At 42.5% G+C, this 209395-nt stretch overlaps 2 protein-coding genes across 8 annotated transcripts; one reads left to right on the top strand and one right to left on the bottom strand.

The window, feature by feature from the left end:
• The first annotated feature begins 16204 nt into the window (after positions 1–16204).
• On the top strand, positions 16205–77595 carry GATB (glutamyl-tRNA amidotransferase subunit B). Its single transcript, XM_045017895.1, has 13 exons — positions 16205–16467; positions 19187–19337; positions 43504–43617; positions 47521–47719; positions 48792–48914; positions 51641–51754; positions 52405–52489; positions 54270–54314; positions 55899–56088; positions 66064–66197; positions 66733–66811; positions 73104–73238; positions 76183–77595. Exons 1-13 carry the CDS (start codon positions 16310–16312, stop codon positions 76309–76311), a joined length of 1656 nt encoding a protein of 551 aa, XP_044873830.1. The 5' UTR covers positions 16205–16309; the 3' UTR covers positions 76312–77595.
• FHIP1A (FHF complex subunit HOOK interacting protein 1A) lies at positions 77556–209191 on the bottom strand. Of its 7 annotated transcripts, none has more exons than XM_045017887.1 (14): positions 209068–209191; positions 190192–190266; positions 182100–182258; positions 131748–131981; positions 129219–129845; positions 120685–120840; positions 117759–117845; positions 104243–104410; positions 100740–100819; positions 98972–99159; positions 97411–98454; positions 91809–91987; positions 91408–91546; positions 77556–86642 (listed from the first exon to the last, which is right to left on the bottom strand). In XM_045017887.1, the coding sequence occupies exons 4-14, from the start codon at positions 131850–131852 to the stop codon at positions 86392–86394; spliced, it is 3024 nt and encodes a 1007-aa protein (XP_044873822.1). In that variant the 5' UTR covers positions 131853–131981; positions 182100–182258; positions 190192–190266; positions 209068–209191; the 3' UTR covers positions 77556–86391. The 7 variants fall into 7 exon arrangements, with proteins under 7 accessions (XP_044873822.1, XP_044873823.1, XP_044873824.1 ...); XM_045017888.1 differs by lacking the exon at positions 209068–209191 and adding an exon at positions 208689–209010; XM_045017893.1 differs by lacking the exon at positions 77556–86642 and adding an exon at positions 87907–88131.
• Between the last annotated feature and the right edge of the window lie 204 nt (positions 209192–209395).

Genomic DNA, 209395 nt, shown 5'->3' with positions numbered 1-209395 from the left:
ACCGGTGGCGCGGCTGGGGCCAGGTCGCTGCACTTCCTGCCGCCAGTGAGTCCCGCCCCTGCTCCACCCCAACCCTGCTGTGGTCCTCAGGGGAGTGGGGGCGGGCTTGGGGTGGAGCAGGGGCAGGGCTTTGGGGAAGGGGTGGGGTGGGGGCAGGGCTGGGGCAGAGCAAGGGTGGGAAGAGGCAGGTCTAGGGCAGAGCAGGGGCAGGGGCCATGGGGAAGAGGTGGCGCAGGGGCTGGAGCAGCATGCAGCTGCGTACTTTGCATATGGGTAAGGAAGGCCCTGGCTGCCATACAGACCCTGGACAGGACTCAGGAGACGCAGCTGCATGGAAGGGCTGAGGGCAGGTACAGGTAACGTAGGATAAATAATGGGCATGGGGAGGGGGGAGTTCACAGGGCCCTGGGCTTGATCACATGAGGAGTCATGTAAGGGGGTCACATGGGGAGGTCACTTCCCCCCCCCCCCCATTTAGCTGGTGCAGCGTACCAGTAAGAAATTAATTCTACTTGCACCGCTGGTTGTTCATGTAGCTAGAGTAGTGTAACTTAGGTCGACTTACCCTGGTAGTGTAGACAAGGCCTGGGGTGGCTAGCCTCTCCCACAAGTTGCACTGCCATGGCTATGCTCTGTTTTTAGCATGCTAGCTCTAACAGAGCTAAGTATGTCTCCTCAAACTGAGAATTACAGCCCCAGCTCAAAGTGTGGACATAGCCATAGAGGCAACACTGATCTCCTGTCATGTTCCCTGGTGAATTCACCACTGTGATCCAAGGGTCAGGTTGTGTAAACTACTACACTAGGATCATCAAATTGGCCCCTGGAGTTTAAATTTCTGGTATAATTAGCCACTTGATTGTGTGTGAGTTCCATATTGCTCCATTGATCACTCAGGTGACAAATACCTGATGAGCAGTTTAGTATTCTTTGGCTCTTATCCCTTAAGTCTATTTACTCTATACAACTGGCTCCTTTCTCAACCAAACCCCTGATTATGGCAGGCTTCAGGCATCCTTGAGCCCTTTGACTCTTTAGTGTTGTACTATATTTGCTGCATACTGAAAAGCAGATTCATCCCATTCCTATCATTTTCTATATACTACTCAAATGAATGTTTTTGTGGCTTTTGAGTAACATCAGTATCAGACCATGTCTACACTACAAAATTAAGTTGACCTAACTTACATTGTCATACAGGCCCCACCGTAATTACATTACTTGTACATGTCTACCCTTTGCTCCTTGTGTCGATGGTGCGCGTCCTCACCAAGACTGCTTGTATTGATTGTACTGTCAGTGTGGAACATTGTAGGATGACTCTTGAAAGCCAGTAACAGTCACTGTAAGCAATGCAGTGTCTATACCAGTGGTCACCAACCAGTCGATCATGATCGACTGGTTGATCCTGGAACCTCTGACAATCGATCTCGGTCAGAGTCTAGAGTTGCCAACCCTCCTGCAGACAAAGTGGGAGATTGAACAGTGGTGCAGTGGAGCTAAGGTAGGCTCCCTGCCTGCCCTGGCCCTGTGCCGCTCCCGGAAGCAGCTGGCATGTCTGGCAGTAGCTCCTGGGGGGGGAGGGGCAAGGGGGGGTCTCTGCGCACTGCCCTCGCTTGCAGGCACTGCTCTGCAGCTCCCATTGTCCGGAAATGGGAAACTACGGCCAATGGGAGCCGCAGGGGTCAGCATGCGGAGCCACCTGCCCCTCCCCCCCAGGAGCCACTGCCGGACATGCCATCCACTTCCAGAAGGGCACGGGGCTAGGGCAGGCAGGGATCCTGCCTTAGCTGTGCTGCACCGCCACTCAGAAGCCACCTAAGGCAAGCGGCGCCCAGCTGGAGCCCGCATCCGGAACCCCTCCTGCACCCCAACCCTCTGCCCCAGCCCTGAACACCCCCCTGCACCCAAACTCCCTCACAGAAGCCACACCCTCTCCTGCACCCCACCCCTGGCGCCAGCCCTGAGTCCCCTCCCACACCCTCTCCTGCACCCGAACTCCCTGCCAGAGCCCGCACCCTGCATCCCCTCCTGCACCCCAACCCCCTGCCCCCTCCCAGAGCCTGCAGCCTGCACCTCAACCCGCTGCCTGAGCCCTGAGCCCCTTCCAGAGCTAGCACTCCGTCCTTTACCCAAACCTTCTGCCCCAGCCCTGAGCCCTCTCCTGCACCCAAACTCCCTCCCAGAGCCTGCACCCCGAACCCCTTCCTGCACCCCAACCTTCTGCCCCAGTCCAGTGAAAGTGAGTGAGGGTGGGAGAGAACGAGCGAAGGAGGGAGGGGGGATGGAGTGAATGGAGCGGGGCCTTAGAGAAGGACCGGGCAAGGGCGTGGCCTCAGGGAAGGGGCGGGACAGGGGCAGGGCAAGGGTGTTTGGGTTTGAGTGATTATTGTTATTTCTACATTTTCTTTGAGATAGATCTTGGGTTGCACTTAAATTCAAAAAGTGATCTTGTGCTTAAAAAGGTTGGAGACCACCAGGGCCGCCCAGAGGATTCAGGGGGCCTGGGGTCTTCGGTGACGGGGGTCCTTCCGCTCCGGGTCTTGGGGGCACTTCAGCGGTGGGTCCTGGAGTGAGTGAAGGACCCGCCACCAAACTGCTGCCGAAGACCTGGAGCAGAAGAAGCTCCGGGTCTTCGGCAGCGGGTCCTTCACTTGCTCCGGTTGTGCAGCGGCGCTGAAGGACCCGCCGAAAACTCTTGTGGGGGCCCCTGAAAACTCTTGTGGGGGCTCCTGCGGGGCATGAGGCCTGGGGCAAATTGCCCCACTTGCTCCCCCCTCTGGGCGGCCCTGGAGACCACTGGTCTACACGGACATTCATCGATCTAATTATATTGACCTTGATTCTATGCTACTCGTGGAGGTGGAATTATTAAGTTGGTATGGCAGGGCAGTTACATTGGTGAGAGTGAAATTTAAGCATAGACACTTCCACAGTTAGGTCAACGTAAGCTACCTTGCATCGACCTAACTCTGTAGTGTAGACCAGGCCGTAGTAAATCAACAGATTCTATTACCAACTGACTATACCTGGTTCCAGTCTGGGAGTTATACTGAAGTTCTGATATTCCACTACCTTGTGTAGCCATTTACTTTACCCTGGTGTAGTAAATTACACATTTTGCAAAGTGGGGGTAAAATTCTCTGATTTCCGTTGCTCATGATTTTGTTATGAATCTTGTGAAATTTCTTGTTTTACTTCAAGCCCCAGCTCCTGGAGTCATATTATATTACATGAGACTCTCAGCTTTCATTTTTTTTAAAGTAGTTTCCATCCTTCATAAATGCAGAGCAGACCTTGAAAAAATGTGGCTCAAAAACCAGAAGGCAAATAAAAAGAACCCAGCATTTATTTTTTAAAGTCTCATGATTTTTAGGCCATTTTATGATTTTTGGGGGGAGGGAGCTTGACTCATTATTTTTTTAATACTTGGGGTTGTCACTACTGAAAACTACCATTCTGATGCATTCATAGTACATATGGGCAAAGCAGTGAAAAGTCAGACCCTGAACGCCTAAGCTAAAAACACAGACACCTTGTGAATAGATATGTTGTAAAATGAATAGCTTAACTGGACACGTGCAATTAATTAACTTGTCAAAAATAATCTGTACATGATAAAAGTGGCTACATTGTAATTCAACTTGCTCAATTTATATCATATTATAATTGGTGAAGGTTCCACCTTCACCAATAAGTGGTACTGTATTTTAACATTAAGTGTACATTTAATGATGTTTTTTGAGACTTCTTTTGATTTTTGAAGTCCCCCTGCCCAGCTCCATTCTTTGTGAAAAATGGTGTTGAACATTTATACTGAGACATATAGTTTTGGTCACTGCATCCCTACATCAGTTAATTTTGTGTTCCTTTCCCCATAATGACTCTGAATCCCCAGCCCCAAATGAGCGAATTTTGTGCTCCCAGCTCTCAAAGCTGCCACAGCTACCAGCCCCACAATTCTGCACTAACCTTGCCTCCCAGCCCCACATCTGAAAGGCAGCTCCAGAAGGAATTCAGCATTAGAGAGGAGAAAGGAGGAGTAGACAGGAACTATCCCATTTTTCACAGTGGGAGAGGAGGGAGCAGAGCCACCCTGAGCTGCTGGGTTTATTTTGCTCCTTTCTTTCATACCCCTCTTGTGAAAATGGCATTGGCTGCTCCCTTTCCCCCCTTCTGTATGGAAAATCTCTGTGCTCCTGACAGGAGGGGCCAGACTTCTGTCTGCCTCCTGCTACAGTTCTTCCCAGGAGGTGGGAAGCTAGCCAACAAGAAGGAGACTTCCCTTGGGTAGTCTGAAAACCATGTGAAGGGGGCAGGTTATTTTCACTATTTAAAACCCCAGCCCCTGTTTTCTAATGAACAAATGTGAAGGAAAACCCATAACTAATAAACATCATTGGGAGCCCACTGCTGCCCCCACTGCAAAGTTCCTATTGACTTAAATGGGAGCAGGATCTGGCTCTAAATATTTAGGGCATATTTAGCTCTTGACTTAGTATTTTGGCCTTGGATTGGTATTTGTTAAATCTAGTATCAAAATGCATCTGCTTTCCAGTTTTATTACTTATAAAAGGTTGAAAATTTTGTGCTGCCTTGAGGGCAACAGTCATATGAAGAGTTATACATCAGCACACAAAATGTATCTGTCATTGTGATGCTTCCCTTTTCTGCTATATTAAAGGGAGAAAGGTGTAGGGGTAGGGTGAGGAGGAAGGGGGAAAAGATTAAGCACTGTTATTATTTTACATGATCTGAGATTTGCCCTTAAATCTCCAATTATGGGAACAAGATTCTCGGTGTAGAAACTTATTAACCTATCAATCAGTAACTGGTGTGACATTGAAGTGGTTCAGTTCCAGTAACTGATTGGTAAATTGCAGTCTGAAGCCAAACATTTAGGAGATGTTCCTGCTTTGCACATATTGGAGCATTTAATAAATTGGATAATCTTTGAAGTTTCTATTTCATCTTTGCTTAACACTATCCTGCAGCACGTGCAAGGAATTCAGTATGAGCCAGCAGACATAGAATCATAGAATCTCAGGGTTGGAAAGGACCTCAGGAGGTCATCTAGTCCAACCCCCTGCTCAAAGCAGGACCAAACCCACTAAATCATCCCAGCCAGGGCTTTGTCAAGCCTGACCTTAAAAACCTCTAAGGAAGGAGATTCCACCACCTCTCTAGGTAACCCATTCCAGTTCTTCACCACTCTACTAGTGAAAACGTTTTTCCTAATGTCCAACCTAAACCTTCCCCTCTGCAACTTGAGACCATTACTCCTTGTTCTGTCATCTTCTACCACTGAGAACAGTCTAGATCCATCCTCTTTGGAACCCCCTTTCAGGTAGTTGAAAGCAGCTATCAAATCCCCCCTCATTCTTCTCTTCTGCAGACTAAACAATCCCAGTTCCTTTCGCCTTTCCTCATAAGTCATGTGCTCCAGCCCCCTAATCATTTTTGTTGCCCTCTGCTGGACTCTCTCCAATTTATCCACATCCTTCTTGTAGTGTGAGGCCCAAAACTGGACACAGTACTCCAAATGAGGCCTCACCAGTGCTGAATAGAGGGGAATGATCATATCCCTCGATCTGCTGGAAATGCCCCTACTTATACAACCCAAAATGCCATTAGCCTTCTTGGCAACAAGGGCACACTGTTGACTCATATTCAGCTTTTCGTCCACTGTAACCCCTAGGTCCTTTTCTGCAGAACTGCTGCCCAGCCATTCGGTCCCTAGTCTGTAGCAGTGCATGGGATTCTTCCGTCCTAAGTGCAGGACTCTGCACTTGTCCTTGTTGAACCTCATCAGGTTTCTTTTGGCCCAATCCTCTAATTGGCAGTTTCTCTGTGTGACAAGGCTGATCCTGCAAACCTTGCTCTCGCAAAACTCCCATGGACTTTAACAAGAGTTTTGTGCAAATAAAGTCTGTAAGATTGGTCCAATGATTGCTGCAGGAGCTAGAGCTAAAGAGTTTGTATCAAGGCCTGGTCTACACTACGTGTTTAAACCGGTTTAAGGAGCGTAAAACCGATTTAACGCCACACCCGTCCACACTAAGAGGCCCTTTATATCGATATAAAGGGCTCTTTAAATCGGTTTCTGTACTCCTCCCTAACGAGAGGAGTAGCGCTAGTATCGGTATTACCATATCGGATTAGGGTTAGTGTGGCCACAGATCGACGGTATTGGCCTCCGGGTGGTATCCCACAGTGCACCACTGACCGCTTTGGACAGCAATCTGAACTCGGATGCAGTGGCCAGGTAGACAGGAAAAGCCCTGCGAACTTTTGAATATTTCCTGTTTGCCCAGCGTGGAGCTCCAATCAGCACGTGTGGCGAGGCAGTTAAAAATCAAAATAAAGAAAGAGCTCCAGCATGGACCATGCGGATGTGATTGCTGTAAGGGCAGGCAAATCTGTTCTATCAGCGCTCCGTTACAGAAGACGAAATTCAAAATCATTTTTAAAAAATCTCCAGACAGACGCCATAGCAGGGACTCAGCGCACTGCTGCGTGACAAGCGTAACGGAAAGCCAAAGAATCAAATGGACGCTCATGGACTGGAGGACTCAAGCTATCCCACAGTTCTTGCAGTCTCCGAAAAGCATTTGCATTCTTGGCTGAGCTCCAAATGCTTCTAGGGTCAAACACAGTGTCCGTGGTGGGTCAGGGCATAGCTCGGCAATTTACGCACCCCCCCACCCACCTCCAGAAGTGAAAGGGAAAACAATCCTCTCTTGACTCTTTTACATGTCACCCTATCTTTACTGAATGCTGCAGATAGACACAATGCTGCAGCACTCAACACCAACATCCTTGCTCCCCCCCCTGCCATGGGTGGCTGATGGTGCAATAAGACTGATATCCATTGTCATCATCAGCCTATTGGCACATGGTGCAGTGCAAAAGGACTGGTAACCATGCCGACTAGCATCCGTGAGGTCGATCAAGGGCATCTGGCCCTAATTTTTCCTGGTAGATGGTGCAGTATGGCTGGTAACCGTCCTTATCATAGCAACATGGGGCTGAGCTCCATCAGCCCCCACCCTTCATGTGTAAAGAAAAGATTCAATTGCCCCTGGACTAGCAGCGGGATGCTGGGCTCCTCTCCTCCACACTGCTTAATATCCTGTCTGGACTATCATAGCAGCTGGAGGTTGCCTTCCACTCATTTCTCACTAACAAGTCACTGTGTCTTATTCCTGCATTCTTTATTACTTCATCACACAAGTGGGGGGACAATGCTACGGTAGCCCAGGAAGACTGGGGGAAGAACGGAATCAACAGGTGGGGTTGTTGCAGGAGCACCCCCTGTGAATAGCATACAGCTCATAATTTCTGCGGGATCTGACACAGAGCAGCTGTGCTCTCTGGTTCTATGATACAGTGGTTCTCTAGTACACTTGCCCATATTCTAGGCAGGACTGATTCTATTTTTGGATACCAAAAAGGAGGGATTGACTCAGGGAGTCATTCCCAATTTTGGCTTTTGCGCCCCTGGCTGATCTCAGCCAGGGGCACTTATGACAGCAGCAAATGGTGCAGTGCAAAAGGACTGGTAACCATGATCATCTTATTACCAATTTATGGTATGGTAGATGGTACAGTATGGCTGGTAACCATCTCTGCTGTCATGCAAAAGCAAAAGCATGCTGCTGTGTAGCGCTGCTGAATCGCCTCTGTGAGCGGCATCTAGTACACATACGGTGACAGTCACAAAAGGCAAAACCGGCTCCATGATTGCCATGCTATGGCATCTGCCAGGGCAATCCAGGGAAAAAAGGCGCGAAATGCTTGTCTGCCGTTGCTTTCCCAGAGGAAGGAGTGACTGACGACATTTACCCAGAACCACCCGCGACAATGATTTTTGCCCCATCAGGCACTGGGATCTCAACCCGGAAATTCCAAGGGGCGGGGGAGGCTGCGGGAACTATGGGATAGCTACGGAATAGCTACCCACAGTGCAACGCTCCAGAAATCGACGCTAGCCTCGGACCGTGGACGCACACCACCGATTTAATGTGTTTAGTGTGGCCACGCACACTCCATTTTATACAATCTGTTTTGCTAAACCGGTTTATGTAAATTCAGAATAATCCCGTAGTGTAGACGTACCCTTATAGCATGTTTTAGGACATACAAGATAATTTCTGAGCCAACGAAGCCACCTCTGGTATCCTTTTCCATGTCCCTCTTCCCTTTGTCTCTCCTTTCCTCTCCCTTTAAACCATTAAAATTAATGAGTGGATGTACCTTGTACTGTATCTATTACAGTAGTATGTTCCCTTATCTCCTCCTCCTGATGTTAACCACAGTAGTTTGAGTGCTGGTAAAGGTGTACGATGGCATCTCTGGGTTTGTCCTATAGTAATGCCTGAGATCTATGCTCCTTTCTCCACGTTCTCTGCTACTATGTAGACCAGAGAGCACCTTCGTGGGAACACTGGAGGGGCATGGGCATCATCAGCCTTCTCGACAACACAGCATATTTGGAGAAGAAGAAATACGCTAGCAGCCACTAGAGCCTACATAGAGGTTTTCACCAAAACCAATTATTGTGCAGCAAAACCTTAATGTTAGACATGGAGTGCAGAGGCAACTGGAGAGTGGAAGGCTGCATGGCGTACCAGGCATTGAGGGCATACTTGTGTTTATTACTTACTGTGGTATGAAAATGGAAATTTAATAAGAGCCCACGATACTGGAGGAACAGCACAGTTAGGGGCATAACTACTCTTTTGAATGGAGGTACAGCTATGTTTGATTTGTTAGTTTATCTGGTACATGGATGAAAGGGATTATGCTCTGGGTACCAATAAACTGGGTGGACTGAAAGGCTCAAGGGAGCAGTATCAAAATATAGAGGGTTAAATCCTGGCCCCATTTAAGTTAATGGAAAAACTTCCAATGGGGCCAAATTTTCAAACAGAAACTTTTACCTCGGTTCAAAACCAGGCCAAAAGGTGTTGAAAGTTCTTATCATCTGACGGCTGCTCAATAGCCTATGTGAAATGACTCTATTGTCAGTGGACAGCAGTTCATATTACAAAAACCACCCCTCTTTGCACTAGTTGGCAGTTTCAGCATAAAGACCAAGGGCTATGGAGATGATGTCGCCAGTTAAGGATTTAGGACAACATGGAGGAGGATGTTTTCCATGCTGTACCTGTTTTGTAGCTAAACAAAGGAGCTTGTTGCTCAGAGCTGTCCATCTGGAACCATTCATACAAACTCAAATATTCATACAAATAAATTCTTTGGATGATGAATTAGAGTAAACAGGCCTACACATCATGGCTATGAAGTAGCCACTATCTAGATGAGAAACTGATAAGCCTTTCTGTATCTGGGTGAAAATGCTGTCTGTCCAGCTAATCTATCTTTCTAGGCATTTATACCCCAGTCATCACTGTGGTATCTGAGCACCTGATTTTGGGTGGTGGGGGAAAAGCCTGTAGGTGGAACTTGCAGAATAAAGGAGTAGCTTCAAGAAGCTTGGTCAACAGCTTTATCATTCTCTCTTTGTTCTGAGGAGAGCCCTGTTTACACCTCTCGATTACAATGCCCACTAACTATGTCCGCAAAGTTATCAAACACGTGTCCAATATAAATAAATTATATAGTATGCATCAAAATCAGTGCACCTTACTGAAGGAGAAGGACAAGTGACTTTATACTCCTGCCTCCTAAGGTCATAAGTAAGGGAATCTTTGAGTGCAATTAAAATCCTTGGGGCCAGGTTCAAAGCTGCTGACAATGGTTATGTTAGTTACTCAGTGGAGAGTCAGTGTAAGCCAGTGTGGTCTAGATCCACAGCTGGTGTAAACTGGTAAAGCTCCACAGAATTCACTGTAGTCAAAGGAGCTACTTCAATTTACACAAGCTGAGGATCTGGCCTTAGGAGTCAAAGATGGTGTAACTTAAACACCAAAAAGACAGACACAAGGATTTGTAAGAGGAAAAGCAAATAACAGGAAGGTGTAAGACCGCTCCCCTTTCTAGGTTTCAGAGCCCAAGCCACAACTTCTACGTGCTGTCTATAAGGCTATTTTTAGAGCCCTAGCATGAGTCCTGCTAGCCCAAGTCTGTCCACCCAGCCTCCGTCTTGCTCACTCCAAAATGCTGTGTAGACAAACCCAAGAGAGTGGTTCCTTAGAGGGGCGGAAGTGATATTAGTTTGACGATTTGTTTGAACTTTCATTTGGACTTATTTGTGTTACTCAGAAGGGGTTTAGACTTCATGTGATTGGCTGAAGGGCTAAGCCACAGAATACCCAAACAGGGAAGATGAAGGCTGGGAAGGCTGAGGGAGAACCCAGTGGGGTGGGATGCCAAAGAAAGGCCCTATGCAATGGTGCAACCAGAGACGAGGGGGTGTCCATGAGGTGATGATGCATTATTACAAACACCTATTCGGTTCATTTTCAGAATTTGCTCTTTTCCTTTATTCTACTAAAAAAACAACAACAAATAATCAGAACATTGCAACTGGTCAAGAGTTTTTAATTCTCATTTCTTATTGCTTCAGAAAATTAAAAGCAATCATCTATGTTAAGTACAATAAAAGCAGACTCATCAGCACAGTGCTAAAGCTCTAGAGTATCATTTTCTTTTATAATGTAACCTCTTGAAGTGCTTGTAACCTATAAATAATCCTGCATTTTACAAAAATTCCTCTATGAAAAACTGCACTAGACTGGGATTTAACTCTTGAGACTATTTTTAAAGTTTGTAATTAAAAAAATAATTTTAGACTAAAATAATGCCATTATTATAATGGGCTTACCACAAGTATTGTGTTGCTTAACAACTCTTTCAAACAGTTCCCCCACCTATTTCATATGAGACACAGTCGTTTTTAACACAGCGAAAACACTTTGATGTGTATTTCTGGGATCAGTGGAATTTTTTGTCTTAAACAAACTTAGTATTGGTCTTTGTGTCTATTTTCTCCTTGGGTGAGGTTGTCAGCTGGAATCTTAAAACTGAAGTGAGCACATGAAACTGAAGCTCTGAATAATTTGAAAGGATGTTGTGATAGACAATTCATATTTCAAATGTAGTTTGGATGGTATAGTTTGTCTGAAAATAAATAGATATGATAAGCCATAGGACTGTGTCACAGTGGCTTTAGAAACAATGAAAGGTTATGATTTAGACTTGTGCCTTGTATAATAGCACTTAGTGTTTTCCCTTATATCCAGGGGGTCATAGGAGGAAGTTCTTGATCTAGGCCTGTGTTATATGAAACCATATGCTGCTGAAATCTTATAGCTTTGACCTTATATATCAAGTCATAGTCTGAAACAAGAGTTGTAACAAGAGTTGTTGCTCTTAATTTAGGAAATATATGAGGTCTCAGACATAGTTACCAATAACAGCTCTTTGCAACTACAGTTAAAAATAAGGAAGGGGGAGAAAAATAAACAAAAATACTAGCAAAATATAAGGAAAGAGGAGAAAAAGAGTGTCTTCAAATCCTCCACACACCTTCTCCTTTCAATACACAAAATGAAAAATGGGGAGAGGAAAAAACAGACAGAAAATAAGGAATGTGAAGACATTATTAAAGGATTCTTTTATGCAGATACCACTACAACTGAGACTTAAAAGGACCTGATAGACTTACAAATATTTGTATCTGCTGAAACTCTAGATCGCTTCCTTTTATGTGTTCCTTCAGGAACTCATGAGGATCACAAAACAAATTAATTAATGTTTCTGTAATTTGTCCACTTTGGTCACTGACTCTGCTATATCAAAATATAGCTTCCTGGAAAACTGTGTAGTACCTAAATATAAATCTGATATGGTTCCTGAGTTATAGTATTTTAGCTCAAAGACCTTTAAACATGGGACCAATACCATAGGGTGTGGTCACCCTGAAAATACCTTGGGTTTCCCATTAAAAGGAATGGATGTCAGCTGGAAATCATGTCAAAAAGCAGTAAAAGCTCACGAGATGAAGAAATGCAAAAATTGTGCATGTCAAGTAACTTAGTGAAAGAGAAGAAAGAGCTTCAGTGCTGCTAAAGATGCTGGAAAAACATCCCTATGCCCACAATATTTGAATACCTTTCTGCAGGAAGAGGGGTGTTTGGTTCTACTTGGTTAGCAGAGATACTAGGTTAGATATGGCTGAAGCTCTACTCATCGTTGAGTGAAAACAGTGGATCTGTGCCCACTTATGCCATCTGTGAATTTGACCATAGGGAATAGTCTGACTGCTTCCACAGGTGCAGTGAGGACAACAGTACCTTTGCCCTATCCAAGTAAACTGAAACATAAGGAGGGCATTGTGTCACAGGCGATTATCTTCTACGGTTGCCAGATATTATTTTCCAAACTTAGGGTTGCACAGAATGCAAATTGCAGGGCCTTCAACCTATTAAAAACAGCACTCAGATAATTAAAGGATGGAGCCAATGATCTTATTTCCTACCAAGTTAAATTAACCTCAAATACAAAATATACACCCACCCACTCTGACACGTTCATTTGGAACGTAAAAGTCCGCATAGAACTGCTGCAGGGTGAGGCCAGGGATCTTCGTGCCATAGGCACATCCTACGACACAGCCTGTGAGGACTACTTAACCCACCTTCTGACTTTTTTGTTAGTGTTGTGTTTATTGTATATTATTTGATGGCCAATATATTTGTTAGATTTTTGTCTTAGGTTAGCCTGGCACCTTTTTATGATCAGTAGTAGCACTTTTAATAAAACAAACTGGTGAGAGGCACTCACTGCCCCAGTAAAGAATACTATTTCGTTTATTGCTCTACTCTTCCATGCTCTGTTAGAAGATCTCCTCAAACCTGGAGGCCCATACCACCCACTTACCTAAGCATGTATGCATACATCCAGAGACTTGCTTAGTGGATCATAGAAGGCAACTGTTTTAGCTGCTTATCTGCTGCTTATCTCCCTCCCTTCTCCTAATATAAGATATTGCCTAATTGGTTAACTATTTTTTTTTTTACTTTAGAAGAAGGTGGCAAAAAATATCAGTCACTGCAGGAAGCATGATGAGTTGGACCATGGTCTGATCTGCTATGAAAAATCCTTGTACCTACTAGCTGAAAATTGCAGGATGTGAGGAGAGTCTTCCTTGTTATACCTGTAGAGAAAAACAAGATACAGGTGTGGGTTTAGGAGCTATAGAAGCCTGAAAACATTCCTTACCATAGTTGGTTTCCATACTGAATAATCATCTTCATTCCTTTTCCTTGTAGGATATTTGGTTTTCAATAGACATGGGATCCACTCTTCCAAAAGCCACACCCTCCACTTCAGAATATAACAGAAGCTCCTGCCTGTTTTTATTCCACATGCTGAAATAAGACACTGCAGACAGCCTGTGAGCCATCCAACAAATACTTGGGCCTGAATACCCCATTCCCTGATACGCTACAGGGAGATCTTCCAGTCCACAAAAGGGATAAGAACGCATGCTAAACATAGCTTACAAGAAAGCAAAATTTAGAGCGGTCAAACTCTCTAAACTGAAATTCAGGAAGATCCTCTTTCAAATAAGTGGGTGTGTATGGTTTAGATGATACACTAAGTACGGCTTTTGTCCTACATGAAATTCCAGTTTGCTCTCAGGCATCAGCTACATTCCAATAGTAATAAGAAGTTCAGATTCACAGAAAACTGTCCCTTGGGCTCTCACCAATAGGGAAGCCTACATGGTTAGTACAGATCTACTGTCATGCGAGTCTTTACGCAACACTGGAGATACCCTGCTATTCCAAGGCAGGACATGATCTATAAACACACTGTAAAGTGTATGTCACTGACTAGGGTCCAAAGGAACAAAAAACACGAAGCCCTTTGCCTCAAAGCAATCTGCTGGGAAAGACAGTTATTCCCTGCTTGCCTGCAACTGACCAGCATTGTGTGCATGAAAGAGGGCCAATCAGAAAGATTTAAAAAAATGGGATTTTCTGGGAAAGGAAGTAAGAGGGTGTGTGTGGCAGCTTGAAGCACAAACACTGGGTCTTTTCCAAAACTATTTAAGTGAAAAAGCCACTGAGTTTTTTTGGGGGGATGATAAGGTTGTTTAGATGTGGAAGGTGGAGGCCCTTTTCATTCCAATTAAGTGGACCCTTCCCTTTTTCAATTATATACTCAAAAGGGAGAAATCTGCTAGAGCTAGAGTCACAGGATTTAAGGCCAGAAAGGATAATCTAATCTGACTTCCTGCACATTACAGACCACCCATACCAGGTAGTACCAACACATTAAGCCCAACTGAAACGAGTCCAAAGTATTACAATCCCCAGGAGAATAGCTGGGATCAAGGTGTTTGAGTGCCCGAGGCTCCCACAGTGGCAGGGAAATGATTAACTGCGAGATACCCAGATAATCTGGCAAGTGACCTGTACTCACACTACTACAGAGGAAAGCAAAAAAACCTCTAAGGTCACTGTCAATCTGACCTGGGGGAAATTCTTTCCTGATCCCGCTTATGCAATGGCAATCAGTTAGAAAAAAAAAACCTTCCCAGAATGCATTGGTGGGGGGAGGGAAATCCCTTCCTGACCCTGCCAGTGGCTGGCTGAAACCCTGAAGCATAAGCTTTAGGAACATAAGACATAAACTGGAAGTAAGCCTGCTGAGCCCTGCCCCTCACCGTCACAACCAATCCTATCATACAACAGAACTCATAAATTTGTTCAGCTCTCTCTTAAAATTAATTAATATCCTTCTCATCTCACTACCTCACTTTTTAATTATTTTTATATAAAAACCAGAACTATGGAACCAAAAGAATAGAACATGCTATCTTTGCTAAATAATTTACCCTCCACAGTTTTTTGAGCTTTTTGCAGTCACAACTTCCTTGCATTCTATTTTGAGGTTTGGCAAGATGAGAGGCATAAGGGTGCAAAATACTAGCTGGTGTCTATGTGCACTACTGTCCTCTACTGGATGAAATCAGACCTGCTCAAATGTTTGTGACTGATTCTCTTTTCCTAGCAGTTGGCCTACAAAAAATGATATAAACAACAGCTAATGACTATTCCCATTTAAGCTCCACAGGCCTGTGATCTAGAACAGAGTTGTTAATTCTATTCTCCATGCCCTGTAGCTGTATAACTAGCAACTGTGATGTTTGCATAAGTATGTGACAATGGATGATTTTTGTTATTATTTATTTGTATTACAGTAGCGCTCAAGGCCCTACCCTGATCATGGCCCTATTGTGCTAGCTTACATGTAGTAAAACAATCCGTCCCAAAGAGTTTATAATCTAAACAAACAAGATGGACACAGGTTGGGAGGGGCAGAGAGAAATGACATGACTTCCCCCAAAGACTGGCAATGTAAGGCCCATGCACAAGTTAGTCTATCTTTGCCTGTGTGGAGCCAGGGGTTAGCCACAGAGCAGCTTGAATTATCAGTGTTTAAGTGATTTAAATTAAGTACATAACTATAAATAAAATCAAGGTATTGGGATTGCCTTCTGTTTTAGGATCTCCAGGATTGCTGTTATTTTACATAGGATAAGCCTGCATACTGCAAGCACTGTAAAATCAAGTATCAAGGCTTGTGAAACCTCTTAATGTTACAGCAAGATGTTTTGATGCAATGCACTAATGTCTTTTGGCACTGTGTGAAACTGTCCTTTGAGAGGGGTTAACTGGCAATCTTATGGGCCAGGAGGCCTTTGATTATAAAACACAGTTTCATTAGACTGGCCCTTGCCCAGAGATGATAACAATCCAGAGCAGCTGAGTGTGGGCTCAGAGTAGGAGGATGCCGATTTGCAGTTGATCAGTGACAGAAGGCCAGAGGGAGAGCGAGATGATGAGAATTTATGATGCACAATCTTTTCAAAGTGAAGTCCCCGTATTTGCAAACGTTTAACGGGAGATGGGCCAGGTATCTGGATGTGAACTTTGCGAGCAGCTGGAGCCCGACTGGCCCCATAGCTGTACGGGTAAGTTCCAAATTCTTGGCGCCTGAGCTTTGGGGCTCTGGATCCAAATCTCAGTTCGGGTAACGGGGCGGCGGCTGCTTATGCATCAGGTGAGGTGCCTCCTCCAGCAGAGACACAGCCCTGGGTCGCCAGCCATGGGAACAACCAACACCCTTCATCCTCCCCGCGGGACTCCAGAGCAGAGGAGTAGGGCAGGAACAGGAGCAGTTGGCTTCGTCTGGTCTGGCCTGGCCTGGCGGGAGTTGTAGTTTTCCCTGCCCCTCTCCGCCCCGCAATTTCTCCCCGGAGAGACTACATTTCCCAGGAGGCGCCGCAGCCGTGGCTGGGTCAGTTGATCCATCACGTGCCCAGAGCAAGATGGCGGCCTCCATACTGCGGCGCTCCCTTCTAGCTCCGCGCTGCAGAGCCGGGGATGTCGCCGCCCTGCACAGTGGACCGAGCCGGAGAAGGGCGCAGGCCCCAGGGCCCATCGCTTCTGGCCGGAAAACGGTGAAAAGTCCTGCGGGAGAGCGCGGGTAAGGCGCAGGTTACTGGGGGTAGCGATAGCCTAGCGCGGAGTGCGTGGCTACAAGGCTGATAGGTTTCGGTCCCGCCCATGCGCACCCCGATCGCTCCGCCTGCGGGATATTGCTGTCCTGTTTTCAGAGCCCGTGTTCCCTGTACACACACTGTGCCCAATATCCTAACTCGTCACTGTACCCATCTCACCACCCTGGAACTTCTGCCCCAGTTTCCCCGCCCCCTGCTATACTCCCCAATATCATGCCCTTATTTGGATTCCCCCACGGTTTCACATCCCCATTAATATTCCTCAGCTACTCCCAATATCAGCTCTCAAGTTATGTACCCCTCCAGTTTCATAACTTCACCACCCAAGTTTTCCCCTCCCTTTCCCCAATTTCCCACCAGTTCCAGTAGATCAGACACTAGAACATCTTATTCCTGTTGCCAGAATAAATGGTTTTTAAGAACTTTAAGAATCAAAGGAGATTTTGGAAGCTCACTACCTGCCAGGATTTGAATTTGGGATTGTGCTTTTCCTGCACCAGTTGATAATTTAAACATTATTTAACACAGGGATCACTTGCATGTTACAGTGATTGGCTTCTTAGATAAACCTAATATAGATAAAGCACTGTACAGAATTGTGGGTTCTTCCTGTTCAGGGAAGTTGCAGCTCTGATACAATCTGATGTTCATGTAGAGACCTTTGCACCTGAGTGGAAACCCAGGCTCTGACTATGTGCATCTGAATGCAGGGTAAGGACCTTAATGCAGAAAGCTTCTGGGGAAAAAAACCCCTTATGTTAGAAGGGAGATTTTTGGGGGATATTTTCAGGTCAAATTATGCCCAAAATTTAGGTAAAAATAAGCTTTTTCCAAACTTGAGTCATGGAAATATTTCCATTAAATACTTGAAGATCCTAGTGAAAATCATTTTAAGCAATCATTCTTCTGCAGTGTTTGCAAACCAAACATTGCAGTATAGTATGTGAAATTGATTAGAAACAGGCTATAAATGCAAATTAAACAGATCAGTTGTTTTTCAGAGTCTGAACTGAGATCAGAGGTCAAAATGAGAGATGGTAAGTGAGGTAGTCTAAATTTCCACCTATTCACAACACAGAAATGAGATGCCACTCTCAGTAGATTGTGCAGGTACTTGTAATTTCATAACACCTCTACTTTTGTGTGTACTTTGATCAGCAATGAAGTAGTTTAATGTTGATATTAAAATTGACATAATTGATTCAAAATTAAGATTCTGTTCACATGAGTGCAAGCTGTCCACATTCATCAGAGCTATTGTTTCAGTTCTTCTGCAGATACAGGCAAATATCATTGGTTTCAAACATAATAGCTAGATACAGTACTTAATTGTTTGTTTTTTTTTAATGAAACCTGAGCTTCTGGAGCATAACAGTGCAGCCACCATAAACAAGTAACTGCCTGCCAAGCTACCACAAGCCAGTTCAATATGATTGCTTGTTGAGATAAATGCAGAAAGAAAACAGCATAAATAATGAAAGCAAAGTTAGGTGCCCTAATCATGCAAACTCTTACTCATGTGCTTAACTTTACTATCATGAGTTGTCTTGTTAATTTCGTTCCCACTGGTATCAATGGGATTTCTCAAAGTAGTAAAGTTAAGCACCTGTAAGAGTTTTTTGGATTTAGGGCCTTAGATATTCTACCTGATGTCTGAAACATAGCTAATGAACCTTGCTTTTACAAATATGATTTTGTAATCTCAGTCAACACATGGAGAAAAACTATTTGTTGTAAAATACTTTATTTAAATTCCTGAAAATAATCCTAAGTGACAGTATTTCCATGCCATTACTCAGTTTTTGGTAGTGATGTAGTCAGTGGTTGAAGGAGAGAGACAGAACCCTGAACTCAAGTCTTGACAGATCAAGTTTATTGTGTTCACTTTTGAAAGAAATGCTGCATTTGATGTATTTGTTCAATGTTTTTCCCACTTATCGACTATATCTAGGTACTTAATATTGCTTTAGTATCTTGTTATACAAACCTGACTTCACCAGTGAAATACTATATTTCTGTCATTTCATTTGTACAAGGCCAGATAATTACTTACAGAAACAGTCAAGCAATTCACACTGTGAAAGTGACCCCCATCTCTTGCCTATATAAGGGTTATGGATGTGAGAATTGCAATTACTTTTCAGATGATATGTAGAAGCTCATTCTTGTGGAGTATGTTCAGAGAGCAGTTGCTCTCCAATGGAAATTATGATTTCTTTATTATCAGACTACTAATGTTTATGCTAATGTAGTACAACCTTTTCCAACTTGCAAGTGATTAGCTGACAATGTATACATAATTGATATGCCACCTGTTTGTTGGAGACTTATCAAAGTACATGAAATATAATTCATATTTATAATTTCTGTTGGGTATAAAATTGGAGGTTGATCAGGCAAGCTGTTACTCATGTGGGTTTGCCTCATTGATGCTACTCATATGAGTAAGATTTCATGGATTTAGACCTTTATTTTTTTCCTTCTTATATAATTGTTCCTACTTACCATCCTCTACCTGTATATAATGAAAAAGTTTGCCTCATATTTCCCTTCAATATTTATTATGGATCAGCAGCGCAGTGCTACCACATGGTATTGCAAGGGTTTTCTGGTCTTGTGTTTAGAAGTTTATGGAGGTTTAATAGAGTATATGTTAATCATATTTACTTTCCCCTTCTCTTTCAGTGTTGCTCCATGGGTAGCAGTGGTGGGTCTGGAAATTCATGCGCAGATCAGTTCCAACTCAAAGCTTTTCTCTGGCTCCCAAGTCCAATTTGCAGCACCACCTAATTCTTTGGTATCTTTCTTTGATGCTTCTCTACCAGGGACCTTACCAGTAAGTTACATTTCATTTTAATTTGTCTCATAAGAGAATCTTAACATTTTTTGTTGAGCAGATACTTTGAAGCACAATTCTTATCTTTTGTTCTTCTTAACAGTCTTTGTCTCTAGCACTGTTCTTTGTTTTCTAAAACTTTGTTTCACTATTTTCTTTCTGTGTACTTACTCAGATATCCATGGTGATCAAGTTACAACTCCTGCTGAGGAATTAACTCAGGGAATACCTCTTGCAGAGATTGCATTAATGGCAACTTCTTTTTGCTGTCAAAGTCGGTGTATTTGAATGGCAATGTTACTTTAGTTAATTTTACTATATATTTCGTTAGTATGAAGCACTGGAAGCTCATTAAATGTGAGAAGACATATAAAATCCTACGAGTAAGGTTAAGATTTTGTCAGTTATTTTTAGTAAAAGTCACCGGTCATGGGTAATAAAAGTTCACAGAAGCTAAAATGCTTTTAAAATACTTTAAGAAATAAAATTACTAAGACTAATTGGGTGGGGCCTGACCGGGGGATAACTGAAGCCTGAGCCCCATGGTGGGGGATGAGAGACGAGACCTGCTGCCGGGAGCAGGGGAATCCAGCACCCACCACTCCTGGCAGCTCAGGGCTCCTGGGCCCCCTGTCAGTCTCAATAGCACAGGGCTAAAGCGGAAAATATCACGAGTCTCTGAAAGTCCTGGAATCTGTGACTTCCGGGACCTTCGTGACAAAATCTTATCCTTACCTATGAGTGATGAGCATCTTGGTTTTCTAGTTGGCCATTTGACATTTTGCCATATGTGTGCTCAAGTAGGTGCCGTTTCCTATTTGGAATGTCTCCAGTATAGAGTTATTTGGTCTTCTAAGCAAAACCGATCTGGTATGGGAAAGTGTGAACCATACTTACTGACTGTTTGTTTTATTTGTAATACACTAAAGATAAGCATGAGATAGGTGACCTGCTGAGCAGTTTTTGGTTAAAGTCTGCAGTTTTGGGGGCATGGACCAGACCTGGGTCTGTGTGTTGCAGCAGGCTAGCATGTCTGGCTCAACAAGGCAGGGTTCTGGAGTCCCAAGATAGCAGGGAAAACGGGCTCAGAGGCAAATTCAGCGCATCAGGTGACAGTCCCAAGGGGGTCTCTGTGACCGAACCTGTCACACTGGTAACATAGGGCTCTTCATTGGTCAGCAGCCCCTTCAGAATGCTGATGTTCAGGTTAAACAGCTTTCTTTCCACTTCAGTTATTCTGCTGCCGTCTCCCCCCAATCATTTTTAGTTTATCCTCTAAAGTCATATTTTTACTCCTTTAATGTAGTTGTCTATTGGGGTGGGCATGACGGTGCTACAAATATTTGTTCACTGTAAAGCTCCCTGGGCTCCTTTCTGGTGCCAAGTACTATATAAATGTAAAATATTATTTACTATATATACAAACTTGGTGTGAAGAGAAAGTAACCACTGAACAAGGTTATTGTTGTATCATATAACAAGTATACTTTTTATAATGCAATGAGTGGTGTCAAAGTATTTAAAGTAAAAGTGCCTCCCCAAATGTATTTATTGGAAGTAAACCCTGAATTCCTTTTGCAGACTTCTGTTTTTTTACTGTGCTATTTGAAGATTTTATTTCCTTCACTAAAAAATAGCTTTAGGTAGGATTCTGAAATTGAGAATAAACCTAGAGAAATATGTTTAGGATCTGGAGGGAATCCAAGCAGTTTGGAGAGACTTGTGGAGCTTGGGAAGAGAAATGCATGGTGACAAGTCACAGTTTGTGAAAGTATTAGATGGCTGAAGAAGCGGTGTTTGGAAGATCCTGGTAGGGTTTAGACTAGGTTCCGAGGTCAGTGCCAAATCAGGGCTAAGTTTCAGATCTGATGATACAGAAATCTTGAGCTGTTCTAGATTGGTGCTATCTTGAGAGGACATTGTATGAGAGTGGCTTTTCTGAGGAGATTTTCGCTGCACATGAATTGCAAAATAAGTCCCTTCCCGTTTTGGATCCAGCCTATAACCAAAACCAGAATGTCAGATTCACATCTGAACACCTCCCAACGCACTGAAACTTGAAATGCTGTTCGAGTTCATGATGTTTGTTTTGGCCCATCTAGTTAACATTTTGTTAACGATGTGAGGAAATCGTACTTAAATCATATCTTTAATCAAATTGGAAGTTTGCCCAGGAAAGAGTAAAAATTTTAGCAGGGTAAACATGAAAGCTGGTAGATTGTTTTTCCCTTTTTATATATTTCTTTACTTTCTCTTGTTTTTTAATTGATTTCTGTGCTTTATAGGGTGTGTGGCTGTTTCCTTCATGATTGTACCCGGTGGAAAATCACATGCTCCAGGACATGCAGGCTTCTGCAGAGAAGATAACTGCACCTGATTAGTAGGCAGCCTGATAGGTTAATTAAAAATTAGTGATCCTGCACTTGTTCACCTGCACCAACTGCTTTTATCTGTACAAGAAAAAAAAATCTTATTCCCAATATTGGAGAGAGCAGAGTTGAAAGTGAATATTAAAAAGTTCTTGTATTCGTATGTAAGAATGTGATATGGAATCCTTTCTTTAGTATCAGCTTTGTTTTTCTGTAGCACTTGCTGTATTAGCCAGGGCTGATATTTGCTTTGTCGGTATAAATGTAGACTTACTTATTTAAGCAGGGTATTTTAGAATATGCATTGGTAATATGTGGAGACCTATAAGAGAGATTATTTTTGGAAATGTTTTAAATATAATTTTTCCTCCAATTTTTTAGACCAAAATATTTTGCCTGTGTTAAAGTTGTTGCATTTTGATGGTATAAGACTCTTTAGAATCTAAATGTGTAGTAGTTCCTTTGAACTCTTCCTGTTTTTCAAAGAAACTAACAAAGAAAAGCAATGTTATAGTAGAACTGAGAAAACAGAATATTTGTGCTATGTCTGCAATAGAGGATAACTACAGTAATAGATGTTCTAAGAACTGTAGTCACAGTTAGAGCCCCGCACGGATACAAAAATGTATATCTGCATCCGATCCACAAATATTGTCCGCAGATGCAGATATCTGCAGCTGTCCACAGATTTGCATGGCTCTACTTACCCTGTCCGGGCTGCAGCTCTGAGGCAGCCCACACTGGAGCACGGTCAGGGTGAACAGCTGTGGGGAGCCCGCACAGAGTCATGGACGGGCGGGGAGCCTGGGAGGCAGGGACATGGCTGGGGGCTGTTCTTAGCCCCCGCCCCGCACACTGCGGGCAGGTGTGGGGTCTACTGTGGTTCCCTGGCTGGGCTCCACACTGGCCTGGCTGGGGGGTAAGGGGGGTGATCTGTGGAGCTGCACAGGGGCTGCTTGGGTCCCCCACCCAGTGCAGGTGGAGGGTCCACCACGGCTCCCCACAGCTGCCTGCCTGGCTCTTACTGTGGCAAGGCTGGAGTCGGGTTGGGGAGAGCTGTGCTGGCAGCTGTGGGGAACCTGGATCTCTCCACCTGCCCTGGGTGGAGGACCTAGGGGGCAGGGACATGGGCTGGAGCTGCTCAGGCCCCCCACCCAGGGCAGGTGGAGGGAACCAGGCTCCCCACAGCTATCAGCATGGCGCTGCAGCGGGGAGAGGGGGTGGCTCAGATCCAGAGCCCAGCCACGGTGAGAGCCAGGCGGGCAGCTGTGGGGAGTCTGGGTCCCTCCACCTGTCCCAGGCGGGGAGCCCACCCAGTTTCCCCACCCCTCAGGCTCTCCCACCCAGGGCAGGTGGAGGGACCCAGACTCTCCACTGCTGCCAGCGTGGCTCTCCCTGACCCGGCTCGGGTGGGGGCAGCTCGGAGCCGCAGCCTGGCCATGGTAAGAGCCAGCTGGGCAGCTTTGGGGAGCCGTTGCGGATCCTCCACCTGCCCTGAGTGAGAGGCCTGAACAGCCCCCAGCCCATGTCCCGGTCCCCCGCCCAGCGCAGGTGGAGGGTCTGCACCGCAGTTTCTCACAGTGGCCACATGGCTCTTAGTGACAGAGCTCTGCGCGGATACAAAATTTGTATCCGCATCCACGATGCTATCCGCAAAAATGGTCCATGGATATAAAGCGGATACCTGCAGATTTGCAGGGCTCTAGTCACAGTTATCAGTGTCAGAGGAATTTAAATGTACTATGAGATTGAGAGAGAATTGCAGCAAGGATCATGTCTGTATTACTGCTCAGCTCTCCCATAATGCTTCCCTCTTGGCCCTAGAAGAAGCAGCTCTAAACATAACTGACATGATAGTCCTACATTCCTGGATTACTGGTGGAATACAGATGTGATCTGCCACTGCTGAGTATGTTATGTAGGAGGAGGGGGAGAAGTCTGTATCTTCTTTCCTGTCCTAAGTATCTCTTGCCCCTATACTATAGCTACAGGAGAATGCAATTGATTCTCCTGCCTCTAGTACTCTGCAAGTGGTTCGCCAGAAACAATAAGATTGAGGGTCATGTCTATTTCACTGTGCTGCTGCTGGTGGTGATGCCTCTGAGAAATAGCTATGGGCACGAACAGCAGCTCAGGTGTAGTCAAGGTTGGAAATGGATAGGTTTTTAAGGGGAGGTTGGATAAAAAGCAGATAATCTCTCCCTCCTACTCCCTTATTTTGTTTTTGTTTAGCAGCTTGTTTCACTCTTCTTCCCCTTATTCTTCCCAAAGAGCTGTTCCTGTAGCAGTGGTGGATCCATCTGTACTGTTTCTACACATACCTTGTCTCCATGCTACTATACACATTTGTTCCACTTACCCTAGAACTATTAGCGGTAATGGAGCCCCTCATCAGTGAAGAACATATACCATTCTCCACAGTTGCATCAAAATCCTTTTAGGGTTGTGCTTTCTCGTGGAATTACATAGGGACATACAAAGCTTTATAATGCACAAAAGCATAACTTTTTTTCACCATTTTTATGTCCCGTTAAAAGTGCAGCAAATTCAGGAGCATCTGCCTTAAAGCTGCATGATTTTGTTTTCTTTGGATGAAATAAACTCTACCCTAGGCATTGTCTTAGTGTTAGTGACCTTCCCCCACCTCCCCCCCCAAAAAAAGTTCCTACAGCTGCCAGGTATGGGGTCTCAGGTTTGTAGATTCTATGGCCGGAAGGGACCATTATGATCATCTTGTCTGACCCCCTGTGCAACAGACCTTAGAACTTCCCCCAGATAATTCCTAGAGCATATCTTTTAGAAAAACATCCGATCTTGATTTAAAAATGATCAATGATAAGGAATCCACCATGACCCTTGTTAAATTTTTCCAATGATTAATTACTCTCACTGTTAAAAATTTACACCTTATTTCTGGTCTGAATATGTCTAGCTTCATTTTAAGATGGATCAGATAGCAAGTTTTTAATGTATTTAATGTGTGCCATGTTAATTTTGTATCATTCTAGTTTTGTGATCAAAATGTTGTGTGATGTCAAGTCAAACACCTTAGAAGTCTGTCTATTACATCAACTTTATTACCTATGTCAACTTATAATCTCATCAAAAAAAGATATCAAGTTAGTTTGACATAAACCCATGTTGATTTGCATTAATTACATTACCCTCCTTTAGTTCTTTATTAATCAACTCCTGTATCAGCCACTCCATTATCTTGTTTGGATTTGATGTTGGGATGAGAGGCCTATAATTACCCGGGTCATCCCATTTACCAATTTTTTAAAATGGCACATTAGCTTCTTTTCAGTTTTCTGGAATTTTCCCAGTGCTCCAAGACTTATTGAAAATCAAAGTTGATGGTACAGCAATTTCCTCAGCCAGCTCTTTTAAAACTCTTGAATGCAAGTTATCTGGACCTTCTGATTTAAAACTGTCTGACCATAGTAGCTTCTGCTCAACATCCTTCAAAGATACTAGTAGAATGGAAAGAGTGTTATCACCATCTGATGAGACTATATTACCTGTTTTTCACCCAAATACAGTACAGAAATATTTATTGAACACCTCTACCTTTTCTTTAGTACTGATAGTTCCACCATTTCCATTTAGTATGGGCCAATACAACTGTCAAGATTCTTTTGGTTCCTAATGTATTATTAAACTCCTTATTGTCTTTAACTCTTGTGGGTATAGATTTTTCCTTGTCTCTTTTGGCTTCCATTATCAATTTCCTACAATTCTTAACTTCTGATTTGTAGTCATTAGTATCAACTCCCCCTTTCTTCCACTTATATACAAATTTTTGTTTACAGCTGCTTTCACTTACCCTCTAAACCAGGTGGGGATAATTGTTTTTAACCAGCACAGTTTTCTTCCTAGATTGTGGCTTTTTGGACATCTAGTAGATGTTCTTAAATTATTCCAAAATATCATTCACATTTTTCTGATTAAATTCTTCCTCCCAGCTGATTTGGCTCATAATTGTTTTCAGCTTTATGAAATTGGCCCTATTAAAGCACCAGATGAATTGTGTCCTGTTGTCTTTAGAGTACCGAGTACAAAGAGGGAGTTGGGAGCATAAACAGCAGCCACTATAGACCCTGCCATAGAAAAGCCAGGTGGCACAAGACACGTCACATATACCATAGCTTTTTTTAAAGCTGTTTATGAGCTATGAAGGTGACCTAATTTAAGGCCTGATTGATCTACCATTGAGGTTGGAAGTCTTTTTTTTATGGGAGCTGAAATCAAGTCTATAGAAAGGGAATGAAAACTCATCTCAGGATTACTTGAGAGGTGCCTGAATAAATGATAGCTTTAGTCTTAGAAATAAAATGGAATGTCTGATGTTTAAAAGCTATAGCCAATTTCCCCACAATGGCTGAGGTTTCCAGACAACAATTTCCAACTACAAGCAACTTTGCATTTTTCCATTACAGGTGCTTATAAACGTTTAAAATGCCTGCATTTACCCAATTTTTGTTGTTAATCATAGGAGGTTGCTGTATCCTTTCTCTTAGTCTCATCAGTTTCTCTGCACAGTGAAGTCATTTGGCCTTAACAGACAGAAACACTGAGACAGAATTCAGGATTTAAATAGTCATAGAAAAGAACACAAACTGAACATGATCTTTAACCATAGCTATGTGTTTCTAGACTGTCAGCCATTTTAAAATAACTAAAAGCTCCTAATGTATTTTCAATGTATCTACAATATGAACTGTATTTTTGTACTATTTATATGGTTTTTAAAATTATAAAGATTTCAGATATTTATGAAGAGAGGATTTTCAAAAGCACTCAGTGATGGCTTACCTCTGCTCCCATTGAAGTCAACATAAATTTCTGTTTTCAGTGGGAACAGAGTTACATCACTGCTGAGCACTTCTGAAAATCTCACCTTGGATGTCTCAAATTTATCTGAATCTGCATCCTTCCCATGCCTTCGGATGTCACTTTGGACATGAACATGGCTCTGCCATCCCTGTTTATCCTGTGCTACTCTTTGCACGTTCTCAGTGTTGTTAGATGGTATATGTTTTCCTTCTGTAAGTACTGTTCAATGGAGGGATTTTTTGGTCAGCCTCTTTTACATGTTTCTCCAGCTTCCAAAAGGCATGTTTGTTATGGCAGAGGCTCTGGCTTCATCCATATTACATGTCCCAGATATTTCCATCTCTTTTTTTTCTGGATAGCTTCAGAGGTAAAGAAGTTGTTCGACTCTGATAAATCTCAGGCACTTGTTTTAATTTTTTTCCATTTTATACCTAGTATTTTCCTGAGGCATTTGCATTCGCATGCATTTAGACATCTGCCTATACTTTTTGTGGATTTTCCAGCTTTCACATCCATATTTAAGGTAGAAATAACATTGGCATTAAAGATTCATAATTTGGTCCTTAAGTTGCAGATTTTTTGTTTAAACTGCCGCTGGTGAATCTTGTTTGAGGTGATGAATGCAGCTGCCACCTTGCCAATTCATAACATTATTTCCTCTTGAAATCCTCATTGGCTTTCATGTTACTGCAAATATATGTGAATTGACTCACCTGCTGTAATCTTTTGTCTTCTGATGTAATGCTTGAGTTGTACGTGTCTGAGGTTCTCATTACATTTGTGTTTCCATAATTGATTATTAACCCCATCTTTCTTGTGATGCCAGACAGTCTTTGGATCTTTGCTTGCATGTAGCTTGAGCTGTGACTTAGAAGAGCTATGATGACAGCAAACATTAGATCTTCTCATGTACTACTGTTAAGCCACACAATGCCTGTGTTGGATCCATCTATGCTGTGTCTCACAATAAAGTCAACGATAATGCCAAGCAGCAAAGGCGAGAGAACTCATCTTTGGCACCCCTAGCTGTTAAACCATTCTCTCAAGTCTGCATTTACTTTAATTGTACATACTGCACCCTGATACAAAGCCTTGAAGATTTTAATCATTTTTGTTGGCATATCATAACACTTCAAAATGTTCCAGAGTGAATTGTGATGGAGGCTGTCAAAAGTTTACAATGCGGGCTTTTGCCATTCACTGCTGTTTCCAGTGATTAGTCATAAGGTGAAAATCTGATTGACACATGATCTTCCAGGTCAAAATTCCGCCTGATATTCCTTTAGCTTTGCCTTATCTGCTATTTTATTCTGCTTAAGATGATACTGTGGAAAACTTTGTCTATCACTGCAAGGAGTATAATGTCTTGCCAGTTACTGCAGTTGCTTAGATCACCTTTCTTTGGTATTTTGACTATACTGCCATTATTTTAGATTCTTCTGGAAACTTTTCCTGGCCGTGTACTGTTTTGAAATATTCAGTAATTTTATTGATAGTCTCGTCATTACAAGCTTTGAACATTTCCCCGGTGACTTGGTCTGCACCTGCCAGCTTTGCCAGGTTTTAACTTAATTGCATTTTTCTGTCCTTGTTTGTGATGTGAAATGTTACAATGTCTAGTTCTGGGTGTTTGATTTCTTTGTCAATATCAATAATTCCTTGTGGTGTTGGCCTGTTTATCACCTCTTGGGAGTGCTCTGCCCATGGCTCTATGTTCTTTTTCTGTTGTTAAGCTCTTTGTTCAACCTTAACAGGCTCTCCGGCTGGTGTAAACTTGCCAGTCAGAATCTTGTTGATTCTTTTAAAATGTGATGTTTTACTAGTGCCTCTTTCAGCAACTGCTTCAGCGTCTTTATTCACATATTTCCTCCATGTTGCTCTTTGCTACTTTATCCTTTCTTTTTGGCTGCTGCTTTTTCTGAAGGTGTTTTTGATGATTGATGTTTTGCTTTGGCTTGTTTCCTTTTCTTGCACACAGTTCCGTGTAGCCTCACATATCCAGACTTTAGGTTTGCTTGTCTGGAAATAAACTGCAGGCATTGTGGCATCTATTATACTATCAAACAGAAAGAACCATGACATGTCAGTAGATTTCTTGTGATGGTTTTAAGGCTTATAACATCTGAAATGGGTTTTTCAGTTCCATTCAAAATTGCTGATGTAATGTCTTGTCTGTTAGACTTTAGCTGTCAGTTTTCTCTGCTTGTTCTGTTATTGTTTTAAGTGTGATCTTCAGTCTTGTGACACACAACCTGTGATCACTTCTGACACAGCTCCTATCTTGGAGAGTTGATCTAAAGTTCTTTCCAGTACATAAAAGGTCAGATTGGTTCCACGGGATTCTGTCCAAGTTACGATATGGATATCTATGTGCGTGACTAGTGTTTCATCAGTTGAGCCCTGATACCTGCCACAGTTCTACCAATCTGACACTGTTCTCATTCTGGGGACCAAGGTCACACTTGCCCCATTGCTTTCTCCACTCTGTTGTTGTCATCCCCAACCTTGGCATTACTAAGCAGATGTCATGCTTGGCAATATTGTCAGTCAGAGTTTGTAGACCATTGTAGAATTGATCTTAGATCTTGTCATGGTAGTTGCCTGTTGATATGTAATGTATATTTGTAATTTTCATGTTTATCTGGAAGCTGTTAATTGGCTACCACTCTAAGAGATTTTTCTGTTTTGCTATTACCTCTGTGTGGTAACTATATTGCTTCCCAGAATGTATTATGATTTTGTTTTGATTTTTGAATCGCCTTTTCTCAACTCAGCTCCTGGCTATCGACATTCACTTATTCCAAGGATTTGGGGGTTATATTTGTCCATTTCTTTCATTACCTGTCTGGCTTTTGTTGTTGCAGCCTTTGTTCTAATGTTCCAAAAACCAACTTTTATCGTTTATCTTTTAGTAAAGAATTTCTCCGTCTTGTTTTTTTTTGTTTGTTTTGATGGATTTCACCAAGACTTGGCATGTCTGCCAAGAGTGCGTTCATTACTTCAGAACTGGATAGAGTATTCCAGCAGCAGTTGCACTAGTTCCAAATACAGAGGTAAAATATCCTCTCTATTCCTACTCGAACAGAGATTTCTCTGTTTTATATATCCCAGGATCACGTTAGCCCTTTTGGCCACAGCATCACACTGGGAGCTCATGTTCAGCTTATTGTTCAGCATGACCCCAAAATTTTCTCAAAGTCACTGCTTCCCAGGATAGTCCCTGTCCTGTAGGTATGGGGTACATTCTTTGTTTCCACATGTATCTATTTACACTTAGCTGGATTAAAATGTATGTTGTTGGCTTGTGCCTTACTTACCAAATGATCCAGACTGCTCTGTATCAGTGACCTGTCCTCTTCATTATTTACCACTCCCTCATTTTTGGTCTCATCTGCAAACCTATCAGTGATGGTTTTTTTTTTCTTCAGGGTCACTGATTAAAAGTGTTAAATAGTATAGGGCCAAAGACTGGTCCCTGCGGGATCCCCCTAGAAACGCATCTGCTCAATGATGATTCCTTTTTTTACAATGAAACTTATTCAAACCTGTTACTGTACTGGTTGGAATTTATAACAGCCTTGAACCAGACTGGAATTTACAGTCTCAGAGCAGGGCTTTGGAGCTGTGCTCCGGCTCTGCTCCAGCTCCAGGCAAAAACCTGCAGCTCCACTGCTCCAGTGCTGCTCCGCGCTCCAGCTTCAGGCTCCGCTCCAAAGCCCTGCTCAAAAGGCCACATCAACAGAGCGTAGCCTACCTCTGAGTGATTTGGCTGATGGATCTTATGGATTCCTCAGGTTGTGCCAGCAGAGTTTATAGATTCTTTGAATCTGAGTGATTGGACTTCTCTCAAATTTTGCTAGAGTAGTGGTGCTCCAGTGAAGTTCTTAACTCTGCTAGAAGCAGTCTTTGGCAAAGTGCAAAACATACAGTGGGACCTAATAGTATTCAGCGGTTCAAAATTCCAAAGTTGTACATGCAGGTTTATCCTGTGCCATAGATCTTGTTCAAAACTATGGAATAAAATAAATCTGCAGTTTCTAGACTATTGGGTATTGCAAAAAGTGGGGAAAATCTCATGTTCCAAAATTCTATCTCACGGAATGTCTGATTAGCCTAAAATTGTCTTTTAAAAGTTTCCTTCTGGAAAGAGACCACAATGGTGAAATCTGCAATTCATTGGGTCTCCGCAGGTTTGGGTCCTCTTCTGGAATGATTGCTGTGTCTCTATAATGACAGAGTCTGATCCTGCTCCCACTGAAGTCAATAGGAATTAGTCTGTTGACTTTGGTGTTATACTTAGCCCATAAGCTCTCATATTACACATTCTAAACAATTATAAACACAAAATAGTTATTGCCTTCTAGATGGTGGGAAGACACAAAGGAAGAGGTCTCGGTGTAAACATTTGTCTGCAGTTGCAGAGCTAATATTCACAATTACATTAAAATGAAATAGATTTGAAAGTAATAATTTTAAAGTTTAAATTATTAATGCATTTCAAAGAAGCATATATCAGAGCAAGTTAGTACTTTCCACACAGCACTAATGATAGGACTGAATGCATTAGTGGAAGCAAATAGAAACCAGAGTGACACAAAATATCCTTAAATTGAAAATGTGTGTCTAGCTCAGTGGTTCTCAACTATTTATTATGTATTACCTGGGCTGCAGGTTGAGAACCACAGCGCCCCCCCTCCCCCCTCGACTCCCTGTGCAGCAGCCTTGACCCTGGACCTGGCTGGCAGCCCCCGGAGGCCTGCCCCCATGGGGCCAACCAGTAGCCCCCGGATCCTCAATGCCATGCTGGGCGGCCGGGTAGCCCAGCAGCCTTTAGCACATAGCTGGGCCACTGCTGTGTACTAATTGGGCTGCATGCGGCTGCGAGTTGAGAACCGCTGGTCTAGCTATTGTGGGATAGAGGTTCTTAAGCTGTGGTTCATGGAGTACTTGGTGGTTTTCAGAGAGGTGAATGGACGGTCACGTTGTACTGTGTCCTTTTTGTTTCCAGCTGCTAAGTTGCATTTAAAGAAGATAAAAATAAACTAAATACATTGTGTGTGGTTGCCATGGGATTGTTGGTGTGTTTTTGGTGGTCTGCATGATCATAAATGGCAGCGAAGGTTTCCTGAGACACTATTAAGATGTAGTGTCCCATATGAAAATGTGTGAGGACCATGGCCTAGAAGCAAAAGACTGTAAGATTTTTAGGGCGGGAACTGTCTCCTTGTTCTGTGTTTGTAGAGCACTTAACGCAATGGGCCCTGTTTTATGACTTGGGGCTCCTACGTGCTATTATAATACAAATAATTAATGAATTAAAATGTGTTGACAAAAGGATTGTAGGGAAAGCAAGCAGATGCTTTCTCCAGGGAAAGGAGTAGGTGAATCACATCTTTGTCATTCACATTTTTTATATTCTTTAGCAATCTGTAGAGAATACCTGCTTTCTTACTGTACAGAAGTGATTGGTTATTGAATATGGAAATTTAGGTTTTTAGCTAAAAGCAAATTAATTTTAATCCATTGATAAACATATTTGAGTCTTTTTAAAAAAAAAAAAAAAAAGAGGAGGAAAAAGTAAGTTAAATAGTGATTAGATTGCCAGCACTGGTGCTAGTAGATGTTTATGCTGTTGAAGGTGCTATCTCAGATGGACTTAAAAGCGAGGTTCTGTCTAAACTGATCTTGCACCTAAAGATAAGGTCATGCAAAGAATCTTTACATCTTCTCCAGCAGTGGAAGGAGTAGAGTGAAAGGAGTAGACTAGTTTCTATACAAATAGATCTTCGCAAGGTTATTTTTTTTATTTCATTGGCTCTCAGTTACCATGGTACCACTAGCAAGATAATGTAGCTGGGAGGGGTGGAGGGAGGATGATATTGATGCCATCATTGAGTCCTTTCATGGTTTTCCAATACAAACAATTTACATTTCCTTTATGAGAGAACTTTTTAGGAATTCCCTAGAAATAAATATCCATGACAGATGTTAGGAGGATGAAAATGTTTAGAATTCTTTGTAGATGCTGGGTTTTGTCCACATCTATTCCAGCAGTTCCATATCTTTCTCTCGAAACCAGGACTGTGCAAGCATTTCAGACTGGCAGTTTGTCAGTTCAAGCCAATAATTTAAATCCTCAGTGCTAGTCAAAGCTGTCAAGTTAATAACATCGTACTACATAAATAAGCTGGGGAACTTACTCTGGGTCATTAGTAAGGGAAGCTTTCACACACAAAATTGATGTTTATCATTATAGATTATTCTAAAAGCTGTGCATATTCAGAGGAGACATGGTAGTTTTCCTAACCATCTGAGTTACCCAGGTGCAAAACTTAAATGATAAAACTGTAGCCCAAGCAGAAGAAAAGTGAGTAATTAAGCCTCATCACCCTTTTGAGGTAGCTAATACATAGATAGGATCACTTCACTTGACAATGAATAAGCACACCAGCATTATCCAATTGTTAGGAAGTGAAGAATACTGTATTTTGCTTAAAATAAAGTGGGTAGTTGGGTGGTGAAAGTTAGTTGTTACATGAGTAAAAATGTTCCGGACACCAGGGCTGGCTTTAGGCAGTGTGGGGCCCAATTCGAACAGTTTTGTTGGGGCCCCGGCAGCGATGACTTAAAAAAAACAAACAAACCCACACATGTAAAAAAACACGTGGGGCTTGTACTCACCGGGCAGTGTTCTGAGTCTTCGGCAGCACTTCAGCGGTGGGTCCTTCACTTGCTTCAGGTCTTTGGCGGCACTGAAGGACCCGCCGCTGAAGTGCCGCCGAAGACCCAGAGCAAGTGATGGACCTGCCGCCGAAGACCCGTTCGAGTGAAGGAAGCGCCGCCAGGTGAGTAAAAATTAAAAAGGCGCCTCTAGCCAGGGAAGGGATTCTCACTGGGCGCGGAGTCCTCTTAGGCACGGGGCCTGATTCAGGGGAATTGGTGGAATAGGCCTAAAGCCGGCCCTGCCGGACACTTGGGTTAGCACACTCTGGTGCACATGCAAAGAGTGTCATAGGATTTGTAATGGCTACAAGTAGCAGTGACTGTGGTTTTGCATCTCATTCCCAAAAAAGAACAGTTCTGGAAGCATAATTCTAGGCCCCCATTCAGTATTTACTCAGAGGGTAGAGTGCCACCTTAAGTCACCAACCCCACTTTGTGCAGCACTTGAGCATTTTTTGGAGGTCTCCTATTCAGCTATTGACCTATACAGCCCTGCTTAGCTTGTGGGATCTAACAGGATCACACATTAAGGAGATAAAGCCACAGACCATGGAGGGAGGGAGGGAAAGTTGCCTGGGGAATTTGAAATGTCATGGTTTTGTTTTGTTTTTTGTTTTTGTTTTTAAAATTCAGTGGTCAGACTAAAATTGTGATAAAATACAAGCTTTCTGGATAGTAATAAAGGCTGTCTATTGTCAGGAACATAAAATACTAATTGGTGAAAGTAGGAACTTTTGTGTAAGAAACTATAATTATGATATTAAAACAAATAAGTACTTGAACATTATACAGTATGTTTCTCTCTGGCATTGAGGACTAATTGAGCCCATTTTGCTGCTGGTCAACATTCAAATTGGAAATTATTCTTATCCCATTAACACTGCGCTTCCTCTCCCCCTCCCCCCCAAAAAATGTTTTTTATAACTAAAATAAGACCCAGCAGACAATGTATCCAAGCCAGAAGCATATAGTTGCAATAAGGATGTAATAGTACTCTGGTTAAGTGCCATAAACATGTAATTCCTTTTCTTCTTTTGGGGGGGGGGAGTTTTTATTCTTTTAGTTATATTAAGGAGTTGTAGTAGAGCTTTGATTTCTCAATTGCTAAAGAGGCAACCCAAAAACAAATCTATGAGGTTTCTTTTGGGGGGGGGGGGAAGGAAAGAGGAAGTTTATTTTGTTCTATTAGTAAAACTCCAATGTAGTGAGATCCTAACTACTATGTCCAATTTAAATGGTGTGTGTGTGTGTGACCCGGGATACCTAGGGTAGCCTTCACTGAAAATGCCAGGGTCAGAGCAGGCTGTAAAAGGACAGCAGATTCTCCAAAAACTGGTGGTTCACACTGAAGTTAGACTCACCAACTAGTCATGAACTGTGCTCCTGATCTCACACATTGGTTATCAAGAAGCTGAAAAAAGAAATCATACAGCTCCCTTTATTGCATTCCAGTTCTCCGGCTCCTAATTAGCAAATCGATACAGTAAGGTGCAGCGTTATTTTAAAACTCTGCTCACTATACAAAATGATCTTTTGATCCCCAAAGGGCGTGCCACATTGCCAGCCAATACTCTGCCAGCCAATTCCTTAATATTTAAAACTAAAGGTTTATTATACAACAACAACAACAACAACAAGAGATTTGTTAAATGGTAAAGCAGTCAGATACATACACAGATTTAAAGTACATATATCAGGTTCTTAGAGTTTGATGGCTTGAGAGTCCCTCTGGAACACAGCCAACGCTTGGATAGATCATTCAGTCCTTTGTTCAGAGCTTTAGTTTGTAGACAAGTTGCTCCAGAGGTGAGAAGCAGGATTGAAAACCAAATGAAGATGATGCAGCTGCCTTTTATAGCCTTTGCCATGTGGCTTGTACATCCTCTCCCTAAGCACATAGGCCTGGAAAAACCTTGGAGTCCCCTGTCCATAGGCATGTCCCTACGCATCTGGCTGACTCAGATGTAGCCCCAGGCTTCGTTCCATGTGTTCTTTGTATAGCTGATTGCCTTTGATAGGCCATCAAGCAAGCTATATAGTGCTGGTACCTTTTTGTCTTGGGATGTCACCCAGAAGCACAGTGTAAGTTTTTGAAATACAGATTATATCAAAAATATATAATTCACAATACAAAGATGATACAAACCTGTAAACAAGATTATCATACTTGGCAAATCATAACATTTTCACAGATACCTTACACTGCATATCTGGTAAGATTCATTGCTATTTTATAATATTGGTATCAATAATATCATAGTGTCTCACATATGCCATACAGCGTCAGTGTGATTTTACTTTTTTTTTTAAGTGTCTGATATATAATGAAAATAATAATTTGAAGGACACGGTGAGGTCAAATTTGACCTGAAGTTTAAGCTTCATAAAAATTATCTTTTGTAAGACCTGAGACCAATAGAAATGTTTCTCCTGAAATTGAAAAGTGAATTCAGTCGGCAACATGTTTTTAAAACTAACTTTCCGTGTTTGCCATATAGAGATTGTATCATTATGCAATGTATAATAACCTTAAAGTGAAATTGGCAAAAAATTAACTATAGGAATAAAAGGAAAAATTGTTAATCTGTTTTCATGGTTCAAGCTGGTAAATACAAAAAGCAAATGATTACATAAATAGCAAAAAATCAGTATTACTTGTAAAGATGTCTCCATTTTTATCACCTGTGATGGTATCTGTAACATAGGTAAGGGAATTTCAGTACTTAAATGATTTTATCTTGACGCTGTCTCTTTAACAATCCTACTGGAAGTTGCTATCTTGACAGCTTTATGATACAGAGTAGGATGGAGACAATACTGTGCCTATTTGAAAGCACTGAAAATGTAAGCACTTCAAAGTTATATTAAGATGTTTGATTATTTCTTTCAGATTGGTTGATTTGAATTAGTTAAATCAATTATTAAATTAACGAACAAATTTTAAAAAATAGAATTTATCTTAACTTAAAAAAAAAAGAGAAGGTGGGTGAGGTAATATCTTTTATTGGACCAACTTCTGTTGGTGAAAGAGACAAACTTTTTAGCTACACAGATCTCTGGTCTGGGAAAGGTACTCAAAATGTCACAGCTAAACACAAGGTTTAGCATAAGTAGTTAACAAACATTCTAAGGGGCCATTCAAGGTAAAGTGGTCCTGTTATCAGCCCGGCAGTTATAGGACAAAAGGGGAGTGGGGGCGGGGGAGGGATCAGAGAGAAGGTGGGTTAGTGAGTTACGGATTGTTATAATAAGCCATAAATCCAGTGTCTTTATTAGGACCATGATTTTTAGTGTCTAGAAAAGACATGCATTAAACCTTCAGGCTTGTCTTTTGGTAGTGGTCTTTAAGTTTCTTTTGAGGACGAGGACTGAAAGATCAGACGGAAAGTGATCACTTTGTGAAAAGTGTTTGCCCTTGAGTTATGTGGTGATTTTGTCTATTTCATTTTTCTGTGTGATTCGTTCAAGATCCTAGTGATTGTCTGGTTTCACCCACATAGTTGTTGTTGGGAGATTTAGTGCACTGGATGAGGTACATCCACATTTGTGATAAGCGTGTGTAGGACCCATGGATTTGAAAAATGTGTTGTGGGGGAGTATTGATCATTATAGCAGTGGATATATGTCTGCAGGTTTTGCAGCTGTTGTTCTGTCAGGTCTGGCGCCACTTCGAGTTGGTGTGTTCTAATCTGTGGGGAGCTTGCTTTTGATAATGAACTTGATGAGGTTAGGGGGTTGTTTGAAGGCCAGAAGAGGGGTTTTTAAAAAGATTTCTTTTGGATGTTGTCCCCATCAAGTACCTAGATATCATACAAGAAACCCAAAACAACTTAAAACAAACAAACAAACACCCCTGATGACAGCCATCCAGTATAAAAACAAAAGTATAACCAACTACAACAACTCATAGAACTTCACCTCCAGGATAAGCCAGGACCCACCACATGGATGCTACACAAAACCATGACAACATCAGTTTATCAAGAATGCCCCTTACTGGAGCTGAATTATCTCTACTCTCCAAGGGACTGAACTTCAGCCCCACCTCTGTACCTGATACCATACTAACATGTCACGAACTAGAAGAATTCTTTTGCCAACTCCACCTCAAGAATTCTTTCATAGCAATGACAACATCACCCACAACTACCATGTCCCCACTGACATAAGGCATAAGAAAAAAGAATGATGTGACTGGACACCCCACAGCAGATGAACCCACACTCTTGATCATTATTATATTGATGGCTTCAGGAAAAATATTGACTGTGAAATCTTGAACAAACATCACACACACTGCAGTCTCTCCACTGCTGAGAGAACTGCTATACAATCCATGAAATCCAGCCACCATATAGTGATTAAACTACCGGACAAAAGTGGTGCCATCATAATTCTCAACTGTGATGACTAGGTCAATAAGGATAACCGACAATTCTCTGACACCACCTATTACAGAGAACTCAAAGAAGACCCTGCATCATAATTCACCAGGATTTAAGGATATCAAATCCTTCCCCAAACAACTCCAAGAGAAACTCCACAACCTCATCCCCCATGAACCTATCCCAGGGATCTTTTACAAGCTACCCAAGATGCACAAACAAGGGAACCCAAGCAGACCTATCATATCTGGCCTTGGCACTTTTACTGAAGGAATATCAGGACTCAGACACCATCCTCAAACCACTCACCACACAAAGGGCCAGCTTCCTCCAGGACACAACTGATTTACTCCAGAAACTTCACAACATTAACAGCCTCCCTCAGAACACCATCCGTGCCACCATGGATGTCACCCCCCTATACACCAACATCCCTCTCAATGACAGCATTGCTGCCTGCCTCATATACCTAAGGACAATGGACAACTCTCAGATTATCCACTCCAAACATATCACCAAACTCATCCATTTCATCCTCACCCATAACAATTTTACATTCAACATGAACTTTGTCCCAAACCATGGGAATAGGGTGGCTTCTCAATATGCCAAACTTTTCATGGGACATCTTGAGGAGGAATTTCTGAACAACTGCACCATGGAACCAATGATATACCTGAAATACGTTGATGATATTTTCATCCTCTGGACAGATGACCTAAACTCCCTCATGGATTTCCACTGCAACTTCAAGAACCTCCAACCAACCAACTATGTCTAAAACACTCCAGCATGAGCATCAACTTCCTGGACGCCACAATCAGCCTCAACAATAGAACCGTACAGATAATTCTATACAAGAAACTCACGTATCACCACACCCGCCTTCACAGATCCAGTAAACCACCCCAAACACACCAAAAAGTCTTATCTATAGCCTGGCCCTCCAAAGAAAAAGTCCAGGATACACAACTTAACACACTTAAAACTGCCTTCACCAAACAAGAATACTTCATACTGCAAACAACTTCAGAGAACATTCTGATATCCAGTATTTTCAAATAGGAACTGAATTTTCTCAGGTCTTCATTAGGCTGCTGGAAGGTAGAATGCTGCAATAATAAATAGACTGCTTTCAGTGAGAGAGAAAGAAGCCCTAATTCACTGATGTCTGATTTCACTTATGTCTGATCCCTCTCCGGGACTTCGTTGGGAGTTGATGTCATTCAGGATCTCTTAGGATTGAGGTCTGCATGGAAGAAACTCTGAAAGAAATTTCTAAAAATGGTTTCTGAAAATCCACATGTGCAGACATCTGTGTATTCCTCTTTCCACCCCATCTCCTATTGTGTGCTAATATCTATGTAATAAACTGTAGGGTTGTGATCAATTGACTACACCCTGGTCTTGATTGAGCAAGGCATCTATACATATGCGTATATTCATTCCTATTCAGCAAAGCATTTAAATCCTCTCAAAAATCCTATTGAAGTCAGTGGGATTAAGCATATTTTTAAGTGCTTTGCTGAAATGGGACGTTGGTCTCTGACTCAGATCCCCTGTGTTGTACCCAGTATGAGATATCAAAAATCAATTGGCAAATACCTCTGTCATCAGTTGCTCTGATTTGCCTCTCTTTGGGTATGTCTACACAGCAAAAAAAACAAACCAAAAACCCACCTATGGCTGGCCTGGGGCTGTTTCATTGCTGTGTAGACTTCCAGGCTCGGGCTGAACTTCTGAGTTCTGAAGGCATTCAAATGTGAAATTGCAGAACTACTAACTAGTCTGTAACCTATCATTTAAATCAGCTTCTGTACCAAATGACTGATAGCTAATGTGACACCAATTTTTTAAAAAGGCTGCGGAGGTGATCCTGGCAATTACAGGTTGGTAAGCCTGACTTCAGTGCTGGACAAACTGGTTGAAACTATAGTAAAGAACAAAATTGTCAGACACATAGATGAACATAATTTGTTGGGAAGAGTCAACATAGTTTTTTGTAAAGGGAAATTATGCCTTACCAATCTGCTAGAATTCTTTGAGGGGGTCAACAAGCATGTGGACAAGGGGGATCCAGTGGATATAGTGTACTTAGATTCTCAGAAAGCCTTTGACAAGGTCCGTCACCAAAGGCTCTTAAGCATAGTAAGCTGTCATGGATAAGAGGGAAGGTTCTCTCATGGATTGTTAACTGGTTAAAAGATAGGAAACAAAGGGTAGGAATAAATGGTCAGAATGGTGAGAGGTAAATAGTGATGTCCCCCAGGGGTCTGTACTAGGACCAGTCCTATTCAACATATTCATAAATGATCTGGAAAAAGGGGTAAACGGAGGTGGCAAAATTTTCAGATGATACAAACCTACTCAAGATAGTTAAGGTGCAGGCAGTCTGCGAAGAGCTACAAAAGGATCTCTCAAAACTGGGCGACTGGACAACAAAATGGCAGATGAAATTCAATGTTGATGAATGCAAAGTAATGCACATTGGAAAACATAATCCCAACTATACATATACAATGATGGGGTCTAAATTAGCTGTTACCACTCAAGAAAGAGATCTTGGAGTCATTGTGGATAGTTTTCTGAAAACATCCACTCAGTGTTCAGCGGCAGTCAGTAAAAGTGAACAGAATGTTGGGAATCATTAAGAAAGAGATAGATAATGAGACAGAAAATATCATAGTACCTCTATATAAATCCATGGTATGCCCACATCTTCAATACTGCCTGCAGATGTGGTTGCCCCATCTCAAAAAATAATAATCATCATTTTAAAAAAATTGGAATTGGAAAAAATTCAGAAAAGGGCAACAAAAATGATGGAATGGCTGCCATATGAGGAGAGATTAATAAGACTGGGACTTTTCAGTTTGGAAAAGAGAGCTAACTAAGGCGGGAATATGACAGAGGTCTATAAAATCATGACTGGTGTGGAGAAAGTAAATAAGGAAGTGTTATTTACTCCATCTCATAACACAAGGACTCTAGGGGTCACCAAATTAAATTAATAGTCAGCAGGTTGAAAAACAAACAAAAGGAAGTATTTCTTCATACAACACACAGTCAATCTGTGGAACTCTTTGCCAGAGGATTTGTGAAGGCAAAGACTATAACAGGGTTCAAAAAAGAACTAGATAAATTCATGGAGGATAGGTCCATCAGTGGCTATTAGCCAGGATGGCAGGGATGGTGTCCCTAGGCCAGGGGTCTCAAACTCAAATGACCCCGAGGGCCGCATGAGGACTAGTGCATTGGCCCGAGGGCCGCATCACTGACACGCCCCCTTGCTGCCCCTGGCCCCACCCCCAATCCACCCCTTCCATGAGGCCCCGCCCCTGCCCTGTCTCTTCTCCACCTCCTCCCCTAAGCGCGTGCAGTTTTAATAAATATATACACTCAGTAATGCACCTCACTCAAAGGACAAAACACGCACTTAGATTTACTGCCTAAGGCTCTGGGAGGGAGTTTGGGTGGGGGAGGGGGTTGGATGCAGGCTCTGTGCTCGATGCAGGCTCCAGGCTGCGGCAGGGGGTGGGGGTGCAGGCTTTGGGACGGAGTTTGGGGATAGGAGGGAGTGCAGGGGTGAGGGCTGTGGGGCTGAGGGCGAGGGGTACATGATGCAGGAGGGGGCTCAGGGCTAGGGAAGAGGGTTGGGCTGTGGGGTGAGGGCTGTGGATGAGGGGTTCATGATGCGAGGGGGCTCAGGGCTAGGGAAGAGGGTTGGGCTGTGGGGTGAGGGCTATGGATGAGGGGTTCATGATGCGAGGGGGCTCAGGGCTAGGGAAGAGGGTTGGGCTGTGGGGTGAGGGCTGTGGATGAGGGGTTCATGATGCGAGGGGGCTCAGGGCTAGGGAAGAGGTTTGGAGTGTGGGGTGAGGGCTGTGGATGAGGGGTTCATGATGTGGGGGCGCTCAGGGCTGGGGCAGAGGATTAGGGTGCGGGGGGATGAGGGGTTCATGATGTGGGGGTGCTCAGGGCTGGGGCAGAGGATTAGGGTGTGGGGGGATGAGGGGTTCATGATGTGGGGGCGCTCAGGGCTGGGGCAGAGGATTAGGGTGTGGGGGGATGAGGGCTCTGGCTGGGGCTGAGGATTAGGGTGCAGGGGGATGAGGGGTTCATGATGTGGGGGTGCTCAGGGCTGGGGCTGAGGATTAGGGTGCGGGGGGAATGAGGGCTCTGGCTGGGGCTGAGGGTTTGGGGTTGGAGAGGCTCAGGGTAAGGGCAGCCTGCCTTGCCAGTACTGGCGGAGGGCAGGCACTAGGACCCTGCGGCAGCAGACAGCAAATCTGCTGGGAGCCCTCCGGGCAGCAGGCAGGGGAGAGGCGCGCTGCGTTCTGTCAGGCAGGGACGCAACACAACGCGGCGGAGGGGGGGGGAACACGTGGAGGGGGGGTGGCAGGCGGGGGCTGGGACCTGCTCCAGGCAGGGTCGCGGCGGCGGGGGGAGACCTGCGGTGGCCGGGGCCGATCCAGGCAGGACCGGGGGGGGGGGGCGGGAAGAGACCCAGCTCCAACTATTGCTGGGGCCCGGCGCCCAGCCCTGAATATTGCTGGGGCCCGGGCCCCACACAAGTATATAACCTGCCGCCCATGCCCCCCGGCCCGGCCCAGCCCCGGCGGGTCTCGCTTCCCTTCCCCCCCCCCCAGCCCAGCCCCGGCAGGTCCCGCTTCCCTCCCCCGGCCCGGCGGGTCTCGCTTCCCGCCCCCCCCCCCCCCCGGCCCGGCCCCGGCGGGTCCCGCTTCCCGTCCCCCGGCCCGGCCCCGGCGGGTCCCGCGTCCCTCCCCCCGGCCCGGCCCCGGCGGGTCCCGCTTCCCTTCCCCCGGCCCGGCCCCGGCGGGTCCCGCTTCCCTCCCCCGGCCCCGGCCCCGGCGGGTCCCGCTATCCCCCCCCCTTACCCGAGCGCGTCTCCGGCGACGCCTGAGCTCCGTCCCACTCAGAGCCGCGTGGTGAGGGGGCGGGGCTGGGAGCTCCACGCCGAGCGCAGCGCTCAGCCCAGAGCTCCCAGCCCCGCCCCCTCCCCACGCGGCTCGGATCGGGCCGGGGCTCAGGCGCTCGGACGGAGACTCGGCGCTCTATGCGCCGAGGCTCCAGGAGAGGGGCGGAGGCGGGAGCCTCCGCTTTTCTCTTGGGGGCCCCTGCGGAGCTCCCCTGGGGAGCTCCGCGGGCCGCAGGGAAGAGCTCCGCGGGCCGCATGCGGCCCGCGGGCCGCATGTTTGAGACCCCTGCCCTAGGCTCTGTTTGCCAGAAGCTGGGAATGAGTGATAGGGGATGGATCACTTGATGATTACCTGTTCTGTTCATTTCCTCTGGGGCACCTGGCATTGGCCACAGTCGGAAGACAGGATACTGGGTAGATGGACCTTTGGTCTGACCCAGTAGGGCCGTTCTTATGTTCATATGACCCTCCTACTCTTCAGGGCCTAGAGTTCAGGCTCCAGCCTGAGCCCGGAAGTCTACATAGCAATGAAAGAACATGAGCCCGTGAGCCCAAGTCAGCTAGCTCAGGCCAGCTGCGGGTTTTTCTTTGCTGTGTAGACATACCCTGTGAAGGTTTGGGGGTGTCAGGAGTACTGGTTATCTTTGCAAAAGAAGCAATCCAAAACACTGTGTGGCTTCTCATGCAGCATACAACAAAAACAACTGTATGGTTTTATTTTCCATATAAAACTTTGCAGATTTGTAGCTGCTGCCAGACTGATGATGAATATGAACTACTCACGCAAGACAACAGAGATAATGCATACTGAAGGCAAGCAAAATTGAATATACGCTCTGTGTAAGGCAGCGTGTGGGAGAAGCATTTGTTATATAGTGAATGTCTGGGTAAAATTGTATGTCATGTTTCTTTAGGCTCTCAACAGGAGATGTGTAGAAGCAGCAGTGATGACAGGCCTCGCACTGAACTGCAGCATAAACAAGAAGTCCTTGTTTGACAGAAAACACTATTTCTATGCAGATCTGCCTGTAAGTATGCTTTATGGTTGGTCCCTCTATAGCTGTAGAAAAGGATGAGTCTGGAGTAGGACTGGCATTAGCAAAGAGATGCTTTTTATGTTTTCTATCAGTGTTCTGCCCAAACTAACAGGATGCTGCGCCAAGCCCTGATGAATAGATAGCTATACCCTAGTGCTCACTGATTGAATATGATTGCCCTGATTGCTGACTCCTTGCTTAGCCTCACGATTCCAGTGGCTTTATGTAATTGAATTGGGAGATGGAGCTGCTGTGCCTGTACTTTCTCCATTCCTAGTATTAGCACTAATTGTCTGTTAGGGTAAAAGCAAACCAGTCTGATAATAGCCCTTCTTTTAAAATGAATGTGTAGCAAACACACATTACAATAGTATAAACATCATAGCATCTGTTTTTTGTTTTTGTTTTTGCTATTACATTTAAGGACCTATAAATATCACATTTGCTTTTCAAACTTTCTAATCTTTGCAAGGATCTTGAATGAACTTAAATGTGCCTTTGCCACATGTAGTAATAGGTTTGGATCCTGTGGATTGCTTTCATATTTGGAATAAACTGTCTTTGGAAGTGAGCTGCACTTCACTGCACTTGACAAAGTCAAGTAAGAATATGGAAATTAGTTGAGAGTGTGGTTTTACCTTTTTTACAGCATACAGCAGAGCACAAGGACCTTATTTTTGTTTTAACAAAGTCACAGTTCTAACTTTAAAGATGGCCTTTCCCTCCATATATTTGTTCTGGATGTTGTTGAACATAAAAGTGGCCTGTAAAGGGAAAAACAATGGATTTGCTTCACTTTGCTTTTTTGAATAAAGAAGACTTGAATGCTTTCTCCTGCTTGTGTTTTACCCAAGAAAAATCAGAAATATCAAATCTTATTTTCCCAGTTTTTCTTGGAGGTCCAGAGAATTAGGGAGGGCGTGTTCTTCAGACCATAGATCAATGTGTAGAGGTGTTGAAACTTTAATCAAGGATTTTTTCTCCCAACTGTTTGTTCAGGCATTTGAGATTTTTTTTAAGAAGATAAGACACAGAATTTTTGAATAAAATTCCATTTCCCCCCTCATTTGATGTCCTCGGAAGAAAGGTGATATTATAGTTAATGCATAGCTGGGACCCAGGAGATCTGGGTTCAATTTTCATCTCTGCTAGAAATGTCCTATTTGTCATTGGGCAAGTTATCTCTGTGCCTCAGTTCCCTATCTATGAAATGGGCATAATGCTTCCCTACCTTGCTTGCAGGAGTGTTGAGGATAAAGTCATTAATATTTGTGAGGCACTAGAGCCCCAATCCACAAAGTAACTTAGGTGTTGCGATGCTTAAAGAGTCTCAGGGCCAGATAGAGAGCAACAGTGAGGCTGACTATGTAGCCTGGTGGTTAGGGCACCCATGTGGGAGGAGGGAGACCTAGGGTCCAGTCCCCATGCTCCAGTTACTATTTATTTTTTTATACATAATGAAACAGCTGCAACAGGAGAGGTTGAGGGAGCCACACAGAATATCCCATATCTCAGAGGTAAGAGCACTCTCTTGAGAGGTAGGAGATCCCTGTTCAAATCCTTTCTCCTCCCTCAGGCAGAGGGGGATTGAACCTGGGTTTCCCACATCACAGATGAGTGCTCTAACCATTGGGCTAAAAGTTGTAAGGTGGGTGCCGTTGGTGCCTGATTTTGAATGGGACCTCATCTGGTAGGCAGCCATTGAGCACACTTCCCATATTGGGCCCTCCAGGCAAGGTAGGCGGGCAAACATCTGTCTTCCCTGGATTCATGGATAGCTCCGGGACTAGGCAGGAGATAGGCATCTGGATGCCTGAGAGGAAGGCAGCATTGTGCATACCTTGAGGCAGCAACGTAGGTGCCTAGGTAACTTTACCCTGAGAACTTAGGTACCAAGTGAATTTAGGCACCTAGAGGGTTAGGCAGCAGTGGAAAAAGAGTTTTGTGGATTGCAGTGGTGCCTAAAACTGGGACTTAAGCACCTACGTACCTGTGTGGATCTGGGCCCTCCATACTATAGTGATGGAGGATGTATAAGTACCTAGATAGATAGTTACTTTGGTTGTCAATACACTCCTACTTCTGCAGTCATCATCGATAGTCTTCCTGATAAAAACAGTAAGTTAATGAGAGCTGAAATTCTAAACAAGCAGGAGAAAAAAGTAGAAACAAAAGAAGCCAAGCCCAGCTTTTCAAACTGGCTTTATACATCACGTAGAAGAAGAAAAAAGAAATCACAAACCCAATTGCTGGTCACCTTTAAATTGTAGGTGTTTCTGCTCCTACATTAAAGAATGTTCAGACTTTCCTGGTGGTGATCACTCCACCAATAAAAAACGAACAGAAAAGAATGAAGCAGAGTAAAAATTAGTCCATCTGTTTTGAAAGAGAGAGCAATGGGAAGATATATCTTCAGGTAGCATATATAGTACATAGGCACTGTGGTCTGCCACTACCTAATGGCTTATATTACAGCATCTTTTAGTCAAATAATTAGGAAAATTTGGGTCAAGAAGATACCTGACACATTCTATTAGCTTTAAACACACAGAACTCAGGATCTAGCAGCTGGCATCTATAGTGTTGAGCACTAACTGTAAAATGCCCAGCCTGCATTTCGTAATAAGGCAGTCTTCTCAGGAGCCCTGTAATAAGATACAGAGTTTAAGCTAATGAGCTGAATGGAATAGATAAAATAAATCCTGCTCTTAGGGTCTTTTGACAATGGGATTATTGTTACTCCTGAAAAGGGGGCTTCGGATGGGAATTGGGATTCTTGTTCTTTATTGTCACGCATCATTTGAGGCTTTTTTAAAACATCACTTTAATGAGAAGCTAGGGGAGGCAGGAAAAGCTATGTGCATAGATTATATTGAGCCTATAGAATAGAGTCAATTGTCTCATTTTTATTATAGTGCTTAAAACTAGGTTTGGCAGAATTCAATTTTTATTTTTTATAGTTTGGATGGATAATATCAATGCTTATTTTTAAGCATTTGTTTTGTTTTTATCTATTTACATTTTCACAGCTGCATGAAATTATGGGAGGTGTCAGACAATAGATATTTAATGACTAGACGTTGAGATTCAAAAAGCTAAAGCTTTATCACTGTTAAAAACACAAATTGACAATATCACATGTCAAAATATATAAAGTAAATATCCTGAAATCAAACTCTCTAAGTTCTCCGGCCTATCTGAAATGTTGATTATCATTGGTAGAAATATTTTTTGTCAGTTTGTGTGCATACAGTGAAATTGATGTTTATTGACTAAAACTCTAATACTGTACTACCAAGCGTTCTTACAACTAGAAGTTTGCACACTTCACTGCTTATGTAGTTCAAGTTGTACACCCAGCTTGGCCCTTTCCCCTCCACTCCAGCTGGGCCCCTCTCCCTTGCTAGTCAGGTCCAAACACTGTTGATTTTGGTGAAAATCAGAAAAGGCTGATTTTCCACTAAAACTAGGCTTCCCCAGTTTTTTGATTTTCACCAAAATCAATAGGGTTCTGGCCAGTGGGGGAGAGTGAGGGACCCAGCCAGAGTGAGGGACAGGGATAAGGGAGCACTGGCTAGACTCACCCCTGTGTCCAGACTGACTATTCCCTTGCCACAGGCCTCTGTGTGAGGGGTCACTGTCTCTACCTGTATCCTGAGTGACCAAATGGCGATTTTAGTGGAAATCAGGCTTTTCTAGTTTCTCTGATTTTCACCAACAGCAATAGAGCTCTAGCCAGAGTAGGCATGACAGTTCCAGCTATTCGTGGGGGGGGGGGGCTGGCATGTGGGGGCAAGGGGCCTGGCTGAGGGGGTTGGGCCCAGCTTGGGACAAGAATTAAAATTATTGTTCATGTAACGACAATTCTGAACACAGACCCGATTCTGTATGCAGGCTGGCTATCAAATCACTCAGCAGAGACTTCCCGTTGCTGTGAATGGGAGTCTTTCATACAGCCTCTGTGTAGGGGGAAAAAAGAACCAGATGGTAACCAGGACTGTGAGGATTAAGCAGATCCAGTTGGAACAAGACAGCGGAAAGAGTCTTCATGATGACACAAGGAGCCAGACTCTCATTGACTTGAACAGGGCTGGTAGGCTTGGATCACTTTCTTATCCCCTCAGTCTTTCTATGTATGGGCTGAATATTTAAAACTCATTGGAGTGGCAGGGGCAGGGTGGGGTGGAATCTGGTTTGTTGCTTTCAATATAAATTTTTAAATGTGTAAAAAAATTCCATCTGGCTAATGTTCATCTTTTCTGGCCTGTTTGCTGATGACACAGTGGCACTGGCCAGTCAGAAGGCTAGTGGCTCAGTTTCTCAAACCTGTCTGCCAGCCAACTTCCAAATAAGACCTTTAACATGTCAAGGGGGTATTCAGTGGGACAGAGGAGCCACTTATGCTCCTGCAGCTGTAAGTTTTGTTTAAAAAGTGCAGACTCTGAATGAAGCAATGTGGCAGAAATGCACAGACGGCAGAGTGGGATGCCAGTGCTTGAGTCAGAAATGGCTTTTCATTTTTAGCTTTTATAAAAACAATCCTTTTCCCCATAAAGCTCTAAAATGTCTATTGTATAAATCAAACGCGACCAACAAATCCATGTACCTAAATGTGTAGTTAGGTGCCTAAATACCTGGCCTGACTTTCAGAGCTGGTGAGCATCCACAGCTGCCAGTGAAGTTGAGGGCTGCAGGTGCTCATCACTGCTGAAAATCAAAACATTTAGTTATGCGCCTAACTATGGATTTAGATGCCTAACTTTAGGCCCCACACTTGCAAATATTGACTAATACCTTTACTCTAGGAAGCTGTAGGAAAACTGTGATTGCATTAAATTATCTGACTGTAATGAGAAAATGAAATTGGGAAATCGGGTGACCTGTTTGTAGGAGCTTTCTCAGAGGAAAGATGAATAATTTTTCCATCTGTTCCCTATGTCATCAAAGGGGGGAGTGTGCGGAAATGCCTTTAAGTTAAATCTTAAAAAGAAAACCAAAAATAATCTATGTGACAATTCTGCAGATAGCCCCATTTTGACAGTTATTAAATAAAACATGGTTTCCCAGTTTTCTCAAACAAACCCAAGTGCTGTCATGTGTTTAGCTTGTTGCACTTGAATATGTCAACTACTGCTGGGAATCTCGTTTCTCTCCCTTTCTGGTAGGTGTTGGCCTCATGGAGGTTGTCATGGAGCCTGATATGAGCTCTGGGGAAGAGGCAGCTGCAGCAGTCCGAGAGCTTCAGCTTATTCTTCAAACACTTGGGAGCAGCCAGGCAATCATGGCAGGTAAAGGAGCGGGCAGGGCAATGCCCTCCAGTTAATTGTAATTCTCTGCATTTGCAGGGGTAGTTTCACAGCTTCTGGTTATGTTGCTCTGTAGTTGCCTAACATTTAGCATTTTCTTAATGCTGCTTCCTTCTTTTAAAATCTTCAGTGTCTGTATAAGGTCAGCTATGCTTCAAGCGTCTTTATAGGCCCAGTTTCCTCTGCAGCACTTGGATTTTTTATACTGCCGCATACATCAATTTTACATGATGGACCAGGGAGGATGAAGTAGCGCAGTGTTCTTGTTATTTTTCACTTATTGTCTTTCTCTGCTCATCTTGCATGTACTTAACTGTGGATGGGAAACATTGTAACAGTGATTAGTAGTTGAGAGTGAAGGCTCCCGGCACAGATGATTGTGTAAGTTAAATTTTGGGTGTAAATTGATCATAAAACAGATGTTCAGCAGTGAACCAGCGCAACTTAGTGATTTAACATCACATTCAGCCCCTGAGGTAAGCAAGTGCAACTCCCAGTGAGTTCAATCAGAGCTGTGCCTGCTCAGCCCAAAGTGGATTGTGACGCTGGGAATGTTGGGGAATGGTTCAGGTTTAATTTAAAATAATGGGTAATTAATAGTTCTTAGATATTAAGCTCTCTGGAGCAGGTATCTTCATATGTGTTTATGCAGAGGGACATTGATCCTCGCTTAGGCTTCTGGACACTACTGTAATAAACAGAATATTAGTGGAGGCCTATTTTATCTTGTACCCTGAGGCTACCTGCTTTTTCTGAGGCAACTTCCACTGCCTCAAGATCTGATTGTCTTCACTTACACTAGTTTTACAGTATTGTAACTCCAGTGGATTTACACCAGTGTTAGAGGAAACTCGGGCATTCGGTGGAGGTCACTCATTTTGCATACCTTCTGAATGCTAAATCAGCACATTATTCTGCGATTTATACAGACTTTATGATATACAGTAACTTAGCATCATCTTTCATTGCTGAATTTCCCCCTGAGACTGCCATTAGCATGTCACCAATGTATCCCACACTATGTTTAAAGAAAGACCTGCCATGCTGGCAGTATTTCCCCCCCCCCCCCAAAATATTATTAGATTTTAAACAAAATCATTTTATTCAAGTGTGCTTAGTGAGGTATTTTTTACTATGTGTTTTTTTTTTTAACCAGCGTTGTTTGTGTTTAGGTGAGGGTTTGCGCCCTCACATTTTATCTTCTTTCTATTTGCGTGTGCCGGGAAAACACTTGCTGAATTCATCATCCATCACTTTGCAACAAACTGCTTGAAAGCATGACTTCACTGCAAGATAATCAAATAGGAGATGAAGCAGGGCTGTGAGGGAGACAGCCTTTTTAAAAATACGCAGGCTCCAATTCTCTTTTCAGTTATGCCTGGTTAATCCCATTCTCTTCTGACTAACAACAGTGAGAGAGTAGAGTCAAACCCAGATCTTCAATAGAAGCAAAGTGAAGACAGAAGAATACTATTAACATATATATCCTTTGGTACAAGTGTTCTCTTCTCCTCACCCCTGAGTATGATCCAGTGTGAAAAGTCTCTTAAAATGAACATTGGGTCCCTTCTATACCTTCCTTCTTCATTTGCCTATTCAAGAAGGCTCCATCAATACAGAGAAGATTAACAAGATGACATCCATTCAGCTTTTACAGAATGGGCAAGGTCCACTTTTGCAAATTTACATCGGCTGTCCTGAATGGGCTCTAAGGCTTTACACCTCTCTACAGATTTAACACTGGGCTATTGTCATTGCCTTCACTAGTGCTGTTGTGTAAATACCAAATATTTGCTTCATTTTACAGCGTATTAATTTTAAGTTCAGATAAGGATGAAGACTAGAGAATGAGTTTCCTCTGATATAGCAAGAGTCTTATGAGCTTATAGTGTGAGAGATGTATGCCTATGTTTTTCTTTTCTTTATGCCTAATTTGACTATCTCAACAAATTCTCTGCATAGCTTGATGTTTTGGAGGAACCTGGTAAAACCAGCAAGATGGTCAGATAGGACCTCCTGGGGCTTCTGGTCCACCCCTTGCCTTAGTGTAGGTTTGCCCTCTGTGTAACTTTCTGTTTGCCTGTATATGTTATGCTTTTGTCAGTCAGGAAGGATTCAAAATCTTCTTTGTTGAGGAAGAAGATTACAGTTCCTTGAGGGAGGAAAAACCAAGTTTCTGACATTTGCCCTTCAGCTTTAAATTCCCAAGGATGCTTCAATAAATCTACCCAGCATTGCTGTTAAAGTCTTGCGCTCCATGGTAGGGCAGTGTACCGCCATCAAGTAGTCATTTCATGGGGTGTTTTCACACACTTTTGTCGGGGCAAAAAAATAAAAACCGGAATCTTGCAGCCTGCTTTTTTTTTTTTTAATTGTCTTTTAGGTGATTCACCCTAGTTCTGTCCTCCCTTTACAGGACATAACCTCTCTCCTAGAGTATGGTTTTAAGCCCATGCACTTACACTATACAGCTGTCTTTGAGAAGAATCATGTCATTCCATTCCAAAAGGTAGTAGTCTCAGAAAATTCAGTGATTGAGGATGGAGATTTAAAATGGAACCATAAATAGGAAGCTGTTATAAGGCAGCTGCTCTCTTCCTGACGTCAGATCTTTTACAGAAGTCCAGAATAAACATCCTGTACATAACATGCTGCTTATTAACATATGCCAAGGTCATCTACTCTAGTGATGATGTTTCCTTTTCTAGAGGGTCAACTGAGAGTGGATGCCAATGTATCTGTGCATCACCCCGGAGAAGCTTTAGGAGTAAGGACTGAAGTGAAGAATATCAATAGTGCACGATTCCTGGCAAGAGCAATAGGTAAATGTTATTTGCTCCTTTATTGAAATACTAGATACTTTTCATCTAGGTGACAGAACCAAGTCTCACAAAATGTAGGTATGTCGGCCACATTGGCTGTCAGTTTTATTGTGGACATGATCCTCTGTCTCCAAGGAGAGTAAAGTGGATGGTTCTGCTTTGATAGATTCTAGCAATACACCAGGTCTGTGTCCTCAGATAAAGTTGATTGCTTTCCCAGGGCACGGTGTCTGGTGTGTGTGACACGCAAAGGGCGTGCAGCTGCAGTATGGGTCTGGGCAGGAAAGGAGAAACAATGCATCTCCCAAGAAAAAATGCAGGGAGATTGGATGGAGAGCCTCCACTCAACCCCTGATGTGATGATGGGAAAACTGCTTTGGCTGTACAGTTTAGCTGAAGTCTGGAGTGTCTGGAACTGGCTGCAGTGTGTGTATGTGGGGGGACCTCCCCCACCCCCCCTGCTCCGCAGGAACCAAATGCACACACAACAGTGCCAGAGAGAAGTCAGTTTTGCCAGTAATTCCGTCCCTAATAGGTTGCTTTTGATTTCAGTAATCTTTTCATTTACTGCCTGGCAGTGAAGAACGCAGTAATGGGAGGTATAAAAATGCAGTGGGTGCAGTGTAATTCAGCTGAATTTTTTTTGTCAGACTATGAAATACAGAGGCAAATCAAGGAACTTGAAAATGGAGGAACTGTTATTAATGAAACCAGAGCCTTTGATTACAAACTTGGGTGAGTTCATATTTTAGAGAGGTATTTGAAATAGCATCTTTGGAGTTCTAATGCTTCCTAGCGAGATTGTCACTGGTGTTAAAACGTCGTCTCTCTGTTTGTTTGAATTACCATTCAGGAGTGTGGTCCCATCACAGGCATTAATTATATTACAGTAATGCCTAAAGGCCTCAACTGATGTCCATTGTGCTAGGCACAATCCCTTCTCTGAAAACCTTTCAATTTAAATAGACAAGACAGGTTAAGCATGGGAAGGGGAACAAGCACAAAGAAGTGAAGTTACACAGCAGTTCAGAGGCAGAGCTGGGACTAGAACCCAGGTCTCCTGAGTGCCAGGCCCATACCGTATACACTAGACCATTCCGTGTCTCCCCAGGGACATGTACTGCTCTCTTGCATGTAGTAAGCTACTGAAATTATTTAACAATTGCAGGATCCAGGTAAACTTATTTTAAGTCAGACAAAATTTCCACTGGAGTGCAGTGGGACTTTAGCCTGTGAAAGGCTGTAAGATTGGGCCCTATATGTTTCTGGTGCTATAGCATCAGGACCACCTGATGTATCTTCTTTACTCTCCCCTTTTTGTGGTGTGATAAATGATGGGGGGAGAGTAGCCCCCTTTTATGGACACCCAGCCAGCCAGTAGCTATAAAATCCCTCTTGGTAGCTGTTCTCTAATTGCTCTACCTGTAAAGGGTTAAAAATCTCACTGCTCTGCATAGGTAAAAGGAAATGAGTGGGCACCTGGCCAAAAGAGCCAATGGGAAGGCTAGAACTTTTTTAAATTGAAAAAAAACCCTCCCCTTTTGTCTGTCTTCTGTTCTCCTGGGGAGAGGTGGACAGGGCAGCAGCCATGCGGTAAGAAGCTTGGGCCAGGTATGAAAAATCGTCAGTATCATACCTAGCAAACTACTCATTTAAAACCCCAGATATGTAAGTAGATCAGGAAATGTCTAGAAAGACACAATTAGGTTTATCCCTTTTATTTCGTTATGGCTTGTGGATTCCTCTGTGCTAACCCCAGGTGCTTTTGTTTTGCTGTAACCTCTAAGCTGGACCTCAAGAAAGCTATTCTTGGTGCTTGATCCTTGTAGTAGCTCTTTAAAATCTAGCAATAGCCTGAGTTCCCAGATGTAGTTTTTCTTTTTATTAATAAAATTTACTTTTTTTAAGAACAGAATTGGATTTTTGTGTCTTAAGAAGTTTGTGCACATGTTGTTTAATTAGCTGGTGGCAACAGCTGATTTCCCCCCCCCCCTTTCAGCTGTTCCCCGGAGGGAGGGTGAAAGAGCTTGAGGGTACCCCACAGGAAGAAATTCCCAAGTGCACCTTCCTGGGCTCTCAAAGGAGTTCTGCCTTGGGTGGTGGCAGCATCTACCAATCTAAGGTCAGAGAAAAGCTGTAACCTTGGGAGTTTAATACAAGCCTGGAATGGCTAGTATTAAGTTTTAGGATCCTTGCGGGCCCCACCTTCTGCACTCGAAGTGCTGGAGTGGGGAATCAGCCCTGATGTGGTTTTGTTTCTTTGCCAGGTAGCACTAAAGTTAAATATTTGTAATATTGGGAGAAAATGATAAACTCTGCATTGGGCCATGTAGGGGGTAGAATTAGACTCCATACTAAGACACACATTTGCCTTGAACAGGCTTAATTAATCTTTCTTGATCTCCATGGTATGACGTTATTTGCCACAAAACTAGTTATGCAGAGGTACCAGCATGACTGGAGAAAAAGTAAAATCCATCATATTTACTATTTTACCTGTGTTGTCTTATTTTAGGTGTACCATACCAATGAGAGATAAAGAAGGAAAACAGGATTACCGGTAATGAAGATCATTTTATTTCTGAAGTTTATTTTTATTCAAGAACTAAAAGCCCAGTTCACCTCTTGAATGCCCTCAACCTCTGTTGATTTCAGTGGGAGTTGAGGACCCTGGATACCTCTCAAAATCAGGTCCTTTTCACAGCAGTTCAGAATTTGGGCTCCATCCTATCTATCCCTGCTGAAATCAATGGGGACGTTACTACATATTTGAGTTGGATTGTTGGTGGGCTCAGTTCATATGCTACAGGGTGATTGTGTAGTGGCATAATAATTAGTGTAGTTTTAGGCATTTGAGCTCAGTGAAGTCACTTCTCCTTTTTAAGCATTTACTGAGGAAAATTACAAATGTTCAGATTATGGGGACTCATATACCATGATGGCTTATCTCTTCTCCCATGAAAGACAATGGATGTTTTACTATTGACTTCAGTGAGAAAGCAGAGTTAGACAAAAGGCCGAGCATTTTTAAATATTCTGCCTTAGATTTACAAGTTTACAGATGAGTATTTGTGGAAATACAGCAGTAACCATTATTTGGACAGAATGGATTTTCAGTTTTTGACAGCTAGTGTGCTTGGGCGACTGGGGGCTAATATGATAGCCTGGTTAGCCCTTGTTTCTGTGTGCATGGGTGTTAGCTTAAAAAAAAAAAGTCTGTTTCACGAATAATTCTCTAATATGTTAGTGTCAGGCCAGATCCTTATTTAACATGGCTCATATGTATAACAGCTATAAGAAAATATTCAGGCAAATGTGGGTAGGAAGAGAGTCCAAGCTATTTCAGTTAAAGATGGACAAAACTTATTATATCAAGTTTTTTAAATTTCATTGTTTGTGTATTTTGTGTGTCTACTAAATGCCGAATCTAAATCCAACACATTAAACATGATTTCTTTTTAAGTGCAATAGGCTCAAAGGTTTGCAAAGGCGAAAACAATTTTTTTATATATATTTTGAGATTTATCAGTCCATCATTTGTTCATGTCAGGATAAGGTTCTGCTTGAATTACAATGCTTTTCTGATGGCTTGAATTAGCGTTCTCTTTGAGATCCTTTGTTCTTTGATGTTGTCACTCAGTTTTATTTACTATGACATCCTGCTGAGCATGGTAATTCTGCTTTTAACACAGCATGCGGTTTCATCAGTACTCCTCAGGTTAATATGAGAAAGGTTGCAACCCGCACAGAGAACTCCTGGCAGCTGGCTGTCAATATGCTTCTCTCCACACTGCCTTGCTGGTCAGAATCACAATTCATGCTCACCAACAATAGTGATGGGCTGCATCCACACTTAAAATTTTGGGTGTCAAATTTTTTAAATTACCCTTTTTCTATTGCTGGTTGCTTGGCAAACAGTGACAGATCATCAGAGAGAAAATAGTGGCTGTGGACTGATTTTTTTTCCTATTCGACAATAATATACTGAGCTGTGTAGTTCAGTATCTTGTTCAGTTAAATCCAGTAATACCATTTCCAGAGGACCATTAACTTTTGCGCACAAATTTTGCAGCCTGTTGTTGAGATGCTGAGGATTGTCTTGCTTAAAAATAACCCCAAATTCGTCTCTCTTCATTCTCCCCAGGTTCATGCCAGAGCCAAACTTCCCTCCATTGATTCTGTATGATACTAAATCGTTGCCCGCTAGTACGAACCATCAGCAAGTGGTGAATATTGATTGGATTCGGGAGAGGCTTCCTGATCTCCCCAGTGTGAGGAGAGTGAAGCTTGTTGAACAGTATGGGATTCTGCCTGAACACAGTTTCACCTTATTGGTAGGTCTATTGATTGAGTGCTAAAATAAACCAAGAAACTTCAAAGTTTCAGTGCTTAGAGAAAATGCGCTGTAAAATGACATATTAACCAGCTGTCAGCTGCCATGGTTTTTTAAATTTGGAAATGTGTCTAACAGCTCTCTTAAATTGTACCTCCGTGCCAAATCCTTCAACTAGGCTCAGAAATAACATGTGCAGTTTGTTTCTATGAGAAGCGATTCCTGAACAAATAGGGAGCTAACAAATTGCTAGTGAATGATGATCTCATCTCTCTCAAAGCGGACTCATTAACAGTGCTGACTGAGGCAAGTGTGCAACTTTTTGCTGACAAACTAAGTCTTGTCCACAAGTGCATGATCTTCACAGCAGGTATTGTTTTATCTTTGTGTCTGGAACAGGGCCAAGCACATTGTCCATGCTTAACAAAATAATAAATGACCATTGTTTTTGTAAAATATGTATAACATCGAACTTGGTGAAAACTTTGCCCAAAAATGCAGTTGTTGAGGTGAGGAGATTGTGAATGCAAATGAACAGATTGTTTAAAATCTAGAAACCTCTGGAATCCATCTAAAGACTATCCAGTCTCTTGAAAACAAATTGCAACATCCTTGTTCTCTTTCAATCCTTTTTTAATTGATCCAACAGTGATGACTTTGTGTGTCAGTATTTAAATCAAATTTTACAGAAATCTCTTGAGAAGAAAGTGGCTAGGAAGGTTCTAGCCTTACTGGTGTTGCATCTTACCAGTGAGTCATAAGTTTTCCTTATTTTGGTGGGAAATCAGTCATAAATCATGTAGAAGTCCTATGGCTGTGAAGGTAGCAGTTCAGAGATGTTGATTAATGATGTTAAATTGCTCTGCAGCCAGTGAGTCTCTCCACACATGTATAAGTAACTTCACCTCAGGAAAAATTATCATTTATGAAAATAAATGTTTTGATCAGGGACAGTAAATGGACCCTCCTCCATTTCACCTCAGTGACCCTTTTTTAGCTAATCCTTTCCCCTCTTTGCTATTACATAGTTTCATCAGTGATGATGCAAGAGCCTTCTCCTCTGCAGCTCTAGCCATATGTAACTGCTAGCTGTTTGTCTCGTTGACTCTCCTTCACTTTGCAGATCTCACTTGAAAACATATTTTTTTTTCCTTCCTTTTGCCTCTTAATTTCTCTCCTCTTGCAATTTGTTCTTTATAACTGTTAATTCTGAAGATGATTTTGGATTGCTGCTTGTGAGAAAGATGTACAAATACAGCTGCACTGAAAGTTGTTTTTCTTCAATAAATGAAGGGCGGGGTGGTCTCGTCTGCATTCTGAGTCTTTCTCCTTTTAGTGTAGATTAGGATGTACAAATTCACTTATTTGACTCACTGAGAGAATAGTTAACCTTAATTCACCTAAAAATTATGTTTCCATTGCCTGACTCAGAACTACTGTAGATGGCTGATAGGGCCAGATGCACAAATCTAAAAAACAATCTTTCAAGTTAGAGTGCCCAAGAGTATTCATTAAATAAATGGCAATGGTAGAGGGATGCCTTCAAAATGCAGAATCTGTACTCTACCCCAACTTGTTAGTGTGAACATTATGCACAAAAAATTGTGTTAAAATGTCAGACTTCAACATGAACATTAGTTTCTTAGCTCACCAATGCATGAAGGTATTGCAGTAACTAGTTGTGTGTGCTCCAGTATGGAAGATTGTAGCTCCTGCAGGACCGAAGTACAACAGGATGAACTGAAATGGAAGGACATCTTTCACTTTGAATCTCCTTATTGCACCTGACATGCTGAGTTTTTGGCCACGTGTGGTGTTTAACATTTTGGCTTTCTTCCTGGTGGGTTTTTGTTTGTTTTGTTTGTTTTGCTGATTTATTAACTCCAAAGTCCCATGTCAATGTGCTGCTATAAAAAATAATAAAAAAGCATATTGACATCCGAAGATCGGAGTCATTGAGGTATAGTAGAGATAGAAAAGACTGATATGATCATTCATTCTCTTCCTCTACCAGCTCTCTCTAGTACCTATGCTCACTCTAATATAGGTTACTGACATATCTAAAGTACCCTATCGTTCTAAAATACAGGTGCATTTCTGCTTATTTTAAGCTTAACTATCTAGAGTTTTTTAAGACCTGATTGATATATCATGAAAGACTTTGAAAACTATTCTGTTTGTTACATAATTGTCTCTCTTTACCACACAGTCTGTACCTTCACCTGTTGCCCTTTCCCATATGCTCCTCAGTTTATTTCCTCAGAGTTGGTTGCTGTGGAAATTCTGATGGTACAAACATAGGCACCAACTTCCACTCTTTCCCCCCCCAGCCCTGCCCCCACTCCACCCCTTCCATAAGGCCCTGCCCTGCCCCTCTTCTCATCCCTTCTCCAAAGTCTCCGCCCCAACTCCACCCGCTCCCTGCCAATATTCCAACTCCTTCCCCAAATCCCAGCCCCCTCTTCCCTGCTTCCTCACCTGAGCACACTACATTCCTGCGCCTCCCCTCCCAGAGCATGCTAATGCTGCCAAACAGTTGTTGTTTGGCGGCGGCCAGGCAGGAAACACAGGAAGTTGGTGGAGGAGCGGGGATGCGGCGTGCTCAGGGGCAGAGGAGGAGGTGGGGCGAGGGGTGCTGATGGGTGCAGAGAACCCACTAATTTTTCCCTGTGGGTGCTCCAGCCCCAGAGCACCCACGGAGTCAGCGTCTGGGTACAAATAGAGAAAGAACAAAGCAGAAAATGAGATATAGACAAAATTACTTTTCAATAGAATGGTTTCCGTTTTTTCTTCAGTTTTCTGGGAGGCATCAGCTGGTCTTTAAAGGCACCAGTTCACATTGCAGACCCAATGTCTGCAAAGAATGCTTCCATGATACCTTGCAAAACATTGTAGCATTTTAAAGCTAAACTTGTCAAAAAAGCATTTGAAACCACACAGTCTATTTTTGACAGCTCAGGATTATTAAAGCATCCATTTAAATCATGTGTAAGAAAATTTTTTGCCTCTGGCTGACATTTTGCATGCCACATTTCATTCCAATGAGATTCTAATGAGCAAGTGACAATGTATTGGTACACTATATAATGAAAGTGCCAAGTGACCCTCCACACCGAACACAATGTTATAATTCCGAAATTCTGTTTCCCTTCTGTTGTTCAGGATTAAGTGGGATAGTCAGTTAACATTCTGATAAATCAGAACATAGCAGCTTTTCTGTGATGGTTTTAAGATGGTAAATTATTCCTAGGGACAGTTTTGGTTTTGTAGTTTGTATTTTTGCATTAACAAGATGTGGTGTGTTAAGTGCTGTCAGTATATGACCAGTTAAATGGCTTCTATGAGGTAGGTAAAGATCCAAAATATCCTTTGGTTTGTGTCATCCAGTAACTGGCAGTAAGGAGATATTTGCTTTAAAGTGTACATGTTTGTTACGGATGCCTTCTCTGTCAGTATTCTCCATTATTTGAGTTGTATCTTGTTTTTTAGCCTGATACTTGTGCAGCAATTTATATTAGTTGTATATAAAAACATATGCTTCAGTGGTGTTAAAAATTTGTCTAATCTTCTCTTGTACCTGGAAATTTTTATCTCAATATATGCTAATCTTTTTAAGATGATAGAAATGCAGAAGTATTTACTAAATGAAGTTAAGAAAACTGGTAGTTGTGGTGAAAATTAGCTGTTTTATACTGAATAGCAAGGGATGAGAGTTAGGATTTTGGAGAAAGTTGTTCTCGGTGTCTGTATGCAGTGTATAAGAGCTTCATAGCAAAACTGTCTGCATGAGATGTTCCATAGGCTGACAAACATCTTCTCAGATAAATATTCCTAATATGAGTCACAGGATGATTTTGGCACTCCAGTGTCAGTGAATTTGGCTCTAGGAAAGTTGGTCAGAATGCACAACTTGTCCAAACTAACTTCCAACAGTAGGGTAGGAAAGACTGTTGGAAATCAGAGGCAGATCAAGTCTTTTCTGTCATATAACATATTGCAGGAACAATAAGGAAAATATTTCATTCCTGTCACACTGATACAATTTGGTTCAAGTTTTAATTTAATAAAAGCACACGCTTTGTCTCACTCATCTTAGACTGGTACTGGTAAAGACGATACTAGGTAGATTTTCAAAGAAAAGCACAATGAAGTGGTTGCAAATATGTACATTTCCATGTGAAAATCAAGTAAGTGTGGGTCTGGCAGTTTGGTTGAATGTATCCAGTATGAGCATTTTTTGGCCAGACCTGCTCCACCCATGTTAAAAATGTGGCTGTAAAGGCCCACAGTATTTGCTAAGAAGGGGCATTAATATCTGCTCGCTTTTTCCTGACTGAACTTCCAAGGTAATATTGTCTGTTTAGTTATCTTGTCATTTTAAGACTTAATATTCTATGCTTGTATTTGGAATAATGAGTCCTGAGGGGAATTAGAAAAATTACAGTATTTATTAAGGGGTCAATTAAATTAATAATTTTACTTTTAACTTGTATACAAAGTCCAGTAGGACAACTGAATTTGGGTTCTTCCCTTGAAAAGTAAGAATTCCCCACTTACAATATCCACAGTCTCTTGGAGGCCTTTTGAGTTACGTGCTACAGTTACTGAGCCATCATTCTCCAAGTGACACACATCACAGCATCCATCAGATCCCGCCGTATCTGTTTTACTAAAAACAATCTCAGATTTCTTGTACACTTTAAAATTGAATGTGTCCCCAGTGCAATACATTTCCAACACTGAGGGCCTTCATCAGAGTTGACTTGAAAAAATTAGAACAATAAAAACTCTGCTTTTTCTAGTCTGACCTATCCAAATCACTCAAGGGTAGAAACGGGTCCATCTTATTCCAGCAATCAGAAATGTGTCTGCAAGATCAAGCATGAAATATTTCTAGGTGGCTTCAGAAGACCATTCCATGGTAAACATAGAATGTTCTTTGACAGCTCATTTCACCAGAGGGTAGGCAGGCTAGAACAGAACAAGGGAACTCTCCACACCTGCCTTGGGTGAAGCAGCTTCTCCTTGTACATTAATTTCAGGGAAGGATTAATGAAAGATAGAAACTACATAATAGGTACAATCTTATCAACCTGGCAGACGGGCTGACAGCTATGCTTATGTATTCTTTTCATAGAGCATCTCCTAGGCCTGGTCTACACTAGGAGTTTGTCGAATTTAGCAGCGTTAATTCGATTTAACCGTGCAACCGTCCACACCAGGAAGCTAATTAGTTCGACCTAGAGGGCTCTTTAGTTCGAATTCGGTACTCCACCCCGACGAGGGGAGTAGCGCTAAATTCGACATGGCTATGTCGAGTTAGCCTGTGTGTGGACGGAAATCGACCTTAGTAGCTCCGGGAGCTATCCCACAGTGCACCACTGTGTTGACGCTCTGGACAGCAGTCCGAGCTCAGATGTTCTGATCAGCCATACAGGAAAAGCCCTGGGAAAATTTGAATTCCTTTTCCTGTCTGGCCAGTTTGAATCTCAATTCCTGGTTGGACATCGGGGCGAGCTCAGCAGCACCGGCAACAATGCAGAGCTCTCCAGCAGAGGGGTCCATGCAATCTCAGAGTAGAAAGAGGGCCCCAGCATGGACTGACCGGGAAGTCTTGGATCTGATCGGTGTGTGGGGCGAGGAGTCTGTGCTTTCGGAGCTGCGCTCCAAAAAACGGAATGCAAAGACCTACGAGAAGGTCTCCAAAGCCATGGCACTCAGAGGATACAGCCGGGATGCAACGCAGTGCCGCGTGAAAATCAAGGACCTGAGACAAGGCTACCAAAAAATCAAAGCGGCAAACGGACGCTCCTGAGCCCAGCCCCAGACATGCTGCTTCTACGAGGCACTGCATGCCATTCTCGGTGGGTCTGCCACCACTGCCCCACCAGTGACCGTGGACTCTGAGGATGGGATAGTGTCGAGGGGCAGTTTCTCGGCGATGTTCGCGGATGGGGAAGATGAGGAAGGGTTTGTGGAGGACGAGGCAGGCGACAGCGCTTACAATACTGCTTTCCCCGACAGCCAGGATCTCTTCATCAGCCTCACAGAGATCCCCTACCAACCCTCCCCGGCCGTTAACCTGGACTCTGAATGAGGGGAAGGATCAGTCAGTAAGTGCTATAAACATGTAAACATTTATTTTTTAAAAAACAGGAATAAAAACTATATGAAAAGAAGGTCAATACATATAGGGATAGAACAGAAATCCTCTTGGGAGAGTTCCACGAAGCTCTCGTAGAGGTACTCGAAAAGCCTCCGCAGGAGGTTCCTGGGGAGAGGTGCCTTATTGGGTGCTCCGTGGAAGCACACTCTTCCGCGCCAGGCTATCCTCAGGTACAGTGGGAGCATTGCCTCGACGAGCATGGCAGCATAGGGCCCTGGTCTGTGCAGGGATTCACGCAGCATGCGCTCTCTGTCTCTCTTAGTGACCCGCCTCAGGGTGATCTTGCTCGGCGACTGCTGCATCTAATTAGGGGAATTAGTGTAATGTTACTATTGGGAATGCTTGACTTTTCCTTTGCATAACAATGACCGTCGTTTAACAGCCACGTGGTGGAGGCTGCAGAGGGAAAGCATACAGGGATCTTTCCCGGGGACAGCCGCGAGGGGCTGGAACAGGGTCAGACTTTATGCTTTCCAGATTGCCTGCAGCAGGAGGGCACTGCTATCCATTAACTGTTAAGCAGCCTAAAGTTTACGGCTTACCAGGCCTGGCTGCTACACGGATTCTGCTGTCCTGCCCCGCTTGTCTGATCTCCAGTGCAAGACCCCAGGCAATGAAAGCGAATGCCGAAAATTCGAACTTGTCCTGAGAGCGCATGAGATAGGTGCCGTGTATGGTCTTGTTCACAGAAACAGACTAGACTGTGTTCAGTGTTCGCAAACATGTATCTTTGCAAGGAAATCACTTCCTTTTTCCCATCACACAGCTGCGGCTGTTTCCCGAACTGCCCCGGCATCCCCCTCACAGAGGCTGGCGCAGATTAGGCGGCGAAAGAAAAAGACTCGGGACAAGATGTTCGCTGAACTGATGGCCTGCTCCAGAGCCGAGGCGGCCCAGCAGAGCCAGTGGAGGGAGACCCTCTCTCAGCAGCAGCGCTCACACAGCGAACGGGAGGACAGGTGGCGGCAGGAAGACAAGCAGGCGACTCAAACGCTGCTTGGACTAATGAGGGAGCAAACGGACACGCTCCGGCGCCTTGTGGATGTTCTGCAGGACCGCAGGCAGGAGCAGAGAGCCCCCCTGAACTGTATCTGCAACCGCCCTCCCCCGCCACAAAATCCTGTCCCCCCCTCACCCAAAATCACAAGAAGGAGGGGCGCTAGGGGCCGTGAAAACTGTCACTCCACCCCAGCAGAGCACTCATGTAACAAACAGCTCTCATTCCCTAAAGTATGAGAATTGCTTCCCTTCCTGGCTCACCCGATCCAAAATCCCAGTTTCATCCCCCAACTGTGTAGTTGAGTATTAAAAATAGTTTGCTGTTCATTACTGTTTCCGTCATGTTTCTTTGCAGAAGATTTTTTGTGAAGGGGAGATAGGGGTTTGTTAATTGCATAGGACAGCCACCATTACCAGGGTACAGACATGGGGGCAGGATCAACAGCAGATCACACACAGACTGCAGTCACTAGGCACCCGGGTCACTCTGGGAGGTGTCTGCTGCCCCAGGTCAGTCTGGGAGGTGTATGCTGCCCCAGGGTCCGAGCGCCTGGCATCCACAAATGGCAAGGGAGGCTGCCCTTACCATGCCCTTCCACCCTAGCCATGAGCCTCTCCGATGCCCTGAGCCCCAGCCAGAGCCATCATCCCCCTACACCCACCCCTTCCTGCACACCCTCCTGTAACCGTCCTCCCCCCAGAGACCGCTGTAGGAGCAGGAGCCTGTCATTCCTCGAGTGTAGAAGCGGTCTGTACATCACTGCACACCGTACCCACCACAGTCTGCGTCCCTGTTTGAACCCTTTAATGCGAATTCGTTAGTAAAGAAAACTTTTTGTTAATTAAAAATGTTCCAATAACTTTATTTTTAAACGTCTGTTGGAAGGGGGGAAACCTGGTGAACAGGGTATGTAACCGCTGAAAAAAAGTCAATAGTAACTGAAACAGGGGCAGGTTCAGCTTCTCTGTAAAGAGACTGGACAGTCATAGGTTACCCTGCTCTCTGAGGAACCTAGCTTTCAAAGCCTCCCGGATGCACAGCGCTTCCCGCTGGGCTCTTCTAATTGCACGGGTGTCTGGCTGAGCGTAATCAGCAGCCAGGCGATTTGCCTCAACCTCCCATCCCGCCATAAAGGTCTCCCCCTTGCTTTCACAGAGATTGTGGAGCACATAGCAAGCTGCAATAACAATGGGGATATTGGTTTCGCTGAGATCTGAGCGAGTCAGTAAGCTCCTCCATCTCCCCTTGAGACGTCCGAAAGCACACTCCACCACCATTCTGCACTTGCTCAGCCGGTAGTTGAAGAGCTCCTTGTCACTGTCCAGGGCGCCTGTATAGGGCTTCATGAGCCAGGGCATTAGCGGGTAGGCTGGGTCCCCGAGGATCACTGTAGGCATCTCCACATCCCCAACAGTTATTTTGTGGTCCGGGAAGAAACTACCTTCCTGCAGGCGTCTAAACAGACAAGAGTTCCTGAAAACACGCGCGTCATGAACCTTGCCCGACCACCCGACGTAGATGTTGGTAAAACGTCCCCTATGGTCCACCAGTGCTTGCAGCACCATTGAAAAGTAGCCCTTTCGGTTAATATACTGGCTGGCCTGGTGGGCCGGTCCCAGAATAGGGATGTGAGTCCCATCTATAGCCCCACCGCAGTTTGGGAAACCCATCGCGGCGAAGCCATCTATGACGACCTGGACGTTTCCCAGGGTCACTACCTTTGACAGCAGTAGGTCAACGATTGTGTGGGCTACTTGCATCACAGCAACCCCCACGGTAGATTTGCCCACGCCAAAGTGGTTCGCTACTGACCGGTAGCTGTCTGGCGTTGCAAGTTTCCAGAGGGCTATGGCCACTCGCTTCTGCACACTCAGGGCTGCTCGCATCCGGGTGTCCTGGCGCTTCAGGGCAGGGGCCAGCAAGTCACACAGTTCAAGGAAAGTGCCCTTACGCATCCTGAAGTTTCGCAGCCACTGTGATTCATCCCAGACCTGCAGCACTGTGCGGTCCCACCAGTCCTTGCTTGTTTCCTGGGCCCAGAATCGCCGTCCCATAGCATGAACGTGACCCATTGCCACCATGATCTCCGCGGCGCGGGGTCCTGTGCTTTGTGAGAGGTCTGTGCCACTTTGACACTTCATGTCCTCATCGCGCTGCCGGAGCCTCCTCGCCTGATTTCTCAGCAGCTGACTGTGGAAGAGGTGGACGATAAGGTGCGAGGAGTTGACAACGGCCATAAGTGCAGCGATGATCGCAGCGGGCTCCATGCTCGCAGTGCTGTGGCGTCCGTGCTGTCACTGACCAGAAAAGTGCGCAAACAGATTTCCCGACGGCGCTTTCAGGGAGGGAGGGCGGGAGTGACAGTTGAATGACGACAGTTACCCAAAACCACCCTCGACACATTTTTCCCCCAGCAGGCATTGGGGGCTCTACCCAACATTCCAATGGGAAGCGGGGACTGCGGGAACTGTGGGATAGCTGCCCAGAATGCACCGCTTCCAATGTCGACGCTTGCCCCGTTAGTGTGGACTCACAAAGTCGAATTAGTGTCCTTAGTGTGGATACACAAATTCGACTTCATAAGGTCGAATCCACAAATTCGACCTAAGTTAAATTGAACTACTCTTGTAGTGTAGACATACCCTTAGTATAGATTGCACTATTGTCTTATTGGAGTTACTAGAGGTTGCCAAGATCTTGCAGTGAGTGCACAGATCAGGTTTACCTGCGAATGAGAGAGGACCAGGACCTAAAATACTCATTTTTGTACCTTTCTGTCATTAACCCATTTAATTCTTTTTTCTAAACAGAATGAAGATGGATTAATGGAGTTCTTTGAAAATGTAGCGAGGCAGACGCAGATGAGTGCAAAGAAAGTGATTGGCTGGATTCTGAATGATATGCTTGGTTATTTAAAACAACACAATCTTACAGTCCAGGAAAGGTGAAGCTTTCTGATTATATTGAGTTGATCAAACAGAACCATCCGTCTTCCCATGGCCAGGCAAACAATTGAGAATAGTATCCCCTAACACCAGCACTGACTCCTCGTTTAGTGCAATGGAAACTCCATGGTGGGTGGACAACAGAGGTCCGAATAGCCACCACTTCTTTTGGGAGCCTAGACCTGTATGATGTCTTGGTGAACCAAGTCTATTCCATACCCTCCAGAGACAGGAAATCTTCAATCACTATCGATTGTAATCCGTGGGTTTCCATTTTTGTCATATTAAAATGGCAAAACCTACTCAGCTGACCAAAAATAAATTACTTTTTGAAAAGTTGTACTGACACAGTGTACAACAAGGTAACTAGTTTGCTTTCAATAATAACATTTAATCTTTGTTTAAATGATTGTATGTCACTTATACAAATGACCAGGCACCATGTAGAGATGTTAAGATTATGTTGTGTGTGGTGTGTTTGTTTGTTTGGTTTTTTTTGAGAGCTCTCACCTCACCTTATTTTTTTTAATTTAGTCCAGTCAGTTCTCTCTTCCTGGCTGACCTTCTAAACCTTCTAGAGAGAGGAACAATTTCTTCTTCAGCAGCCAAACAAGTGAGTTTGTTTTGGACTTACCTTTGAAACGGCCACTACTTACTTCATTTTAACAGTAAATCTCCATCTGGAATCCATATGACTTCCATGGTGTCGGTAAATTCATTTTATATTTAAAGCATGAAATATGTCAAACTGCTACTGGAGGTGGGATGTATGTGTATAAAAATTCAGGGTTAAATAGTACAGAGGGGCCTGAAACAAATCCCTAACAAAGCCAAACATGCCTGATTTTTGGGCAATTTGGATTTGACGCCACTGACCAGTCACCTCTATAAGCAAATCCCAAATTCTGAACACTCCTGCACTTTGGGAAGGTTAGAATTAACATCCATGTTTTGGTGGCTTGATCCAGTCTCTGGTGCGTAGATTGGGAAACTTGCTGCTTCATGGTTCTTAATAATTTTAATAGGAGCTGCAGCTGAAAGAGGTCACACATCCCACTGAATGGCAAAGGGCAAAACATAGCTGGGTTTATAAGATAAATTTGTGTCAAGTGCCTTGTGAGACTGAAGGAGGAAGACTTGTCCTTTTGATAAACCAGTGACACTCTTTGCTGCATCTTAGTCAGGCACTCAAGACAGAGCCAACTATTTCCCCCCTCTTTTTTTCAACTAGCTGGCTTGTTCAGGCCAGTCTCCCAAAACAAAGATGGGATCTAAGAAACTGTGCTAACAATACATTTGACATCAGGGAATATGTTAATGATCATTATTATAAATAATCCTAATAATTAATTGGTATTGAGGTAGTGCCTATGGATGCCAATCATGGATGAAAGCCCACTGTGCTAGGCATTGAACAAACATAAAGCAAAGAGACAGTCCTCGCCCCAAGATGCTTACAACTTAAGTAGAAGACAAAACACATGGGGAGCACAAGGTAACAATGAGACAATGCCAGTTAGCATGATAGGCAGTGGTCTCAGCACACCCATCTGCCTAACCATTATCAAGGTTTTTTTAGGCTTCATGGTGGAAGTGAGTTGAAAGGAGAGATTTTAGGACACTAGTGAAGTGACTCTGCACTTGTTTATGGTGAGTCTTTCTCATGCATGCTGGGCAGTGAGGGAGAAAGGATAAAGGTGCTTATTTGAAAAATTTAACAAATGGCTACTGAATGTTGACACTCTTGGCAGAGCCGAGGAAGGTGTTCATGTCACATTTGACAAGTGAGCATTTTTGCAGGGTTACTGGTAATCTGCCAAAAAAAAAAAAAAAAAATTGCTAATCTTTCTGGAAAAGCTACTGGATATTTTTTTAGAAATACACTCCAAAATTCTAACATGGTGAGTACACTTTTGAATAATTTTATAAAATTAATTTTTTCACCATTTTATATTTATTAAAAAAATTAAAAATCTTTCATTCCCCTTCAAGATCTTCACTTGAGGTTTTCTGATCCCCTGTAAATTGTTTCTTCCAACTCCAGCTAAACCCTGTAGTGATGAAAAAAATATATATCTGTGTGTGTGTGTGTGTGTGTGTGTATATATATATATATATATATTTGATCATACTTTAAAAAATAAACTGTAAAACTGTGTGGGGCATTGTGACTTTTGTTTGAGTGCAGAGCACCTATCATGTTTTAGGCCCCATGATAATATAACTAATAACTATTTGTCTCTTTAAACCTTGCAAGTTTATAGCTGTAGAATATTAAACGCCACTGGATAAATACACTAGCTAGTTTTTTTTAATTCTAAAATAGTCAACAGTGAAATTAAGACATTTAACTCACATAATGAGGTTCCAGGGTTAATGTTCTTAGATCAACAAGGGCAGGTGTTTGCATATTCCTTCCACCTACTCTTTCATTCTAGCTATAGATTTGGAATGAAATTATTGTCTATTCACTTTTGCATCAAAATATTTGTTATAAAGAGGACAAGAGTTCTAAGTCTGGGTGCTTAAAGTTAAATTAAACTGGCCTGGTTTTTGGTGGAGCTGAAAAGTCTCAGCTCGTAGTTAAGCCAGTCAGAATTGTGGTTGCTCATGGTGGTTGGAAGTGGTCTTAAAACAATAAAAGCTTGTAACGGGCAGAAAACACTGAGAATACTTAGTGCATGTGGATATACAGAAATTCTGTGTATGTGATTTTTTGAGAGCACCCATCAGCCTGGTGCCTAAAACTTTGAAGATGACCTTCAGAGTTTATTTTTAGCTGTTTCCTTGTTGTGGTGTTTAAGTCAGAAAGTTAACGTTGTTTTAATGGGGCTTTTTCATTTTAATTTATTTATACAGAGGCAGTTTTGACAGGTTATAAAATGAGGAATTTCAGTGATTGCATCTCCTGCTTAATTACCAGCTCCTTGTAGTATATGTATTGCGCTCTATGATCAGAATTCAGACACAGAGTAATAACTCTACTCTTTGCCCATCACTGAGTGATGCTATCAAACTTTGCCATATTTAGAAAAGTGTTTGGTTGCCTAGATGTCAGAAGAATAACAAATGTTTATAACAGTTCTCTGCAGTAGGCAGAGATATTGGATGCCCTGAAGGCAAAAAAGGCTATATATATACAGACAACAGCAGATGCACTGCAGCATTTGAGGTGGGTGGGAGGAATTAACTGCAGTAGTGAAGACAGAGCCAACAAGAAAAGATGGAAGAGTTTGATGGGATGAGCAAATAGTCATGCATATGCATATGCTCGTACTGCAGGAAGTGCCAACAGTTTAAATTTTTAAGAGGTCTGTGCTCATTCTCAGTTGTACAAGGCAATAAAATTCACATAGATAAAAACTGTGAACATTGATTAAATGTGGAAGGTTACATGGTGGATACTGCATGTCAAAGAAGGGACACTGCTGTGTTATGTAATTATAGCACAGAAACCAAACTTATATTCAAAAATAGTGTGTGCACACTAATCAGGGCTACCATTGCAGGCACATGGATTGACAACATTTATTGTTTGCACAATGGTTTAGCTCATCTGCACGGCAATACTTTGACAGAATCTTTTGGCACTTCTACATACAGCAGATACCAGGGAGGTGAGCACAGTGTATGAACCTAAGTTGAACAGGACCCTTTTACAATCATGACTGTAACAGCGCAGTCTGGGGAATCTGGAGCACCTGATCCAAAGTGTACAGCACTTGTTAGAAGCAGAGGCTTTTGGATAATTTGCAAACACAAAGACATTGCATTCTGGGAGGAGGCATGGATACAGGACGGGCCAGAATGGTGTAGCAGTATTTGTACCCATACATGGAACAAGCGGTTGGAGACTGGTTTCAACTGAAAACCTTTTCCCAGGTGTCACAACCAGCTTGCACATTCAACAGTTGTAAAGTGCTTAAAATGACCCTTTTGTGGATGCAAGACTTGCAAGCTGTTACTAAATCATTCTGACCACTGGTTTGGTGCTAGGCCTATGTGGCTAGAGCAGGCAGAACCTGGCAATAGTCTGAATCAAACCTTGGCTAGAGTCTATAGTTGCCACTATTGGGATTTCAGTAATGAAGGGGAGACTGAGAACTTCATTTTGGCATTGGAGACTTTATAATTAGGCCCCACTGTTCATGTTTAGCCAATTTATAGCCTGGTTTGACCACTTAGTGTGGATGATTTAAAATTATTTTACACTGTTTTTAGACTAGACTTTTATCTAGACTAGAACATTTGAAAAAAAAAAAACGAGTACGATGAGGCCAGGTTTTTGGCCTGTCAAATCTGCTAGCTTTTTCTATAAACTATATCATCAGTCTAATAGGAAACCATGTTTGAATAGTATTGGTCTCTCAGCTGTGTATGTGTATAACAATGTAGATGGAGGGGCAGGGAGCAAAGGGGCCCTTAAACCCTTGAGGCTAATTCTCTCTGGCTCAGAAAAGCCTACAAGAGCCCAAGAAAAAGTAAATGGAGTAGAACTGCACTTCTGCATAGTAGAAAAGCATTTTATTCATGCAGGCATAATCAAGTGCATTCTGTTTAACCTCTGAATACTACTGTAATATATTACACGCAGTGTCCAAGGTTCCCCTTATAATGGACTAACCAATATAACTAATTAGCTTCTCCCTCCTCGACTTTCAGAAATAGCCCAAGGAGGATTTGTGTCCACGTACTCCATAGAGAGAGCCAGTATTGTACTCAAGCAATAGAAGGATACTTTTTAAAGCTACAAAACCCAAACTGACGTAGCTTGCTGTGTATATTTACAAGAGCAAATCCAGTCTCTCCCTGGTCCCCTTAAGATAGTGTATAATGGGCAAAATCTCTCTGTGCCATGATATGCTTAGCATAGGAGATGAGACGGCTGTAAGGGGAACCAGTTATTACTCCCTGAATCTCAAACTTCCCTAGCCCTGACTTAAGTGAGAATTACCAAGAGAAGCCAATTGAGTGGTCTGCTTGGAATAGAGGGTTTTGTTGTTTGTGTGTGTGTGTGTCTGTCTTCAGTGCCCTCCTTCTCTGGGTAAGGATAACGGTGTCAGAATTGCAGGTGTGATACATGCCAACCTAAAATCAATTCCTGCCCTTTTCTTAGAAAGACGTGGGTTCGTTGTTGGTTAGTTTCCATTTTGAGCAAGATCTCTGGGGAGTTTTTCTCTGAGCTACTGTGTGCAAATTGCAAGTTGCACTTCCATGAGGTGTGACATGGAGTCACAATGCCTCAGGGGAGATCAGGGAGAATTACCTTCCAGAAAGCTTCCTGTCTGCTCCCTTGGGGAGGACTGAGCACCTGCTGATAGTAGGGAGGAAGCAACTGTGGGTGTTCCTTAAGTGAGCCCTCAGCATAGTTAGTGAAGTGGACAAGGCCACCGTCTAGCAGTGGGTAAGCTGATTTTTTTTTTCCTAGGCTATTCCAGGTGTCTCTGCAGTGGTGCTAAGGAATGAACTGGAAGGGGGGGGCATTTTGAGTTTTAGATAGGAACGGATTAAAATATCACTTATCATGGTTGTAACTCTGATTGGATATCAGTAATTTTAATAATTTGATCTGTCTTCTCTGCCCTTCTCCCTCTCACAAGGAAAACACAAGACCTGCAATGTGGCTTCACGAGACAACTTTGTTGTTGTTCTTTCAAGGCCTCTGGCAAAACAAAAACAGTAAGCTGCTATTGGGGGGGAGAAGGAAGGGTTGGGGGATAGGAGGCAAATTTGAGTCGCACTTTGCTTGGAGTAGGTAGCATCAGTGCAGAGTTCTTAAAGTACCTGTCACATCATTTCATGCTGAAGGGCTTTCCTATTGGAGAAAAATCTATGAGAGGATTAAAATGTCATTCTATTTATTTTGTTTTTCATAAACCATTTTGCTGCACTGCTAATTATTAAAATGGCTTTAAATTAGGGCTCCTCACCCCAGCCTCCTCTTGATCCCACAGCAAATTTGTAGTGCTGCATTTTTGACATGGCATTCGTTTCCATCCTGGCACACTGGGGCGGCCCAAACATACAATTATATCTTCAGGGCAGGATCAAGCAGCTGTTTTAATAAGGGCTTTCTCTCTCACATCCCCCATCTCTGAAATAAGAACAGAGGAAATACAGAAAATGACTGCCCAAGGAAGTTGCTTTTTTATAAATGCTCTCTTCTTCCAAGTTTATTCCATGGTGATAGCCTTGCTACAAAGTAGGGGAACACAGCCATATTAGCTAGTAATTATTCCAGAAGCGTAGATTCACCCAGCTATTCCTGGAGGTGAGATATGGATGGGATAGGGCTGCCACATGGATTCTGATTTGCAATATTTTTTCTTCTATTAAGCATCCTCACTCTCTCCCTCCTGTGGTGATGGTCTGTAAATGAAATGAGTTACCTGGAATCTGTCTAGGCACAATAGTTGGCTAATTGTCAATTCTCTGCAGTGGCATTCTCTGTTGACCATGCATGTTGTAATTTCTTTTAGCAACACTCATATGAATAACAAGGGATTACTACACCACCTTCTCGTACGGCAATTCTACAGTAGGGGCACAAAGAGCATCACTGTTGCAAAGCTACGTGACATGCATATTGTGCTTCAGAATAAAGGGAGGGGATGTGGTGTGCTCTGGATTATTGCACTCGACTTTAAGCTGTGTTCAGATCATAAATTAAACTGAGTTGCTTGATCTCATCCTGGTGCTCTTGTGGGTGGGCAGGTTTTGCTCTGGAGAGGCATTAGCAAGTCAAGATTGAGATGTGTCCACAGAGCTGCATGGGAAAGTTTGTCAATCACATAAATGTTAACCCTTTGCTTTTATTCCAACTAAATGCACTCACACATTACTGCAGTGGAAAGTGTGACTGCAACAGGCACTGACTCCCCTCCTCTACTTTTTTGATGCTGCAGGTGCTTGAGGAATTGTGGAAGGGGGAGGGGAAGACCCCACTTCAAATCGTTAAAGAAAAGAAACTTGAACTGATCCAGGATCAGCAAGAGCTTGAACAGATCTGTCAGGCAGTGATGGAAGAACATCAGGAAGAGGTGATTAGAACAGGGGTGGGAACTGAATACAGCAGCTTGGACATGTTGATAGTCTGTGATGCTAATGGGTTTAAATTGCCATCTTTCCTCTGGCTCTGCATTTGTTTGTACATCTTCAAAGAGAAATGAAGGATTTATTAGTTTGGCTTGTCCAAGAAGCCAAGTCATTCTGACTATGCATAAAAGTGATAGTGCAAGAAAACAAGCACAGTAGAAGTCCTGTCCCTTTCAACTGTATGTGTGCAGAGAGCGCTTTCATTAACCTGGCCTGGCAATTTTGATCAGTATAATTCCCAGATTTTTTTTTTCATTGTCATTTTAGGAGATATCTAAGGTCAAAGAGATGAAATTAATATAACTGTGTGAAAACTCAGGGTATCTAACAAGAAGTAATTATTTATTCTACATGAATAATATTAGCTTTAAAGGAGATAGCATCAATGTTGGTAAGTTAAAAAGTTGGCTTTTATTGTGTCTCTGTGCAAAGTCCATGTCTCTTCTCCCAAGAAACGTATACTGACTGGCTAACCCTCATGAGCAATCTTACACTAACACAGTGTGTGTATGTCATAGAGGAAAGCTTTAAACATTTTGATTTCAAGATTCCAGAGATTTTCAGTTAGAAAAAGTAAACTTGTAAATTATAAAAGGGGGGCAAAATGAAGGGGTAACTTTGATCACATCCAATATTAGCTTTATAAAAAAGGTGCTTTTGTATTCTCTGGAGTGCAAAATGTAAAAGCAGGAATGAATGGCTTATTTTAAGTATAAACATTGTCTAGCGACATTTGCAGTTGGAAAAAAAAGCTAACATCTTTTGAGAACGATACCACCCACGCCAAAGTCTCACTGGGAGACACTAACAGCTTTGCAAAGAGCTTTTTGATAAAGAAAATGAACTTGCAGTAGATCTGCATGACCTCCCTTATATTGACTCATTTGCAGTGTCTGATAAACATGCTTCTGTATTTTCAGACTAGTACTGAAGCATAAGAGCAGAGAGCTAGAACTGTTCAACAGCACAAAAGATGAAGGTCCATGACCAGATTCCTGTTTCAATAATAAAAATTATTTCGTAAGAATTCCTCCCTCAGCTTCCCGTGTTTTAGCGAAGCCAGCTGTGATAAAGCAGCCTTATTTTCCAGCTGCTTTCAGGTGATCATTTTAGTAAAGAAGCTTTTAGTTCTTGCTTTAAATTACCATAAAATCTTATCTTACAGAACAGGTAGTTGGGCTATTGCAAGAGAAAATGCCTTGCTTTTTAATAGTAGTTAATTTTTGAAAAAGGGAAACTAACACTCAAATACTGAACAATTTATGAATGAATGCAATACCTAAACTTAATTGAACTTTCTAATTTAAGTAATTGTAAGCAGATAAAGATAGCAGTGTGCCCTGTCTATGCTGGGACATTACAGATGGGCTAAAATTCAGATACAATAATAGGTGGATGTATTTGCAATTGTGCATGCAATTGGTGCAGCTGGTAGTTGATGTATTAATAAGGTTTAAGGCTCTGGAGACTATCAGGGCTGGCTCCAGACCTCAGTGCGCCAAGCGTGCGCTTGGGGCGGCATTTTCCCTGGAGGGCGGCAGGCGGGTCCGGCGGACCTTCCGCAGTCATGCCTGCGGGAGGTCCATCGGATCCGCGGGACAGCGGACCTCCCGCAGGCATGACTGCGGATACTCCACCGGAGCTGCCGGACCAGTGAACCCTCCGCAGCTGCGGGAGGTCCACTGGAGCTGCGGGACCAGCGGATCCTCCGCAGTCATGCCTGCGGGAGGTCCACTGGAGCTGCGGGACCAGCGGATCCTCCGCAGTCATGCCTGCGGGAGGTCCGCTGGTCCCCCGGCTCCGGTGCACCTCCCGCACGCATGACTGCTTGGGGCGGCCAAATTGCTAGAGCCGCCCCTGGAGACTATCTAGTCTGACAACATGCATAAGTTAAGCTATAGAATTTCACCCAATACTTCCCCACAATGCAGAGAATTATTTTCCTCTGCTCCGTAAGTAAACATGATAGAGCTCAATAAATCATGGTTGAACTAGAACGTATCTTTTAGGAAGACCTCCTACCTGATTTTAAGACACAGTGAGGGTGAATTTCATACTTCCCTTGTTAAACGGTTAGGTTTTTTTAGGCATCATTTCCAGCTTAAACTTTTCTATTTTCAGATTGGGTATTTGCATGCAGAAATGGGTCAATGGCTACCTGACTGGCCATGCAAGTGGCCAGTGCACAGTAATTGTGCAGGCCAATGTGCAGGCATTTTGGGGTCAGTCAGTGGGTCTAAAAAAGGAACCTGTCTCTCTCACTGGTAGTATTTTTATGATGAATAAACATAGTTAAACATTTAATGCTTTGTTGCAAGAGATTCCTTCAAGTTATTATATCTGATATAAAACTTTTAAAAGGTTAGTTCTAAAGTTTCTGCTCCAGTGAAAAATGCCAGGTCAGTGTTAATGAAATACAAGTGTCTCCACTTTAGAAGGACACTGTCATAGTAGAATTGTTAAAATAATTCTGAACTCAAATTAATACATTTAAATTTATTACTAATCAGTTGATACTGAACACTTTAAAATCTGTTTATTGGTTGCTGTCTTACTTTCTGCACTGCACTGTTTTGACTTGAAAACACTGCAAGGAGTTTCTTAAAAAAATTTTCCTTGGAATAAAAAATAATCATGAAACCAGTAATTCTATTAGGACTGAGGCCCTGATCCTGCAGTGGCCTCTGCTCATCCAGTGGGGCTCCAAGCAGTTGTAGGGTTCCAGCCACACACAGCCCTTGCAGAATCGAGGCCAAAAAACTTACTTTAATACTAAATTTTGGGCTTACATTAAGCTGGTGCTAAGGTTAGAAAATATGCATCTGTTTAGAGGGAAAACAGAACATCTTCCATTATTCGTGATAAATACTTTGTTCTCTTGTTTTCAAGGTTATGGAGATAAAGAAGGGAAACCCAAAAGTTCTGAATAAACTGATTGGACTGGTTCAAAGAACAACAAGAGGGCGAGCAGATCCTGTGCTGGTGAAACAAATATTAGAGAAGAGGCTGTCACAGTAACTTTCAGAGCAACTTGCACAGGTCCCTACAGAGGGAACAACGGGACATTCCCTGGACTTTGTACAGTTCAATTCCAGCCTGAGCTAGAAAAAGATACTGTGTAGTCTCAGCATAGAACAGAATTATTATTCCCTTTTGGTGGTTATTCAGGTAGTATCTTGTTATACAGTCTTCCTTGAATGCTTCACCCTCTGTCAGGACAAAAGAAAAGATATTCAGTGCAAATGAATAGGAGAAGGTAGTATTGAGTGCTGTTCACTTTTCCACACATGAGAAAGGTAAGTGATTCAATACATTACTGTTTGTCTGAATACTCTAGAACTTGTATCAGATGTATGTTGTGATTCAATATTGCCAGGTAGCAATGTTTTTCTGAAGGAATAGAAATTCACATCATTACATTTCACACTCTAAAATGTGTAAGCAGGACACACCACCTACTCGCTGTGGCAGCTTAGCCACTGCTGGCCACTCCCCCAACCTGTCAGGAGGGGGAAGCAGTTCCTTAGTGCTATCACTCCTCCCTTGCCTCTGCCAGAGGGAGGGAAAGGAGAGACTGCCTAGCTGCCTTTCCTTCCTTCAAGGGATGATCTATCCGCTCCCCGTGGCTAAATAGGCCCCTAAAACCAACTAAGGCAGCTGAAGCCCAGGCAGTCCTGTGCATTATGGAAAATCCTGCTACTTCAAGAGCCTGTGCTATATGCACATCTATAATAAATACTTGATAGGGCTATGGACTGTGGTTTCTGGAGTTCAGAAGCCTCTTTTGATGCTGCTAAATAATCCCTTCTAAAAACCAGAGTTATCCTCAAGCTCAAAGATACTTCTGAAGGGTAGAATGTCTTGCCATTGGAATGCATGCACATACCATACTAAGCTCTTAGGCCCAGGTTTTTAAAGCTATTTACATGCGGCAGTGCTCAGTTTTGCAGTGCCTAACTGATTTAGGCACTTAGCCTAAATCCCATTGACTGTCAATCGGATTTTTACTCCGATGCCTAAATCCTTTTTGAAAATGAAATTTGGGCTCTTACATACCTTTCAAAATCTGGGCTTAATTCAGAGAGGATGTAGACCAGGCCTCTTCTGTGGAATCTAGCTATCATCTTCAAATTATGGAATTCCTAGTTCAGCCCTGCTCACTGGTACTTCATTCTTTGATTATCAGTGCTACTATCTTTCTTGACAGGGAAACATCTGAACAAACAAGCTCACAGTTTAAGCAGAAAAGAGGCAAAATGCAGGAGTTTTCAAATATATTTATTGAATAAAACGTGTACCCATTGTTCACATAAAAATAAGTTAGTTAAAAGGTTGTGCAGCTGACAAAAAGCATTAACGTTAAGTTGCCTGTTTTGTCTGAAAAGGATACGATTTACTCTGAATTTTGCAATGACAGACGTTGACCTTTTAAAAAAATTGTGTATTTAAACTGACATTCAAACAAAGGCTTAACTATCATTTTGTCACATCTGAGCAAAACCACCATTTTATCTTTTACTTAGTGGCACCTGTTTTGTTCCATGATGACTTTGTTCAGAGTGCTAAGTTTCAATCAATGTTACAAAACACATCCAGATAATAAATGGTTATGACACAAACCACAATATACACTGAACTTTGAATTTGTTAGATTAATGCTCTGCCCTTAACTCCTGCCATTCTGGGAGGAAACAAAAGGCACAAGACTGTGAATTATGGACTGAGCATCTGCATAAAGTTTGAATTTTATGGGTCCATATGTGTTAAGCCTATTCTTTATCTTTACAAACAAACAAACCCTACCTTTTCCAGAAGGTTTTGTCCTCTTTGTATTATTAATGCTTTTTGTTGGGCAGCTTTGGAGTGGGATGTGTGTTACACTTACCCCCTTACCTGAGAGAGAATAGTAACTGCACTACACTTAAAATAGAAGGCTCTCAGATACCATAGCATGACTACTGTTGGTAAATATCTTTAATGGTTACCTGTTTTCAAAGCCATTTTGTTCTAGGCAATTACATAATAGGGTAGAAAATAGTCTGTAATAATTCATGGACAAGTTCTATGAATATACAGCATTAGATCTTTAAGTTTAAAATAGCAATTACTATAAATCTCAACCTACTTTCAACGTTACCTGCCACACACACAATGGAGAACAAGGCAGGCAGCACAAACTAGAAGTGGATGATTGTAACAAACTCTTCCCTTGTATTAGAAGCAGACAGAAGGACACAGGTTAAAAATCTTCAACCATATTATGACAAAGTGAGTATTTACCCATGAAAGCTCATGCTCCAATACGTCTGTTAGTCTATAAGGTGCCACAGGACTCTCTCGCTTTTTCCAGCTCTAAGCTAATACAGCTCCCCCTCTGATACTTGAAACCATATTATGGACTCCTCACTTGCTGAATTTTTAAACCAACATTTTGCATAGGAACAAAAACTATTTTCAGGATGTTTCTTGACTGACAATCAAAAAGGGTAAGCTTCTTCAATCAGATCTTAATGTGTATGAAGTCCTCTGTATGCTCATTAAGGTGCTGGCTATCATGTCTAAAGCAGTGTTAGCTGGGGTGAGGGGAGCTTAAGCTTTGACAGGGCTGGCTACCATGGCTTCAGACATGTTATCCTGTGTGAGTTCATTTTCAGCTCACTTCACTGAGCTATCCTGCCTATGCCCCAGCCTTTGTGCCCCTCTGAGCAGAACATAAAACAGCCAGTGAAAAATGGCCAGAATGATTCTCCTGCTCCCAACCCAAAAGTTTGTTCCCTACAGAGTGTGACAACTCCGCCACATACTCAAGGAGTTAATCAGCTATCGGACAAATACGCAACACAGGGTGGGTGTTGTGGGGTGACGGTGCAGAGACTGTCTATGGAGTGATCAGTGTCACAAGGCTTGTACAAAGGACAAAAGCGAGGGCTGCCTTGAGTTAAGGCTCAAGTTCTGCCCTTAACTCCAGGTGTCAGTTTGCTACTGAAGCTCTCACTGAGCTGCTGCTTAGATGCCTGATGTGCTCCAATTGTTAGGCAGGGTGAGTTAGACAGTTTCATCCAGATCCTCAGTGTTAATTTAATACACAGCCTGTGTGAGAGAATTTCCCTTGGCCCTTCAGCTTACAGAGAGAAATTTCACCAATGTATACAAGTTGACACCATACACAGTCATTACAATCCCATCCAAATGGACAGAGAGGTAGGTAAACATGGGCTCTTACCAGATAGAGTGTAAAAGCTTTTGGCAGGGGGCATTGATTATACGCGTGTAGCAGCAGTTATCCTGCATTTGGGGGTTGGAGGGAGAAACTGCCAAAATATTTTTTCTGGCACTGTGGGAGTAATGAGGAAAGACAACCTTTAGCTATCAGCCCTGACTGCAAAGTTTCACAGCAGAGTTTAATTTGATCCATGTTATAGAGGTGTCTGATGGAAACTTTCATTACAGGTTAGGCATTCTACTTGTAAATGCTAATGTAATTTGAACCCTTTCCCAGGCCATTAAGTAGGTGCTGTGACATCATTCTAGTGTAATAATCTTATTTCTGTGCTGAGCAGCCCTTTGTAATATACAGACTTTCACAGTCACTAACTGCAGCAGCAGCCTTTCATAGATTAATGGCCTTTGTGTGCTGTATGTGTAAAGTAGCATCTCACTCTTGAACCAATACCCTCCTTCATTTTTTGTTTAAAGCTATAATCTCAGGGTGCTCAAGAAAGAAGACAGAGCAGTACATCAAAACTTTTGCCCTTTGCTGTATCTCCCTTACATTGCTATTTTCATATGATTCAGATAGGAAGTTCGTAACATTCTCCTTCATGTAAGGATGAGAGAAAACCAAGTTACAGCAGGAAGGTCACAATTTATCTTTTCAGATATGAGAACCATGGATCTGGTTGGCTGTACAGTGTAAATGCCCCAGGTGTAATTGTATTGTTAATGTTATAAGTGAGGCAATATATATTAAAGCCACAGGTCCAGGCAAGCTGCACTGGATTCACCTTTGCCTCCCTACTCCTATGGCTAGTTGAGGGCTGATTTGGGCCCTGGTACAGTTTAGAACAGCCTCACGCTAACTTCAAGTTGCACTTGGAAGGAGCTACGCTGGTAGCTAAGGATTTCTGAAGCAGCCCTCCCCTCTTCTCTTGTTGAGGTCCTGGGGGCAGGGAAGTGGTTAGGAAGCGAAGAGTGGCCTGATACCAGCTAGGGATTCCCAGCTAAACAGCGAAGCTGATTTTTTTTCTACCTGCATTTTGAAACCCAAGTAGCACAAAACTGGAAGAACAGGACCAGAATGCAGGCACAAGTGTCCAACAGATTTTTTTTTAAAGGCAGCTCTCTATCCCCATAAAGTGTGGGTTCAAATCACTGTCCTTGCAGACAGCCCAATTTGGTGACTTTTGTGGGGGGTGGGTTATGCAATATTAAAGAAAAGGAAAGCAGGTTTGAATGAGAAATATGCTGGTGCAGGCTCCCAGCAGGACTTTGCTAAAATTCTGCCACCAAACTTGACAGGAAGGCTGATGGTTCAAGCTTCTCTACATTTATGAGGGCTAGAAACTTCCACGTGTGAATGTTGACTTTAATTTAATCACAATACTCTGAGCTGGAGCTTTAAGGGAAACTAAATATTGCTAGAGTTGGTAAACTGAATGTCTCTCTCCCTGTTAACAGAGTTGTGTCCAGCAGTGATATGGCCTCTTGGCTCAAGCTGGAGCACTGAATGCTGAGACTTGTAGTCTCTAAAGGCTTACATCTTTCCATTAGAGATGAGATGGCATTCTGTGTGGGTGCTAGCCAAGCTGACAGAGTAGCATTTAGACAAAGTTTGATCAGACCTAGGTTTAACCCAGCTACATTATTTTTTGGCCTAGATCCACTTGGTTATTTTTAAGCAAATTGCAATAAAATAGTGATATCAAATGCTCTCTTGAAGCTAATATATCAAACACAGGTATACATGGGCACTTTAACTTTGGCAAAGAAAATTATTTTGTTCAGAAACGCAGCCTTTGCACAAAAGTTCCATAAAGGGTTTTAGGCCTTAATCCAGCTGCCACACAAACTGTTATAATCAATGAATAAAAAGATTTGCTCAGTAAGCAGTAATGACTTCCCAGCAGCCCTTAGAGGCCAGAGGATCAAAAACTCAATTAAAGTGCATATGTACTTGACACAGTAATACTATTCATAAATAAGTGTCTTCAACCAGTATACAACAACAAAACAAAATATGCTAGATCACATTTGGAAAAGCAGGACCTCCCTCAAGAAAGTTAGTTATTAATCTGAGCTTTTGTAGCTAATGAAGTTATAAATTAAATATGCACCATAGCAATCAGTTTTGTGGTGGCACCCATCACTGCATTACTTGAATACCTACTTATGCAAACAAATCCAAAAACACATTAACAAGGGGTAATTTTTACCCTCCCTTCTATATTTTTACAGTAATGGTCCTTGACACACAGGGCCACTATGTGACGTTTTTCTGCTTGTGACAAACAAGAGTAATACAAATTTCAGTTCTGTCTGTATTTCACACTGAAGTGAGTACCACACTGCCAGCCTGTGTTGTTTTAACTTAGTTGTTGGTAATTAATGTCATCTTCTATCTAATCAGTTTCTATTGCTAAAGCCCAAAAGGTGCAACCAGGGACATCTTGTAATGACCTAAATTAAATTTAGACAATGACAGCATGACACTACTGTATTGTGCCAGAACTAGCATGGTAAAAGTACTACATTACTTGCAATTGTAGCTGAGGTCTAAATGTTATAAATATAAGAATTGGAGCCTTCAAAACTGTAGGCATGACATAGTAATTTCAGTCAGTACAGCACAGTAAATTGCTTATTAAATCAAGCTGCCCTCAAAGAGGAACTATGTTATAATCAATGTATAAAAGAAGATTTGCACAGTAAGCAGTAATGACTTTGTAGCTCTGGCTACAATTCAAAATAATACACTAAAAGGTGTGACATCATTTAACTGCACCAAATAAGACTGTTCTTTTTTTTCTCTCCCATCCTAGAGATTTTTTTTTAAATGCTTGTGGAAGGTGCTGAATTGACAACACTGGAGAATGGAGTCCTCTGTTTACCCAGAGGCATGCCAGCACAGGCAATGACAGTGCATACTTCAGCCTTGTACTACAAGACCTACCTCTAGTGGTAGAAGGGCAGCTTGAACGTAAACCCTCATTCTGTGCTGAACAAGCCAGTTGTGTCCCTAGGGAGTGGACAGAAAGCTGTCTCACTGCACATACGCCAAGGAGCTGTCAAAGCCTTTCAGCCACTAGTGCCCAGGTTGGAACTGGTGAAATCTAGGTGTACGTGTGTTATTACCTACCCACTCTTTTCCCCCTGAAAACCTGTGCCTTTACCCAAGTTTTAAAAACAAAAAACAGTTCTGTTAAATGGATCAATCTTATCTGTCTGTCCTTAACACAAAGATTATCCAACTAGGTAGTATTCACCAAACAGGCATAACTTCACTAAGTGAATGCACTGCGCTTTCACTACAGGATGTGACAAACCCCGATGAAATATTAAAAGCAATTTGTGAACAGCAGAGACTTTGAAGGAATGTATCTAAGTGTACTAAAAGAAGGGCAACCTTTTAAATAAAAAAATCAACCCTCCTCGGGTCTGATTTTCGTCCTCTCCACTAATGTAACAGATCAGAATCAGGTCTTGATTTCTGTTGTTCCAGATCAGTCCAATTTGAAAGCAGCAGCATATTAAACAGCATTCGGATGAAGGATTTGAACAAGAAAGGATTATTAATCTGAGGCTCTGATAATGAAACCACCACCATTTTCATGCTAAATTGCATGTAGTTTGCTCTGCACATTGAAGGTAGGAAGTACCAATATCATAGTTTATTTTTTCTCAGGATGCTGGAGGTTATGGTTCTGTAATTCAGCCCTCACTGAACCCTTGCCTATGCTATCTCAGGCCAGAAGTATTGAATCTTTATTTGGACAGTTTAGAGTTTGAGTATAAACTGACCAGACTTTTATTTGCTATTTCCTTTGTATATCTCAAAAATTGAGGAATCGGTTGCCAAATTTACAAGTCCATAATATGGTCTCTCCTTTCAGATAGGTGACAGTTTTTGTTTGTTTAAAGCATACCTTGTGCACATACAGTGTAATGACTTGTCAGTAAGAATTCCTCTGCACACTGTAGGTTTTTTTAAAGCTCACTAATGTGGTAGGCTGGAATAACTCCTTTGGAACCATTACAGCTTACTGGGTCAAAACCAGAAAACTTCCAGATCTAGTTTGCACAGTCCACATTTTAAGGTCTCCATCTACCTTTGTCTTCAGAACAGACTATTGTAACGAGAAAGACCATTTAATATGAAACCACTCCTAAACAGTTCAGAGTCTGATTTTAACTTAAAGGCAAGGAAAGGGAGAATTACTAAACAAATTCACCCCATTAACAGTTTTTAAAAGTGTGGATGGTTTCTTGGGAGTAAATCCCCACTTGGTTATGACTCATTGAAGTTTGCTTATTTTATTATTACATGTATTTAGTCCTTTTAAAGCACTCACATCAGCTTCTTGCTAGAAGATAGTGGCTATGCTTTGACATGGGAATAGATTAGATCAGTGCTTAAGGAATTCAGCAGCCACTGACCCAGCCCAGATAGGATGGAGCACTGTGGTAAGTGATGCTATGCCATCTCTCTCTTCCCCTGAGGGATAATTTATGAGAGAACAGGCATGAACCACAGTTCTATGGTGGGTGTGTGTGTGTGAGTGAGAGTGAAGAACCTACCAGCTGCTAGGAGAAGGAAAGGGACCTGAGGCTGGTTGGCCATGGCTCCAGCAGCAATGGAATCAGTAGAAGAATTCTCCCATTCCTAAATTAAATGAGTTTAAAAAAAAAGGCACTCTAAGGGGTGGTGAGTGGAGCAGCTGCACGGAGGCTAGAGGGTGGTTTAGTGGAATTGCATTTGACAGGCAAAGAGTTGCATGGAGCAGGAGTAACAGAAAAGAAAGTGACCTGTGGGCCTGAGCACAAAGGGCTGAGCTGCAGCAGGGAGGGCAGCTGGTGTTCAGATATCACAGACCTGAATACATTACAGATATCTAGACAGACAAGTGATGGCAGGTCAAGGGAAGTATTTGCAGGTGGCAATCTGTACAGATCCACTTTAGGACTTTTAGTGTCTCCTACAGACAGGACCTAGTGTAGTCAGGCACTACTCTACCTCTCCCTGCTATGGATAATGGGTGCACTTGTCAAAGCACCAACGGGTATGTCTACACTGGAATAAAAGACTGGTGGCTGGCCTGGGCCAGCTGACTCAGGCTGTGGGACTAAAATGTTGTATAGACATTCGAGTTCAAACTGGAGCCTGGACTCTGGGATGACCCCCCCCCCACACACACACACACACACAATCTCAGAGCTCAGGCTTAACTTAAAGCCCAAACATCTACACAGCAACTTTAAGCCTGCAGCCCAAGCCAGCTGCAAGTGTTTAACTACTGTGTAGACATACCCCCCTGTGACGAAGGACTAAGTTAATGGGACTTCAGATCCTAAGTCACTTAAGTACTTTACAAAATGTTACCTGATCTTTCTTTTTATAGGTTTTTCATTTACATTCCCCAAGTGAAGATAACATGTTTGAAATGGGGGAAGTTATATAATGGGGCTTTTCAGTATTGGGGAATTATAACCAGCACCATAACAAAAACTGCTTTAATATCATTCTTACCTCCGGTTTTCAGTGCTTTTGGGTTGTTTTAGTTTTCTCGTAGTAGAAAGGGGAAGCATTAAGGCTTTCATGAACTGAGCCCCCATTCACATAGAGCAAAGTTTAGCACTGGAAGCACAATTATGCCACTAAGAGTAAGACAAAATGCAGCAGTGATGCACCAATTCATCATGTTGAGGTTCTTCTAATGAACCTCATTACTCACAGAAGAGAATTTTCTTGCAGTTAGTCACTAGCAAACAGTTTTCAGTTATCCCAGTTACTTTTTCCTCCCCAACTGCTGAACATTCCTCCCCCGTCCCCATTACCCTGAAAGTGCAATATTAGGCAAAGCTAGCACATAACTTAAAAATAAATAACCAGTTTCTCTTTACAAGTAGTCATTTTGTTTTTCCTTAACCAAAATGACATTTTTTAAAAAAAAATTAAACACCTTTTCAGAGGCAAGCTGTCCTTTTCCATAAAAAGCAGTACTTAACAAAAATAGATCAATCGGAGTTGCTCTTGTAACACTACTGAAAGATATTGAATACTTTTCTTCAGCTTATCAATAGAAGAACACAAACAAATTTCTTCTACAAATTTGTTAGAGCTTGCATAGAAACATTTTGCTTTGTACTTTGTGCAAATTCTACTAAATAAGGCTTGCTTGAGATTTTAGGTAGCAATATAATTATCAAAGAACGCTGAGAAACTGCAAGGAAAATTCCAAGCAGTCTGCACTCTACATCCACTTATACATTTCATTTGACTTCAAAAGACCAACAGCTGAGAGCTGCAGATTTGTATGCAACATAAGGCAATACGGTATGTCTTGGGTACAGCACCTGCTTTCAGCTAGTCATGCATTTAGAACACATGAGACCACTTGGATTCACAACCCCAGCCATTGGTAAAGGGGATTTCAGAGGTGGGACTGTAGACTCCTCTTTTAAAAATAAAGCAAACACCCCCTTCCCTCCCCCAAAAACCTTGGCCCTTAACACAGAAGGCTTATTTGACCAATTATGTGCAATGTTCATATATATATTTACATATCAGATTTCTCCCACTGGGCAACCCACTTTTCTAGGCCAGAATTGAAAACCGGAGCAGTGAGGTAAAGGAAGTTGTGTAGATGCACAAGGGAAAAAGGGTATACATGATATATTCCTGAGGGGTTCTATTATTTCAAATTAGTATGTTGCACAGTTGGAAGTCATAAGGCCCAATAGAAAGGTAACATGGAATGAGATTTTTTTTTTCCCAGATCAAGTATTGTCAGGAAGTATCAAAGCAGAACTTTCTTTTGTAAGCAACTTTGCATTTAAAAATCTGCTAATTCTATTAGGGGAAAAAAATCTGTTAAAATGACACTAATAATAATCGTCAACATCACCCGGTATTTTGTAACCCAGGATGGAATGTTCCTGTGCAAGAGCTGCTAGCTCCTTCAGAAACTCTGGGAAAAGGGCAGCTGCAAGCACGGCATTCCTCACAGGCAAGGGAATGCCAGGAAGAGTCGTTACTCTCTTTGCTCTGTGTCCCAAGAAAGGCTGGAGCAGGGTTTGGGAAGCTTCAGAAAGATTTCTTCCTTTCCCTGTGCTGCAGTTGTGCTGGATGTTCTCTAAATCCAGGAAGAAAAGAAGAATCAATTTTGACCAGTAAACAAAACAAATTAAAACTGCAAGCTACAGTACTGTGGAATGCATGCTAGAGAATGCATTCACTCCACGACTGCTATGTAATGCAATATTTTTACACACCGTGTGGCCCAAATTCTATTTCCCATCCCACCCCCCAAAAAAGAGAATTATCAAGGCTCAGATAGGCATGTGGGGTTATTCCCCACTCCTCATGTGCTCCCTTTTTTTCTTTAGCAATCTGGTTGCTGGGAGCTGCCAGTGGGAAGAAACAACATGTAAGTGAAGGCAGAGTAATGGAAAGGAACATATATGAAGGTACCGTTAAAAAGGCAAATCAGAGTTATTTGCACTTTATGGGTGGAAAACACTTTCCCAAAGTATAATACAGCCTTGCACTAGTCTACTCTCCTGCTTACCTGACATTAGCATTTATTTTTGTTTTGTTTTGGGGACAGACAAGTAAAATACGTTTTCCCCATCATCACCCTGGAAAGGCAGTTGAGTGGATTTTGGGCCTGGGCAGGTAAATTTTCATGACAACTCTGCAAAGCTCAAACTCATTATTTAAGAAATACTATCTGAAGTTTCAGTTTTTTCTGCAGCTGTAACCCTCTCTGAGATTTCTCCATGGAGGCTACCATCTTCCTGTGAACAGGCAGGAAATAATTTTTTAAAATAAATGAGACCACCACACATTCTCCATTATCTAGACACCTATATGGTTTGCCCTTACAGAGCTCGTTCCAGGATTGGGACTAAGATTAGTCTCTTATTCAAAGTAAGTAATACAAAATTTTAAAATATTGCTTCTCATTTCAACCCCAGTTGGAACCACATTTTAGTTAAGTGACATTCAATGAAACGGAAAGGCCACAAACTCAAAACGTATAAAAATTACTTTTTGTTACACGATAAATAATTAGCATGCGGAATTCATGCCCCAAAATGTTGAGGTTAAGAGCTTAATAGGATTCAAAATGTAATTAGTCATTTACATGACCACTAAGAATGTCCACTCTTATATTAGACAGAATTTAAAAAAAAAAGGATTAAACCTACATCCTTCACGGTATTAACTAACCACTATGTGATATGGTTAGGAGGAAACTTCCCTTAAAGTATGAGCAGGTTATTTGCACCTTCCTCTGAAGGATCTGGTGCCAGCCAACTACTGTTAGAGACAGGCTAGGCTATGGGATTAGATGGACCACTAGTCTGATGCACCATGGCAGTTTCTCTGTTCCATATTTCTCCATCCTTGTTTCCGCTTCCTCAGTTTATGGATGTTAGTGTATATCCTTCTGATACTTGGATAAAGTTTTCATCTCTTAGCAATAATTTGGTAAAGCTATACTTGTTCTAGTTAATCATAACTCTTGCCCTCCAGACTCTTGAGTCACTTGTGGTGTTCTCTGGGTTTCTTCCAACTAGGGCTGGCCAGGAACCAGAATTTCTGTTCTGCAGGAAATGCTAATATTTTTGAAAAACAAAAAGCATTTTGAAATTGCCTGCAAAATAAAAATTCAAAAAAGTAGTCTTAATAGCCATCAAAATGTTTTGTTTGGACTTTTATATTATATTAAAACATGAATTATCTTTTATATACATATTAAATATATTTTAATACTTAAATATAATTAAAAGTAAAGCCTAAACATTGATTTTTTTTCCGATTGAATAATTTCATCCAGATAGACCCACTTCTGCAAAATATTTCAATTAAACTGTATCGTTCAATGGAAATCTGTTCTGTCAAATTTTTCATCCAGTTCTGCTCTCAATTTCCATTTTTCTGGAATTAAGGTGCACAGAACTGTACACAGTATAGAATCCTACAGCATAGAGACTGAAAAGGTCTAATATTCTAGATTTTTTTAATTTTTTTTTTTTTACCACCAGGGACACAACCAGATAAGTGACACACACTCTAATAGCCTGATGCTTCTACAAATGCAATCTCAAATCAAATAGACTTTTCCCTTCACCATGTACTATTTCAGAATAAGCAGAGATGTACATTTTCCATCATTCCTAGAACTCTTACATCATTATTGTGATCCAAGTATGTCCCCTCTCTTTTATGTTTTGAATTAGTTTTCACCAATGGGATCAGTTCCTGTTTTTCAATTTTAAATCCTGTAGGAGGTCAACTATATTCAGTAATGCAGGAAGAATCAGGAAAGATTGTGTTGTTTGCAGTTATACATCTTTCACTTTTCAACTTGAAAAGGGAATCTAGGAGAAAGTTTAGTTCCATAATACTGGATTTTCATTTTAGCTTCCTGCAATAATCTCATCAAGTCCAACCATATTTTATTTGCCAATACTGTAGCAATTTCAACTCTTAATAATGATGTGGCATGTTGGTGGACTAGGGAGGTAACTTGCCCCCAGAATTACTGTTTGATTACTGGCATCGCTAGGATGGCTGAGAGCCAAAATTGCAGTTATCTAGGTATTTTAGTCTCTAAGCATTAGTCAAGAGGCTCATTCTTTACAGGGGCTGCCACAGGGCAGGAGAAAATGTTACAGGCCAGTGACTGAGCAGCCTCTGCTTCAGGTTCTGGAATAATAACCACTATGAAGGGACTCAGCAAACACTGAAGCCCACAAATATGCTGATGTAAAACAGAAAATATAAATAAATGCCAAAATCAGAGATTGTTTTATGAAGCAGTTTCACTGTGTCTGAATAGCTACAACAGAGAGCTTTGAAACATAACACTTACAAGATGGATGAAGTTATGGTAGGAATGCATTATACAGTACCTAAAAAAAAAAGCCATTAAATATTGGCTTCTAATCTTGCATCCCACATGCCAGCTACAGTGCGCACTAATTGTAAGGCTCTCTCATCTACTGTTCTTGACCCCGGCTTCTAAACCCCACTGGTCTCTGTGATAAACATCTCATTTACAGCATGCACCTTCCACAGATGAATGCTTCAAGAAGTAGCCTGAGACAGACACTGATTTTGTGGAGTATGCATATTGGGAATGTTAGAAGCTGACACCATGCTGATTAGAACTGAGGAAAATTATTAAGTCCCTCAGAAAAAAGCAATTAAATAAGCATTTTTAAAAAGTCTCCCTTGCTTCCTACACACCAATGAAAAGCCAAACAAAAAATCTGGGGTAGGGACAGTGGGATATTCATTCCAAATGATTGATAATGATTCAGTAAATAGAATCTCTTGAACCCTGTTCTGTTGCTATCTCTATGGTTACTGTTCTCAGCAGATCCTATGTATTCCCATCATATGTGAAAGCAAGGTTTTAATGGAGGCTTGGAGCCTAGTGCTGACAACTCAGCAGCAATTCTAGAACCTGGCGCCTGAAGTTCTGAACTCTGATTACAATGTGAGGCCCTGACCCCATCAGCTGCTGGAGGAATTTTATCATTTAGAAAAGAGGATTCTACATTTTAAATTTATCATCTGACTTACTGTATGAAACAATGATTGACAGCCCATTGAAAATAGGTGTAGCACACAGCATGCCTGAGAAGTAGCAGATGCTAGAAAAGTCAGCTGGAGTGGGAACGCTGTGCTGTGGGGTGGCACCAAGTCACCGCCACCTTTGATGTGCCCCTCCTAGTACTGCATTTCATTTTCAACTTACTTCTTTCCATTTAAAAAGGGCATAATCAAAAATTTCTGGCTCATATTTATCTCCCTTAACGATATTCTAGTCCAGCCTATAAGGCTTTATCTACTAGAATTTCACAATAAATTTATTTCTGCAACTGCTCTCTCCAAGAATTACCAAAAAAGAGCGGCTGCATTGCTCAATGTGGGACTAAAAATAAAATGAGGTCGTGCACACATGCAACCCCTCCCCATAAACCATGTACTCGGCCAGTCTGACAGCAAGTCATGCCAACACCTTATTCTGTTACTCTTTCAGAAATAAGTTTTCATGTGCTAAAATAAAACACACTAAGAATTTCCAGATGGGAGACAATTTCAAGGTGCGTCCACGTATTGTGGCCTAAAAACTTAGGATTGTCCCTTTAAAGTTACAAAGATATAGAAATACATTTGGCTGGTGATATGCATAATGCCCCTGTTGGTGTCATTAAGCATAACCCTAGGTAACTCCTGAGGGTGGAAAATCACAGTGTTAATGAAGCCTTTCTGTACTAGGCCTGGATTGAACCAAAGTTATTTTATGCTTGTCTAAGAGTCCCTTCATGTTAAATTCTAGTCGAACTCACAGGTCAGAATTAAGAATGGAATATGTAACTGCTCCTTATCAGTGCAACACTGAAAGCCTGTTTCTATCTGGCTTAGGAGGAGGAGGGGAGGGAGAGCAAAGTAATAAATTCAAAAGTAAACCAAGGTAACAGCCTTGAAAAGTTACTAACAAGATGAATTGTTTGCTGTCAAGGATTATTTAATTGCTAACTATACAATGTGTTTACTATATAGGAGGGGGAGGAGAATAGTGGGGGGTAATGAGGATGCCTGGCTGAAGTCATGTATAAGAAGAGACACACAGCTTATGTCTGTGTGCAGGATTTGAGATTGCTATGTCTCCCTTGCACCTTATTTGGGCTCAAATAAACTTTTTCTGCATTCTCCACCTTGGTGTGTTTATTGGAAGCAAAGCACACCGGGCAACGAACCACTGTTGCTGCCTCAAGCATTCTGTGCTGGCAACACCCCCTTTCTGTGGAAAATAGGGGGGACAACCAGCAAGTCAGTGTTTTAGATCATATACCACTGTGAAAGTGGTTGATATTTACCTTTGGTTAGTAACTCTGGTGCCACATCAGACATGTCCGCTCGGAAAAGCAAGTACTGCTGGGCCTGTATAAGAAGACCTGAAAAATCTTTTTGGATGGATGCAAACTGCTCAATTTTATTTTTCACAGAGGCCAGCACCTGCCAAAATAAAAATGGTAAATTTTTAATACTATCCTTGCAATTATCCTCTTTCTAATTTGGAAAGAGACTGTTACAATTCCAGTTGTGTAGTTAATTTCCAGCTCCTTGCATTGGCACAGTCAACACATCAAACTAAACAGAGAGGTCCTCAAACAGGGGAAAGCAAATGCACAGCAACAAACTGAAAAACAGGTAAACAAGGCACTAGAATTACTGGCAAAGCTTGCAGTGAGCATGAAATGAGGAATTGATGAAGTACCTGATATAATGATCGTACGCTAGGCTGCAATACAATGTTGGTATTGAGCAGAAAGGAACGAAGAAGAGGTTGCGGGTAGCTGGCCAGTTGAGTAATAATCCCAATGAGCAGCAAGTTAACATGCAAGGAATTCTCCAACATATTCTCCAGCTTTGACAGCACTACGCTGATAAATGGCCCTACAGGAAAAACGGGGAAAAAAGTCCTAAAATCAGGGGAATAAGCATTTGAAAATGAATGTAAATCTCCATATCTGACTAAATCAGACTTCCCACATGCCAAGCCAGGTCTGAACAGACAGAGGATGCAGCTCTGAATATATTTAATCTCGTTAACTCTATCATGAGTAGGGGCACTTTGACTGGTTAGCCAATCAGTTGACATTCTAAGTATATAAAGCATCCATAAGTATTCTACCTCAGATGTGCCAATAAAGATTTAATCCAGCATGTTATGTTCTATGGATCTTCTCCCATTGAAGTTACTCAGAGTCCTGCCAAAGATTTCAGATGAAGCAGGGTCAGGCTACTTATAACTGTTCTATGGCGTGACCAGATGTTCCGATTTTATAGGGACAGTCCCGATTTTTGAGTCCTTTTTCTTATATAGGCTCCTATTACCCCCACCTCCTCTCCCAATTTTTCACACTTGCTATCTGGTCATCCTACCGTTCTAGCTTAATTCTGCAGAAAGACTGGACGGAGTAAATTATGGATAGGTTTCTCACATTATCATAATACATAGTGGTATTTTAGTGGGACTATAAAAATGCTGCTTCAAAACATAAAAAAAACACAGCCCTGGACTAATTTGTATCACAACACAAACATTTTCTACACTGCAAAAATTCACACAAAGTGGGGAAGCCATAAAAATAGGCTATTGGTAGATGCAGGCTTTATCAGATTAATGTCACTTCTAAATAATAGTGTTGGTTTGTGTATGCATTTTACAGTATTGCCACTACAATACAGAACTATTTACAATGAAAGTACATATCCTTCATCATAAGCCTGGCAAAGACTTTGCCAATATGAACATGAGTTAACCAAATGAAAATAGATTAGTACATACTGCTTAGATGATAAAACAGGTATGTAACTGAAGACAGTAAAGAGACCAACAGTAAACAGTCTATAAAAGTTACTTAAGTATAAGGTTCAGCCCTGATCCAATTCTGGTTCCTCTGCACAACTCCCACAGTGTGAGAATACTGGAAAGCCAGCAAACTCTCTCCACATGGGGATCCTTGACATGGGGGAATCCCTGGGTGGCACAAAGCGTAGCCAATTTCTATGCTACCTCCTGTGACCCCTGCCATAGGAGGCATGCCTGGGGGAAAGAACGTAACAGGGGTAACCACTCCAGCAAGCTCCTTCTGTCAAGCCACCCTCTTCAATGTCCTAGATAGCTGGGTGCAGTTTACAGCAGCTGGGTGGGGCTGTTCTAAACTATGCTAGAGGCCGAAAGGAATCCCTGGGCAGCCCAACAATCAAGGAACCAAACCACAAATAACTACTTTGCAGCCCCACCCATCAGGCACAGGGCATGGCTGAGGATCAACGCCCATTTTGTTTTAGAACTACTGCAACTATGGATGCACAGTATGGCTGGGTCTACACTAGCTCTCTTCTAAAACACATCCCACTACTGATATTGGTACAGCCCCACTGAGGAGAGCACAAGTGGACGTACTAGTGTAGACAAGGGTCCAGGTGACTATTGGCTTTTAACTACCATGTCTCTCAACTCTAATTCACATGACATAGTGGTTAAAACACAGGGTTAAGGGACAGAGTAGCCACCTCCCCAGCTGTGGCCAACTGGTTGACCAGCAACAGTCACAATAAGAAGTTGCAGCCCTGGCAGAAGGGGGTGGGGCTGCCAGAGAGGCCAAGGACTATTCTGTGTCAGCAGCAAACTGGCAGGAAGCGGCCCAAGAAGCTAGATCACAAATTCTGTGAAGACTAGGATGAGACTGCTGAGGGAAATCCCACAGCCTGGATGTGCTTCCCTTCTCCAGTTCTCAGCGAACTAGAGAAAGATTGGACTCCCTAGGGTGCTGCTACAAAGCCTGAGAGGACTATGACATAAGGATTTGAGGACAGTGGGATCTGAGCTGAAATGTCTCTACGACAATAGGCACCAACTTTCTCCAGCACCGATGGGTGCTCGTGCCACCACCTCCCCCACCCCGGCCCTACCCCAACTCCACCTTTTCCCTGGCCCTGCCCCCGCCCCCACTCCAACCCCTTCCCCAAAGTCTCTGCCCCCTCCCTGCCCCTATTGGATCCCCACCCCAACCTCACCTCTTCCCCCAGTGTGCCACATTCCCCCTCCTCACCTCTCTCCCCTTGCCCCACGAAACAGCTGTTTCGTGGTGCAAGCGCTGGGAGGTAGGGGGGAGAAGCAGGATGCGGCAGCGCTCTCATGGAGGAGGTGGAGGTAAGCTGGAGCAGGGCCACGGGGAGCTGTCAGTGGGTGTTCAGCACCCACTAATTTTTCTCCATGTGTGCTCCAGCCCTGGAGAACCCACGGAGTCAGCACCTATGTCTACGACCATTTGGTTTGCAGCAAGTTGGGGTGTGAATCTACCCCATTTCAAAGCTGGGTAGATTTGAGCACTGGCCTGCTAAACCCAGGGTTGTGAGTTCAGTCCTTGAGGGGGCCATTTAGGGAACTGGGGTAAAAATCTGTCTGGGGATTGGTCCTGCTTTGAGCAGGGGGTTGGACTAGATGACCTTCTGAGGTCCCTTCCAACCCTAATCTTCTATGATTCTAGATCAAAGTACACTAATGAATTGTTAATGCATGCCACCAGGGTCCACATGGACAGTCAGTGTGTGGCAAGCCGGTGGGGTTCACACCTCAGCAAGAGGCCAGTGTACTTCTACGCGGCCCAAGGACAAGCGAGAAGGCTGAGCCACTTCACAGCTGGTTAAAACACTAGTGACTAATTTGGATCCTGTCTACATTTGCATACCACCAATGGAGGTGTCTTGCAATATTTTGCTGAGATATATAAAGAGCCTTCACCCAACACTGCCTGCACTATCTGATCATCCTGCCCCTTCCTCCTCTCACATTCATGGCGGCAGTCTCAATGTGGTGCTGGGACACTCCCCCCGCCCCCGTGCAATGAAGGCAGCTGTGTAAGAGGTTCCAAGAGAAAGGGTATTGAGGCGATTCCAAGTCAGCCTTGGGATCTGAGCAGCAAAGGCTGAAGCCAGGCACTTACAGCAACAACTGAGAACCACCTCATGAGACTTGACCAGAATACATAGGTGGTCTCTGTCATATGAACAAATCGGGAAAAATAAAAGGGCCTCCAGCACCGTACTAGAGCAACAAATCAGAGCAGCTCAGCAGGTGTTTATAAGCTTCAAAAGGAGCAACACAAACTAATTAGAACAATTTTTTTAATTTTACACCTGGTCCAATGCATGTACCTGGAGATATGGGGGACCTACCCATAATAAAAGTTTATTTGCCACATATTTCTACTACTGACGTTTCCTGGTTTGGGTGGCATGGAGGGAGGGAGGGAGGGGAGGTTTGTGTTTAATGATCTTATACTGCAAATAAATGCTAAAAGAACAGCCACCATTTTCTAAACCAAGGGTCCAGCATCAGTGCCACGTCCACATAACAGTGTTTTTATTTAGGTATAAGTCATATAGTGGAGCAGCATGTCTACACACTGGTGGGATTTACTGGTGCTGGGAGACTTGGTTTGGACATTTCATTCTGTAGAACAAAGCAGCTTCCTCTAATAGCGCCCCATAACACTAAGCTGACACCGTCAAATCAGAGCCCTAGATCAACGCATAATGTAATAGTGGATCCCAATTATATGCAAAATACTATTTCTGTATAGTAACACAGAGATGGCTGAAATGTCATTTGTTTGAGTGATAGCATAACCCCCATTGCAAAGTCAACTTTGCCAATGTCTTCCCCACTCGTCACCAGTTAGAAAACCATTTGAAATAGAGTGAAGAGACAAAGAGAAACACGGCTTGGGAGGGGTAGTAGCAAAGCTTTGTCTGAAAGGAAGTGAAAGGGGAGAGGAGGACTTGACACAGACAGAAAGGGATGTTGCCAAAGTATCTGAACTATGTTTGACAGGAAATGACAGGAGCAGGGCCAGCTCCAGACCCCAGCGCGCCAAGCGCGCGCTTGGGGCGGCGTGCCGCGGGAGGGCGGCAGGCAGCTCCGGTGGACCTCCCACAGACTTGCCTGCGGAGGGTCCGTTGGTCCTGCGGCTTCTGTGGAGCATCCCCAGGCGTGCCTGCGGGAGGTCCACCGGAGCCGAGGGACCGGCAACCGCCAGAGCGCCCCCCACAGCATGCCGCCGTGCTTGGGGCAGTGCAATTCCTAGAGCCGCCCCTGGACAGGAGACTAACAGAGCCGGATGTGACCTAGGGACATGAGGGGAGTTTTTCAGTGCCTGGTACAGAGAACTCATAACAGAAATAGTGGCAAATGTACTTGAAAACCAAGTTGCCTTCCTCAAATACTTAAAGACTGAACACCAGGCCTACTGGCCACATTTCAAAGGCTGCATTTCAATGACTAAAAGATTAATGTATCCCGAGTTATTTAAAGTCAGCCCTTACAGACTTTGCTGTGGGTAAGCATGCCTGAATACATCGTGTCCTCCCAATGATTAGATATAATTCTGTGGCCAAATTTCACTGGATGCCTGGCACAAGAGAAAAACGTAACAGTGAGGGTGCCTTTGGCATTTGAAAAGCAAGATGCCTTAGACCTGCTTGCAAAGAGGTGCATGCAGAAATGACAATAGTGCTGCCACCTGGTGCACAAAAGCAAAATAGCAGCAGAAGGTGGCAGAGCAGCCTATCACTTTTCTGTTCTGTTGCATATGCCGCTGTATAGGTAGCAAAGCAGTTGCAGAAATGGGACATTTTAAGTGAACTTATCGTATTAGGTCAGATAGTCCAACCACTCACAATGGCAGGATTGTTCCCTGGAATGATGTGGTTAGGACAGTTGTTTGGTGCTGGTCTTCTTCTAAATTTTTATAACAAACTAAACAAATATGAAGGTCAAAAACTTCAGCCCAAGAACGGCACCACACACTTTAATGACATAATTACATTGTATCAAAGTAAATAACATTAATTTAAAAGTACCATAATAAGTTATTGTTATTCATGTTTCCCCTCTATCCTTCATATTGGTTAACACTTCTCTCCTCTGCTGATTGGCTGTTGTTCCAACCTCTCCTGCCATCTTTCTCATGGCCACCAATGCCCTCTCCTTTCCTTTCTATTTCAGTGTAGCTAATCTCCTTCTACCATGACCCCACTAAAAGGGTTTTTAAAACAAACCAGAAATCATGGAATTACCTAATGTTCACTGCTATCACATTATTCACTCTGCATATTCCACCCCTTTCCCCAACCCGTTTCCTGTCTTATCTATTTAGATTGCAAACTCCTCAGTTCAGGGACTGTCTCTTATTCGATATTCGTACACTGCTGGTTACAATGGGATCCTGTTCTTGGTTGGCTCCGATAAACCATAATAAACATGGTAAAGAACACCAAAAACAAATTAATTAATGAGGAAATTCCACCTGTAAATGCAGCATTCTGGCTCCTTGCAGGATGGTTGGAAAATGTATCCTCCTTTGGCCCAAATGGAGACAGTATACTTTCTGTAGAGGGAGTGTCCACTGAAAAATTTTCGAAGTCCTCCTCCTCTTCCACTGGAGATACAGGATCAAGTGTCAGCAATTTCTGCTCCTCCAAGCCTGTTGTGTTAGAATCCAGTTCTTCAATAATTTTGTCATATTGTGCAATGAATTCCTCACTATCTGGGCTCAGCAGCCTCACATTTGAGTTTTGATCTGCTTCTGGAGGAGAGAGTTTCAGCTCTAAGTCTGGCTGTGGGTCTGTTTCAACAGCTTTCTGGTTTATTTGTTCCTTTGTTACATCCTGAGGCAAACCAGAATTTTTCCTATTGTGTTCCTTTAAATTTGTGTCTGGATGTGAGTTTTTCAAAGACCTCTTAACGGGCTGGCTTTGAATTGTGTTTTGAGATTCAGTTGCTATACTTGAAGTTTCCTCCTTGGAATTGTCATCATCCTGAGCATCCTTTTCGGCACATAACCTGTAAACCATGACATCATCCTGAAAATCTGATTCTTCTATGTAAGACCCTTTGACAAGCATGATTGCATTCTTCTTCATCTCTTGAATGTGCTTTGGTGGCTCTGCAGGCAGTTGTCTCTCTACAGTCCCTAGATCATCATAAGGCTGGGGTGAGCTCACATCAGACCCAGGAGAAATCCCTGTGTCGTAGCTGTCATCCCATTCCAGCTCCAACTGTATCTTCTCTCCCAATGGAGTAATTTGAGAGGAGCTGCCGTTACTGAAAGTTCGCTGCTGGAGTCGGAACATAGAGTGCTCCACATTTTTACTGTTTTCCTCTGCCAGCGTTTGGATAAAGGTGTCTGGGTCAGGGTCTTCCCCATCATATGGGGCAGACCAAACCTGGCAGTCTTTCATGCAGTGGAGAATGATGGCTTCAGCTTCCCACAGGTACTGCAGGTAACTGATGTCCACAGCTCTTCCGTATTTCACAATGCACATGGATTCGCAATAGCCTATGCAAGAACCTGAGATAAAACAAGAGTATTCACAATATGATAAAAAAAAAATCAAACTGAAGTCCCTACAGTAATGCAAGGCAGCTGCTAAGAAGGACAGGAAGATACTTTTGCCTCAGGCACCCAAAGAGGATGGGTAACCAAGGCACAGAAGTTAAGAGATTTGCTCATGGCTGTGTGTCTAATCCGGAGTCAACATCAGAATTCAGGAATTCTGAGAGACCAGCCTGGAGCCCAATCCATCAGACCACACAGCCCCTCCAGTAGCATAAGATGTTGCCACATCTTCACATGTTTTTGGGAATACACATCCAACATGGATATTCTTTAAAATACAGATTGGATAGAGCTGCCATGGGGGAGTGATTAAATGCCGGCCCCCTCTAATCCAGACTAATTACATATTGTTTGTGAAATTTCAATAGTAAATTCACTTATTTGATATTAAACGTGTTCATTTTCCCACCCTATGCTGAGGATATTCCAAACCAAACCCTTCACAGCACAGTGCACACCCAATGTTTACCTGCACCGGGTGTGGCCTTTGTCCATAGGATGTAATCTTTTGCTTGGTTTTCAACAGTCAGCGTAATCCCAGTAGAGCAGCAGACAGGGGTCAAAGCAAGCAGTTTAGCAGCAGACACTGAATAACAGTCTCTTTCCCTCACAGCCCATCTTTGACTCAACATCATGTGATTACATGGGATCAGATATCTGAAACAACAAAGCCAATCATTACATGCCCACAACAACACTCCTTGTATTTTAAGGAGAGTAGCTGTGTGGAAAATTCTCCTCTTGCCTTTCCCTTTGCTCAAGTTAAAAAACACAATCTGCCAAATTACAGTCATCTCCCTAAGAACATCAAACATGGCAGCTTTCTGGGGTAGGTCTGGAGTCTGAAGAGTTACACTGGGCCCCAGTCTAGAGGAGGAAGGGAAGGACAGGCACTCCTGAGAGGAAATGCCTGTGGGGGTAGTTACAGGAAACCACTGGACCAGGATTGTGTCAGAGCATTGTCCTAAATGTGGGCAGGGAGGGGCAGTGGAAGAGGATGGGCACATGCCAGAGGGTGCCAGTTTGTGTGGATCTATTCAGGATGAGTTAGGGAGGAAGGGTTGGAGAGCCCAGGCCACAGAGAGAGCCAGCACATAAATACAAGTTGAGGCAGTGCATGTCAGGGAAGGGACTAGCAACAAAAGTCCAACTGAGTCATTTTGTTGGGAAGAATCAACATATAAAGCTCTTAGGCAGAGGAGGGATTATGGAGGGACGAGGAGCAGACATAGCACATACTTGCATTCTGTTTCTTAGAGTGATTTAGGGGTTAACTAGATTGGTGTTTTGTCGTTTTAAGTAAATCAGTGTTTAACAACAAGCGACTCCCCAAATAAATAACAATACAAAAATAAATGTAGCACTCACCTCTGTTAAAGTCAGTGGAGGAATCCTACCAACTCTGAGTTTCCCACAGTTATATAATGATCTGGTTCAGTCCCTACTAACGTACCCTCAGACACCAGCAAGGACTGGATGGGATCCCAGTGTAACCGAGAGATAGCTAACAGCCCTGGATTTCCCACTGAGTTAATGATCTGATTAGGTCATTGTTAATACATCTAAGATTAATTACCAGTGACCTGATTTGATCCAATCTAATCTAACTCTAACAGACATGCCAGCCACACTTATTAAAATAACAACATAAAAAGAATAAAGAAAAGCAGCTAGGAAAATAAAAAAAATGTAAACTGTGGGTTCTGATATAACTCAAGAAATGCTCAGTTAAAAGCAGAAATCAACTAATCCAGGACATTGCACAATTAAAGCAGCATGTCCTTCTACCCTGGGTACAACAGGTCAGGAATTTATTTGAGAAATTCCTGGGCAACGGGGAGTAAAAAGGTTTGGAAGCTGCAGAAAAGTAAATATAGTCCTGCTTCATAGTGCATTTAGCAGATTATAATTCATGAGAGAAAATGTTCAGAAGTGAAAAAATATTATAAATTTAGAACCAGGGAACCTTTAGAGGTGGTAAATAATCCAGGGATTCTGTTCCCTCACTTTTCTACAAATAAATTACAACAAAAGAATATGTGAAAAGCAAGGTCTCTCATTGTGCCTGGGTACGATAGGATATATAAACTGTGCCTCTCTTGGTTTGGTATATTTGTGTCAGAAACATAAATGTTTTATCTCTGAATTTGTTTGCTTGTTCCTTTTAAGAGCTCTAGCTTTACATCCAGAGACTTCCTACTGGAGAATTAGAATAGAAAAAGGAGTGTGGATTTTACCTTAAAACTAGCTGTAACATCACATCTTCACAGTGTAAGCCGATGAGTGTTCTGAACAATGCCAAAGATACCACACAGAGCTGGGAAATGATAAACACAGTCAGTTTTTGATCTGGCAATTGTAACTTTTCGTCCCTCCCATGAGGTAAATTTAATTCTTCATTATAGAAAGCACAGCCTGACTTTAGTGCTTTATCAGAGACTAAAAGTATGCTTATTTCATTGAGTCAGCATCCTGTTAGGATTTTATTAGATGTTTGAAGTTATACATACACCAAAATATATTTTTATAAAATACACACAAAACAGCCATTTGCTTTTAAGAAGGTGAAGGAGAAAAGTTTGCAAGAACCGAAAAGTGAGAAACAGCACACCTTTCAAAGGAATTTTGCTATTTTAGACAATTTAATTTAATTTGGTTTCAGCAATAAAGAGCTTCTGGCCAACTCAGTGGATAAAGCATTAGCTTTTACCTCTGACGCACTTAGTTTGACCAGCTGAAGGCCTTTGCTGGAAAGAGTTCAGTTATCTCACAAACTAAGGGTATGTCTACACTAGAGCTGGAAGGTGTAAATTCCAGCTCAAGCAGACATACATGCACTAGCTATGATCAAGCTGGTGTGCTAAAAATAAAAGTGTAGTTACGAAATGTGAAGTTTGTACTTGGGGTGGCTAGCCTGACCCGCCACTTGTGCCAGTGCAGGTACACTTCCAATTTTAGTGCAATACCTCAATCACAACTAGCACAGTATGTCTCCAGCTCTAGTGTAGACACACCCTGAGAGAAGCCTCTTTTGTGAAAGCAGCATGTTTCCTGGTAATGAATGACTGACACTATGTGTATAGGAGAGACTAATCGTTTATCTATCCAGGACAAAAATGTTGAGGTTGCTGGGCAGAGTGAAAGTTATTTGTGATGTTGCAGTACCTATCTTAGTTTACACTAGACTGAAGAGAGATTAGGAACTTGAATTTCAAAATTACCTTCGCTGGCATTAAATTACACATATGTGCTTTAACCCTTCCAAAAACGTTCACTGTCTTGGTGGAGAACTGCATGGGTGTCCTTAAGTTGGGCAGGTAGAAGAACATTAGTCCAAGGAAAGAGGACAGTGCCTGACTCATGCTCAGAGCAATTAACAGACTCCTGTTAGAAATCCTTATCACATGGCCCATTTAAATGCCACCTGTACCTGAAGAAGAGCTCTGTGTAGCTCAAAAGCTTCTCTCTTTCACCAACAGAAGTTGGTCCAATAAAAGATAGGTACAAATACAAGGTGGGTTAGGTACTATCAGTAATATCAGAAGCCAATAGGAAGAGACTAATCAACCACAACCGTGTGACTATGTAGGGAGTTGGAGAAGGCAGCAGTGAGGAAATAGGTGAGGAAATGACAGGAGCAGGGGAAAGTGGGGTTTTCCCATAGGTGGGTTGGTTGAAGGAAAATTGCAAGAGCCTTAGGAGGAGGTCAAGTCTTTGCAAAGGTAGAGAGAGGGATCAGTAGTTAGGGAGAGAGTTGGGGTGTTTTGGAGATAAAGGGGAGAGATTGGTGAAGAGCTCTCCTTGTTTCCTTATTGTGATTTGTGGAGAGTTGTTCTAAGTGATTTAAGGGTTCAAAATAATGATTGCTAAAGAAAATCAAAATGACTTCCTTAAATTTATGAAAGGCACATTATTTACACTAAATACCATGTTATTTATAGAGAACCATCTCTTGCATTCATAATACAGTTGTAAAGAAAAATGAGAAAGCAACATGCATTTGAATAAGCAGAGACAGGCTATTTATTTTTATTTCATTAAAGGAAAACAAGTATGTAAAATATACTAGCAGGAAACAATAAGGATGGTGTTTTATATGTATGGATAGGTGGCCAAAAGAGCTTGTAAATTTAATCCTGTCAATTATTAAGAAGTCTTTTCAGCAATAATAATGTGTGCTGCTTTTGTTCTATGGAAGCCCACAGAAAGCTGCAATTCTAGCTTTTGCACTTGGCCAAGCTATATTGCAGAAAACTCATTCAGTATCACAGAACCATTCTGGCCAAGATCTTGAGTTGCTCAGGGCTAGAGAATTCTTTACAATACCCATTTCCTTTGCCCGTGGAACAGTAATTATGATTAGCCAAGACAACATCTGCATTTTTTGTCTACAAAAGCTGTTTGAGTTTTCAGAGTTAATCCATCTCTGAAATGCAATAACAGCAACATATATCCATAGATGCATGCACTCCCATTCCTAAACACACTTCTGGTCCAAGCTGCTGTCCCTAATACACAAATGTAATGCACACACTGATTCTCTGGCTTTGCCTGCACTTATACCATATGTTACTCTGCAGTATATTAGAATAATAGAATATCAGGGTTGGAAGGGACCTCAGGAGGTCATCTAGTCCAACCCCCTGCTCAAAGCAGGACCAATCCCCAACCAAATCAACTATTATTAATTATATATTTATTATGATTATTAATCAACTAATATTCATCAACTAGTTACCTACAGTAATATTCTATGAATATTTTAACAGGGGGGAGGGATAGTTCAGTGGTTTGAGCATTGGCCTGCTAAACCCAGGGTTGTGAGTTCAATCCTTGAGGGGGCCACTTAGGGATCTGGGGCAAAAATCAGTACTTGGTCCTGCTAGTGAAGGCAGGGGGCTGGACTCAATGACCTTTCGGGGTCCCTTCCAGTTCTAGGAGATATAGGCATATCTCCATATATTTTTTTATATTTTATTTAAGGGTCCGTCTGCAAAATTATAGCCTTAGCCTGTGAAAAACCCTGTGTACTAAAGGTGCATGTGCTGCAGAGACGAGGGAAATCTGATTATTTAAATACACAGCCAAACAAACAAAATTGCTCTTATAAACAAAGAAGCAGGCAACATTACTGGTAAACAAACATGCAGGAAAGGTTTATACTTGGTTCCTAAAGAACAAACTGGGCATATTGACAGTGTTCAACTCAGGTAATTTGGAAGCAGGGTGGGTATAATGATCTCATAGTTTTGGGGCTGGGTAGTTTCTTCTGTGAAAATTATTTGAAAATGCCTATTACTTGGTGCACTCTGAGCTATTTCATATGGCCACCAAAATTATTGTTCTTGAATATTTGTATAAATCTCAGGGATGAGTTATCTATGGCAGGAATAATTTAGCAGTATCCAGAGTGGGAATAACTCCACTAGAGGCAGGTAAATTACTCCAAAACTTACCTTCTATTTTGTGGCAGATGTTAGGCTCCTAGAAGCCCCCCAGAGTCTCCTTCAACCACTCTAGAGCTATCTTACACACTCCCAAACTGCTCATCACTATAGTGGCTAAGTGACAACAATTACAGCAAAACAACATTAGGTTTAGATCACAAAGACAGGTACGAAAGCAAATTCACAGTTAAAGGTTAAACAGAGCCATAGTAAATACAGATATGATGAAGCTCCCACTAAATCTGTTAACCCAAATTCATCAAAAGCACGTGCTTCCCTCCTGCTTGCCTTACCTGAAAAGGAGTGTTGATTCGGCTCGTGAGTGTATCTAGGATGTGCACATTCTCATGCTGGTGCAGCAGGATGAAACGCAAGAAAATCTGGAGTAGAGCTGGCTCTGAAACACTGCGCAAAAAGAGATCCAGGTATGCAGTTGTAGTCATTACCTCCTCCACAGTCACCTACAAGCAAATATATGGTAAGTGCATATCTTACAAACACCACCATTGTGCTTACATTATGTGTGGCTTCTGCAGTAACACTATATACACAATACACTATAACAGCACATTTTGACTTTTTGCTTTTAGATATGTGGAATGGAAAGCCTCTGATTATTAAAAAGAACCAACATTTTTGTGCTTATTTCAATGATGTGATTAGTTAAAGAAAGTACACCCCCCATCTGCTGAAATACAACGCTAGTTCACAAATACCTTGAGATCCTCACCACCATCTCTCTACCACTGGGCTGGCTCCATTCTCCTGCCACTGTTCAGATTTGCATTCAGAGAATGGTAAAGCCATTTATTTGGTATTCAGATGAATCTATTGAATACCAGCATATGCCACACCCCTAGAAATGAACAATAATGAATGAACCAACAAAAAAGGATACAGGGTTTTTTTTAAAAATGTATCCCTCCACGAAGTTGTATTTTATCTTTACCTTTCCACTTCTTACTTTCCAACAGCACTTTACACCCTAGCCCAAATACACACACACACAAACGTAGATTGATGCACAAAGTTTCCTACCAGATTTCAGGCCCAAGTATTTGGTATTCATACGGCAAAATTGATACTGCATGTTACTTTGCTAACGTAGGATTTTTTAAGCTTCTCTATTGACAATATGTGCTGGCAAGGCACAAAGTATTCCAAAGGCTGCCTCTGCATCATGCACTGATGCTACAAAGTCAGCTTTTTAAAAATAGCTACCTATGAGCCTAATAAGCTTACATGTACAAAGATAAACCCTTACATATAGGAATCTGTCTATAAGAAAAGGGGCATTAAACATCTTTTGTTTACCACTCTTAGCTGGGTGAATGAAAAGACAGATTTGATTAAAAAAGAATCAAAGCTGTCACTTAAAAGCTAAGAGGATTTAGAAAGTACTCAGAAGGGCAGCATTTGCTTAACATGCCGTAAATATTAAAATGCCAGTTCCATTATGCTGCATGTTAGCTACACACAGGAATGCCATGTTGCAGATTCCTTTTAAAGCCCTTTTTAGGATCACCTGCAGAACAATCTTATTTTCACTAGTGACAGAACATAAGAATATTGTCTACAGTCTTGTGAACTGTGTAGAAATGTGGAAGACTCCAAGTACCCCTAAATTTGGGGGTGGTCGTTCACTCTCTTTTTGAAGCTTTATTCTGTTATTCATACAATGCCTCTCTGTTAATAGTTCAGGTAGTTTGGACTACTAACTCCCTTTTTCATTAGAAAAAAAGCTACTGTACTAATGCAAGCTGGTCATAGCTGGACATAGCTCATGCACCCAAGGATCCTACGCTCTAACGTAGATGCTAGCAATACTGTTTATACATGTATTACACACACACACACACACACACACACACACACGTTAGAAGATTATTAAGATTGGGAAATCAAGCACTCAATAGTTAGAAAATGCCAAAATTAAGATTGCCTCGACAGCTTTAATTCAGCCCCCTTGTGCTTATGCATTATGACACAGCCATTGATTACATGATCACATAGTATTGATGTAATATATGGGCCAGACTTGTTAACATAACCCAGTCACTGTCCAATATCAGTGTTAAATAAGATTCGGGATTCAGTAGCCTGTACAGTACCATGGCAAACACACCATTAACAATCCTTTTAACATTTTCTTGAAGATACAAAAGAGAAGGAAAAATAAGTAAAGCATCTGAAGTGTAAAGTAAGACTTTCACTTTTAACATCATCACTTGTTCCCTTTCCCTTTAGCTGGAGAGAGTTTTTATAAAGAAAAATCCTGTTTGACAGTCCCTTAGACGGTAATAAAGATGCTAATAACAGTCCTTTTGGGGAAAAGAGTAGTTAGTTGAGTTGCTGCTGTTGCTGATGTTAAAGTCTGATCTTGTTTCATCCCAGGTGGTGACTGGGATTCAGTCTGGTAGAGGTGGCAATGTTATCTGGATCCCTCTGTCTGGCCTAGTGTGGTCAGAACATTTCTTATAATTAGGACAAAGGAGGTCTGGGCTATGAGGAGATGTGGTAGCAGCCATCATGGTGAAATTTTCTTCAGTAGCTTCTATCTGTTCCTCTGTCCCCACTCCCCCGAGTCTCTTTCTTTAAAGACACACGAAGAGAATGGTGGGTGGAATAGTCCATCTCCTTACCTCATTATTCTGTCCACTAATTACACACCAATTTTGGTTCATTAATTTCTGGTTCCACATCTTATGTTTTTACTAAGCATGATTTTATTATGGTCCTTGAGTTAGATCACTAGGCCTTTTTGTTTAGACTAATTCTGTTTTTCTCTCCCTTTCATACTTTTTCTCATCAGCATCGGTTATGGTGACATTTTATGAACTTTTACATACTTCTTTTTACAGCTGAGCTTACAATTAAGGCAAATTTGTTGGCCCAGTTATTACAAGAGGGCCCCTGCACAGGATGGACTGGTTCTGAGGATAAATCAGGGTTGTGTAGTGAAGGAGGCTGTTGCCTGTTGGACCTCTGCTTCATTTATTGCAGAAGTTGGAAGATGTGTAGTGAATGATGCAGGGGGTTGCAGGAAGAGAAGGGAGGGTGTCATGGTTAAGGCAGTTGAATGCTTTCTTGGAGAACTGGATCCCTAGGTTTTTTGAAAAGCAAACTGCAAAAATCTCAGAAATTCCATCATATTGACACCCATATGGTTCATCAGCAGTTTCTTCACCCAGCCAGTCCCAGAACTGCCCCCGCAACCGAACTACTCATCAGATACATCTCCCCCCATCACTTCCTTTACCCTGCCCCAATGGTTCACAGTTTCAGTCTCCCACACAGTTCCTTTGCCCAGCCAGTCCCAGCCTCCCAGTACCTCTCCCGTGCCAGTCTACCCCACCCCAGGCTCCTTGTCCCAATCTACTCACCTCTTCCCCCGAAACCCCAAGATCTGGTTCTTGTCCCCTCTGCATTTGAATGAGGCACCTTCCTCCCACCAGCCCCAGGGGAGCATTGAGGGCACAGGAGAGTCTCCCTGCTCTGAGCTGAGGTGCCTGGACATAGCACAGCAAGCAGCAGCCCAGAGCTGCAAATTTCAGGGAAATCTTGTGCAGTCTAGGGCTGGAGCATGCCCAGGGTGCGCAGAATCTTCAGGGAATCTTGCTGTGAAGATCTAGTAAGTCTCTACTAACCATAACAGTATGTAACATGTGCCAAGGGCCTTAAGTGAGGATGGGGTGGGATTCTACAAAGAAAAAGTTTAAATGCACAGTTCAGTGCTGAAACAGTATTTGTAGGACATACTAAATATCATGGAACCAGTGTTCTTTGAACTCTTCTCTGTCATTTTTTGAGGACTGACCTGGGACTAAAGAGTTTGATGAACTGTGACAGGGATGGAAGGAAGCGGTTTGGAAGAGTGAGAGTAAAAAACACAAACACTGGACAAAAAGTGTCGTGGAGTTTGGAGAAAGTGGAAGAGGAAGGGCAAAAGGGCTTGTCACCATTGTATGTGGGCCACTTAAAAAGCTCATTATTCATTGTGCCACGATTGGCATGTAATGCAGCCATCTGAAATCTCTGGGCCTGATTCTTGCTTAAACAGATGTAAATCTGCAGTAACTCATCTTCATTTTACATTAGCTCCCTCCTCTCACAATGGTTTTGTGAAAATAAATCCATTGTTTGTGAAGAACCCAGACTGTGGTGATGTGCATCACAGAAAAGCTCCTGAGTAAGTTAACAGTTCTGTGTTCAGAGCAGGATTTAAATTAAATAAGGCCTGGGGCCACATGTTGAACAAGGAGAAAAAATATTGCACAGCTGCTCACTAAGTGAGCAACAGACATCTCATATACTGAATGAGGCTGGGATCCTGTCAAAAAATACTATGTGCTCATGTAATTAAAGACTATACCATAATGCATATGCACCAGGGGGATGAATTAAGGTTGCACAGGCAACTCCTATGAATTTTAGGATTTCTTTACTTTTCAGTACTGAACTTCACAACCTTAAGAGTGTTCTTTTAACATAATTTGTGTGTGTAATTATGTGTGTGTGTGTATATATAATACCGTGAGGAAGCCCAGCTCACAACCTAGCAAAAGAAAAGATTGCTGCTGTTTGGCAGAAAGTACTCAACTACATGCCATGGGTTCTACCTCCAATGGCTTGGGAAAGGGAGCCATTAAGGTGGCAACTGGATTTTTCAAACTAGTTTATCAGTACTCTGTGCATCTCCTCTTCATCTCACATTTTTTTGCTTTTGTTTTCTTTCATGTTATTTGTGACAGTTGGTGTCTCTGTCCTAAATGAATTGCAGTTTCGCTGGGAACCTTGGGAAATGAAATATTTTATTCTATAGGTTATTTTATAAGACAGTTTGTCTGGAAACTGAGACTCAGTTCATTTGCTGATACCGAAGCAGTTTTTCCTAGGAAATATCAAAAACAAGGAAATCAATTAAATTTTCTGCAGACTACCGGCTGCTTCCCTTGCCTTCAATTAAATGCCTTTGGGAGAGGGATTTTGGGAAGTGTGTAAATCCTTTTTATTAAATGCAAATTAGTATTCAGGTAAATACCAAGAGTACAAGAAAAAAGAATCTAACAAAATAAGAGAACAAAATAATTTATGCTACAACAAAGATGAACCATGGTTGGAGAAAAACATTGTTCTATTCCACACGGACATCAAAACAATGGGCCCCGCGACATAATGAAGTATCTGCATTTCCAGACTGAAAGGGAAAGGAGTATATTAAGGAGAGAGAACTCTGTCTTGCAGTGAAAGGTTACACAAAACACAGAGACTAGACTACAGATGAGGGACAAATTTCATAACTCAAGTTTTGGGCTCACCCACCAATGCCTCCACAATAGCTAAATGGATGTAGTCATTTACACTTGTCATACATTTTGTGATTCCTCTCAACTTCTGCTTTATGCCAAACAATTTTTACTTTTAATTAACTGCCTCCCTCCGGTTTTGACTTTAGAGACTTTTTGCAAGGAAAACTCCTTCCCATTATCCCAGAGAAAAATAAAACAATTTCTGATCTTACAGAGTATCTGGTCATACGTGGAAAAGTCACAAAATATTCCCTCACTGGCACTATGAGGAAGCTAGTTGGAGTCAGTGGGAGCGTTGGAAGTGCTTGAAGGCCCCGATACACTATATTTTAACTATAGTGCTGTTTTCTTTATTCTCTTCTTCAACCTTCAATTTGCCTCTCTCCCTTTTGAACAGATTGGAGACTGTGTCCTGAGTTAAGTGCAATATATTGGGTTTGATTCTCTAGAAGACATGCATACCAATTTCTTTACAGTATGCAGATAATAGATCATAGGACTGGAAGGGACCTTGAGAGGTTATCTAGTCCAGTCCCCTGGACAGATGGCAGAACTAAGTATTTGTCTAGACCATCCGTGACAGTATAATAGACCTGATGTGGCTGGTGTCAGCTCCAGGAGGCTCTGGAACAGAGAGGGAAGCTTTTTAGAGAGTGTGGCAGGGCTTTGGAGAGTCATGGAATAGACAAGAAAACTGCCTTCTGTATTTCCTATATTTAATACATACATCCACAGTTAAGAAATAAGATGTATAAACCCTCATGCTTCAGGGCATAAGCCAACTACCAACTTCCTGAGGTTAGGAAGAAAGATGGTTTAACCATCATTGCACCTTTCTGTAACAGGATACTGGACCCAGGGCTGAAAGTAAAATTTCTCTCTTACCGGTACAGTTGGGGGCTTCCAAAAACCTTTCACCCCTGGAAGGGGCAGGGCCTCGGGCAGAAGTGGCAGGGCTGGGGGTCAGCATCCCCCAGCCAGTCCCAGGGCCGGCTCTAGGTTTTTTGCTGCCCCAAGCAAAAAAATGTTTGGCTGCCCACCCCCCCCAATTAATTTTTGCTTTTACATATGTTTGCACTTTGCAGTTTTGTTTTGACTATTTAAAATTTAAAAAAAAATGAAAACAGAGAATTTGTAGTTAGTGAAACAAAACCATTTCCTACTAATGTAATTTTAACATTTAATTTTAACAAAACCCTCCTGCCTGGCCCAACTCTTACCTTGCTGCAGATCTGGCCCGAGGCGGATTCAGCTCCAGTCACCACCGCTCCCAGGGCCAGGGGTTGGGGCTGCTGCTGGATCCCAGCCCTGCTCATCCTTGGTCTTCGCCTTGGCCCTGGCATGAGCTGGGCTCAGCCCGGGCTGCCGCTCTGCTCCCCTCTCCCGTCCCCTGGCAGGAGGCGGCGCAGAGGGGAGGAGGCGGGGACAAGCCAAGGAGGAGCGGCCCATCCTCTGCAGCCGGGGAAGGGCTGCGCTACTGGCTCCTGCCGCTCTTCCGCGGTCAGAGGCCACCACCCCCAAGGCGGAGCCGGTAGCGTGGCCCTGCCCCGGCTGCAGAGGACGGGCTGCTCCTCAGCTTGTTCGTGCCACTCTCCTGCAGTCAGCAGCCACCCCCACTCCCTAGGCAGGATCCGATAGCGCGGCCCAGCCCAGCTGCAGAGGACAGGCTGCTCCTCAGCTTGCAGCAGCGCGAACCAGGGCTGCCCAGAGGATTCAGGGGGCCTGGGGCGAAGCAATTTTGGGGGCCCCTTCCATAAAAAAAAGTTGCAATACTATAGAATACTGTATTCTCGTGGGGGCCCCGGGAAAATTGCCACACTTGCCCCCACCCCCCCCGGTTGCCCTGGGAAAAATAAATATTTAAAAACCTTCTGCATCTCAGCACAAACCCAGTTTTGAGAATTTCTTTTCAAGTCACCTTTATAAGGTATCACTGGTTCTCAGCATCAGCTAGTGCTAAAAGGCACTAAAGCTCATTAAAAAGGTTGTACAAATATTTTCCGTCAAAACTTTTTTTGGATCGAAAACTAGGGGTTTTTAAAAAGCAGAAAAAAATCACAGACAATGTCTGCTTTCTTTCAAAATTTGTTGTGGTTTTTCTAATTGAAAACGCTGAAATAAGTCTGCCAAAACCTGAACATGATTTGGGGTTTCAGAAGTGTGTGGCCAAATATTTGCTGCTTGCTGTGTTTGATTGTTTAAAGGAACAATAAAAAAATTCTGCTTAAAAAAAATCCAAAACTTTTTAATTTTAATGGAGTTACATGGCTTGCCTCCTTGATCTTCTCCGGCAAAAGCACACACAACAATAGACAGACAAAGACTTTCCTCCCTCCCAGATTTGAAAGTATCTTGTCTCCTTATTGGTCCTGTTGGTCAGGTGTCAGCTAGGTTATGTGATCTTCTTAACCCTTTACTGGCAAAAGAGGAATTCACCCTTAACTGTATGTTTATGACACACTCTATCAGATGTCACTGCTCAATCTGACGGGGGCCCTAGTAAGCCAAAGTTCTTCCAGCCCTTCTGGAAGGGTTGCGTCTTTGGTCAGAAGGACTTGTCTGCTGGCTGAATCAAAAGAAGGCCCTGAGTCAGTTTAATGTGGACTTTTTATGTCAAACACCCTTTCTTAGTCAGTTGGTCTCTGGAAAACCTAGTTTGAACCGGTTTATGCAAGTGTCCCCAGGCATGGTACCTCTCTGGAGGTCTTTACAATCTGAGTGATTCACCTTAAATCACCATCCACTGCTTTTAGTTCCTGAAGGAGCTGTGGTATCATTCCCCCTCACTCTCCTCCACTGCCCCAAGTTGCATACAGTCCCTGGCCCACAGTGATACATACACCATTCATAAGCTTAATACAGTATGTATCCCCAGAGATACTGCACGAGGTTGCATCATATGTCCTAACAACCTAGTATATTAGTTTCTTTTGTAGCTGCATTGCATTGTTGACACATTCACTTTGTGATTCACTATAATCCCCAGATCCTTTCCAGCGGTACTACTGCCTAGCTAGTTATTCCCTATTTTGTAGTTAGGAATGAAAAATCAAATGTATAAGTGTAGTAATTTGCACTTGTTTTTACTGAATTTCATCTGCTGATTTCAGACCAATCCTCCAATTTATCAAGGGCATTTCAAATTCTAATCCTGTCCTCCAAAGTGCTTTCAACCCCTCCCAGCCTGGTGTCATCTGCAAATTGCCTAAGTGAACTTTTGACTCCATTATCCAATTGATTTATGAAAATATTGAATAGTGCTGGACCCCTGTGGGACTGCTGGACACATTTACCACTTTGAAAGTGTATCATTGATAACTGTCCTCCAACCAGTTTTTCACCCACTATTTCCCTACCTGCACATGACTGAGCTGTAGAAGGCAGGCCAAGCACATACTTGGCTAAAATAATGTAGAAATATCTTGTGGTTAATCTGAAGAGCAGAAATACACTATTTTCCTTCTTTGCCCAAGGAGTGACTCAGTGATAGGTCAGAAGGAGGAATGTGCTCATCCCATCCAGCAAAAGTAATAGTTTCAGCCAGATATCTAGGCACTGGGACAGGGGCTGGGTGAGAAGCTGAGGGTTAAGGTAAGCAAGATATATTTAGCAGGTGCCCCCTGTGAGACTGAACTCAGGCCAGCGGGCCATTCAGGCTAGGCATAAGGAGCATACAGAAGCCTGTGTGGTAACAACTAAAGCTGGGTGATTTTTTTTGTTCAATCAAAACAACATTTAAGAAAAAATGTGCAGAAAAATGTTATTTCATTCAACTTTTGTTTTCCACTTAAAGTCTTTAAAAATGGTTTTCATTGAGCTTTTCCTCTCTTGGCCTTTCCTTCTCCTCGCCTCCTTTTCCCTCTCGGGGCGGGGAGAGAAAAAGGTAAAGAGGGAGAAAAAGAAGGCGCGGTAGAGGGGTAACAACAAATTGAAAAACAAAAACAAACAAACAAATAAAAACCCTGCTAAACGTTCCAAATGAAATGAGATGAGATTTTTTAGAATCCCTGACCCATCCTGCTCCTTGTGCCCCGACAACCACCTCCCTGAGACCCCCCCAATCCCACCCCCCCTTCCCTGTCCCCTGACCACCCCCACCCCACAGAACCTCTGCCCCCTCCCTGCCCCCTGAGTGTCCCCGGGACTCCCTGCCCCTTAGCCAACCCCCCGGCCCCGGCCGCTTACCCCCGGCTCACCGCGCGCGTCGAGAAGCGGCCCTGAACAGCGCTTCAGCCACATGGCTCCGGAGGTGCCTGAGCTCTTCCCCGCTCAGAGCCGCATGGTAAGGGGAGGAGCCGCTCGGCTAGGAGCTCGCAGCCCCGCTCCCTTACCACGCGGCTCTGAGCGGGGCGGAGCTCAGCCCCCCCCCCGGAGCCACGCGGCTGCAGCGCTGTCTAGGACGCGCTGAGGCACCGGGGGGATGTCGGTCCTGGCGCGAACAAGCGGAGGAGGAGTGGCCCATCTTCTGCAGCCAGGCAGGGCCGCGCTACCAGGTCCCGCCGCTCTTCCGCGGTAAGGGGCCATCCCTCTCCCCCAAGCAGAGCCGGTAGCACGGCCCTGCCCCAGCTGCAGAGGATGGGCTGCTCCTGCTTGGCTTGTTAGCGCCGCTCTCCCGCGGTCAGTGGCCACCCCCCCTCCCCAAGCGAGAGCCGGTAGCGCGGCCCTGCCCCGGCTGCAGAGGACAGGCCGCTCCTCGGCTCGCAGCGGTGGGATGAGCTGGGGCCCCAGCCTTATGCCGCCCCCTATATTTTGCCGCCCTAAGCACCTGCCTGTTTAGCTGGTGCCTAGAGCCGCCCCTGGCCAGTCCGTCCGTGCTGCCTGGTCCGCGCTGCCCAGGGCTCCAGTGGTGATTTAAAGGGACGGCCCCGGGGCAGCTGCTCCTTTTGCCCCTCTGTCAGCAGCCCTGCAGCTAGGGACCCGGCAGGGCCGCCGATGCGGGGTGCACAAGGGGCAGCAATGTTAAAGCGCTGCTGTGGCAGTGCTTTAAGCAGGGTCCTTTAAAGTGCTATCACGGCTGCGCTTTAAAGTCAGCTGTATGGGCTGGTACTGGAGGCCACTTTTTACCAGTACGCCGTACCGGCCCGTACTGCCTTATTTTCACCCCTGACTGGACCAGACGGAACGCTAGTCTGAACTGAAATGACTGTTTCAGTGTTCTTTCCTGCCAAAGCAGAGCTGTTAGTTAGGCCATTGTTTGGATTATGTATTGAACTAAAACCATTGGAACAGGTTTGGATCCAGAGCTCAGATCTGAGGTCCACCCACAAAAACGTTTGGGTATGGATGGGTTTTGGGGATGGATGAATTTTGGATTCTAGTTTTTGCCCTACTCCTAGGTTTTGAGTTAACAACTATAATGGGCAGGTGGTTTGTGTAGATTTATTGAAAGCAGTTATTCCGTGGCTTTGGATAATAGAGTACTTAAAATCCACAAATAAAAACTAAATAAACTGCCCAACCAGAATGGTCTAGACTAGAAAAATTCATCCATAGTAACAAACACAACAACCATCTCTCTCTCACATTTAACCCTCCACAGACCTACCTATCTAACTAGGCATATCAATTTGGTATTTGAGCTCTCAAAAGGGGGAGGGGAGAGAGGAGAGGAGGAATAGCAGCAGCAAGCTTTGCAGTATTGAGCCAGAAATGTCCAAAAAGATCAGATATTTATCTGGACATTTAAGCCTTTGGATCCCAGATATATTTTAGCATCCCAAAATAACTTCAATTACTTTAGAAATTAGGAAGCCAACAGCACTGTGTATAATGGAAGAAGATTCTATTTTCTGAGTTAAGTAAGGATTTGGCTCAGGTGTTTCTCTCATTTTGCCCTTTCTTTATTAAAAAACAAGTCTCCAGGTGGATGAGTGAGATAACTTGAAAAATCATCATCAACTCAGCACTAACTTTTTGGGTGGCAATTAGAAATGGTTTCTATATATGAAGGAGTTGTTCCAGCACAGTGAAAAATCTTCCTTATCTACTCAGCCAGGAGGTGTCTGTCCCAGAAGCAAGGGTTTAAAATAGTAACCTATTATGGAGTTTTTCTGGGTTTTATGAAGATCTCAGATGTAACTGCATTTGCTCATTACCTCCTTCTAGGGGGTTTGTCTCAGACGCATCTGAGTCTTTCTTCAGATCCACTAGACGGTGCAGTCTGTCCTCCATTAAATATGTTTAGGCAAAATAGTGCATTAAATTGTTAATTTTGAACATAAAAATTGAAAAGAAGTTTTGGTAGCCAGCAAAGGTATGTTATTGGAAGAACAATGGACTTGCTGAATCTGAAGAAGGTTCATTAATGACTAAGGCTTGGAACTCAAATACTCTAACAGCCAAATTGACTTTTGTTTTCGAAAGAAACCTGAATTCAATTGACTTCAGAGGTGTATAAGCCTGAAGTACCACTGACGGATCCCACAAAAAGGAAATGTTAGCAGCGGTTTCATTGATGTGGAGATCTGATTTCTTTAAGTAACATTTACATGGTGATAGCCAGCCCAATTTCTCGTTAATTGGTTTAATTACAGATATTGACAGTTTTTAGCTTTTTAAATACTGATGCCCAACTAATCTCAAATACTTCATAGCCAGGGCCTGATTAGACTAATCTCGGGGCTAAATTCTGCTCTCAATTAAAACGAGCAGAACAACTCCCAAGACATCCATAAAATTATTTGGATTGACAAAAGAGTAACTGTAAAAAGAATTTGTGACTGGATAACCCAATTAGAATCTCTTAGTGACTGGATAACCCAATTAGAATCTTTTTCTCCACTTTCAATAGAGTAGAACCTCAGTGTTACAGACACCTTGGGAATGAGGTTGTCTGTAACTCTGAAATGGTCCATAACTCTGAAGAGGAGGTTACGGAGCTCAGCCACATGGGGTATTAGGGCTGCAGCCACGGGGGATAAGGAGGGTTTGATCATCCTGCCAGTCATCCTTTTCGAATAGCAGAACAGAATGACCCTCTGGGACATTGAAAGAAACGCATCTGACAGACTGCCAGTGTCTGTACTGATGTTAAGGCAGGAACAGACCAGAACAGTCCTTATGGCTGATTATGGCGACTCTCTGTTTTAGGATAAGTTATAATGTTTACTATGGGGTCTTGTTTCCTATATGCATTACAAATTAGGTCTTTTAGTTAAATATACAATTCTTTGTTTTAAGGTTTAGTAAGTAAGAGGATCTTGTGTTGTGTTTATGTTAATGAGATTAGAGGCATGTTGAAGGCCCGTGCCCCAATGTAAACTGTTTTGGTCACAAGATTTAGTAAGGTTTAATTTACAATGTCTTTTTTGCTCAACATAAAACACTGCTGTTTGTATACCTTTGTAAAAGACTGAGTTCAGAGTTCTGTATTAATATGCCTAGCAAGAATCTATTTTGTCCAAAAATATTTTCTGAATCTTTTTTGTCTGTATTGTTACACATACTTGTTGACAGGTATTTTTAAATAAATGACCAAAAATAATTGAAACTAGTGTGATTATATTATGTTATTTTGATAAATAAAATATGCAGAATTTTGCAGAATTTTAAAATATTGTGCACAGAATTTTTAATTTTGCCCACCAAAATTCCCCCAGCAGTAGCTAATAGCAAGCACTGTTTGGCCTCAAGCGCATGGAGTACATGTGTACCCACAGTGCAATACTCATAGGGACCAGCACTTGAAGGAGAATCACAGTTTCTGCTCCAAACATGGGTACAGTACTCAGCACTTCTGTAGAAGCTGTAGGACAATATATAATATAAACCTTGCTTTAGAAAGCTGGAAACAGGTTAGAAGCTCCCGCTTCAGCTCTTTAACTAAGAGCAGCACTAAGTTGAAGAGCAAGAAGTAGACAGATTGTACAGCAGTAAGGCTAATGACACTTCAACTGAACCACCACAATGCATACATTTCTTAACAGAGTCATAGCTGCCAAATTTTGTGCATCTCTATATTTAATCTTTTTTTATTACTGAAAAAAGTCAGTCTTCCTACCATGGTTTCCTCACGCAGTGGGAGCAAGCCCCCTACCATTAACATCACCAGCATCCTGGTACTAATAGGATTAATATGGATTTAACATTAAGGTCACGTCAAACAAACAAGACTTAGTTTTTACATTTCAAACTTGTCCATTCTTGCATTGACACAGCATCCCACAACCAACCTACTTCATAATCATGTGTAAGACCTTAGCTGGCAACCAACTTGGGGCTTATTTCCCAGACAGGTGGAGGATGCCGACCTCAAATAGATGTGCTACAGTCACATCTCTAACAGAATAAAGCAGTACATACTCCTTTACTGAAAGACGATCTCCTGCCATCACAGAGAGATGCCTCCATCCTGGTTAATGATCAAATGCCATAAAAGATAAATGGAGAGTATAGGAAGGGGAGATTATATGGAATTTCACCACCACCTAATATCCCATTGGTTATTAATGTTGCCTTTGTCTGCTATAAACTTATGTTTATGCACACACAAATCACTGACCTTATGGAGTGCAGGAGCCATCACTGGCACCAAAAACCCATCATAAATGTAGTTCACAAGCTGGTTACGAATCAAGGGATGTGCCACCTAAAAAAGAAATCTCGTGTCATGATAAATTGCATCTCTGAACCATCATATTTGTTCTTAAAGCAATAGTTCTCTGCAAAAATTCTTAAGATATAACACAGAATATCTTTAATCACTGTCAAAACCCTCTGCCCATTTCAACAATACCTTGATTTTGTTCTTTTGAACAGTTTTTGTTTTGGGTATTAAAAGGTTTCCCCTCTGCAACTAAATACACAAAGTACATTTGAGTAACAACAAGAATGATACAGCCAAACACAGAGACAGGGCTTTTCCCATATATTTCAATCTCCCTGCCTGCTGACAAGAATGAATGGACGGACAGTGTGATGCACATGCCCATGAACCAAAATAGAACTGGCAGGTCTAATTTTAGCCCTACCAGCCCTGACGGGGTCACTAAGGTGGACATATCATCATTAACCTGTAATACTACAATAAAAAAGCAGAATGGCAGTTTTTATATATTTCAAAAGTACACTATATTGGGAGCATTCTCACTCCACTGGTCAAACACGCAATCTTTTTTTCCTTCTGAAAGTGCATTACTCACGCAAGAGACTGGTTAAGCACTTAAAAAAAGATAAGTTACTTGTCATGTGTAATAAAAAATGTGTAGTAAAACATGATAAACCATTGATTATTTTTACAACGTGGAGTTAATTTTTTGTTTTCAAAAGAGCAAAACAGTTACGTCACATTAGGAACTAATACTTTCTAAAAATAAATTTGGTATTATAGGAGCACAGAAGTGTATTAGAAACCAAGTATTTTTTTTAAAAAAATATTTTAATTATGCTACATATGTATCTGAGTATATGCATATATTTCACACCCACAAAGGGACCCACCCACCCACTCCTCAAAGTCTCCATGAATACAGTCCTCTTATGCCTCTGCTCAGCCCTCCTCAGATTTGTGACTCCGGCTGTGGAGGGGAGAACAGGGGATACTATCCCAATAATACTCCCCTCTTCAACCCAGTGGATGGGGAGAGAGGGACGGAGTCAGAGGGGCTGGAGTCCTGGCTCCACCCTCCCTGTTTATTCACTGGTACAAGTAGCTGTCCCAGCACAGAATAAACCACTCCATGAAAAGCAGCGATATATTCCCCTCACCAAAGCGACCAAGGTGAATCTGTGGCTGAGGGTATGTCTACACTGTGTTTTAAAACCTATAGCAGAGAGTCAAGCACCTGCATCTACAGACTCAGGCTCACACTAAGGCGCTAAAAACAGCCGTTTAGAGCTTCAGGCTCAGGCTGGAGCTTGGACTATGAAACCTGGCACACGGGCTTCAGCGCTTGAGCTACACGGCTGTTTTTAGCACTGTAGCATGAGAGTCTGTAGACCCGGGTGCTGAGACTTGCTGCCACAGATTTTAAAATGCAGTGCAGACATACCCTGAGTCACAATTAGTTCTCTGGTGTGCTCCTGCAGTGTTCCAGCTATGCTCTGCCTCGTACCGAGGGTAGATTGTAAAGTTACAATCTAGCAGTACATAAAAAAAATAGAATTCATTCAATGTCTCTCCCCCTACCCCCTTACAGAAACATTTTTTTAAATATCTGGTTGTTTGGATTTATTTTTTAACTGATTTAAAATAATTTCACTTTTTCTTTACTATCTATAACAGCCTTCACTCTAATGAAAAAAATGTAGTACCAAATGTCACTGGCTAAGAGTGTAACCTCTCTTGGAACAGGGTAGACAGAAAGGAGTACGGCCACCATTTCACATTTCAACATGTACGCATTAGAAGGCTGATTATATTGCAGCTTCTGGGATGAAAACAACTATTAATTCTATTTATGACATGTAAGGTTTATTTTTTTTAAATGATAAAGCTTCATTTGCGTTAAACAAATACAGTCAGCTGTTTCACTATATTTTGCATACAGACCTTTATAGAAATTACTGTTTAATTTACAATAAAATATGACAACTTCACTAATGTTATTGAGCATTTCTTTATACAGAAAACAAATCCACAGATGCAGCAAAATTTAAAAACTGTAGCCTAAAAATATATATAAAACCTGATTTTTATCTTTAGACTGGCGATGAAAATAGCCAGGAATCAAAAGGGGGAAAAAATCTAATCAAGAAATGAAGAACAGAGAGTGTGTTCTAAACAGACCAATTTTGAAGGGAATTTAATTTGTGTTGATAAGAAGATGCTTAACTCCTGCTAAATTCAACTACAGTAACAACATTCTTTATATAGTACACATCATTAGGGAAAATAAGTGTTTTTGTTTGTAGACTTTTATGAGAACCTAGATGTAAAGATGAGATATTCTTCTCTATTCAAATAGATAAAATTACCTTTTTCCTCAAATAAAGACATTTGATTTCTTTTAATATCAATGTGGGTATTAATATCAATGTGGGTATTTAAAATGCAATCAACAATCTTTAGGAAGAGAATTAAGACTAGTCTCCCAATTACTCAATGTAATAACTCCCCAAAACCTGCATATTTACATTTTATTAATTAAAAACATTTGCTACTTGAAAGCCAGCCATGTAGATTAATCTTTATAGCCATACTGCACAGTAACAGCTTTGAACACTTTTTTTCATACATACATATATTTCCAGGCCAGAAGGAATCATTGTGATCATCTAGTCTGACCTTCTGTATAACATAAGCCATAGGACTTCCCCAAAATAACTCCTAGAGAAGATCTTTCATTCATCCATTTAAACAAAGATGTTAAACTAAACTAAATATTAGTTCTATACACTACTGTCCACCAAATAAGCACATCCTGTAAAAGGCTTTTAACTATATAGTTTAACTGCTGCTACAAAGAAGTCTGAGTCAGATCCAGTACCTGTATCACTGCATTGCAAAACTCTAGGGAATTCATGAACTGAACAAGAGCTGGGGACAGGAGCCAGTCATCTTTCAGCAGACAGTGCCATTCTCCATTTTCTTCCAGCTTTGTTGGCAAAGATGAATAGAGGCCACTCAGTCCTGTTGCTAGTACCTGTATTCAGAAACAAAGAGGAAACAGCCCTTTACCTAACTGTTCAGTTCATGGGCTTAAACAATGTTTCAACACAACATTAAATCATTTTTCTTACTAGTTACAGTAATACTTAGAAGGATGACAGAAAAGGAGGGAAATGAATGTTAAAGTGATGCTGCACAAAATCATCAGTTTTTAAAATTCATTTAATCTGAAATTCCTCTTTTTTTTTTTAATAGCTGCCACTTAGGAAAAACTGCCCAAGACAAAGGCCCCCTAATGATTGTAATCTGTTTTAACTGGCAAACCACCGTTGTTTTCTTTATGTTCAGAAGTCCATTTTACATCTGTTCCTTCCTGCTTTCACCTTTCTCCAGTCTAGTATCAGTCTCTATATGATCTCTACCATCTGGTGAAACATCAGAGAAATACTAGTCACTGTCTTCAGAACTCCGTAACTATGAATATCGAGGGAATCATTGAAGGCTGCCATTTTATGGTTACAGGTGAATAGACACAGCAGTTCCATTATGAATGATAGAAAGTAGGATCATCCCATCAGCAACAAGCACAACTTCATTCAGGCATCACACATCTGGCACCTTTTGTTCCTAGGATTTGGAACTCATGGTGCCAGATATAGTAAGGAAAATGTATCAGAGGGGTAGCCGTGTTAACAGGGGCGTCTCTAGGATTTCCGCCGCCCCAAAACAGGGCGACACGCCGCAGGGGGCGCTCTATCGGTCACCGGTCCCGCGGCTCCGGTGGACCTCCCGCAGACGTGCCTGCAGAGGGTCCGCTGGCCCCGCGGCTCCGGTGAACCTCCCGCAGGCATGCCTGCCGATGCTCCACCGGAGCCGCGGGACCAGCCGCCCCTCCGCAGGCACGTCTGCGGGAGGTCTACCGGAGCTGCGGTCCCAGCGGACCTTCCGCAGGCATGCCTGCGGGAGGTCCGCCGGAGCCGCCTGCCGCCCTCCCGCTGGGACGCCGCCCCAAGCGTGTGCTTGGCGCGCTGGGGTCTGGAGCCGGCCCTGCGTGTTAATCTGGATCTGTAAAAAGCAACAAAGAGTCTATAAGGTGCCACAGGACTCTGTTGCTTTTTAAGGAAAATGGTCACTCTTAATAGTTATAGGTTCTGTTTACCACTGGGGAGAGGTGGAACAGGGGAAAAGAGTCTTGCGAGAAATTATGGGCATTGTTGCTAATGTTAATGAGTAAAGATACTTTACATATAGAAGATGCTGTGCAAGTATAACACTGTAGTTTTATGACCATGAATATAAAATACACCATTACAAAGCTGTTATAGTGTTAACTGCATTTTCTCAAAGTTAGGAGCAGTTTCAAGTCACAGATTTTATAAGAAGTTACCAAACCACAATGTTCTCAGGCATTATCTTGTCCACAGCTCCATCTTTCCTTCTTTCTCATGATTTCATACAGTTTCTATGCTACTTTTTAAAATGAGCCTCACTTTAATGTGGTCATTAGGACCAAAGCACAAGGGGATCTTTTCAGTTTTCATGCAGCAGATTCTTGGCAAGAATATCCCTATTCTCCACAAACACCCATTTGACCCTTATAACGTGAGGGGGTCAGAGCCCTGCTCCAAAGCAAGCGGATTTATCTATTACAAAATGAATGCTTGTCACAGTAGAGAACAGAGACCCAAAAGTTAATTTTATGGGGATTCCAGTCCTGAGGTGCATTAATTAAATCTATTACAATTGGTAGCTCACCCTACAGGGCAAAGGTAGTATCCCTGAATACTCTCCATTCCTTTAACCACCTAACTTTGAAGATATATTTCTGTAGACAGGCATAATTAAGCCAGATATAAAAATACAGTGGGAAAAGTAATGCTTAGATATGCTGAGCTGCACTGTTTCTTTTCTTTATAAGTCAGGATGTAGACCAAGAACTAAGAAGCTGGAGTATGAGTAGTTATAGCAACGGCTCCAGTTATTTTTATGATCACATTCTTCAGTACCAGGATGACTTAAAAACAAGTTGGGGGGGGGGAGGCTAAAAGCGACAGCATGTCCAGAGCCCCCAAAATGACAGAGTGGCCAAACATGAGCAAGTGGCATTGTGAACTGGTTTAGGTAGGGGCAATTGATAGTCCACCTGCCATTGACAGTCCAGTGAGCAAATTGCCTGCCTCAGATCCCACCACTGCTGCCACTGGAAATGTCACACCAGGCCCACGAAAATCTACCAGGCCGAGAGTCTGGAGGTAGGAGCAGGGTCAGGGATGCCACTCCCACTGGAAGCGGGGCCAGAAGATAGGGAAATGTGAAAGCTGGAGCACACCCCTGCCAGCCACACACAGGGCAGAGCCCCCTTATCACCACAGGGAGAGCAGTGACCCCACAGGCCTGGGCTCCCTCTAACGCCCCAAGACTTTTCACTTCTTAAACTCTTTCATCTCCACGGCAATTCTTTTGGAGGGGAGCTCAGTTGAAAAACCTCTGTGAAGCCCTTGTGGCAAGTGTGACTCAGCAGCCTTCTAACGGACAGGGTTAGTTTTAGGTGTTTATGTTCTGCCTCTCCTCCAGAAGGTCACTGCACGAGACTTAAATACTATGCACTCAGGAATACACAAAATTGTATTTATTTAGCATTTGATACTAAGGGCACATCTGTACAACAAAAACAAAAATCCTGCGGCATCAAGTCTCAGAGCCCAGGTCAGCTGACTCAGGCTCATGCTACAGGGCTAAAAATATCAGTATAGGCTTTCCTGTTCAGGATGAAGCTCGGGCTCTGGGACCTTACCTCATCGCTGGGTCTCGGAGCCTGGGCTCCAGTCAAACCCTGAACATCTACACTGCTATTTTTAGCCCTGTAGCATGAGCCCGAGTCAACTGATCTGGGATCTGAAACTCACTACCTCCCTCCACCCCACCCCTTTTAAAAAAGTATAGTGTATATTAAGTGATCACAGGTTCAGATTCTGGAGAAAAAAATGAGAAGAAATTGATAAGAAAACTTCTTTGCATGGTTCATACCATAATATAGTTTGGGGGAAATTTCTAAGAATAATTTCATGATAGGTGGTTTTTGTTTTGTTTTTTCCATCAGAGAGAGGGAAGTGAAGGAAGGCGGGGATGGGGTAGATTAGAAAGGAATTAATTGGCCTGTAAAATTACTTCTGCATAGGACAAATGCCTTATAGTCACCTATCAGAATTACAGACAACTCTGGGCAGGAAAAAAAAATCTTCATTAGATGATTTGCGTTACTTGTGTATTGCACTGGATTAGTCAACATGAATTTGGTTTTAGATCTGCCATTTATTCAGTCATCCATCCACCTTATTCATAAATCCATATTTAGGCCCCTAAATATAAGTGGCCTGGTTCTGAGGTGCTGAGTACTATCCATAGTTCTCATTGAGACACAAATTCACTCCCTGGAACTAGATGAAACGGACTTTCAACTTCATGCCTCACTACACATGAAAAAGGAGTGAAACTCACAACCACCCCAAACAACTCACCTTGGAATTACTTAAATAAGGTTCTCAAAAGCAGAATCTATGTTGGGAACAATTTCAGCAGTTTATGTAGCCAAAACAGTTTGAGGATTTTTACCGTGTGCTAAGGTCTAAACAGAGCTATTGCTAGAAATTAATGTGTACAAGCTTGGCACTAATTAATTCAGAAAAAATAAAATGATGAATGTCAAATATGAAAAGCAAGAACTTCTTAATTTCTGTAACAGGGCACATAAAATAAGGTACTTTTGGGGGGTTATTTCATGGATTTTTGTATTTTTTTTCTATTCTTGATCAGTAGAGACAGAACCATAAATGCTAAGATCATAGAAAAACAGAGATGTAGAAAGAGACAAAGGAAGTTGTTCCTACATCGACCCTTTCCCTTCACTCCAACAATGCTGCCAGTGCCAACACACTATCTGTCTGTTTCTTCCATGCTGTTAACTATGGCTGTAATGCCCTTATGAGGTGGTCCTCAAGGCCACACTCTATACATCAGTCCCCTCTGATGACTCACATCTTCTGTGATGCCCATAAGACACTGACTGATTATGACAAGGCCGTGAGTTATTTGGGGATAGTCTACATATCTTGTGTGTTCATAGTGGGCCTCCCACAAACTGTGGGCACTCTCAAAGCCAGTACATAATGGATGGATTTGTAACTACTAGCAAATATTCAGTATTTGTGAACTTCTACAACTCAAACCCTCTAGAAATGTTAATTCTCACTACGTCTCGGGAAGTAGGTGGTATGTTCAACTCACAGAGAAGGAAACTGAGGCAAATAAATCAAATTATTCATCTGAAGATATAAAGAAAGTCTATACAAGAGCTGGGAATAAAGTTCAGGAGCTCGTCTCCTAGTCCTAGGCTCAGAAGAGTAGACCATGTCTTGGCTCATGCAATCCATCCCTCTACCCTATAATCTAAGCTTGAACACTTTGTCCACTGTAGTTTTAAGTGGAGTAAATCAAAGTAGCTTGTGTCACTTCTCTTAGGAAAATAGCAGTAAGGAAGCTTTTTAATCTTTCTATTTGTATGTACCCAAGCAGAAGGGAACTGGAGCCACGTTCTGATCTCAAACTTTTGAGGGTCGCGACCCCCATACCCTTGTCCACACACACACACCCCTCTGAGCTGGGGCCTTGGCTCCGGACAGGGATAAGGGGGCCGCAGCTGGGGCCACAGCTTGGGGTGGGGCTGGCGCTGAAACCGGGCCCGTGGCTAGGGGCCAAGACTGGGGGTAGGAGCGGATTCACGGCCAGGCTTCAGCCAGGCCCACAGCCAGCAGTGGCGGCCGGCAGCCAGGGCCACGGTCAGGTGCTGTTCTTCTCATGGTCTTGCCCCCAGCCTTGGTCCTGGGCTAGGAATGGAGCTACAGCCAACAGCCGAGACTGGGGGTGAGACTGGGAATGGAGCCGTGCCAAGTCTGGGGATGGGGACAGGCACCAGGATGGGGACGCGGCTGGGGGCAGGGCCTGGATGCACCCTCCCAAACATTTCTCCACAGCCTTCTAGGGGGGCATGCCCCACAGTTTGGGGACCTCTGATCTATGGAGTTGTTCCAGATGTGCAACAGAGCAAAATTTGGCCCTTGATTCTGTAAAGAGCAACATAAAAAAAAAAAAAAAAAAAGGACAGTACTGGCAGCCAAATTCCTGCCAGGGGAAACAAGAAGCACAAACCACAAGATTGCATTAGAGTTTATTACGGAGTTGGACTAGTCTCATTACTGTTCAGAAAATCTGATTCTAACACACACTGACAATCATTTTAATTAGGAAGGCTTTTTGTCAATCACAGTTCCCCGCTGTTTGTAGGTTAAGATAATTGGCTTTTATCTTTAGTATAAAAAGACTTTTTTTTTTCCAAATTAATTGGCAGATGTAATTATGGAAGTTATTGTATAGATTCAATAATGGTATTATCTGAAGGACAATTGAAAAACCAAGCTCATGTATTCTTTAGTAGCATCTATTTAAATTAGGTCGAACAGAGCCTCTTGCTGCAAGAGACTGCTTCATTATTTGCAATGTATGGGTATGGTGTTCAGAATTGTAAAAGTGAATCATCAAAAGTTAGATAGAAACCCGTTTTTTAGGCTGCTACCAAACCCCTGCTTGGTCTGAGCCCTGTTCCGCACTTGCAGAAGAGGTTGCAGGATGGAGTTGAAAGGGTTGATCAAAAAAGGGCCATTAGGAAGAACTGGCCTCCAGTGAGCAACTCTGCCACTGGTTGGGGAAGAGTACATCTTATCCTTGCCCCAACCTGGCTACTCAGGCTAGCTGCTGGATTCAGGATTTGCATCTAAATGTGGGAAAATTCATGTAGAAAGAAGGAGGTTTTGCTGTCTTTTTTTGTTTTTATCAACAGCCCCAACTCCTGCTCTTGCCTGAGGCAGCTGGCACATGGGGGAGGTGTGAGTGTGATGCCAATGCATTGCCTCCTGCATGTCTGGCACAGGAGACATCTCTTTCACTGCAGGAGTGCTCAGGCCAAGTAATTACTATGCCCTGCCATGGACTGTTTACTGCTTCTCTGAACTGGAGCAATTTACATATGTGATGTTGCCAGCAAGCATGCACTGGGTCAGCAGTAAAAGTGATAGACAACTTGAGATCTAGACACAATCTCCTACCCACATACCCTTCTGGTGTTCTGTGGAGGGTTGTCTCCATTGGGGGCAGGGAAACTGCCACAGTGCAGGATTTATTAGCAGTTAATGGGGGGGGGGGGAGAATCACATGGAGAAAGATATTTATAATTGAAATAGTTATTGACACAATGTTTTAAATCAAAATCTGCATTTCTAGCCTCTGACTGATGGCCATAATCTCTGCTTGTGCAGACAGTCCTCTGATTCGGAGCTGGGCAAAGCAGTAATCAATGAAAAATATCCTGAATAAAAATACTTTGGACTTCTATACACATAAGAACAGCCATACTGGGTCAGACCAAAGGTCCATCTAGCTCTGTATCCTGTTTTCTGACCGTGGTCAATGCCAAGTGCCCCAGAGGGAATGAACAGAATAGGTAATCATCAAGTGACCCATTATGAGCTTCTGCCAAATAGAGGCTAAGGACACCAACCCTGCCCATCCTGGCTAATAGCCATTGATGGACCTATCCTCCATGAATTTATCTAGTTCTTTTTTGAACCCTGTTATAGTCTTCGCCTTCACAACATCCTCTGACAAAGAGTTCCACAGGTTGACTGTGCGTTGTGTGAAGAAATACTTCCTTTTGTTTGTTTTAAACCTGCTGCCTATTAATCTCATATGGTGACCCCTAGTTCTTGTCAGGGCCAGCTCCAGCTTTTTTGCCATCTCAAGCAGTGAAGAAAAGAAAAAGAAAAAAAAAAAAGCCCAATTGAGCGGAGCGATTGAGCTGCCGCCGAAGAGGAAGCAAGGCACTGAAGGACCCACCTCCGAATTGCCGCCCCAACAATGGACGGACAGCCGCTCCTTTCTATTGGCTGCCCCAGGCACCTGCTTCCTTTGCTGGTGTCTGGAGCCATCCCTGGTTCTTGTGTTATTAGAAGGAGTATATAACACTTCCTTATTTACTTTCTCCACACCAGTCATGATTTTATAGACCGCTATCATATCTCCCCTTAGTCGTCTCTTTTCCAAGCTGAATAGTTCCATTCTTATTAATCTCTTCTCATACGGAAGCTGTTCCATACCCCTAATCATTTTTGTTGCTCTTTTCCAATTCCAATATATCTTTTTTGAGATGGGGCAACCACATCTGCACACAGTATTCAAGATGTGGGCATACCATGGATTTATATAGAGGCAATATGATATTTTCTGTCTTCTTATCTATCCCTTTCTTAATAATGCCCAACATTCTGTTTGCTTTTTTGACTGCTGCTGCACATTGAGTGGATGTTTTCAGAGAACTATCCACAGTGACTTTAAGATCTCTTTCGTGAGTGGTAACAGCTAATTCAGACCCCATCATTTTATATGTATATACATTTAAGAATCAACACGTGCTTTGTAAATTTATAAAATAAGCCTCAATACTCCAAACTCATTATATTGACATGTTGTACATAGGGGATCTGAGGCAAAAGTGTTAACCTGCCCAAGGTCACATAGCAAGCCTGTGGCAGAGCTGACAAAGCCAGAACAAATATCTGCTAAATCCCAGTTCTATGCTAACTAGACAAGATTTTCTTTTCCCATTTAAAACCTGCCTCGTCTTTTATTGCTAGACTAAAACACAAACCACATAGAATGTAAATAAGAATTAAATACCAAACCAGAAAAAGGTGATTTTTTTCAGGTGGTCTTATGTAGCTCTATTTTAGCCCTCTTTACCAAATACCACGTGTAGCATCTATAATTTCATCTCAGGCCCCAATTTCTTATTTTACTTGGAGGCAAGCAAAGAAGCAATCAAAAAAGAGAAATCCATCTTTGCACCCTGATTTAACATTTGCTTAGCAAACAACTATTCTGCTGTGGGAGGGTTGATTGGTTGTCTCTTTCAAGTAATAGGTTTATTATTGTTTAAAATTGTAAAGTTAGATTTCTAACAAGTACTAAAGCTGAATATATATATATTGGTTTAAAAGACTCAGAACAGGGACCCCTATTGCCAAGTTTGATAAAGGAAGCCTCTGTTCAGCAAGATGGTGGTTAATGGTGAAAACTGTTTCCCCTTGCCAGCCACACCTCCCCACCCCGATAGCATCTATAATTTCTACAGGACTAGCATGGTTTCCAGCCCTATAGTTTAGAATTATGGAATAAGTAAAATTAATCATCTTTCCTAAAAAGGATAGTGGAAGGAAAAAGCAAAAAAGGGAAAAGTTAGAGAGAAAGTAAATTTATGGTTTTAAAAAAAAAAAAAGAAAAGAAAAAAAAAGCCCAACAACTTACAGGACAAAAGTAGGTGTTTTCTACTATGTGATTTGCAACAACGTTGTTCTCAGCTGACAGGGACATTATGAAGAGCAGAGCGTCACGAGCCTGCTGACCTACTGTTCCTTCCCGATGGATGAAGGGAATCAAAAGGGAAAAAATGAGGAAGTTGGCAGCTCCTTGGTCCTCGCTGGTGTGGAAAAACAGCTCCAGAATGGAAGGATCTTTGGCTAGGATAGAGCAGAGTTGGTTCAGCAGGACAACCAGCTCCAACTCCACAGCTGGTGTGGCTGTTCCTGAGCAAGAGCTCAGCAACATCATCAAAGGCTTCAAGATGGGCTTGTGGTGCAGCACAGGCTGATGGGACTGAGTAACCAGCATCTCATATATCTTCAGCTGCTCAATTTTTGTCTCATCGTTGAACTCCCGCCTCAAGCTCCAAAGGAAGAGTTTCTCCATTATGTTCTCTGTGACCACAAACTCAAGGATAGGCCCCATTGCAGCATCTTTGGCTTGCTCCTCAATTAATAAGAAAAGCATATGCTCCACATAATTCAGCACAGTGCTGGCCTCATCTGGTGGAATTGCCCCATATTTCGCCTGAGTATTTTTCAAAGGGTCATGCTTCTCTAAGATTTTTACAACCTAAACAAACCAAATGCACATTTATCATCCCAGTGTACATGATTAAAAATATATAGTTGAATAGAAACAGATCAATGTCTTTTACTTTTCATGCTTTAGACTTTTTGCACACTGATAAATCAATCTTTAAAATTTCACACTTATCACATATCAGAGGGGTAGCCGTGTTAGTCTGGTTCTGTAGAAGCAGCAAAGAATCCTGTGGCATCTTCTTGCATCCGAAGAAGTGGGTATTCACCCACGAAAGCTCATGCTGCAAAACGTCTGTTAGTCTATAAGGTGCCACAGGATTCTTTGCTGCTTCTACACTTGTCACACATTCTGGACTAAACTGTGACATCTTTAGTCACACTGACCAGTCCCTTATTGCACAAGTAGCCCCATTGCTGCAAATTTGGGATTTATTAAAGTGTGGATTAGATAGGTTCTAGTGTACCTCAAATCTGAGTTATATTATTGTCTTAGGCGAGTTTCTTTCAGTGTCAGGCCAAACTCTGTGCAACAGAGGCCTGCAGTCAATGGGTCTACGCAAGGTACTATTCAGTGTGAGCAAGGGTTATCAAAATATTGCCCTCAGTAAGGTGTGCAGGATATGTTAAATTTGGATGTAGTAACGTCATTAGGAATGGGTGAAAATACCTCCCACCCACTAATTTCATGGTCAGACTCTGCAAGGCCCTGAGCATCCTATTTTCCCAGTGGTAGAAGGTGCTCAGATAAGACATGATCATGCAAGGTGCTAAGTGAGAACAGAGTGGCCACAGCTTCCTGCACACTCTTGCAGTAATCAACTCAACATTGAGAACAAGTAATAAATGCCACTACTCCACCCTGTTCTTTAGGCTAAATCACAATGCCACTTCCTCCCCCTTTCTGCCTTCTCTCCTCCCCAAGAGGAGGCAGCAGAGCTGAGGTGGCCTGTTCTCCCACACAGAACAGAGCAGAGGCCACCTCAGCTAGCTCCCTTGACTAGGCTGAATACCACAAGACGTTTAAATTAAGAGTTTCTTCACTACAGGATGCCAGTGCAGAGCCTCACTAAAAATGGTCCATTGGGCTCAGGCATCAGAAATTTGCAGATCACTACAGATTCTCCTGTAACACATCAGTCCATGCGACAGAAACGGAGGGTAGTGACAGCTCTCCTAAAATGACTGTTGCTTAACATCTCAGTGGCACTAAGGCCCAGATCCTCAAAGGTACTTAGAAACCTGACTCCCATTGATTTCAAGCTTCTATTGATTTCAATGAGAGTTAGGTGCCTAAATAACTTTGAGGATCTGAGCTTTAGTGGTCATCACAAAATCAGCCACCAGGCGGCTCTTCAAACCCTACAACAGAGTTTCAGGAATAATAAAGACCCTAGGCCAGCTTCCTTTTCAGCAGCAATACAAACAGCTTTTCGAAAAAGCACCCGGCAGGATAAGAAGCCAGTAATATGTAAATTACACCATGCAACCTGAAAATCTGTAGTCAATTATTAATATCAGAAGACCTTTTCACCCTTAGATCTAAAAACACTTTACACAAAAGGTGGTTAAGCATTATTCCCCCATTACACAGATAGGGAAACAAAGGCACAGAGAAGATAAGTGACCTATCTAATACCCCAGTGAGTCATTGGTCTCCCGATTTCAGTAGCAGATCATTAGGCAACATTACCTCTCTTTTTGCTGCAAATCTGAGGTCTAGTTCAGTGTGGATTAGCAAGGTCCTACTGTAATTCAAAAACTGAGTTATATTATTAAACATGTTTCAATGTTAGCCAATAAACTCTGTGAAATATGGCCTTGTATCTGGAAAGTGCAGTGTTACCATACCAGTCTTTGCTGTGAGTGGATTCCTATGAATACAACCTACTTCAAATCAATACAACTCTCAAGCATTACTGAATTATATTACCTGTCCCCAATGCGTTTTAAACACTATCATGCATGTTTCTGGGTCAACTCCCTGCAGGCTCACAGCCTGCCGATTCTTGCTTCTACTAGTACCGGAGGACATCATAAATTCTCCAAAGATCAATCCTACTAGGCCATATTCAATTTCTGTTTAAAACTCTGTAGTCCAGTCAATGAGGTGCAAGCATCATCTTAGGATGGACATTTCTTTATCGACTCTGCAGCTCATAGAAATCTGTAAAAATGACAAAACACATCAGATTGTAATACAGGACAAAGCAGGACTTAAACACTGACATACTTTTCCTTGAGACTTCCATCTGAGTAGAATGCTTTGTAAGCAAATTGCACAGAGCTAGATTAATGTACCTTTAGTCACACCTTACTCCTCAAATAGCCCTGTTGAAGTCAGTGAAATTATGTGTGGAGTAAGGCGATATATTCAACATGAATACAGGTATTCAAATCTGGTATATATGAACATTTACTTTTTGTGTGTGTGCGCGCGCATGCTTTCTGACACCCTCCTCTCTGTACAGTATTGCTTAGTAACTAACAACATTCTGCAGGCTATACATGTAAACAAGCTACAGGTTATTTCTGGGGCTTTTTATAATCTTTTCCTTACAAACAACCATTCTTTCAAACACTTGACCTTTTTGATTAATAAAGGTAAACAGTGTACATTTAGAAAGCTCTGTAGAACACGGCATACAAATAACAGTATTCATTGATACAATGTTAAACACACCAGAAACATGGGACATGAAAGTATAGAAGAGAAGAACTTGTGTTATCCAAAGTCACATAAATTAAAATGTTATATTAATTCAGAGGAATTTGAGAATAAGATAGAGACCAAACACTGGATTTTTCTTGTCATGCATTATTTACTATCCTGTATATCACAGCATCAAAGCAGTGATACACCTTCAGGGTAGAGTCAAAATGAAACAGAAAGACAGACATTTCCCAGGTATTTATGAGAGGCTTATGAGAACATACTGTTCCGCCAAGCACCAAGGTCTTGAACTACCACATAATTCTACATTTCCCCCCGCATCTATTTTTTTCTTTGGGGTGGGGGAGAACAGACAAACCAACTAGGCTTTCAATTTCACACACACAAAAATCTGGACATTTAATTTAACTCTCTCTTGGATCACAACTGAAAATCCCTATAAGAAGGTAGGAAGAGAGAACAAATGCATACAGGCGAGATTATATTGTGAACAGTAGGTCATAACAGAGAACATGGAGTTAAACATGATTATTTATAGAGATGTCTGTCTGAAACATTCCTTTCCTCTTCAATTCCTGTTCCAACTCAAGACATCCTGGAGCTTTGTAAACTTCTCTCTCAACTATGAGGCAGATATTGAATCAAATTCTACTGTCCCTGAGGAGTTACACGAAAACAGGTAAAACACGCACACATATATAAACAGGAAATTCTCATATCTTAATAAAGTCACATTGTAAGACTGTTGTCATGGCTGAATCTCTTTTGGTTTTAAAGAATAAAATTGTTGCATAATTCAGAGCCCTTTAACAATACATTAGGTGTTCTTTAGTATATTTCTTGTAAGATCAAAATTCTCCTCTCCATGGTGGACAATGTCTCCCTTGTTGTGCTCTACCTACATTCACGGAACTCTGTAGTGGAAGCAGAATTTGTGATCTGAGACTTGCCATATAACAAAGTTTCTCTCTCAACTGTAAGTACAAAACTTCAGGAGTTTACAAAGTTTACAACCTAGGAAATTATACACAAAATACTGCTCAAAAGCCTCAAATGTTACAAAGTCAAGCACTCAAGTTAGGAAATGCAAGACTGAAGGTAAGCCTGTGCAACTTTAATTCCAGCCCTCTTGTGCCTATGTATAATGGTACTGTCTTTCATTATATAATATTATTTCTGCAGAGCCCCTGCCTCATTTAGTGCACAGGATGGTCGGTGCTCACATAATGAACAGCTATTCAACATTGTTATATCCTTATTGTTCAAAGTGTGACCCCTATTCCTTATTTACTGCATACTGATCAAACCCTGCATTGAAGACAGAATATTCATCTCCTCATGGACTCTCCTCTAGAATATCCAAGTGCTTCACAAACAAATTTATTTTATCTGGTGAGAGGCAGTTTACAGATGGGCAGCTGAGACACAGAAATATTAAGGCCACTAAGTGTGGGTGCTCAATTTGAGATGCCTAGGACCAGATGCAGGTTGTTTTGAGTACTTAGCATTTATAACACTCTGTATGTTCAAGCACAGTTCCCACGGATTTCAGTTGCACCAGTAAACGCTCATCACTTCTGCAGATCAGATTCCAGGGTATCAAATCCGACACACAGAAAATGAAGAGTATACAAGTAGTGGCCAGCTGGAAAAATCTGGTTTAAATGACTTGCTCAGCATCTCACAGGAATTCTGTGGCAGAAGAAGGGACAGAATCCACTTCTCTAGGGCAGCATTCAATTGTCTTAGTCCTAAGTCCCTTCTTCCCTGCCATCTCCAGCCTGTCCCATTCCTGTCTCCTCATTCTAGTCCCATTCTCTTACCCACACTGTCCAAGTGCTTCCCCAAGGTCTCCTGCCTCCTCTCTGCCATGCTAGCTATTGTCAACTTTGCTTCAGTGTCAGTTACCTTCCTCTTCCAATGTTGTCTGGGTGCCAAGCCAGGGGTTCAAGGAAAGCACAGGGAAGACAGTCTCCCTCCTGCAGGTTCCATCCAAGCCTGCAGCAACCAGGAGCTGCAATAGCAGGACAAGCCCTGCAGAGGCCCTGTAGCCCTGGGCTGGAACATGCCCAGTTGTTCTGGGGATGGAGTTTGCACAGTCCATTCATACCAGAAGTGGTGAAGACTGGAGAATCTTCAGAGTTCAGCTGTGAAGATCTAACAAATCTCTACTGTGCGCGTGTGAACTGAGATTTTTTTCAAAAAGATTTATAACGGCCACATCTGGGCAGATTTTCACAGAAACAGTGAAAGGCACATTTCTGACAGTAATTCAAAGCAAGGAATTACTAGAGCTTCTCAACCAAATGGTTGTAAGAATTTTTATTTAACATGGAAAAACAATATTTTACCCTAACTTCATTCTCAAACAGCTGAATCATTCTGGCTGAAGCTTTTTTTTTTTTTTTTTTTTTTAAATATGCCAGCCTGAGGCAGACATCCAGCATGTAAAATTCCCTCCGAAATAGTTTAAGTTTGGCAATGTTATAAGCAACTAGGGGAGGGAGGTATCTTATAACTTGAAGTATGAAAAACCTTAATAATAAGCTGCGTTGCCAGCTCCATCTATGATAAATAAAACAAAGGAAGAATCATGTCTTAAGATATATATTTATACACAGACGTTGAAGGGGGGTAAGGGTGATCCAGAGACAAGGGCAATAGTCTTCAACCTGGAGACCTGGGTTTGATTGCCTTTCCTGCCACAGACTTGCTGTGTGATCTTGGGTAAGTCACTTAGTCTCTCTGTGCCTTAGTTCCCCATCTGTGAAATTTAATTTTCCATTTATATTCATATTTAAAATAAAAATATGCCTATCCAGAGCTCTAGGTACCCTAATATCACTAACCCCACAATACAAAAACAAAATGGGATACTTCCCTATATAAATGGAATACTGGGAGGATAACTACATTTAAGATGGTGAGGCACTTAGACACTAAGGTAATAGAGGCTATGTAAGTAGCTTAGATTGCTTTCTCCAAAAAAAGCTATTTCTATATGTAAAATTCACCACCCTAAAGCTTGACATCAGGGGAAACAATACTACTAAATATTTTTAAAAGGTTTCATTTAAAAAGCTGTTTAATATTACATGTACCAAATACGTGTGTAACATATTGCAGTGGACAACTATACTAATCTTTGCCTTTTGTAGCTTTATTGGAAAAAAAAATCTTTCAGTAACATTAATCAGAGAGGCAGCACTGGCAGCTCCCAATTTACCCACAAAATTCTAACATCTTGCGTGTAAACATAAAATAGACACAGCTCATTCCCTTGGTGCATCACTTATCCCATTTTGTCTGTACAGATTATAATAAATGCACACCTTTATGCAGACAGCTATTATCATACATCAGTGCAGAGCAGCAGAATAAAACAAAGAAACTGACATCTAGCAGATCTAGTGGGATTTCCCATCCATCTTCAGAGGGCACTCGAGCTGAGTAAATATACAATCCTTGTCATTGATGGTAAGTATTATTGCTGCCCTGTTAGAAGGGTTGTCCTTTAAATGAGACATCAAATATCTTTTCTACCCCTCTCTTGAGGCTGTCCACATATCTAATAGCACTTTTTGGGAAAAGGAAGGCATACCTTTGATGACTTGGCCATTAGAGGCTCTCACAGGGTTGCCCAAATGCTAGGATTCTCAGCAGGCATGGAAAGACCTAAAGAGAAATTCACCAGTTCCATTCAACCAGAAAGAGAGACTCCAAAGAATCTATTTGCTATGGAGTTCTTGTTCACGACTTTTCCCTTCCTAAGATAATGCAGAATGGTGCAACGTATTGCGAGAATGGCCACTGGATCTGCCATTACAGTTTGCCTGCACTAGGAAAGTTCGTATATATTTCCCCCCACCCCCCCCAACAACTCTACAGCTGCATTATTACTACCAATAGTAGTGGTGCAGGCAGGGATCAGGTGTTTATAATCACCCTGTCTTGAAAAACCTGAGTCCTGACTGTGCTAATGACTTACTAACTGCATAGATGAACTTTTGCTGGCTGCTGCTGTAGCATGGGCAATACATTTTTTTTTCATGTGACTGAATCCACATGCCTAGCCAACTAGTAAAAAGAACACAAGCGGACCCTAGTTGCAATTATAGCCCATGGCAAAAGGATAGTATCTGTGCAGACACTGTGCATCGAGCCCCCAAATTGGTGGGGAGCATTTCTTTCTCCAATTCCTGTACAAAGTCCACTGAGAACTTGTCTACGCAAGGGAAATACCCCAGTTTCCCAGTGTGAAGTTAAATTGTGGAATGTGGTGGTTCTTGGAGTGCCCAGGATTATGAGTCTTGTTCCTGCCCCTGCCTCCACTGAGAGGGAGACTTGCCAGTGCTTGTGTGGGTGCCAGCTCCCTGACACCACCAGTCTGTTAGTCACCCAAACAATCTCCAGTGGGCTGTGTCAGTCCTCATTTTGCCTTGAGGGTTAACAGGTGCACCCCACTCCTCGAGAGCCTTTGAAGAGTTCCCCTGTAGTGTTCAGCTCCTTATCCACTGAGCACTCAGAGAAATACCAGGTTTACTATCCCCAAAGGGGACAGTGCACACACCGGCTTGTTTGATTCAGCTCATGATCTGCTCCTTTTATAATTCCACAGCACTGAGATACAGTTATAGTGAAAACAATCAAATTTATTATCAAACATCAAGATTTAAGAGATAGTGAATAAGGATAATCAAAACAGAAGGGTTACATATAAAACAAAATCATAACATGACTGTTAAAGACTAAACTTAACAGGCTAACTTCCTATCTAAGGCATCTTATCTCATCCAAAGCCTTTTGCAAGGCTGATTGGGATCTCGTTTTCATGAATGTAAATGTGCTGTCAGTTTACTTCCTAAGTGCAGGATAAAGGGGTGTCTTCCTCGTCTCCAACATATGCCCTCTCTCCCCTCAGAGTTCATTGTCTTAGCACATGACCAGGCTAACCCTCATGGCTTCTTTTTTCCTGTGTGCTCCTTTCTGGTTGACTCTGTATGTAAATACGGCTTCCATTGTGTTGGCTTACAAATGCTTAATTTACATTTCTACAGAGAGATACATATATTGCCTCCTGACTGGAAGAAAGCCTGTTTTCCTCTTTGGTTGGTGACAGACTTTAAAACATATTTTCAGTACACATACACAATTCCTTAAATATCATCCGTATATACATCTTGCAGTGATTGTGAGGATCAGTATGACATAAGGTTTTATTAGAGAACTCACATCACCCTCTTTGGTGAGCTAGAATATACATGACCGACTTGGGAGATACCTGCAAGCTCTGTGCCCCTTTGGCAGCTGGCATCAAGAGATTCTTGAGTCACGTGGAAGGAGTTGAAGGTTAAGACAAGAAGTTTGCTTTTTGCAGTAGAGCACTGAACCAGGGAGATCTTGGAAGCATCATTGTGAATGAACTTCAGGAGTTCAGTTGCACTTGTTCAAGGCCAATGAATGGGAAATTATAATAGTTGATCATTCAATCCAGGTTTAGACAAAAGGTGGAATCTTGGAGATACTTAAGCCTATATTAACAGTTTAAAATAAAGCCCTGAATTTTGTTACTTACATGGCAAATTAAACAGAAAAAAAAATCAGTATACTCTAAACAAATTTATGCTCTTTGTTTTTGAATTTCACTCACTATAGACAATGAATCTGTCCCAATTTTATTTTTAGTTGGTTTTGCATTCTGCTTCTCAAATAAGAAGTTGATGCTGCAGTCTTTGGGTCTTTTTGCTTAGAAATTTCCTTCAATGTTATTAACAAAAACAATTTTTAAAAGTGTTTTGGGTTGAACAGAAACTATTTTTCCCCCTCTAGAACTGCAAGCAAAATGAAAAGTCAGATATTTGCACTGCTCTAGTTTGTGTTACTTATCAGACACCAGTATCTCAGTACGTATCCAAAACTGGAACTAGAGGATTCCAATATGAATATTAAGACAAAGTCAGAAATTAAAGTAAATACTTTGAGTGGATTGAATTGATCCTGAAAATATCCCCATATCTTTCCATTGTACTCATTGTTGCTGTGACCTTTCTAAGCCACACTACTGGAAAATGTGTTACTGACAGAGCATTTTGTATATGAATTTGTACTGAGAGAAGCATATGTTCTTCCTAGCCATTCTTAGGTTTATAATCTGTAGGCGGATTATGTGCAAATTAACCTAGCACTGCATCACTGTCTAAAATAATGTGTGCTAGGCTAAATGTTTTTAGGCAATAATCTAAAATTGTGTTTGTTTTTTGTTATGGGAAGTCAGTAAAAATCAGGCTGAAGGATTAATGAGAAGCAAGGAATTAATTCTAATAGGATTTTACTGTCTGTGATCAACTGTTATCTGAGTAGTTTGCTCTGAAAAGTATTTTTTTCAGGGTTATTAGGTTTTAAGGGCATAAAATTTTACAGCTGTGATTTCCCCCAATAAGTGCAAGGATCCTTCAGGTGGAGTTTCTAATTACAAACATAAATATTTGAGCAAAATTTGCTGTGGTACAGTGCTTGTCAAACATAAAGTATTCCAAAATGCTTTATCAAACAATGGGATAGTGACAACATAACTAGTCACTATGTAATAAATGTAACAGACAGTATGCATGCAACAAGTGCTCAAATATCCTCTTTAAAACTCTTCTAAAAACGGCGCATCGTTACAACGCTGCTTCAGCTCCTTTAACATTAGCAACATTGGAAGCCGTAGTGTAGATGAGTTGCTGATGGCTACTGACATTTTATTAAACATGTTATTTAACTCTGCTTAGGGCAGATCTAATTGTCACATAACATTAAAAATGCCTACAACAATCAGTGGCCCATGTACCACAGACTCCCGCCAACAAACAGCGGCTACACTGCGCGTCTTTTAGCGGCACAGCTGTAGTGGGATAGCCATCTTGCTAAAAGTTGCGTGGTGTAGAGACAGCCTCAGGGACAGAATAGGGAAGAATTTTGGCTGATTTGGCAGATGCCCTGCATGTCTAATCCAAAACTGTACTGTAGTGGGTTTAGGAAGGTATACAGCTACCAGCGAAGGTGAACCATTGCAGAATAAGGGTTAAAGAAACTACAGAAGTGATTAAGCAAAAGTTGAATAGTTTACAGAGACCTTGAGCTCCTTAGGTATGGAGGTGTTCACCTGATGGGCCACAAGGACACACACTTGTTTACTGCTCACATTCTTTTGTGAATAGGGAGTTCTTTGATAGCCAAATAGCATGAATTCACTGGTGTTCCTGTGGCAAAGTCCCTGGAGGTATAAATAACCATGGTCTTATCTCTATGTCACACAGAGGAGCTCAGAAAGAAACAGGTGAGCTAAATTGGGACTGCAGTTACCAGTGATGAGAATAGTATTATTGCACAATACACTGCTATCAACATCCCCTTATTCTTTTCACAAGTATAGGGGGTGGAAGCTTATTTTTCAATGGTACTTTCAGCTCCTAGTGCCAGTTGGGACTATTAAGGAGAAGACCTCAATGATTGTGTCAACTTGGTAGCAGTTAATAGTTCAGATCTACAGATTGAGTTCAATCAAATTTCTGAATAAAGTTGCAGCCACAGCTCTTAAAACCCAAGATTTGTATCTGTGTTTATTCTGCACCATCTAGCAGTAACACTCAGCCAGAACATAATTTAGGTTTCCTTTCTGTGAAAAGCTGACAATAAGTACAACAAGAATAGAAATGTTAAACCTTTAAACTACACCAGGAAGGGGGGTAGGATTTTTTTTAAAGTTACTTTATAAAAATTCAGTCTGAACTATAAGCTTAATAAAATAATCTAGCTAGGTCTGATTTCCTTTTATTCCGTTACAAGGCCATAACTCTGCGGATTCAGTCCCAAATCACTATAGAATGTTCTGACAAGAACACAGTCAGCAAGATGAACAACATTAATAAGTTTGAGACAAAAGAGAAGAGAACTTTCTTCTGTTGAGTTGTATCAGCAAAACATTCATTACATGCAAACACACGTCAGATTAAAATATCATACTGAAGATACTGAGATATTATAGAGAAAGAGCAACCCCTAGGGGGATAAAACAAGTAACTGCATGACAAGCTACCTTGTGATTCCTTACAAAGAAAAGAATCTAGGTATTAATATAGTATAAAGGAAAAAAAAAAACAGAACACGCTCATTCAAAAAAAAAAGGGGGGGGGAGCGGGGAAGAAAGAAAAGTCACCAGACATTAAACAGAAACTGCTCAACATACTGGGTTCTGGTGGTATAAGAGAAAGACATCAAAATGATCCACTTAAACCATTAGAGCAGCGGCACAGCTGTGTGCTAAAAAAAATTCAAAATTTGCCATGCTGGTCTGGCAGGGGATGGGGTGGCTGAGAGGGAGATGGTATCTTGCAGCCTCCATGAGCGCTACTGCCAGCAGGGGGCTGGTGAGTGCCACAGGGGGGCATGGGGCAGGACAGTGGGTCTGTGGGTAGGTTTGGGGGGGGGGCACTCTGGGATCTAGAGTTTTTCTGGGGTGTTGCAGCACCCCCAGATTTAATGTGGGGCTCTGCTCCTGTGATTGGGTCCGGTTGCTGGGTCCTGGGGTCTGGCTGTTTGGCCCCAGGCGGAGGGGTCTCGAGGTTGGTCTCCGGCTGCCACCCAGCCCCACGCAACAGCATCCCAGGCTCCGGCTGCCTGGACCCACTCAGCGAGGTCCAGAGTTTAGCTGCCAGGTCCCATGCAGGGGTCTGGGTCCGAGGTGCCCGGCCCAGTGCTCAGCTTCTGGCCCTGCTCTGGGCAGGGGCGCTAGGCATATGGGATTGTGGGGGCGCTGTGGTTCTCAGCCTGCGGCCCATGTAACACATTGTGGGCTGAATGATAAACAGGTTGAGGACCACTACCTTAGAAAATTGATGTTACTTTTTACAATAATTCTGACACTGGTATGAGATGCTAAGTCCTACACACTTGGCGCAGAATTCCAGTCATGTCAGCAGGCACAATCCATTTAAGTCACGGGACTGAAGAGGAAAACTCCACTGAAGTTATTTAGAATAGTAAGAGGGGATATATAACCAGAAGTCATGTGATGAAATTAACAGGAATATTTAGGTTGTATAGTAGGAAAAACTTCCTGACATGGAAATATATGAACCTATGGAATAATCTCCCATGGGAAGCAGTGGAAGCTCCTATGCTTGGTGCATTTACAAACTCTTCAGGACAACAGAAAGATGCATTGAGTAACAGTTTCTAGGCTCTACTGTCTATGGACATTAATGGAAACAAAATTAAGCAGTTATTCAATATACTTGCATCCATACCAATAATAAAAATCACTTGAGCTGATTGATAATTTTTCAGTGTACTTTTGTTGTGGATTAAGACTGACTGTGCAAAAATCTCTGTAGACTGCCATAAAAATGTATTGGGGATCTTATTATGTTTCCAATGTGCACATTTGGGTCCCGATCTTGCAACTAGTTATGCATGTACTTAACCCTATGCCTCTGAATAACGCATTGAAGTTATATGCCACATTTGAAAAATGACCCTTGTACTCCAGCTGCTGTATTAAAAACACAATGCCTGCTCTCACACCTATACCTGCAGCAGAACTTTACCTCTTAGATATGATCCCCACTGACTCACACACATATACACCCACCCAGCCCTATTCTCAATACTAAAATGAGCGTGAGGCAGTGGAAAAGAGCTGCCGCCCTTATATTAAAAAGATTGATCAAGTTCAAGTTACCTACTATTTTAACTTTTTACCAACTATTTTACCAACAGGACTCCACTGGCCATCACCTACAGTCTTCAGCTTAAACCTCTCCAACGAATCAGTGATCTACAACCCATCCTGGACAATGATCCCTCGCTTTCACAGACCTCGGGAGGCAGGCCAGTCCTTGCCCACAAACAACCTGCCAACCTTAAGCATATTCTCACCAGCAACCACACACCGCACCATAACAACCCTAATTCAGGAACCAATCCATGCAACAAACCTCGATGACAACTCTGCCCACATATCTACACCAGCGACACCATCACAGGACCTAACCAGATCAGCTACAACATCACTGGTTCATTCACCTGCACGTCCACCAATGTTATATACGCCATCATGTGCCAGCAATGCCCCTCTGCTATGTACATCGGCCAAACTGGACAGTCCCTACGTAAAAGGATAAATGGACACAAGTCAGATATTAGGAATGGCAATATACAAAAACCTGTAGGAGAACACTTCAACCTTCCTGGACACACAATAGCAGATTTAAAGGTAGCCATCCTACAGCAAAAAAGACCAGACTTCAAAGACCAGACCAGACTTCAAAGAGAAACTGCTGAGCTTCAGTTCATTTGCAAATTTGACACCACCAGATCAGAATTAAACAAAGACTGTGAATGGTTGGCCAACTACAAAAGTTGTTTCTCCTCCCTTGGTGTTCACACCTCAACTGCTAGAAGAGGACCTCACCCTGCCTGATTGAACTAACCTCATTATCTCCAGACTGATTCTTGCCTGCATATTTATACCTGCCTCTGGAAATTTCCATTACATGCGCCTGACGAAGTGGGTATTGGAGCTTATGCTCCAATACATCTGTTAGTCTGTAAGGTGCCACAGGACTCTTTGTTGCTTTTTACAGCTCCAGACGAACACGGCTACCCCTCTGATACTATTTTAACTGCCTTCTACAAAATGTCTTCATGTACAGTGCTACAGCTACTATGCCACTGGGAGAGAGGCAGTAGCTATGTCGATGGGAGAAGGTCTCCTGTCTACACCTGAGGTTAGGTCAGTATAGGTGTGGATACCCATGAGTGTCGTAGTTATACTGATATATAGGGCTCTGCACAGATACAAATTTATATCCACAGATGTGGATATCTGTGGATATAAATTGGTATCCGCAGAACCGCAGGGGCGAAAGGAGCAGAACGTGGGGCCACTGCTCCTCCGGAGCTGCTTTACCACCTGCAGCTCTGCCCCCGTCCCTTCCATGCAGCTGTCTGAGTCTCCTGTCCGGGGGCATGCGCGTTGCTTGAAAACAAGAGCACAACCAGGGACAGCTGCCGGTGAGCCTGGTGTCCGTCCCAGTGGGCGGGGCTGGGGGTGGTACAGCTGCACCGGAGGAGCTGCTGGCGTGGGGCACTGGCTGCTGGGAGCGGCGGCCCCATGTTCTGCTCCTTTCGCCCCTGCAGTTCCATGGAGACAGATTTCTATTCATGGATATAAATTTGTTTCCGTGCAGGTCTCTACTGATATAGGTCTGTCTTGTAGACCTGGCCTCAGAAAAGGACTAAATATGTTGTAAGAGCAAAATCTCCAAACAAGCTTAAAATTAAAAATAATAAAAGCTGACCTCTCAAGCCCAATTGCTATAATGAGCATCATATCAAGCAAAGCTTCTTTTATGACTATCCTAAATTTGATATAAATTTAGAAAAGCAAATTTATTTTTCCCCTCAGCATCTCATTTGGCTTACCAAGTTTCTACAAAAAAGGAATTTAACCATTGTGCTTTAGCAATATGTTACATACTTTATAGAAAATGTATAGGGTGTTTTTCTTTAAAATAATTATAGCTTAGCTAAGAAAATCCCTGCACATTTGCCAATATTATATTTACAGCAAATGGATTATAGTTATTGACTAGATGGTTTAAATCAATGTGAAAATCTACTATCATTTACCTCTTTTCATCCTGCAGCTACTGAAGGTTATTTCTTTTAGGCAGATATACCACCAGTCAGCTCTGTGTTCTTGGGGAACCAGGGCACAGTATACAGCCTGGCTGACTCATGAAAGGACATCCCCGCTCGAGCCTCTGCTGAAACCAAAACCAATCAGAGAAAAGTGAAGGGCGGTGGGAGACACACCTAGACTCCTCCTGACGAGGGTGACAAGAACAAAGGCAACTCCCCTAACCTCATCTGCATCAAAGATGGGACAGGGAGGCATTAGCATACAGAATGGAGAACAGAGAACCGCACTGAACTCTGGGACCAGAAAAGCAGGGAAGCAGTACATCATGGGGATCTCTGCTCCAGATGTTAAATGAACCTACACCTGCACACACCCAGCTCAGCAGTTATCCAACCAATTCTAGTAATAAATCCTTGATTGATATCCAGAATACTAAGGCAGCCTAATTGTGAGCTCCCTGGAAGGAACACCACCCATAGCCAAGAGTGATCAGCTCCTATTGTCTAGTCTAAAGAAAACCCTTGAGTCATCAGTTTACCCATAAACAAATGTAGTGTTCACCCTTGAACCACTGTTGTTTCTCTACAAAAACCCCTACCTATGTTCAAGTAAGTGTTCTGATGCATGGATCCAAACTCTGCATCAGTTCCACTGGAATTTCATCTTCTCTTGCCTGATCATGCTGGGGGCTCTGCCTGTCTCCAGCACTCAGGACCCTGAGCTACCATCACCACCTGGGAACCCCGACTACTTCAAGCTTCAGAGAATGGGTGAGATGCCAGCTCTCTCTCTCCGTTTTCTTTTCTACCTCAGGTATAACTTTCTAACCCTGACTTGTTTGATCAGGTATAGTTTTCTATATATGATTTTTGTAATCTTTAATAATGTAACTGTTAGGGTGGTTTAGGCTCTCCTTGTGTAGTTATCACTATTATTCAATAAATAACTTTTATGCTGGTTGCTTCTCTTTCTCTCTCTCTCTCTCTCTCTGAACTTTACTCTTTTGTGTTTTTAGCTTCCCCATTTACTCTGCATCGCTTCTCTTACCTAAGCTAAAGATCCCTGTAGCGCCCAAAAATACTGTGGGGTTTGCACATCAAGTGCGTTACTACCAGTACAATTGTGACACAAAAGTGGGGATAGGGACGCATTGAACCTGTAGCATATAAAGGTGGCAGCTTGAAAGTGCTGCTTGGCTCAGACCACTGAGTCCAGGGGCATATAAGGGTCAGCTTGAAAGTGCTGATTGACCTGGTCCACTCAGGGGTGGGTGTAGGTGTGGGTGAGTATATTGTTCTGGGGCTGGAAGAACCCAGCCTTGGGGAACCTAGGTCCTACAGGATCACTCCATTCGGAGGGCACAAGAAGGGAGAAGTAGAGCTCCATATGAAAACACAAGTGAGACAAGCAGTACATTGATAGAATTACAGAACACGCCTCCCCCCCCAAGAGTAACCCTAATAAATGAGCATACCCCAAAGTAAAAGGTAAATCTGGTAACAGAAACTTCTGTAAGCATCCCAACATATTTATCCAACAATTCAAGATTATTATATTTCATATCCTAAAGGATATGAAAGGACATGAATTTAATGAATGGTCTCTGCCTTGAATTCTCAACTAGAAAAAGCTTATTTCTTTCAGTTATGTTCAGAATAATACACTACAGAAGATGGACACATCTGGTAGTGTTAACTCTGACATAGCATGACTGAAAATCAAGTCACATTTAGCATTGCAGAATAGTAGAAGTGAGTCACAAATAGTTCAGCAAAAGTACTAGGCATAGAAATCTGTTAAAAAGTGCACATTTTACATTCTGCATCAAACACTATTACTGGGGGAGCTGGTAGCAACCCCTGTATTTAGATTACTTAATACTTTCTATATAAAAAAATTCCTGTAAGATATTTTTTTTTTTAAAGTTCTACCACTTCCTCTGGTTTGCAGCAGGCCCTTGAAATTCAGAAAGGAGAAAGTGTTGGGGCCAGTGAAGTGCCTTTTCTTTGCCCTGAATTCTGTTTAAGGTTGGCAGAGATCAAAACTTTTGAAAAGTCACTTTTTCCTTTCTGTCACTTGAGGTGGCAGCAAAATTTTGGTAGCATGGCAAAACAACCAACTGAACATGAACCTTATAGTCTAAAGTCAGGCCAATGTTATCACTGAAGTGTAGCACAAACTGCACTGGGAACACAGGAAGATAACAGGGAAGGGGGGGGGAGAGAGAGAGAGAGAGAGATCTGGACTGGGATCACCCACAACTACTCCCACTGCAGACCAAGCACTCAGTCTCAGCAATCCATTCCCAAACCCAATAGCAGCTTTCTCCTGCTGCCAGCTAATGTAGTTAATCCTGCAGCTCAAGCAGTGCTAGAGGTTCAGAGTTCACATTCTACCAATGATGCATGATAGGGGTGGGGAGGGTGCAGTTCCAGATAATGGAATTTGTTTTTACCTTTCAAAAAAGGTGCCTACATACAATAAAACTAAATTAATTTTTTGAGAAAAAAATGGTTTTATTCCAGAACTTTTTATTTTATTTATGTTGCAAAGTCAAGTAATCAAATGTTTGGAAATAAATATTTCCAGTGCACTTTAATTTATCCCCCTTGTGCATATGCATTATGGTATAACATATGATCATATAATTCAAGACTTTTCCCTACAGGACCACAGCCTCATTCCATGCACAGGATTTAGGGAATGAATCAGGTAGAGTTGTATAGTCAGTGATACAGTTCGTAGGACACCTTCTGTAGAAGGCAGATATATTACCATGTACTTGGTAGAAGATAGGCTATTTTTCTAAACTGCCCTGACCTACCCAAGAATGCAAATATATTCCCTGAGACAGTACAACTTGTAAATAAACTACTAAATCCTATAGGCAACATACATTCAAGATAAAAAGGGTCAAATATTTTCAGAGGTTCAGGAGGAGATTTTCAAAGGCACACATGGCAGAAAGATGCCTAGCAACCATTTTTTACTTTTGAAAGTCTGCCCGTCTCTTGCGAGACGTGTTATCCATTTAGGTGCATTTTATTATTAAGAGACTCATTCTCTAATTGAAAATAACTCCGAGACCTCCAAGATGATACCCAGTTTTAAAAAAGGAATATTGGAAAAAAAGGAAAATCTATTTCATGATGGTCTTTGGTGTATTTTGATTTTTATTTATTTTATATAAACTAGTATAAACAGTATACCAAGTCAAAAAGTACACTGTTGAACACACATACACTTACATAATGCAGACTCATCAATAGACAAAGCCAAAGTGCAGTTTTTTCTTGAGGACATAGGGGTATGGAAGGGGGCCAGGGGCTCTTCAAGGCAATTTCTGTGAAATACAAGTACGTGTCTCTTCAAAAATACGCTAAAAAAGGAAAAACATATACAATTAAAGTTGAAGAACACAGATTGTTATTGTGTGACAATATTGTACATTTTTCTAATGTCTGTCCAATTTAAAAAATATATTTTTATTCCCAATTTTGCCATTGTAGGCTGATCATTTAACCAAACATTTTATGTAGGGAGGATAGCTAAAGAATACTGGTTAGGAAGGACAGAGTCCATTCTAAAGAGAAAAAAGTGTTGCCCTACAATTCCAATTTACTTTACTGGCAGCCAGCAAGTGTTTTTACCTTTGAAATATCTAATATTTTCCATAAAGCTCCATGCAGAAAAACTAAAGAGATTACATTACAAAATCTGGTTCCACTTACTTTTAGTGCATTTTAAACCCTTCATAGAAAATATGTCGTTTTTCTAAACTGCACCAACCTTCCCAAGAGTGCAAATACTTTGTCATGCGAGAATAGTGTGGCGCTGTTCATGCTTGTGAGCACAAATGAATTCTCCATCTCTGATCTTGTCATGCAAGACTGCACTATTAAGATGGTTACAAGAACAGGTAATGTTTGTACATTTCTCAATCTTGTTAGTCAGTATCCTAGAAATTGATTAATGTCATGCCATCTTCTGGTCCTGTGACTATCTTTGCCTTGAGAAAAAGGCACATGAATATAGTCTGGGGAAAGCAATATTAATCCCTTTGGCTGGGAGCCAGAGCACCTCCATCATAGACATTGCCAACTGTGTAACTAGGGAGAAAAGGAAGAGCCAGATAATCAAATTAGGGAACAGTTAAAATGTTGCAGCAACTGAAACGGATGCTTTCTTTACAATCCTTGTCTTCAAAATGAGGGGTGAAAAAGAAAAACCATCAATCTATTACCGTAACAATGACTAACAAGTCTGGGATCTTGTTCACCTCTTTTCAGAAGGCATTTTTCTTTATAAATTTGTTTAGAAAGCAAATAAAACTTTTAAACCACTGTCTGGTTTATTGCATCAAATTTATTATTTGATTGCAATCTTTCCTTTGAAGCTGAGAGAGAACATGCGAGTGGAGCAGCTGCCTTTCCTGTCTAGTTAAAGAAAAGGATAGAATGGCAACTCCCATACCCTAGAGCAGTGGTGAACAACCTGTGGCTCATCAGGGTAATCCACTGGCGGGCCCCAAGACAGTGTTTACATTGACCGTCTGCAGGCACAACTGCCCGCAGCTCCCAGTGGCCGCAGTTTGCCGTCCCCGGCCACTGGGAGCTGCGGGAAGCAGCGCTGGCAGGGGCACGCTGGCCACAGCTTCCCACAGCTCCCATTGGCCAGGAACAGCGAACTGCGGCCAATGGGAGCTGTGGGCAGTCATGCCTGTGGATGGTCAAGGTAAACACTGTCTCGGGGCCGCCTGCGGATTACCCTGACAGACCACGTGCAGCCCACAGACTGCAGGTTGCCCACCACTGCCCTAGAGGATAGAAGAGGGTAAGTAAAGGAAAGAACAGGGAGGCTTGCATTTGTGTATGTATTTAAAAGGCTCAGTTCTGAACCAGAGAACCCCACAAAAAAACTCCCTAAATGAGAGGGCAAAGAAAAAAAATAAAAAAGACAGCCAAAAATTGTTTTTATTGATTTTTTTAACCCTTTGGGTTGACAATATTGTAAGCCTAGTAAAGGAACACAGGAGCTGTGTTAAACTATCCCCAGCCATGGCACTAGGCTTCCCACTGGCGGTAGTAAGAGGCCAAATCATAGACCCCACTCCTCCTCTACCACAGAGAATTCATTGGCAAGGGAAAGCACAAGCTGAAGCCTGTAAAAGTTTGCTCTCACTCCAGCATGCAGGCCTCAAAAAGAATTTGTGTTGAATTAAGAAGGATGCCTCTTGGAAAGAATTAAGAAGGATGCCTCTGCTGCTTCACAGCTCTGCTACAGTCTTTCCCCCTTAGGCTGTGGCATAGAAACCACAATACAACGATACATTTTTTTAAATAAGCAATTGTAAAATTCTTTTTTTTTCCCCCTGAAATTGAACACTATTTTTATTTAAGTCTGGCAATTCTCCTGTAGGGTTTCTTAGTAACTTGGTGGAAAATCTGAAATGATATAACATGTTTATTGTCTTGCTATGCAAGTTTAAGAGAGGAGGAGTATTGAAATAGTTGAACAAATTCACAATGTCAAAGATCTCAACAAGGACTGAAATTAGTGGTAGTCCAGGACTGCAAACAGAATCCTCAGATAATGATCCAAAATTATACCCACAGATAGAGCATTGCAAGAATTCTGTCCTTTCAAAAGGAAAAAATGGCCAGGAAATTATGAAGACCTGGAAACTACAGAAGTATCAGTTATCAATGAAAGGCAAAATGTCAATTAACTTTTATATTTTGACAGATGAGTTATGGAACATGATATGCCATTTAGTAAACTACAGTACAAGTTTTCCAACTACCCCACTATTAATGCTAAAAGTATAATCTTTTTATTACCCATTGTTATAAGCCTCTCTTCCCCGGTCATATACTTTTTCTACTCCATCCTGCCTTCCATACACACAATAATACATTTATCAGAACCCACTGTCATATTAAACTGATAAACACTACAGAAGTGTTTCTAAATAAATAACACCAGTCAGCACCTAGGATTACCCAGTCTTCTCAAACACACTTATTTTGTTAAGATTAACTCCTGGTTACTCTCACAGCACCAGATAATCACTGAATGGCTGGGAAGGCAATTCATTTTCCTTCTGGAAAAGTTCCCATAATACCAAGTGTTTTCTCTTTGAAAACTAATAAAAATAAATGCAGTTATTACTAAATCCGTACTAAAACGGATAAATTGGTGATGAATTAATACATGATAGGAAAAGCCTTCTTAAGATACTGAAGTTATTTCCTCCTCAGGATTCTTAATGTTTTAATTGCACTATGCAGGGTCCCTGTATCAGGGACAGAGTCAGAGGACCCATTTTCCCTAGAGGGGCTTTCATGGACAAGACACCAGGGGAAAAAGAGAATGGGTATAGTTAAGCTGGAAGCTACTCTGCCACATGGAGGGAGCAGTCCACAGGGTTTAATAAAGTTACACTTGTTCAACTTAACCTGCATTCAGTTCCACTCTTTGCTAATGAAACACAGTGGCAGCATCAGAGCTGTGAGTCTTCTGCAGTGCAGCAGCTGGCAACATGAGCAAAGGAATTTGGTTCGAAGCCTCCTGGACCCTTGGATTTTGCAGGCACAAATGTAGCCCAACGATGGACACAATGGACAGAGGAATTCAAGCAGTACACAGACCTGGCCATGCAGGAGGATGACAACAGCAGGAAAATCAAACTATTATTTTACTTTACTCGGTGTCACGACCAGGACATAGGTGAACTGACATAGTGGTCAGACTGGGCATTGGGAATCAGGCCAGGTTAGATACCACGAGATCAGAGTTTGAGACAGGCCAGAAGGCAAAGCAGGAGTCAGGAAGCAGGATATCATCACAGTCAGGCAGTAGGAGTAGATATTGCAGGGAAGCAGTTCTAAGCAAGGGAAACCCAGTTACACGGGCAACTTCCTTTTTCCTATGCTCACTTTAAATACAAGAAGGGAACTAGTCAGGATGCCCAGAGTTCCACCAATCTGATCCCGGCCCTGGAGTCCTCTGTCAGAGTTCAGCTTTTAGTTCTGGTCACTGGGTGGCAGGTCAGAATTTACTGGCTCTTAAGAGCCCTATGAACATGGGGTTTGAGACCCATGGACCCGACACTGGGAAACAAGGCAGAGATATCTGCAGCACTCTCAAGCGCACCACTGCCTCAAGCCTCACAGCAACCTAGGAGTCCTAGGAAACTACTGCTCCCCAAAGCAGAACCAAACTGTAGAGTGACACAGGTTTTCCACTAGAGACCAATCCAAAGGGGAGGAGATAGACCCCTATGTTACTGCCTTACACAGTCTGGCTGCTACATGCAATTTTGAGGATGTCTCAAACTCCCTGTTTCAGGATAGGATAGTCTGTGGTCCTTGGGATCAATACCTGTGGGAACAGCTGCTCCGGGAAAGTGAGCTCATATTAGAGAGATGCTCCGATTTCCCTCCCCCAAAATTCCCCCACTACCGCCCAAGTAGTCAAACCAACCAAGATGAAGAACATACCAAGAACCAAGAATATACCAACATATCATTTGAAGGTTCAAGTGGTATATCTACATCCAAACAGCTTGAAGCACAAATAAAGCTACCTACTGAAGAAACAGTGTCTCCACAACCTAAAGGCAGTTCCCAATGTTTATCGGTCAAACTTTTCCCATTTACTGAAGTTACAAAAGCAGCTACTGGTGCACCTCTTGCAAAAAAGCTTATGAAGAAGGAAAGGTTACACTGGTAAAACTGCAGGAGCTTTGTTTGCCAGACTGATCAGCAGCTAGGAAAACACCAAGCCTCTGGACTGCATTGACAGGTAGAAAGCCTTACAAGTCAGTCACTGTCAAAGCCAATTTTAGAAGTATTTAATGAGGCTGTCAAGAATGCTGGAGACACACCACAGTTTATGCGAACAAACTTGGCTGCCACATAATACTTTCTATTTAAGCAAGAGATACCTACAGACTGGAGGCCAATGTTAAATGCATTGTTACTTATTTGGAACCAGCATCCAACTTCAAGGTTAACAAGACCAGGAAATGCTCACTAACTTTCTGCAAGAAACTCGACTGGTTAAAAGCATATGGTGCAACACTGAAAGATTCAGCAGTTGAAAAAGTGAAGAACTCTCTCACCGTACTCAAAAGATGTGCATACATGGCTGATGAAAGCACCAATGCAAATAGGTGTCAAGTATTAAGTCACTGTGTGCATTATCTTCATGTCAGTGGTAGGCCTGTAGATGCACTTCTGTATGATCTGCTTATAGAAGACACATTGGCTGCATCTGTGACAACCCACAACTTAGAAGAGTTAAATGCTTGTAAATTGACTCCAAACAGATGGCTGCTTGTGCATTTGATGGAGCTGCAAAATTCTCTAGAAAACAGTAGTACAAGCTTTGCTCAGAGAAAAGTGTAACACTAATCTCTCCTATACACACTGCAGAGACCATCTTAACTTCAGTACCCAGAAAGATAATGGAGCAAATAATTAAGCAATCAATTTGCAAACACCTAGAAGATATTAAGGTGATAAGTAACAGTCTGCATGTTTTTAGCGAGAACAAATCATGTCAAACCAACCTAATAGCCTTCTTTGACAGGGTAACAGGCGGAGGAGGCCTGGATTTTTTTCAAGTCAAGGTTGCAGAAAGTATCAGAAGCTTCAGAGTAGCAACCGTGTTAGTCTGTATCTGCAAAAAGAACAGGAGAACTTGTGGCACCTTAGAGACTAACATTTATTTGAGCATAAGCTTTTGTGGGCTACAGCCCACTTCATCGGATGCATGTGGTGGAAAATACAGTAGGAAGATATATAGATACACACACACACACACACACACACAGAACATGAAATAATGGGTGTTACCATACACACTCTAAGGAGAGTGATCAGTTAAGGTGAGCTATTATCAGCAGGAGAGAAGAAAACTTTTTGTAGTGGTAATCAAAACGGTCCATTTGCAGCAGTTGACAAGAAGGTGTGAGGAACAGTGTGTCCCTCACACACTGTTCCTCACACCTTCTTGTCAACTGCTGCAAATGGACCGTTTTGATTACCACTACAAAAAGTTTTCTTCTCTCCTGCTGATAATAGCTCACCTTAACTGATCACTCTCCTTAGAGTGTGTATGGTAACACCCATTAGAGAGAGAGAGAGAGAGAGAGAGAGAGAGAGAGAGAGAGAGAGTGTGTGTGTGTGTGTGTCTACTGTATTTTCCACCACATGCATCCGATAAAGTGGGCTGTAACCCACGAAAGCTTATGCTCAAATAAATGTGTTAGTCTCTAAGGTGCCACACGTACTCCTGTTCTTTTATCAGAAGCTTGCATCCCAAGAAAACTGGGGGGGGGGCGGAGGACTCATAGGCAGGAGTTATAGACCAAGCTGGATGAGCAAGCATCTCAGAGAGGTGATTAAGAAAAACCAGAAAGCCTACAAGGAGTGGAAGATGGGAGGGATCAGCAAGGAAAGCTACCTTATTGAGGTCAGAACATGTAGAGATAAAGTGAGAAAGTCCAAGAGCCATGTAGAGTTGGACCTTGCAAAGGGAATTAAAACCAATAGTAACAGCAAAGAATCCTGTGGCACCTTATAGACTAACTTAGTCTATAAGGTGCCACAGGATTCTTTGCTGCTTCTACAGAACCAGACTAACACGGCTACCCCTCTGATACTTGACAACCAATAGTAAAAGGTTCTATAGCCATATAAATAAGAAGAAAACAAAGACAGAAGAAGTGGGACCGCTAAACACTGAGGATGGAGTGGAGGTTAAGGATAATTTAGGCATGGCTCAATATCTAAACAAATAAATACTTTGCCTCAGTCTTTAATGAGAATAATGATGAGCTTAGGGATAATGGTAGGATGACAAATGGGAATGAGGATATGGAGGTAGATATTACCACATCCGAGGTAGAAGCCAAACTCGAACAGCTTAATGGAACTAAATCAGGGGGCCCAGATAATCTTCATCCAAGAATATTAACGGAACTGGTACATGAAATTGCAAGCCCATTAGCAAGAATTTTTAATGAATCTGTAAACTCAGGGGTTGTACCGTATAACTGGAGAATTGCTAACATAGTTCCTATTTTTAAGAAAGGAAAAAAAAGTGATCTGGGTAATTACAAGCCTGTTAGTTTGACATCTGTAGTATGCAAGGTCTTGGAAAAAATTTTGAAGGAGAAAGTAGTTAAGGACATTGAGGTCAACGGTAACTGGGACAAAATACAACATGGTTTTACAAAAGGTAAATCGTGCCAAACCAACCTGATCTCCTTCTTTGAGAAGGTAACAGATTTTTTAGACAACGGAAATGCAGTGGATCTAATCTACCTCGATTTCAGTAAGGCATTTTATACGGTTCCACACGGGGAATTATTAGCTAAATTGGAAAAGATGGGGATCAATATGAAAATTTAAAGGTGGATAAGGAACTGGTTAAAGAGGAGACTACAATGGGTCATATTGAAAGGTGAACTGTCAGGCTGGAAGGAGGTTACTAGTGGAGTTCCTCAGGGATCGGTTTTGGGACCAATCTTATTTAATCTTTTTATTACTGTCCTTGGCACAAAAAGTGTGAATGTGCTAATAAAGTTTGAGGATGACATGAAGCTGGGAGGTATTGCCAATATAGAGAGGGACCGGGATATCCTATAGAAAGATTAGGATGACCTTGTAAACTGGAGTAATAGTAATAGGATGAAATTTAATAGTGAAAAGTGCAAGGTCGTGCATTTAGGGATTAACAACAAGAATTTTTGTTATAAACTGGAGACACATCACTTGGAAGTAACAGAGGAGGAGAAGGACCTCGGAGTATTGGTTGATCACAGGATGATTATGAGCCGCCAATGTGATATGGCTGTGAAAAAAGCTAATGCGGTCTTGTGATGCATCAGGCGAGGTATTTCCAGTAGAGATAAGGAGGTGTTAGTACCGTTATACAAGGCACGGGTGAGATCTCATCTGGAATATTGTGTGCAGTTCTGGTCTCCCATGTTTAAGAAGAATGAATTCAAACTGGAACAGGTACAGAGAAGGGCTGCTAGGATGATCCGAGGAAAGGAAAACCTGTCTTATGAAAGGAGACTCAAAGAGCTTGGCTTTTTTAGCCTACCAAAAGAAGGCTGAGGGGAGATATGATTACTTTCTATAAACATATCAGAGAGATAAATACCAGGGAGGGAGAGGAATTATTTAAGCTCAGTACCAATGTGGACACAACAACAAATGGATATAAACTGGCCATCAGGAAGTTTAGACTTGAAATTAGATGAAGGTCTCTAACCATCAGAGGAGTGAAGTTCTGGACTAGCCTTCCAAGGGGAGCAGTGGAGGCAAAAGACATATCTGTCTTCAAGACTAAGCTTGATAAGTTTATGGAAGGGATGGTCTGATGGGATAGCTTAATTTTGGCAATTAATTGATCTTTGACTATTAGTGGTAAATATGCCCAATGGCTTGTGATGGGATGTTAGATGGGGTGGGATCTGAGTTACTACAGAGAAGTCTTTCCTGGGTGTCTGGCTGGTGAGTCGTGCCCACATGCTCAGGGTTTAGCTGATCGCCATATTTGGGGTAGGGAAGGAATTTTCCTCCAGAGCAGATTGGCGCAAGCCCTGGGTGTTTTTCACCTTCCTCTGCAGCATGGGGCACAGGTCACTTGCTGGAGGATTCCCTGCACCCTGAAGTCTTTAAACCACAAGTTGAGGACTTCAATAGCTCAGACATAGGTCAGGGGTTTGTTATAGGAGTGGGTGGGTGAGATTCTGTGGCCTGCGTTGTGCAGGAGGTCAGACTAGAAGATCATAATGGTCCCTTCTGACCTTAAAGTCTATGAACAAGCCTTGTGGGGAAGCAGTGTATGTGGTATCTCTTGATTTTAGTAAGGCTTTTGATACGGTCTTGCATGACCTACTCAAACAAACAAATTAGAGCTCTTATAAGGTGGGTGCATAACTGATTGGAAAACCATTCCCAGAGAGTAATTAACAGTGGTTCACAGTCAAGCCGGAAGGCCATATTGAATGGGGTTCCGCCGGGATCAATTCTGGGTCTAATTCTGTTCAATATCTTCATCAATGATTTAGATAAGTTTATAAATAAACTCCATGCCATTATCAAGTTTGTGGATGATACCAAGCTGGGAGGGGTTGCAGGTGCTTTGGAGGATAGGATTAAAATTCAAAATGACCTGGACAAACTGGAGAAATGGTCTGAAGTAAATAGATGAAATTCCATAAGGACAAATGCAAAAAGTACTCTTTTTAGGAAGGAACGATCAATCAATTGCACACATACAAAATGGGAAATGACTGCAGAAAGATCTGGGGATCATGGTACCATTGGAATAAATTGCCCAGGGAAGTTATGGAATCATCATCATTGGAGTTTAAGAGCAAATTAGACAACACCTGTCAGGGATGGTCCAGCTAATACTTAGTCCTGCCTTGAGTGCAGGGGACTGGACTAGACACCCTTTCAAGGTCCCTTCCAGCCCTACGATTCTATGATCTAATCAGCTACACTAGTACAAGCTACAGAATCGTCAAAAGACATTTAAAAAAACCATAAATTTAATATTTTCAATATACTCTCAGAAAGACTGAACATCTTGGGAAAAACTAGAAGACACTCTGGGATTAAAGATGAAATTAGTCTAACCTGGGAAAACTCACTGGCTTTCTCATGAGCAATGGCTGACCGTTGTCTTAAAATTACTGCAATGGTTATTACTGGCTTTGATCTACCAAGATGGGATGGATCTAAGTAGTGAGGCTGGTGGATTACTCTTGCTACTACATTCAGAAAAGACAATCACAACTCTCTCTCTTGTAAGTCTACTTTTGAAACCACTCGGGTCATTAAACAATGCCATCCAGGCATCTGCTAAAACAGTAGTATATCTTTGTCTAGCAATAGAAGCTACACTTGGATCAGTCACAGAAAATCCTTTGAAAATATACTGGAAGAAGCAAAGACTTCAGTCCAAAAGTTATATTGAATCTTTAAGTAAAGAGGAAAAGAAGTGTTTGTTAAGATAGCTGAAAAAGGACACAGATTGGAGTCTAACAAATCTACAACAGCGACTTCTGGATTCTACTCAATCTCTATGTAGCTTTTACAGATGCCTGTCTTATAAAACACTGATACTTGAGAGGAGTGAGGCACTACTAGAAATGGGGCTGCCATGTGATCAGGACAAAACAGAGAATTTGAACAGAGTGGAATGTCATACAATGAATGAAAATTCCACTTCAACTTCTTTTTTTTTAAATCAGCACTAGTGGCTCAACCCAATCTTTGTGCTATGTCTCCTGGGATGAAAGAAATAGGAACTCATCTCTTACTACTCCCACTTACAACAGCTACAATTGAGCAGGGTTTTTTTTTTTTTTGTAGAATTGTGTGTTCTGAAAGAAGTTGACTTCTGCCTGATCATGTGAATGAACTAAAGAGCATATCAATTGAACGACTGGACGTACCGGACACACCAGAAGCCACCAAAGATGAACGCACTGCATTCAAGAAGTTCATTGAAAGATGTAGTACCTCATGCAAGGTCTGAATAGCCAACTTTAATTTGTGTGACTATTTTAAAACATGAAGTTAAATCTAATAAAATGGTCGTGAAACATTTTTCAGTTTTTACTGTGGTGCCATACTGCCCACCTTCGCCCTCACCCTCCTGTAAATGTGAACACTGCCCCTAATTTCAATTCCTGGTAAAAAATACTGCAGATGCTTAGACATGGGGCTTGCAGCAGAAGCCTCAACAGAAAAGATGAAAGCCCAAGGCAGCACAACACCTCCAGAAGTGGTGTGGTGAAAATCGCAGAGAGAGTAGGTGACCATGGTTCCATATCCACAGTGAGATGCATTTACTGTGAGAGTCAGCATGAGCGGGTAAAGAAGAAGTGCCCTGCACCAGAACAGCACTGCCAGAAATGTGGCAAGTTGAACCATTTTGGGGGGGGGGGAAAGAGTGAGAGAGAGAGCGCGCGCGCAGGGGAAGGTCCCAAAAAGATTCAATCACACTTGTACAAGAGGGAGATGGATTAACATTAACAGAGAAATGTCATGTGCAATTTCAGCTGTGTAGCAGGGCCTCCTGCAGTGTGATTCAGGTGGACTTGAACCCATTATAAAAAGCAGGTGCACTCGGATAATGTACAGTGAGAGCATAACAAGGCCTGTACAAAAATGTGACTTCATAGTAACTAACCCAAAAAGTGACAGATGGTACCAACTGAAATTTTGTAGTGAAGGATAGTAAGCACCACAGACCCTGCCTGGGGAATACAGCTGTACAAGCCATGGACTGGATCAGGGTGCAGCATCAGAATTTTATAGCTGCAGGACATGCAGCAAAAAAGGGGGAGTCCCATGGACAATGGAGACAAATTTTTAAAGCATGTGTGTTTGGCACTGTCGCAGAAAACAAAATTTGCAGGAAGACTAGAACTCTTTGTTTTCAAGATCTCTAGGTCTAAAGTTATTGTGCCTAGTAGAAGCTGGGAGCTGTATATCAATATATGTTCCATGCAGATGCTCTATGGGGTCTGGAAGTGTTTCATCAGCAAAAAGTGAAACCGAATGCAGGTTAAGTTGCACAAGTGGGACTTTATTAAACCCTGTGCACTGCTGAGTTGCTTCCAGCTTAACTGCACTTATTCCCTGTTCCCCTAATATCCCATCCATAACAGCCTCTCTAGGAACACTTGCCCTCTGACTCCAGTTACATTGATAATCATACATCTTCCCTATTTTACAAACATTTTAATATAGACATTAAAAACAAGGGCACGCGGGACTTTCAGACAAATGCAGAAACAAAAATAGGCACTGAATTCTTTGGAGGATCAGAGGGAGGTTTTTATAGAACATATGATTACTATTACCATGCTATTCTGCTTAGTACATCAGAGGATATAATTAGCAGCTATGTCTACTATTTGCAAAGCATGATCCCTTTAAAGACTAATGAGATAAATAAATAAAAATTTACACTTTACTGCATTGGTAAAGTTCACTGGTAAAGCCAACACCTTGGTTTGAATATTAAACCCAGTCAATTATCTTTATAATAAATGCTATTTATTAACACTTGAAAAGCTTAGTTCTCAAGAATGGCATTAAACTATAACAAGGGAATGGTATAGTAGAATCATATCCATTAGCATTATTGTTACTTTGAAGTTAAGTGCTCCCCGTTTGGGGATAAACAGTATAATCGTACTGGAAGGAGGAAAAAAAAACAGTGAAAAAAAAACCCAGCATGAAGTCTTTTTCCCTGTCCTCCTCAAAAGCACAAAATTCATGTGTTAACAAAGCTTCAGAAAAAATACAATTAATATGTAGCCTACTGAATCACTTTAAATAGATAAGCACAAATTTGAAACTAAGGCCGTTAGCACTGCTTTGTTACCATTTGATCTGTGGCCATGCTCTTCCTGAGATTGTGTCTGCACATTTTATTCCAGTGGTAAGGATTAAATTTAGAAGCATGTTAGTGAAGAAGAAGAAGAAAAAAAGATACAGAAAACATGTTTGGGTCCACATCATATTTATATATTTAGTATAGATTTTTAATGTCTTTAAAAGCAAGTGTTTGGGTATTTGGCAAACAGGACAAATTTGGACTCCATGTTTATTTAAATTTAAACTTAAACACACACACACACACACACACACACACACACACACACAAAATCTTTAAGTAAAATATCTTCCAGGGATACTGAAAGTATATTTTATAGCCTACATTATTCTATGCAGTTTCTTATATCACATCCATCACCATGTATCTGAGCGCTTGAATAGGTTGAAAGTGTCCATGTAAGTACAATAATAATGAGACAAAAAGTCATGGCCCAATTTGGATTTGTACAGTATATCAGTATTGAGGCAGTGATGGAAGACAGGCAAGAGAGACTATAATTAAGTTCTAAATACTAGAGGATCAATTGTAGCTTTAAGCCACAGTGAGCACTGGGAGCTGTGCCAGGCTGCACCAGTCCAAGAGGAACTCCTGGAGAGATTGCATCTAAGAGGCACAATTCCTCCTGGAGCGCCCCAGCCCCAACAGAAGAGCATGAGCACTGCCACATTCCTTATGAAGGTACAGCATGCACACAAAGATCTATGGGTCAGGGCTAAGGGAATGCAAGACCATGACCTCTCTGTCCTCTTTGGGACACTGGGGGGTATGTGTACACTAGAATTAAAAACCCGCGGCTGGCCTGTGCCAGCTGACTCAGGCTCACGAAGCTCGGGCCAAGGGGTTGTTTGATTGCAGAATAGACATTTGGGCTCAGGCTGCAGATCAGGCTCTAGGACCCTGCAAGGTGGGAGGGTCCCAGAGCTTGGACTGCAGCCCAAGCCTGAATGTCTACACCCAATTAAACAGCCCCTTAGCCTGAGCTCTGCGCGCCTGAGTCAAATGGCACAGGCCAGCCATGTTTTTTTTAATTGCAGTGTACATCTATCCTGGGAGGACAGGGGGAAGCACCACAATCCCTGAATTCAGGGAGTGAAGGAACTCTGATTATGGACAAGAGCAAAAGATGGCCATCTATGTGCTCCTCCTTCCTGCTCACCTGCATAGCAGCCAGACATTGTCCAGTCCTGAATCATTTGATTAAGTACCAGGCAAGTATTACATAGCAGCCACCATTTGCCTTTCAAAAGTAACACACACGAAAAAAAACCCCACCATTTTTTATTTGTAATATACCACTATAAATCAAATTTCCATTAGAGACATGGAAAAAAGAAAGCAGATCAAAAATAATTTTCCACTGTGCAAAAAAAAGGAGAAAAAAGCATTTAGAAAATTACAATAAAAATAACTAATTGAGAAAGTTATGTGAAGCATTAATGGAACTGCTTTTTGAAATGCACTTTTGTTCTTTTTCAATTTATCACCTGTTTTAACATTAAGCTTATAATACAATCCATTCTATTTCCTTCAGTCCGGGTTTAAAACGCGTCAATAGTACCAACAAAAGAATTCAGTGAATCTCAGAAAAGTATGTATGATTTAAAGCCCCCACATACTTCGGCAGTCCCATGAGCAGAGGCAAGCCTGCACTTGCAGTTCTCCAGTGAGGTTGGGTGTGAGTGCCGTCTTTGTGACAGCTCCCGCTTCCTCATGACCCTCTGAAAACTTCTCCACAGGAGCGGTGTGTGTACAGGCTCCATGAGACAGAAGGACCAGCCAACCTCCATCATATTTTCTCAACCACCCGGCACGGCAGTGTAAATTACTGCAAGCTCTCTACACAATACTGAAAGGAGAGTGGAAGTTTGCAGTCACAGAAGCCCCTAGCAGCTTTCCTGTAGGATCCCCACAGTGACAAAACCAGTCTTGTAGGATGTGGGAATAAAACAGATCTCTTTGCCCTGCCTTTTTTTTTTTTTTTTTTGCAAAAGTCTCTCAACACCAATGGATCCCTTGAAGTCATGTAGAGCTTAGAAATATTCATGAGTTTTGGGAATACAGAACCCATGAACTCTTCCTCAGGGAGCATATTTTGCCCACTGTATCCTCTCAGGGCACAAATTCAAAAGGACACAACCCAAGTTTCCACCCTTCCACACAGGTGGTTCCCACAGTGGAGAAAATAGAGCCTTAATGTCTTTTTCTTTCAATAAATTAAATGAGAGCGGATGCAGCTCTGTAGAAACCATTTTATAAATAACATTTTGTTTACTAAAAATAATCATGGGAAAAGTTGCTGCAATTATTCTATAAATTATTCTACGATTCAAGGTACATTCAGCATCCAAATTCTTCCCTGCTTCCCCATATCTATAAACTCAAAGTATATTAAAAAAAAAATAGCAAAGTATTCCCACATGCCTCTGACTCAGGGAGAGTTTCAACTTAACTGCTAAATTATTAATCTCCCCAGGTTTACTTAAATTACAGATTTGTATTTGTGAGCTTCAGTTCCACAGCACTGCTGCTGAAGATACTTATTTTGTATTCCTGTCCAGTAACAGTATTTACCTTACATCCAGACACTAACTGTATGTTCCATCATTGTAAGACAGGAGAGAAAAAAGAAAAAAAAAATCAGAGACTCTAACCATTGATTGTGGATGCTACTATGCAATCCAAAAAACTCCACGTCTATGTTTCTCTATTAATGCTTTTATTATTTCTTTCCTGATCATTAATGGGCCAAACCCTAGTAGTTGTTGATCACCCAAATTCCATGGACTTAGTTTATTGCACCTCACAAGATCACACCCCTGCTAAGCCTTGCATCTATGAGAGTTACAACTCAACACCTTCAGGATTTGGCCCAGTTATTCTTTTTTATTAAATGTTTTATTGCTTCCTTGGCAAGTATCAGTGACAGCTCAAAGAAACAAAGAAACTATTTAATGCAAGAACTGATAGACTGCTAGATTGATTAACAAATAAAGGTTTGCAAGTGGTGCAAAAAAACATGATGGAAACTGAAGGTTTATTGTTATTATAGCATTGTAGTCTGAGGAGCAATTACCAGTGATTTGCAGACTACTTCCGGCTGTCACATTTTGCTGACTACTGATTTTCAGCTGTTATATCACTTTAAGAGGGGTGTGTGCGTGTTACTTTTCCCATGTTGCCGCTGATGTAGTTATTCAATCATCAACAGGAAAGAACATGGTCATTCCATACGATTAGGAATGGGAGGGGAGATTGAGTCCAAGACAGTCTTTCTGTTAAAAGTTTGTCCTCTCTGTGTAAATGTCTGAACCGCTCTAATAAATACAGCATTGAACTAAATCTGAAAGGTTTATGAGGTGCTTCTACATGAACGTTTTTAAAATATGGTAACTGCCAGCTATCCATATTACCTATGCCAGTAACTAAAATAATATTTTCTATCTCATCTGCTAAAGGAATTTTCCATATTTGCTGACATTTGCAAAGGAGCTGGAGGCCACTTTCATGATTAACCTTTGAAGTCAATGGCACCCAGGAACTTTAAGATGTGTGTGGCACTCTCCAGCCACCCTTCATCTCTGTAACACCCCTTTGCAGAGAATTAATCTGGGTGTTTAATTTTTAATAACAGTCTGATTTAAGACATTTTCTTTTTTTCAGACCTGCCTTCAGTCCCTGACCAAAGACAAGTTTCAAGAACCTCAAGAACTTGATCCCCTCAGGCTCCTCCTTTGAAAAAACAGCTTGAGTTGGTGAGGTAAGGAATCAAATCATACATTGCATTATTGTGACCAGGGCGATTAACCATCAGCCTAATAAGGCTACAGTCTTAGGCCCTCCTATTTTTAGGCCTACTGGTCAGGCAAGGAGCGCAGCTGGGGGGAGGGAGGAGCGAGCTTGCTCTTACAGCCCTGCTGGAGCACTCCTTAGGGTAACCAGGTGTCCGGTTTTGGACCGGAACAACTGGTCGAAAAGGAATCCCGATGCTCCGGTCAGCACCGCTGACCAAGCCCTTGAATGTCCAGCTTGCGGCGCTGTAGCAGGGCTGGCAGGCTCCCTGATAGTGCCACGCCATGGCCTGCGCGGCTCCCAGGTCCAGAAGCAGCCGGCATGTCTGACTCCTAGCCTTAGGGGCTGCAGGGGAGGGGACGGAGGAAGGGGTGTCCGTGTGCTGCCCCACCCCCTGGTGCTGCTCCCATTGGCTGGATCAGGGCAGCGGAGGAACTAGCGCCACTTGCGAGCGCTCAGCAAGCAGCGGTTGAGGGGTCAGGTGGCACGCACTTCTCCTGCCCGGCCCTATTCTCCTCACACTCCTCATATGGCTGGGCTCGAGCTGCGGCGCATGCCCCAAAGCAAACCACAGTCAGTCTGTTGCCCCCATTGCCAGCACTCAGGAGTTCGAGGTATGTGTATCCCCATCTCTGAGTGCTGGGAGTGGGGCTGAACCCCCATCATTGTTTCCCTCAGAACTCCCAATCCCCCCCATCATTGCATCCCAAACCGGCTGCACCGTCATCCCCCCACATCATTGCACCTCTCTCCATTCCAACCCTGCCGCACCCTCATCCCCCCATCACTGCACCTCTCCCTGTCCCAACCTCCCCAGCACTCCCAATCCCAATCATTGCATCCCAACCTGGCTGCACCCTCATCCTCCCCATCATTGCACCCTTCCCCATCCCAACCCCCCACACCTCCATCCTCCCCATCCCAACCCTCATCTCCCTGGTCACTGCAGCCCGCCCTGTCCCACGCTCCCACACTCCCATCATTGCATCCCTCCCTGTCCCAACCTCCCCTCACCTCCATCCCCGCACCTCTCCCTGTCCCAACACCTCCCCCACACACACACTCCCATCCCCCACATCATTACACCCTTCCCCATCCCAACCCTCCCGCACCCTCATCCCCCCATCATTGCACCCCTCCCCGTCCCAACCCTCCCCCACCTTCATCCCCCTCTCATTGCAGGAGGGTGGGAAGCTTATACAGAACCTGCACACACACACACACACACACAATATTCAGCTTCAGCCAGAACTATTGCCCACCCATCTGTAGGAAAAACAAAACAGAACATTCCATTCTGGATACCAGTACTTTAACTTTTACAGTACCTTGCAACGAGGGGCTTCAGATTTATGATGCACTGTGTTCAATACTGTATTGAACTACCCTAAAAATCCAATATTTTTCTTTGATTTATTTTTCTGTACTGGGATGCACAGGCAACCAAATTCTTTCCTTATGCTCAGCCTAGCTCCACAGGCCAACGCATCTTTGTACTTTGAAGGGGTTGCAAAAGCACTGGAAGAAGCTCAACACACAATGTTGCAGGTTTCTCCGTTCCCTCTCCCTCAACGATTTTAAATCCATTTCATAGCAGGCAATGATAGAAAGACGGGCTGAATAGGCTAAAGGTAGGTTCTGCCCATTTGCTGGTTCTCTAGCATTCAATCCATCATAAAAATACCTCACCTTTGATTTCTTTTTAGTTTCATTCCAAAAACAAATCTAAATAAACCTAAAGTTAGTCCTCATTTTTCTGCCCCAACTCAAACTATCTTCTTTCCCAAGTGGAAAATGTTGGGTAAGCCTGAAATGTGATTCAAGAAGGGAATGAGAACACAGGCCAATTCCTGCTGACAGTTACAGCAGTGAAGCCTTATTGACTTCAGGGAGAACAGATTTTTGCACAAGAATAAATTTTGGTCCCTTCTGCTTTTTCACACTTCATATAAGCAGACTCTCATTCACTTTCCTCCTCTAAACTCTGAACACTTTAAGGGAAAAAAAATAAATAAGCAAGGTCTACTTGATTTACACATGCAAAAAACAAAACAGGAAGCTCTCCCTCCATTCTACACCAGCCTTAAACAAACACCAGACCTGGTATAACAAGGGTGTCACTACAGCAGCCTTGGTTGGCCTGTTCTTTTGAAAGATCCTTCATGGTTCTTTAAAGATGCTGATTTTCCAATGAAGTATTTTTGTTCGGGGGGAGGGGGGGCACGAGGGTGGGGTGCAGAGAACACAACAGGGAATAGGTCTGTTTTGTCAACTCCTAGTCATTCAAAAGATTAAAGGCTTCAGATTAAGTTTAATGTTTGTACAGTGATTTTGAAGAGCTAACATAGTACAGAAGTGCTAAATATTATTACTGGGCAACCATCTAAAGTTCTGAGTCACTTCTAGCAGTTACCTTTTTCTTACAGAAAGCTTAAAACAAACAAATGCAAACCATAGGGGGTTGGTGCACACAGAACTCATGCTTTAAAAACCTCGTGTCCAGGGGCGGCCAACCTGAGCCTGAGAAGGAGCCAGAATTTACCAATGTGCATTACCAAAGAGCCACACTAATAGGTCATCAGGCCCGCATCAGCTCCCCCACTCCAACCTGCAGCACCCCCTGCCCACCAACAGCCCCACCAATCAGTGCCTCCTGCTCCTTTCCCACACCTCCCGCCTGCCGCAATCAGCTATTACGCGGTGCACAGGAGGCTCTGGTAAGGATGGGGAGAGAGTGAGGGTGTGGCAGGCTCAGGGGAAGGGTGGGGGGGGGCTGAGCACTGAGCACTCCCCGGCAGATTGGAAAAAGTTAGCATCTATAGCTCCAGCCCTGGAGTCAGTGCCTATGCAAGGAGACGCATATTAAACTTATGAAGAGCCTCATGCGGCTCCGGAGCCACAGCCTGGCCACCGCTGCTCATGTCAGAGCTGCTGATCACACATTCTAGAATAGATAATACTTAGTCCTGCCATGAGTGCAGGGGACCGGATTAGATGACCTCAAGGTCCCTTCCAGTCCTATACAGATGGTCCCCGACTTACGCAATTGTTCTGGAATGCCTGGCGTAACTCGAATTTTGCGTAAGCCGGAAACGTATACCCGACCATTACGCAAAATAAAAACACCACTCCTATTTCTAGCTTACAGATCTTTTTCCATAATTGCGGATTTGCGTAAGTCGGGTCTTGTGTAACCTGGAGAGCGTCTGTAATTCTAATTGTGGAACAGCTTGGTGACAGAATGGCCTGATGTGGTGAATTACTGGAGATTAACTACACAAACTGGGTATCATCCGAGAAATAATACCAATACTACTTCCTCTACTTCACTGGATTTTACACCTGGGTGGTTTTCTTTTATATAATAAATGCTGGCTGCCTCCCAGACAGCAGTCACAGTGAGATAGGGTATGTGATGCAGAGTCCATAGCTTGGTGGGAAAACACCAGCAGGGCTTGGCTCTGAACTGTGTGGAGAGCTGAGGGTAGAGGCACAAGGTTGAAAGAGGTGAGCAGGATGGGGAATGCTGCAGTGTTCATCCTCATACAGATGAGCACTCCACTGCCTAGGAGGAAGGAGGCCTAAGAGAAGGACAGCGTAGCATCCCTCATGCTACCTCTTACTCAGAAATATGAAGAACTGAGTGTAGTGAAAATAGAATAAACTTGTTAATTTTACATAAATAAATATGTAAATATGTATGTAGATACATGTTTGATGACTTTCATAATTTTGTTTGCAATATGTAATTCATACTTAGGCCCTTTCCTCCCATTAGCCTTAGACCCCTCATAACCTTGCTGCTCTATTCATTACATCACTAGAGAAATCATCTCAGCCAGGAAGTGAAGGTAAGAAAAAAATATATGGTTCTAAACTATAATTATTTCCAAAACAACTCCTCTCTCGCCAACACAGACTGGTGTGAGAAAAGAATGATTAGCGTATGTGGTAGCCAGCAAGGTTATGAGTGAGGAGGAAAATGAGAAAAACTGCTCTTTAAGTGCAGGTCGACTGCTTGTTCTATGAACAGTAAGTAAATGTAACTACTGGACAAGGCTACTAGCGTTGAAAATAAATTGTTATGAAGCAGATTCTCCCCTCCCTTCTCCCCAAAATTAAGACCAATAAATAAATGTCACAAGCCCAGAGATGCATATGGTCAGAATGACTAATATTTGCATTAAGCAAATGTATTACCATAGTAACAGAGACACTTCACAGCTATCTACCTGCCACAGCCCACTAAATTATTTAGCATGCCAATACTACAGTGACACTATGTAAATGATCACATTCATTAACAGCAGAGTGTGCTCTGAAAAACAAAACATTAGACAGCTGAATTGATTGCAGTGAAAAAACAACAGTTCCGATGCTGTTGAAGGGAAAGATGCAGAGAAGAGAAAGGGAAAGGCAAGAAACTTACAGCAAGAGGCATGTATCTTAAACCACTTCTAAACACATTACCATCCCTCCCCACCTTGAAAATGGTGCAACAAAAAAACAAACACACACCACGCCTCACGCTGAGTCAGAGTTTAAGGCCAGAAAAGACCCCTAGATCATCTACCTTCTGTATTTCCAAAACCATCCAGCACCCATACACTAAACCCAATAACCAAATTAGACCAAAATATTTCAGCTCTGAAGAAACTAAGCTGTTGTGTGCCATAGGCAGAGACTAGGAGGGACCCAAGTACACCAATGCCAGAGGCACCTGCAATGGCAAGGAATTGATTACGTGAGATATATCCAAATTATCTAACCCAGCAACTCACGCACCATGCTGCAGAAGAAGGAAAGATCACTGCCAATTTGACCTCGGGGGGGAATTTCTTCCCAACCCCAAATATAGCGATTAGTTAGACCCTGAACATGTGAGCAAGAACCAGAAAGGGAAAGAATTCTCAGTGCCACTTCCAAGCACCGTTCCACCCTGTTCACTGTCCCATCTACAGCTGTGGCCATCTCTGATGCTTCAGAGGAAGGAGAAGAGAAAAAAAAAAAAAAAACACTGGAGAACAAAATCCATTCCTGACTTTTGCAGGTGATGGCTGAAGTTCTGAGGTCTGAGATTTTAGGAACATAGGAATTAAACCAGAAGGGAGCCCTGCGGTTGCTAAGCCCTGCTCTCCACCACCACAAGCAACCCTGACATGCAATCCCATTTATGAATTTGTCCAGCATTCTTAAAACTAATTAAGCTGTATTGCATGGCTGTTCCAGAACCTTATTCCTCTGACTGTTAGAAACCTGACAGGATATAAGGCTGACATCAGCTGAAAGAATAGCAGTACTATGGCCAGAACCAAGTAAGAACATTTTAAGTGTTCCTGACAAACAGTTTTGGGACAGCTAAACTTGTCTGACATGCATTTTCCACCCGCAAAATAACTTTATCCACAGTCTCTCTCACTACAGAACAGGATTATTAAAACTACCGGGCGTGAGCTATTCAATAAAACTTGCTTTGCACCCTTTCAAGCAGCACACTCTCAGCCACTTGAAATTTTAGCAGTCTGCAGTTAGGAAGGAGTTTTTAGAAGACCCCCCTCTCACCTATACCAAAATCCATCCCAACTTACTGCCATGAAGAAAATCCTCCAAAATGTGATTTTGTGACCAATGAGGCCAGTCAGGAGACCTGAAATAGTAGGTGTGAGAGGGATGAACTGCCTTTGTTTATGCCAGCCAAATATTAACTTTGATAGCTAATGACGACTTTTAATAATCATCGTTAGCTATTTTACTACTGACCATTTTAGCAGAAATCCCCAACTATTCTGGGATTGCAAGCAATACTACTCTGACCAGCCACATCTCCTCAAACACGCCAGTATTTAAAAGTACAAAGTATGGGGAGGAAAATTATGCACACGAGAAATTATAACTGAGTACTACCAACTGTGATTTTTATGAACAAGTGTACTTGGTCATCTGATTACCTCTATTATCTCCCTACTCCTCCCAAACAATAGTAGAGAGATGTAATGTTGGATCAAAAAGATGAGACAGAATTCCAAATGGGAAAGTAGGCAAGCTAACCCTATAACAAATTTTATCTCTGCATCTCATCCCGGGGTGACATGTACCCAGTGAATATGGGGATAGTTGAAATCCCACATAATTACTGGGTTTTCTGTTTTTGTAGCCTCTTTGATCTCCCTGAGCATTTCACAGCCACCATCACCATCCTGGTCAGGTAGTGCATAATATATATTCCTACTACTATACTCTTATTATTCAAGCATGTCATTTCTATCCATACAGATTCTATGGTACAGTTTGATTAATTTAAGATCTTTATTATATTTGACTCTTCCCTTTCTTTCACAGATAGCGCCAACTCCCCCGCCACCATGACCCCACCAAGTTTTGGTGATGCCTATTATATCAATATCTTCATTTAATACCACGCACACCCAAGTTCACCCATGCAGGGGGTTGGACTAGATGATCTCCTGAGGTCCCTTCCAACCCTAGTAATCTATGTTTGTATTTAGACTTCTTGCATTTGTATACACGCACTTATAAAAATTGGTCAATATTTAGTTGTCTGCCTTCAGGTGAGGTTACTGAATGGGACTCTTTCATTTGACAGTTTCTCTTCAGTTCCTATCTGTACTTTATCAGCTTCAACCTCTCCTCTTTATTAAGATATAGAGTATCCCCTTTAATAAATCCTCAGGGCTGTCTCGGTCCAAATTATGTGCTCCTGCGCACCTGTTGGCTTTCTTCAGCCCTTAGTTTAAAAACTCCTCTACAGCCTTTTACATTTAGAAATGCAACTTTAAAATTGTTACTTTCATAAAGACAACAGGAAGCAAAGAGTTACAAAATGCCCAGTAATATGATTAACTAACAAGGACACTAACAGAATAACGATGTGGTAGCGCAGCATATCCCATTCTCAGTGCTACAGTTACTATTTAATAGGTGATTAAGTAAGTTTATGTTAACAGCTAGACATGAGTTGGAAATGTTCTTCCTGCCCAGCAAATATTTTTGAGATTTCAAAAATGTTCCTATTACACATCAGGATGAAAATGAGACCTTTCAAATTTTTCCACAAAACACAAACATACCACCACTTGGATATTTGCATGTGCTGTTGCTGGTCTTCCCTCCAAAGCTCCATCAGGAACAGAGTGAAAATTGACTAAATCTTTGTGATCATCTTTTTCTTTCTATTCTGGCAGCCACTTCCACCATGAAAGCGCAACGAGCGGAAGCACAAAATACAATCCTCCTCTGCTACTGAGGACTGAAGAAGAGATGCATGAACAAAATGGAAGGTATAGAAGGAGAAACAAATAGATGAGAAAGCAGGTTAAGACAACAGAGGGAAGGAGATAGAGTAACCAACAGCATGGTGGTTAGGTAGAATTAAAGGAGATACAATAAATAGGAAGGGATCACTGTCCTTGGGCTTGATCCCATGTCCTCAACTCCCATTGATTACAGTGGGAGTTGAAGGGCTTAATACTTTAAAAATAGGTCTTTGGCTTGTAAAAGAAAGAAGGGGTGGGGGGGGACCAAAAAGCATACTTTTGGGAGTTAAAGAAAATAAGTAAGAGAAAAGAAAAGTGAAAAGAACCAAAAAAAAAAATCAAGGGGAAGACAAAATATTTATTTGGGTTTTTCCTGCATTTTGAAATATTTATCTAGAAGAAATAGATACAGATCCATTAATTAGGGGTAAACGCTGCATGTTGATGGCTCAGGAGCCAAGCTGTTGCTCATTGCTCAGCATGGAACTGGATTTATTGGGCAGTTTTGTTTTGTTTCTTAATTCAGATTTTAAAACCCTATGAGATCTAAATGCTCAAAGTTTTTATTCCTGGAGCTCTTTCCATCACTACTTGGCAGAGAGAAATGCTCATTTGCCAGCATATGATCATCTCACAACAATAATTAAACACAGACAGTGTATGTGCAAAGTGTATTAAAACTTCCATTTCTATGCATTTTTTTTTAAAAAGTCAAAATATCTAAAACCAACACACATATATTGAAAAAAAATTCTCATCCCCCACCTTTGGCTTATGCAAACAAGATCACCTTACTATGCATTATTAAAAATGCAAAGCAGTCACTTGTTAATTTTTCACTTGAAGAAATTGCCACACTTCTGCTAAACAAATTAGAAATAGAACAAGCTTACCTTTAACCATCTCAATTTGTGTTTCATTTTCTACCCACCCACATGTCAAACTTTCATATGCAGTTTAATGTAAATAAGGACACTAGTGCATATAGCCCACACCTTGAACGGGTGAAGGGGTTAGCATTGTCAATGACGATCTATCGTAACCCAACATTTTAACATACACACTGTATCCACCTCTCCACGTATACAAAACATATACCACACTACTAGGCTGACAGTTCTATATGTCAGAAGATATTTTTAATGTAATCATGCCAAAAATGTAAGAGTTACAGAAGACACGGTTCCTAGGGATGTATCATGTGTAATGATGAAGAAGTCAAGAACATGAGAAAGACTTCCAGGAGAACCTAGAGTTTGTAACTCAGACCTGGACCACACTGACTTATATTGGCTGGGGAAAATCCACTCCCCTGAGTAATGTAGTTATACTGACTTAACTCCCAGCGTACACAGTGCTATGTTGACAGGAGATCTTCTCCTGTTGACATAGCTGCCGCCTCTCGGGAGCTGGAGTACCTACGTGGATGGGAGAAGCTCACCCACCAGGATAGGTAGTGTCTTCACTAGGTGCTACAGTTGTGCCGCTTGCAGCGGTGCAGGTGTGCTGCTGCAGCGCTGTAAATGTAGACAAGCCCTCAGATGACTCAGGTGATAATTATCGGTACACCAGACGTACACAGTAGGCAGCCTCTTGGCTCTTCAGGCGTCTGAATCCTTTCAGCAGGTGTCCTACTGCCGGTAATGCTGTGATAATCAGAATCCAGAAATGTGTGCTAAGATTTGCTGCAAGCCAAAGGCAGGTGTGCACCCATATCACTTTAATCTTTCCCTTTATGAGTCTCACACACATACAATATCTATGCATCAAGTCAAAGATTTTTAATACAAAGGTCTATAATCAACATTCTTTTAAATAAAGGAAAAACAGTGAAGAAAGTTAAAAATATAGCCCTTAAGACAGCAAATATGTACATTAATCTGATTTATGTAATTTGGACTATTGTTTGCCATGGCAGATAAGAAAACAGGCATCCACTACATTTTTAGCAGTGGTTGGCAGGTATGGAATACCACTTTGCCAGTTGCACAAGGGGTTCCCTGGTCATCAAAACAGTGATGCTGCATCACAAGACACAGCATTTTCCCTATGCAGACAGAGCACTCCACTATCTGGCTCCTACAGCAGGGTACAATATAGAAGTTCAAAAGAAAAACTATACAAGGCAAAAACCCACCCACTAGCCATATGCATGGGAAGAGTACTTGCAAATAACTTTTAAACCAATTTGGCTTCTATTTTTGTAGGACTTTCTGCATGTTGCAGATATTTGACTGGAATCTCTCATCTTGTGTTTCCAATTCAGATCATCTTCACTCCCAAAAACATGTGGTGTTCACACCGCGAGATTAAGCAGTGTTTTGAAGCGCTCCTCATGCTTGGAATTCTCATAGCATCTTCATATGCCTCCCTGCCCACCTCCACTCAAACTCTTCTGGGCTATTTTTTTTTTAAGTGGATTTAGAACAGGGCAATAGAAAAAAAGAAAATTCTGGCATACCAGCCCAAGACAGAGCTAGACTGAAGTCTAATGAGATAAAGCAACAAGTACATGGCTTCATGCCAAGGTCACATGAGAAATGAGGCCTGGATTTGGACTTGCATATTGGGTCAGAAGCTCCAGCTTGACCTTCCTCAGAACATTTTTATTTTTATTTTTGTCTGGATCATTCTATATCTCTAGATCTAAATGAAATGTGAAAAGAATGAAGCCCATTTTCAATGTACACAAGAGTCTGACAAGTAAATGTATTAGTTACAAAACTGTTACACAAATACTCTATTTTACAACTCTCATTCTCTGTGAATTGGCACAGAGGGGAACCTGTAACACATACAAGAAATCAATGAAGGTTTTTGATTTTCCCAAATTCCCCTGTAGTGGATTTTTAAAAGAGACGCATATCTGTTTACCCTGAAACAACAACAAATGTTTCACTGTTAAAAAAATTATATTGTAGCACTGAGATTAAGTATAGACCTCACTTTTAAGTGGGTTATCAACGGGCCTTTTTTCTCTCTCTCAACTTAAACTGTATAAAACCAAATAATATAAAGTTGTGATAATTAACAATCTATTTAAATGAAATGAGTGCTTTCATTTTATTAGGAAAAACAGAACAAGTACCCAATTAACTTATTCATTATTAAAGTTTCAGCAGGAAAAGGACATTGATGGGAATTGAGGGTCCTCACCAACTTGCAGAGTCATGCTATAATTAAGGTTATTTGTTACAGGCCCAAAAAGAACCCGATAACAGGTTTTGGATAAAGTCAGTACTTTTTGTAGATAGCCTCAAAAAAACCTCCAGCCTAGACAAGGCAAGTTGTATTTTAATACCTGTCAGCTAGTCTCAGTTAGCACATATTAAAGTACAGCTTGCCTTCTCTAGGCTGGGGTTTACAAACATGCTAGCCAACCCATTCTTTGAAACCAACGTACTGTACGTGCCTGGTCTTTCAAAGCACAAGACCAGTTTTTCTTGTCCCTTCTAAACAAGCAAAAACTGAACCCTGTAAACAATGGAATAGAAAGGTTTCACCTCTCCAATATACTATTCTTGGCCACCCTATTCCATTGTTTTAGACTTCCTCAGGCCTAATACTTTATTGCCCCACTATATATTATTCACCTTTTTCAAAAGTTCCGAACAGTAGTATTTTTGCCAGTACAACTGAACCTCATTTTTTTTTAACTGTACTGAAGTCAATAATGTTAGACTAAAACAAATTTTGGTTTAAGATAATTGTTTTTAGCAGTTACTCTAGATTTCCACCAGTGAAAGCAAGAGCGGAATCAGTCCCAGTGAAGTTAGATTTAAAAGACAATGTGGTTCCTCCCGTCACTTTTCTCTCTTTAAAGTTTTCACAATCCTTCATTAGCATTCTGTGCAGACTGGCAAGAGGCAGCCCATTGTGAACTACACAATACTTAAATGTTTAGATATGTCTGTTTACGTGTGAATTATTGTCTGACAGAAAACCTGTTTTTCACCTTTAACCTCTCCCTAGAGACTTAGCCTATGGCTACACCACACAACTTTTAGCAACATGGCTATGCTGCTACAGCACTGCCGCTAAAAGCCATGCAGTGTAGCTGCTATTTGTCAGCAGAGAGCTCTCCTGCCAACAAAAAAAACTTCCACCCCCCACAAGTGGCAGCAACTTTGTCGGCAGGAGAGTGCTCCTGCCGACAAAGTGCTGTTCACACGGGTGCTTTTCATCGGTAAAAAAAACTTTTGTTGCCGGGGTGGGTGGGGTGATGTTTTTTTAACACCCCGAATGACAGAAGTTTTGCCGCCGAAATGCCAGTGTAGCCAAAGCCTAAGAAATGTAAGTAGGTTAGTTTATTTTACTGGAGACATCCCAGTACTTAACTGGAGCCAAACTCAAGTGCTGTGCACCTCTCACAGCCCCATCAATTTCACTGGGAGCTGCAGGTGCTCAGCACAGCCCAAGGCTTTAGACCTGAATTCAGTAATTCAAGTGATCTTTCTACCTTGTTATGATTACGAGCAGCAGAATGTCATGTACAGTATTACATTATGGGGCATAATCTAAATTAAGCAAGGTTGGACATGGTTAGTAATTGGATGGGAGATCAAAAATTCAGGTGTGATTCATTAAAGGCTGCACTCTTCTCTCTGAGTCAGTAATGAGCCAGTGTTCAAACATGTGCTTCTATATCATATTTCAAATGACATCTGAACATAGGCTGTGGGTAACATTTTGAAGAGCACCCAGAATGACTTAAGAACCTAAGTCACTTTTGAAAATGGATTTAGGCCAGAATCTGGTTTTAGACAGAGGACGAGGGCTAATCTTGTAGACTGGTCCAGTTGGAAGCAGAAACTGATGATGGAGTCTGTTACCTTTGATGCAATCTTGTTCATTTATAAAGAGTGAATGCAAAGTCCTGTTTACCTGAGCACAGGAGGAACCAGAACAGCAGAAGACAGCTTCCTTGCTCTCAGCTCCAAACCTCTTTAAGCAGCATCCCCCACAACCTCCTCTTTAGTCTTTTCTCAGGGTTTTGCTACCGCCTGCTTATTCAGTATGTGTCTCCTTTTCTGCTTCTTCTCTCTCTCCTGTTCACAAACCCTTACCCAAACAATGCCCCTCAAGAAACCACTCCCACCAAGTCATTTGAATCCTTGAGTGTCATTGGGTGTGCCTTTACCTTGGAGATCACTATAGTTTCTTACATTTAACCTGAATAAAAGGAGACAGTTTAAGAGGAGTACAGTGGCACCTTAAAGACTAACAGATTTATTTGGACATAAGCTTTCATAGGTAAAAAACTCACTTCTTCAGATGCATGGAGTGAAAATTACAGATGCAGGCATAAATATACTGACACATGAAAAGAAGGGAGTTACCTTATATGTGAAGAAACAGTGTTTCTCTTCAATGAATTCAAAGAGGTCAGAGCCACAGGGTAAAAAACTTTCAAAAGCATTTAAGTGACTAAGACACTTTTGAAAATGGATTTAAAGTCACTTGAATGCTTTTGAAAATGTTACCCTTTGGCTCTGACCTCTTGCTTTCACTGAATATACCAAAGCAGTCTCCTTAAGACAGAAGGCATTATCTTTTAAAAGGAGAACAAAGATGACTTGGGGAATTATAGACCAGTCAGCCTAACTTCAATACCTGGAAAGATACTATAACAAATTATTAAATAATCAGTTTGTAAGCAGCTAGAGAACAGTAGGAATAGCCAGGATGGCTTTGTCAAAAACAAATCATGCCAAACCAACCTAATTTCCTTCTTTGACAGGGTTCCTTGCCTAGTGGATACAGATTTCAGTAAGGCTTTTGACACAGCCTGGCATGACATTCTCACAAGCAAAGTAGGGAAATGTGGTCTAGATGAAATTAGTGTAAGGTGAGTGCACAACTGGTTGAAAGAACATCCTCAAAGAGTAATTATCAATGGTTTGCTGTCAAACTAGGAGGATGTATATAGTGAGGTCCCACAGGGGTCAGTCCTGGGATAGCCGCTATTCAATTATTTTCATTAAATGACTTGGATAACAAAGTGAAGAATAGGCTTATACAATTTGCAGATAACACCAAACTAGGAGGGGCTGCTAGCACATTGCAGGACAGGACTAGAATTCAAAAGGACTTTGACAAAATTGAGGAATTGGTCTGAATTCAATAAAGACAAGTACTTTGCTTAAGGAGGACAAATGCACAACTACCAAATGGGCAATAACTGGTTAAGTGGCAGTACTGGTTAAGTGGCAGTACTGCTGAAATGGATCTGGGGGATTACAGTGGAATACAGATGGAATATAAGTTACAGTTACAAAAAAGGCTGCAGTTACAAAAAAGGCTGATCTCATTCTGGAGTGTATTAACATGAGTGTCGTATTTAAGACCCGGGTGGTAATTGTCCCACTCTACTCAGCACGGATGAAGCTTCAGCTGGAATACTATGTCTAATTCTGGGCACCATACCTTAGCAAAGATGGAGACAAATTAGAGTCCAGAGGAGAGAATCAAAAATGATAAAAGGTTTAGGAAACCTGACCTATGAGGAAAGGTTGAAAATCTGGGTACATTTAGGTTTGAAAAAGAAGACTGGGGCAGGGGGACCTGATAACAGACTTCAGATGTGTTAAAGGCTGTTATAAAAAGGATGAGGATCAATTATTTTCCATATCTACTGAAGATAGGAGAAGTAGTAATGGGCTTCATCAGCACCAAGGGAGATTTATGTCTGATATTAGGAAAAACTGTCCAATTATAAGGGTAGTTAAACTCTGAAATATGATTCCAAGGAAAGTTGTGGAATCTTCATCACTGGATGATTTTAAGAACTGGTTGCACAAACACCTGTCAGGGATGGTCTAGGTTTACCTGGTCCCTGCTTCAGAGCAGGGGGCTGGACTTCTCAAGGTTTCTTCCAGCCATACATTATCTAGGGGCCATGTCCTGTTGGAAGTCATATTCTGTTCTATTTATTCTGTATGCCACCTGTAATATTAACCATGGAATTATTAGATAAACACTATTAAACACAACTTGTACAACTGTCTGTAACTGACTATATAGGTATTTAGATCTTGGAGTCTGCTGTATTGCTAGTGATGTTGCTGTTCTTTTAGAAGCTACTGTAGACATAGTAAAGTAAAGCTTCACTACCTTCTCGCCAATTAAATAAATTTCCTTTAGCTGCAGCTGTGGTCTCTGGACTATACCCACACAGCTAATTCCTGGCCTAAAATTAGAACAAAAATTTTTTACTGTACTATTGTTGGCGCAGAATAGTAACTCTGGCTTCACCTGAGAAGTCACTGCATTTTATTGCTACATAATGTGATTTCTAGATATACAGGAATGTGTTCTGGACTCCTTACTTCAGCAAAACTCTCTCTGCTTCAAAAACAAAGCAGACAAAGAAAGTGATTGTAAGTCTTGATATTTTGTGATAAAAATACCTTTAATATTTGTCTGTAATACTGCATTATACTTGATCTTCTCAGTAGGTTTCGCTACATATTAAGAATAAAGTATCTTACATAGTAATAGCAAGGAAATGCAAAAAAGATCTCTTCAAGATTTTTTCTTCAATAGCATTTGATTTTCTATACTTCTTATTTAAAGCATCCCAAAACACTTCAAATAGCAGCAAGTTAAATTCTAGTAGTGCAGCTATTGCCAAAATCCACACAAGCAGTATAAATAAGTACTGCTTTAAAGTCTTGGCCCCAATTCTAATCTCTTGTATACAAGAGTAACACCACTGAAGTCAATGAGTTTCACTAGTTTTATACCAGTATGAAAGCACAATTAGGCTCAAAGTCTTAAAATTGGTCCAATGTGAAGTTATTCCTCAGTCAGTACAAGAGGTCCTAGCAGCAAATCCCACTATACCACAGGCATTCAGACAGTATAGGGATGTAGACAGATAAGATTTGTTTTCTGCAGAAAGATTACCATTCCCCAACCTAAAATACAGTGCAGCCCCTTTGAGGTGGTGCGCTTGGAAGAAAAGCAACAATGACCATATGCTTTACAAACATCTCCCACATGGGCTGGTTTAAAGGGTTTAGCACTGGTGTCGAAAATGGCCATCTGCCCAGCTTCCCACTGGCCTCAAACAGCCTCACATGCAGACCCCACCTGTTGTGATCCAAAGAGAGGAAATGAAGACCCAATGAAAGAACTTGTGTTCTTGTATTTTAGAGGTTAGGAATTTGGGATGAAGGGAACAGAGGAAAAAGGGATAAAGCTACAGTGAATGATTTGGCAAGATTTCTGCCATTTCCAGCAACTAGTGTCCTTCAGGAATATATCAATATTAGTCTAATCAGTTTCTGTTTACACCTTGGTTTGACCAAACAACTGTACACATTAATCAAAAACACAGAGCATATAAGCATTCTGCTAAGCTTGCATTTTACAAACTTAGATCTTGTTTGACTAGTAATGGGCATATGGCACTGGGATCATACAGGTCTGTCTCATCTTACGCTGGGGTTACGTTCCGCAGTCAGTGCGTAAAGCGAAAACCGCATATAGTCAAAATGACCCTTGAAAATCCCTTAAATAACCCATAAAGTACAATTTTGTGTATACAACCCTGTACAGTACTATGTATTGTATACAGCAATGTACAGTACATAAGACTACATATGCAAAATATAATTTTACAGTACTTTTAATGACATAACAGAGACAGAAGAATGAAAGAACAACAAATGAAAACAGTACAGTGCAGTACTGTAAACCTGAACAGTCACCAGTCATCCTGGATATTCTTGCTAGTCTTGAACTGTACACACTCCAATGATTAGCCTTCCTCTTCCCCTGACAACACTATTATTGAATTGTCAGGGCTTGATGTCGATTCAGGAGATGATGGGCCAGGCTTGGGTGATGGAGAGCAAGTCGTAGACGAAGTGGATGGCTCTGGTTCAGCTCAAGAAGTTGATTGTGTAGGCTCTGCTGCTGGTGGTTGTTTTTTCTTTAAAAACATGGTGATTGGAAACTGTCGCTGTTGTCTCTTGAGCTCCTCAAACATTTCTTGGTATGGTCTCAAATCATCTGTAATACTACGTGTGATTTTGAGGCTTTGTTCCATAGAAGGATCATATTCAGAAAGTAAATCATTCAAGTGTTTCACTGCTTGGAACACTTCAGAAAATTTATGAAGATTCCAAGTTGCTGGCTCTTCCTGTTCGTCATCATCTTAGTCTTCGTCTTCTGTAGACGATTTTATCAGTTCCTCTAACTCTTCGTTAGTCAATATTTCTCTATGGCCCTCAATTAATTCCTCAATTTCTTCCTCGAGGATGTTGATGAAGCCATCACCACCCACTTGCTTGGCCACCTGAATGATGAGTTGCACTTCTTTGTCAATGGTCGGGAAACTCTTAAAATCCAGTCACACATTCTTCCCATAGGTTTCACCAACATGCATTGACTGTTTCAGGCTTGATTGCATCCATTGCCTGTTTAATATAAGTGATGCAATCAGCAGTGTTGAAGGACTTCCAACACTCCATCACATTAACATTGGGCTCAGCATCCATAGTGGTAAGGATCTGTGAGAATGTAAGCCTCGTGTATGTGGCCTTGAAACAGCTAATGACACCTTGGTCAGGAGATTGGACGATGGTAGTGGTATTGGGGGGGAGAAAGATGACTTCAACATCGTTATGCACAAACTGGAGTGCCGCAGGGTAGCCAGGAGCATTGTCTACCATCAGCAACACTTTAAAGTCAAGTCCTTTCTCTTCAAGGTACTGCTTGACCTCCAGAATGAAACACTTGTGGAACCAATCCAGAAATAATGCTGCCGTCATCCAAGCCTTTTTATTTGATTGCCAGAACACAGGCAGGAGATTTTTGTTCTTGCCTTTTAGGGCACGGGGATTTGCAGCCCTGTAGAGCAAGCCCGGCTTTATTAAATGCCCAGCCGCATTGCCACAAAGCAACACAGTCACACGGTCTTTAGCTGCTTTGAAGCCAGGGGCTTGTCTTTCTGATTTTGAAATTTAAGTGCAGGTGGGCATTTTTTCCCCCCCCAGAAGAGCCCAGTCTCGTCAGCATTAAAAACTTGTTCTGGAAGATAGCCCCTTTCCTCTATGGTTTTCTTTAATTGTTCGGGGTAGGCTTTTGCTGCGTCCTCATTGGCAGATGCAGCTTCACCAGTAGTCTGCACATTTTTGAGGCTGAAGCGGTTCCTAAAACTGTTAAGCCAACCTTGTCTGGCTTTGAATTCCTTCTCATCAGAAGGCTGTCCCTCTTTGGCGGGAGGTTTGAACAGTGCATAGATGCTAAGAGCCTTTTCTCACAACATGCTGCCATTGATAGGCACACGTTTACAGTTCATGTCTTCCAGCCATAAGTTTAATGCCTTTTCAGTCTTCACTAAAGTCTTATCACGCACTTGGCTCGTTACCTTAGCAGTTACTGGAGCACTTGATGCCACAGCTTGACAAATTTCTGTCTCTCGAATCTTGATGGCACGGATGCTAGATTCGTTGCGGCCATATTTACGCGCCACGTTGGCGATGGACATATCGTCTCTCAATAAGTCCAACACAGCCAGTTCTTCCTCCAGCGTTGGAACACATCGCTGTTTCTTCGGCTGAGCACCAGCTGAAGTAGGTGCCTTGTGTTTAGGGGCCATGTTATACAGTACGAAAAATACGTACTGTCTCTTTAAACAGTACAGGCACAGTAGAATCTCACTCAGCACAGCGAGATGCGCATAGTATGAGAGGCACAGGCAGACTGAGTACTGTAATGGGAACAGCAGATTCGCTTCTCCCATCTCACACTCACTCCGGGTCAGACACACTATTTAAACTGGGGGTTTTTTTTGTTTGTTTGTTTGTTTTGAGGGGGGGAGGGCTTGGGTTTTTTTTTTGCCAACCCTCCAAGGTTATTATAGGGGAGAACTTATCACAGGCCTAAAGACATGCTGTTGCTGTCAAGTCCCCCCAAAAAATATTTTAGTGGGAACAGCAGATTCGCGTCTCACGCTAGTGGAATCGCCCGGGTTTTTTTTGTTTTGTTTGAGGTTCAACATCATTAGTAAACATTAATCCACATTGGGCAGTAAGAGCTTCTCCTAAATTGCATTCTCAACACTTTGTTTTTATTGTAAATTTTAAATAATGTTCCAACTTCTGTTTTCAAAGGTTTCTAACTTTGCAACAAAAAAAGTTTGGTTTAAATTTTAGAATACCTTGCATGGTAGGGAATTAAACATAAAAAAAAATTATTTAACAAAAAAAAAAACATTCAGTTCTTTTTTAATATAGGCTCTGTTATTAAGCCAATATTCTCTTCACTTTTAGGAAACAGAAATAGGTTACCTTTTTTAAATCTTACACATTTCCAGGAACCTTAGTTCTTAAATCTGGGCTAGTTAAATTGGAGTATTTTCAAAATACCAAGGAAATTATGTTAAAAAAAGTAGTTGCCACTCACATGCAGTAAGATCTTCCACAAGACTTAGGACTGGCAGTTTTGCAGCTCTTGAAATCCACTCAGTTGAAAAGCAGATTTGTTAGCAGTAAGGATTCAGTGGGACTCTTCTCAATGGAGCACAATTCCAGGGAGAGGATGGGGGAGAGCACATTCAAAATCCTATAAACATACATACATGTGTATAACATTCATTCAGAAAAATAATTCAGAAGAGTATAAAATGATACAAGAATAACTGTAAGGTTGGGATTAGCCAAATCCTACTTTAAAATATATATCACAGGACCGTTGCATCCACAAACAGAGTTTCATACCAAAATAATCATTTTACTTTGTTGCTTTCAAATGTGCACCCCCTGAAGAGCTTACACCACTGCTTGTAAGGCAAATTGACCTATTAAAAGGATCACATTTCTAACGCTATGATCCTTTGATGTCCAACTATATTTGATTTAAAACATCTGATTAAGAAAGGAAAAAACGTCAGTTTGGACACTCACAACTGCCTCAGAACAAAGACAGGGGAACACCATGTAGTTATTTGCAGCTCAGTCCATGTCAGAGATCAAGCATGTACTCATTTGCTCTTGACTGCAGTGCCATCTGTCCTGGAAACACACTTCTGCTTGGCTAAATGCCACACCAGTGGCTCTTTCAAATGAGGACTGACATCCAGTTATATTCACACACATCACACTGAAAAGTGTTCAATCCATCAAGCACCACTATCTATACCCACTTTAAAAGTGTTTGCTAGGTACAGTAGTTTGGATAGTTTATGCCACTCTCAGAGTGGACAAAACCAGCCCCCTCTCCCTACTCATTAGACAGTAGCCCAAGCCAATCCAGGAAGCTAGATGCTCCCTTTTGGTCCTTGTGAGATAGAAGTGCTCCTGCCACCCTCCAGTCCCCTTCGTGATCAGGCTGACCCAGCACACCCCAGACACAGGAAGAGGAATTGCAGCAGTAATAGGAGCATAGCCTGCCTTCAGATCCAGAGGTTCTTTCCACCCCTGACATCAACTGATGCTATATTTGGTAAACTACTCATTTCTCCCTGGTCATTTTCTGAAAAGGGATGCTGAAGAATGACCAGGTGTTGTGTGGGAGAGGGATGGAAACAGGAGGATGTTGAGTTGTGAAAGGAGAGAAGACTGTGGGTTGAGGGCAATTTGCTTAAGCAGGATATTTAGTGTTATAAAATAATTAGGGCCCTACCAAATTCACAGCCATGAAAAAGGCATCACGGACTGTGAAATCTGGTCTTTTGTGTGCTTTTACCCTATCCTATACAGATTTTACAGGGAAGACAAGCGTTTCTCAAACTGGGGGTTCTGACCCAAAAAGGAGTTGCAGGGAGGTCAGCTCTGAAGGAAGCGCTCTGCGAGCAGCAGTGCAGAAGTAAAGGTAGCAATACCATACCATGCCATCTTTACTTCTGCACTGCTGCCTTCAGAGCTGGGTGGCCTGAGTGTGGTGACTGATAACTGAAGGCCCAGCTCTGCAGGCAGCAGTGCAGAAGTAAGGGTGACAATACTATACCATGCCATCCTTCCTTCTGCGCTGCTGCTGGCAATGGCTCTGCCTGCAGAGCTGGGCTCCTGGCAAGCAGCCGCCGCTCTCCAGCTGCCCAGCTCTGAAGGCAGGGCCGCTGCCGGCAGAAGTAAGGGTAGCTCTTCCACAACTCCCCCTACAACAACCTTGCAACCTCCCTACAACTCCTTTTTGGATCAGGACCCCTACAATTACAACACCATGAAATTTTATATTTAAATAGCTGAAATCATGAAATTTATTATTTTTAAAATTCTATGTCTGTGAAATTGACCAAAATGGACCGTGAATTTGGTAGGGCCCTAAAAATTATGAGTGAGGGGAAAACAGGTTTAATTGTAAAGCTAGAGAAATAATGTAAGTCAGTTTCCAAGTCAAACTGGAAATATAATAGGAACTGACATTTTTTAAAGTCACTTCCTTTCCTCCACTCCTCTATCTGTATGATCTATTTAAGTTTGGAAACTATATAAATGCTACTGGCAATTTAAAACTCGGTTTGTTATACAAGTCTCTCCTCTTACTTCCCATTCCCACACTTTGGAAACTAGCCAAAATCCCCTCCCCCTAGACTCCTTTGCCCACCTCCAATTTCTTTCATTCTTCCCTTATCCTTATGGCAACCTTGCAATTTATGTCCAACACCCTCTCTCAAAATGGTGCCACCTGTTCCAGGAAGCATTCAAGATCTGAAGACCCACCCCGCTCTGTTCAGGGTCATTATAATCTGTATCCTCTCATTCCTTGAGACTGTGAGCTGTTTGGGGAATGGACTCATGTTCATTTGGCACATTTTACCCTTATACAGCAGATTTTGTATTTTACAGCCCTATAACAGAGCATCAAGCACCAAATTCCACTTTTGTCTGTTCACATAGTGGGGGAAAAAGATTTCCCAGAATTTATTGAGGCTCTAGTTTTCCTTTATCAACTGAACTGTTTCTCAACAGAGATGGATTATGAAGATAATACACAATTATCCAAACTCTTCTATCATCAGCTGCCATTTACTTGCATTAGCAGTACAAACAATTTAAAGACCGTTTAAAGTTTACAAGAGTGGAGAAAGAGGAGGCTTGTCTCTTTTCTCAACCCCTGGATATCCTACAGCAGTGGTTCTCAACCAGGGATATGAGGAGGTCTTCTAGGGGGTATGTCAACTCATCTAAATATTTCCCTAGTTTTATAAGAGGCTACATGAAAAGCACTAGCAAAGTCAGTATAAACTAAAATTTCATACAGACCATGACTTGTTTATACTGCTCTATATAGTATATCAGTGTTTCTCAACCTGTGAGCCACAATTTATTTCAGAATTATATGGTAAAAATGAGAAAGTAAGCAATTTTTCAGTAACAGTGTATTGTGACACTTTTGTATTTTTATGTCTAATTTTGTAAGCAAGTAGTTTAAGTGAGGAGAAACTTGGGGGTATGCAAGACAAATCTGCCTCCTGAAAGGGGTACAGTAATCTGGAAAGGTTGAGAACCACTGTCCTACAGTGAAGCCAACACTGACGGCATGCCATGTACAGCTCTCTGGTCACATGGTACTGGCTCTCTTTGTTTCCAGTGGTTAAGTTGCATTGCAAGACAGCTAAAAATACATTTAAATGCTTCCCTAATATTAATTTCCCATGTAAACAATTGCTGTAGTTGCCCCAGGAATGCTATATGATTGTCAACAGGTGGAGAGGCGATCCATGGGATTGTGAATGGGGAGGAAAGCAGTTCACTTTGCACTCCATCAGGTAAGATGTAGTCCACTCTATGAAAATGCTGGAGAATGTGCGCTCTAAGTTCCAGACCAGGTTCTTTATTAAAGTTAAATGGCTGTCTGATATGTCAAGTAAGGTTGTGTTCTTGAGCCCAGTTTCCAGAAGACAGTTGTCCACAACATAAAAACCCACCATCCAGTCTTAAAGAGATCCAAGTTTACTGGTCACAGAGACTGAACTACTCTCTCATCACTACATGCATTCCCCCACACAATAGGGCTGATGCACATTAGCAGGAAAACTCCCTCTTCAAAAGACACTCCTGTTATGTATTTTATGCATACACTAAGCTACTTTTGAAGACTCTTCATTTGGCATCATTCAGAAGCATTAAGTTCACTAAGGTGGGGGAAAAAAGCATCTAGTATTAATTACTTTTTTCTACTGATATCATGTAATTGGACAATGCCTAGGCAATACCTTTCAGTTTATCAGCTGAAAAACTTTGTACCGCAGAAAATAAATGCCTATGTATTGTTAAACTGTAAATAAATACACTTTAAGTCACAACAGGAGGCGAAATCAACACCATAATGCTAGGGAGAATAATGTCAATTCAGCCTGTATGTGGCATGTACCAATGCCAAAAAAAAAAAAAAACAACAACAACAAAAACTATGGAAATAAGGTGGTAGACTATTCACTTTCATTATGGCAGATATTCATAATAAATTAATTAAAGTCCTATTTGGCAGCAATTCCTTAGAACAGTGGTTCTCGACCGGGGTACATGTTCCATTGCAGGTACTCAGAGGTCTTCCACATCAACTCATCTAGATATTTGCCTAGTTTTACAACAGGCTACACAAAAAGCACTAACAAAATCAGTATAAACTAAAATTTTATAGACAATGACTTGTTTATACTGCTCTATACACTGAAATGTAAGTACAATATTTATATTCCAATGTATTTATTTCAGAATTATATGGTAAAAATAAGTAAGCAATTTTTCAGTAACAGTGTACTGTGACAGATTTGTATTTTTAGGTCTGATTTTGTAAGCAAGACGTTTTTAAGTTAGGTGAAACTTGGAGATACACAAGACAAATCAGACTCCTGAAAGGGTACAGTGGTCTGGAAAGATTGAGAGCCACTGCCCTAGAAGACCAAAGTAAATTAAAACAAGGAACCTGTTAATTTGTATCCACTAGAAGCAATGTATTAAAATTATTCTTCTGTTTCAGAAAGGTTTAAAAAAAAAAAAAAAGATACACTGTAGCTTTCTTTAAAAGAGGGGTTGGCAAATCTTTGTGCCAATTGCCCATCATGTAGAAGAGGGGACAGTTCCCCATCCCCTCACATCACTTCTGCCTTCCATCAGATTCATACCAAGCCCAGAGCCATCAGCTGGCTCTCTGTCCTGCAGTCCTCTTCTGGCCCCCTCGAATACAATACAGTCCTCTTCTGACCCCCTTCAATACAGTCTCTGGCAGAGAACTCCCACTGCCCAAAACCCACAAGTAGCATGGAGAGGAAAATGCCAACTTAAAGAGACAGCATCAACCCAGATAATTTTAAAAAGTTACGTTTTCCGATCAAGTACCCTTTAAATAGTATGTCCTCAGTGAGGTTTTATAATTCCTTTAAAAATTCTTTAAAACAAGGTTTTTTTCCCCCTTGCCTCCAGCTGATGCTTAGAAGGGTCTTTCACACAAGCTCAAGAGCACTAAGAAACATGCTCAGGAGTTCCTCCCTTCTTAGGGTTGCCAGGTGTCCAGTTTTCAACCGGAATGCCTGGTCGAAAAAGGACGTGGCGGCTCTGGGAACCCAGCCAATGGGACCTGTAGGGGTGATGCCTGCGGACAGGGGCAGTGCGCAGAGGCCCCTGGCTGCATGCCCCAGCCTAGGAGGCAGAGGGACATGTCACCGCTTCTGGGAGCCACCCAAGGTAAGCGCTGCCCAGAGCCCGCACCCCTCACTCCCTCCCACACCCCAACCCCCTGCCCCGGTACCTGAGCTCCCTCCAACACCCAAACTCCCTCCTGGAGTCTGCACCCCCTCCTGCACCCCAACCCCAGCCCTGAGCCCCCTCCCGGACTCTGAACCCCTCATTTTGGCCTGACCCTAGAGCCTGCACGTCCAACCGGAGCCCTCCCCCCCACCACATCCCAACCCCCTGCTCCAGCCCAGAGCCCCCTCCTGCACCCCAAACGCCTCATCCCCAGCCCCACCCCAGAGCCTGCACCCCCCAGCCGGAGCCCTCGCCCCCCCCCCCGCCCCCCGCCCCCCAACCCTCTGCCCCAGCCTGATGAAAGTGAGCGAGAGTGAGCAACAGAGGGAGGGGGGATGGAGCAGGGTGGGACCTCAGCTGGGGCAAGGATGTTCAGTTTTTTGCAGTCAGAAAGTTGGCAACCCTATCTATCCCTTCTTCCCATCAGGCTTTGCACACTTCTCCCACCCCGCTGCCTCTTCCATCTAAGCTCTGGTGCTGCTACTAAAACACTGCAGCAGCAAAACAGTAAAACTGTCACTATTCAAAGTGCTATCAAATGCCCACAATAAAAGGCTTGGTTTATGCTTAGTTTCTCGAATTGCTCAGTTGTAGTTATCCTGAGGGGAGGGTGTTACAGGTAACACCAGTTACAACTTCCCCTCCCCCATACATGTCTCATATCCTGGTAAGACTAGTCATAAAACAAGATTGTAAACTGCACTGCAGTACTTAAGACAATAGGCCCTGAACTCTAACTGGGGCCTCTACATGCTATTATAATACAAAGGTTGCTTGTTTACAAGCAAATGAAGTCCTCAACATTATGATTTACAAAATGTCCAATTTGGTATTTTCCTTTGACCCATTTGCAAATTGTTTATCACTAGGCAACTGACCAAAAGGGGGTACTAGGAGAGGAACAAGACAAAGTTTTTTGGTTTTGGAGTGCACCAAATGGCAGGTACCTATAAAAACAAAAACAAACAAAAAAACCACCCCACACTCACTAAGAATACACAACCACCCACTTTCCAAACTGGTACACTGAATGACACACCACCCTTATCAGAAAAAATAAAGGGAGTAAAATAAGAATTCCTGGAAATACCAGAGAATGGAAAAAGTACATTAGTTATAAAAAGTTAGAGTGAAATCTGCACCTCACAAAAATCAATGGAGTTTTGACATTGACTTAAGCGAGGCCAGGATTTCACACATGGTTTAATATATTAAAATGTGTTATCACTGTAATGTCTACCTTTTTTATATTTGTAAGACGTTGGATTCAACCAATATTCTGAAATACTAGGTGCTGAACAGCAAGTGGGGGCTGTGGATGGGAGAGGTCACATTTTCAATGCTGATCAAACTTGTCACGTACAGTAGATAAATATAAGACAGATAAAACTCCATAAGATTAGTCAAAGTCAAAACCTTTTCCTCCTTCACTTTCTTCCTTTAATATGAAGGACATAGGAAACTGTAACAACAACTTGAATATAATAAAATAGAACAACTATACAGACGCTCCCCGGGTTACACAACCCGACTTACGGAAATCCGCACTTACAGGAAAAGTTCTGTAAGCTTTTTTTTTTTTTTTTTTGGGCGGGGGAGGGGGGGGGGGCGTAATAGTCAGAGATCCATTCCTGACTTATGCAAAATTCAGCTTATGCAAGGCATTCTGGAATGGAACACTTGCGTAAGTCGGGGAGCATCTGTAATAACAAGGATTTGGGAGAGGGGAAAGGGGCCAAGGAGTAGTAGTATTTCTGTGAAAGAAGCAATAACCAGTTCCCTTTTCCACAATAAACTCTGAGACCACGGTATCACCATAAGAGGATACTGAATTGCACTCAAAATGAAAAGTTTGCCTTAGAGATTCAACTGCACCCAGTGTCTCTTTTCTATAACCTACACCATCCAAGCTAGCGCTAGGAGAGATAAACAGTAACATACACTGAACCAAGCAATTTCCTGTCCTTGGAAGAAAATATTGACATCTATCTGGGTAGAAAGCTCACTCACACACACACACACACACCCCACAGGTAGACCTTGAAACATGAATAGTAAAATAGATCGATTTTTTTGCACATATTCCACTTACCGTATATACCCATTCATAAGCTGAATATTTTTGGTAAAAAAGTGACATCAAAAAGCAGGAGTCGGCTTATAAACAGGTCTACACCAAAATTTGATGACTTTAAACTCTATGGAATCAAATGCATTGTCATTTTGTTTACCTGAAGTGTCTGCAGGCATGGAGTCCCTCAGCTCCCTGTGGCTGCGGTTCGCCATTCCCAGCCAATAGGAGTTGCGGGAAGTGGAGCACCACTTCCCGCAGCTCCCATTGGCTGGAAATGGCAAACCACGGCCACTGGGAGCTGAGGGGTTCCATGCCTGTGAACGCTTTGGGTAAACAAAATGTCATGACTCGCCAGCGGCTTACCCTGATGGGCTGGGACCCAAAGTTTTCCAACCCCTGAAATATAGGGTCGATTTATGGAAGGGTCATACCATTTTTGCTATTTAAACTTATCCATCTTGGGGGATCCGCTTATAAACGAACGGGCTAATGAATGAGTATATACGGTAATTTGACATATGGGATATAGCAGAGTAATTAATAATTAAAAAACAAAACCATGGGAAAATCCCCCCACAATGAACCTGATTTTCAATAATAGTTAAGTACATACATTGTTTAAAGTCTAGAATCTTTTACAGGTCCACATATTTTATATCTACTTGCAAACAGTTTTAAAGCTACAGCTTCACTGCTAAACTTGATAGTCACAAAAATGAGATGAAGTATTTACCTCCTTCTCTCTCACACAGCTTGAGAAGTCCACTCTGCCAAGCTACCAGTGCGAAGCTTTCCCCAGCACGAGAGTCTGAAAAAAAATATAAGTTTTTAGCCGGAATATGAATATATCTATTCACTTCAAAGTTCAAAGCTTAACTGAGGCAATGTGGATTTCTTCAGTCTGCAGGACTTCTGCTGTTGCTCATAGCTTTGCTGAGTAACAACAAATTGAAAATAAGACCCTACCATTTCACTCTGTTATTCATAACACTATGGTAAGAAGTGAAATTGTCAAGAATTGCATCAATTTCATGCAAATTTGATTATTCCAATAGTAGCAGGTAGGGAGAAAAATAACTAGAAGGTTAGTATAAAAAAAAGGCCTCATGTCCTTTTCTCACAGCAGTTAGAGACAAAAAGTTCCTTACCATATCCAGCAAATAGAGAAAGATTATAAAGCTCCAAATGTATTGTGTATCTTCTAGATATACTATGGCACAAAGATGGAGTCTCCAAGTAAGATCCATGGATAAAAGCTGAACCACCTCTGCCTCACTGTGGGACTCCAGCTAGTGGGATGAGGGATTCGCATCTGTGTTCTCCTTAGACCAGAGGTAGGCAACCTATGGCACGTGTGCCAAAGGCAGCACACAAGCTGATTTTCAGTAGCACTACCCAGGACCTGGCCACCGGTCCAGGGGACTCTGCATTTTAATTTAATTTTAAATGAAGCTTCTTAAATATTTTAAAAACCTTACTTACTTTACATACAACAATAGTTTATTTTATATATATTATAGAAAGAGACTTTCTAAAAACATTAAAATGCATTACTGGCACGCGAAACCTTAAATCAGAGTGAATAAATGAAGACTTGGCACAGCACTTCCGAAAGGTTGCCGACCCCTGCCTTAGACCTTGCTGGTGGGGCTGTTCCACTGTCATCTTTCATAGCTACCTCTGGAGAGTTAGTTTATTTCTCCTGCTAGTATGTGTCTGGTAGCTTTTTCAAGACTCTTACCCCACAAATCCCAAATGCTCCTGTTTTTAACCAAAGATGTAAAATTCATATTATCTCTGAATATTTAAACATACTCTGCCAAAAATTCTAGACAGATACCACTTCTTGTAATCATTACAAATTGCAAAAGATTAGGTTTAAAAGGCATTAATTCAACCTCAACATTACATGACCTCACAACATTACTGCAATTATCCATAGCTCAGCAGCAGCCCATGTGACCTAAAGAGGCAATCCAGTCTGCCTTGCTGCCATTAGAACATAATCTTATCTCCAGCTGCCGTTACTTCACAAAGAACATTGACTTTCTGCTAGTTGATGCACTACACAGGTGGATGTTAAGGTAACGCTGAGACCAGCGGTGAGTATTGTATATAAGTGATTCAAAGCTTAAAATTTCCTAAGATAACATAGCCTCACTGAAATATGAAGCAGTCTCACTTGTACATTTTAAGTTGGCATCAGAAGGAATCAGATCATGTTTTCTATATCTTTAATTCATGCAACTTAAAAAACAAACAACTCATCCATAAATAAAGTAACTCAAGCCAAGTGTTGCTGAATTTTACTCAGGGCTAGGGGGAAGTGTTCATGCAAAAATATATGCCACTGATTCTGCTAGGAATTCTTCCTTGTAGCCAACATTATTACATTGTAGTTTATACCAACTAGTATAGAATACAGGCTACCGGATTGTCAGGGTGGATACAAATCTATAAGAAACAAAATAAAAACTTTTTTTTTTAAACTTAAATCAGATGTAAATTTTAAAAAAAACATTAATCTATTTAAAATTAAATTTTAAGTTATAACAACTTAAAGCCTAAACTTATTATGATTGAATACACAAAATAGTATTAAACAGTACATGTTTGCTACTGAAGAAAGCCAAACCACTGGAAGTCATAGGCTAAGCACCTGGAAACAGAGTTTGTTGAAATGCTAAGCCAGCTTCTGACAGCAGTAGCCTCTTGTGCATGTACAGAGAGATATCTTCTTCATTTCCATTTACTCAATTAGTTCAGTTCAATGACTAGTTCATTCAAAGTTAAGAAACTGAATAGGAGTCAAAAACAAAAAACTTTCCTGCTTTTTCCTCTTCCAATCTATTAATCAAAACTAAGCATGAGAGAATGAGATCCACTCTTTCTAAAAATCTAGAAGGATGTGGTGACCTAAATTCCCTCTAAGCTGCGTGGCCATGCAGCTGCCAGTAAGCCCAAAACAGGGGCTGAGGCACCCCTCCTGGCCAGCCCAGCCCCAGCATGGACCTGCAGCAGCCGGGGGAGAGGCGCCCCTCCCCGCCAGCCCCTGCACGGATCTGCCCTGGCTGGGGCTGAGTAGCCCCTCTCTCAGCCCAGCCCAGGCCCACTGGAGCTGTAAGGGAGAGGAGCCCCTCCCTTGGCCCAGTCCAGCCAGAGCTGCCGCAGCCAGGGAGAGGCACTCTGCCCTGGCCCCGAGCTGTTGCAGGAGTCCTCTCTCCCCCCCACAAGCCTGTACCTCAAACCCTTCATCCCTGGCCCTACCCTAGAGCCCACACCCCCAGCCGGAGCCCTCACCCTCCCACATCTCTTGCCCAGCCTTGAACCCCCTCCCACACCCCAAACCCCTCATCTATGGCCCCACCCCAGATCCTTCACCCCCTAGACAGTGCCCTCACCCCCACACACACACACACCCAAATCATCTGCCCCAGCCCTGAGCCCCCTCCCACACTCCAAACGCCTCAGCCCCACCCCCACCACATGAACTTTGTTATGTGCACCAATATGAGGCTGATGTATTACACATCACCGCCATATTGGTGCACATAAAATTCATTCTGCACACGGACATAAAAAATTTAAAGGGAACACTGATGGTGACCAGAAACAAATCAGTTCAATTCACTCACTACTTTCTTTGTCTAGTAAGTTAGTTTTAAATGCAAAACATGGTTTTGATAAACTTTATTTTCTTATGTATCTAGCACATTTAAAATAGTTTTATTTACTAACACTATTGCTGTTTTTGTGCATTTTAATTGATTTTGAGTTTCAATATGAATAGAACTTGACATAAATTATAAATGTAAATAAAACAATCATTTAGTAATTAACAAATGCATCATTAACTATTTTCTAACCTTAACTTTTACCTTTATTATGAATTTAAATAAATGTAAATTAAGCTATATAATTGCTTAAATAAATGTATATAAAAATAGTGACACATTGAATTTGATGCAAAGGCTATATTTAGTTGCCAATCAACAAGTTTTAGTGATTACCAACACAGGAGAATCATCTCCTTTTAGGAAAATAATAAGTACAAATGCAAAACAAGATTTAAATGGATTATTTAAATCAAGGTTTCCTGCTTGCTAGTTTCAATCATGATTAAAATTGGTGATTTAAATCAATTCACCCTGCTCATTGTACCCTAACAGTGAAAGAATTTTGTTCACAAGTCATTTTACCAAGATGACTTGAGTTGCAACAGAAGTCATTTGATTGGCTTAGCTACATTGCTCCCTTGAGTGTCATAGCTTAGCTGATCTAAGCTCCAGTGTGGATGTAGCTAGATCAGTGGAAGAATGCTAAAGGAGCTGGATTACCTAGCGCAGAGGTCAGCAACCTTTCAGAAGTGGAGTGCCGAGTCTTCATTTATTCACTCTAATTTAAGGTTTTGCGTGCCAGTAATACATTTTAATGTTTTTAGAAGGTCTCTTTCTATAAGTCTCATAATAAATTACATGCAACAATAGTTTAATTAAGTAAATAAGGTTTTTAAAATGTTTAAGAAGCTTCATTTAAAATTAAATTAAAATGCAGAGCCCCCCGGGCTGGTGGCCAGGACCTGGGCAGTGAGAGTGCCACTGAAAATCAGCTTGCGTGCCGCCTTCGGCATGCGTGTCTACCCCTGAGCTAGCGCAATGGAAGAAACCCTTCACTCACCATAGCTGCGGCATTGTAGCACAGATATGGCCCCCGTATGGAAATCCTTCCAAATACACTTATAAAAATGCTAGATTATTAATCATACATCGATCTATGAAATCATTAGGTGACAAATGTAATACATCACAAATGCAATTTGTTAAACTGTCTTAATTATTTTTGTTTGTATCATAGTAAACACACCATTTCAGAAAAGCTTTGCTTTTCTCAAGGAGTGATTATGGGGGTTCTAAGGAGAAAAAGATAAAGGACATTTAAACTCTACACCATGAAGGGTTAATCATTTAAACCAGGAGCGTCTAAACTTTGTTCAATGGAAAGCCAAGTTAGCAATTTTCCAGGCCCCCCATCTGCTTTCATGGGCATAGGCAACCTCAGACCTCATCCGCTTAGAGAAATTTTGCAAAAACACGTCTCACCACAGCTAAGAGCAAACAACATTACCAAGTTAGGAAACTAGCATAGATTGACCTCAGGCTGTCACCAGTGTTTTAAGAACTGTGCCATCTAACCCTTCTCAGAAGGGATCTAATCGCCATGTCTGCAATTATTATTGGCAACGTTGCCAGCATTGGTAGGGCTGAGGGTGTCAGCAACAGTGGGAAATGTGCAAGCAGTACTCTCAATTTTGAGTATTATGACTATGAAATCATTCCAGTTCCTCACCATTCAAAAACATTTAAGAAACTTATGAAGTTTCTAATCCTTTATTTGAAACCACAAGGCATTCTCCCCTAAGTGTGCACACACACATAAATTAATACTAACGAAAGTTAGGAATTTGCATCAAAGGAATATGCTACTCTGAACATACCTTATTGCAGTTAGAAACTGCAAGCATCAGAGCTATGCTTAGAGCTAAGCACAAAGCTATTTCTTACTTATTTCTAGTTCTCAACCAGGGGTACATGTACTCCTGGGGGTACACAGTGGTCTTCCAGGAGGTACATCAACTCAACTAGATATTTGCCTAGTTTTACAGCAGTAAAAAACACTAGTGCAATCAGTACAAACTAAAATTTCATACAGACAATGAGTTGTTTATACTACTCTATATACCATACACTGAAGTACAATATTTATAGTCCAATCAATTTATTTTATAATTGTATGGTAAAAATGAGAAAGCAAGCAATTCTTCAGTAATAGTGTGCTGTGATCATTTTGCATTTTTAGGTCTGATTTTGTAAGCAAGTAGTTTAAGTGAGGTAAAACTTGGGGGTACACAAGACAAATCAGAATCCTGAAAGGGGTACAGTGGTCTGGAAAGGTTGAGAGCCACTGTCTTACACGTTCCTGCAATGAGTGGTACAAAGGGGAACAAAGAAAGGCAATATAGGAAGAGTCACAAAAGCCACAGAGATGTGGAACCCACCGTTCCTCTTGACCCCAACCTCAAAGCATGTGAAAGCCTCTTGCACCAAATCTATGCCATAGGTTCTCCAAGGGTATTTGGGTGAGTAGGAAGTCATTTAGCAGCAAAGTTGGAAACAGCTACTGTGTAAACCATGCACCTTTCTGAAAAGGTGGTCATACACACAACTGAATGTCTGGGCCCACCGACTGGGGAAGGAAGGGGGGCAACTGCCCAGGGACCTGGGTGACTTAAAAGGGCCTGGAGACCCCCAGCCACCGCCACAGGGTTCAGAGGCAACACCATGGGGGAAGAGGGACAGGAAGGGTCAGCCGCCTGCCCTCCCCAGACGCCTGCTCGGGGCCCTCGACCCAGCAGCCAGCCTTGGCTGGGGAAAGGAAAAGGTGGGGCCAGAGCCTCTCCTCTTCCAGAGACGCTGCCCTGAGGCTCTAGGGACAGTGGCCAAGCGAGCCGGAGTATGCCGGGGAGGGCTCAGAGTCGGCTCCTGTCCTGGGAAGCTGAGTCTGGGCAAGGCAGGGAGCGGTGACAGCGGCAGCCCTCTCCCTGCCCAGGCTCAGCTTCTGGGGACAGGAGCAGACTCTGAGCATGCCGGGGAGGGCTCCGGCTCGCTAGGCCACTGTCCCTAGAAAAGCTGAGCCTGGGCTGGGTGGCCTGCTGCTGCTGCAGCCAAGCACTCTCCCAGGCAACTGCTGTGCTGAGCCGGGCAGCATCTGGGAGTGGCTCCGGAGCCTGGCTGCCAGAAGAACAGCTGAACAGACAGAGAGAGCTGGGCTGGCACAGCAAGAGGATACAACCCCCCGCCCAGGTAACATGGGATGGGAAGGAGGGGATGGGAAGAGTGCAGGGGCCCCAGGCTGGGAGGAGTCACATGGTGGGGGGGGTCATGGGGAGGGGTCACGCATCCCCCCTTAGCTGGTGCCCCTCCCACTAGTCACCTCTGGCAAGGCTCCTAGGCGTGCATGGGGTGGTACCGGCAACAGTGAAGGCAGCCGGGTGGGCACATGGAAGTCCTGGCTGTGCCAGAAGAGCACACCCAGCAGCATCTTGCCGGGCACCAGTTAGCGCAGCACCAAGCAAAATGTCAGGTGGACTGTGTCTGTGCGAGCTGGGGGCCCATTGACTGTTCTGTCCTGGGGCCTGGAATTGCTGTCAGTGGGCCTGTGAATGTCACTCTGGGAACCATTAACTTATTCCCCAGCTGCACCTCTCTGAGAAGAGAAGGGTATTGCACAAGTAGAGGAGAAAATAATTGGCATATCTTCTAAAAGAAGCCATGTTGGCAGGTGGAGGAGGGGAAGCAAGGCGCCACGATGGCAGTGCAATTTCCTTTCCTCAATAGATCCATGTGGGATTTGGAATCCATACCCACACCTCATGCACAGACCAGTTCTAAGAAGGATATTTGTCAGAAGCTCAAAGAGATGAGCTTTACAGGGTTTCTTTGTTCCTCCTTGGATTTTTCTTAGGGGGTATGATTTGACCTTATATTATGCACCATAACTTGATGTGCAAGCATCATTTATTTGATTTACACACATGCTTAAAGAAGAAACATCACCATGTGTAGCACAATAAGTTATCCCAATATAACAAGGCATTTCAGCTTTGAAGTGTATAAAAATAAACCTTCCTATTCAACATAACAGCTTGAATATGCACAGAAAGCAACCTGTTTGAGAAAGTAAACATTTCTACTGCAGTTAATGCTGTAATGTCAGCACAGAGTGAAGAACCAAGCTGAATTTTCTTCTGCCTTGCATATCACAAACCAAAATCAGCTGCATTCTAGCGGCAAAATCTTTCCTACTGGTAGTAAGAAGCAAAAAAACACAGCTTGACTTTCAGTTCCTAGGTTGAGTTTACATACCTAGTAGTTAGAAAGGCATTTTTTTAATTAGCCCTGATCTACACTACAAAGTAAAGTTGATGTAGGTCTATTTGCGTTGACCTAGTTATGCACGTGTTTATGCTAAAATTGGTCTCCCATCAGAGTAAGTGGCCTGTACAGCAATGCAGTAGAACCACCTCTCCCTACTGAGGTTGACACAGTTTCAGCATAGACACTGCATTACTTGTAAAACTCTAACCGTCCTCCAGCACCTGTCTCACAATGCCCCTATCCCTGCAATAGCAAACACTCATTTCAAAGTTCTGAAATCCACTCCCAGTGATCGCAGAGACTGGAAGCCTATCCAATCTTCAAAAACCCCTGTGTGCTTTTTTTAATGCCTCTTCTTGATTGCCCACCTTGGTCAACACACCTAGCAGCTTACCTTTGTTGTGTGCCCTGCCTAACCAACAAACAATGCCAGCTCCACACACACACACACACAGCTGCCTGGAATAGGAAAGTAATATTGGATCTCCTCAGATTGTGGGGAGCAGAAGCTGTGCAGACACAGCTACAAACAAGCCACAGAAATGTTGACATCTCTGAGAAGATTGCCCAAGGGATTCTGGCAAAGGGGCATGGCAGGGATCAGCAGCAATGCTGCATGAAAACAAAGGAACTATGCCAGGCAGACCAGAAAGCAAGGGAAAACAAGAGATCTCATGCTGCCCTGGAGACCTGCTGCTTTTACAACAAACTGCATGCCATACTTGGCGATGACTCCGTCAGTGCCCTACAGACTACTGTGGCTATCTTGGAGGAGCCCAAGATAGAGAACCCTTTGAGGAGGAAGACACAGCGGGGGGCTCCAACCATGCTGCAAACCGGGAACTATTTGAAACTCCACAGGAGTCAGTCCTGGCTGACAAATGCAGGTGAGCCTGATGATGAAGGGGAAGGAAGCTTGAGTAAGCATGTATATGCATTAATCTTAAAATGTGAATTTTGTTTTTCCCCTTTCCTTCAGACCTCATCTCTACTTCCCCTTTACTCTGCTTTTGTTCTCCATTTAAAAATGGCACTTGGCCCATTTGCAAGTTAAGACAGGTATTGATTTTTCATTCCTTTACTGGTATGTTGTTAGAAAAGGAAAGGCTAACATGTTCTAAAAAGGGTTGTGTAGCAGTCCAGTTTCACAAGCGACATTAGATCAGTATCCTGTGCTTCGACAGAGGTAGAACAGACAGAATTGGCATCTGCATTTCCTTTCTGTGGCTCATTGTGGTAGGAGAGGGGAAGCAGGAGACCATCTGCATGACTTCTCTGCCTATCAGAATTGGGATGTCTCTTTTATCCTCTTGAGAGATCTCAATGAAACTTTCATAGAAATACTCCACAATCCTCTCCCAAAGATTTCTAGAAATGGCAGCCTGGTTTCTTCCACCACAATACCACCACAGCACTAAACAAGCTAGCAGGATACAGGCTGGAGTGGTTTCAGGACACTTGTAGCAGCTGGGTTCTCTGTGCCTCTGTCACCATCAGGAGTGAGACAGCAGCCCTCCCTCCATCCCCCAAATCACTGCCTGTTAAAATATTGCAAATATATTCACTACCACTTCACAATACCTGTACCCAGGGAGAGGGGCCAAACTGTACAGTTACATGCAGGGGTGCTGGAACAATTTTTATAGTGGGGGTGCTGATGATGGAAATCGTGTATAGGGTGTTTGTTATTACTACTTCAAGCCAGGAGGTGTGGCAGCTACCTGCAACCAAGCACTTCCCTTCCTCCCAGCCAGGTCAGACTCACCATGGTTTGAGCTAGAGAGCGGTGCTGTAGCTAGGGGCCCCAAAGTTAAAATGTCAAAAAGCATTTCTTATTAAGGATATTTGTAGGAATAATACAAGGGAGTTTGAGACTTAGCTTTCCCTTTCCATTGTGATTATAAATCTAATGACGTCTTTTTTTTTTTTTTTTTTTTTTTTAAATCAGCAGCTTCTGGCGTGGATGCATTGAGACGTCCCACCTAGGGGCGCTGGAACAGTGAAAAGTGGACGAGTCTGGCTCATCCATTTTTCATCACAGGCCCGGCCCCTGGCCCCTCCTCTTCTGCCTGACCACCCCCCAGTCAGGTCGGAAGCTGGAGCCTGGCCCAGATAAGAGCTGACCAGGAAGCCCAGGCAGATGTGGGGAACCATGGACCTCCTACCTAGGGTTACCAACTTTCTAATAGCACAAAACCGAACACCCCTTCCTCACCCCTTCTCTGAGGCTCTGCCCCTGCTCGCTCCTGTGATGTGTTCAGTTACAGAGACCCCCCTTGAGGCTGTCACCTGATGTGCTGGAATTACCTCTGAGCCCATTTTCCCTGATGGCTTGGGAATCCAGAACCCTGCCTTGTTGAGCCAGACACACTAGTCTGCTGAACCACACCCCCAAAGCAGCAGGCTTTAACCAAAAACTGCTCAGCAGGTCTCCAGCACCCAGCTCCCAATGGGATCCAAACCCCAAATAAATCTGTTTTACTCTGTATAAAGCTTATACAGGGTAAACACAAACTGACCACCCTCTATAACACTGATAGAGAGATAGGCACAGCTGTTTGCTCCCCCAGGTATTAATCACTTACTCAGGGTTAATAAAAATCACTATTAATTAAGTATAAAAAATAAGATTTAAGTAATAACAGACAGAACAAGTTTCAGAGTAGCAGCCAAGTTACCAAGCAAAACAAAACAAAACGAAACATACAAGTCTAAGCCTAATACAGGTAAATCTCACCCTCAGAGATGTTCCAATAAGCTTCTTTCACAGACTAGACTCCTCCTTAGTCTGGGCCCAATCCTTTCCCCTGGTGCTGTTCTTGTTAGTTACAGCTCAGGTGGTAACTAGAGGATTTCTCATGACTGGCAACCCTCTTTGTTCTGTTCCACCCCCTTTCATATCTTTGGCACAAGGCGGGAATCCTGTCTCTCTCTGGGCATAACGTGTTTGCTCAAGCAACAAACCCAAGTGTTTTAGACCATTATTGACCTACAGGTCCAAAGAACCTAGACTCAGCAGCCTTTGCAGTCCTAGGAGAACTCCAAGTTTGCTGCCTTCTACAGCTGCTTTCCCCGCCACATACACACATTACACGTAGCACCACAATATACATTCTTACCCCTAGCACTCCATGCCAAGGGGCAAAAAGTGACGTATACTAACCTGTAAAACCACAGATTGACGGGTATGTATGTAGCCACAATGGACTGCACTGAGCTACTGTTTACAAACATTGACATCCATGTTTACTGTTTACTTCCACTTCAATTTGGGATTGTAAACTGTGGTTCATCCTCAGTTTGTATGTGTTTGTTTGCACCCTAATTTTGTTAACTGCTGATGTGCACACAATAAAGCTCTATTTTTGTAGAGTCAGAGTATCTCTATTAGTTCACACCAAGCATTGTAGAACATATAGCAGGAGGCAAAGAATCAACCACATTTGTAAATGTACACCAAGTATTACAGAATTCATAGAAACATACAGAATATTATAAAATACACACAACAAACTCTGCTTCATGAAAATCAACAGAGAATGCTACTGTTGCTGTTAAAATGCTCCTTTAAAGCCTCCCTTAGTCACATAGCTCCATGGTTGGCCCTTCTAATAGCCCTTGTCCCTGGCTGTTCAGATTCAGCAGACAGGAGCCAGTAAATTTCTCCCCTCCATTCTGGTAGCAGCTTTTCCCTATTCACTTCACAGATACTATGCAGGACACAACAAGCATTTATAACCACTGGGATGTTTTCCCTTGATGAGATTCAATCTAGTCAGTTAACACTAGGGTGACCAGATAGCAAGTGTGAAAAAATCAGGACAGGGGGTGAGGGGTAATTGGCACCTATATAAGACAAAGCCCCAAATATTGGGACTGTCCCTATAAAGTCAGGACACCTGGTCACACTAGTTAACACAACCAGCACCCCTTCAATCTACCAAAAGCACATGCAACAGGTATTCTGTACCTGCTGAGCCAATAGCTGAATCTTTCCGGCCAGCAAATAACTGTGTGCCAGGGGAGCAAAAGGTAGGCTGAGTCTCCCAGAACATCTCTGGACATTTCAACATCTCCAATGTCAATGCACAAGTCAGAGAAGAGTGTCCCTTTTTGCAGCTTTTTTAAAAAGTCCTGTGTTTTTAAAGATGCAGTCAACATACACCTTCCCTGCCCAGCCCACATTAATATCAGCGAAGCATCCTGGTGATCCACTAGTATTTGCATAATCATAGCAAAGTAGCCCTTTCTGTTGATGTACTCTGTGGCAAGGTGGGCCAATGCCAAAATAGGGATATGTGTGCTGTCTGTCACTCTACTGCAGTTTAGGAAACCCACTGCTACAAATCTATCCACTATGTCCTGCATATAACCAAAAGTCACAGAAGCAGAAGATGACAATGGCCCCTACAGTGGATTTTCCAACTTCAAAATGACTGCCCACTGACCAATAGGAATTTGGTGTTACAAGTTTCCAGAGCGTGATCCCAACTTGCTTTTCCACAGTCAATGACATTCATTTTGGTGTCCCTGCTCTGGAGGACTGGGGTAAACTTGGCACACAAATCCAGGAACGTGGCCTTTTGTATCCAAAAGTTCTGCAGCCAATGGTAGTCATCCCAAACTTGCATTACAATCTGATCCCACGACCAATCAGTGCTCATTCCTCAGGCCCCAAAATGGTGCTGCACTGTGAGGAGCTGCTCCATGAATGCCAGGAGCAACCTGGCATTGTTTTTCACTATGACCATCAGCATCACCCATCTCTGCATCACAATTCAAATTGTAGCAGTACACCCTCGGATGTGCAAATAATGGAGAACTGTGCATTGCTAATACAAGGATGTACCAGAGAATTGTGCTTAGGCTCTGCAATCTCAGTACTTCTGTCACAGAGATGGCGGACACCGAAATGACCCCCACGAGATAGTGGGGGTTTTAAAAAATGGCATCAAGTTTATGGGATTTGCAGAATATTATGGGATGTGCAAAGTAGCATGTTGGGAACTTAACCCCTACTTTTCAGAAGTCTGTTGGTGACTCACTACTGTCCCACAAAGCACTGCAAAAAAGTGTCCTAAAAGGCATTGCTCCATACTGCGGTGAGGGGCATAGTAGGATACCTCTGCAGGGTGTACCACACTTTCCATCAATGTCACATTGATGCATGCACATGCCCAAACAATATACAAACTTCAGCGGCTGTATGCTGATTTAATTTGCATCGACTGAATTTTGTAGCGTAGACATGGCCTCAAACTGAGCAAGTCTTATATGCTCACAATGAAACCCAGAACTATAATATGTGAAACCAAACGAAATGTACACACTAGAGATGTTGATACCTCTCTATAATGATTTCCTCTAAAGCCATTATCCTCTTAAATATGCATGCATTTAAAACTATGCACTAAAGTCTGTCTAGGAAAAAAATATATAGTTCCATTTGCAACAGTTATTCATTTTTAATACTTAAGTTGTTGCACCCTAATATAAAAACCAAAAAGTTTAGTTATTTTATTACTTTCTGTGTTGCTTCAAGGTACACACACTAGTTCTAGAACACGGAAATGCGACGTTTCGGTTTAAAATTCAGATCCCGACCCATCTCCCAGTACAGCCCTTCAAAAGTACAGCTAAAAACATCCAAGTTTGCTCTGAATTCATGCAAAACATGAAATATTATATGCTGTCACTGAAACTTCTGAGAGAATCAAAGCAGGTCCAGAGCACATAGCAGTTAACACATCAGTAGCAAGCCTAATTTTCCAACACTCCCACCATGGCTTAAATTTGAAGCTGGCTATGTTGTAGCCCAAGATAGAACCCTGCATCTTATTGGGGCTTTTCAATTACATTAAATTAATTGAGTTAACATGATTAAAAACATATACCACCTCTTGGTTATAGCTGTAATAGTATTTTTACCTAGATATGCTACAAACGTGTATGTCCTGGAACAAATGTTTGAGAAGTGTCCGCTTTAGACCAGCGGTTTTCAAACTTCACTGCACTGCAACCCCCTTCTGACAACAAAAATTACTACATGACCCCAGAAAGGGGGACCGAAGTCTGAGCCCGCCCCACTCCCGCCATCCCAGGCAGGGGGGGCCAAAGCCAAATCCCAAGTGCTTCAGCCCAGGCAGCAGGGAGTGGGGGCTGTAAACTCAGCAAGGCCACCCAGGGCTGAAGCTGAAGCCTGAGCCCTACCATTCAGTCTAACCCCAGCCCTGACGACTCTATTAAAACAGGGTCCCGACCTGCAGTTTGAGAACCCCTGCAGTATACAATAGCTGTGTTAACTGTCAGAAGATGCCAGCTTCTCTACTCTGTTCTCAGTAATACCAGCTGGAAGGATCAGTGTTTCTGAGTGCAGCTGGGTTTGATTCTGGAATAGACCCAAGTCTTTACATTGTGCTGATTTGATTTCTAAATTTGCAGTCTTCCCTGCATGGATGCTGCTGGAACAAACTAAAAAGTACTTATTTCACATTTGAAATAGTCCTCTTCAAACAGGACTATGTTTGAACATGAACTAGGCAACTTTTAGTTCACACCAGTGTCACGCAGGGCAGTCAGAGCGCAACACTTTGGTTTACTCTGCAATTCACACCCCCACCACAGCACAGCAGAGACAACCCCTGAGACAAGGGGTTACGAGGTCAGTGTCTTGAGAAAAGGATAATGAAAAACTCCTGAAGTGTGCACGTTTACTCTAAGTGTGGGAAGGGTATGTCAATGCTCACTTAGCACAGGGATGAGTTATGTTTGAAAGAGAATGCAAGAGCCATAATAAGATTATCCTGGGATGAACACCAAGCCAAATGATTAGAGGTGCACATTAAATATCAGAGTATGCAGCTCAAATAAGGGGTAGCCTATATTCCACAACACCAATCAGAGCTGAAAAAAGATCATGCTATAAGACTTTCTGTGAGAATGGCTGAGGTAGTGTTTGTAGTGTAATAGTACAAGATATTCAAAGGTAAGAGCAGCAATATTTGTACAAATAAATCAAACGTTTTAAGAGTTGTGTTGTACATTGAAAAGACCTCAATACTTCTCAAGTGAATAGCTTCAAAAGTTTAGCTTCCAAGGGAACAAAAAGTTAGCAAACCTGAACAGTTACAAATATGCACTCAGAGGCATAATTAGCCTTTCCTTTGAAAGGAAAAAGCAGATACAGAATTTTAAAATTCAAATTTGGTGTGACAGACTCCTATAGAAAGGCTTGATGGCATTTTAAAAAAAGAAAACAAATACAACCCACCGTTTTATTTTTCATAATTTGTAATTTAGCCAGGACCAAGATACAGATGCAGTGAAATCCAAAGCAGAAAATTCAGAATGTAAATGGCAAACTCATAAAAGAAAAGCTATCATCAGCTTCCAAAGTCAAAACAAATTATAAACTCCCTTCTTTTTTCCATACACATCTCATCAGTTTCTTTTGCTCAATAAATAGATTTAAAAAAAAGCCAATAGTAGAAAATGGTTGAGCAAATCTATCCAGAGAAAAATGGAAAAAAGGTGTCTTAGGGTTCTGGCAACTGTGCATTGCAACCACATTCTCCACCACAGCAATGTATCAAAGGGATTGTTTTCCTTTGCAACCACTTGTACTTTGAGAGACAGACTTCAAAACTTCAGGCTCTTTCACTTTCCTCTCCTCCAGCCTTTCTCTGACCTCTACATACATGAAGCCCAACTAGCAAAGGACAAAAAAAAACAGCACATTACAGAATTAATCCCAGAAATCAGTTTCAAGCAGGCAGACCCCTGCACCTGTACACAGCTCTACTGAAGTTTATGGGACATTATGTAGAAAAATGGAACAATCTGCACAAATCCAACTGAGGGATCAGAGCCTAAATCAGAAATGTTATCACCTTCCAATCCATAATTTTTCCCCACTTGTTTTACAAGTGTTATTGTAGAAAATACATTAACATCACAAGATTATAATCCAAAAAGAGCACAGAATTCTATCAAAATTTTGCAGAAATACTGAACTGATGACATAACAATATTGTTCTATTGCTTTGGCTGAGCAAACCGGTCAATTGAGAGGTGAAATAATGTCAATTGATCAACTATTATTTGACCACAGTCAAATATCAAACATTTCAGCAAGAACTTCCTGATGCACACAATGTCATGATTGTATCATGTATACTTCTATTTTTCAGAACTTAATTTTATTGTGTTTTGCATTTTCAGAATTAAAATAACTCAGTTAAGGAACTTGTTTTTTGTAAGTAGGTATAAAATAAGGCTAAGCCTATGGGAAACCATAAAGTCTTATTCTTTTTTGTTACTGTTCCAATAAAATCAGTTCTTTAAGATACATGGACCATTTTTGACATTTGACAATATTTTAATCATTATTTGTCTGGTCATCTGACCAATTATTTATGGACCGGTCAAATGCCCAATCTTATATTGTATACTACTACTAGGTAAGAGACACAATTTTGATATCTCCCTCTCTCTCCAAAAGCTGGAAATACTGTAGAGGCATCATCCTCAAATCCTTAGCAAGTGAGGCCCCAGTCCTGCAAACAGCTCCACTTGGGTACATGAATCACTGAAGTTAAATGGACACTCCGTGGACACAAAGGAATGGAGCACTGTGCAGGATCGGGGTCTTGCACTGGTCAACAGCAACCAACTAGGTAAAGAGCAGCACTGCTGGCTGCTGAAGAAGTCCATTCTGGCTCAGCTGGGAGGAAGATGGCTATGATTTGGAAACTTAAAGGGGCACAATACATCAGAAATCTAGTATTTTGTAATTGTTCAAAGTAGTTTCAGGAACAAACATCTGCTCCCAAATTCCCCTGTCTGTAGGGACCTATCAAATTCATGGCCATGAAATACCATGAAATCTGGTCTCTCCCCATGAAATCTGGTCTTTTGTGTGCTTTTACCCTATACTATACAGATCTCACGATGGGAGACCACTGTTTCTCAAATTGGGTGTCCTGACTCAAAAGGGCACTGCAGGGGGAGGGGGGGTCACCACATTATTTTAGAGAGGTTGCAGTATTGCCATCCTTACTTCTGCACTGCCTTTAGAGCTGGGTGGCTGGACAGCAGTGGCTGTTGGCTGTGCTCCCAGTTCTGAGGGCACCACCCCACCAGCAGCAGCGCAGAAGTAAGGTTTACAATACTATACAAATGCCACCCTTACTTCTGCGCTGCTACCTTCAGAGCTCGACAGTCAGAGAGTGGCAGCTGCTGAGGGCCCAGCTCCGCAGGCAGTAGCGCAGCAGTAAGGGTGTCAATACCATACCATGCCATCCTTATGTCTGCGCTGCTGCTGGCAGTGGCTCTGCCTTCAGAGCTGTTCTCCCGGCCAGCTGCCCCTGCTCTCCAGCTGCCCAGCTCTGAAGGCAGAGTTGCCACCAGCAGCTGCGCAGAAGTCATGGAGCAGTACCACAACCCCCCCCACACACACACACACACACTAACCTTGTGACCTCCTCCCCCCAGAACTCCTTTTTGGTTTAGGACCCCTACAGTTACAACACCCTGAAATTTCAGATTTAAATAGCTGAAATCATGAAATTTAAACTTTTTTAAATCCTCTGACTGCAAAATTGACCAAAATGGACCGTGAATTTGGTAGGGCCCTACTTATCTGTTTTGGGGGTTTTACGGTCACACTTGCTTATTTTTAAGTGTTTTCCTGCTCTTGTTGCTGGGTGAGAGATCCATGCAAATACGGGAAACCAAACAGAGGGAAAACATGAAAAAGACTAGAGTGCTGCCAAACACACAAAGTTATAGAAATCATAGGCATTGATCCTGGAAGCTCTTCCATGCTGGCAGATCTTTGTGCCAGTGCAGAGCCCCATTAAAGATAATGGGCATCCACATGGGCACAACAATGTACACCTGTGGAGCATGTTGCAGGGCCTGGACCTTAAGTGTCACCTGCAACAACGATTGAGAGAAGAAAAGTCACGTTAGTATTATTTTTAACATTCTGTCAAACGTTTTTTACAGTGTTCCTTTAAGAGTAGGGCAACACGGGAAATACCTTATCAGGACAGACCAATCAATTGGTCCACATTCTCAGGCATTTTAGCTCTATAAATTATTGTACTCTATGTTTCAGTCTGGAAAGAGGTGGGGATGCGGCTTACACACAGAAAGAAATGTGGAAACAGTCTACTATGGGATGTGATGAACTTCTTTAGCAATAATAATAATAATAAATCTGTATTACAACAACAAACAGAAAACAGCTCCCAGAGGGAGAAAACTGATTAACTGATGCAATAATCTCTTGTGTAATTTAACAAATAGTGGTATAAATGCTCTAGATGTACGAATTACATTTATAGAGTGAAAGTAATCTCTGAAATAAATTAGTATTTTCTTTCTCCAGTACTAGCTATTTTGCAGGAGAATAATCAGTACTCGATGTCCCCTCTATCAGAGAAGTTTGTGGCTAAGGCTGTGCAAGTTACACTGCTAAAGCAGGGGGTTTGCATTAGAAGAGGGAAACCTTTCTTCCCTTCAACCAAAAAGATAAAGGCGCTTAAGAGGGAATTATTTCCAATGACCTATATAATGTCATCAACCCGTCGGTTGCTATCCGTAGAGGAGATCTAACTTCCTAATGAGATAGAGTCAATAGCATAGCCCTTCCTGGGGGAAGCTAGAGAGTCGGTCCAATCGATTGGGAAATGGGACAATTATTAGCACTGAGCTCGAACAAAAGGCAGTAGAAAAACGTCCTCATGTTTCACCAGCCCGGGCTCCGTCTCTGCCCCCGGCATCGTGCACCCCAAGCGGGGGCGGACCGAGTTTGCTGACTGAAGGAGGCCGGTTTTGTTCGGCAGGGCAGGGGCTGGGCTGAGGCATCGCTCCTGTTGCCACACACAAGGTCAAAGCAGCACCGACGCCGCCCCAGCAGCTACGGGCGCAGGTGACGAGCTCGCGAGCCCCACGGCAGCGCTGGGGGCCCCCTGCGCGCAAGGGGGGAGCGGGCCCGCGCTCTGGCTTAGGAGCTGCGCATCCCATGTCCGCCAGCGCGCGCGGACTAGAGCGCAGCGCCGCCTCCCTTCCCAGCTCGCGGCGGAGCCCGGCCCGCGCCCTGCCCCGGGGACCCATCACCACACTCCTCGGGGCAAGTCCGGCCCCGCGCATCCCCCCCAGCCCTCCCCGCCGCACTGTGCACGGGGCCGTATCGGGCGCGGGGAGCCGCCCCGGGCCAGCGCAGCCCCGGAGACCAGACACCCACCCCCCACACGTGGGCGCCGCTCGCCAAAGTGCGTAAAGCGCCTACCTGGCTGGGGCCCCCTCGCCGCTGTGACTAGGGCCGGAGAAATCCCGGGAGCGGCCCCGGCTCGGCTCGGCAGCCGCAGGAGGAAGGGGAGATGCAGGCGGCCGCCTCTGGCTCAGCTGGCGCCGCGGGAGGAGCAGGAGGAGGCAGCTCCCAAGAGCAGCAGGTAAATCCCTCCTGGTTGTTAAGCAATAATCCTCCGGCGCCGGGGAGGAGCCGGGGGGAGGGGTGGGCGCCGTCCCCTGCAGCCCCCGGGGCTTTGTTACCCCTGGGCTGGCACCTCCAACTCAGGGGGGCTCGGAGCCTTCAATACCCCCCACAGCAACTTGGGAACAACAATAGTTTGTGTAACTAGGAGGCCGGGGCCGAGTGCGTGACTCACCGCGAGCCCCAGATTCCCAACAGCGGGAGGAGGAGCTGGAGCCGGGGCTGCGGTGGAAGTTGTCCTACCACAACGTCCCCACCTTCTGCTGCTGCGCCGCCTTCAGGCTGCCCTCGTGCAAGCCTGCCACCCTAGCATAAAAAAAATGGGCGGGTGCCGTGCCTGCTCCAGGTGTTTACTAATTGCATGGGATCATTGAAGCGCAGGGGGGAAGTTGCTGCTGAAAGAGTTTGTGGAGCTAGAAGGATGATGCTTCAATTTCAAGTGGGACCTAGGGTGAATTCTTGTAAGTTTAGATCAGGGTTGGCAACCTTTCAGAAGTGGTGTG

This window comes from Mauremys mutica, chromosome 5 (assembly GCF_020497125.1).
Source record: "Mauremys mutica isolate MM-2020 ecotype Southern chromosome 5, ASM2049712v1, whole genome shotgun sequence".
Taxonomy (NCBI): domain Eukaryota; kingdom Metazoa; phylum Chordata; order Testudines; family Geoemydidae; genus Mauremys; species Mauremys mutica.
Note: the sequence above shows the minus strand (reverse complement) of the source record. Positions and strands in the feature narration are given on the sequence as shown.

Coding starts and splice junctions, on each gene's coding strand:
- GATB (XM_045017895.1), top strand. CDS start 16,310: ATGGCGGCCTCCATACTGCGGCGCTCCCTTCTAGCTCCGCGCTGCAGA. Junction 19,338..43,503: donor CTCTACCAGGGACCTTACCA/GTAAGTTACATT, acceptor ATGTTTCTTTAG/GCTCTCAACAGGAGATGTGT. Junction 73,239..76,182: donor TGGAAGAACATCAGGAAGAG/GTGATTAGAACA, acceptor CTTGTTTTCAAG/GTTATGGAGATAAAGAAGGG.
- FHIP1A (XM_045017887.1), bottom strand. CDS start 131,852: ATGATGTCCTCCGGTACTAGTAGAAGCAAGAATCGGCAGGCTGTGAGC. Junction 117,846..120,684: donor TTTGCAATGCAGTGATACAG/GTACTGGATCTG, acceptor TTTCTTTTTTAG/GTGGCACATCCCTTGATTCG. Junction 100,820..104,242: donor GAATCAACACTCCTTTTCAG/GTAAGGCAAGCA, acceptor ATCATTTCCCAG/CTCTGTGTGGTATCTTTGGC.